The sequence below is a fragment of the Asterias amurensis genome, chromosome 6, assembly GCF_032118995.1.
Source record: "Asterias amurensis chromosome 6, ASM3211899v1".
Taxonomy (NCBI): domain Eukaryota; kingdom Metazoa; phylum Echinodermata; class Asteroidea; order Forcipulatida; family Asteriidae; genus Asterias; species Asterias amurensis.
In genome coordinates this window covers 8,073,508-8,319,625 of record NC_092653.1, presented here as the reverse complement: position 1 = coordinate 8,319,625, position 246,118 = coordinate 8,073,508, and the positions used below count along the sequence as shown (strand labels likewise).

Sequence of the window (246,118 nt, the reverse complement as noted above, 5' to 3'; positions counted from 1 at the left end):
TTCTCAAATCCCTAGTACTTCTACGGCTTCTCTAGCCCATTTTCTCTTGCTCATTTCCTCCCAAATTTTAATGTACCTGTTCTTTTTCCTTGCTGAGCCATTATTGACATCAGTAGACCCACCATTCCCGCACTCCCTTTCAAGCCTCTCTAAGCTCTACCCCTTCTCCACAGTACCCTATCTTCTCTTGACGAGTGTTTCAAGCCATCGTACTCTACTTCTTTCATGTCCTTGATCAGTCATCATCATCATCATGGTTTTAAGGCCATTCATTGATTTTGCCAGACCCCCTGTCCCCACTCCATACCCCTTTACAACCATTTCATGATGAGCTCTACCCCTCCCCTGTCCTATCTTCTCTTGACGAGTTTTTCAAGCCTTCGTACTCTACTTCTTTTTATGTCCTTGATCAGTCATCATCATCATCATGGTTTTGAAGCCGTTCATTAATTTTTCAGACCCACGTCCTCATTCCGTACCCCCTTACAACCATTTCATGATGAGCTCTACCCCTGTCCTATCTTCTCTTGATGAGTTTTTCCAGCCTTCGTATCCTACTTCCCTCATGTTCCTGATGAGCTGTTGGTGAATTTGTCTGACCCTCTCCTCGGGGGACCCTCGTCCTGAAAAGATCCAGCATTGCATTCTGATCGCTTCTCTTTAAACTCTGTAAAGTGAAAGAAGAGACAAATACAAAATGAAAATAAATATCACAAAATGTGCTCGTCCCTTTGCTCACCACACAGTTGTGCATTAAAAAGGATGTTTTCTTTTTTTTTTGCACAAAAATTTACCAGCATGGATTTTGAACCTAACCACAGTTGTGCACTAAAAAGAATATTACTTTTTTTGTGCAAAAAATTTGACCAGAATGGGATTTGAACCTACCACCTCTAGATGTCATTTTTGTTTAAGTGGCCCGAAGTCAGAAGACTACAGCCCACACTGCATTATAGGCAGGGATCATGTAGACAACCTAAGAAGTGGCAGTGGCAGTAAGGTGACCATCTTTTCAGGGGATTAATTTTTCTCTGACATAAAAAAACTAAATATATAATATATTAAAAACATTATTACAAAATATGTAGATACAGTTTATGAATGGTGATACTATTTGAAAAATGACCTTATCTCTTTGGTACACAGAGCAAGATATGAAACTGAGAAACAAGAATTCCACAATCATACTAAAACATGACAACATATGTTTTTATGTCATAAAAACCAGACTTTGAATAGTAAACCGCAACAAAAAAGGAGAGTTATTTGAAGTATTTACCTTCATATCCAGAACCTTCTGGAAGTTACCGGTGTCTCGGTCAGCGATGAGTTTGATGTAGTTATCAACAAACGACTGAGGTGGATCAGCTGGAGACATTACAACCTAAAGATAAGATCAGTGAAACTAGAGTCAAACTTCTAACGATAGGAAACACAATAAAGGGTGCAACTTTCCTACCATTACGGGAGAGTGCAATAAAAGAATTTCCAAGTTTGGCCACCAAACTATAGTGAGTGAGGGTTTTTTGTTTTTAGTGAGCGAGTGTTTACATTGTCATGCTTTTAATGGATGCACTGTTACTCTGCCTGGAGCAGTCAGCAGTCCAAACTCCAATAAAAAAGATGAAGTGCTTTGTTTGGAACCTGAAACCACCCCCGGAAAAAGTTCTAATGTGTGTATAGACATGCATGCTTCCAGTGGAAATAATTTTAGTTGGTTAGTATTATAAATGTTCTAATTACCCTCAAGTTTCAGGTTAAAAAAAGGAGAGACAAATTAGCAAACTATTTGCCGCCCATTTTATAACGACAATTGAGGACTAAATTAGCAAACCATTTGCCGCCCATTTTAAAATGACAATTGAGGGCGATTTAATAACAGGGTGACGGCTGCAAAGGGGTTCCCTTTTTGTAATATTGTCATAAAGCATAGATTTATTACCTTACTCGTATTGGATGAAAAAATAATTTTGTAATTATTTCCCAAAAAGAGAAAACTCAAATATTTTAGGCATCACTTACCTTGAGGATCATCTCAGCCTTGGTCATGCCTTTAACAACAATCTTCGTATAACTGGAGAAGAGAAAGAAAAAAAACACATTTAAGAAAATCTTCCACCATGAAATACAAGCTGCCTAGAATTGTTCCCAAACGGGCTGCCGCTTGAAATGGGGGAGAGAAAAACATCCAAAGGTCTTTTGGTAAAAATTTGTAAAAGCATCCCTTATGTGGAATCTTTTCCCAAGGATTTTCCCACTGGATTTGATGGCTGAAGCCTTCAGTAATTTTTGCACAAAATGAGTTAAATTATTTAGTCTTTTCACCACATGATATCATACATGTATTGCAAGCTGGCCTAATGCCTCTATCATTAAAAAACCACAGTGGATGATATTGAACGGTTAGGCAGTAAGAGGGTCGACTGTGTACCATATACATTACATGCATTCACAACACACCATATCGCATGAGTGCCTCCATCGTTTAAAAACTACAGGGGATGCTATTGAATGGTCAGACAGTAGGAGGGTTGACTTTGAACATGTACATGCATTCACAACACACCATATCGCATGAATGCCTCTATCATTTAAAAACTACAGTGGATGCTATCGCATGGTGTAGCAAAAGGAAATCAAGCAATAAGAAACCAACCAACAGAATACTAACCTAGCAGGAGCCTTCCTTGATACCTTGGAGCCAATAGATGGGAGGTCTAAGAGAACAGTCTTCAAGGAATGGGTGTCAAGTAGAAGCTGCTCTGCTCCTACTGTACTTATTGGTTTGCATTTATACAGATGACTCACAAACCGTGGAATGAATGTACTGCAAGAAAGACAAAAAGAGACGATTGTTATTAACTGGGCTAAACTTCAAAAATTAAAATATTGTTACGTGAATCACCCATTAAAAGCAGACCCGGGTTTGCCTTTGACAAACTCGGGAACCGTACACACCTGTTTTGGAATGAGCAATTTTCAAAACACAATCTTTCCTTAGTTTCGTTAGCTTTCCAAGACAGTTTCCAATGAGCTTCCATCATCACAATGTTTCCATGCTGAGGCTGGAGGGAAAAACAGTCTGAGTCCTTTTTATGCAGCTATCATTGTCCCTAGGTATGGCAAGAGTCTGAAACCAGTCTTTAGACCTTTAAATTAATGATAAACAAGCGCCAGTTGGAATGGCCGGCCGAATTTTAGCAAAACAATGATATTGTGACCAAAGTCAACACTTTCTGTAAAGATTCATGAGCTGAAATACCTCTTATGATTTTTTGATTTGTTTCCAACAAATTCAATATATTTTCAATATTTGTGTAACATTTCTACTAACTGTGGCCATTTGTTTTTGATTTGCATTCATAGTTTTTCACAGTTTGCCAACCTCGGTTGGCCAAAACCGTGACTCTGATGTTGCATTAGAAATGTCTATACCCAAGCGACTCATATAACAGAGGGTCTGGTGTCTGGACTCACTTGACAAACTTGATGCAGAATTGTGTAAAGTATTTCCTGGCTGAGGCTAGATTGTCTCTGATGACTGGGAGTGTCTGTTTGATGTGGCTGGTGATTGCAGTCACGTAACTACTCTGGTCACCTACCGTCTCAATGGCTGCCCAGTTCACCTGAAGAAGAAAAATAAAAAACGATAAAATAAAGAGTATTAAACCCTTGTCCTCACTTATTGTTCACTAGGCCACTTTCTGCCCATGGTCTGCCATTTTGAATTATGTGAATCAACATTCAAAAGCAGACCTGAACAAATTCTGGTGGGTACTCACAGGGTTTAAGAAACAGCAATTTTCAAAAAGATCTTTCTGATCTTACCAAAAGATAAGGCATGAACAGGTGATTTAGGGGACCACTGCCTGTGAGTTTCCAGACAAAAATATCCACAAAATTTCACAAGTTGTTTATTTGTAACGTGAAATATTAGTGAACAGAAGTGAAATGACAACACAAAACACGTGGACAGGTATCTTAGTGTAAGTCTTAGATACCTGTTCATGCAAGTTGTCATTTAGCCTTTGAGAAAGACTCTGCTAGAGTCGAAACGTGGGCATTAACTATTTTTTGCGCATTTACACCAAAGGTCCTAATGGTTGGTAAGCAGTTTGCAACAGCTCATTCTTTTTTTCATAAAACAAATACATAGGTTTAATTCAAGCCAAGTTGTACCTTGTTCATTGCTGACAGTGCAGGATCACAAGCAGACTCCAAGTCTTGTACTAAGAGCTGGATGCAGTTGGATATTACGCTGTAAGAATGAAATAGAGACATTGATAAGTAATCTTTGCCGTTTACTCCACTTACTGCATCTCTTAGGAACTTATGCATGTTTTTCTCCATCCTACATGTACATGTACAATCTAGACTGTGTTGAGAGGAATAGCAAACTGTCTTTCTCTATTCTACTACCCAAGGGAATGGATTTATGGGATGTTCAGGAGACTTCTCACTTCTGAAAATAACTGAAAAACTAGACTGTTTTAAGAGGAATATAAATTCATACCTTCAGCTCCCCAAGTTATTTTCATCTTAAATATTGTTTGTTTTGTAGCCCATTACCAAGAGTGGCTTATAGCCTTGTTTGGGGCAAAATTGCATAATTTGTTTTGCTTGTTAAACCCAAGCAACTTTGTTTGAATCACAATGAAAAATCAAGGTGTAACAAATAGGTGCGTTATGAAAATTTGCTTTCCAATGAAATCTGGCCATAGACTGCCACCTTATGAGTTAAAGTACTAGCAGTACAAGAGAGTAGAAAGAAGTTTCATCCGAACCTGTGTGTATTTATTCATATTCACTCACCCATGAAAGACATCCATCTCTGCATTCAGATTGATCTTGTCTACTAATGTCGTATCAACTTTTTCCTTCAATTTCTCTTCAAGCTGTAGATTTGACAACATTTGAAAAGAATTAGATCAGATTAGATTAGATTAGATTTGGTTTACTGCCATTTACATGCAAGTATACGATAGAAATGAACCCTTCCCATGAAATATGCTAATAACATTCTCGCATGCGTACAGACCCTATTGGTTGGCAACTGTCATAGAGATGTGCACTAAGCAGAAGCACAAACATGTCTGCGTCACGCCACTATCATCCCCATACAAAAAGGCGTGATGTTCCTTCATTTTGCCAACCTAAACCAACCTAAATGCCATACAGACCAATAAAACCACTCCCTCAAGCAACCAACAAACCAGCTAGCAACAACAGGCATGATATTTGGTCCTTTGAAAAAAGTAGGACAATTTTATTGAGTAGATGGGATGACCTACATGTACATGTACATGTACATGTACACATGGTGTCGGTTCCAATGCACTAGAAGGGTAAAAAATATCGATTGGAAATCAGACTAAAGTAGGAAGAATATCATGCCTATATATATTTGGTTTGCGGTAACACCATGTGTGTATCTTGCCAGGTAGAGTTTGTTCTTAGAGAACTGTCTTGCTATATATTCTACTACCGCGGTGTAGATTTATCTGATTGTTCGGCAGACTTCTCAGTTCGGAAAAGAACTGTCCTACTACCTGGGCGAAAGGTATAGAAATTTTGCTGGGACTACTACTTTAGCTTATAGGATCAATACTAACTGCACTACCGCGGAGTGAGTTCTTAACTTGGTCTAAACGCTTCCACTAGCTTGCTCTAGTCATCATCATGCCAGCAACAAACAAACCAACAAGGCAACCACTAAAATAAAACATATACACACCCCAAAACCCTCACCCCATATCTGCAGTGTTGTATCCAAACAATACTCCGCCGTGCTCAGCAGACTACACACCAAATACTGCCAATCACCTAACAAACTACTCACTCAAACAACCAACAAACCAGCTAACCAACAAACCAACAAAACACTCACTCAAACAACCAACAAACCACTCACTCAAACCACTCACCCAAACAACCAACAAACCAGCTAACCAAAAAACAAACCATCAAATCAAACACTGAAAAAAAACCTAGCCATCAAAAAAAAAAACAACAAACCACCTACTCAAACAAACCAACAACCAGCTAACCAACAACAAAAATACTGAAAAAAAATTCCCCCCCCCAAAAAAAAACCCCCACCCATACCTGTAGTGTTGTATCCAAGCAATACTCGGCCGTACATAGTAGACTACACACCAAATACTGCTCCTCTGGCGTGAACTTAGGTGCCTCCGACGTACTCTCCTTCAAACCTTCCTTCAACAGCGCCGAGATGTTAATCCCCATAGCCCCCACCGTGGTGCTAGCCCCCTGGCCTGCCTGGGTCCTGTACAGGTTGGAAAGGCTAAGATGTTTGGGTTTGCAAGGAGTGGGGCAAGTGCAAGAGGTCACAGATTCCCAGAACAGGGGGGGGGGTATTTTTTGTGTTTTGATTCAGTGAGAGGGTGAGAGATTTGGGATTGATTGTAAGATGTGATGAGGAGATGACAAGAATACTTTTTACTTGGGTTAATTTTATCATTCTAAACCAAGTAACAGAGAAATACTAAGCTGATCTTATAATAGATTGATTAAGCCTTATTGATTAACTACCAGGTGATTCCATTCAGTGAGAGGGTGAGAGATTTGGGATTGATTTTGAGATGTACATGTGATGAGGAGATGAGAATAATTCTTTTAACTCGGGTTAATTCAATCATTCTTACCTGGTCACAAGAAATTTTAAGCTGCTATCGTAATAGATTGATTAAACCTAGTTGGTTAACTACCTAGAAACAGCTTAACTTAGTAAAATCTCAGGAGACTAAAAATAACTGCTAGAAGCTAATTTGTGAAGGAAGTGGCTACAACATGTTCGAGAAGCAGGTATGCAAGGGCACCTTTGGCAGCCAGCCAGCAACATATATGACACTTGAGCACAGCCACAGATCAAAAGTGTTTGATCAAAACCCTTGTGGTTTAGGAGAAAAACAAAGCACATCTCTACTTACATATGACCCAAGCCTGGAATCGAACCAGGGCGACAGTGCTACTGCGAGCGCTTTACGCACAAGCAAACCATGCCAACCTTTGCCTTTGCCAACATCTTAACTCTACTTAAACAAATGTTCAACATCTGACGTTTTTTACAACATAAAAACAGTGCACCCCTAAGAAAAAAACATGATTCATTTGATGCTATGTGTCTTACTTTGGTAGGTTATTTGTCAGGAGTCTGCTGGCGTACTCCCGTAGGTACTTCTGGAATGTTGCGGTTAGTGATAGGAGTGGCGCCCCCGTGCTAAGGTTAGAACACTGCACCATGCAGTTCTTGTACGCTACAAAGAGGTCCGCACTGCTGGGTAGGATGGCCCCACTCTCATCTGATTCCATACGGGGAGGACCGTGGGAGTGGAAGTCCGATACGAACTGTTGGATCAGCTCACCCAAATACCTTCGTCAAAAGAAATCATTCGGTTGTTCTTTTACTGATAACATTGGTCAGATTGAAAATGTAAATGTTCACAGATTTGCACATAACATACATTGTATAAAGCTAGTCATGGTGAAAAGTTCCCCTTCAAAATTTGCTTGAAATGCTTAAGTTTTTGACAAATAAGTAAAACAATTAGTTTTAGTTTGGCAAGTCCAAAACCTGATGCAGGTCTGATACTTCACGGAGGCAACAAAGGAGATTGCCTCCATGCCCCCTGGCCATTGCCTTGGTGCCCTTGAAATGCTACAGTAGAAATTTACAATTTCCTCATAGGGTGCCCTTTACCAATGAGAAAACGCCTTGGTGCCCTTGCCCTTTCAAAAACGAAACTAACAGGCCTGCTGATGTTTCAAAACAGTGAAAACATCTTAGTTTTTTTTCTTTCACTATTTTCGTAAAAATCTGATGGATGATTGAGCTTTAAGACGATATGGCTTTTCCAATCTAAGATGCATATAGACAAAGGTGGATGACCTACCTGTCTTGTGATTGGATGTAGATATGAAGATGAGGTTCGAAACACTGGCTGACGATTCCTTGGAATGGTGATGGTTTGGGCTTCAAGACAGTCTGTCAAATAGAAAGAAAAAAATTAATTTAGTACACTGCACAGCTCTCACTTTTAAGCCAACAGGGATAAGTGCGTACCCTGGTCTTTTACGTGCATTGATAGTTTTATAACAACACACAGGACCAACGGCTTAATGTCCCATGCGAAGGATGAGGCAAGAATCCTCACTCGCATTTTAAATATAGAGCACAGCTCTTTCTGTTTTTTTCGTTTTCACTTTTGGCTGGTCCATTTTCAAGTAATTGCTCTCGTCCTTTTATATGTTGTAATTTCTTGGTTTTCTCTTCTTTTATGGCTATTTGTTTGTAATAATAATTATTATTATTTCTTGCTGTTCCTTGATTTTGGGGTAGGTCTTGGTGGCTTTTGTGCCTTTAATTTATATTTGTAACATATTTTTGTTTATATCGTAATTCAAGTTCAATTCTGCCTATGGCCATGCCTTTTAAAATGTTTTTAGTAAACCAATAAACTTAAAAAATAAATGGCAAGGAAGATGGGGTACGAGTGCAATCGACTAAAGACACCTATGGTAAGCAAAGGGTTAAACTTACCTTCACCTCCACCGCCTGATCTATGGCGTCATCTATCTCGAAGGGGTTTGTGGGCATCTCCGGGGTGTCAATCTTAGCAATGGGTATCGTAGGGTCCTCCCCGATGGGTCTCAGGGTTGCTCCACTGTACCTCTTGGCAACGAGGGCCTCGAAGGTGGTGGTGCGCTTGATGGCGAAGAGGAGCAGCTTCACGTCGATCTCAGAGGAGCGATTCTGCATGATCTTACTCAGTTCGGATCTGGAGAAAATTGTGAGGGAATTCTTCAAAGTCTATTGATATGCAGGCCTGGAATTTCATGGAGGCCACGGGCCATGGATTCCGTTGCCCTTGGCCCAATTTCATAGAGCTGCTTAACACACAAAAAATTGCTTAGCATGAAATGTCTTCCTTGACAAAAACAGGATTACCAACAAAATGTCCATTTGTTGCATATTGCTTGTTACAGGTATTCAGCTGTTGTTTGCTTATCCTGAAAATCACGCGGACATTTGGTTGGTAATCCTGTTTTTATCAAGGCAAAAAAATTCATGCTTTTAGAAGCAAATTTTTGTGCTTAGCAGCTCTATGAAATTGCACCCTGGTCTTGGCCTTGGTGCCCTTAAAAAAGTTTCCCATAGGTTTTCCAATGGAAGTGCCCTTTTCTAAATGAAAATGGCCTTGCCCTCTTAAAGATGAAATTCCAGGCCTGAATTTGTAACTGATTTGAAACATGAGGTAAAATCTCCATACATCTCTTGTTTTCAAGCTTTTTATTTTCTCGCTTGTCGTTGAAAGCAATAACTATAGACCGTGTAACTCTCGCACAAATTGGAGTATAGGGCCCTGTCATAGTCCGCAAGTTTTTTCCTTCAAACTTTATAGAAGCAAGGCGAGTGAGTACCACCCAAATTTTTTAGAATATGCATAAGAAGTGCTTGGTTTATAAACAGTGCACTAGCACATATTATAAAGGGTAACAATTTTTATAATTTTTAAATTTTTTTAACAATTGTACTTTTCCACCAGTGACTTATCATTAGAATAAAATCACTGATGGCGCTCAGTGAAAAAAGTATCATTTTCCTAAAACTCAAAACGAGTTTATTTGCTTATCAAGTAGATGAGAGAAAGAGCTTTCAAATAGAAATACAAAAACAAACAAAAATTATGTTGAGAAAACACCTTCCCTGTAATTCGACCAAGTGTTTTAGTTTATGTCTCCCACTAGTTTTGTAATATGATTGATTGCTATAGACCAACTGTCTTCACATTAATAGTGCCTTTATTTATTCGCTTATTGTACCGCTTCTTGTAAAGCGCTGTGGTACCCTGTGTAAGAGCGTTCTATAAATGCATGTTATTATTATTATTATTATTATTATTATTATTATTATTAATGGACAATTCTATCTGAAACTACGGGCGACAACAAACCTTGTGATGTTACAAAACTCCACACATATCCGCTCCTCGATGTCCCAATCCCTGGGGAACATCCGGCCGAACTTTTCCTCGCATTCGACAAGCGCCCTCTTGAGCCATGCGTAGCGTCGGTCGATCTTGTCCAGCCAGGCCACGTCCTGGTTCTCTCCAAAGAGAACCACGTATTCTTGGAGTTGTAACTTGACAAAGAACTTGAGAAGGTCCTTCCTGCAAAATAATGAAAAGTATGCAAAAGTTACTAATTTCCTGCAAAATGTTTAAGTATTAAAAATGTTACTAATATAAAATGATTTAGGGATGAACTAAGGAAACATTTAATGGAGCAGGACTTGAAACTTTGACCTCTGAACCAATGTGCCATCGCTCTACCAGTTGAGAAATCTAGCCCTACATTTGGTGCTCTCCCTTTTATGTAAATATCTTTGCCTGGGGTGCCAGTCAAAAGCCAGTCAACCTGTAACTGCTGTATGGTCAGTGACCACACCCAAGTTTACCATACAACCTGGCAGAGGTTTTTTTTATTCAAGTAATAAATCACAAGGGAAACTAACTGAGTAAATTTTTTAGGATTTTGGGTTGACCAAAGAAAATTTACTACAGCAGGACTTTAGCCTATGACCTACAGATTAACATGCTGGCACTCTACAAACTGCGCTATCTAGCCATAATGTTGGTGATCTCCCTATTTGTGGAATTAATTATTAATACATATTCAAACATCTAGTTCCTTAAGTACTTTTAAAACTCATTTGATATCTCGGGCCTTTTCTCACTAATTGTAATATGTTCATCAATTATTACTATTATTGTGTGGTCTCCCTATTATGTAAATATCTTTGTTCTGGGGTGCTAGTATACAAATATTGACTGCTTCGAGAGCTATGGTTAAAACTATGACTCCCGAGGTGATCCCCGGAGCGTTCTATTTTCCCGAGGCGAAAATAGAACGCTCCAGGGATCACCGAGGGAGTCATAGTTTAAACCATTGCACGAGTAAAAGCAGTCAATATTTGTTTTATAGCACCCCAAACATTTTTAAATACTGTACAGACTTTACAGACCTGAATGCTACAATCCACGGACGACGCGAATAATACAGATTGCGAAAACTTTTACTGTTCTCTGCATGCAGTGTCATGTAATCCGAAATGGTTACAGACTATTAATTTATCATCCTCAGACACGCAACGGACGTCTGGGTACTGCACGCCGTGTGCTAGTCTTTCGGACTAGCGCATGGCAAACCGACGCACTATCACACGGCCGTTGTCTAGCAAAACTAAGACATATCATGTGACGCGCTCTAAACCAATGAAAAGGCAGAATATTGGTAAGGGGTGTTATAACAAGCTATACAATTATTGCATAAGTATAATAAGTGTTCACAACTTACTTGACTTTTGGATCCAGCACATTCACCACTAGGCATGCTTCAGCTAGTTGAGCTTGATTACTGACCAGCTAAGAAAGGAGAAATTAGGATTAGTTTATAATAGATGTTAAATTTGCATCGAGGATAAAGAATATTAATTTTGTTTTTTTTACCCATACACCGATACTGTATACTCAGTACTTTTTCAGAGTTCTGTGGTCTTTTTCACAGGACTCGGGAAGGTACTGAGTATACAGTGCCGACACACATCTGTGTTTGGGTAAAAAAAAAAAATTAATATGATTAGTTTGTTTCCATCTAAAGTTAAATAAAAAGAGAGCCAGTTTTCTTTTGACTACTTGAATTACGTTTGTAAGATCTTCTAGAAAACTTGGAAAGGACAAGTACACAAAAAGAATACAAACTTGTACATTGTTTTTTATTTTTATAGTTTATCCGCCAATCAAATGACATAGATCTACTGATCAAATAAAGAATGGTGAGGATTATTTCACTTGTGGAGAGTTAGCAATTTTTTTTTTATTCCACTGGGCTTCACAACGTTGAACATAAAATTCCTTGTTTCAACTCATGCAATATATTCTCACTCATAAACATTCATTATTTATATACTATTCCCGATGCAAATAAATATGATATAAATATATAAGCGAATATGTTAACAAGAACAATGTGTTGACAAACACAAATGCCCCCCTGATATTCATATCATTCTTGGGTTAATGATTGGACAACATTTCTTTTGTTTTAGCCATAATGAACTTGACATTTGACAAAGTCTAAAAACAATAGGCATCTGGGGGATCCCAAGACTAATCCACACATCAAGTTTAGAGTTGATATGCCAAGACCTTCTTGAGTTATCGATCGACAACGCTTCTATTGTTTCAGCCATAATGACCTTGACACTTGATGCAGGGTGTCAAAAAAAAAAGGACACACAAACACATGCCCTTGTGGCAGTGCACCATAAAAATAGTACAACTGCTAAATAGTAATTTCTACACACCTTTCCTCCTTGTGAGTTGAAGGCATCTTCAAAATCAGCCAAAATCTGGATCCCCAACTCCGTCTGGATTTTCTTCACTCTTCATACACAGAAAAAAAATACAAATGCATTCAATCAAAGGAAACTGACTGGACCCAAATGACGACATCGAGGGGAAGTTTTGCCACTTACTTGTCAGCTAGTTGTCTTATCTGCGGAATGCTCATGTATTTCTGGAAATGCTCCATCACATTGATGACTCCCTGCAGAAGGTTTGCAACTTCTCCGTACTGCCGCCTCCTTGTTAAAGATCTACAAAAGAAAAACAAAGTTCCAAACATTCTTAAAGGGGTGGGTTTTTCTATTTGTGAGCCGTGGCCAAGTGTTCTAGCATGGTGAACTCATTTCTTATCTTGACACCTCTGTCCTTAAAGCAATACACTTTGGATGTTGGGCCGCAAGTCCTGTGTGCTGCATAATGCACATTAAAGAATCAAGTTTTTTTTTACCAAAAAGTGTTGATGTTTTTTGACCGAATCGGTAAAATTATCCAGAACCAGGCCATGTAGGGATTAAACCACTAGTTGAAAACCTCTTCACCACACATTGATTCCCTTATCATTACTCTGATTCTCAATACTATTCATACATTTTTCATGCACAACTTTTTGAGAGAATGAATAACCATGAACAAAATAATATGCACATTGAAAATTGTTATCATTTTTTCCCCCACAGAACTCAGAAAAGTATATACTTACTCCAAGGCATCTACACCGCCTACTAACATATGAAGATGGTTGAGGGTGGTAATAGAAGATGTTAGATGTCTCTTAGCATGGTCAAGCTGCTTTATGTCTCTTGTGATCTCTTTCACCTGAACAATAAGACGGAAACAAATATTCATGCATACAAAAAAAATGTATGTGTTCCCAATGTACATGAAAGAACCCAGCACACTTCTTGTTAGGAGAATGGGTTCGCTCTGGTGTTTCTCGTGTTTCTCGTTTTATTGGCTGCATATTGTGCCACAAAACCTTGTAAACCATATGGTGCTATGTAAAGAAATATGTCTCGTACTTCAAACGTAATCCCACATACCCTGAGACTCCCATCAGAAGTAGAATGTATATAAAAACTGCATATAATTATTTTTATCTTACCATCTGCTCAGATTTGTCAGCTTTCTCCTTGATGTCTTTGATTCTCTTGAACAACTCCTGGATGGCTTTCTGTGCTTCTGATAACGCCTGTTTCAAAAAATAAACAAAACGCTTGAAATAAACAGAGAATCTACACCTGTCCATATATTATTATTTCGTTGGTGGGTTTTGATAGTTTGAAAGGCTATAATGGTACAAAATCTAGGTCTGATGAGACCTCCAGCAACTTAGAAGTATCAGTAAATCCAAAAAACTTGTTTTAAAGGAAGGTGCAGACATTTCATCAAAACATACACACTACTATGGCCAATTTGATGAACACAAGTGCAGTGTAAATGCATTTATCAAAGGATATCATAATGCAGGCTGGTACAGTTTATCTATATTATCAAAACCACAGTGGGTGATATTGAATAGTCAGATAGTAGGAGGATTGACTGTGTACTTGGTAGGTATGCATTCATTCAATGATATCATATTGCAGGCTGGCATATGCATTCACTAAATGATATATTGCACGCTGGCATAGTTAATCTATCATTCAAAACCACGGTGAATGGTATTGAATAGTCAGACAGTAGGAGGATTGACTGTGTACTATGTATTAATTTTGGTTTTTACCCATACACCGATGTGTGTTAGCACTGTATACTCAGTACTTTTCCGAGTCCTGCGAAAAAATATCACAGGCATGTTACTCGGGTGGGATTCGAACCCACGACCCTTGCAATTCTAGAGCAGTGTCTTACCAACTAGACTACCGAGGTTGCCCGGCAGCTAGAGGCAGTTCGAATCCTATGTTTTGGCAGCGGGTACCGCAACGATATAATAGATGTTAAATTTGCATCGGGGATAAAGAATATTAATATAGAGTATCTCATGCCTGTGATATTTTTTCGCAGGACTCGGAAAAGTACTGAGTATACAGTGCTAACACACATCGGTGTGTACTATGTAGATGGGTTCACTAAATGATATATTGCAAGCTGGCATAGTTAATCTATCATTCAAAACCACAGTGGATGATATTGAATAGTAAGACAGTAGGAGGATTGACTGTGTACTTTGTAGATGGCTTCACTAAATGATGTATTGCAAAGTGGCACATTTTTATCTATCATTCAAACTACAGGGAATGATATTGAATTGGTCACATAGTAGGAGGGTTAATATCCAATTGTTGTCAACAGCTTCTTGAATTTTTGTAACAATACCTGTCTGCCATCTTGACCAGCATTTGTCTGACCCCTGACGACCCCACGGATGTTGTCGTCGAGACGTCTGATCTTCAGCCTCATCCTATTGATGACATCATCAATGTTGGCAAGAGACTGCAAGAGGTCAAGCATGAATATTCATCAAACTCATCAACACTGATGAAAAGATTGTGTTACAATGTAAGTTCACAGTTATAAATTTATAGGCAAATAAGATCGATCATTTAGTTAGAATGTTGTCTTGAGGCCAAGGTTTGACTCTTGTTATGAGAGATTTCTAGACATTTAGGTTTTGTAAAAGTTTTCTTCCTCCGCTTCAAGCAGAATCTTTTCCATCCCACAACGCCTTTTGGCCATTCAGCAAAATCAGCCTGGCAGATTACCGATAAAGGTCTATTTACACCTGGGTGAAAGAGAAGCATTTACAGTTAACGCCTTGCTCAAAGACACAAGTGTCATGACAGGGATTCGAACCAACACCCTGATGACTTAGCCACCAGAACTTGAACTCGATGCTCTCAAACTACTCGGCCATGACACCCCGCGAGTAGTAATACTCGAGTAGTAGTATTACTGTGAGTCTTGACATGATTAAATCTTTACACAGTTTTACCTGTTCTGTTGGGAACAGACTGTTGATGTATTCCACTGCATTGAAATCTGGCTTGTCCAGGGGATCATTTGATGGCAAGACCTGCACAATAAAATGTCAACAAAACATTAAAACTAATTTTTTTGTGGACATTTTTGTGGAGATAATATGTAATAAAGCACAAAAGGTGGAGGTTGGATATGGAAAATTGTCCTTCTCTGTGGTGGGCACTGGGTTGATATTTCAGTTTTACCATTGTATTGATGGTAAAATCATCCGAAATGCTACGTTTACCCTACTGGACTGCAATGTCAATCTTTTTAAAGTTAATATTCACTGAATGCAATGAATCAGAGAAAGACAAGGTACATGCAAATATTATTAAACCCATGTCATTATCAATTTAAGAGAGGAATATTTTTATTTTCAAGATTTCGAATGAAAACAAAGTAAGGCAATTCACTACTTTTATTAGCATGTTTAGTGTTAAGCCCGGTTCATACTTCCTGCGAATACGAATGCGAAGCGAATTTGACGTGAATTTGACGTCACACCCTCCTTTCGCAGCGATTATTCGCAAGGGAGTAGAGCAGAGAGCAACTGCTGCGAATTGTTCGTTGCGAATTTGTGACGTCAAGATTCGCTTCGCATTCCCATTCGCAGGAAGTATGAACCGGGCTTTAGTTAGAACATTTGTAGAAACTATGAGGTTCGTCCACTATCAAAACAATAGGGGAATAAACCTCAACTCAGTCATATTTTTATATAACTTATAATTATATAAACATATTAGCCCCACTTGGTGAGCTTTGAAAAATCTCACGCATAACTGGCCTCTTGACTTGGAATCTCTGGATATGGATTAGACCCAGTGACTGGGGCGCTGTACTCCTTTTAAATAATTTTTGACTTCATCTGTCGTACTAACTAGCTAGTACGACAGATGGATGAAGTCAAAAATTGGATATTTTTCCGTATGGCGCCACCACTTTTTCACTCGTTTTTACAAAAAGGGATATATCAATCAGGTAAATTAGATACTATATTATTTTATTTCGAATGAAAAAGTGGTGGCGCCATACGGAAACTTTTCCCAAAAATTTTTTAAAAGGAGTACAGCGCCCCAGTCACTGGGTCTAGATATGGATAATAATTTCAGTATATTAGTATTACAAATACAAATGGGCTCCAAAGGTAGCTCCATGATGGGTAGCCCAGGTTGGACTCCTCCGTTGCAGGCAACGCGTAGGATGCAGTACCAGTCTTGATCCCTTTTTTGTATGCAAACAAAAATGTCTATTCTTTTTATCCGGGCGGGCCCATCCCATTCTTTTGTGCACAAATTAAAAAAAACTTTACAGAAAACCAGAGTTCATGTATTCTACTGATTTTTACTACCGATAACAACAAAAGCAAAAACAGAAACAAACTAGAAAGTTCCTGAACACATCTCTTACTTGTTCGATTGCTTGTTGTACATCTGGTGGGAAAACGAGCATCGAATTTAAATGCTCGTCGTCAATAATGTCAACATCGTCTTCTTCCATGGGCGCCGCCATCTTGGAGAATCGACTAATCACACGCGGAGGAATACTTGAATACAAGTTTGTTTTGAAAATTGTTCAATTTCACAAATTTCTAATGTTTTTAATAAATATTTACACAAAATATGATTTTATATTTCAAATTGAGTGTATATTTTCACCAAAAAGGTTTAACTGTCAAAGTAAATTGAAACTACTTTATGGCAGGTCATGGGTCACAAAATAGCGTAGTAATTGAGGTGTTGCAGGGCAGAGGCACATGTGCAGTGAAAGATACGAATATACGGTGCAGAAAAACCGTGTTTTCTCTCATTTCTTTTGAAAGAAAAATGATTTAAACGTGCTGTTCTGTGTAGTTTTATCCTGAAGGCTCATAAATTAGGTTGTAATGGGGCGAATAAAGCGTAGTCATAACAAGAGAGGGCGGACAGTTGTTGACGATTCGGACGTCCGAAAAGCACACAACATTCCATGTGTCGAGTTGGACCTGCCGGTGTCGGCTGCTCCTTCCAATGGAGGAAACATCAACCAGAAAGGTGATGCGATGCATAGCAACCCACTGGTTCTGCCGTCAAAGAAGAAAACCTCAGAGAATAATAAACAGACTCAGCAGAACTTGCCGAAACAACTGAGTAAAAAACAGCGGAAGAGACTGCAGAAGGTTATAGAGAGAAAAGACAAAAGTTTGAAGGTATGAATATAATATAAATGTAAATAATCATGTTTGTAGAATTAGGTGACATAATCCATTGTGGGCCACGTCCACTTCACTCAAAGGGGCTCTAGCGATTAGAACAGGTTTCCCGGAGCTAGTTCTGAACGATGAAATGGTTGAGAATAAGTTTTAAGACAAAAATGGCTTTGAGTGAGGATTAAACGTTCATAAGCCTGCTGGTTCAGCCTGAATTGAATGTTTCCGGTCTCTCTTTTTTTGTCAATATACTTATCGGGAGTGCCAGTCAAAAGCCATTCAACCTGTAACTGCTGCAAAGTCGAGCATCACACCCAAATTTCCGACACACTGAAGCTGGAGAGGATCATTATTTAAGGGGATGCAACATTTTATTTCAAATTTATATTTATCAAACAAACGACAAGTGAAACTGAGTAACATTAATTCAGTCTGTTTCACTTGTGGTTCATATTTGATGCTTTGAGACCCTATTAGGAAATTAGCCTTTTAAGTTAAATTTACATTGGAAATGTCATTGGTAGAAACTTCTATATTGGATACTAGTAGATTAAAAAGGTGTGAATTTTTTTTCATTTTTGTATTCCATTTTCACTTTTTATTTCAGAGAGCCGATATCTTTGCCTCATTGGTCAAGCATCAGGTGTCGAAAGAGGAGCTCTCCATGTTTTCATCTGCAGCGCATCTTGGGCAGAAAGTCTCCAAAAGGTACATTCAAAAATTATATTTTACAAGGAGAAGAATTACCAGTTTAAACTTTTTGTTTTACATGTTTATAAAACATACTTATTGACCCCCCTTTGGTTACTTTTCAAAAACGACTTTTTTATATTTCTTACAAATTATTGACCAGGGTTTGCCCTTCACTTTTTTAGTTACTGGCCAGCAGGACCATTTAGCTTGTCATTTCACTTCTAGCCCGCCACCTTTTTCCTTGGGAGCCTATATTTACAAATCATATAGATAATCATATTAATAATAATAATACAAAGCGTTTATCAATATGGGGCTTCTATAAAAAGAACAGAGGGCCTGACAAGGGGGGGGGGCAACAAAAAAGCAATTAAAGTCACCTGGAAATATCATAAGAGTAATGCTTACGAACAATAAAACAATTTTTCTAGTAATTGTTTGTCATGATTTATATGTTTAAAAAATATATAAAGTTGTTTGGGGGGCTGACTCCGCCTACCCCTTTTGTGACGTCAATCGAGGCAGACTTTGCCTGCAATGCGTATAGTAAACACACGTGCAAAGTACATGTACGTCCAAGTCGTGAGTTGGTACCTTTTAAAAAAGTTTTTTTCTGCATTCAGCAGCAATACACTCGACATTGCCGGAAAAAAAACATTATTTTTCTTTTTTTGAAACGTACAAACTCACGACTTGGACCGTACATGTACTTTGCAATTGTGTTTACTCTACGCATTACAGGCAAAGTCTGCCTCGGTTTACGTCACGAACAGCGCCCTCTCGGGTCGGGGTCTACTCTTAAATTTGTAAATAACATAAGAACTGATTTTTTAAACCGTAGGTAACTGTTTATTCACATTCCACTCATCAAAACACATATATTAGTGACAAAAGCTTTGTTTTGAAAAAATACCACTTCCAGGTGACTTTAAGCAAAAAAAAGCGACCAAGAAGATAAACAAAAAAGAGGAGCAAATTAGGTTGATTCTGGGAACAGAAGTGTCTTGAGGCGGCTTTTTCAACACTGAACTAGTTAGCCGGACCACTTGGATGGAGTGAATTCTGACTGGTCGACAGACATTTTAACTGGCATTTAACGGAGCCTTTTTTCAACAAGACTCTGGGATCCGCTTCTTAAAGACCTCAGACAAAATGTACAGAATCACTTTCTTCCAGCGGAAACTTAAAACACACTTGTTCATCCTTGCCTTCATAACATTTTGACAATACTTTTTACTTCCACTTTAACTTCTTACAGACCGGCACCTTTGAATGGTTTACTGGGGAAGTGCACCTATGTTATTATCATCAATTTAATTATAAAATCTGCTCGTTTTTCTCTAAGGCAAACTTTAGAGAAGAAAGAAGAAGGGGTGACTATCAACAGCATCAGAGGCATCAACAAACGGCAGAGTTTAAAAACAGAGGAGCAAGAAGAAAGTGAGACAGACTCCAGCGATGAAGAGTCAAGTGACTACGACGAGGAGGATGAAGAAAATGAAGGCGAAGGCAAACCAGAAGATAAAAGCCAAGATGTATCGGAAGAGAAATCAAGAACTGAAACAATGGCAATAGATGATGTAAGGGATGAAGAGGTCATTGTGGGGTCAAAGTGTGCTGAAGAGAGTGGAAAGAAGGAAGGTGATACCACTGAGAAGAGTTCAGACAGCGGTAAGGTGCCGGTGATAAAAACGCCACAAGAGAGGAAACCAGCTGTGTTTGTACACGTTGATAGAAAAGAAGAGGTTCAGGTGAGTGATCATTGACCTTCCAAAGGTCACCATGAGATTCTACTCTAGTTTCTTGGCATGCTTGGTGCCGGGGCTAAAACTTTTGATGTCTTTTTTTTTGCTTGTGATTAGAAACCATTTTGATCTTGCTGTTGTTCTATCAAAAGTTTATTTTATAAGCTGGTTTTACTCTCAAACACCCTGGGCTCAATTTCATACAGCCTGTAAGTACACAAACTTGCTAAGCACACAAAAGTATTTCCTAAAGGCAGTGGACACTGTTGGTGTTTACTCAAAATAATTATTAGCATAAAAACTTAGAACAACAGTTCTTTTCAGAGCCACCCCAACTCATTGAGAGATAGTCATTACATGGTGTTACCGCAAACCTTTCCATATGATAAGCTTCTGCAAAAAGTGCAGGCCTGTATGCTTCGTTTTTTAAAGGGTAAGGTCACCAAGGCTTTTTCTACTTTGTAAAGGGCACCCTATGAGGAAATTGTAAATTTCTATTGTGGAGAATTTCAAGAGCGCCAGGGCATGGAGGCAATCGCCTCTGTTGCCTCCGTGAAATATCATGCCTGAATGTGTGTGTATAAAAGGTACTCTGAGTACTATTTTCTTTCTTTTTTCCAACACTCTGATTTCAGGAAGCTAGGCTAGCCTTACCTATCCTCGCAGAAGAGCAAGTGGTAATGGAAGCGATCAGCGACAACCAGGTTGTCATTCTGTGTGGTGAAACGGGAAGTGGAAAGACAACCCAAGTTCCACAGTTCTTATACGAGGCAGGCTACGCTGAGTAAGTCACCAAAGATTACACTTCTGTCATCTTTAGGAAAAAACTATTGATAGCCAGTAAACTTGTGGGTACTGTGTTGGCTCTGAAAAGAGCTGGTGTGGTCTCGATGTTTTGAACGGTATACTCTGCTCGCAGGAGTATGGGCATACTGTTCGAAAGTTTGAGACCACTCCAGGGCCCAATTTCATAGAGCTGCTAAGCACAAAGCATGAAATTTCTTCCCAGATAAAAACAGGATTACCAGCCAAATTTCCATTTGTTGCATAAGTGCTTGTTACTGGTATTCAGCTTTTGTTTGCTTATCCTGAAAATCACATGGAAATTTAGTTGTTAAACCTGTTTTTATCAAGGAAGAAATTTCATGCTAAGCAAATTTTTGTGCTTAGCAGCTCTATGAAATTGGGCCCAGCTCTTTTAAATGATTCACACAGGACTGGAGTTACACACAGGCTATGGTCTCTGTTACCACTGTTCTCAGCCTCGCTGCCTCTTAAAAAGTTTCCCAGAAACTTAAAGATTTTCACATTGAAGTGCCCTTAAAATTAAATGGCCTTGCTCTATCAAAGATGAAATTCTAGGCCTGTTCACATAGAAAACATTTTGAATTTTTGTTAAAGATTTACAAGTATTTGCTACTTCTAATTTTTTTGTTGTAGCTTTTCTGAAGAACAAAATCACCTCAAGCGAAGAAAATGTTTTTAGGTGGCGCCAGTGAGTTTCACATCACCATAAATTATACAATGATTGCTGACATCAAAGTCTTTCAGGATTATTGTCGTTAATTATTCATCGCTTTCTGTCGTCTGCCTTTGTTTTTATCTGCAGGGAGGGTCTAATAGGAATAACGGAGCCAAGGAGAGTGGCCGCAGTAACGATGTCTGAACGGGTTGCCATGGAAATGAACCTTTCAAAAAGGTTTGTGTGTTGAGTAGAATTGAGCTTTCTAGTAACCATGTTTGGTTGACCTACTTTACTATGAGTTATGTGATTCTATAGTGAATGGTACGAATAGATCTTCACTCTTTAAAGACACTGGACACTATTCGTAGTTTTCAAAGACCAGTCTTCTCACTTGGTGTATCTCAACATATGCATAAAATAATTACTCTGTGAAAATTTTAACTCAATTGGTCACCGAAAATGCAAGATAATAATGGAAGAACAAAAACGCCCTTGTTGCACAAGTTTTGTGCTTTCAGATGCTTGATTTCGAGACCTCACGCTTGAAGTCTCAAAATCAAATTTAGTGGAAAATTACTTCTTTCTTGAAAACTACGTCTCTTCAGAGGGAGCCATTTCTCACAAAGTTTTATACTATCAACAGCTCCCCATTGATCGTTCACAAGTAAGTTTTTATGCTATAAATTATTTTGAGTGACAGTTGAGTGATTACCAATAGTGTCCAGTGCCTTTAAAACCCAATCTTCCATGAGTGATTTATACAGGAAGCAGTCCTCATTCTACCAAAACTCAACTGTATTTTTATGGCATTCCAATATCCAAACTGTTGGACTCTGATTATGATGATGTGAATAAGTCTCCAGTCTATAAAAAATGCAGTTGGATTTTGAAGGGTTTGGATTGTTAGAGGTAATGGTGTTAATATTTTTATACAGATGTTGAAATCTTTGGTGTTTCACATGAAAAAAATGAAATAATAAAAGACCTTCGAACTGATGATACCCAAGCCTACATCCGTATGGACTGTAACAGGGGTAACCCTGTTTCAGCCCTAGGAGTAGGTGGCATATGCCTCTGGACAAAAATAATTGTAGCCCACACCTTGAAGTGACCTTCAGGCTTTGTGTGTCTGGTGACTTGCAAATAAAAATATTTAAAAAATGTAACAAAATGTAGTCATACCAATATAATAGTTATACCTTTAAAAAATGATATTCAAACTTTGTCAGTTAAATGAAAAGTTGAACAGTACTTTACAGCTCCACAGAATTTGTTGTTTTCAAAAAAAGAAAAAGTGTTTTAAAAGACGGAAATTTAATAGATGGAAGTTAAAAGGTCTTTTATTATTTCATTTGGGTTGTTTCACTTGTATAAATTGGGTATAAATTTACAGAGTTGTGTCCTACATGATCCGTTACCAAGGCAACGTAACTGAAGACACCAAGCTCAAGTTCATGACTGATGGTGTGCTGCTGAAAGAAATCCAGAGGGTAATGCACTATTTAATTTTTTAAATTTATTTATTCATAATTTGGGTTATAAAGCCGAGGAGTCTCAGAAAAGCGAATTTAACTACTGTACTAACCAAGAACCTGAACAAAGAGAAGATGTGGGAGGAAAATTCCTGAGATTATTCCAGGGAAAAATCTAGCCATCGGGTAGAAACTGAAAAAAATTATCCACATAGTGCCCCTGGTGGGATTTGAACCAGGGTCCTACAGGCGGAAGGGGAGGAAAGGTACCACTAAACAACCTTTTTTAATCATACTTTAGCCAAAAGCTAAAATAGAAAATGGTGATGTGACATGTTTATCTGAAAACAGACACATTTGAAGTAGTTCTTTAATTCAAGCCCAATACTTCTTCGTAAGGTTATTTTTCACGTGTAGGTTTTAAAAACCTCACAAGAATTATGTTTAAAAAAACTATGCTATTCTAGTTTTTATAATGGGAAGAAAAGAGTGGTAACCTGGTCTTTAAACGGTAATTTGAAACCTGTAGAGTCGTGGCTTTCAACTCGGGGGGTTTTATCGCTTATCCACAGTCATGCCAGTTTTGCAAATGTTTTCTAAAATTTGAATAAAATACTAACATGTAAAGAACCTACCCTTGATACACTAATACAGTTCCTTAAATATTTTCTCCACCTCTTCAGGATTTCCTGTTAACGAAGTACTCGGTGATTATCATTGACGAAGCCCACGAACGCAGTGTGTACACAGACATACTGATCGGACTGCTGTCAAGAATAGTACCACTGAGGAACAAGGTCAGGTCAAATGTCATTCGGGGTCATGAACTTTTGCAAAAAGCAAACGACAATGATACTAGTATTTAGTTCTTATATAGCACATTTAACAATAATGTATCAATGCGCTTTACCTGTTTACACTTGTGCCCTGGTCATTGGGCCAATAACATAGGATTCGAACTGCCTCTAGCTATCGGGCAATCTCAGTAATCTAGTTGGTAAGACACTGCTCTAGAATTGCAAGGGTCGTGGGTTCGAATCCCATCCCACCCGAGTAATATGCCTGTGATACTTTTTCACAGGACTCGGGAAGTACTGAGTATACAGTGCTAACACACATCGGTGTATGGGTAAAAACCAAAATTAATACTCTTAATCCCTTGATGCAAATTTAACATCTATAACATTCCTGTAATTGTGGTCGTTTCTTGATAATTCTTACAGAAAGGTCAGAAGATGAAACTGGTCATCATGTCGGCCACTCTGAGAGTAGAAGACTTCACTGAGAACCAGCGACTCTTTAAAATCAAGCCACCCGTCATCAAGGTCAGTCAAATTCACAACTTCTTTACCCGATTAAATCACTGCGGTATACGCTGCTAAAACATAGGATTTCGAACTGCCTCCAGCTAACTGGCACTCTCGTTGGTCTAGTTGGTATTAAAAAGACACTGCTCTAGAATTGCAACGGTCAGGGGTTACACTTAATAAATATATTGAATGCCTCATGATCAAATTCTATCACCCTACCTGAGTGATTGTCAAGTAGGATTTGAAACTTTGTTTGGGGAGTATAATCAAGTGCGGTTTGCAGTAACACTATCTCTTTTGAGTATTGGTTCTAAAGAACTGGTGGATTGAAAAGTATTATTATTTGTTTTCATGAACAATAATAATAATAATACTTAGTTCTTATATAGCACATTTTGCAATAACGTATCAGTGCGCTTAACATTAGTACCCTGGTCATTGGGCCAATAACATTCCTGTAATCGTGGTCGTTTCTATCACCCTACCTGAGTGATTGGAAAGTAGGATTTGAAAGTACTTATTTGAGTAGTGTTGGTTCTAAAGAACTGGTGGGTTGAATAGTATTATTATTTGTTTTCTTTGTTCAGGTGGAGTCGAGACAGTTTCCAGTGACCGTCCACTTCAACAAGAGGACACCCATAGATAACTACATGGAGGAAGCTGAGAAAAAGGTGACATTTTAAAACTATAAAATATATTTATTTATGTTATTACTATTATAAATCACAAACACTGATATTTGAAGCTAAGCAGAATAACTTGAACCTAGGTGATGGCGATGCTCTATTGGCATTATTTTGATATTTTTTAATTCTAAGAAACTTTATCAATCAATTTTGAGCTTCTGGTTAATTTGTTTTCTGTTTTTTTTCAAACAGAAAGGTTTGGTATAAAATAAAAACTGTGCATTTTGTTTCGGTTGCATCCGTGGGGTTTTCAATTTTGTTTTCTGATAAAGAGACAATTTCAATTGAAGATTTTTTTAATTAATTTTTTTTTATTGAATTTTCTGTTCACAAGGCATAGAACTTTTCAGCTTGGTTTTGGACACTGCTTTGCCATTGAACATAGTTGGACAAAGTACAAAGTTTGTTGGGTTTTATTCTGAGGGATGGGTGTTTTTTAAACAGAGGGGTGGGTGTTTTTTAGACTGAGGGTGGGTATTAGGTGACATTCTTTGTGGCAGGACGATTTTGTAGAGGGCATGCTGGTCACCTGTTCCTTCTTGCCACTCACTGGCTTGGTATTTTAATCTATTATGATTCTTTTATCTTAATTTATCTATGGGTATATTTTTATGCCAGTGTAAAGCGTAACAAAACTAAACTAAACTAAACAAAGTCATGTTGTGTCTCGCTCTACGACTTCTTCTCTTTTTATGACAAAATACAGTCTCAATGCCTGACTATCTCTGGCCATAATAAATCAAGTCATTCTGACCCACATTGCAGGTACTGAAGATTCATCGGACGTTACCTCCCGGTGGGATCTTAGTCTTTGTGACAGGTCAGAATGAGGTCAGCTCATTATGTAGTAAACTACGCTCCAGGTACAACAAGAACAAAGGTAATTGTCTACCGAATTAACATAATAATAAAATAATGATAAGCAGTTCTTGTATAGTTTAAAATACAAATGAGTCTCTATGCACTTCTGTGATTAAAACGATGGGTTAAAAGTTTAGATTTAAAGGCAGTGGACACTATTGGTAATTGTCAAAGACTAGCCTTCACATTTGGTGTATCTCAACATATACGTAAAATAACAAACCTGTGAAAATTTGAGCTCAATCGGTCATCGAAGTTGCGAGATAACAATGAAAGAAAAAACACCCTTTTCACACGAAGTTGTGTGCGTTTAGATAGTTGATTTCGAGACCTCAAGTTCTAAACTTGAGGTCTCGAAATCAAATTCGTGGAAAATTACTTCTTTCTCGTAAACTATGGCACTTCAGAGGGAGCCGTTTCTCACAGTGTTTTATACCATCAACCTCTCCCCAATACTCGTCACCAAGAAAGGTTTTATGCCAATAACTATTTTGAGTAATTACCAATAGTGTCCACTGCCTTTAAACTGTTCTAGCGTGGAACAGTCTTTGACATTGTTGGGAAGAGAGTTCCATAGTCTAGGTGAAGCATATTTGAAGGAACGCTGACCGTAGAACTTTGTGTGGACTAGAACTGCTGTTAGAAGAATTTTCGAACTGGAACGAAGTACATTGTATACTTGTTTACTATACATGTACTTCATGGTTTTCTACATTTGTTTTTCGCATTTTTGTATTTTTGCTGTTGTCCCTGTCTGTTTGTTTCTATTATGATGTGGGATCAAAGGGTTCCCATTTAGTGGGCCCTGCCTGCCTGTTCAGGGTTTCCCTTTTGCACATATATATGCATAAAGTAACAAACCTGTGAAAATTTGAGCTCAATCGCCGTCGAAATTGCGAGATATTAATGAAAGAAAAAAACACCCTTGTCGCACCACGATCACACGAAGTTGTTTGCTTTCAGATGCTTGATTTCAAGACCTCAAATTCTAAATTGTTTCTCCCAATGTTTTATACTATCAACCTCTCCCCATTACTCGTAATCAAGAAAGCTTTTATGATAATAATTATTTTGAGTAACTACCAATAGTGTCCACTGCTTTTAAGATACAATGTCACACCCCTGTATACAGGTAAAAAACCTACCTTGAAGAGGAAACCATCAGAAGGTGGATCCAACGAGGAGGAACAGATTAAGGAGGATGAAGACTCAATAAAGGCCTTCAAGAAAATGAAACTTCCAAAGATCAGTCTAGACAAGTAAGATTTCATATGTCTTTATTATATGTATTATTATTATTTCTTTCTTGTATTGAAAGCAAAGAATGCATGGTCATACTTTTAAGGATTTGGGTACTTTTTCAAAATGTCCATAGATTTACATTAAACTTACAGGGTTTGAAGATAATGATAGTGGAAAGCTTCCCTTCAAATCTTACTTACTGAGGTGCTGTAGTTTTTGAGAAATGAGTAAAACAATGTCATGAAAATACGTTTGTAAATGATTCAAATAATTTTCATCTCATGAGACGAAAATTATTTTCATGACGTTGTTTTACTCATTTCCCAAAAACTACAGCACCTCAGCACATAGTATTTTCAGGGAAGCTTTCTACTATCATTATCTTCAAACTGTGTAAGTTTAGTGTAAATATGTGGACATTGTGTTTTTTCTCCTGCAAAAGTTACATAATCCCTTTAAAGAAATTGTTTTTGCTATTTCTATCAGAAGGCTTATGAAGATGGTAATGGTAGTATGCATCCTGTGTAATCATTTTGTCTAAAATGCCCCAGTTGATTAGAAATCAATGCAACAAAATTTAGACAAAGAAAAAATTCATGCAAATCCTTTCTTAGATTTCTGAGGGATGGTGTCCGTTCACGAATGTTAGAGCCAGAGATGTGGTTGGTACCCACTGTCACCTCACTAAAACGTAGATGAATTCAACGTTCTTGTGAAAATACTGCGACAGTTATTTGCTGTTTTCTCAACCAGTAGGCATTGTATTTAGCTGAAAAATTCACATCGGACTTTTTTGGTTTTTGTGTTAACAATTCTGCAAATAAATTAGCATTACCTTTACAACAAACAATCTATGACCCTACCTTTTTAATTTTTACTGGACTGCAGAAAAAGTATAAAAAACAAAATTAATTATTATGTAATTGCCAGCGGTTGTATCATCATGTTTTTTATTTTAACAACAAACAACTATGAACTTTGACCTCAGTTATTCTGTAAAGCCGTACGAAGAAGAGGAAGTGGATGAAACCAAGGACGAAGAAGATGACCAATCAGATGATGGCTTTCAGGTTAATGAAGCTGATGAAGATGAGGACAATATGGTAAGTGTGATGTGATTGGCTGTTCTCATGCTCGACCTTTGGTGTGTGGGTTATTACTATCAAAACATTACCAAGTGTGAAGAATGTGAAGAAAAAAAAATTCTGAATGGATTTATAATTTATTCAAGTAAATCGAGCTGAATGTACTTAATACAGAGTCAAGCACACTGGACTCAAGCTCTAGTGTTTCCAGTCAGCAGAGTGTGGTCTCGACACTTGTGAACTTAAGCAAGACACTAAACCATTATTGGGCATCCTTCGGATTGGATGTAAAACGTGTGTTGTGTAATGCACGTAAAAGAACCTAGTATACTTATCGTTAATAGAAGAGGTTCGCCCTGGTGTTTGTTGCAGCGACCAGAGTGCACCACAGCACCTTGTAAACCCTTCTACACAAATCGGTCTCATAAATTTTAAGCACCTTGTTGGTGGATACGTGCGCTATACATGTACAAGACCATTGTCTCCCAAATTCTGGAAATCTATCGCGGTAGTAGAATACAGAGCAAGACCGTTCTAAGGAACAAAAATCTACCTGGCAAGTAGATACACACATGGTGTTGCCTCAAAGAAAATATATATATTATTATTTATTGTTGTAACATTTTTAAATTTTTTTAGCCACAAGAAGATAGTGAAGATGAGGTACCCCTTCATGTTCTACCCATGTACTCGCTCCTGGCGCCCCATCAGCAGGCTAAGGTCTTCCAACCTCCCCCAGAGAACACTCGGCTCTGCGTGGTGGCAACCAATGTAGCGGAGACGTCTCTCACGATACCTGGAATTAAATATCTGGTCGATACAGGCAGGGTGAGGGAGATTATTTTACTTTTTAAAATATTTGTATTCGTCACATTCACGGTTATTCTCGGCAAAAGTTTTCAAATGTATTAGATTGATTGCCAAATTTATTGATAAAAATCACTTATGTACAGTGCGTCATCTACAATTATATCTGGAGAGGCTATTTTATAATAGCATGCAATAATAACATGCATGTGTAGAGCGCTTAATACCAGGTTTCTAAGCGCTGCAACAAGAAGTGTACTATAACAAAGAATTGACAATTTAAAGTGGAATGAAAAAGCAGAAACTGAACAGCTTGTATGTATTTAATTAAATGTGTTTTGAGAGCAGTTTTTGAACGAGTCCAGGGGTGGATTTTACACAGAGTTAAGACTAGTCTTATCTCGAGTTAGGACGAGTTACCCGTCCTAACTTAGGACTAGCTGTACGTTTATGATATCTCTTAGGACTAGTCCTAAGTTAGGACTAGTCCTAACTCTTTGTGAAATCGACCCCTGTGTAATTGAGGCATGGATGTGGACGGAATGTGGACTTTTCCCAAAAGCAAAAAAATACCATTTTGTGCTGTATACATGTACACAGACAAAAACAACCTTACTTCTCTGCAAACCACAAACGAGCTTAAACAACCAGGGCCAAATTTCATAGAGCTGCTTAATGGTTAGCAAATTTTCGTGCTTACTGTAGCAGACAAATTTGCTAAGTTGTAAAGGTATTGCAGGTTAGCAAGAAAATTAGGCGGCAATTTCATGTTACCAAGAAAATTAGGCGGCGACCTTTTGTGTTCACCTTGGATTTGTATTGTTATGTCATTAATGTCATTAATTTTTGTGCAAAAAGCACCGGAAGGTAAGAATGCCTTTTCGTGTGCTACCGGTAACAGCCCTTCGAAATGGAAATCGCACAGTAAGCACAAAATCGGCCGTTAAGCAGCTCTATGAAACTGAGCCAAGTCATTTGGTGGGCAGTGCCAGTCAGCTACAAAGTTGTTGAAACATTTGCCCACTATACACTGTGAAAATGTTAATAAAAAATAATAGTAATATTATGATCTCTTTTCGCAGGTCAAGAAGCGATACTATGACAAGGTCACCGGTGTCTCATCATTCAAAATCACGTGGACATCTCAGGCTTCAGCCAATCAGAGGGCCGGACGAGCAGGACGTACAGAGCCTGGACACTGCTACAGGTTAGTCTGGCTTACACTGCTTTTGTTTGTTTAATTGTTTGTTTTTGGCGTTTTTAATGTTCTTTCTATACATGTACATGTATGTCAATATAATTCAAAACATAGGATTCAAACTGCCTCTAGCTACCGGGCAACCTCGGTAGTCTAGTTGGTAAGACACTGCTCTAGAATTGCAAGGGTCGTGGGTTCGAATCCCACTCGAGTAACATGCCTGTGATATTTTTTCACAGGACTCGGGAAAGTACTTAGTATACAGTACTGACACACATCCGTGTATGGGTAAAAAACAAAAATTAATATAATTCATGCTGTTAAATTTGATTTTGAAAGAAACTGAGTTTACCAGCCCTCAACAAACTATCTTGGGGGGGGGGCTATTGCATAGGTTTGTTTTAAGTTTAGCGACCTGCTGAGGATCAGGGTGGGGTTACAAGTGTCTGCTGGGGAGGGGAAGGGCAGGTCAGTGACCTGGTGGGGATCAATGTAGGGCGGGATGATACGTGCCTGCTGGGGATGGGGGTATGGTTGGGCCTGCTCAGGAGAAGGGGGGGGGGTAATGGCCCTTTGGGATCATGCTTCCACCTAAGGAGGGCTAAAAAAAAAAGTTATAATCTGTATGTAATACATATGGGCAGGAAACTGAAACAACATTGTGATTATCTAAGGACAAAGAAAAATAATATTGTTTGCACTTTACCTTTATTACTTATAACACACTCAGTCAAAAATATTACTCAAAATAGTTTTACAAATTAAATTTGGGTTGAACAAGGACAAATTGTTGTTGAGTGGGATTCGAAGCTGGGACCTCTGGAATAACGTGTCAGCTCTCTGCCAACTGGGCCGTCTTTTCCTAAAATTTGTGAGCTCCCTATTTTTTGAAAATATCTGCCAGTCATTAGCCATTCAACCTACATGTACAACTGCCTTATATGTTTGGCAAAAAACAAGGACTTCCTTTCAAAACTTAAAATTGTTTTTGTTTTTTGGGAAATCAAGTAGATTAGAAAAATAACTTTAAAATAACACCTAAAGAGTACCTGCAAGGGAAGTGTACCTCAAGATGAAGAATAATATCTTGGGTTTCTAGCCTTGTAATTACATTTAACTGTTTCAAAGATATGCCTGGTTTCGCCTTGGGGTATCAAAATTGTGTTGTCATGTAATGTCTTGCATTTCAAATTGAAATTAGATATTACAAACATCAATTGAAATTGCGAGACCTTTTGGGACAGGATAGTTTTATTGTAGTTTTTATGTGCCTACAATAGCAATTTCACTACAATTTACACGCAAACATACTTCCAAGCAAAATTGTTGATGCCGGGTAAGTCTTGGTTTCAAGTTATCTCATGAAAATAGACTGTGCAAGTCACACGCGCATTCAAATATTTGGACCCGTTCAGGTGCAAGAGTCTGTTTCCATTCAGCGGTAAAAGCAATGTACGAGGGACCAAAGTTGTACTAAAAATGTTTGAATACGAACGAGTTGTACAATCTATTACAAAAGGTTGTTTTTACTGATATACAACCATATCTAATATCTATATAAATTTACAGCTTAACATGTCATTAGTGATCCCTCTCATAAGAAAAAGAAAAAACAGCAACATTTACTACACACCAGAAAAACCTGTTTCAATTTAACAACTTACCGACTATTAAGTTTTATACCATTACAAATCCTCTTACATACATGTACTAAGTTGAGGCAATGACATTTTTATTTTCAAGCATTTTTTTTTTATATTATTATTTATTGCAAACAGTCCTTTTCTTGTTTTATTTAGTGATTAAATGAATACCGAAAAGTCACATTTGTTTACTTTGATTGTTGCTATGGAAATAAGCACACATGTGAACGTGCACAAATCCCCCCAAAAACATGAACCAGTTTTGGTATTGTTTTTAGGTAAGTTGCCGGGTGTTTTTCTCCAAACAAACGGATTGAAATGAATTTACTCTTTTAAAATTTCTTGTTGCGCGGCCCAATTTTACCAAAATAAATTTTTGTAAAAAACTGTTTCCTCTGAATGAATTTTGACAAATGATGCCGTTTAAAATGAAAACTTATAAAAAGCTTTTGCATATGCCATGTGCCATGCACAAAACACATGGAACAAGCAAAATTGTTTAAGATAAAATCGCAATCCTGATAATAAATTATTTATTTATTTATTTATTTAATTAAAAAAAAAATTACTACCACTTTTTCATGCAACACCATAAATAACAAACTTTCTCTAATCTATAAAAAATAGCTATGCAAAATTTATATCTAAAAAATTGCATGGCATCTTCATTACAGAAAAATTATGTCAAAATATGAAATATACCCATTGTGCTCAAAATGTTAGTTTAATATATACCGCTTTTACTTATGCGATGTAAAAATCGCGACTTCCTCGGTGATTCTGTTGGCTTCGCATCGGGAATATACAGACCAGAGAGAATCACCTCGGGCGTGGTAGTTTTAATCTAAACAGTAAATACTTGTATACTATGCCACACCCGCCTGTGATTGGATTACACGTGGTGAAATGCATTCCACTCTATTCGGAGTAAACATCCAAAGGTTTGGACTAGAATAGGATTGGTATCCCTATTCTAATTATAAGCAATTGGTATTTTAGCATGCAGTACCATATTATGGTAAACCTTCAGATAACTTTCTTAGGATCTTGTAGGATTTGATGCCATCAAGGTTAATGGCACAATGACACATTAGTAATTACTCAAAATATATAGCATACTAACTTACTTGGTACTGAACAGTGGAGAGCCTTTGATAGTATAAAACATTGTGAGAAACGGCTCCCTCTGAAGTAACGTAGTTTTTGAGAAAAAGGTTATTTCTCACTCAAATGTTACAATACTTCCAATTAGCCCTTTATTATGCATCTGAAAGCAACACAATTTGTGCAACAATTGTGTTATTTCTTCCCTTATTTTCTTGCAACTTTGATGACCAGTTGAGCCCAAATGTCTCACAGATTTGTTATTTTATGCTTATGTTGGGAGACACCAAGTGAGAATATTTGGCAATATTACCAAACTATCCAGTGCCTTTAAATAAATATTTAGTCCAGTTTTATTTTCATGCTGCATGACTTGAGGGAGTAGGGGTAGTTTCTCCAGTAGTACCACTGTACACCATGGGCTGAAAGAACATATTCAGTAGATTGATAGTATTGACCATTGAGGAAAGAAACATGACAGGAATTAAACCACCAACCTCCTTCGTACCTCCCTGCACAATTAGAGTGACTTTTATCATGGTCGCGATCTCCAGTTGAAAATCGCATCCCTTTGTGAACAAGGAGAGAGTCTACATTACCCGCTGTACTGATTCTGGTTTCGTAGGAATTGTATTGGAGCGTGTAATAGCTACCAGTTATCTGGAACCTTGAGTATATCGCCCAAGCTCTTTTGTTTTTCCAGTCCTGTAAGTCAACTCGAAGCCGCCAGGTAGTGACAGACTCGGTCAAGATGCGTATGTTCTCATTTCCAAGCCAGAATTCACCGGATAAGTCACCAAATCCATTTTTGTACTCGGCCCAGTTGCAGTTGAAGTCAACACTGCCATCTTGCCGCCTCTGGATTACGATCCATCCTCCACCGTCTGTCTCCATGTCACAGTAGACTTGCAGACCCCCACTGAACCCGTCTGGATATATTATGTAGACACCACTGTCCACTATACCTGCCTCAAGAAGCTCCTTACAACTGGTGAGGTGAAGGGGCTTGGTGGTCACTGACGGGGTAGTTGTGGTTGGAGGTGTAGAGAATGTTTTTTGCGAAGGGGTCCGAGTTGTTGTCTCTGTTGGTGTGGTCTGCTCAGTGGGTTCTGCGGGTTGCTCAGTGGTGACAGCCGTAGTTGTATTGCTGGTTACTTCGTTGATTGCTGAAGAGAGAGATGTGAAAGGTCGTGAGACGGTTGTTGGTTTTAGCAAGGCAGTGAGAAGGGCGGTAGGATCTGCAGAGGATGTTTTGATGAGCTCAGACGACAAGGGGGTTGTACTAAAAGATTTTGTTGAGGGTTTTTGAGAGAGTAGACTTGTGGTTGCACTGGCATCGAAGTACAAGCTGTCGTAGAGGGTTTTGAAGTCATCAGGATACTGAGCCCTGGTCACATTGTTCAGCTGACAGAGATGACTGCTGGTGTGATAATTCACCGATTGACAGTTAGGATCAGAGTGGCAATAACTCACACAGATGACAGGAGATTTATAAAGTATCTGTCTGTATGAAACTTGTTGCAAGGCTTTATTCTCAGCTGGGAAAAACTCTCTCTTGATCAGAATATGGCTTGGTAAAAGTTGCTGAGTGGCTGATGCAACAACCTCTTGAAGAAAGGCACAGACCAGAAGCCATGCCAGTTAGGGTGCCATAACAATCTCTAACAGAGTCTTCTTCGACTGCCTTGTGTATTACGTACTGTGGTTGTTGTGTGCTTGCGAGGGTGTGGATGTATACAGTGCAGGTTGGTGAACATTTAACGTAGAGTGCGGCTAAAAACAGCTCAGGCTGACCTAGTGGAGCTGGACAGACTGTACACCCTTCTTAAAACTAGCGAGAGTTGATAAGGTCTTCAGGGAGATTGTTCCAAGTTGAAGCTTTCATTCCACGCAGAGTGACTTGTTTTTATTGAAAATCAGTTTGCAACGACAGAAAACTTTGCAACAGCCTGTATTCAAGATGCAAACCTAATGCTGATACTGGAGCTGTGAAGAATTATATCTATCCATCTCACTCCCCAATCTCCAAACATGGTACGATCTGATTGGTTCACGTGATAGATACGTACACACACACACCCTTTACGTACAGGGGTTTGGTCTCTTCGTAAACACGTACCTTGTACCTTCTGCTATCCTTATTGATTTTACGCATAAGAGTTTTAAGTTATTGTGGATAAGATCACAAAAATAGATATATTCCCATGGTGATTTGACAAAAGGGGGCTTTTGGGTTTAAATCAATACCAGCTATACCAACAATACAAAATTTGCCAAACCTGATTTTTGTTTTTGCAAGACAGAGTTTTAAGTGTTTATGGATAACAATTTGAAAAAATTTTATAAAAGTCCGTCAATCCTTAACTGTGCTTTCTACTGTGTCTAAGACTGCAGTTTCAAGAATCCAACTAGTTTCCAAAAAGTTATACGTTCTCTTGTGTTTGACAAAGGTTGGCTTTTAGGCTTATTTGAATACCCGCTTTGCAAACCATTGACAATATAAACTTTGCCCAACCTACTGATTTTACGTAAGACTGAGTTTTAAGTACTGATGGATAAAAATGTGAAAAAGATTTGTAAAGTCGGTTAATCCTAAACAGTACTTTATATTTTGTCTCAGACTGCCGCTTCACAGATCAAACTAGTTTACAATAACGTATATGTTCCCATGGTGATCTGACAAAGGGTGGCTTTTAAGCTTAATTGAATACTACATGTAGCTATGCAAACCAACGACAATATAAAATTTGCCAAACCTACTGAGTTTATATCTTTTTATAAAGCTGCCAAAGCACAACTAGTAGCTAAGCATAATAAAAAAGTATGCCTACCACAATAAGGTTACCCGCCAAACATGTTGCCTCTGTCACTGTGACTGGTATCCTGTTTATATGTTGCTTAGCAGGAAATAGTTTGGGAGCATTTTCTGCTTCAGCATTATGAAATTTGGCACACACTATTCCTAAAAAGGAAACTTTATTGCTGTTTCCTCAAAAATTGCATTTTGGATTTTTCTTCTAGAAGCTCTGAAACCAGCACAAGAAGCGAACCAAAAACCTTGTTTTTCATATAATGACACAACTGAATAATAATTAAATACCACACACTTAAATATAGATCCTTGCAATTTGATTGGGGGAACATGCGTAACATTGACATTCTTTGTTTTGCCATGTATACCGCTGCCAAAATCAAAAATTTGATATTGGACTCCAATATGGATAAATATTGGACACTTCACAGCTTCACTTATAAAACCATCCTTCCCTACCATTTTTATGGAGTCATGTTTAGAACGTTTTTTTTCCCCCTAAGAATGTGTCAAAATTGTATCTATTTAGAATTGATTTTAACTGACATTGGAGAGACTCTATGAATGTTGAATGCATTTAGTTCACACTTTGTGGCAGAATATAATCACTCTGTTAAATCCAAGTTTCCCAGGTTTCACTTCACACTTTCATTCTGCGACAATGCACACAAATGTATCCAATGGACCCCATGCATACACCTCACACGCGGCAAGTGTACCACGCTCACCATTTTGGTGGGCAAAGGATTTACTTGTAAACGCCACGTCGCCTAAAATACGCACTTCAATGGATATTAAACGCACAGTGACATTGACCACCAGAATGGCGCATGCAAGACTATTCTGATGATGAATTGGGTCAATTCATGCAATATTTCCTTACCAATGATTTTATAACCTTGCAGTGCATTACTGGTGGCAAGTTGTTTGGCCAGGGACACTAAAAATAAGTCAATTACTATTGATTGGGGGTTTAGATCCAGGGTAGGCTTTAGGTCGACTGCCATCACTTTTGGTTATACAACAATGAACAAAATAATCAGGCACAAAAACGGATTTTCAACTCAACAATATTTTACTTATTATATATGTTAAATTTTGCATCGGGGATAAAGAATATTAATTTTGTTTTTTACCCATACACTGATGTGTGTTAGCACTGTATACTCAGTACTTTCCCGAGTCCTGTGAAAAAATATTTTACTTATGATATTGTGTACAAAACCATTAGGAGAACTAAGAGAAACTGTGATTTAACGGATTGATAAACAATGTGTTTGTTTTGTGATGGGTGGTGGGAGGAGGGGGGGGGGGCGTTTAGGGTGCTGTGATGAAAGAGGGAACAGGGTCCATGTCCCTTAAAAGAGTTATGGCAATCTCGATTCCAGGGGTGATCGATCTCGCCACGCTATTTTTTCCCAGCATGCATTGCTCGATCATAATCCCTAGAATTAGTTCATTAAATGTGCTAGAGTCTAGTACATTTTAATGAGCGCCTGTAATCAATCCTTTCTACGCGCGCACGTATGTCTTTCATCTTAAAGAGTGTTTTTTTTTTTCTTTCTTCATAAAAAACGCGGGCGTGATCAACATGCAAATGTCTTAAAACTACGCACGTTCGCCATTAATGCATCACCAATTTCATGAGCCAATCAGCGTTGTTTCTCATTACATCCCTCCCAGGGGTTAGTGACAAGAGGTATCGATGCAGCGCGCTCATGCCCATGGTAGCGAGGCTGGAGTTGTGGTAAATGTCTTTCCACCAAAGTCCTATCTGAATAGACAAAGGCATGCAACATCAGCTCACTGGCTTTACTTCCTCTAAACCATACAATTGGAAGAAACTATAAAAACGGTTTGGTCTCGAACGTTTCAAACAGTATACTCTGCTCGTCTTCAGGAGAATCATACAAAAGCACCATAGACATGATAGAGAACTGAAACAAGTTTTAAAAAGTTATATGTGATTGACCATTTTTTAAAGTTAATCTGTCTTCCGCAACACACTAATGACGCCACTTTGCTGTAACTACCCAACTCTCGGACAAACATTGCACCGCTTAACTTGATCACCACATCTTCATTGCGCCAAACTGCACTAGGGAAATTCTGTTCATGCAACATAAACATTGACATTTACCTGTACATATATAAATATGTTAGTGACAATTGACTTGTTTTTCTGCAATCTAAGTAGGTGGCTCAAACAAATATTATGGAGTGGTTTTTAAAAGTAATATGTATTTATACATATTACTGTACATGAATATATTTTTATGAATACATTTGTTTAAAGTCTTCATAGAAAAATAATATAAATTTGTTGACATTTCTTAATGTTGCCACATAATGACATGATGCTTAAAATTATATATTTGTTAACAAGTTATTGCCTACTCTTAAAACTCAGCCTGATGCATTTGGGAAAACCAATGAGTTGGAATTAATGACCAGCACAATTGGGTATAGCTTGCACAAGGGTACTGTAGCTGTGGGGGTGATAGTGAAGTAATGTGCCAATATACAGTGATTAGGGGAGCAGGTTTCCATGGTTATTGCCATGTAAATAAACTCTATAAATATAGAACTCCTAATTATGTAGACTGAAATGGGATCTTGATGGTCATAGTGTAATTTTGTTTTCTCATGGCACCATGCATGTAGACAGTAAGACTTGGTCGGGCCTATAACTTTGGTGATTATCAAAGACCACTTATCTGCACTTTATGTGACCCAACATATGAAATAAAAAACGTCCCTGTGAAAGCATTGGTCAGTCTTAAGAAAGTAGTGAAAATAAATCTTAGGCCTACATGTCGTTCAAAAGGCTTTGATAAACTTTCAAACTTTGGCGGAGTCTTGAGAAAAGAGTGAAAATAAATCTTAGGCCTACATGTTGTACAAAAGGCTTTGATAAACTTTCAAACTTTGGCAGAGTCTTGAGAAAAGAGTGAAAATAAATCTTAGGCCTACATGTTGTACAAAAGGCTTTGATAAACTTTCAAACTTTGGCAGAGTCTTGAGAAAAGAGTGAAAATAAATCTTAGGCCTACATGTTGTTCAAAAGGCTTTGATAAACTTTCAAACTTTGGCTTTGATACAAAACACTAAATTGGTTTATAGCATTGTTTTTTTTAATACTCCTTCATTGGTTACTCCTTGATGACTCCTTCATTGTTCATGAAGTATGGAAACAAAAATGTTAGTTTGAATGAATGAAACAATACAATGACCCTTTTAAGGCTGGTGGGGTTCGGGGCGTGGTCCCAATAAATTGAGGTCAATGTCACTCACCAAAGTCAGTGTGAAGGAACATTCTTACAAGTTCCACTGCTACAATTTGCAAATCAGCAAATCGTGTTTATTTCAATGGTTCATTTCAAAACATTTATGATGCTTGAACAAACGTGTTTTATTTTAAAGTACCAAAATAAGAATACAATCTTTCGGTTCAATGTGTGGACATAATAATCCAACAATCTTTTAAAAACAACATTCATTTGGGTGAACTTTTCTACATTTTTGGGGGGGGTGAACAAAGAATTGACTAGAGTGGGATTCGAACCAACAACCTCCGGATTAACGTGCCGGCGCTCTACCAACTGAGCTATCTAGCCCTATATTGGCGGTGTCCCTATTTTGTCAATATCTTTGTTCGGGGTGCCAGTCAGAAGCCATACAGCCGTACATTTTGTTAGAATGGCTGCCCCCTAGGTGGTACAAACGAATGACTTTTAAGTTGCAACAATCGAGCCCAAGTTTTTGCCAAACATTGGTTGAAAAACTGTGGGAAGTCATTTAAATAAAAAGCAAAAACAGACAGCCACAGTTTGTAACCATGTCACATGAATTGAACTGAATTGAATTGAATTGATGAATATTAAAGAATAGAACTTGTTAAAAACAAAGCAACCAAACATGGTATTCATTTTTTTAGTTGAATGTTCTCAGAAATGTTGTCATTAGAAAACTTTGTCATTACATTACGTGATTTAATGTATTGTTAACATTCGGCCGACCATGCCAACCAGCTAGATTTTTTAATCAATTATAGAAATATTAATTTTTTGGAAAGTACTGAGTATACATTGCTATACACACATCGGTGTATGGGTAAAAATCAAAATTAATATTCTTTATCCCCGATGCAAACTTAACATCTCTCATTATAATTATAGAAAGCTCTAAAATCTTTCATTCTCAAAAATATTTGAGAAGATAAAATTAGCAATTGCCATACAACTTACAACAACACACATGTACTTCCTGAGATCAAAGAGTTGCAAGAAACATAAATGCAAAGACACATAAATCAACCTTTTCAAGAGACCAAAAGTATACAATTAGCACTGTACTTTTATTACTCGAAACACACTTTAAAAGTTCACAATATGACATCATTATGATCAATTTACAAATTAGCATTAATTTACATTAAAGGAACACGTTGCCTTGGATCGGACGAGTTGGTCAAAACAAAAGCGTTTGTAACCGTTTTGTATATAATGCATATGGTTGGAAAGATGTTTTAAAAGTAGAATACAATGATCCACACAAGTTTGCCTCGAAATTGCGTGGTTTTCCTTCTACTGTGAGAACTAACACGGTCGGCCATTTATGGGGGTCAAAATTTTGACCCCCATAAATGACCGACGTGTTAGTCGACGAGGTAAAAGGAAAACCACGCAATTTCGAGGCATGTTTGTTTGGATCATTGTATTCTACTTTTACAACATCTTTCTACCCATATGCATTTTATAAAAAACGGTTACAAACGCTTTTCAAAGACCAACTCGACCGATTCAAGGCAATGTGTTCCTTTAATCAATCCATAGAATAAAACTTTGGCTAAAAACAATTGGCCATGCTAAAGAGGGTTCAAAGGTTAGATTTAAATGAAAAACTTATTCTTAACTATTTGTGACACACTAAGCCAGAACCATGGCACTTCCTTCAAAAACTTAAAAGATGGTTTTATTAGCTCATCAAGCAGATGAGAGTCACACCTGCCACATAACAAAGACTTCAAGCATCTGAAAGCACACAACTTGTGCAACAAGGGTGTTTGTTTTTTCTTCCAATATTCTCTCGCAGTTGAGTTAAAATTGCCACAGATGTTATTTCATGCATATGTTTGGATCCACCCAGTGAGAATACTGGTTTTTGACAATTACCAAGGGTGTCCAGTGCCTTTAAACCAAAGTGGTCCCAAAAAAATTAGTTTGAGTTCTCTGCTGTGTTTTTGCTGTGTTTTTTCTTCTAAAAAGTGACTTGTTATGGTGCGAGAATTTCAAACCTTTGCAATTTTTAATTTGAGTTCACATCTAACATTCAGCAAATTTTTTACCAACACATCATACAAATAATGGCCGCATACATTGTGCTTAAAGGAACACGTGGCCTTGGATCAGACGAGTTGGTCTATAAAAAGAATTTGTAACCCTTTTTTATAAAATGCATATGGTTGGAAAGATGTTTTAAAAGTAGAATACAATGATCCTCGAAATTGCGTGGTTTGCCTTTTACTGTGCGAACTAACACGGTCGGCCATTTATGGGAGTCAAAAATTTGACTCCCATAAATGGCCGACCGTGTTAGTCGACGAGGTAAAAGGAAAACCGTGCAATTTCGAGGCATGTTTGTGTGGATCATTGTATTCTACTTTTACAACATCTTTCTACCCATATCAGTTTATATAAAAAAAAACGGTTACAAACGCTTTTCAAAGACCAACTTGACCGATCCAAGGCAACGTGTTCCTTTAAAACATTAGCTTAAAATTACTTGCTGCTAAAGAAATGTTTTTTGTTGTTGATACATTTATAACAATCTTGATTACTGTACTTTTGATACTTTTTTTTCTTCTTGTATTTTTCTATAACACAACATATTCACATATTATATACATCAAATATTGATATTTTTAAAATTACATTTTGTGATAACAAAGTTCATTTAATTGTATAGCCAATAATAAACCATAAAGGAAACTTACTGGGTAGTAAATTTCAAATGATTTTGGGTTGAACAAGTTTACTTGAGCAACATTTGCAATTTTCTAAACGAGTCCAAAACTCCCACCAACAAAAATCTAAGGTATTAGGGAGCATGGATAAACTATGTCATGGGCACACCCGCGAACCGATGCGTTCCTTTCCTTCAAATAAAAGAAAACTACCAGTGTCAGGCATTGTCCCGCAATCGTCCGGTCTTGAGTGAGACAAAAGTTATTTTTGCATGCGAAAATGTATTAACCAGTTCTGGTAGTTGTACAATAGCTGGTTACATGCTAGAATGGAGACTGAAATTTTTGTGACATAGTGGTACTCATTTCCCAAAAACTACAGCACCTCACCAAGCAATATTTTAAGGGTGTCAAAATTTTGTTAATATTTTCATATTAAATGGTCTATGTACTTCTTGTAGGACAAAAACCACAATGTCCACAGATTAACATTAAAGTTACACCTAGTTTGAAGATAATGATAGTAGAAAGATTCTCTAAAAATACTATTGGCTGTGGTGCTGTAGTTTTTGAGAAATGAGTAAAACAATGTCATGATCATGAGACGAAAAATATTTTAGCATGTAAAAAGGTATTTTCATCACAATGGTTTACTCATTTCTCAAAAACTACAGCACCTCAGCAAGTAATATTTAAAGGTACACTTGATACTATCGTTATCTTCAAACGGTGTAAGTTTAATGTAAATCTGTGGACATTATGTTTTATGTTACAAAAAGTACCCAAATTCGAACAATACAATCTTAAAATTTTAATGTGTTTGTAACTGCTTGGCATCTCTGAAAAACAGTGTTTCACTGACAGGTTTCCTCAGGGTGATAAAGAGAAATAAAGTTAAATAAAATCATTATCTTCAGACTTGTAAATTGAATGTACCCAGCCCCTTTAAAGATTGACAGTTTTAAATTCTTCCATAAGCTGTTTTTGTTAGTAACCTAAAGAAAAAGACTTGCGAGAACAATTGGTTTTTTAAAATCTATTTGAGGGAGTGTTGGCTCTGAAAACAGTCCGTTTTGTCCCAACATTTCGAACAGAGTACTCTGCTTGTCTTCGGGAGAAACAAAAGTACATAAAAGTACCTGCAAGTTTACTATTTATAGTTAATTCTTATTATTCACACCATGCAAAGCTATAAACGGCACTTAGAATTTAAACATTAAAAAAATGAAATAAATATGGTAACTGCTATGTTTTTCCTACCCTAAATTACAAAGTTATGATTCAATAGTCAAAAGTTTCCAGCAGTGTTGAGTGATGCTCAAATCTATTTAGAGCGAGTCATAGACTGGATTCTTATTTTCATGCTGCAAGATTTCAAGGGGTGTGGGTTACCTTGTGTCACTTCCCAGGTGTTCCATTTCATGTCGTCATACGGACTGTTGAGAGTAGACTCTGGGCAGTTAAGAATCCACCACCCTCCCGTAGGCTGGCATTCATTCCAAAGATAAACATTGACAGCGTCTCTTGTTGAAAACGGAGTCCAATTCTTTTCCATAAGTGCGTCACCTGCAATGTCCTCATGAAGCAAGGCCACATAAAATTGATAATTACCCCCTTGCAACCGAAAGTCAGAATAAACAGACGCTGCTTTTTCTCCAGCCATGTTTTCCAAATCAACTCTCAATTGCCATGGTTCAGTAGAGCCAGTCACCATACTTATGTTCTCATTTCCGAGCCAGAATTCACCGGACAAGTCGCCAAATCCATCCCGGTACTCGGCCCAGTTGCGGTTGAAGTCAACGCTACCATCTTGACGCCTCTGGATGACGATCCATCCTCCGCCGTCTGTCTCCATGTCGCAGTAGACTTCCAGACCATCGCTGAACCCGTCTGGATATATTGTGTAGACACCACTGTCCACTATACCTGCCTCAAGAAGCTTCTGACAACTGGTGTTCTGAAGGGGCAGTGAGGGGGAAGTTTTGTCCAATTGAGGGAGGAGTTTTGTAGCCTCGTTGGTCACAGTTTCAAATGCTGTGTTAGTTTGAGTTGCTTGGTCAGTCAAAAGAGGTTTTGTTGGCTGCTTTGTCATATCCTGGCTGGGCACAGACTCAAAGACGGTGTCTTCATTGGCGTCGAAGTACAAGCTGCCGTAGAGGGTTTTGAAGTCATCAGGATACTGAGCCCTGGTCACATTGTTTAGCTGACAGAGATGACTGCTGGTGTGATAATTCACCGATTGACAGTTAGGATCAGAGTGGCAATAACTCACACAGATGACAGGAGATCGTGTTATCTTCTCCCAGTATGAAACAAGACGCAGTTCCTTGTTTAAGGCAGAGACAAACTCTTTCATCTGCAGATGGTTACATGAAGTGCCCTCAACATGTGTACAAACCACAACAGTGACGATAAATGCTAACATGACAACGTGGTCGAGTTGTGTTCTTGCACGGGTTAGAATGTCCGTTTTCGACATGACAAGAAAAAAAGTCAGTCAAATGGCATAGACTGCTGTGAGTTTGTATTGCGTCAAAACTTACAAGTTATGCAGAATATGCAAACTAATGTTTCAGCAGTTTAGCGACCGACTTCAATTTTCCTAATACAATGTACAAACGATTGCTACTTACACCAGTATGACATTTTATTCTTGCAACATGAAGATGTATACTCTGTCATTTAAGTGTCTCAGACACGACCTAGGACTCGTCTGTATTTACTTGAAGTTGTCATTGTTTCTCTTTACTGATTAAAACAATCAAACTGGCACCACCGCAAAACATTAACCGACTGAAGATATCCAGAGTATCTACGGGTAACACAATCCCAACAATGTCAGGATGTTAACCAGGATTATCCGCTAAAATGGTTGCGACTGTCTCAGATCAACGTGATACGGTGACTGCTATGCTTGATGTAGAGAGCCGCGCTGCAGGAAGAGCCAGCGGCACGGTAGACTGGTATACCGTGGACTTCTGTGATTGGTCAAAAATCGAGTCACATGTCCTACACGTAGGATGATGACGAAGGCCCCATTGTGTTAGAAGAGATGTTATTATCACAAATAAACCGTGGGAAGATCTGTCCTCGATCTGTCTGTGTTTGATACCGTCGCATCCTTATGTAAACAAAAAGCCTTCAGAGTCAAATGCCTTTCTCAATGGAGACTGTCCAAATGACGGGATGACCGTTTTATGTTGTTTTGCGAGAAAATATTAGAAAAGGAAACTCCTTTGTGTGATCATACAGCGACTCGTTTTCAACCCGGGCAGGCAAAGCGATGGAGGTTGTTTGTTTTTGTATTTTCAAGCTTTGTTGTTGTTTATGCAATGCGCAGTGTTGACTTCACGGTATCTCTGTGATTTCTCGCCCTATATATTAAACAAAACTAGGTCTGTGGTGAGGTCTGGTTACGATAACACGTCGTGTCGATAGGAGTTCTCTGATGTTATGAGCGCGGCTCTGTTTGATCATCGACTTTGTTTTTACCTTTATCGTTATTGATGCAAAGTGGAACATCAATGATGACAGGAGATCGTGTTATCTTCTTCCAGTATGAAACAAGGCCCAATTCCTTGTTTGAGGCCGAGACAAACTCTCGCATCATTACATAGTTGCTACATGAAGATGGAGCAGCCACAGTTAATTGATTGAAACCGAAGAGAGACTATTATCTTTTGAGAAACCATAATGCCTTTTTGTAATTATTTATAAGGTTTTTAAAGTTTGTAAAATGTCATCCAGCAGAGTTCAATGGGGTTCTTGAAAGTGTTGCTTGCATCACACACTCTTCTGGTTGAATGGCGCATTCACTGCTGAATATGTTGGTAGCGATAAAGGCTCAAGTAAATACTGTTCGATCGAGTGGAAATAATAAATTAACTCAAATTGCCTCCAGCAAACGTGACGTGGAGTATTGGCAATGACTTTTTCTATTAAGGGAAACTGACTTGTACGGTCAAAATCATCTAAAAAATTTAACTCTTATATATGACACCAGAAATAGTATCGATTGGAAAGCTGAAGCCAATTTTGCACAGGTAACAACCTCATTGAAGGTTCTATGGATTTAGTATTGAAACAAGATTCAAGGCAATTATTGAGCAGAAAGGATGAAATGTTTATTTTATGTCCACAGATTTACAAATAACCGGCCATGGTCTTACAATGGTCATGGTGCAAAACTCTCCTTGAAATACTCTTGCAAATAATTCTATAGCTTTTGAGAGATAAGTAAAACAATTTGTTTTGATCTCAAAAAAAGTGAAAATATATTTTCTTATTTTATTGTGAGTCTGATGATTGAGCTCAATCATCAGACTCACAATAAAATAAGAAAAATATTTTCACTTTTGGCCGCCCCATAGTGCCCCATAGTTGTGCGCTTTCAGATGCTTGATTTTGAGACCTCAAATTCTAAATCTGAGGTTTTGAAATCAAATTAATGGAAAATTACTTCTTTCTCAAAAATTATGTTACTTCACAATGTTTTATACTATCAACCTCACCCCATTACTCATTATCAAGTGAGGTTTTATGCTAATAATTGTTTTAAGTGATTACCATTAGTGTTCACTGCCTTTTAAGGGCAAGTACGGAATCTGTGATTTTTCAAGGGAAATAACTGTTTCTCTTCTAATTGAAGCCTTCTCCAAAAGGTTAACAGTTCTCTAGAGCAGTTTTGTCTGGAATTATGTGAAGATAAAACAATTGCTTATTTTAATTCTGACCCGAGATGAATAATTTTGGGAGGCTGATCATGCATCCTTACTCACAGCTAAGAAGCTGAATTGTGAAGGATGCGGCTACAAGGTGGTGGAGCCACAGGAATGTAAAGACACCTGTGGCAGCCACGTCGAATTATATTTGACTACGGAGCACAGCAAGAGATTGGAACTGTTTGACTTTTCCCGAGCGCCCTGGAGAAAAACACTTGCGGCACCGACTCCTCATGCACAGCTTTACTCTCATTATGGCCTTACCCAGGAATCAAACAGGGGCCACAGTGGTGAGAGGGAAGCGCTTTAAGCACTAGCCATCCCAGGTTTAAGGCCAGGATTTGGTAAAAGGGTGGCCAAATTTGCTGGAAACTTAAAAATCTGGGTTTCCAAATTATTCACTTACAATACATGTAATGTAAATGACAGATAAAACAGGTTGCCCAAAAGACACCCAGACACCCCTTTGGCCGACACTTTACACTCAATCTAACTTGTTTTGAGGATTGTGTTTATTTTGTTTTGGTTTTTACAGACTGTATTCTTCAGCCGTATTTGCCAGCGACTTTGAGAAGTTTGACCCTGCAGAGATTACTAGGAGACCAGTGGAGGATCTAACGTTACAAATGAAGGTGGGTTAATGTGTTCAAAGTATGGCAACCGTTTGGCTTTAAAATGCATTGTATTTTCATTTTAAAGCAGGCAGACAACATTGATAATTGTCAAATACCAGTATCCACACTAACCAGGCTTGCCTGGTAGCTAGAGGCGATAACTCTAATAGGTAGATTTTAACTTTACATTAGGGATAAAGATTATTTTTGACATGAATGATTTTTTTTTCTTTTTTTTTTTCTTTTTTTTTTCATTTTAAAATTGTTTCGTTCTTTTCAATGAAGGAGTCATGCTAATTATGTGGTTTACTCACTTTTTTTTTTTTCCAAGTAATAAACCACAGAGAAAGTGAGTGGGTAATTATTTATTTATGCTAGTTTTACTTTATTTCTATTTTTATTTTTTGTATTTTTTTTTTTTTTTTGGGGGGGGAGGTCGCTGTGGTACCAAAAAAATTATGACAGTAGGATTTAAACTGAGCTGTCTAATCTAGCCCTTTTGTTGTCAGTCTCCTTGATTAATTTTGTAATTCATGTGACATTGAAAGAGTGAACAAGCAAAAGTTTAGAAGAAGTTTAGATGAAAGGGTATTTGATTAGCGGGGAAAAAATATATATAAAATAAAACAAAATTGTGAATTGAAAACGGCATGTATGGATATGCAACAAATGCATTTTTGTTTAGATTGGTTTAGTGGGGAACCTCTTACCACTAGTTACAAGATTAACAGGTTTTTCATGTTCCATGTGCTCATTGTAATGTTCCTTCTTTAACAGGATATGGGAATCGACAAGGTTGTCAACTTTCCTTTTCCGACACCCCCAGAAGGGAAGGCGTTAAAGGTAATTTATTTGCCAAATGTCTTACTATTGTTTATATAGTTCCTCAAGAATTTGACCAAGAAAAGCTTTAAGGTAAAAAAAGACAGACAAAGAAATATGGAAGTGGGCCCTCTGGTGCTGAGATCATGAGAGTTTTGCACTCTCACATTACTTTGCCATAACTTGTTTTCTTAATAAAAACAAGAATTTTGTATTTACCATTTATTTTAGAATAAACATGTACAACTTTTTAAAATTTTGACACATTATATGCATTTGAAATTAGGTTATAAAGAAAATCATATTAGTGTACACATCCTGTTACTACTGTAAGTAGGGAAAGAAAGAATGCTTTTGAGATGGTTTTTCCTTTTACATGTTTTAGGCAGACAGAACATTTAATAATGTACTTAAAAAACTTGACTCATGCAGCATCGTCAATGTTAACAGAATTTCTTATCCCGATCCATATACAGGCAGCAGAGAGACTTCTCATATCCCTGGGTGCACTGGAAGTGCCACCCAAAGTGTCCGGCTTCAAAACATACAAGGAAGGTATGCAATAAATGAGCGCTTTCAAAATTGTCAAAAGAATTTATGACAGTGTTGACAGGCCTACACCAATGTAGGATTAGAATTATGGCAACTGAAATAACAGATTTGAATCTTTGCCCGGGCCCAATTTCATAAAGCTGTTTACCTGTAAGCATTTTTTTGTGCTTACTGTAGCAGAAAAATGTGCATAAGTTTAAGCGTATTTCACCATGGTTTCTCAAAGAGAAGTTCTCGACGCGCATGCACAATCGTCAAGGAATTGCATCGTTGCGTCACTCATGTGCTAAGCACGGGTAAGCGAGCATTTACCCCTTATGGTAAACAGCTTTATGAAATAGAAATTCTGCTAAGGCACGCTCCTTAAGCACAAAACGGCTGCTTACATGTTTTATGAAATCATATGGGAACACAATCAAGTAGTGACGTTTGCAGAGACGCCATGTATGTAAACTGTCTTGATGAATTGTGGTGGTTTTGAGAAGATCGAACCAGTAGTTTGACACTCAGAGGGTCTGATCAAAGTGTTGAGTTGTCAAACCACTGATTCTTCGCATCTCTGAGACGAGATTAGTACCTTCAAGCCAATGTGGAACAAACAAACACTTTTAAATTTTTATTGTTTGTGACTTGTCTTATCTGTTTGTAGAATCCTTTGGCACCAGAATCACCCCACTTGGTAAAACCATGGCCTGTTTCCCTGTGTCCCCATGCTATGCTAGAATGATAACCAATGGCCAACGGAGAGGCTGTCTACCGTATATCATAGCGTTGGTATCTGCGCTTACTGTCAGGGTAAGTTGAAACTAATGAACACAGCCCTGACTGGGCTTGATTGTCAAAAGCAACCTATAGTATAGTAAGTTTCTGCCTTGGATGACACAAGTGTGGAAATTGTCATACAGTCAGAGTGCGACAGGGTGTAAAAAGGAAGGACAGCGATTTTGACATTTTTTTTAATTTCTTGATATTCTGCCGATTATTTTTTTTCTTTTTCAAATCTGCAATAGCCATATATAGCCAAATTTATTACTTACTCTGATCTTTTGTGCCAAATTTTATTTTTGTATCATCAAAGGTACAAATTCTTCAAATATTTCCAGGTAATTTGTCTTTGTTAAAACCCAAAATAAAAGTGAAGCATTTACATTCATCGGAGATGTTTTCTTACTTTCTTTGTCTGTAGGAGATTTTTGAAGTTGGTAACCAGCGGAGTGACTCAGCTGAAGAGGTAAAGATTGGGGTTTTTTCCCTTACCATCAGCCACTTTTGGTTCATAAAATTCAGCCCATCAGAGTATGGTATTGAAAAGTAGAATTGGTTAACTCATGCGATTAGAACTCATTCAACCTATGAATACTTATGAATGAGGATGATGGAGGCGCTAATATTCACTCAATAATTTTTGAACATTCTGCAGCCAACACGCCATAAAAAAATGGGTCTTTTAACAAGAAGTGTACTGGGTTCTGTTAGGTTCTTTACTCATCAGAGGTACCAATGGCTCTATGGTCCATCTGTAGGTCAAAATACTAATGTTGTCATGCTCAAGAACACAAGTGTCAAGACCGTGACCCAAACCCACACTCTGCTGATCAGGGCCCAATTTAATAGAGCTCTTTAAACAAAAGTATTTGCTTAAGCAGAAACATCCTTGCTTAGTAAAATCAGATTACAGGCCAAGACTCAACCCAATTGTTATGCTAAGTAAACAACAGCTAAATACCAGTCACAAGCAATATGATATGGCATGACATTTGGCCGGTAAACATGTGAAAGTTTTTGCTTAAGCAGCTCTATGATATTGGGCCCCAGAGAACGTTCCAGAACTAGGGTCCAATGCACCAGACCGCTGGGCCACGAAGCGCACACAAAAGAAGCTTTCACTCTTGTGGTGTCTACTGTCTGCTTTTGCAAAGCTGCTACAATCCAATATTTTGTATTTAACTTTTGTTAGGAAAAAAAACAACTTTTTAAATTTATTATTCAACAGAAGGAAGAACAGAAGAAACGCAGGGCAAGAGTTGCTCACAACAAACGAATTTGGGCTGGAGAGGTAAGCAAAATGCTAAGCAAATGATCAGAATCAAAAGGTACAAGAAATTAAACAGCAAGACGCTTTGAAAAACAATTAATAAAAGCTGGACCAAACGGTTACAAGAAAAAAAGATATTTGCTTGATGATGCCCATGTCCACGCAGGAAGAATAATCCCTAATAGGAACACACAACCTGAGTTCAAATTTTTGTGGCGTAAAAACTCAAATCTGTTTACATAACCACATTTCTTAGAAGTGAAATGTTTATCAAAATGCTTTTATACTACCAAAAGCTCTTATACATGTAGGCTTCCAACCAAAGGTTTTCATAGCCATTAATTTTACCAAATAGATACCTTCCCTTTGAAGACAGTGGACACTATTGGTAATTGTCAAAGACCAGTATCCTCACTTGGTGTATCTAAACACATGCATAAAATAACAAACCTGTGAAAGTTTGAGCTCAATTGGTCGTTGAAGTTGCGAGATATGAATGAAATTTAAAAAACCACTTGTAACACGAAGTTATGTGCCTTCAGATGCTTGATTTCGAGACCTTAAGTTCTAAACTTGAGGTCTCGAAATCAAATTTGTGGAAAATTACTTCTTTCTCGAAAACTACGTCACTTCATGGGGAGCTGTTTCTCACAATGTTTTATACTATCAACCTCTCCCCATTGCTCATTACCAAGTGAGGTTTTATGCTGATAATTATTTTGAGTAATTACCAATAGTGTCGACTGCCTTTAAACTCCTATTTCATTACCCTTTTAAAAACATCTCTGTACTTTCCAATTTTCAAACGTCTCATCGCAGGGTAACTCCTTACTCCTTGGGGACTTGATGGTCTTACTGGGAGCTGTAGGTGCAACTGAATTCTCGGGGTGCACGCCATCCTTCTGTGCTGCTCACGGTCTCCGCTACAAGGCCATGACGGAGATCAGACGGTTACGGAGACAGCTGACAAACGCTGGTTAGTATACAAATAATGAATGTTTATGTGTGCAATGGTGCAAATATTTGCTTGAGAATGTTCTTTTCAACGAGGTGGAGCCGAGTTGAATGGAACATCCCATCTTTCAACGAATAGAAATATTCGCACTATTGCATGAATGAAAAACATAAATGTTTGTTTTATATAACATCCAAGTAGATCTTTTTCATTTTGATTGGAGGATAACAGCCTTCAAAACATATAAAGTATAGGCCTACAATTTTTAATTGTAGACGCCAAATGTAGTATGCATTACCAAAGACACACGCACACAGTGATGTTTTAGGCACCGTGTGATAGTACTTATCGGATGGGACAAAAAATACACGGTGAATGGAATGAAAAATGCAGTAGTCGGACGATCCTCCAATCAAATGGCAAGGATCTGCTTGGTGCTTGGATGTTATATAAAGGCATTTACAAATCTGAGATCATCAAACAAACTACTGTTGAACATTCCTAGATCTCATTCTTCATCATGGAATGATCTCGGCCCCTATTAATGACCTGGGAAGAGGTAGCCAGGGAATCACCTAACAAGGATTGGCATTTTTATTTCATATATAAAGTAACAATCCACACGCAGGCATGATATTCTTTCTACTTTCTGATTTCCAATGACCAAATGTCATGCCTGTAGAAAGAAAACTGTTTGGTTTTGTCAGTAGCTGGATTTCATTTAGGTTTCAAAGAAGCCTGACTTTGGTACCCTAAAGTTGCACAGTTTTGAAGAGTAGTTTAACGCATTACATCTGTTTTGATTTGCAGTGAACTCAGTGCAAACAGACCATGAGACAGTTCTGGATCCAAAGATGAGCCCACCAAATGCAACACAGGTATTTTTCAGGGACTGGCACTCGCCTTTAAAAGTTCAGCCTGTCCATCAATTACGGAACTAAGTGTAATAGTTCTTATTCTGGTTGTGAAGCAAAGTTCTCTCACAAAAGTAAACTTAATCACTGTACTAGCCAAGAACCCAAATGAGAGAAGATAAGGAAGTTTCAGCTTTAGATGTGGGAGGAAAATCCCAGAGAATTGTCGTTGCCGAGCGGTAAAGAGCACCGAATTCAAACTCTGGTGTTTCTGATCAGCAGAGTGTGGGTTCGAATCCCCTGCCGTGACACTTGTGTCCTTAAACAAGACACTTAACCATTGCTTCTTCCTTTGGATGGGACATTAAGCCGTTGGATCAATGTGTTCTGTAACGCATGCAAAAGAACCCAGTGCACTTCAAAAAGAGAAGGGCTTTGTTCCTGGTCCAATCGGCAGCAAATTGCACCACAGCACCTTGTAAAACATTACATGGTGCCATATCAGAGTTAGGTCTCATAATTCAAACGAAGTCCCACATATTGCAGGAAACACTGTTTGTAACAGGGGCGTCACTGATTGACTGTCATGCGAGCTATATAAGAAGCCACAATTATCACAATTAATTATTAATTATCCCAGGGAGGGACTGAGAACCCAATTCACATAGTGCACCCCAGTGTGATTCGAATCGGGGTCCTTTAGAGGTGGAAGGCTTGAAAAAGATATACCACTACACCAACCCGACCATTAATGATGCACCAAATCTATTTGTAACAAAAATGCTGCTGGGCACTTAACAATAAAAGCAAAACTCTACAACTGTACAACATTTAAACAAATTGAAATTATACCAAACAAAATATTTAAAATAATTAAATAACTAGAAATAGTCTGTTTTGAATCATTGCAAGGCCATTCTCGAAGGCTACTCATGTTTTTAAAAGAGTAAAGTAAGAATTGACTTCAAGAAAATGCTAATAAATCCAGTATCTGTACTTTTTATTAGTCAAGCAGTTTGCATTCTGGCGCTTTTTCTTAAAGTTCTAAATTTGATGCCTCTGTTTTTTATGTTTAATAAATTGTTTGAATTGTCATTGTTTCAGGTCCAAATCTTGAGGCAAGTTGTCCTGTCTGGACTTCCGCATCGTATTGCTAGGTGAGCAAACCTTGTTTATGTTGAATTTACCAAAACAATTTCTGGTCTCCAAATTTGTATAAAACATTCTTTATTCCCAGTTTTTCATCAAAGCAGATTTGAAAGAAAAAACTCTTATTCTTTTTGCTAATGTTTCAAGGAAGATGCCACAGACCGAGGAGCAGAAAGAGAAAGGCGCCTATCAAAGTATGGGCATAGAGGGCGCTGTTTTCATCCATCCTGACTCTGTACTTGCCAAGAAGCAACCGCAGTTTGTCGTGTACCAGGAAGTCATAGAGACCTCCAGACCCTTCATGAGAGGTCAGTTTGGGGGCAATGAGCTCAAGTGTCTTTTTATATTCATGAATATAGGAGCAAACAAAATGGAACAAACAAAAATATTCATTTTTCAAATGGAACAAATAATATGGAACAAACATGATTATTCATTTTTAGAAATAGAACCAACAAGAATAAAAGTGAGTATTTACTTTACAAAGTGAACAAACTACCTGGAACAAACATGAATATTCATTTGACAAATGGAAAAAATAATATGGAATAAACATGAATATTCTTTTTATAAATAGAACAAACAAGAACAAACGTGAGTATTTACTTTACAAAGTGAACAAACTACCTGGAACAAACATGAATATCCATTTTACAAATGGAACAAACAAGAATTCATTTTACAAATGAAATAACTAACATTGAGCAAACAATAATATTTTATTTTACAGATGGCACAAATAACATGTAACAAATAAGAATATTCATTTGACAAACAGAACAATCAACTTAAACAAATCTGAATATTTATTTCAAAAACAAAACAAACAAAATGGAACATTAATGACTAAGCAATTATGGTAAAGTATCTTGCTTAAAGACACCCCTACCACAACCGGAACTCTACCATCTACTGATCAGAAACACTAGAGCTCGAGTCCTGAGCCAAGTTTCATGGCTCTGCTTACCTAAAGCAAAGAGTTGGGGCTTGTGCGGAAGCAAGAAATGCTGCGCTTACATCAAGCATTCACGGGTTAGTAGGGAATTTTGGTTTGTATGCATGCTTACTCCATATTCCTAGGCATTCTACGCTTACACAGCTAGCAAAGAAGTTTGGCGCTTGGCATGCAAGTACAAAGCTGTAAGCGCAGAATTATAAAGTAAGCAGAGCCACAAAACTGAGCCCAGTGCTCTTATAGGCTCTTCCATGATGTGGCTTTTCCAAGTCCTTTTTAAAACGGACAATTCAGATCTATCAAGATTGTAATTTTAATGGTTATTTGTCTTTGTTGCAGGAGTGACAGCGATTGAACCAGAATGGCTACCGGTCATCCTTCCTCAACTCTGCACCTTCTCCAAACCTCTTGAGAAACCTGCTCCTACGTACGAGGAAGAGACGGGAACCGTTCACTGCCACATGACCAGCACATTTGGTACGCTTGCCAGAATCAATCTTTCTCCTTTTTCTCAAATTGTGTGAATGTTTTCTCCCAATAAGCCTTTTGCGTGTTAGATTTGAATATTGTTTGGTACAATGAAGTGCTTGATCAAAAGTTACCACTTAATTTTGAATTCCTCAGACTATCGTTGCTGTGTCACATGATTAGGGGCAAGCTTTTGCTTAGTTACTTAAGAGACGATGAACAACCATACACAATGCTGAATGGATGTCTATGGCACAATGGTACCAGGGTTTGCTCATCTGCAGGTTGCCGAACAAAAGCTTGCCCTGAACCATTTGAGGTAGCTGCTGTCTCTATAGTCTGAGGAATTCAGATGTAAGCGTTACATCGTGACTAAGCAAGTCATTGTACCGGATTTTATATCGTACTTAACATCATTCCTGTTGTACAACAACATTCCTGTTATAAAGAGGTACTTTGGCACAATTCCGCAGTCCAGCAGAACATTCTGATGATTGCGGGCATATGTCTTTGTGAATTTTTTTTTGCTAAAATTATGCTGAGCGTGCCTGACTTTTGAGACACTCCTTAAGAATAATGCTCCCTGGTTGTTACACAGGTCGGAATGCATGGATGCTGCCTGCTGTGGAGTTGGAGTATCCCAAGAGTCTGGAAAGATTCAAGTGGTTTGCCAGGTTCTTACTGGAGGGAAAGGTAAAGTCTTAGAAAACCCACTGAATTCTCTGCGCTAGATGTAGGCATGATATTCTTCCTACTTTAATCTGATTTCCGATTGTTTTTTGGCTCTTGATAAAAAAAACTTAAAAATTGAATGTCAAAAAAGCCTACACCGTATGACCATGTAGTTCAGCCGATGTACTCTATAAAATATTCCTACTTTTTTCCAAGGACCAAATATCATGCCTATAGTTGTCTCAAACTTAAACTGAGATCAAAAGAAGGGTGTATCAATGGCATGCTAGGTAGTCTCTGTGCATACATGCTCAAGGTTTTCCATGCTGAAGCTAGTGTCATATGAAATTGGCATATGCTTTATGAAACAAGCCTCAGCAACATGAAGTGGGCCTGTAAAAAATCTTTATTATACACAGAGAAAATCCTATTTCATTGGTCGTTCGTGTGCTTACTGCACAAGTTCCACTTCATAGCTCTGCTAATTGAAACACATGAAAAGGCGTGATAAACTTCCGGTGCTTACTGTGTGACGTAGCAATGCAAGTTCATTGTGAACCCGCAGGCTGGCCACCTAATTATCGGCCCAAGGTTGTAACCGCAAGGTTACATAATTATAGTTACTTCATTTGTACCCACAAGTTTACCCTTTTCAAATGTTTCTGTTCTATGTTTATGCAGGTTATACCTGCTTTGCAGAACTATACATCATTCTTGCTGTCACCACCTAGCACCATGATCAAGACATGGGCCAAGTAAGTGTGACCTTTCCTCAATCTAAAGGCTGACAAACTAAAACCTGTTTGCCGTTTCATTATCTGGATGTGGATGAATATTCTCAACGCTCTAATTAGAGCTAAACAAGAAGAGAAGATGATGGAGGAATTTCAGTTTTAGACGTGGGAGGAAAACCCCACAGAATCATTCTAGGGAAAACCCCTGCAGTCGAGTAGGGACTGAAAACCCAATTCACATAGTGCCCCCCCCCCCCATGGGATTCGAACCGAGGTCCCAGAGGATGAAGGCGAGCCGAAGCTCAACGTGTCTTTGTTTGTAATTCCAGTCCCAAAATTATCTAGGGGACAGCATGCAGCTGCATGGCTCTGCTTACCTTAGCAAAGAATCAATGCAAAGAATCAATTCAGTGCTTGTATCGATCGAGTTTCATGGGTTAGCAGGGAATTTTGTCTTGTGCACATGCAAAGTCCACGTTACCAGTCATTCGTTGCTTACACAGCTACGAATTTTTTTCACAGGACTCGGGGAAAGTACTGAGTATACAGTGCTAACACACATCGGTGTATGGGTAAAAACCAAAATTAATATTCTTTATCCCCGATGCAAATTTAACATCTATTACACAGCTAGCGCATAAAATCTGTGTTTGCAGAGTAAATGCAGACGTTCTACGCTTGTTTTGTACCTCTTGTTTTGTTCTTTGCACAAACAATGTTTCTTATTGACCTTTCCAAAAAATGATTGTCGTCTTTATTCATCAGAATGTTACATATTATAATGTTATATCCTCTAGACTACACCCCATTGCCATTTTTCTTAAGTTTGTTGATATGTGCATATTTTGTGTGTGTTTTATCTTTCCATGTATTTGTGCTTTTGTCTTGCCCCTAACAAATTTGTAACCACTGTTTAAAATTCATCTATTGATGTTTGCCTTTTGCTTATGTAATTTTGTTTTCTCTCTGTATATATATACATATATTTGTTTTACTGTATTTTTAAATGCCTTGTTGTGTAGTAGGGAGCTTGTAACGGTTAACTTAGTTTATGGTTACTTTAGCTAGGCCAATTTAAGAGGTGGGCTCTACAAAATGTTTCATGTTTAGATATGGGGCCATCATTACTAAAGCGCAACCTGGGGACAATCGGTGCTGGGCAGCACAGTGTGCTGGGCGAACTTTGTTCGATCTGGGCAGGTCCACCCAGCACACCCCACCGCGGTTACTTTTAAATGTCTTCTTTTTTTTGGTAGCGATGCTTTATTTAACCTTTTTGTTTTGTGTTGTATTGAGTGTAAAGGGGTCAACAGTGTTAAAAAAGAATATGTTTCTTTTTTACCTTTGTACAGCTCATTTGAACACAGTATGGAATTTGTACTGTCTGTGTTCGATTTTTATTATATACATGTATTGTAATTCAAATTCAGTTCAGCCTATGCCTGCAATTTACTACACCACCTATAATATTAAACCTCTTTTATATAAATTAATAAATAATTATTGTTATTATTAATTGTCATATTAATTTTATATATAACAAATATTGTATCTCAGCATTAGTGCTGCAATGAATTTTGTTTTTCGTTTTTTATATAAATATTTTTTATAAACAATTTATCTATATGCCTATATAAAGTATCTTTCTTTCTATCATAGTGCCTTTTATTTATTTCCAGGTTACAACCTCGCACTGAGATCTTACTTAAAGCATTAATGGCCGAGAATGTAGACTGCAGAGAGAGCCTACTCAAGGCATGGCAGCTGAATGACAAATGTTAGTATTGGAATGGCTCATTATCCAGGCATGCAACTTTTCAGCTGATCAGCTGATTTTTTCTTTTTCTTTTAAAAACAGTACCATAGAAAACTGAAAAACACTGCACAAAAGTTAAAGGCAGTGGACACCAATGGTAATTGCTCAAAATAATTATTAGCACAAAACCTTCATTGGTAACGAGTTATGGGGAGCTGTTGATAGTATAAAACATTGAAGTAACAAGTTTTTTGAGAAACAAGTAATTTTCCACGAATTTGATTTCGAGACCTCAGATTTAGAGTTTGAGGTTTTGAAATCAAGCATCTGAGAGCACACCACTTCGTGTGACAAGGGTTGCCAGAGGTGATAAAGAGTTATATGCCTGCAGATTTTCGCCACAAGGACTCTGGGGGGGGGGGGGTTGTAGTTGGAAGTACTGAGTGAACTGCACATTGGTGTGAGCGTGAAGGCAGATATTATACTTTATCCAGATACAAGTTTTACATGTAATTAAAATGATGTATTTTTTATTTATTTTTTATTTTGCAGATCTGTTGAATGCATACAGTGAATGGCTGCACCATGATAAACAGGGAGATGTAATGATGGCATGGCCTCCAACGGCACATCTTTAAGCAGAGAGAAAAAAAGTCAGAAGCAAGATACCAAATATAGCAAACCTTTACTATATCGTATTTCCACCATGCAAAGTTTTAAATTCCTACTTAAAGGCACTATTGGTAAGATCGAAAAACACCAGTGCTCACAGATTCACACATAACTTACATGATGTAAAGTAAGTAATGGTAGAAAGGGTTCCTTTAAATATTTCTACCTAAAATGCTAATTTCAAATCCTACTTAAAATGCTATCGTTTGAACCAATTGAGCTCAAACTTCCACAGGATTGTTTGTTCATTCATATATGGTTGATCACCAAAACATGGACAGGGTGTGTGATTATTTTGTTAGCTCTACCAATCATGTATAATACTTTTCAGATACAAAATTGTTCTTAAAACCCTGGCTATGTACTGGCGGCAGTTTGGTAAAGCATAAGTTGTCTAATAGGAGACTTTTGGGACGCTTGGTGGATGCAGACTTACCAGGTAAAATCCATTGTTCTCGGTAATGTGCGTGGCCCAGAACTACGAAAACAATAGACCTTTTCGCAAATACCATTGCGCAAGCTCAGACTGTTGAATGAGGTGCATTGTGGGATAGATATGGATCAAATTTGGATACCAGCTAGACCACAATGCACCTAATTCCAAGCTTTGCGCGCGCGCACCAGTATTTGCGAAAAGGTCTATGGACATTTACCTGGTATGTCTGCTGCCACCTAGCGTTCCAAAGTCTCCCATTGCTAAGAAACATTAGCAGAATTCAAATATTGATGCTATTGCTTACTGTAGTGAAAGCATGCCAGCTGTTGTTGTAAGCATGGTCCAATTTCATCCAATTTATAAGCACAACAAATTTCAATACAAACTTTCGCAATTTGTTACCGTGGTATAACAAACATGATTGTCAGCCCTCCAAAAACAAGGATTTTATGGACTTGATTACAGGGCTCGATCCCGGTCCCTAACTACCGAGCAAGCTAAGTGGTCTAATGGTAAAGGCATCTGCTCTTAAATGGCAAAGGTTGTAGGTGTGAATCTCACCTGAGCAGATTTTTTCAAGTACAGTGCTTTCCCATTGGTAAGATGAGGAAGCAGTTAAACAGGCTCACACATGCAAACACACACAGGTATGGTTATGGTGAAGACCGAGGACTTCTCTTTGTTCTCCCATTGTTTGGACATTGGTTTTGTACACAAAATCTACAGAGGACTGTCCCCGATGTGACTTTTTCCCGGATCCCTTTTGTTCAAGTCCTCGGTTTAATAGTAGACATGAAAACTATTTTGTTTGGTTTTGAAATACATTTTTGAACAATCCTAACTGGAAGTACCATGGTGTCTTGTTTTTGATGTAAATGAATTTTATAAAGAATCAATCATTACAAACTGATTTATTTTTTAAATCTGTAATCAATTATGAAATAAACCTGGTCTAAGATCCATGTACTTTGTTTCGATTAAACATTTTGTGTTTTTTTTTTGTGCATCCGTCTGTTGTTTTGTTTGCCAATCTCTTGTGATTCTGTGTGAAATCATTTTAGAAGTACTTTTCTAATGAATTTATGTGTCATAGGGTTTTGTGGCAACACCATGTGTAATCTAATTAGCTGTGTAGAATTTGGGTTCTTGTCTTGCTTTTCTACTGCAGCATTTTTGGAATTTGAAAGACTAGTTTATTGTTCTGAAAATACTATTCCTGCTCATTAACTTTGGGCGGAAGGTAGAATAACGAACTGGACTATACCATTTCGCGTTGGTAACTTCACTTTTATATATATATATTTGTTATGCAAGTTTTGCCCAAAACTGTAGTTTTCAGATTCAAACAAGGTCTTACCAAAATTGACAAATAAATGACTCAGTCTATCAGTGATTGTAGGTAAACTGAACAGTTGGCATATTTCCACATATGATGTTGGTGTGTTTGGCTGACCAGCCAGAATGATACGAACAGCCCTTTTTGTAACCTTTCAAGGGTTATGAGTTGTGTTTTAGTAAGTCCAGAGTACCAGATAGGACAGGAGTATTCGATAGTGGGTCGGACATACATAACATATACAGTTAACAGATCCTTGACAGAAATAAAACAATTTTAAGCTGGCGTAAAAAGAACAGTCTACGGTTAAAATTACCACACATGTTGTTTACTTGGGAATCCCACTTCAAATTACTTTGTATATAAATACCCAACAATTTCAAACAATCAGTTTTATTAATTTGAGAATCTAAACTGTCGAAGGTGGGTGGATCAGGTTGGTTACGTTGAAAACTGATATTCATGTACTGGCATTTATTTGGCGGGATTAAGTTTCATTTTATTCAGATCAGTCCATTGATTTAGGTCATTAAGCACATTTTGCATGCTGGAGCTCTCATTAGGATTAGAGAGGGTCTGACTTAAAGTCAGGTCATCGACATATTTGTAATGTTTGACCGCTGGAAGATCAGGAACAAAATCATTAATCATGACTAAAAAGGCAATGAGCCCAATTTTTGTTCCTTGGGGAACTCCAGCATGCAATCGCAATTTTCTTGACATTTCTTGTTGACAGGAAGCGAATATGAACTACCTATGCCTACATTGTACAGTGCAACCTTTGTGCAACACACGTTAAGTAAAATCAATGGAAAGGAGAAACAAAATGGTGGCACTCGGTTCTTAAAAATGCACTTGACACCTTTGGTAATATTGTAAAAATCTCACTCGGTGTATCCCAACCTATATGCATAAAATTAATGTCAAATCTGTTGAAAATCTGGACTCAATTGGTCTTTGAAGTTGCTAGAGAATAATGAAAGAAAACACCCTCCAAAGTTGCACAAATTTATGTACTTTCAGATGCCAAACAACATACCTACATAAAATGCTTCAGGCCTCCTGAAGTCTTTTAATATTTGAGTGAGCAATTACCTCTTTCTCAAAAACTACGTTACTTCAGAAGGAGCCGTTTCTCACAATGCTTTATACTATCAACAGCTCTCTATTGCTCGTTACCAAATAAGTTTTTTGCTAACAATTATTTTTTAGCATTTATCATGTGTCCACTGCCTTTAACCTGTTCCCCATATACCAGTGATGTATCCACCACCAACAACACTGGGAACAACCGGGCCAAACTGGCTCAGATTTCAAAGAGCTGCTTAAGCAGAAAATCCCTGATTAGCAATAATGAGCAAGATACCAGTCACAAATTGTACATGTGTCTTGGTATTCTGGTGAGCACAATTTTGTTGTGCTTAGTTACTTTTTGTGCTTAACACTGTGCATTGCATAAACAACAACCAAGGCTCGAAAACGAAAAACAAACAACCGTTCTATCGCTTTGCGTCAAAGGCGTTAATTAAAAACCTTGGCTGCCTGACAACAAAGTTTCCGTACGGTTCCTTTAATTATTTTATAACAGGAAGTTTAAGGTCATACTGTCTATTTGTTTGCGTCAAAGGCGTTAATTAAAAACCTTGGCTGCCTGACAACAAAGTTTCCGTACGGTTCCTTTATTTTATTATAACAGGAAGTTTAAGGTCATACTGTCTGTTTGTTTGCGTCAAATGCGTTACAAAGAAACGTCCGTTCTTTTATTTTTACTCATCACGAAGTGAAAGGTTACTTCCACTTCAGTTGACTGTTTTCTTTGAAGGTAGCTTTTCATTCGTCAGACTTTATTTTCAATATTCAAAGATGATGTGGTATATTACCAAGATAGATAGATTACAGACCTTACAGTGGCTTATTTGTGATAATAATATTTCCTCAAATACAAAAGGGCCTTTGTCATCAGCCTACGTGTAGGACATGTGACTCGATTTTTGACCAATCACAGTAGTCCACGATTCCAGTCTACCGTGCTGCTAGCTCTTCCTGCGGCACGGCTCTCTACATCAAGTCCAACACTCACCGTACCACGTTGATCCGAGACGGTCGTAACCATTTTAGCGGATAATTCTGGTTAACATCCTGCCAGTTTAAGACCTGTTCGTGCTCTAGAGATCTTAAGTCGATTGATGTTTTGCCTTGATGACACAGTAAGGAAAAGTTTTATGCAGTTGGCCTAAGGTGCAACAATGTCAACGTCAAGTAAATACAGACAAGTCTTTGGTCGTGTGTACGATACACTCAAATGACAGAGATTCGTATTGCACAAATACAATTCTAGTCGGTGTAAGTTGTCATCGTTTGTGCAAACTTTTTTTGGAACATTTAAGTCGGCTGCTTAAGCTGTTGAAACCGTTTTCATTTTTCTGCATGACTTGTAAGTCGTGTGACGCAACATAAATCCGAAACCGTGCGTGACATTGTCCTATACCGTCTTTTTTCACGTCATGTCGAAAACGGATACTCTAACCGGTGCAAGAACACAACTCGATCACGCTGTCATGTTGGCATTTATCGTCACTGTTGTAGTTTGTACACATGTTGAGGGCGCTACATGCAACCATCTGCAGATGAAAGAGTTTGTCCCTGCCTCAAACAAGGAATTGCGCCTTGTTTCATACTGGGAGAAGATAACACGATCTCCTGTCATCTGTGTGAGTTATTGCCACTCTGATCCTAACTGTCAATCGGTGAATTATCACACCAGCAGTCATCTCTGTCAGCTGAACAATGTGACCAGGGCTCAGTATCCTGATGACTTCAACACCCTCTACGGCAGCTTGTACTTCGACGGCGATGTAGACACCCCTCACAGTGAAAATTGTCAGGAGCTTCTTCAGGCAGGTATAGTGGACAGTGGTGTCTACACAATATACCCAGACGGGTTCAGTAGGGGTCTGGAAGTTTACTGTGACATGGAGACAGACGGTGGAGGATGGATCGTCATCCAGAGGCGTCAAGACGGCAGCGTTGACTTTAATCGCACCTGGGCTGAGTACCGCACTGGATTTGGCGATTTGACCACAGAGTTCTGGCTCGGAAACGATGATATTCGCATCCTGACCGAGTCTGCAGCTACATGGACCCTGAGAGTTGATCTGATGGACTGGGCTGGATTAACAGTATGGGCTAAATATTCTGGCTTTCAAACAACTGGAAGTAACTATAACTTGGAGTACAGCTCATTTGATCTGAAAAGCACTGCCGGAGATGCACTTATTTTCCACCGAGGGAGACCGTTTTCAACACCCGACAGAGACAATGATGATAACTACCTTAGGAACTGTGCACACCTCTATGGAGCTGGGTGGTGGTTTAAAAATTGCCATCTAGCCTTACTGAATGGTCAGTATTATTTCCCTGGTCAATTCATCACCGGATATGGCATACAATGGGATACTTGGAGGGATGATCCGTACTCATTGAAGGAATGTAGCATGAAAATCAGAAAAACCCTTGCCTGACAGTCAGACAGTCGTAGCCAATTAACAGTTAGACTTGATTCAAGTCCCATTCTCGTGTGAGAGGTCCCTAAGCATATCACGCCAACTTACTATCAAACAGTACAGTGCGCGCTCGATCGCCGTCAAAATGTGGCCCGCGTGCGAAACAGGTTGGGGAATGCAGAGCATCACAAAACAGTAGTTTTCTGGGGATGGCATGGGATTTGGACTTGAGCCAATTAACAGTTAGACTTGATTCAAGTCCCATTCTCGTGTGAGAGGTCCCTAAGCATATCACGCCAACTTACTATCAAACAGTACAATGCGCGCTCGATCGCCGTCAAAATGTGGCCCGCGTGCGAAACAGGTTGGGGAATGCAGAGCATCACGAAACAGTAGTTTTCTGGGGATGGCATGGGATTTGGACTTGAGTCAAGTCTAATTAACAGTCGGGCCCTTTTCGAAACGACGGCTTCGGCTTTGGATTCGGCTCAGGCTAGCTTGGCCCCGCCGGTTGATTTGAAAATTGCGCATGCTTTGGGTATACGCGCTCATGGCTTCAGATGAGAGAACGGAGCCTCAAGCCGAATCCAAAGCCGAAGCCGTGGTTTGGAAAAGGGCCTTGCAATCAGAGCCTGGGGTCGATGTGTCGCACTTTGTAATTGAGATAATTTCATAGAAAAGCTGGTAAAGTGACGTCATTGCTAAAGTCAGCAGGAGGAGATAAATATGACTTTGTAGTTGTGAGACAGATGTGATGTTGATTTTAGTGTATTTGAAAACAATTCGGTTCGATATTATAGGGCCATCTATTAAAATAAAAAACTTTTTAAATGTTGGTTTGCTTTTGATCGAGGTTTTGAACCCAAAGCTTTAGAATGGTTGAATAATTCAAAAGTGGGTGAGTTCTTGCGCTGCTCAAACATTTTGTGAAGATAAAAATGTAAATTAGGTGTTTACTCAAGGCATCAAGTTGCACATGGAAAGTCCCATCACTGGCTGACACCCTTTAATGTGTTTTATATACTTATACAAAGGTAAATGGGTTTTCCTAAATTCAATGTGTTTACCCGGTACTTATTTCTGTATATTATTATATTCAAATATTTTAAGAGTTGTAATTGTTTAAAAGAAATTAAAGTTTTCTTGGAGGAAAATTCAACTCTTAGTTTACTGTTTATAGACAATAACGAACAGTTATGACAATTTAAAGAAAACAATTCACAAGGACAAACACGTGGCGGAACTACTTCGCATGGCGTACGAGCATCTCGTAATGACATTACAACATATGGTGAAAAGGTTTTCAGCTGATGAATGCAAAGGGGGCATGCTCATCACTAGCCTGAACATCTGACGTCTAAAGACAGGGCCCAGTCTAGCTCATCACTTTCGTTTTTGTTTAGTAAAAATACAGAATAATACAGTTATGGTAAGATAGCTTTAAAATGTGATTGTAAGTTTGGGAAAAACAAAATATTGCTGCACAGATGTAGAAGAATAAAAGAGCACAAAACCAATTCTCGATTGTCAGTCAGTAATAGTTGTTTCTTTGCTATCAATGTATAAATTCGGTTTGCAGTATAACACCATGTGTGTTTCTGCTTTGCTATGTAGAAGCGCTACCATGATAGCATCATGATCCGTTAACATACGGTGCGCTTTTGCCCAACATCCTCCTTTATAAGTGGCGGTGGCTATGAGAATAGGGTGGTAGAATTGTGCTCTTTGATGGCCCATCTTGCTATTTATTCTTATGCGGCGATTTCTGAACTCGGGGGACTACTTTATAGTTCGGAAAATATTGTCCTGTTTAATAACTACTACCGGGGCGGAAGGTAGGAAATCGACCGGGATTACTACGTGTGAGTAGCTTTACTGCCACGTGAATTATTTTAGTATTGGTCTCAACGTTTTTATCCTGCTCTGTGTCATCGTCAGGAGACTGAGGAGTGTGAGAATATACATAATAATGTATAATGTTCCAACATTTATTATTAAATGGAGTTCCTGGAACCAAGAAAATAACAGAAATGGTTTTGACTTTCACAAAGCAAAGGTTGATTTGAAGGGAGTTTTTGCCTATTCCAATGACCATAAAAACTTTCTTACTTGGTAAAAGGCACTGGCCACGTTTGGTATTTGTCAAAGACCAGTATTCTCACTGGTGTATCCCAAAATAACAAACCTGTGAAAATGTTGGGCTCAATAGTCATCGAATTTACAAGAGAATAATGAAAAAAAGAAAAGCATTACTGTGCGTGCTTTCAGATGCAAAAAACAAAAGGCTTCAGCTGAAGTCTTTTATTATTTGAGTGAGAAATTACCTCTTTCTCAAAAACTACGTTGCTTCAGGGGGAGCCGTTTCTCACAAGGTTTGAGACCATCAACAGCTATCCGTTGCTTGTTACCAAGTAAGTTTTTGTGCTAACATTATTTCGAGTAATTACCAACAGTGTCCAGTGCCTTTAAAGCACTGCAGCTGATTTTAGAGAAAGGGATTCAAAAATGTTTCAATCTGAGAAACGTTTCTGTAAACGTTTGTTAAATTGTGAGTTCCAATTAGGGTCCTACGGATTATTCTTCCTGTGCGGACATAACCGCTCCAGGTTTACGGCAGTATCTCTACAAGAGTCTACGATGACTAGAGCAAGCTAGTCGAAACGTTGAGATCAATTTCAGAACTGACTCCGCGGCAGTACAGTTAATTACGATCCTATAAGCTAAAGTAGTAGTCCAGTCTAATTTCTATACCATCCGCCCTGGTAATAGTTAAAAAGCAGGACAGTTCTTTTCAGAACTGAGAAGTCTCCCGAACCTCCGATTATCTACTCCACGGCAATAGAATAAAGCAAGACAGTTCCCTAAGAACAACTCTATCTGGCAAGTAGATACACACATGGTGTTACCGCAAACCAAATATTTATTTATTTATTTTTTATTTTAAATCTTTAGACATACACAATAGTTGCAAGTTGTACAGGGGCTGTCAAGGCTAAAACAAAAGTATAAAACTGTCATCAAAAGATGTGTAAAACCAGACCCCTGCCAACGATAAAAATATAATTATACAATATAAAAAGGTGATTGCACTGAAACATTAAAGAATCACACAATAGAAATCATTAAAACACAAGCAAAATCAGACTATTGAAAACAAAAAACTACACCCACAACAAAACACCGCAGCGATAAGAGGAAGGGACAACAATTGAAAATAATAAAAAACATAGAATGGACTAAAAACCCCTAGAAAAAATAAAATTGGCACAGAGTGCACCCTCACAGATTCATGCAAACCCACTGGGCCCGAGGACAATGATAGCAGAGAGCCTCCCCAAACACCACCCAAAAAGCACAAAGACCCCTTAGACAATTAAAACCACTAGCACTTTTAACATACTAAAAATTCCCCCCTCAGTTTCATACGAAAGGTCTTGTACCCCTCCAAAATCAAAACATTCCTGGTATCCAAAGTGAGCTCTGAGAACATTTTAGGAAAGCGAACAATGGTAGAAAATTTATAAGCATCCGTCCTAGGTTTTAGGTGATGAAAAGTGAGCAATTCTGTGTGACGGGAGTTAACTTTAGACAGATTAGTTAAGTCATTCATAAAACTATACCGAGTGGACATCAACAGTTTTACAATAAAGCAAATGTTTAAAAAAATTCTTCTGTCAGACAGCAACATAAGACCCAGAGTCTTCAGTCTTTCTTGATAAGGCTGTTCCATATATGTTTGCCGAAGTATCATCCTGCTGGCTCTGCGCTGTACCGATTCGATTGAATTGATGTGTTTTTTACGGTGAACCCACCCAATATACATTGATACCTCACCATGCAATGCCTCAAATCCTATATACCTCTACAATGTTACCACGTTTTGAAATTAAATGTTCACAGGTTATTTTTCTTGTACAGCTCTACAACGGCTCCAAGAAGGGTTCTACAAACCAACGATATACTTTGCCTCTATAAGCATAAAAGAAATTCACATAGGCGGCGGAGTACCTCAAGATTTTGTCAAATATTCTTTCATGTTAAGTCTTGCGTGATTAATTCACACTCTTATTCTTCACGTCTGAAATATATATGCAATTATCTTGAAATTACTCGTTTCTTGTTGACAAGAAGCACATGTCAACCAGCTATTGACACAATTCACCTGACGTCGTCATCAGAATAATCTTGGATGCTCCATTCTGGTGGGCAATGTCACTGTGCGTTATTCAGTGAATTGCGCATTTTAGGCAACGCGGTTTACACGTAAACCTATACTGACCACCAAAATGGTGAGCGTGGCACAGTCGCTGCGGGTGACGTGCGTGCAATGGGTCAATATGCCTACTTGTCCAGTGCTAACCAGGGCCCAATTTCATAGAGTTGCTTAAGCACAAAAGTTTGCTTAAGCAAAAAAATCCTGGCTTAATAAAATCAGATTACTGGCCAAGACTCCACTCAATTGTTATGCTAAGTAAACAACAGCTAAATACCAGTCACAAGCAATGCATATGCCATGAAATTTTTGCCAGTAACATGTGTAAAATAAGCGAGCTATTTTCGTGCTTGAGCAAATTTTTTGCTTAAGCAGCTCTATGAAATTGGCCCCAGTCTGCAAGTATGAAAGAAAACGGGTAAACGAGACTCTGGTGGAACTCGGTTCTTATCATGCTCTTCCCATAGCAGTTGGCATATGTATCCACCACCTGCAGCAACCTATGATGCACCAACACGGGGGAAATACTCCCGAACAATCGGGCAAATCCAGGAACGCTGCAATTGACGGATATAGGCCTATGATAGTGGTTTCCACATTTTTTTTTCCGTGCGTTAAATTTGTACTGGACACCGACTTGGTATACAAAATGCATATTGAACAACGTTTGAATTCACAAGAGTAATTTGACCATGAATTGCGGCTGAAAATAACTAAGACTTTAACGACGTTCCTGGTATAGCGGTTGCAAAATAAAGAAGAGTTGTTTCACGTTGCCGATACAGCGATGGAGCGTTGTGATTAAGTATTATGAATATTTTGGTGGTCAGAAAAACCTAGAGGAAAGATAATTATTGTAGACCTAATTATATTTAGCATAAGTTAAAGTCACATGGAAGTGGTATTTTTTTCAAAATAAAGCTTTTGTCACTAAGATATGTGTTTTGATGAGTGGAATGTGAATAAACAGTTAACAAAGGTTCTAAAGAAATAGTTCTCATTTTATTTACAAATTTAAAAGTAGACCCCGACCCGAGAGGGCGCTGTTCGTGACCTTAATTGAGGCGCGATACTTGAAGAGAAAATGTGTAGTCTGGCCCCGTACACTACGGTCACGGAGCAGACTGCACGCACTACGGCTGATGTGCATGCGGACGGTCACTCGGATTACCCTGCACGGTGAATCGCAAGCTAAAAACATGCCCTCAAAGTTCAAACTTACCCGAATTTTTCATTTTGGCATACGCTCCTCTAGGTTCGTCACGTCTTTCAGGTACCTTCTTTGACTTCCCACTCATGGAAAAGTTGTTGGGATGGCGTCATGTTTTAGAATAACCTTTCTCTTCATGTCATGTGTGGTGTATTCTGGATTCGAAGCACGACGGCTCGAAGTGTTCGTTGCATGCACAGCGCTGAAAAAGACGTAGGACCGGACCGTCGTACCACTATTGCTCTTGTGAGTCTGACTTTCGCGGCCCACAACCGCCTATAGTTGGGATCTGTAGGAAACACATGCAACCTGACCCCATCATTAGTTGTATGCAGCAATACACCTGGTCTGCATTGCCGGGAAAATGAAAAAAAAAAAAAATCGAAATGTACAAAGTCACGACTTTGACCGTACATGTACTTTGCACGTGTGTTTAATCTACGCATTGTAGACAAAGTCTGCCTCGATTGACGTCACAAAACGGGTAGGCGGAGTCAGCCCCCAAACAACTGTTTCTATTTTTTAAACATATAAATCGTGACAAACAATTACTGAAAAAATTGTTTTATTGTTCATAAGCATATACTCTTATGTTTAAAAGAGTATAAATTCTACTTCCAGGTGACTTTAAGGGTAGGTCTATATCAGTGTTGCTGCTCTTTGCTAGTCATTCAGTTTTGATTTGAAGCGCCGAATGGCAACCAGTGTTCACAGGAGATTGTCTGACGTTAAAATGGTTGGTATCCTCAATTCGAGTGTTTTTTGTGAAAGAAGTTTTACCACTGCTGTCCAATATACTAGTGTATAAAAGCCACGGCTTGCACTTGGAAATCTCTTCAGTTCGAAACTCGTTTCGTTTGAAGTAACGGTTTACCATTATCCATTTTGTTTGGGTTGTACATTTAATACTGAACAGGCAAGAACGCTCAAGCCAGACTTATAATGTTGTCAGCTCGATACATTCCTCACCTGTACGTTTTAATTTACTTATGTTCGATACTTCGTCTACGTGGAGAATTAGAAGCGTACAAAGTTACAAGCATAAACACCTTTGGATGGCAGCAGTGGGGCGGGGCGTGGTACCGCCTGACAACCGTACCCAAAGACTGGCCCAATGCGAAGAAGTCTCTGGTGAAGTCTGATTATGCTTGGAGTACCCCGATGTTATGGGCGCGGATCGGCCGTTATTGATGCAAAAGTGGAACATCAAATTGAAAGTGTGGAAAACAACTGGATGATAAGCCATGAATACATAAACACATCCTATGACGACACGACAATAACTATCATCCAATTGGGGACAATAGCCAAGAAACAACTTTTACTGGCTGACAATCGAAATTTGGTTTTGTGCTCTTTTATTCTTCTACTTAGGTGCATGCAATCCTTTGTTTTTCACAAGCTTACAATCACATTTTAAAGCTAAATTGCCATAATTGTATTATTCTGTATTTTTAAACAATAAGGAAAATGATGATCACGAGCTGAAAACCTTATCACCATATTTGTTGTAATATCATTATGAGATGTTCTTACGCCATGAGAAGTAGTTCCGCCACGTGTTTGCTCTTGTGAATTTTTCTTTAAAATCGTCATAACTGTTCGTTTCTTTATCTATTAACAGTAAGTCACTTAGAATTGAAATGTTCTTCAAGAAAACTTGAATATTTCTATTAAACAATTACAACTCTTAAAATGTTTGAATATATACAGAAATAAGTCAACACATTGCATTTAAGAAAGACATTTACATTTTTATAAGATAACTAAACCACATAAATGGTTTCGGCCAGTGGAACTTTCCCTGTATGCAACTCGGTGCCTTGCATTTTAACCTTTGACCTTTTTATCTTTACAAAACGTTCGAGCAGCGCAAGAACTCACACCCACTTTTGAATTATTCAATCATTGTGAAACTTTGGAATCAAAACCTTGATCAAAAGCAAACCAACATTTTGAAAGTTTATTTTTCGAAATATCCAGAAACAGTTCGACTAGTTGGCACCTTTAATATTTAACCAAAATGTTTTCGATAAAACTATAAAATGATAAAAGTACCCCAGTTATAATAATTTCTATCCCAAAACTACAAAGTCATCTACCCTTTATAGCTGACTTTACAAATAGCAATGACGTCACTTTACCAACTTACAGTTATTACTTTGTAATAACTTTATCTACAAAATGTCATTGATGGATCCAGTCTTTACAGCAGAAATGTTTCCCTTCACTATGATTTTGTGATGGTTTTATTTTTCTTGTTTTTGGGATGTGTTTTTGTTTCATTTCCTTATAAAAAATACTTTATAATCGTACTGGTAGTCTGGAATAGGGTCAAATCGTTACATCTGATATCTTTTTTTAAATTCTGGATCAATCATTGATTAGTAAATACAACAAGTTTATAATGCGTATTTAAACAAGTTTTAAGAAAAAAGTCTGCCTCATATCCAGACTTACTTATTGTTTACAATAGTTTTCAATGCTACAATTTACAGCTCAGCAGACTTACAATGCATAATGAAACGTCAATTTGACGTCACTCCCTCCTTTCGCAGCGATTATTCGCAAGGGTGTAGAGCAGAGGGCAACTGCTGCGAATTGTTCGTTGCGAATTTGTGACGTCAAGATTCGCTTCGCATTCGCATTCGCAGGAAGTATGAACCGGGCTTTAGTAGGTGATGAGACATTACGCGAGCGTACACGCGAACGTGAACGTGAACGTCAGGAAATTGTGTTGTTTCTAGACGACAGACCACTTTGGGCTCATTGCATGCTCACGTATGGCGTCTGGGCCAAATTTCATAAAGCCTGTAAGCACCTGCTTAGCACAGGAAAATCTTGCTTAGCAAAAACAGGTTACCAGCCATCATTCCATAAAGTGTACACTGTTGCGACTGGTGTCCACTCATTTTGTGCTACGCAGAGAAATTTGTCAAGCAGTATTTTCTGCTAAACAGCTTACATGACTTTAAAAATGATAAGTTCACGTATGCTAAAAACGTGAGATTTTAAAAACACAATTGACTGACGTTCACGTTCACGTATTTGCTCGCGCAGCGTGTAGCACGCAAAGCACGGGTTAAATCCTGATTTCCATGCGGCAAGATCTAATTGCTAGCGATGTCCCCAACCTTATGAAGCAGCAAAAATGAAGCCCCTCCACTGAAATCGTCTCATATGGACCATTGAGGTTGCTCTTGCAGTCATCAGCGAACCACCACCCACCTGCTGGTGCCGATGGACAGTTTAGAGCAGAACCGTCATAATTGATTCTGTCTGCGGTTGAAAATGGTTTTCCTTTAATGCCCGTAATATTACTCTCATAATTTAAGACGCTGTAGTTACTATAGTCAACATTATAGTTGGCTCCTGTAATATTAAATCCTAAATAATCAGACACATAATAATTACCCAACGGGTCTTCGGAAACAACTCTCAATTGCCATGATCCAGTAGACTCAGTCAGGATGCGTAAGTTCTCATTTCCGAGCCAGAATTCACCGGACAAGTCGCCAAATCCATCACGGTACTCGGCCCAGTTGCGGTTGAAGTCAACGCTGCCGTCTTGACGCCTCTGAATGACGATCCATCCCCCACCGTCTGTCTCCATGTCACAGTAGACTTCCAGTCCATCGGTGAATTCAAGAGGAAATATTGTGTAGACGCCACTCTCATGAACACCTACTTCAAGAAGCTGCTTACAACTAGTAGGCTTCCAGGGCTCTGTCGCGGACAAGGGAGTTGCGGTTGGATGTGTAGAGATTGTTTTTTGAGAAGGGGTCCGAGTTTTATCTGTTAGTGTTGTCTGCTCAGTGGGTTCTGCTGGTTGCACAGTGGTGGTGACGGTCGTTGGAGTAAGTGTTGAGGGTTTTGGGCTGGACGCAGAGGAGAGGGTCGTGTCAGGCTGCGTAGAAGGTGCTGAGGTGAGAGATTGTGTTGAGGGTTCTGGGGTTGACGCAGAGGAGGGGATTGTATCAGGCTGCGTAGAAGGTGCAGAGGTGAGAGATTGTGTTGATGGTTTTGGGCTGGACGCAGAGGAGGGGATCCTGTCAGGCTCCGTAGAAGGTGCTGAGGAAGTCCACCCCACATAAGGGTTGGAAATGTCAACAGACGGCGTTGCATCTTGAGAGAGTAGACTTGTGTTTGCACTGGCATCGAAGTACAAGCTGCCGTAGAGGGTCTTAAAGTCATCAGGATACTGAGCCCTGGTCACATTGTTCAGCTGACAGAGATGACTGCTGGTGTGATAATTCACCGATTGACAGTTAGGATCAGAGTGGCAATAACTCACACAGATGACAGGAGATTGTGTTATCTTCTCCCAGTGTGAAACAAGGCGCAATTCCTTGTTTAAGGCAGAGACAAACTCTTTCGTCTGCAGATGGTTGCATGTAGCGCCCTCAACATGTGTACAAACTACAACAGTGACGATAAATGCTAACATGACCGCGTGATTGAGTTGTGTTCTTGCACGGGTTAGTATGTCCGTTTTCGACATGACGAGAAAACGAGTAGGATTATGTCACAGACAGTTTCGGATTTGCGTCACAACTTACAAGTTATGCAGACAATGTAAACTGGCGTTTCAACAGTTTAAGCAGCCGACTTAAATTTCATCATGGTTTGCACAAACGATGGCAACGATGGCAACTTGCACCAACTTGCACCAAATGGAGTTGTAATGCAACATGAAGATTTATATCTCTGTCATTTACCACCAAAGACTCGTCTGTATTTACTTGACGTTGACTGTTGCAGTTTACTGATTAAAATTATCCCGGCAAACATCAACCGACTGAAGATTTCCAAACATGATCAGGTATAAACGAAACCTTAAAAGTGGCAGGATGTTAACCAGAATACGGCTGGAATGGTTGCAACCGTCTCAGATCAACGTGGTACGGTGAGTGCTGGACTTGATGTATAGAGAGAGCCGCGCTGCAGGAAGAGCCAGCGGCGTGGTAGACTGATATCGTGGACTACTACTATTGGTCAAAAATCAAGTCACATGTTCCACCTGTAATGACGTAGTCTTAAGACACGTCACGTTAACCTTTCAAATCTTCAACTGCGTGGCACTCGGCTCATCGTAATACTAACCTTTAGTAATGGTTGGTACACGTCTGCTTTAACTTCTTGTCGATACCTGGGAAGGTGTTTTTACCTGAATGAACATCGGAATCAACTGCTTCAGTTGACTTCAATGTGAGACTGTCCATATTGACAAGGTAACCTTGCAATTCGTGGTGAAGTGAAAAACACAACTAGAACTCCATTTTCATATCGGTAGAACGACGCCACAAAAAATTTTTTTTAAATGAAATAAGTAAGGGGTCCTTGTAGAGTAATCAATAAATATTTCGGCGATAATATATGGGCAGCCATTTTAAACGTCGCGTTATTAATTTCGCGCGGATATGAAAGCTTCTCAAAACAGTCATCGAATTACACTTAGTGTATGTGTAGACAATGTTTCTTTTGCGTCGTGCTGTTTAAAAAGGATACAATTCAATTAAATAATTCAATCAAATGGCATTCAAATTTGCAGCATGTTTTCGAAGAAATCTCTACTTGCGCCTTGTTTGCTATATTGAATGCCGATTTCGCGTTGCCAAAAAGAGCGCTAAGTAACTTTAATTGAATATAGCGCCGTTATAAATTCGCACGCTTCAAGTGAAACTGAACGACGGTTTTAACACGATTGGCAACAACACAAAACGTTATAACTATTATTGTACCACTCAAATTATAAGTGTCATTTGGGTTAATTGGGAGGGTCTCATACAAAAAATCAGCTTAAAAAATTAATGCATGACAGTATTCTGGCTGGTTTTGGTAGTTTGTCCTGAAAATAGCCGTAAAATAACCGCAAAATACCCAATCAATGATGGGTTCAGTAAAACAAGCCTCAACCTTTCTACAAAGTAAAGAGATGTGTCTTGAATGTCATATTTTAAATATTGTTAAATCACTTGATTCGTTCTCTGATTCTTTTAAATAATATTCTTTACATTTACCCGTTCACTGTTTTTAATCTAGAGTGAATTATATAACAACAATTATCGTTTTAAAGTATCATCAATCATCGATGAATAAATATGTGGAAAATAAAATTACTGTAGTTGTGTAAAAGGAAGATTTATCTCTGTCGTTTTAGTGTCTCGCACACGACCAAAGACTCGTCTGTATTTACTTGTTGATATTGTTGCAGTTTACTGATTAAAACTATTTCTATGTCTGACACCACACCAATACAACATTTTAATGTTGTATTGGTGTGGTAAACTGACTGAATATATCCAGAATATGGTAAGTTCCTAAAAGTGGCAGGATGTAAACCAGATTTATCCGCTAAAATGGTTGCGATCATCTCAGATCAACGTGGTACGGTGAATGTTGGACTTGATGTAGAGAGCCGCGCCGCGGGAAGAGCCAGCGGCGTGGTAGACTGGTATTGTGGAGTACAGCGATTGTTCAAAAATCGAGTCACATGTCCTATACACGTAGGCTGATGACGAAGATGACGAAGGCCCCATTGTATTAGAAGAGATGTTATTACCAAAAATAAACCGCGGGAAGATCTGTCCTCGATCTGTCTGTGTTTGATACCGTCGCATCCTCATGTAAATAAAAAGCCTTTAGAGTCAAAAGCCTCTTCCAATGGAGACTGTCAAAATAACGGGATGACCTTAGCCTTGTTCTTGTTTATGCAATACACAGTGTTCATATCACGGTATATATACCGTGATATCTCGCCCATACTTAAAACTATAGTCTTTGGTGAGGTCTGGTTATAGACGCGTGTCGATTGGAGTATGAGCGCGGATCTGTTTGACTTTGTTTATAAATTTATCATTATTAAAAAGTGGAACATCAAATTGAAAGTGTGTGATACGATAATTACAACAATCCAAAATGCAACAACAACACAAGAAACAACCATAATGACAGACAATCGAAAACAAGCTTGATTTTGTGCTATTTTATTCTCTACTTTGGTGCATTTGTTTTAAAATTGTACAGTCACATTTATTTATAAACTGAACAGTGAGATCACAATATTATTAGTCTAGATATACACTCGACAGTTGTAAACCTAATCACAATGGGTTGTAATATACATTAGGTAGGATATGTTTGCATAAGATGCGAAGTGGTTCTGCCGCGTGTTTGAAAACTATCGATACAGTCAAGGGTTATCTGTCAACTATAATTTTGTTCTTTTTGTTCACATTTCAAAAAAAAACAAAAACTCAAAAAGCCCAATTAATACAAACCGAGCGGGACATTATTTATTTAGTGGCGGAGGGATATCTTTTGATGTAATGAGGTTTGGTATCTCGATTGCTTGGTGTGGGGTTTGGATTGGACTCGTTCATCTGTTTCTCAAATGAACCTGAGAGTTTTCCTTCTTGATCATCAAGACATCTGTTTTGGGGTTTCTAGTTTCTTACAGTTTATGGATGTTACTGTTTGATGAATCTTGTTGAAGCGAAGCTTCGAATGAATTGAAGGAGGGGAGGGGGAACAGAGAGGGAATCTGCTTCTTATGATTGTTTTTTTATTTAAATCGTCATAACTGTTGTTAGAATCTATTATCAGGTTATTCGGGTACTAAGAATCAAACTTTGAAAGCTTCAATATTTCTAATACACAATTACAGCTCTTAAAATATTGAATACATGCAGAAATAAGTAAACACTTTGCATTTAAGAAAACATAAAATACTTTCTCTAAGAATGATATAACTAAACCACATGTCAGCCAGTGAAAATTTCCCCGTGCAACTCTGTGCATTGAATTCACATCTTTGAACTTTATATCTTCACACAAATATTGATCAGCGTACGAAATTGCACCCACTTTCGAATTCCGTAATCATTCTAAAGCTTTGGGGCCAACCTTTGAGCCAAAAGCAGGCCAACAATCAGGTATTGATACTGAATTTTGAAAGCTTCAGTATTTCTATAACACAATTACAATTTTGCATACATACAGAAATATTAGTAAACACATTTGCATTTAAGAAAACATAGATTTCTTCTTTAATTTATAAGACTTAACCACATTAAAGGTGTCAGTGGAACTTTCCCTGTGAAACTCGGTGCCTCAAAAAACACCTTTGAACTTTTTATCTTCACAGAACGTTTTATAAGCAGCGCAAGCATTTGCATCAATTTTCAAATTCCGCAATCGTTCTAAAGCTTTGGGGCCAACCTTTGAGCCAAAAGCAGACCAACAATTTAACTGTTTTGACATAGAACTATTCAAGTAAATTCGACTAGATGTCTATTTCAATTTTACACCATAATGTTTTCGAAAAATAACCTACAGCTGCACCATAACCGTTATATTTCTGTCCAAAAAAATACGAAGTAAAATCATTTCAATATTTATCTAACCTTGCTGACTTTAAAGGATTTGGGTACTTTTTCAAAATGTCCATAGATTTACATTACACTTACAGGGTTTGAAGATAATGATAGTGGAAAGCTTCCCTTCAAATATTACTTACTGAGGTGCTGTAGTTTTTGAGAAATGAGTAAAACAATGTCATGAAAATATGTTTGTAAATGCTTAAAATAATTTTGGTCTCATGAGACCAAAATTATTTTCATGACATTGTTTTACTCATTTCCCAAAAACTACAGCACCTCAGCACGTAATGTTTTCAGGGAAGCTTTCTACTATCATTATCTTCAAACTGTGTAAGTAACGTGTAAATCTGTGGACATTGTGTTTTTTGTCCTACAAAAAGTACATACACCCTTTAAACAGCTCAAGCAATGACGTCACTTTATCAACTCACACTTATTACTTTGTTACAACTTTATCTACAAAATGTCTTACTAATCAACAATCATTGATGGATCCAGTCTTTGAAAAAATGATTTCCTTTAATATATTTTGTTGTTTTTATTTAAATTTTGTCTTTGTTTATTTATCATCTTATGTTCTTTCGCACATTCTTTAAACATCTGGTAGTCCATAAATTAAAATTAAAATCATAACTTTTAAGGTTATAATTTGTTTTCGTTCTGGATCAATCATTGATTAAAGGACACGTTGCCTTGGATCGGTCGAGTTGGTCTTTGAAAAGCGTTTGTAACCGTTTTTTATAAGATGCATATGGGTAGAAAGATGTTGTAAAAGTAGAATACAATGATCCACACAAACATGCCTCGAAATTGCGTGGTTTTCCTTTTACCTCGTCGACTAACACGTCGGCCATTTATGGGGGTCAAAATTTTGACTCCCATAAATGGCCGACCATGTTAGTTTGTACAGTAGAGGGAAAACCACGCAATTTCGAGGCAAACTTGTGTGGATCATTGTATTCTACTTTTAAAACATCTTTCCAACCATATGCATTTTATAAAAAACGGTTACAAACGCTTTTGTTTTGACCAACTCGTCCGATCCAAGGCAACGTGTTCCTTTAACGGCGAATGAATACAATAAGTTAATCGTGCATATTTCAATGTTTATCTCAAAATCTTAAGAAATAGGTCTGAAAATATCGCAAGCTGCATTTCTAAACGCTCTCTTCCAAATGTGCCGGTAACATGCATAATGCAAATAAGTCACACCGAAAATAATCTGACACTGCCACTCAGTAACAAGAGTTGTGTTGGCGCCCTCAATCTGAGTTGATTCTCAGTATAGAGTAATGAACTCAATTGTCGAAGTACAACACACAGTACCTCACAAGTCCAGACTTATTACAATCCGACAAGATTTTACATATTGTTTAAAGACACCAATTATTTTAAATGCTACAAAATTACATCTACAGTAGGAGTGCGTTTTGGCGACCCCATCAACCAAAAACTGTTTCGGTTGTTGGTCGTTGTGAGCTCAGTTACCGTTTTGGTTATGACGTCAGAAACAGTTTTTGGTTGGGGTCGCCAAAAACGCACTCAAGATTACATTGCGTCGATCAGAACAATGCTCTATACAAAACGCATTGCACCGTTTCTCGAAAACTGAGCAGCCAATACTAAGAAATAAACATAAACAATAGGTTTTCTTCAATAACGGCAAAATGTGTTAAATAAATGTAGCTATCCCTTATTTTCAAAATCAAAATTACCAGCACTTACAATGAGATGCAAAATAACAATAAACAAACTAAGTTAGGCCTATGCCACAACAAAGAGATCTGTTTAGGGAGGTTTAGATGCACGTTGCGCGAGCAAATACGTGAACGTGAACGTCAGGAAATTGTGTTTTTTATAATAATAGGTGACGTCGCCACTTTGGGCTTAAACGGCATGCTCACGTATGACGTCTGCACGTACGTACCTGACGTGAAAACTGGTTAGTTCACGTATGCTCAAAACGTGAGCTTTCAACAACACAATTTCGGACGTTCAAGTTCACGTTCACGTATTTGCTTGCGCAACGTGCATCTTCTAGCCTACCTCCCTAATATTGATATATATCACCTTCAATAATGATTTTCAACATTAATAGTGATCCATAAATGTATAATTTATTTGTAATGTCCAAATTTACATTCACCTTTTGTCTTGCGTAACAAAACAAATGATTGATCCCGCCTTGTTGATATCATGTGAGCTTGTCTACATTTGGAACCGAGAACTTTATCAAAAGGGATCCGGGTGTTTGACTGAGCAAGGACGTCCTCGCGTCGCTGTCGTGTACAAAACCAATGGGGACGTCTCTTAAAAAAGCTAATTCCAAAACAATGGTAGTAGGGTAGAACAAAGAGCAGTACTCGGTTAGCGAGGTTGACATGAGTGAGAGACTATGTGAGTTGCCTTTGTCAATGAGTGTAAAATAGTATCGCCAAAAGGTAAATTTTTAAAATCAAGGTATGAAAGATGCAACCACAATATTTTTAAATGAGGAATCGATCTACTGGTCCTGTATTTTTATTTTTATGCTGCACGTTTTCAGAGGGAACGGTTCAACACCATTATTTATTTTCAATGTACGCCATTCGACAGGATTATAACCATAGAGATCAAAGCAAAACTGATCCCACCACCCTTCTCCAGCCGTAGGCTGATCCGTGGTCTGACAAATACCCATCACAAACAACAATTCACTTGTCGGTAACACGTCCGTACACGAACACGTTGCCTTTTCCCCATTTTTGTTTTCCAATTCAACTCGCAGTTGCCAAAACATAGTATACTCAGTCAAGAGGCGTATTTTCTCATTTCCAAGCCAGAATTCACCGGGCAAGTCACCAAATCCATCTTGGTACTCAGTCGAGTTGCGATTGAAGTCAACGCTGCCATCTTTACGCCTCTGAATGACGATCCATCCTCCACCGTCTGTCTCCATGTCGCAATAGACTTCCAGACCATCGGTGAACCCGCCAGGATATATTGTGTACGTGCCACTTGCATTATGACCTGTACCAAGACAACTGGTGAGGTGAAGGGGCTTGGTGGTCACTGACGAGGAAGTTGTGGTAGGAGGTGTAGAGAAAGCCTTTTGCGAAGTGGTCCGAGTTGTCTCCGTCAGTGTGGTCTGCTCAGTGGGTTCTGCGGGTTGCACAGTGGTGACAGCCGTAGTTGTACTGCTGGTTACTTCGTTGGTTGCTGAAGATAGAGATGTGTAAGGTCGTGAGACGGTGGTTGGATTTAGCATGGTAGTGAGAAGGGAGGTAGGGTCTGCTGAGGATGTTTTGATGAGCTCAGATGACAAGGGGGTTGAACCAAGAGTTTGCGTTGAGGGTTTTTGAGAGAGTAGACTTGTGGTTGCACTGGCATCGAAGTACATGGTGCCGTAGAGGATTTTGAAGTCATCAGGATACTGAGCCCTGGTCACATTGTTCAGCTGACAGAGATGACTGCTGGTGTGATAATTCACCGATTGACAGTTAGGATCAGAGTGACAATAACTCACACAGATGATAGGAGATCGTGTTATCTTCTCCCAGAATGAAGCAAGGCGCAATTCCTTGTTAAAGGCAGAGACAAACTCTTTCATCTGCAGATGGTTGCATGTAGCGCCATCAACATGTGTACAAACTACAACAGTGACGATAAATGCTAACATGACAGCGTGATTGAGTTGTGTTCTTGCACGGGTTAGAATGTCCGTTTTCGACATGACGAGAAAACGAGTAGGGTTATGTCACAGACGGTTTCGGATTTGCGTCACAACTTACAAGTTATGCAGACAATGTAAACTGGCGTTTCAACAGTTTAAGCAGCCGACTTAAATTTCATCATGGTTTGCACAAACGATGGCAACGATGGCAACTTGCACCAACTTGCACCAAATGGAGTTGTAATGCAACATGAAGATTTATATCTCTGTCATTTACCACCAAAGACTCGTCTGTATTTACTTGACGTTGACTGTTGCAGTTTACTGATTAAAATTATCACGGCAAACATCAACCGACTGAAGATTTCCAAACATGATCAGGTATAAACGAAACCTTAAAAGTGGCAGGATGTTAACCAGAATACGGCTGGAATGGTTGCAACCGTCTCAGATCAACGTGGTACGGTAACTACTGGACTTGATGTATAGAGAGAGCCGCGCTGCAGGAAGAGCTAGCGGCACAGTAGACTGATATCGTGGACTACTGCGATTGGTCAAAAATCAAGTCACATGTTCCACCTGTTATGACGTAGTCTTAAGATACGTCACGTTAACCTTTCAAATCTTCAACTGCGTGGCACTCGGCTCATCGTAATATTCACCTTTAGTAATGGTTGGTACACGTCTGCTTTAACTTCTTGACGATACCTGGGAAGGTGTTTTTACCTGAATGAACATCGGAATCAACTGCTTCAGTTGACTTCAATGTGAGACTGTCCATATTGACAAGGTAACCTTGCAATTCGTGGTGAAGTGAAAAACACAACTAGAACTCCATTTTCATATCGGTAGAACGACGCCACACTTTAAAAAAAATTTTTTAAATGAAATAAGTAAGGGGTCCTTGTAGAGTAATCAATAAATATTTCGGCGATAATATATGGGCAGCCATTTTAAACGTCGCGTTATTAATTTCGCGCGGATATGAAAGCTTCTCAAAACAGTCATCGAATTACACTTAGTGTATGTGTAGACAATGTTTCTTTTGCGTCGTGCTATTTAAAAAGGATACAATTCAATTAAATCATTCAATCAAACAGCATTCAACTTTGCAGCATGTTTTCGAAGAAATCTCTACTTGCGCCTTGTTTGCTATATTGAATGCCAATTTCGCGTTGCCAAAAAGAGCGCTAAGTAACTTTAATCGAGTATAGCGCCGTTATAAATTCGCACGCTTCAAGTGAAACTGAACGATGGTTTCAACACAATTGGCAACAACACAAAACGTTATAACTATTATTGTACACTGCAAATTTGTTGGTCAAAAAATGTGTTGGGTAAATGCCTTACTAATTTGTTGGTCACAAATAATGGACGTTGGTTAAACAAAACCGTTGCCCAACACGCTTGGGCAAAGTTGACCAAATTATTGGTTAACTGGTTGGTTCAATGTATATATTATTGTAGTTGGGCAAGATTTGCCCGAGAAGTTGGTCAAAATTATCACAGTAACCAATGGTGTTGTGCACAAAGCTTTCTGGTTGTTGGGCAAAGTTACCGGTGCGCAATATTGTAACAAAACTGTAATGATTTAGTATTAGTGTACATGTACATGTACGACGTTCGTACTGTATGTAGTAGTGGTAGGCCTACACACACACACACAAGCAACATCATGGCGGCTGGCTGTCAAAAATACTCTTCGAGATTGGGGAATGGAGTGCTTCTCTGAAACGTTATAGGTTAGATGCAAAAACAACCAATATTTAAAGGTTTACCCATAGAATACACTGATTCATGTGTAGGGACACAGTTTAGTTTTCAGAAGTAAAGCAGGACGGAGCTCACCGTGAATAGTTTGATGTTTACTCCCGTGTTGGGGAAATGGCTGAACAGTCCGTTGTCGTTAACGATCGAAAGGCAAGGGTTAGATTAAATCCGTTGTGTTCCGGACTTTTTGATCGGGCTCAGTTAATATCTCGACAAAATTATATAGACCCAATATTATTCGGAAATTGTCATTTTAAAAAAGCAAAAAAAAAAAAAAAAGGGCAATGAACACTGTTGATTGCTGACTCTTTTATCAGGTTATTTCTGACATGATAAATTTATTTACCTTTAAATTGTGAGCTGTGTAATTTGGGCCTTTTGGATTTAAGGAATAATCCATTACAAGACATAATGCAGTATTAAGTCAAGAAATAAAATAATTTTTGCAACGCAGTTTATAGTCAGAATTAGATTCTTTCAAAATGCATTTATTATCACACCGAGGGCATTTTACCGCACAACAGTTACCGAATTGATTTCAAGACTACATACGACCCGTAAAAAGGTATTGTATTATTGTTATTATTATTGTTATTATTGTAACACGGGGAAAACAAGGACAAGTCATGCGGCTCGGGGCCAACAAGAGTAAACTTCCATGTAAAACTCAAACCTTTATGTTCAACACAAAGGGCAGGAAATTGGAACCAACAGTGGCTGTTTTCACGACCTGCATGACATTAAATTGCGCTATTGTTATTCAATAACTCATTATTTCAGGTTCAGAAACGATAATCCCCGTAGGAGCGATAAGTCGTCTCGTTAACGGCTATCAGGAATTGTGTGGATGACTTTTTTTATTTATTTTTTATAAAAGGATGAACACAATTATTTTTAAGGGTTTCGATAGATCCAATTTAATTTTCCTTTCAAAGATTGCTTGTCAAATATTTGTGGCGATGATATTATTTAACCTTAGTTTATTTCGCTTTCATCACGATGATTATGTTAACAATTCATGACAATAGTAATTAGTCAGTCCGAGCATTTGACGCTTTCGGTGACCTAGAATTTTGTCATCTACATTGTAACAGCCATTTCTTGAAAACATTGGGTCGACCACTGGCAGGCCGACCATGCGCACACACAAAATGGGCATATATAGCACATTATGATAATGCTGGCCGCCTGCACTGCAAAACAAGTTGGTCAAATCATTTTACCCAACAGTTGCCCAGCTTCCAGAAGATACAACAAAGCAGAAGTTGAAGCAGAAGTGAAGAGGAATGACTGGCTGAAAACATTATAGACTGCACATATCAGATGAATCCAGTGTTGAAAGAGTACCGCAAATTAGATGCCCTTTCCGAATTGAAGTTTTTGTTGCATCATATTTTACGTAAAAAAAAGGACCCTCATCTTCCTCTTTTTGGAAAAATCCGGACGATCAACGTATTTTTTTTTTTTGGCCTAACTAACAATTGAATAAAGGAGTAACCAACAAAAAATCAATCATTGCTACTTTTTTTGGGTAGCAACCTTTGCCCAACACGGTTGCCCAACGTTGGTTTAAATATCAACTGACTACATTATTGGGTAACATTTTAACCAACATAATGGTAAACAAAATTGCCCAACTATTGGGTAAAATGATTTTACCAACTTGTTTTGTTAAACTGTTTGCCCAACTATTGGATAAACGTTACCGCCAACCACTGTTGGTTAAGTTATGCCCAATTATGTAGTCAGTTGATATTTGAACCAACGTTGGGCAAAAAAATTGGTAAAATTTTGACCAACGGGATTTGCAGTGTACCACTCAAATTATGTCATTTGGGTTAATTGGGAGGGTCTCATACAAAAAATCAGCTTAAAAAATTAATGCATGACAGTATTCTGGCTGGTTTTGGTAGTTTGTCCTGAAAATAGCCGTAAAATAACCGCAAAATACCCAATCAATGATGGGTTCAGTAAAACAAGCCTCAACCTTTCTACAAAGTAAAGAGATGTGTCTTGAATGTCATATTTCAAATATTGTTATATTTCAAATATTGTTAAATCACTTGATTCGTTCTCTGATTTTTTTAAATATTATTCTTAACATTGACCCGTTCACTGTTTTTAATCTAGAGTGAATTATATAATAATAATTATCGTTTTAAAGTATCATCAATCATTGATGAATAAATATGTGGAAAATGAAATTACTGTAGTTGTGTAAAAGGAAGATTTATCTCTGTCGTTTGAGTGTCTCGCACACGACCAAAGACTCGTCTGTATTTACTTGTTGATATTGTTGCAGTTTACTGATTAAAACTATTTCTATGTCTGACAACACACCAATACAACATGTTAATGTTGTATTGGTGTGGTAAACTGACTGAATATATCCAGAACATGTAAAGTTTCTAAAAGTGGCAGGATGTAAACCAGATTTATCCGCTAAAATGGTTGCGCTCATCTCAGATCAACGTGGTACGGTGAATGTTGGACTTGATGTAGAGAGCCGCGCCGCGGGAAGAGCCAGCGGCACGGTAGACTGTTGTGGAGTACAGCGATTGTTCAAAAATCGAGTCACATGTCCTACACGTAGGCTGGTGACGAAGATGACGAAGGCCCCATTGCATTAGAAGAGATGTTATTACCAAAAATAAACCGCGGGAAGATCTGTCCTCGATCTGTCTGTGTTTGATACATACCGTCGCATCCTCATGTAAATAAAAAGCCTTTAGAGTCAAAAGCCTCATGTTCATATCACGGTATATATACCGTGATATCTCGCCCATACTTAAAACTATAGTCTTTGGTGAGGTCTGGTTATAGACGCGTGTCGATTGGAGTATGAGCGCGGATCTGTTTGACTTTGTTTATAAATTTATCATTATTAAAAAGTGGAACATCAAATTGAAAGTGTGTGATACGATAATTACAACAATCCAAAATGCAACAACAAAACAAGAAACAACCATAATGACTGACAATCGAAAACAAGCTTGATTTTGTGCTATTTTATTCTCTACTTTGGTGCATTTGTTTTAAAATTGTACAGTCACATTTATTTATAAACTGAACAACGAGATCACAATATTATAAGTCTAGATATACACTCGACAGTTGTAAACCTAATCACAATGGGTTGTAATATACATTAGGTAGGATATATTTGCATAAGATGCGAAGTGGTTCTGCCGCGTGTTTGAAAACTATCGATTTGGTCAATGGTTATCTGTCATTTATAGCTTTGTTCTTTTTGTTCACATTTCAAAAAAACTCAAAAACTCAAAAAGCCCAATTAATACAAACCGAGCGGGACATTATTTATTTAGTGGCGGAGGGGTATCTTTTGATGTAATGAGGTTTGGTATCTCGATTGCTTGGTGCGGAGTTTTGGTTGGACTCGTTCATCTGTTCTCAAATGAACCTGAGAGTATTCCTTCTTGATCATCAAGACATCTGTTTTGGGGTTTCTTACAGTTTATGGATGTAACTGTTTGATGAATCTTGTTGAAGCGAAGCTTCGAATGAATTGAAGGAGGGGAGGGGGAACAGAGAGGGAATCTGCTTCTTATGATTTTTTTTTTTTTTTAAATCGTCATAACTGTTGTTGGAATCTATTATCAGGTACTAAGAATCAAACTTTGAAAGCTTCAATATTTCTAATACACAATTACAACTCTTAAAATATTGAATACATGCAGAAATAAGTAAACACATTGCATTTAAGAAAACATATAATACTTTCTCTAAGAATGATATAACTAAACAACATGTCAGCCAGTGAAAATTTCCCCGTGCAACTCTGTGCATTGAATTCACATCTTTGAACTTTATATCTTCACACAAATATTGATCAGCGTACGAAATTGCACCCACTTTCGAATTCCGTAATCATTATAAAGCTTTGGGGCCAACTTTTGAGCCAAAAGCAGACCAACAATCAGGTATTGATATTGAATTTTGAAAGCTTCAGTATTTCTATTACACAATTACAATTTTGCATACATACAGAAATATTAGTAAACACATTTGCATTTAAGAAAACATAGATTTCTTCTTTAATTTATAAGACTTAACCACATTAAAGGTGTCAGTGGAACTTTCCCTGTGAAACTCGGTGCCTCAAAAAACACCTTTGAACTTTTTATCTTCACAGAACGTTTTATAAGCAGCGCAAGCATTTGCATCAATTTTCAAATTCCGCAATCGTTCTAAAGCTTTGGGGCCAACCTTTGAGCCAAAAGCAGACCAACAATTTAACTGTTTTGACATAGAACTATTCAAGTAAATTCGACTAGATGTCTATTTCAATTTTACACCATAATGTTTTCGAAAAATAACCTACAGCTGCACCATAACCGTTATATTTCTGTCCAAAAAAATACGAAGTAAAATCTTTTCAATATTTATCTAACCTTGCTGACTTTAAAGGATTTGGGTAGTTTTTCAAAATGTCCATAGATTTACATTAAACTTACAGGGTTTGAAGATAATGATAGTGGAAAGCTTCCCTTTCAAATACTACTTACTGAGGTGCTGTAGTTTTTGAGAAATGAGTAAAACAATGTCATGAAAATATGTTTGTAAATGCTTAAAATAATTTTGGTCTCATGAGACCAAAATTATTTTCATGACATTGTTTTACTCATTTCCAAAAAACTACAGCACCTCAGCAAGTAATATTTTCAGGGAAGCTTTCTACCATCATTATCTTCAAACTGTGTAAATTACGTGTAAATCTGTGGACATTGTGTTTTTTGTCCTACAAAAAGTACATACACCCTTTAAACAGCTCAAGCAATGACGTCACTTTATCAACTCACACTTATTACTTTGTTACAACTTTATCTACAAAATGTCTTACTATTCAACAATCATTGATGGATCCAGTCTTTGAAGAAATGATTTCCTTTAATATATTTTGTTATTTGTATTTAAATTTTGTCTTTGTTTGTTTATCATCTTATGTTCTTTCGCACATTCTTTAAACAACTGGTAGTCCATAAATTAAAATTAAAATCGTAACTTTTAAGGGTATAATTTGTTTTCGTTCTGGACCAATCATTGATTAACGGCGAATGAATACAATAAGTTAATCGTGCATATTTCAATGTATATCTCAAAATCTTAAGAAATATGTGTGAAAATATCGCAAGCTGCATTTCTAAGCGCCCTCTTCCAAATGCGCCGGTAACATGCATAATGCAAATAAGTCACACCGAAAATAATCTGACACTGCCACTCAGTAACAAGAGTTGTGTTAGCGCCCTCAATCTGAGTTGATTCTCAGTATAGAGTAATGAACTCAATTGTCGAAGTACAACACACAGTACCTCACAAGTCCAGACTTATTACAATCCGACAAGATTTTACATATTATTTAAAGACACCAATTATTTCAAATGCTACAAAATTACATCTACAGCAGACTTACATTGCGTCGATCAGAACAATGCTCTATACAAAACGCATCGCACCGTTTCACGAAAACTGAGCGACCAATACTAAGAAATAAACATAAACAATAGGTTTACTTCAATAACGGCGAGCAAATACGTGAACATGAACGTCAGAAAATTGTGTTTTTTATAATAATAGGTGACGTCACCACTTTGGGCTTAAATGGCATGCTCACGTATGACGTCTGCAGGTACGTACCTGACGTGAAAACTGGTTAGTTCAAAACGTGAGCTTTCAACAGCACCATTTTCGGACGTTCCATTCCCGTATTTGCTCGCGTAACGTGCATCTTATAGCCTACCTCCCTAATATTGATACTCATCACCTTCAGTATTGGTTTTCAACATTAATAGTGATCCATAATTGTATAATTAATTTGTCCAAATTTATGTTCATCTTTTGTTTGCGTAACAAAACAAATCCCGCCTAGTTGATATCATGTGAGCTTGTCTACATTTGGAACAAAGGACTTGAAAAAGGGGATCCGTGTGTTTGAGAGAGCAAGGACGTCCTAACTTCACTGTCGTGTACAAAACCAATGGGGACGTCACCCAAAAAAAACTAAGTCCAAAACAATGGTAGTATAGGGTAGAACAAAGATCAGTCCTCGGTTAGCGGGGTTGACATGAATGAGTGACTGTATGAGTTGCCTTTGTCTATGAGACAGTGTAATATGGTATCGCCAAAAGGTAATTTTTTTTAAATCAAGGTATGAAAGGTGCAACCACAATATTTTTAAATGTGGAATCGATCTACTGGTCCTATATTTTTATTTTTATGCTGCACGTTTTCAGAGGGAACGGTTCAACACCATTATTTATTTTCAATGTACGCCATTCGACAGATACAAAATATTCATTGAGATCAGAGCAATACTGATCCCACCACCCTACTCCAGCCGTAGGTTGGTCTGTGGTCTGAAAACGACGAAACACTGTAAAAAAAAAATCACCACTTACCGACACATCCAAACACGAACAAATTGCCTTTTCCCCATTTTTGTTTTCCAATTCAACTCGCAGTTGCCAAACTTATATTCACCTTTTGTCTTGCGTAACAAAACAAATGTCTGTTTGATTGATTGATCCCGCCTTGTTGATATCATGTGAGCTTGTCTACATTTGGAACCGAGAACTTTATCAAAAGGGATCCGGGTGTTTGACTGAGCAAGGACGTCCTCGCGTCGCTGTCGTGTACAAAACCAATGGGGACGTCTCTTAAAAAAGCCAATTCCAAAACAATGGTAGTAGGGTAGAACAAAGAGCAGTACTCGGTTAGCGAGGTTAACATGAGTGAGAGACTATGTGAGTTGCCTTTGTCAATGAGTGTAAAATAGTATCGCCAAAAGGTAAATTTTTAAAATCAAGGTATGAAAGATGCAACCACAATATTTTTAAATGAGGAATCGATCTACTGGTCCTGTATTTTTATTTTTATGCTGCACGTTTTCAGAGGGAACGGTTCAACACCATTATTTATTTTCAGAGTACTCCATTGTATATTACGGTAAGGCCTAAACTCATTGCAATACTGATCCCACCACCCAAATCCAGCCGTATGCTGACAAGGACCAAACACATTAAACATGTCACCACTTACAAACAAGTCCGGACACCAACACATTGCTTTTTCTCCATCCATATTTTCCAAGTCAACTCTCAATTGCCACAGTCCAATCGACTCAGTCAGAATGATTATGTTCTCGTTTCCAAGCCAGAATTCACCGGACAAGTCACCAAATCCATCCCGGTACTCAGCCAAACTGCGGTTGAAGTCAACGCTGTCGTCTTGACGCCTCTGGATGACGATCCATCCTCCACCGTCTGTCTCCATGTCGCAGTAGACTTCAAGGCCATTGATGCTGGAATAAGAAGGAAATATTGTGTAGGTGCCACTTGCATGCTGACCTGTACTAAGTATATTGCTACAACTGGCGAAGCGAGGCAAAATTATCATGCTGCAAGATTTCAAGGGGTATGGGTTACCATTTTCGTCTCTCCAGGTAATCCACTCCATGTCATTGTAAGGACTGTTGAGAGAAGACTCCGGACAACTAAAAAACCACCACCCTCCCGTAGGCTGGCATTCAGTTCCAATAAAATTCACATTGACAACGTCTCTTGTTGAAAACAGACTTAAAAAACTGCTGGGCATAAGTGCGTCACCTGCAGTGCTAGTTTCCTCATGAAACCTGCCAAGACTAAAAGTATAATCACTGTCCAACTGAAAGTCAGAATACTCAGACGCTGCTTTTTCTCCAGCCGTGTTTTCCAAGTCAACTCTCAATTGCCATGATTCAAAAGACTCAGTCAAGATGCGTAAGTTCTCATTTCCAAGCCAGAATTCACCGGACAAGTCGCCAAATCCATCCCGGTACTCAGCCCAGTTGCGGTTGAAGTCAACGCTGCCGTCTTGACGCCTCTGGATGACGATCCATCCTCCACCGTCTGTCTCCATGTCACAGTAGACTTCCAGACCATCACTGAACCCGTCTGGATATATTGTGTAGGTGCCACTTGCATGATGACCTGTACAACTGCCGATGTGAAGGGGCTCGATGGTCAATGACGAGAGAGTTGTGGTTGAGAATGTTTTTTGCGAAGGGGTCCGAGTTGTCCCTTTTAGTGTGGTCAGCTCAGTGGGTTCTGCGGGTTGCACAGTGATGACAGCCGTAGTTGTAATGCTTGGTACTTCGTTGATGGCTGAAGAGAGAGATGTGTAAGGTCGTGAGACGGTGGTTGGATTTAGCAAGGTAGTGAGAAGGGCAGTAGGATCTGCAGAGGATGTTTTGATAGGCTCAGATGGCAAGAGAGTTGCACTAAGAGATTGTGTAGAGGGTTTTGGGATGGACGCAGAGGAAAGGGTCGTGTCAGGCTGCTTAGAAGGTGCTGAGGTAGTCCACGCAACAGAAGGTGTGGAAGTGCCAACAGACGGTGTGGGGTCTTGAGAGAGTAGACTTGTGTTAGCATCGCCATCGAAGTTCAAGCTGCCGTAGAGGGTGTTGAAGTCATCAGGATACTGAGCCCTGGTCACATTGTTCAGCTGACAGAGATGACTGCTGGTGTGATAATTCACCGATTGACAGTTAGGATCAGAGTGGCAATAACTCACACAGATGACAGGAGATCGTGTTATCTTCTCCCAGTATGAAACAAGGCGCAATTCCTTGTTTGAGGCAGGGACAAACTCTTTCATCTGCAGATGGTTGCATGTAGCGCCCTCAACATGTGTACAAACTACAACAGTGACGATAAATGCTAACATGACAGCGTGATCGAGTTGTGTTCTTGCACGGGTTAGAATGGTCGTTTTCCACATAACGAGAAAACGAGTAGGATTATGTCACAGACAGTTTCGGATTTGCGTCACAACTTACAAGTTATGCAGACAATGTAAACTGGCGTTTCAACAGTTTAAGCAGCCGACTTAAATTTCATCATGGTTTGCACAAACGATGGCAACGATGGCAACTTGCACCAACTTGCACCAAATGGAGTTGTAATGCAACATGAAGATTTATATCTCTGTCATTTACCACCAAAGACTCGTCTGTATTTACTTGACGTTGACTGTTGCAGTTTACTGATTAAAATTATCACGGCAAACATCAACCGACTGAAGATTTCCAAACATGATCAGGTATAAACGAAACCTTAAAAGTGGCAGGATGTTAACCAGAATACGGCTGGAATGGTTGCAACCGTCTCAGATCAACGTGGTACGGTAACTGCTGGACTTGATGTATAGAGAGAGCCGCGCTGCAGGAAGAGCCAGCGGCGTGGTAGACTGATATCGTGGACTACTACTATTGGTCAAAAATCAAGTCACATGTTCCACCTGTAATGACGTAGTCTTAAGACACGTCACGTTAACCTTTCAAATCTTCAACTGCGTGGCACTCGGCTCATCGTAATACTAACCTTTAGTAATGGTTGGTACACGTCTGCTTTAACTTCTTGTCGATACCTGGGAAGGTGTTTTTACCTGAATGAACATCGGAATCAACTGCTTCAGTTGACTTCAATGTGAGACTGTCCATATTGACAAGGTAACCTTGCAATTCGTGGTGAAGTGAAAAACACAACTAGAACTCCATTTTCATATCGGTAGAACGACGCCACAAAAAAATTTTTTTAAATGAAATAAGTAAGGGGTCCTTGTAGAGTAATCAATAAATATTTCGGCGATAATATATGGGCAGCCATTTTAAACGTCGCGTTATTAATTTCGCGCGGATATGAAAGCTTCTCAAAACAGTCATCGAATTACACTTAGTGTATGTGTAGACAATGTTTCTTTTGCGTCGTGCTGTTTAAAAAGGATACAATTCAATTAAATAATTCAATCAAACAGCATTCAACTTTGCAGCATGTTTTCGAAGAAATCTCTACTTGCGCCTTGTTTGCTATATTGAACGCCGATTTCGCGTTGCCAAAAAGAGCGCTAAGTAACTTTAATTGAATATAGCGCCGTTATCAATTCGCACGCTTCAAGTGAAACTGAACGACGGTTTTAACACGATTGGCAACAACACAAAACGTTATAACTATTATTGTACCACTCAAATTATAAGTGTCATTTGGGTTAATTGGGAGGGTCTCATACAAAAATCAGATTAAAAAATTAATGCATGACAGTATTCTGGCTGGTTTGGGTAGTTTGTCCTGAAAATAGCCGTAAAATAACCGCAAAATACCCAATCAATGATGGGTTCAGTAAAACAAGCCTCAACCTTTCTACAAAGTAAAGAGATGTGTCTTGAATGTCATATTTTAAATATTGTTAAATCACTTGATTCGTTCTCTGATTCTTTTAAATAATATTCTTTACATTTACCCGTTCACTGTTTTTAATCTAGAGTGAATTATATAATAATAATTATCGTTTTAAAGTATCATCAATCATTGATGAATAAATATGTGGAAAATGAAATTACTGTAGTTGTGTAAAAGGAAGATTTATCTCTGTCGTTTGAGTGTCTCGCACACGACCAAAGACTCGTCTGTATTTACTTGTTGATATTGTTGCAGTTTACTGATTAAAACTATTTCTATGTCTGACAACACACCAATACAACATGTTAATGTTGTATTGGTGTGGTAAACTGACTGAATATATCCAGAACATGTAAAGTTCCTAAAAGTGGCAGGACGTAAACCAGATTTATCCGCTAAAATGGTTGCGCTCATCTCAGATCAACGTGGTACGGTGAATGTTGGACTTGATGTAGAGAGCCGCGCCGCGGGAAGAGCCAGCGGCACGGTAGACTGTTGTGGAGTACAGCCATTGTTCAAAAATCGAGTCATATGTCCTACACGTAGGCTGGTGACGAAGATGACGAAGGCCCCATTGTATTAGAAGAGATGTTATTACCAAAAATAAACCGCGGGAAGATCTGTCCTCGATCTGTCTGTGTTTGATACATACCGTCGCATCCTCATCTATACTATTAAAAGCGTAACCTGCGCCATCTTGGATTGAAAATTAGAAGGTCCAGTGGTATGGCATCCTTGTGGAATCCAACACGGTTGTTTGTGTGGAATTCAATACGTTTGTGTGGTTTCAGACGTCGGGTTGCAAGTCTGCAAAACCCGGATCCAAACTCGCACTTACAAGTCATGTGATTGGAGGAAGTTTGGGCGGCGACCGTGCGTCAACCACTGGTCGATGTTGTTACCAGACTTCCTAGAAATCTTTCTGACAGGTGACTCATTGGACAGTGTTTCGCAGATGGTGCTCCGGATTGGTTCATTCATTGCCCCTTGCCCGCCCACCCGCCATTCGATCCGCCCTTTTTGGTCAGGTTACTTTCGTGTTGTACTAAGCATGGTTCTCCGGATTGGTTCATTCACTGTCGCGCAGGGTCGAAAGGGTCGAAGAGGCTGGGTGCCAGGACAAACCCGAAACCAATCTCACGAATTTGACCGAATTTGCATTGAATGGATGAAGTACCGTAGATTGATGTTTCGCAGGCGACCATGTGTCAACCACTGGTCGACGTTGTTATCAGACTTCCTAGAAATCCTTCTGCGGGTGACTCATTTGTTGAAAAGATTAAATGGATAATATTTATAAAAAAGCATTCACTTCCAAACGGCGTGAGAATTATCATGATGAACAAGGTTGGGATCAAACGGAAGCTTAATAATTTGGAAACATTGGGTAGGGCCGGCTGTAGGTTGGAAGGTGTCTAAGGGAACTTTACAATTAATAACATTTTGGGGTTGGAGGGGGGGGGGCCTTACACAAAGAGCCATTCTGGTCAGTGTATTGTGAGTGGTGTGTTGTCTGGTTTGAGACAGGCCACCTGTTGCTTGGTGAAGAAGGTCGCCGTGGGACCACTTTAGGTTGACAGTGGGTGGCGACCTTGGACCTTTTGCCAGTAAACTCAAATGGGTACATGAATACCGTTTTAGAATACGGTCTGTTCATGGAGGTATAATGTTGCAGTTTCAGAGTTTAACCATGGAGGTAGAATTGTGAAACCATTCCTTACTCTATGGTGAAACTTATACACGTACGTCAAAGGCATGTTTTGAAGCTGTAAAAAAAGAACTTTGCTTTGCATTTGGTCAAAGTTGTTAAGCAAAACGACATTAAGTTTCCTTTTGAATAAGTCCATTCACAAAATTGGTTAGAGCAGTGTGTCGGTCAGGTCTCAGAATGTACATTTTGCCAAATCCATTTTGAAGCCTAATTTAGCCATCGGCCCGTCGGGTTGGTTACTCATGGAGATAATATTAACAAAAGAGACCGTGCGGCTGAATGGGGTACATTTTTAGGAGTTTGTCTATTGACCCAAACTGGACGTAACAAACCTTAAACATGACTTGACATGCTTTCTGAAAGTGAAATAAGTTAGAGAAAATGGAGTGGGGACGAGTTATCGTTTTTATTTAGTTTGTACGATATAGGGTTCCAGAGATATGGGATGTATGGAGGTTTGTTCCTAGAGCAGCGTGAACATGAACGCGGTCAGAAATTGTGTCGTTTGTCGTTCAAATTTCGCGAGATGCAATAAGCCCAAAGTGACAATAAAACAAAAAAAAAACAGACCTGCCAAGTCTCACGCATTAGGAGTGAGACTCACGCATTTGGGCTCTGTCTCACGCTCACACGCACATCAACCATTATTGGGGCGAGATCGGGGAAAAAAAATTAACGACATTTTGTGTACAAAATTTGTACAAACAGAGCGCAAATTTGCAGATTGCGCACGCTTTTGCTCATCCAGTAGGTTCAGCTCAAATTCGGCAGAGCGCAAAACGCTTATTGCGCACAAGTTTGTTCCGATTCTTTTAGCAAATTCGTTGAACAGCGCTCCACTAGCGAAGACACAACAGGCAGAAGAAGTGAGCGATTGATTTTGGACATCATTTTTAGTCTATTTTTTTCAAGTTTGGAAGGATATAATCTGACACAATCGAACCTCCACATTAACCATCAACATCTCCTGTGTACCTCAAGTGAGTTTTAATTATTCTGAGGAGGTTTTTGATGCATTTTGAAACACTTTTTGTCCACATTCACATTGTTTTATTTATTGATAAAAAAAAAAAGTTGGGCGGCGATTTAAAAAGGCCTTCTTAAACTGGCAATTTTTTTTTCCGGGGGGATGGGGGTTGAGCTTTGAAAAATCTCACACATAGCTGGCCTCTGGACTTGGCATCTCTGCCTGCAAAACACTTTTTTGACGTTCACGTTAAGTGCTCCCGTTATACATGCAGCCTATTGACCAGAAAGTTTACAAGACCAATTCAGATGAGAATAAACTAAAAAGAGGCCTACGCTCTTACCGCCCCCGCCCCCCCCCCCGAAAAAAAAAACGAAAAAAAAAAAAACAGTAGATAAATTAGATTTGTGGCACACAGCATGTTCCAAAAACTCGCTTTACTTATAGTGCTGTAGCAACGCTATGTATCGTGGGACGTAAAAATGTCATTTTTGACGAAGTTTTTTAAAAAGGAAATCAAGCATTATGAATGTATATTGAGTGTGTGGAGAAAGTTTTGGTGGTGTAGTACAAAAGAAACTTTAGTTATTGCTGGCTAACGGTCAGTTTCACCTATCACCGCTGATTTAAAAAACGTGTAACGTTAGGGAGGCCCAACTTATTAGACCCCTATAAGGCTCACGGGGGAGCCTTATAGTTTCTAGATGCATAAGGTACGTCGTCTAACCCAAAACGAGGTGGGCGCAGCCACTGCAAGTAGTGGTGGACGTGCGAAATAGCTTCATTTTGGGTTAGAATTATGACGCCATGCATAAATATTGAGAGAGGCGTATAACACCCTCACCCACATTTCGAAATATTTGTGTAAAGGATTTTTATATCCTAGCGGGGTGCCGCGCGAAGCGCGGCATCCCGCTAGTGTAAATAAAAAGCCTTTAGAGTCAAAAGCCTCTTCCAATGGAGACTGTCAAAATAACGGGATGACCTTAGCCTTGTTCTTGTTAATGCAATACACAGTGTTCATATCACGGTATATATACCGTGATATCTCGCCCATACTTAAAACTATAGTCTTTGGTGAGGTCTGGTTATAGACGCGTGTCGATTGGAGTATGAGCGCGGATCTGTTTGACTTTGTTTATAAATTTATCATTATTAAAAAGTGGAACATCAAATTGAAAGTGTGTGATACGATAATTACAACAATCCAAAATGCAACAACAACACAAGAAACAACCATAATGACTGACAATCGAAAACAAGCTTGATTTTGTGCTATTTTATTCTCTACTTTGGTGCATTTGTTTTAAAATTGTACAGTCACATTTATTTATAAACTGAACAGTGAGATCACAATATTATTAGTCTAGATATACACTCGACAGTTGTAAACCTAATCACAATGGGTTGTAATATACATTAGGTAGGATATATTTGCATAAGATGCGAAGTGGTTCTGCCGCGTGTTTGAAAACTATCGATACAGTCAAGGGTTATCTGTCAATTATAATTTTGTTCTTTTTGTTCACATTTCAAAAAAAACTCAAAAACTCAAAAAGCCCAATTAATACAAACCGAGCGGGACATTATTTATTTAGTGGCGGAGGGATATCTTTTGATGTAATGAGGTTTGGTATCTCGATTGCTTGGTGTGGGGTTTGGATTGGACTCGTTCATCTGTTTCTCAAATGAACCTGAGAGTTTTCCTTCTTGATCATCAAGACATCTGTTTTGGGGTTTCTAGTTTCTTACAGTTTATGGATGTAACTGTTTGATGAATCTTGTTGAAGCGAAGCTTCGAATGAATTGAAGGAGGGGAGGGGGAACAGAGAGGGAATCTGCTTCTTATGATTGTTTTTTTTTTTAAATCGTCATAACTGCTGTTAGAATCTATTATCAGGTTATTCGGGTACTAAGAATCAAACTTTGAAAGCTTCAATATTTCTAATACACAATTACAGCTCTTAAAATATAGAATACATGCAGAAATAAGTACACACTTTGCATTTACGAAAACATAAAATACTTTCTCTAAGAATGATATAACTAAACCAAATGTCAGCCAGTGAAAATTTCCCCGTGCAACTCTGTGCATTGAATTCACATCTTTGAACTTTATATCTTCACACAAATATTGATCAGCGTACGAAATTGCACCCACTTTCGAATTCCGTAATCAATATAAAGCTTTGGGGCCAACCTTTGAGCCAAAAGAAGACCAACAATCAGGTATTGATATTGAATTTTGAAAGCTTCAGTATTTCTATTACACAATTACAATTTTGCATACATACAGAAATATTAGTAAACACATTTGCATTTAAGAAAACATAGATTTCTTCTTTAATTTATAAGACTTAACCACATTAAAGGTGTCAGTGGAACTTTCCCTGTGAAACTCGGTGCCTCAAAAAACACCTTTGAACTTTTTGTATTCACAGAACGTTTTATAAGCAGCGCAAGCATTTGCATCAATTTTCAAATTCCGCAATCGTTCTAAAGCTTTGGGGCCAACCTTTGAGCCAAAAGCAGACCAACAATTTAACTGTTTTGACATAGAACTATTCAAGTAAATTCGACTAGATGTCTATTTCAATTTTACACCATAATGTTTTCGAAAAATAACCTACAACTGCACCATAACCGTTATATTTCTGTCCAAAAAACTACGAAGCAAAATCTTTTCAATATTTATCTAACCTTGCTGACTTTAAAGGATTTGGGTACTTTTTCAAAATGTCCATAGATTTACATTAAACTTACAGGGTTTGAAGATAATGATAGTGGAAAGCTTCCCTTTCAAATACTACTTACTGAGGTGCTGTAGTTTTTGAGAAATGAGTAAAACAATGTCATGAAAATATGTTTGTAAATGCTTAAAATAATTTTGGTCTCATGAGACCAAAATTATTTTCATGACATTGTTTTACTCATTTCCCAAAAACTACAGCACCTCAGCACGTAATATTTTCAGGGAAGCTTTCTACCATCATTATCTTCAAACTGTGTAAATTACGTGTAAATCTGTGGACATTGTGTTTTTTGTCCTACAAAAAGTACATACACCCTTTAAACAGCTCAAGCAATGACGTCACTTTATCAACTCACACTTATTACTTTGTTACAACTTTATCTACAAAATGTCTTACTATTCAACAATCATTGATGGATCCAGTCTTTGAAAAAATGATTTCCTTTAATAAATTTTGTTATTTTTTATTTAAATTTTGTCTTTGTTTGTTTATCATCTTATGTTCTTTCGCACACTCTTTAAACATCTGGTAGTCCATAAATTAAAATTAAAATCATAACTTTTAAGGTTATAATTTGTTTTCGTTCTGGATCAATCATTGATTAACGCCGAATGAATACAACAAGTTAATAGTGCATATTTCAATGTATATCTCAAAATCTTAAGAAATAGGTCTGAAAATATCGCAAGCTGCATTTCTAAACGCCCTCTTCCAAATGCGCCGGTAACATGCCGAATGCAAATTAATAAGTCACACCGAAAATAATCTGACACTGCCACTCAGTAACAAGAGTTGTGTTAGCGCCCTCAATCTGAGTTGATTCTCAGTATAGAGTAATGAACTCAATTGTCGAAGTACAACACACAGTACCTCACAAGTCCAGACTTACTTCTTACAATCCGACAAGATTTTACATATTATTTAAAGACACCAATTATTTTAAATGCTACAAAATTACATCTACAGCAGACTTACATTGCGTCGATCAGAACAATGCTCTATACAAAACGCATTGCACCCTTTCACGAAAACTGAGCGACCAATACTAAGAAATAAACATAAACAATAGGTTTACTTCAATAACGGCGAGCAAATACGTGAACATGAACGTCAGAAAATTGTGTGTTTTATAATAATAATAATAATAGGTGACGTCGCCACTTTGGGCTTAAATGGCATGCTCACGTATGACGTTTGCACGTACGTACCTGACGTGAAAACTGGTTAGTTCAAAATGTGAGCTTTCAACAGCACCATTTTCGGACGTTCCATTCCCGTATTTGCTCGCGTAACGTGCATCTTACAGCTTACCTCCCTAATATTGATATTCATCACCTTCAGTATTGGTTTTCAACATTAATAGTGATCCATAATTGTATAATTAATTTGTCCAAATTTCATGTTCATCTTTTGTTTGCGTAACAAAACAAATGTCTGCATGTTTGATTGATCCCGCCTAGTTGATATCATGTGAGCTTGTCTACATTTGGAACCAAGGACTTGAAAAAGGGGATCCGTGTGTTTGAGAGAGCAAGGACGTCCTAACTTCACTGTCGTGTACAAAACCAATGGGGACGTCAAAACAATGGTAGTATAGGGTAGAACAAAGATCAGTCCTCGGTTAGCGGGGTTGACATGAATGAGTGACTGTATGAGTTGCCTTTGTCTATGAGACAGTGTAAAATGGTATCGCCAAAAGGTAAATTTTTAAAATCAAGGTATGAAAGGTGCAACCACAATATTTTAAAATGTGGAATCGATCTACTGGTCCTATATTTTTGTTTTTATGCTGCACGTTTTCAGAGGGAACGGTTCAACACCATTATTTATTTTCAGAGTACTCCATTGTATATAACGGTAAGGCCTAAACTCATTGCAATACTGATCCCACCACCCTACTCCAGCCGTATGCTGACAAGTACCAAACATATAAAACGTGTCACCACTTACCAACAAGTACGGACACCAACACATTGCTTTTTCTCCATCCATATTTTCCAAGTCAACTCTCAATTGCCACGGTCCAATCGACTCAGTCAGAATGCTTATGTTCTCGTTTCCAAGCCAGAATTCACCGGACAAGTCACCAAATCCATCCCGGTACTCAGCCAAACTGCGGTTGAAGTCAACGCTGTCGTCTTGACGCCTCTGGATGACGATCCATCCTCCACCGTCTGTCTCCATGTCACAGTAGACTTCCAGACCATCGGTGAACCCGTCAGGATATATTGTGTACGTGCCACTTGCATTATGACCTGTACCAAGACAACTGGTGAGGTGAAGGGGCTTGGTGGTCACTGACGAGGAAGTTGTGGTAGGAGGTGTAGAGAAAGTATGGTGGCCCCGAAGGGACATCGCATAACGCAAACGTGTGCGCACACGTATGCAATGTCGTGAAACAAATCGCGAATATATGCGCACACGTATACAATATCGTGAAACAATTCGCGAATATGTGCGCACACGTATGCAATGTCGTGAAACAATTCGCGAATATGTGCGCACACGTATGCAATGTCGTGAAACAAATCGCGAATATGTGCGCACACGTATGCAATCTCGTGAACCAAATCGTGAATATGTGCGCACACGAGTGCGATGAGTTTTGCAATGTCGTGAATTTTATTGCATACCATGTTGCATACCATTAGGATGATGTCATAGTTGTGGATAATTTGTTACCGATCTAGGGAGTACTGTGGCGCTACAGCAGGCTCTCTCTGTAAAGCATGTGTATACCCAGGAACTTGGCACCAGGCCAAGGACGACCACACGCCTCGCTTGCCTCACAACAAAGACTACTGCTGCAATGACTACCGCTTATCTCACTGTTGGAAAGAAACCCCCCAGATCATTAGACATTTTATTCAAAGGTATGCAACATGGTATGCAATAAAATTCACGACATCGCAAATAATATTCGCAGACGTGTGCGCACATATTCGCGAATTGTTTCACGAATTGTTTCACGACATTGCATACGTGTGCGCACATATTTGCGAATTGTTTCACGACATTGCATACGTGTGCGCACATATTCGCGAATTGTTTCACGACATTGCATTCGTGTGCGCACATATTTGCGAATTGTTTCACGACATTGCATACGTATGCGCACACGTTTGCGATATGCGATGTCCCTTCAGGGCCACCGTAAGAAAGCCTTTTGCGAAGTGGTCCGAGTTGTCTCCGTCAGTGTGGTCTGCTCAGTAGGTTCTGCGGGTTGCACAGTGGTGACAGCCGTAGTTTGTACTGCTGGTTACTTCGTTGGTTGCTGAAGATAGAGATGTGTAAGGTCGTGAGACGGTGGTTGGATTTAGCATGGTAGTGAGAAGGGAGGTAGGGTCTGCTGAGGATGTTTTGATGAGCTCAGATGACAAGGGGGTTGAACCAAGAGTTTGCGTTGAGGGTTTTTGAGAGAGTAGACTTGTGGTTGCACTGGCATCGAAGTACAACGTGCCGTAGAGGATTTTGAAGTCATCAGGATACTGAGCCCTGGTCACATTGTTCAGCTGACAGAGATGACTGCTGGTGTGATAATTCACCGATTGACAGTTAGGATCAGAGTGGCAATAACTCACACAGATGACAGGAGATTGTGTTATCTTCTCCCAGTATGAAACAAGGCGCAATTCCTTGTTTAAGGCAGAAACAAACTCTTTCGTCTGCAGATGGTTGCATGTAGCGCCCTCAACATGTGTACAAACTACAACAGTGACGATAAATGCTAACATGACAGCGTGATCGAGTTGTGTTCTTGCACGGATTAGAATGTCCGTTTTCCACATGACGAGCAAACGAGTAGGATTAATTTCACAGACGGTTTCGAGTTAAATGTTGCATAAGTTATGCAGACAATGCAAACAAACGTTTCAACAGCTTATGCAGCCGACTTAAATGTTTCTCAATAGTTTGCACAAACTATGGCAACTTGCACCGAATGGAACTGAATGCAACTTGAAGATCTCTGTCATTTGAGTGTATCGTACACGACCAAAGACTCGTCTGTATTTACTTGACGTTGACTGTTGCAGTTTACTGATTAAAGTGTGACATCACGGCAAAACTAACCGACTGAAGATTTTCGAACATGTACATGTAACGAAACCTTATAAGTTTCAGGATGTTAACCAGAAGTATCCGCTAAAATGGACCGTCTCAGATCAACGTGGTACGGTGATTGTTGGACTTGATGTAGAGAGCCGCGCTGCAGGAAGAGCCAGCGGCATGCTAGACTGGTAACGTGGACTACTGCCATTGGTCAAAAATCGAGTCACATGTCCTACACGTAGGCTGATGACGAAGATGACGAAGGCCCTTTTGTATTCGAAGAGATATTATTATCACAAATAAACCACGGGAAGGTCTGTCCCCGAGTTGTTTGGTTTGATATCGCCGCTACTTCGTGTAAATAAACAGCCTTCAGAATTAAAAGCCTGTATATAATAACATCAAAGTCTTATACAGCGCACGTATCTACCAACAAGGTACTCAAGGCGCTTAGAATATACATTCAATGAAGACTGTCAAATATAGACGGGAAGCTTGCATTTCGTGTTGATTGAAAATACAGGAACGGAAACTGCAGTATGAGGCAGCGATGTTTTTAATTTAAGAATAGGAACCTGGTGGAGACAAAGCCATGGAGGTTGTTTGTTCTTGGTTTTCGAACCTTGGTTGTTGTTTATGCAATGCACAGTGTTAATAACACGGTATCTCTGTGACAACTCGCCCTTGATTAAACTAGGTCTGTGGTGAGGTCTGGTTACGATAACACGTCGTGTCGACTGTTTGGAGTACTCTGATGTTATGAGCGCAGATCTGTTTGATCATCGACTTTGTTTATTGTTTATAACTTTTTCGTTATTGATGCAAAGTTGAACATCAAATTTGAAAGTGTGGAAACAACAATTGGATGGTGATCTATGAATAATTAAACGCATCCTATGACAATACGATAACTACCATCATCAAATCAGGAACAGAAACAAAACAACAACCATTATGACTGACCATTGAAAACAAGCTTGATTTTGTGCTATTTTATTCTTCTACTTTAGTGCATGTGTTTTACAATTTTACATTCACATTTCAATTATAAACTAAACAGTGTTATTATAATATTATAATTTCCAGATGAAGAACTTCACATTAAAGGTATCGTTATCGATAAAGAAAGTAATCTACATTTACTCCCTTTACTTTCGCCAGTTGAAAACTTCATCACAATAGGTAATTTATGGTATGTTTTTACAACATGCGAAGTAGTTCTGCTACGTGTTTGACATCTCTATTGTTACGGTCAACAGTTACCAGTGTCAATTATAACTTTATACTCGCGTAATGCATACAAAACGAGCGGGACTATCTTTCTTTAGTGGCGGAGGGATATCTTTTGATGTAATGAGGTTTGGTATCTCGATTGCTTGGTGTGGGGTTTGGATTGGACTCGTTCATCTGCTTCTCAAGTGAACCTGAGAGTCTTCTTCTTGGTCATCACGAGACATCTGTTTGGGGTTTCTAGTTTCTTACAGTTTATGGATTTCACTGTTTGATAAATCTTGTTGAAGCGAAGCCTCAAAGGAATTGAAATAGTGGGCGGGGAATAAAGAGGGAATCTGCGTTTTGTGAATTGTTTTCTAAAAATCGTCATAACTGTTGTTAGAATCTATTATCATGGACTCAGAATTTAACGTTGAAAGTCTCAATATTTCTATTACACAATTACAACTCCTACAAATGTGAATACATACATAAATATATGTAAACACATTGCATTTAAGAAAAAAACATATACTTTCTTCTGATAATTATATAACTTAACCACATTAAAGGTGTCAGCCAGTGGAACTTTCCCTGCAACTCGGTGCCTTGAACTAACACCTTTGAACTTTTTATTTTCACAAAACCTTTGAGCAGCGCAAGCAATTGCACCAACTTTCAAATTCCGCAATTGTTCTAAAGCTTTGGGACCACTCTTATGAGCCACAATTATTACTTCGTTACAACTTTATCTACAAAATGTCTTACTATTATACAATCAATGATGGATCCAGTCTTTAAATAGAATAATTTCCTGTACTATTTTGATATTTTTATTCAATATTTGTCTTTGTTTGTTTATCTTCTCATCTTCTTTCACACATTCTTTTACTGTCTAGTAGTCCATAAATTAAAATAATCAACCATAACCTTTAAGATTATTTGTTTTGTTTTCTGGATCAACCATTGATTAACGCCGAATGAATACAATAAGTTAACAGTGCATATTTCAATGTATATCTCAAAATCTAAAGAAATAGGTCTGAAAATATCGCAAGCTGCATTTAAAACCAACTTCTTTTTCAAGTGTACCGGTAACATGCAGAATGCAAATAAGTCACAAAATTATACTGTGTATAATCAGACACCACACAATGACAAGTGTTCTGTTAGCGCCCTCAATATGAAGTTGATACTCAGTATATAGCGTAGGAACTCAGTTATCAAAGTGCGACACATCTACCTCAAGTCCAGACTTACTTCTTACAATCCGACAAGATTTTACATATTATTTAAAGACACCAATTATTTTAAATGCTACAAAATCACATCTACAGCAGACACTTACATTGCGTCGATCAGAACAATGCTCTATACAAAACGCATTGCACCGTTTCACGAAAACTGAGCGGCAAACACTAAGAAATAAACGACGAAATGTGTTGAATAAATGTAGCTATCCCTTATTTTCAATAATCAAAATTACCAGCACTAACAATGAGATGCAAAATTACAATAAACAAACTAAGTTAGGCCTATGCCACAACAAAGAGATCTGTTTAGGGAGGTTTAGATGCACGTTACGCGAGCAAATACGTGAACGTGAACGTCAGGAAATTGTGTTTTTTATAATAATAGGTGACGTCGCCACTTTGGGCTTAAATGGCAAGCTCACGTATGACGTCTGCACGTACGTACCTGACGTGAAAACTAGTTAGTTTACGTATGCTCAAAACGTGAGCTTTCAACAACACAATTTTCGGACGTTCACGTTCACGTTCACGTATTTGCTTGCGTAACGTGTATCTTCTAGCCTACCTCCCTAATATTGATATATATCACCTTCAAATATTGGTTTTCAACCATATTAGTGATCCATAAATGTATAATTTATTTGTAATGTCCAAATTTATATTCACCTTTTGTCTTGCGTAACAAAACAAAAGGCTGTTTGTTTGATTGATCCCGCCTAGTTGATATCATGTGAGCTTGTCTACATTTGGAACCGAGAACTTTATCAAAAGGGATCCGGGTGTTTGACTGAGCGAGGACGTCCTCGCGTCGCTGTCGTGTACAAAACCAATGGGGACGTCACACACACAAAAAAACTAAGTCCAAAACAATGGTAGTATATAGAGTAGAACAAAGATCAGTCCTCGGTTAGCGGGGTTGACATGAATGAGTGACTGTATGCGTTGCCTTTGTCTATGAGACAGTGTAAAATGGTATCGCCAAAAGGTAAATTTTTAAAATCAAGGTATGAAAGGTGCAACCACAATATTTTTAATTGAGGAATCGATCTACTGGTCCTGTATTTTTATTTTTATGCTGCACGTTTTCAGAGGGAACGGTTCAACACCATTATTTACTTTCAATGTACGCCATTCGACAAAATTTTCATTGAGATCAGAGAAATAATGATCCCACCACCCTACTACAGCCGTAGGTTGAGCCGTGGTATGACAAATACTAATCACAATAAAAAAATCACCACTTTCCAACACGTCCGAACACGAACACGTTGCCTTTTCCCCATTTTTGTTTTCTAATTCAACTCGCAGTTGCAAAAATCCAGTAGACTCCGTCAAGAGTTGTATGTTCTCATTTCCAAGCCAGAATTCACCAGACAAGTCACCAAATCCATCCCGGTACTCAGCCAAACTGCGGTTGAAGTCAACGCTGCCGTCTTGACGCCTCTGGATGACGATCCATCCTCCGCCGTCTGTCTCCATGTCGCAGTAGACTTCAAGGTCATTGATGCTGGAATAAGAAGGAAATATTGTGTAGGTGCCACTTGCATGCTGACCTGTACTAAATATATTGCTACAACTGGTGAAGCGAGGCAAAATTTTCATGCTGCAAGATTTCAAGGGGTACGGGTTACTATTTTCGTCTCTCCAGGTAATCCACTCCATGTCATTGTAGGGACTGTTGAGAGAAGATTCCGGACAATTAAGAAACCACCACCCTCCCGTAGGCTGGCACCAAGCTTCAAAGTATTTATTGACAACGTCTCTTGTTGAAAACTGACTATTATAACTGCTGCGCGTAAGGGCGTCACCTGCAGTGCTGGTTTCCTCATGAAACCTGCCAAGACTAAAAGTATCATCACTGTACAACTGAAAGTCAAAATATATGGACACTGTTTTTTCTCCAGCCATGTTTTCCAAATCAACTCTTAATTGCCATGATCCAGTAGACGCAGTCAAGATGCGTAAGTTCTCATTTCCAAGCCAGAATTCACCGGACAAGTTGCCAAATCCATTCTGGTACTCAGTCCAGTTGCGATTGAAGTCAACGCTGCCGTCTTGACGCCTCTGGATGACGATCCATCCTCCACCGTCTGTCTCCATGTCACAGTTGACTTCAAGACCCCCACTGAACCCGTCAGGATATATTGTGTACGTGCCACTTGCATGATGACCTGTACAACTGCCGATGTGAAGGGGCTCGATGGTCAATGACGAGAGAGTTGTGGTTGAGAATGTTTTTTGCGAAGGGGTCCGAGTTGTCCCTTTTAGTGTGGTCAGCTCAGTGGGTTCTGCGGGTTGCACAGTGATGACAGCCGTAGTTGTAATGCTTGGTACTTCGTTGATGGCTGAAGAGAGAGATGTGTAAGGTCGTGAGACGGTGGTTGGATTTAGCAAGGTAGTGAGAAGGGCGGTAGGATCTGCAGAGGATGTTTTGATAGGCTCAGATGGCAAGAGAGTTGCACTAAGAGATTGTGTAGAGGGTTTTGGGATGGACGCAGAGGAAAGGGTCGTGTCAGGCTGCGTAGAAGGTGCTGAGGTAGTCCACGCAACAGAAGGTGTGGAAGTGCCAACAGACGGTGTGGGGTCTTGAGGGAGTAGACTTGTGTTAGCATCGCCATCGAAGTACAAGCTGCCGTAGAGGGTGTTGAAGTCATCAGGATACTGAGCCCTGGTCACATTGTTAAGCTGACAGAGATGACTGCTGGTGTGATAATTCACCGATTGACAGTTAGGATCAGAGTGGCAATAACTCACACAGATGACAGGAGATTGTGTTATCTTCTCCCAGAATGGAACAAGGCGCAATTCCTTGTTTAAGGCAGGAAAAAACTCGTTCGTCTGCAGATGGTTACATGACGTCACTCCGTCGTGCGCAGCCGTGTAAGTCACAGCGATGACGAAGAAATACGCAAATATGAAAAGTAGTTTTTGCAAAGGAAAGGTTTGAATGCGTTTCATCAACATGATGAAATCGCCAAGCGACATTTCCAGATCGACAGTTATTAATCTCGTGACCGATGTGGCGTTTTCTGTTGTTTTAAACTCAATCACATCACATGTGGTAGAAATATTTATTTGTTTTTGCAATCGAATTTTGAAGAGAGAGATACCAGCAAAATCAGAGCACTTGTGATTGCGTCCGGCTCATCCAATGCTTATGGCTATAAATGAATCGTTGTTGTAGTAGCTCTAGCCCTGGGTAGTACTAATAAATTCCACTAATTGCAACACGAACCTCCTGCGTTGCCTGATTTTGGTTTCTTTTCGTGTCTATTGTTGGCTTTAGGCTTACTGAGCATGGTCACGTATTATTGAAACTACTAGAAACCCAAGGATGCCTGGAAGTAAATGAATTATTTAGTTATTAATTTTTTTATTTTTTTTTAATACTTAATTAGTTTGGAATTAAGAAGAGCGGGGGTAATATGCGAGAAAATTCCTTCCAATCTGATCACTGTGTAAGAAGGCTCTGGCATTATATTGGTCAACTAATTGGCAATCATGCTTGGCATCGCACAAAGCCTCGCGAGACTTGATTCGATTCTGATACACGAATCCTTGCGGGGTTTGATTGGTGGAGCTTTCCTATCACATTTTCCATAGGCCTAAATATGAAAGATGAAGTATCCGAAAAATATTAGTCTGGTTCCGACTTTTGACAAAGGCTCTTTACAAAATTGAAGGAAAAAAAATGACGAGACTGTTCATAAGTTCATAACAATAATTACTGTTTTTATATAATATAATGTTTAAAAGCCCCGCCCCTTCACCAAACACGTCCCAGTAATTGACTGCTTGCCAGTAATTTTGACTGAAATATGGATTTTGATCGTTTCTGTCTGAGTTACTCAACCAAATTCGGGGAAACAAACATTCGAGCTGACCCACAAAAATAATTTACATCAAATGTAACGACAAGGAATAGTAATCACAAGATTTGCTGTCCGCAGACTTGAAATTTGACGTCAAGTATTGCGTCGTGAAATTTGACGTCAAATAATACGTCCAGAGAAAGTTTTCAAATGCTCTTGAAAATTGGTGTCAAATTTATCTATCAAAATATTGAGCCAAAATATTTTTGCAGAAAGTGTTGATGTTGTGGCAAAGGCATTTAACAAGCTTTTAGAACACATTTATGTGTTTCGTTTTCGTCGTTGCTGTCGTCGTTGTTGCTGTTGTTTTTTCTTCTCCATTTGTTTTTCCCCCGCTAAAATCTTTCACGATTTGTTCATACACAACAATATAAATTTTTAGTAACTATAAATATAAATATGAATAGTAAACTTGCGGGTACAACCATGAGTAAAATCCCTTTTGAAGGAGTGGTGGCTCGAAAAGAGCCGATTTGGTCTCGACGTTTCGAACATTATACTCGTTTACACGCTATCTATAGATTATTCATAAATACCTCAGACAGTTTCGCTATTCCTATTGGTGGAGAGCGCGTCACGTGGGTGTGTATAAACCTTTGTTTATGACCAGTAAAAAGTGTTGAAACATGGGCGTGACACGCGAGCTTGCACCTGTTCTTATAAGACAGTTTCTTCATTCCTATTGGTCGAGAGCAACGGCTGAAACAGTTGTGCCACATCACGCGATACGCGCGACGCGCACAGCATTGTCTACCCGAGGGCATCGGAGGGCTTCACCATTTCATAGCTGGAGGGGTGTTGTGTTGAAAGAAATCATTGAACAATTATAATTTTTGCATTTATTTAACTTTTTGACCAAAAAGTGTTGATGTTTTTGACCGAAAAGGTATCTATGAATGGGAATCAAAGTGTGTTGAATCGGTTTTCGACTAGTGGTTTAAACCCGCCTCGACTTCGTATCGGTAAAATTATCAAGAACCAGGCCTCGTTGGGGTTAAACCACTAGTTGAAAACCTCTTCACCACACATTGATTCCCTTTAAGTGCCAAATCTGAAATAATTGGTGGTGTCTATAATCATTATCAACCCTTAGTAAGTTTGAAGCTTAGAGTGACTAAATAGATTGAGAACCTCGGCCCCCGTCTTCTCTCTCTACAGTCTGTGCTGAAGCTCGGATGATATAGGCCATGCCACCTAATTGGTATCCATGCCCACAGTCATCGCAGCCTCCCGATATTTGATTCGGAATCACGAGCCTTTACGAGGATTGGGCGGAGCTTTATGTGAAAATATGAAAGAAAACAGTATTTTAGTGTTTTTTTCTCTGACAACAATATTTACCATGAAAAAATTCTGAAGAAAGACCTAGAAAATCTACATCCAAAGCTCGTAAAGATTCGTGTTTCAGAATATAGGAAGGCTAAGCATTCTTGCCAGTTAGAAGCATGCCAGCCAATTAGCTCTAAATAAAAAAATACAAAAAGTTTTTCTTCAGAATTTGTTTTCCTTTTTGGATGTAGATTTTCTATCATATTTTAACTTGGGAGAAAATTCAGCATGAAATAGAGTATCAGAGAAATGTTTTTTTTTTTTTTTTTTTTTTTAATCTAACGAGAATTTTTTTTTTTTAAACCCCATTCAAACACAGCAATACCAAAACCTGGAACAAAAAGGCCTTTCAGATGTCCAATTATTATGTTGTCAACCTTGTTTTTCAATACATCAAAGCATCTCAACAAACCTCATCCCTAGTACAATATACCAACCTTTAGAACAACATATTTTACGTCATATCTAATTGACTTTCAATGTAGTCACCTACAGGGTAGGTAATCATTAGTTTCGCTCTGAGGTTGACTGATTCTAAAGCTTGCCACCTCTCAAGCGAAATATTCCCCCCTGAAACTGAGAGCAAAAAATATTACCTTTTTGCTAATTTCGATTAGCCTATAATCACGGGCGCGTATTGCCAGGGCCCAAATTCATAGAGCTGCTTACGCACAAAAAGTGGCCGAGCATAACAAAATTACGCACACCAGCCAAACTACCATGTCACGTACAATTTGTCACTGATTTCCTGCTCATTTCTGCTGAGCGGGAAATTGTTAAGCTATTTATTATTTTCTGCTTAAGCAGCCCTATGAAACTGGGCCCTATCGTAAAATTATGGTGTTATTCGGTTTTAATACCCTTACAACTCTTAAACCGATGTATGTAAGCACTATATTTCACGAGTTCTGCGGGGGGAAATCACATGCATATATCGGCTGTGATTCGAACCCACGACCTATGCGATTCTAGAGCAGATGTCTTACTAACTAGACCACCAAGATTGCTCGGTAGCTTAAAGACAGTTCAAATCCTATATGTTAGCAGCGGGTGCCGCAACGATTAAAATAGACATTGTTCACATTTACTGGAGCTGTCACTTTTTAGGTGGTTGAAAACAAGATGGGAACGAATTTTAAAGGAACATGTTGTCTTTGATCAATCGAGTTGGTCTACTGTTATAAAATGCATATGGGTACTCCCATAAATGGCCGACCATGTTAGTTCGCAAAGTAAAAGGAAAACCACCCAATTTCGAGGCAAATTTGTGTGGATCATTGTATTCTACTTTTAAAACATCTTTCTAACCATATATAACAAACGGTTACAAACTCTTTTTATAGACCAACTCGTCCGATCCAAGGCAATGTTCCTTTAATCTTTCAAAAACAAGCAGTTTTGGCAGTCAATTCGACTATAATACCTGAAACACGAGCCCCCGTTGAAAAATCGATTCGAAGGCAATAACTAGCATGGTGGCGAATTTGTTTATGAGACCAACTAATCTTAAAGTTGCTAAGCAGAAATGTTGCTTGTCTGCTAAGCGAAGAATCACAAGGTACCAGTTACAAACAATATGCACTGCAATGTGTTTTTCAGGTCACCTGTTTTGTTTTTGCTGCTCAGCAAAATTGTGTCTTTTGGGCAGCTCAAATGAAATTTGCCGCGGCAGTCCTTTGATGAAGATAGCGTGTGTTGCTGATTAAAGCTGATTAAAAGCCCAAGGACCACCATGACAGGTTAAAAATCGATAAGTAGTGAGCAATCTTTTGAGTTATTTAGGAAAAATATAGCTTACAATGACTAATAGTCACATGTGTCTGCAAGTTACATGTATATTTGAATTTCTAAGACCAGTTACAGTCCTGCTACGTCACATTGTTTTGGGGCAAACCTTTGTCCCACTACAGCACTGACTAAGCTAGACTGTATAAACCTTGGTTGAAATTGTTTATTTTCATCATTGCATCTGATGAAGTAGTTGTTTCTACGAAAGTTCATGCAGCTATTTACTTGTTGGTCATTATAGTGCTACATTGTAATTGCTTTTTGAAATTACAAGACTAAACACACAGCTATTCCCACCACTGATTTGCCTTACCAAGCCTTAGTATACATAAATTTGCTCTGAACAATGGGCTTATATAGCAGCGCCGTTTTCAGTCTGGGGACCTCAATTTTGAGTGTTACTTTGTGACCGATCAAGCCTTGGTATCAGACATTCTTTAAAATCTTACTCACAATAATTGCTTATTGAAGGCATCTTTTCTTCTTAACATTATTATTAGTAACTTGCCCTGAATTGAGGAAGGCACTAAATACTAAACTCCACAGCGGTTCGGCCCATCGGAGAATACCCGAGCGAGAATGACCTTATGATGTCATTTTGCATATGCTTGCATCTTTTAGACATGAAAATATTAACAACCAGGTCCTAGTGGTTAGTCAACTCTTATGTAACAACTCCCCAAACCTGCTGCTACAAATGTACTTGAATAAAGAGGTCTGAAGCAGTACTTGCATCTTTTAGACATGAAATCATTAACAACCAGGTCCCAGTGGTTAGTCCACTCTTATGTAACAACTCCCCAAACCTGCTGCTACAAATGTACTTGAATAAAGAGGTCTGAAGCAGTACTTGCATCTTTTAGACATGAAATCATTAACAACCAGGTCCCAGTGGTTAGTCCACTCTTATGTAACAACTCCCCAAACCTCTGCGTGGGGGATCGTCGCGAACCATGCCGGAATGTTCCGAGAGCACACGAAAAGTTCCGAACCGCTGTAGAGGTTAGTTTTTAGTGCCTTCCCTGAATTGAAGGTATCCTACAAGAATGGCGTAAATAATAATAGTTATAATAATTTACAAATTACACACATCCAAAAACTGAGAGGGAAACTTTCAAGTCTTTGTACATTTCTTTAATACAACATGTGTTGAAAATAAACTTTATATACAGACACGTGATATACAATATTTATTTCAACTATATAGAAATCTCACCATTTCTTAATTGATGTTTCAGGTAAAACAATCGAGTTTTGAAGTAATATTTCTAGACTGCATGATTGTGTTTAGTTCAAAGTCTTTAATGGTAATAGTTTTAGCTTCCTATTTAGCATTTACAGCAGTGTTCATTCAGTAACAATGTAATCTTTTGGTTGGATTTCATAATACGTCAAGAGAAAGTTTTCAAATGCTCTTGAAAATTGGTGTCAAATTTATCTATCAATATATTGAGCCAAAATATTTTTGCAGAAAGTGTTGATGTTGTGGCAAAGGCATTTAACAAGCTTTTAGAACACATTTATCTGTTTCATTTTCGTCGTTGTTGTCGTCGTGTCGTCGTCGTTGTTGTTGTTGTATTTTTTTCTTCTCCATTGGTTTTTTCCCCGCAAAAATCTTTCACGATTTGTTCATACATAACAATATTAATTTTGAGTAACTATACATTTTCCTGGCGGATACAACCATGAGTAAAATCTCTTTTGAATGAGTGGTGGCTCGAAAAGAGCCGGTTTGGTCTCGACGTTTCGAACATTATACTCGTTTCACGATATTTATATATTATTTAAATTTTGTTGCCAAATCTGAAATAATTGGTGGTGTCTATAATCATTATCAACCCTTAGTAAGTTTGAAGCTTAGAGTGACTAAAATAGATTGAGAACCTCGGCCCCCGTCTTCTCTCTCTCTACAGTCTGTGCTGAGGCTCGGATGATATAGGCCACCTAATTGGTATCCATGCCCACAGTCATCGCAGCCTCCCGATATTTGATTCGGAATCACGAGCCTTTACGAGGATTGGGCGGAGCTTTGTGTGAAAATATGAAAGAAAACAGTATTTTAGTGTTTTTTTCTCTGACAACAATATTTACCAGGAAAAAATTCTGAAGAAAGACCTAGAAAATCTACATCCAAAGCTCGTAAAGATTCGTGTTTCAGAATATAGGAAGGCTAAGCATGCCTGCCAGTTAGAAGCATGCCAGCCAATTAGCTCTAGAGAAAAAAATACAAAAAGTTTTTCTTCAGAATTTGTTTTCCTTTTTGGATGTAGATTTTCTATCATATTTTAACTTGGGAGAAAATTCAGCATGAAATAGAGTATCAGAGAAATGTAGTGGTGTTTTTTTTTTGGTTTTTTTTATATCTTACGAGAAATTCTTTTTTTAAAAAAACATTCAAAACACAGCAATACCAAAACCTGGAACAAAAAGGCCTTTCAGATGTCCAATTATTATGTTGTCAACCTTGTTTTCAATACATCAAAGCATCTCAACAAACCTCATCCCTAGTACAATTTACCAACCTTTAGAACAACATATTTTATGTCATATCTAGTTGACTTTCAATGTAGTCACCTACAGGGTAGGTAATCATTAGTTTCGCTCTGGGGTTGACTGATTCTAAAGCTTGCCACCTCTCAAGCGAAATATTCCCGCCTGAAACTGAGAGAAAAAAAGTATCACCTTTTTGCTAATTTCGATTAGCCTATAATCACGGGCGCGTATTGCCAGGGCCCAAATTCATAGAGCTGCTTACGCACAAAAAGTGGCCGAGCATAACAAAATTACGCATACCATTCAAACTACCATGTCACGTACAACTTGTCACTGGTTTCCTGCTCATTTCTGCTGAGCGGGAAATTGTTAAGCTATTTATTATTTTCTGCTTAAGCAGCCCTATGAAACTGGGCCCTGGACAATCGTAAAATTATGGAGTTATTCGGTTTTAATACCCTTACAACTCTTAAAACGATGTATGTAAGCACTATATTTCACGAGTTCTGCGGGGGAAAATCACATGCATATATCGGCTGTGATTCGAACCCACGACCTATGTGATTCTAGAGCAGATTGCTTACTAACTAGACCACCAAGATTGCTCGGTAGCTTAGAGACAGTTCAAATCCTATATGTTAGCAGCGGGTGCCGCAACGATTAAAATAGACATTGTTCACATTTACTGGAGCTGTCACTTTTTAGGTGGTTGAAAACAAGATGGGAACGAATTTTAAAGGAACATGTTGTCTTGGATCAATCGAGTTGGTCTGTTGTTATAAAATGCATATGGGTACTCCCATAAATGGCCGACAATGTTAGTTCGCAAAGTAAAAGGAAAAACACGCAATTTCGAGGCAAATTTGTGTGGATCATTGTATTCTACTTTTAAAACATCTTTCTAACCATATATAACAAACGGTTACAAACTCTTTTTATAGACCAACTCGTCCGATCCAAGGCAATGTTCCTTTAATCTTTCAAAAACAAGCAGTTTTGGCAGTCAATTCGACTATAATACCTGAAACACGAGCCCCCGTTGAAAAATCGATTCGAAGGCAATAACTAGCATGGTGGCGAATTTGTTTATGAGACCAACTAATCTTAAAGTTGCTAAGCAGAAATGTTGCTTGTCTGCTAAGCGAAGAATCACAAGGTACCAGTTACAAACAATATGCACTGCAATGTGTTTTTCAGGTCACCTGTTTTGTTTTTGCTGCTCAGCAAAATTGTGTCTTTTGGGCAGCTCAAATGAAATTTGCCGCGGCAGTCCTTTGATGAAGATAGCGTGTGTTGCTGATTAAAGCTGATATAAAGCCCAAGGACCACCATGACAGGTTAAAAATCGATAAGTAGTGAGCAATCATTGGAGTTATTTAGGAAAACTATAGCTTACAATGACTAATAGTCACATGTGTCTGCAAGTTACATATATATTTGAATTTCTAAGACCAGTTACAGTCCTGCTATGTCACATGGTTTTGGGGCAAACCTTTGTCACACTACAGCACTGACTAAGCTAGACTGTATAAACCTTGGTTGAAATTGTTTATTTTCATCATTGCATCTGATGAAGTAGTTGTTTCTACGAAAGTTCATGCAGCTATTTACTTAATACTTGTTGGTCATAATAGTGCTACATTGTAATTGCTTTTTGAAATTACAAGACTAAACACACAGCTATTTCCACCACTGATTTGCCTTACCAAGCCTTAGGATACACAAATTTGCTCTGAACAATGGGCTTATATAGCAGCGCCGCTTTCAGTCTGGGGACCTCAATTTTGAGTGTTACTTTGTGACCGATCAAGCCTTGGTATCAGACATTCTTTAAAATCTTATTCACAATAATTGCTTATTGAAGGCATGTTTTCTTCTTAACACTTGCCCTGAATTGAAGGTATCCTAAAAGAATGGCGTAAATAATAATAGTTATAATAATTTACCAATTACACACATCCAAAAACTGAGAGGGAAACTTTCAAGTCTTTGTACATTTCTTTAATACAACATGTGTAGAAAATACACTTTATATACAGACATGTGATATACAATATTTATTTAAACTAAATAGAAGTCTCGCCATTTCTTAAAGGAACATTACAGAATTGGTTTTTACATAATCCACCATATACATAAACTGACAAACCTGTAGAAGTTTGAAGTTGATCGGCCATGTGAAAAACCGACTACAAACTTTGCATTGCATCGATGCCAAAACAAAAAGGAATAAAATGCTCACTGAGCGATAAACTCCAAACGCGAAGTTAGATTATTTATTTCTCATCAAATATGACATTTCAGACAGAAATGTTTCAAGGGATGTTTTCTACTATCATCATCATTAGACTGTGTAAGTTTTATGTAAGTCTGTGATCTTCACGATTTTTGTTCCTTACCAATTCTGTAACGTTCCTTTAATTTATGTTTCAGGTAAAACAATCAAGTTTTGAAGTAATATTTGTAGACTACATGATTGTGTGTAGTTCAAAGTCTTTAATGGTAATAGTTTTAGCTTCCTATTTAGCATTTACAGCAGTGTTCATTCAGTTACGATGTAATCTTTTGGTTGGATTTCACTACTTTCAATAAGTTCTTATCAGTAGTGCCACTGCATTGGTGAGAGTATGTGATGATGGTGCATTTTGTAAACTGGGGGGAATTATTTGTTATTATATACAACAACTTGTCATTTGTCATTTGATGGTGGAGCACATGTCAGGTGTCATACATTTGTTTGTCCATGTATACTGTTCCCACACCAAACAAAAATTTACTGTAGGAGTCCAATATTGATAAATATAGGATGTTTGGGATGCTAATATAGCCAATGCAACTGATAGATTTACACTGTGTACCATATGTATTGACTGCATTACGCGCTGTTAGTAAACGTGCGGGTTCAACCATGCGTGTTGTGGCAAACCTGATTAAGAGATTTGGTGTTTCTGATCAGCAGAGTGTGGGTTTGAGTCCCCGCCGTGGCACTTGTGTACTTGAGCAAGATACGTTTATACAATAGTTGACTTGTCCTTTGGATGGGATATTTAAGCCAAAGGTTCCTCGTACCAGCATTTGTAGTGCATATATTTAAAATAAAATTAAAAACTTATAGAGTTGGAGTTATCCCTGGTGTTCCTGGTTCACAAAGCAAGCACCATTGTTTACAGGTTTCCTCAGGCTTGCCAACTACAGTAATTGAATTCACTTTAAGGCAGAAAATATAACACTTATGGGTAAATCTCATATGGGAGGAGCGATGGCTATTGGCTGCTGTTTGGTTTCGATGTTTCAAACATACTCTGCTCCACTTGTTTTTTTTAATATATATTTTTTTTATGCAAGTCCCCAGACACACAAGGCCTGAAGGCCACTTCAAGGTGTGGGCTACAATTATTTTTGTCCAGAGGCTGTTGCCACCTACCCCTAGGGCTGAAACAGGGTTACCCCTTTCACAGTCCATACGTATATAGGCTTGGGTATCAGTCAGTCCGAAGCCTGGCCGGTAGATTAGAAAGCACTACCTCCCCAATTTTATGTAGCAAGTGTCACGACCGGCAGTCGAACCCACACTCTGCTGATCAAACAGCAGAGCTTGAATCCGGTGCTCTTAACCGCTCGGCCATGACTTGTGGAGAAGGCTGGACTGCTGATGATGCCAAGGCTTGAGTAGGGCTGGATGGACACACATTTGGGCGGAGAGAATCCAAGCTGTTCCCAACCAGTGATGAGTGGGAGATGTCTGCTGGCAAAACTTGTTTGTGCATTGGCTGAAATTGCACTTCCAGTCCACACATGAAGCCTATTAAGGGAAATGTCATCTAACAGAGGGTTTTGCCAGAGGGTTTAGCATTTTCGCAATCGTTGATGAAACGTGCATGCGAGAAAGGATATCATTGGCTGAGAGTCTTGCGCGGTATGTACACGTTTCCATTGTTTTACATCAAAGATGGTCGCCAATGACATCATGTGCAATTCATCCATAGGAATGTCTCCGTCCATTATAAAGGGTTTGGGTCTAGAAGACTTTCTTGTTGACGACAGCAAGTTTAACGATATCTCTAAAGGTGTTTTCCACGGCCATGTGCAACACTCGGTCACTGTTACGCAGATTCAGATGCTCTGGTAAACACTGCCTGTCTTTGGCCATGAAGAGGCCTGCACTACTGCTGTCTAGTCCTGAAAAGTAACACAAACAAACCCCAAACCACAAATTAAGTTTGATACTCCAGATAAAAAGTTCAAGTCTTAACTCATTGTAGAGGGGCTTCTCTCTCTCTCTGTCGACTTTGAACAAAAAGTATTGACACCGTTGATATCATTGTGATACCCACTGCTAACACATAGGATTCGACCTGCCTCTAGCAACCAGGCTAGCTCGATGGTCTAGTGGTCTCTATCAATGTGGGTTCGATTCCAAAATGAGTGGTTTGCCTGTAGATTTTTTTTACAGAACTCGGGAAAGTACTGAGTATACAGTGTTTAATACACATCGGTGTAAGGGTAAAAACAAATTAAATAAGTATTGACAACACTTGATGTGTGCGTATTGCAACATATATTGGATCAACCAATGGGTATGATGAACAATGCGGAAGCCAAAATGGCTGCTTGTTCAAACGCAGTGGACAGCCCCTCTCATAGGGTCATCATAGGGAAATAAAACTCCTTCACAGGGCTGAACCACAAGGTCAAGCAATGGCTGAGGACCGCCAAATTTCCAAGGTAAACTTTAGTAAAGATAGTGCAAAAGAAGAATACTGCATCTCAAAGTAAACCATCGGGATCATCTAAGAGCGAACTCATCTCAGAGCAAACTCAGCAGATGCACTCCGCAGTCTTAGATTTTGTTTGTCCATGCTGTACTTACCAGTTGCCATTGGGCTGTTCACTGTGGCCATACGGGATATGCACATACGACCTATCTGCGTCAGGAGAGACGTAACATCTTCGTACATCGGAGGGAAAGCCTGGCATATTCGCACCAACGAGGGCAGTGTGGGCAGGAAGAACTGACACAATTTCTCACTCGGTAAAACTGTAAATGTTAAGAAAAACCACAAATGCCATGATGAGAAGAGTATTGGAGACCTCCTTTGGTCATGATGCCATAAGCTTAAACGGAACCTTCACTGAGATCAAAAGAAGCCCTATCAATTGCTGAAGATTGTGCAGTCTGTTTTGGCATGCACATTTTCATAATTTTGACCTCAGTTATGGCAGCCAATGCAAGGTATCTATATGTTGCTAAATTACAGTGTGATAAAAGCACATACATATATATTGTCAAAACTTTTCAAAATGTGTGGATATTATTGTTGTTCAGGTTCAAACCATTCTACCAGCAGCATAAGTACTTCCCGCACTGCAAATGCATAAACGGGTTTGTAGGCAGTACTGACCCCTTGCAAGCACTATGCCATGCTCACCATTCTGGGAGTCAACAAATATGTATCATGTAACATGCCACATGGGCTAAATTCGCACTTTGCTGCGTGGCACACATGGACAATGATTCCCAAGGTTATTTTTGTTGTGATGATGACGTCAGGTAAATTGGGTCAACACTGGTAGAAACAACAAGTTTTGTCTGAAGAAAAAAAACCCTGATGATGTAAAGTTTTTAAGCGTACCGGTCAGTAGAGTTGACATGACATTGACGGCTAGCCTGGCGACACTCAGGGACTTAGGCAGAGCAAACTGAAGGCAGAGATGGGATACCAGCTCTATTGCGAAAATCTGCGAATGAATAAACAAGACCTTGATGAAGAAAGATACCCTATTCGAAATTTAAAAGAAAAAAGTTTTACATTGGAAATGGAAAGCAAAGCTGAACACCAGCTGCCAAATGCTAACCTAAAATGTATTTGTGTCACATTGAAAATTGTAACGAAAAAACAACATGAGGGATGACTATATTTTAATATAAAATAAATGTTCTGAAAATTCTTTTTGTAAAAAATTCTTGAAAATAAAAATACAGCTTGATAAAATTTCTCTTAAGTCTTTTTGAAGTAACACATTAGTATACCCTAATGAATGGCATCTGAAATCCACTTTAAAAGAAAACAAATACAAATAATAACTAGAAATTGCCCTACCTGTTTGTCTGTCTGTGGTTGGCTCAGGAGCTCCGGGATGAAGTCCAGACAGATGTGCATGGACGGGATACCAGCTACAGTGATTGGGAGCAGCTCACTCGGATAACCCTAGCAAAAAATCATTTAACGGCGTTAATATTTCATTTCATTTCATTTATTCTGGTTGTGAAGCCAACGACTCTCAGAAAAGAAAACTTGTATTAAATTGTCCGGTGGTAGATGTAACTGAGATTTGATTGATTGTAGCTTTGTGAAGGTGAGCAGATAATTCAACATTGCTCAGATAACTATGCTAAACCAATTTGTTTTCAAGTCTGAAGTATCTCACTGCGAATTTTGCAACACGCTGGCAAGTTCACAGCAAAGCATCTGTGAAAGCATGATGATGTGAAACTTGTTTGGCAGCAGCACACACATGTGACACGCCATGGTCGGGCTAGCATGGTCAAGCTGTAGTGTTTCTGTGGGTTGGTTTCCCAGTCTTGAGCAAGATACTTAACCATCATTGCTTTGTGCTTTGGATGGGATAAGAAGGCATAGGTCCTGTATGGTGTATAATGCATGTAAAAGAGTTTTTATTTTTTATTTTTTTTTATTAATCAGAAGTTTGCAATTTGTTCATTGAATCCTTAACTCGAGTTACAAGAAAAAATAATTCTGTCACCGAAAAAAGTTTAACAATTGGTCTGAAATTTGCACTCTGCTCATAAAACCTTAGCTCGAGTTAAACAAGAAAAATAACTCTGTCACCAAAGAAAAATAAATGTGAAAAAATCAGAATAAAAAGAAGATAGCAACCTACCTGGAAGTGAATAAGCTTGGCAAGGTTAGGGTCGATAATAAACATCTGATGCAGCTGGGAACAGACTTGACACTGGACCTCACGTAGGGCACTGAGTTTACTCTCTACTTTCTGAAAAAAATGACCGGCCAGAAAAAAAAATCAAAGAGTGAGTGTCATATTGTACACGTATGGACTGGCAATGAGTTCATTTCATCAGACAAGCCCAGTTCTCCAACAAGTTCAAAATCTGCTCTAGAAAGTGACATTTTTTAGGTTCGGTTTCAACTTGAGAAGCCTTGGGATTACATAATACAAGGAAGATAATGGTAGAACTTAATGACTAAAAGTACAAGAAAGTTACAGTGAATATATATCACATGTGTATATATCACATGTACTTAATAATAATAGCATTTAGTAAAATGCCTTTTCCTGCCGTTGGGGAGCGTTACTTGGCTTGTCCCCTTCATTGCATTTAGCTCATGCATGTTTTTTTTATTAGCTTCCTTGTTTTTCCATCAGACTAACACAGCTTTTGTTATCATAATACACATCAGTTAAGGGAGAAAGTTTTGCAGAATCACATATTACCAAGTTAACATAATAATGAGTAAATTCCTATCGTCGTACCGGAGGCATATCTCCATAAGCAATTGCACAGCGGTGCTCTCCTGGGCCGAGATTAGAACATTCTTTATCAAATTATCACCAATACTAGATTAACATAATCAAAAGTAAATTCCCATCGTTGTACCTTTTCGTTCTCAAATGGGAGGCATATCTCCAGAAGCAGTTGCACAGCGGTGCTCTCCTGGGCCGAGATTAGAACATTCTTTATCAAATTATCACCAATACTAGATTAACATAATCAAAAGTAAATTCCCATCGTTGTACCTTTTCGTTCTCAAATGGGAGGCATATCTCCAGAAGCAGTTGCACAGCGGTGCTCTCCTGGGCCGAGATTAGAACATTCTTTATCAAATTATCACCAATACTAGATTAACATAATCAAAAGTAAATTCCCATCGTTGTACCTTTTCGTTCTCAAATGGGAGGCATATCTCCAGAAGCAGTTGCACAGCGGTGCTCTCCTGGGCCGAGATTAGAGCATTCTTTAGCTCTTCCCGTTCAGGCTTTGTCGGCAGTGGGGTCAGCCCCTGCTCGGGCCTCCTGATGATGCTCGGACTGGACTGTAGATGGGAGGTCAAGAAGGCCCTAGAGGCGGCCAGGTAGGCGGTCAGCATCTGCATGACGATGTCCAGTATTGGTGGACACCTGTTTGAAAAGAGGCATAAGTCTTATATAGGATTTGAGGCATTGCATGGTGAGGTATCAATGTATAATTGGTTTGCGGTAACACCATGTGTGTATCTACTTGCCAGGGAGAGTTTGTTCTTAGAGAACTGTCTTGCTATATTCTACTGTCGCGGAGTAGATAACCGGGGGTTCGAGAGACTTCTCAGTTCTGAAAAGAACTGTCCTGCTTTTTAACTATTACCAGGGCAGATGGTACAGAAAATAGACTTGGACTACTACTTTAGCTTATAGGATCGTAATTAACTGTACAGTTGCGGAGTCAGTTCTGAACTGGTCTCAACGTTTCGACTAGCTTGCTCTAGTCATCGTCAGGAGACATAAGTCTATTGTGGAACATTCAGAAGTCACACAAAAATGCCAAGCTAACAATTTCTGGAAACAGTTTCTGGAAAATTGTCCTGGTCTCTATGGTTCATCAGGCAGGTGTTTATATCCAGTTTCCTTGGCATTAAACAATTGAGAACAGGATGCCAGTCCATCGCAGGTTACTCCCCAGCTCATGACGGTACCTATTTGTACTCCTGGGTAGAGATAAGCAATTAAGCAAGTGCCTTGCTCAAGGACACAAGTCTCTCGATACACCAGGACAGGATTCAGTGACAAGAGGCCAGCTTGAGTCTTGTCAGCAAACAATTATGCAGATATTATGTAAATACTATGTAAATTATTCAAAACTTATCAAAGATATGTACGATGTTCTTGTGCACGAATGTAATGAATAATTCATCACTGAATAACTCACCTGAAGACTCTGAGGTCACATCTGAGTACAATGAGAGGGTCCAGCGTTATGTCCTCCTCAGTGAATGCAACGACGGGGGTTGTGCACACGAGGGCGTTTACGGTCATCACACGCAACCTGAGAAGAAATGATCAGAAACAAAGTCAAATGAATAACCTCACAAATGACTTTAAAGATAACAACTCTGAACATTTCTAAGATGCGGAGCTGCTCTGGCAGATCATATTGCTCAACACATTTCTGCTGTTAATTTTGCTATTGTCTTGCAACCTTTTTATCTCAAGCAAGATGTTTCCTACGCTTAGTAAAAAGTTGGTAGGGTGATGATTTCTGCTCTTCCAGCCAAGCTCCTTTTGGATACAGACTGTGAAGAGGATAAGCCTATTTCAGCCACAGGAGTAAGTGGCACCGTGATGTTTTCTACGCTTAATAAAAAGTTGGGACGGTGGTGCATTCTGCTCTTCCAGCCAAGCCCCTATTGAATACAGACTGTAGAGAGGATAAGCCTATTTCAGCCACAGGAGTAAGTGGCACCGTGCCCCTGGCGACAGTTTAGTTTACCTAATAAAAAACAAAGCAGACTAGACTCAATTTTCCATACCTTCTGAGCATGACTGTGTTAAGCATCCGCCAGAGTTTAACAGCCAGGGAGGTCACCTGAAGAGGTACTCCCTCCTCCAGCTGGCCAGGGAGGCTAGCCACTAGTACCTCGGCAAAGTCCATCAGGTGATGAGGCTCTAGGCGGCAGAGGTGTCGCAGTAGGATGAGGGACTCTGATGGGTCATCCACAGCATGTTTCAAGGCTGGGCGAAGGAAAGATGACATTGATATTATTGATGATTGTTATAAAATGACTGAGACTTTAGACTCTATAATGGATCAAGTAGCTCAACCCCTTTGCAAATAGTTGGATGCAGAAATATAAATTCCACATTTTCTTTTTCTGTTCTGTTCTGGGTGCAGAAATATAAATTCAAAATTTTCTTTTTCTGTTCTGGGTGCAGAAATATAAATTCCACATTTTCTTTTTCTGTTCTGGGTGCAGAAATATAAATTCCACATTTTCTCTTTCTGTTCTGGGTGCAGAAATATAAATTCTACATTTTCTTTTTCTGTTCTGGGTGCAGAAATATAAATTCCACATTTTCTTTTTCTGTTATCTCTTCCTTTTCATTATTCACACATTGTGAACTACGTTTTTAACATTTTCAAGGTTGTTGCTGCGTTGTTTTTTTCATTTTAATTTTCGTCTTGTACCATGCATTTTTTAATCTCTTCAATGCAACCCAAAACTGCAATGATGCAACTATAACATTAACCCTCCTACTGTCCGACTGTTCAATATCATCCACTGTGGTTTTTTAATGAAAGATGTTCTATGCCAGCCTGCAATATGATAGCATGTGGTGAATGCACCCACAAAGTACACAGTCAACCCTCCTACTGTTTTACCATTTGATATCATCCCTTGTGGTTTTGCATGATAAATAAACTATACCCGCCTGCAAAATACAAACAAAATACAGGAATATCACATAAAGTAAGAACAAGTGGAGACGCTTTACCGTTTTGAAGACGCTGTGGTGTGCACTTGGCAGTGCCCGTCTCCCCATCAGCCCCGCCCATCTTCCTCTTCTTCCTCACGCCCATCTCTTCTTCAGTCAGCTCCTCTCCCAGCCAGTCCTCCACGAGGCACAGATGAGGGTAGTGGGTGGCCAGGAGGCGCAGGAGGGATGGGTAGAGACCGGCGTAGGCTGGCTGCTGGCGTTGAGCCTCGTGCAGGAGGTACTTGATGGGCATCTGAGATGTCAGCTTGTTGGAGTAGGATTGGGGGCGCTGATTATTCATCACTAAAGAGATGACAGAGGGTGCTTATCAGTTACATTGTATAATGACACTTAAAAGCAGGGTAGGCTTGAACCTCAAAACCAGGGTAGCTTTACCTTTAAAACCGAGGTAGGTTTAACCTTTTAAGCTAGGGTAGAAGTGACTTTGAATATCAGGGTAGGGCGTCACCCTCAACATTGAAAACCAGGGTAAGCTTGACCTTTAAAACTAGGGTAGCAGGTCATTCTGCGTGGCTGCTCCATGAGTTTGGAACACTCTTCCAATGGATCTTTGCACATCGACATCCCTTCAGTGCTTCAAGTTCAGTTTACAGACATACATTTTGTTCAAGTGTCTTTCTAAATCAGGGTCAAGTTTTCTATTAATTGCTTACATTAATTTTCTACGTGTGCCTTGGGTGTCTTTATAAGATATGTGCATGGAATAAATATCTTATTATTATTATTATTATTATTATTATTATTATTATTATTATTAATATTATTATTATTATTATTATTAACTGTACCTTTAAAACCAGGGCATGCTTGAGCTTTAAAGCTAAGATAGAAGTGGCATTGAAAACAAGGGTAGGCTTGACCGTTAAGGCCAGGGTAAGCAGTGCATACTTACCAAGGATCTTCATATTACTCAGGACACAATCCTCATACAACAATAAGTAATACAACATCAACAGCTGGGCCGTCAATCCCGACTTCCCTTCCGTCCTCAGACCCCCCTCCTGGCACACCGACGCCCTCAGTAACGACACGTTGGATGTTTGGTACACGGATAGGATCTCCCTCTCGGTGAGTGGTTCGATCCGAAACTGCTGGGTGGACACTACCACTGAGGAGACGTAGGCCTCTAAGAGTGGTGGGAAGAGAGAGTGGAGGGGAGGGGCGCTGTGGCAGATCTGTTTGAAGATCCAGTCCTGGAAATGAAAGTGGCAATGACACGTATTCATGAAATGTAGCTTTCAGTGGCGATATAAATACTGTTTATTTTTACATGTCAACTATTTTTGTATAAATTTTTAAGTGTTTTTTAGTATAATTGTAATTTTTACTGTAAATGGCTATTGTAAAAACAATAAACTAAACTGTCTATCTCAAAATTCTTGGGGCTTTGGCGAGGGCAAACAGAGTGGTGAAATCTGCATTTGCAAAACGGTTCTGTGCATTTTATAATTGTATGATAAATGTTTCAAATGTATTTTAAAGCACTTTCTATCGTGGCTCAACCTCTTTACAGATATTGCAATATCAGTTAAGTTTTATGTATAGTTTGATTCAGGGTATACATATCGAAATGCCGAGTTGTTACACTATCTTTGCTCCTTTCAGTGAACCCAACTGAAAGAGAGATTTCAGTTGTATTACCCCAAACCTTTACTAAATTGGTTCATATTGGTAACAACAAAAATTAAGGCACAAGAAAGTGACTCATAAAGAAAAAAAGAAAACAAAACTTGACCTTTCAGTTTCATTCACGTCAAAGCAAATGATAACCATCTACGCACAAATAAAAATTTCCAGAAGGAAATAGTTTAGCTTTCCTCGGCACATCAATCTATAGAGCACTTCTAATAAGAAGCTCTCTCAGATTGAGCCCCCGCCCCCCATTCCCATCCAACCCAAATTCCCCAGACCTTAATCTTTGACAATGTTACCTTGATTGGTACTTTGTGTTTTGCAAAGGCCTTGCTCTGTAGAAGATTGTACACACAGTGAATGGGTAGATAGCCTGAGATGGATCCGCTAAGGTCAGGGGTCACGGCCACAGTGACGGCATGGGCAGTTACAACCTGTAAGGAGAGTCAAGTTAGTCAGCTGAAAATACTCCTTGGGAAAGTTACATCCAGTTTACGATACACTTACATGTAAAGGCACTGGACACCTTTGGTAGTTGTCAAAGATCAGTATTCTCACTTGGTGTATCCCAATATATGCAATTAATTACAAATCTGGGAAAATTTTGACTCAGTTGGTCATCAAAGTTGCTATAGAATAATGAAATAAGAAACACCCTTGTTGCACAAATTTGTGTGCTTCCAGATGCTTAAAGGCTTTAGGCAAGTTAGAAATCAGATTTAAAGAAGGAACAATGCCTGCAGTTCCTATTGGAGTGAGTAGAAACAATCAAAAAGAAGTCACAATTTACCAATAATGGAAATGAACGTAAATGCGCAACTGTAAGATTAAAACATACCTGTTCTGTGAAGACTTCTTGCATGAACAGCAGCCTCACCCTGGCCAATGAGTTTGGTCTGATCGGAATCTGGCAACATAAATAAAAACATAACCTTTTTAATAACTGTACAGTCCAGACTTATTGAAAAATATTTTCAGGAAGTTGTCTTAATAAAAGTAGAAACAATTATAACACACACACATCCACCCTTTAGAGGCTCACAATTAATGTACTCTTCCAAATACTCATAATGCAATTTATCTTCCAGTACGCCATAAACCTCCAATCAGGAGTGCGTTTTGGCGACCCCAACCAAAAACTGTTTCGGTTGTTGGTCGTTGGTTCTGCTGTTCAGACTTAACGATAACCGAGTTGTGAGCTCGGTTACCGTTTTGGTTATGACATCAGAAACAGTTTTTGGTTGGGGTCGCCAAAACGCACTCCTGATGCTTAAACCAAAGTGTGATAATAAGCCATAACCTACTCCCAGATTGTGAGTGTCAATGCGTCACGCTCCGCATTTGGTTAGGGCAAAAACTATATGCTAAAGTTTGCGCATGCATGCTGTTTGTCATAAAATAACGCTCTGGAATTTTTGAGGTTGACTAAATAAGGCTGGATATGGGACGCAGAAGCGCTATATTTTTTAGTCTTTCACTCGCCCTTGTATGATAACTTTGAAAAATCCCTATAAAGAGAATATATGTCCGTTACCTTCATTCCTAGTGTAGAGCAGACTAAATCAATGATAGCATGAACCTGATTAGAGTGGAAGTGACTAGCCATCAGTAACAGCATCTCACTAAATGAAGCACTTATCCCACTCTCCCTGTAACATAACAAAATGAAAATACTCTAGTCAATTCTTTGTTCAACCCCCAAAATCAATATGAACGTAGTTTTGCATAGGTGATAAAGATGTCTTACCACTAGACCACCGAGCTAGTCTGGTGGCTAGAGGCAATTCGAATCGTATGTGTTGATAGCTAATCGTTTCGCATCGGGATGAAAAAAATAATTGATTTATACCCATACACTGATGTGAACAATATCACTGTATACTCAGTATTTTCCTGAGTTCTGTGGGGAAACAAAATCCACATGCAAATCACTCGGCTAGGGTTTTGAAACCACACTGTTTGAATCCTGTCTTGGATGGCTATTCCATTCATCTCTATTCCTTATTGTTCTTGTCCTTGCTGTTCCTGTATAATATCTCATGTCATCTCTCCATTTTCTTTTCACCCATCGGTTCTTTTCTGAATCCACAACTACTCAAAAGATATCTACACATGGTGCTACCACAAACCTCGCCTGGAAGTACCCCTTTTTTTTAACGCTAAGGTATAAAATTAGTTTGGGGCATTACCTCTCGAAGCGAGACCCTTCCTTGACCAGCCAGTTTAGCCATTGAATAACCACTGCTTCATCGTCTTGGCTATGGAACAAATATATAACCAGGAAAATCAGAAATCAAATTAGATATTTCTGTAAATTTAAAGTATTTCATGTCGGGGAGGAGAACAACTTTTTCTTTAAACATCCATTGCAAAGTATTTGAATTTATGTTAATTTTGCACTATACTAATCAATGAAGCAACTGTAATTTGTTGGTGCTTTTTAATGTGGTGCTGTTTATAAAAAAAAGTATGTTTTCAGTTTTAACCTTGATGTACTTTTTGTAGTTTACTAATGTGTGTCAGTAGCTGATGCAAATTAAGAATCAGTAAAAGAAAATGGCTGAACAATTTGTTGTTAAGCAAAATGAGCACGATACTGGTACTTGTGACATAGTATTTTGGCAGTTGACCATAGTTTGGCAAACATCATTCAGTTGTGCTTAGCTACTTTTCACGGACAATATAAACCAAACCAAACCACACCATACCCAAATTTAATCACCACACCCAAATGTAAAAAAAAATGTGTTTGCTCACTTGAAATGCCTGATGAGAGATGGGCAAGCAATCAGCATGCACAGTCCCAGACAGATGAACCTGATGCCGGACGGGGTCGACGGAGGGTGGCTACTCAGTAGACGTAACAGCTGATGTGCCTCCTCATCGCTAAACCTAGTGCAAAAGATCATCAGAAGTGTTTATTACTTGTAAACCAGGAGTGAGAGTCATTACAAACGAAAAGTCTGAAACTTGTATGTTGAAATGATGCCATTTCTACTGTTTGGTAACCCCTGGGGTTATAGATTTCAAGAAGCTTTTGCAAACAGTATCAAAAGCTCTTGAGAAGTAGACCAATGAGCAGGATTTCTTTGTTTGTGAAAAAAAAAGTTGTCTGATTTACTTCACCAGGCCAACATAAAAAGTCTGAATTCAGCCAAAAGTCTGAAAAATCTCATCCCATGTAAACTTGCAGGTACAACAATGTGTAAATCTCTAATGGCAGGAGTGCTGGCTAGTGAGAAGAGCTATTGATAATGTCTGGAAGTTTTGAACAGTACAGACTTTATGCATTGACGTCATCCAAACTCCATCTTAGAGGTAAACCAATGATGGAACAATGGAAACGCACAGATTTGCTTATCACAACGACATGATTGGCCAATGAAAAACCTCCTTTTGACCTCTAGGCAAGGAGAACACTAAGAAGCAGATACACCAATAAATACATCCCTAAAGATTCCAAAAAAACACTGGCTGGCCTGGAGTTACAAAGAGGCCTTGGCCCAATTGACCTGGTCTGGCTTTGGTGCCCCCTTTAAAAGGTTCCTAAAGACTTAAAGATTTTCAGTAGAAATGCCCTTTGCTAAATGAAAATGGCCTTGCCCTCTAAAAGATGAAGTTCCTGGCCTGCCTGAGCATATTTGTTAACAAGATTTTGAAAATCTGCAACAATCCAAGATTTTAAAGGACAGTCTGCACCTTTAACCAAAGTTCCAGCAGATAACCAACTTACTTGAGACCAGCAATTCCCTTCAGCGAACAGTAGAGCCTCATCACAGCACTGGCCTGTACCACTTGTCTCTCAGGGAGGTTACCGTGAAACTCTTCGGAGGGGCAGAGGGATGTGAGCTGTTCGAGAAGGTGTGTTCGAAGCGCATGGAGAATGGAAGAGGTCGACTCTCCCTTGTTCTGGAGTCAAAAGTTATTATAAAAAAAACTACCCTTGAGAAAATGACATGATCCTAAACAAAACAAATTGGTATGGATTTGTGTAATAAATAAATGAATAACGGTTTTTCTCAATAAAACTTGTTATAACACATAAATTTGAGTTCTTTACAAATCTTCAAAGGGAACATCAAAAGTTTGATTTCATTGGAATCTTTAAAACCCTTTTAACTCTCCCACTCTTACCGAACTGATCATTGGACTGCCCTGACTGTCCATTAAGGCACAACTGTGCACAAAACTGCCTGCACACAGCAAGAGGGTTGACTGTGTACACAGTGTAGATGCATTCACCACATGATATCATATTGCAGACTGGCAAAGTGATTCTATCATTCAAAATCACGGTCGGTGATGTTGAATGGCAAGACAGTAAGAGGGTTGACTGTGTACTGTGTGGATGAATTCACCACATGACAGCATAACGCAGGCTGGCATAGTGCATCTATCATAAAAAATTGAGAGAATCTTAAAAAAAACAAGAAAGTTTGCACAATAACGGACCTTCTGCCCATTGCGGACAAAGTGCGCAAACCAATTGCGGACGGCGGAGTTGCTGCCAAGAAGCAGGCCACTGACAAAGCCGATGACCTCACTCAGTCTGCTGTCTGATTGGTTGGTTGTGTTGTGGTCCAAGGAGAGCGCCACTGCGAGGCCCGGCAACTTACACTGTTCCACCTATGAATGAGCAAAACACATAATTTGTTACATTCGAAATTTACAATTTTCCATTACACTCTGTCTTTGTTAAAAACTTAATCATCAGCTTAGGTGTAACTTGTAAGCTATTGGCCTTGTCTCACACTTGTCTTGTCTGCTTCATTTGTCCTGCATTCATGTTACCGCACCTCGGTTGTAACATGGTTGTCTGTCCATAGGTTAGGGAACAAAAGCATCTCGCTTTAAGATGATATGTCAGATTTTTGGCTGATTTGACACACAAATTTTGTTTTAAAATTCAAATAGGTATTTTGTTGAGGTTGAGAAAGTTACTTGCTTTCATTCAGCCATTGCTAAAAAAAGATCCACCAATTGTTAGTAGCAGTGAAATAAAAGGCCCAAAATTAGTTTTTGTCGGGATCCTGACAATATTATCACATGACCGATTCTTATGTGTTTTATACAAACAAAACAATTATTTTTTCATGGTTTCCGACCATTAAAAGAAAAAGTGAAACTTTTTTTCTCGTTAGAGCGGGTGATACTCTTTGAAATATCGTTCACTCCAAAAATTATATATTTTATGTTCGGGGCCAAAAATCTAACAAAGCATCTTTAACCTTATACCTAAATGTCATTAAATTACTGCTTACTTTTGAACCATTGTGTACCTAATATATCATACATCATACTACATTGCTTTTGTAGTTTTTACATGAATGTACATAATTGTATTGAATGACAGCATTGAAATAAATATTACTGAATGAATACAGAGTGACAATTCACATTGTCAAGGTTCTGTAGAAAGATTTCTAACAGTCTCAAATGATTCAGTGGTATTGAATGAATTCTAGAGTTGTCTAAGGTTAAAATACTAGCGCAGATGACATCACAAGCTTCAACAGCGCCCTCATTAAGTCCAAAGGAAGACCATTCATTGGCCGAGAGTTGTGCGTGGCATTTTGCGCATATTTCTATTATTGCTCAACCCAATAGCTGGCGGCCTATTCAAGGGGATTCTGTCTGTTGAAAGCCACCTCTCTTGCTAGCTTTGATCCAGTGGAAAGAGTGCTAGCGTGGCGTGCCGAGGCTGAGTGGTTGAGAGCATCGGACTCAACCTCTGGTATTTCTGATCAGCAGAGTGTGGGTTGGAGTCGTGGCACTTGTGCCTTTAAGCAAAATACTTGACTATAAATGGTTTGTCTTTTGGAAGTCCCATGTATTAGGATTTGCAGTGCATGTATCAATGTGCTCCACCATTTAGGGCGTCCTTTCACAGAATCATTATAATTCTTATAATTTGTTTCTGCGATGCGGATATATTATATCCAGATCCAGATCCAGTATCCCAGACTTAAGAGACTACAAAGCCTTCAAGACAGCGATCAAAGCACACTTTAGACATTTCCACTAAGTTATTGGTCAGGTCATAAAACTCTGATGCGATGCGGGTATTCGTTTTTATCGGAGTATAGTTTCCAGATCCAGATCCATATGTAAAAGAACCTAGAACACTTATCATGGGAAGATTGGGGATTAACCCCGGTGTTTCCAGTTCACATAGAAAGCACCCCTTGCTTACTGATTACCTCAGGCACAAAGAAAAAAGTAATCTTTCTTTTTGCCTGCTGTGATAGAACGTAATAATATTAATACATACTGTGAGAGCACGGATGGTCAGTGATTGGCTGGGATTCATAGTGGCAAGCATCCTCAGTGTCTGAGTCCTGCGCCGGCCGCCGTAACTCTCCTCATCTTGACGTTCACCATTCACGATCAAGCGCCTGCAGACTATGGAAGATAATTGCTGGATTTTTACATTTTGATCGATGAAGTTTCTTATCCAGGCAAGGTCCAAGGAGCCAATTTCAAAGAGCTAAGATTGATTTTAAATGTGAATCAATCTTAATGGATAAGTAAAGTGTGATGTCACAATATAAATTACTCTGGTCATATTGACAACTTATCTTAAGATGTATCTTTAATAGATTGTGAAATTGTGCCCATGAGTAATTACTAGACAATTACTGTTTGAGACTGTCATTCATGTCTGGCCTACCTTTGGCCACATAACATGTGTTGAGGATATTGCAAATTTCTATTGAAACATTTCAAAGGGCACCAAGGCAATGACCAGGGGCAACAGAGGTAATAGGCCATTTGCGAGTTAGATTTGAATATTGTCTGGTACAATGATGAGCTTGATCACAAGTAACCACTTTTAAATTTGAATTCCTCAGACTATCGAAACAGTTGCTATGTTGCATGATTAGGGGTTAGTTTTTGCGTAGTTACACCCATACGTACTTATGAATGGATGTGTATGGTTCAATGGTACCAGGGTTTGCTCATCTGGAGGTTGCTATACAAAAGCTTGCCCCGAACCATTTGACATAGCACCTGTCTCTATAGTCTGAGAAACTAAAATGTAAGAGTAACTTGTAACTTAGCAAGTCGTGGTACAAGACTTTATTCAAAATCTAACTCCCAAATGGCTTGTTGCCTCCCTTGTCTCCATGAAGTATCATGTCTGTGTTTACCTTGGAAGAAGCTGTCCGGAACGTTGGCGACGAGTCTGCAGAGTAAGGTTGGGCCATATTGAACCCTCAGGACTGCTTCGGCCATCTTCTCTATCGACAACAATGAGGGCAGCTCTGGAAGTAAAATGCAATTGGTATCAGAAGTTAAGAATGTTTTTGTAACTGCCTTCTTTCCAGTCGAGTATATTATAAAGAACACGGACAACATTGGCTAGTGTCGAAGAACAGTAGCAGTCATGATAGTTGCTCCTTGTAAAGATTTAGGACAATTGTATGAGTTTAAGGGCTGACCTACTTTATTTATATGGTACCGAATAAGCTGATAGTTTAGGTTGGTGAAGCGTGTAGGCTCGAGTGGGACTACAGAGAGTGAGCAGCAAGTGTGTGCTGACTGAACTGAACCAGTTGGTGATAAGCACAGGGAAGGAGAGGGAACCTAGAGGAGACTGAACATATAGATGACCCCAAGCAAAATTGAGGAAGAGTGTCGTTATTTTAGTATGCCTTCACCACGCACACGATACCATGCTGAAGGCTGGCATAGTTAGTTATTCCATCACAGTGAATGATATTAAATGGTCAAAGAGTGGGAGGGTTAATACCTGCTTGAGCGATGCACAGAACATCAGAAACTTCTTCAAGGTAAACTTCACTCTCGAATAACTCACATGGTCGTCTCACAAAATCTGTTGTGTCTTTAATCTGCAAGAAGGATAAGACAGTTTTGTATTGAATGACATTTACAATCTGGAAAGTGTTTATGTTAAAAGCCTTATTCGATTGCATTGAAAGAAACTGATATTATAAGCACTGGAGACCATTGGTAATTACTAAAAATGCTTGTTAGCATACAAAATCACTTGGTAACGTGCAATGGAGAGCTATTGATAGTACCGTACACAAAAGTGTGACAACAGCTCCCTTTTTGAGTTTACATAGTTTTGGAGAAAGATTTCAGACCTGAAGACTTTTTAGGAATCTGCAAGCACACAAATTTGTGCAACAAGGGTGTTTTTTCTTTCATTACTCTTCTTGCAACTTGATGACCAATTGAGTCCAAATGTTTACAGGTTTGATGAACACGTTGTGATACACCAAGTAAGAATACTGGCTGAGGTCTCTCACCTGACTTGAGATGAAAAGAAGCTCACTGATGAGTAGACGCAGTCTGCGGGCTGGGTCACTCCGTTCAAACTCCAGAGCGAGGCCATGCTGTATGTTGGCCGTCAACAGATTCTCAGTCTCACCGAGCTTATGTCTAAAATGTTAGAAATAGAAACAGAGAAAATGAGTAAAGTGTGGTGTTGGTATTAGTTGCGATGATCGTAACCCTCCATCCTCTTATAAATCGCAACTACAAAAAAGATTTCGGGCTCTATTTACGGGCTAAGGCTAGTCTGAATTACTGAAGACAACAACACTTCTTTTTTGTCCAGAAACTCGAACGAAGCGGGGGCCAAGTTGTTTCATACTTAGTTTGTTTATAACATATTGTTTGATTATCTTTCTGTCAAGGAAGAAGGGAACTAAACGTTAACTTATGATAATGATTTAATGAACTGCGCAAATCAAGAATGTGTATACTTCACCTCATCTGAAGTTCTTTCCTCGCGTCCTGCTCCAGCGCGTTGAAATCCACAGAGAGCAACGCCACGATGGAGTTGACCACCTCGAGGCCAGAGAGCACCCGTAAAATCTGTTTTCTTCCCTCCACCCACGACTGGCTTACGTCCAGTGGAGCACACAGGGACATGCGGACTAAACACGGCAGCAGAGCTCGGATACTCGCCTCGTCCATGTTGGCGATCCGCTCGATGTCCACATTCTGAATGGCTTCGAAGGCTTCAGAGCTCAGCTCAAACCTTTGGCTCATCGTTTTTGATGGGTTGTTGTTTCTCTTGATCAACAAAATGTCAGGAAATGAGCACTTTCTGACCGCGAAAGTTGTTGTTCCGTCAGGAACGCTCAGCGGCCAAAAGTAGTCGATCCACTAATTATAAATAGCGCCCTCTCTAGTCGGTCTGAACAATCAGTTCTAAAAGAAGTTGAAATAGACCTTTTCGCAAATACCGGGGCGCGCGCGTAAAGCTTGGAATTAGGTGCATTGTGGTCTAGCTGGTAGCAAAATTTGATGCATATCTATCCCACAATGCACCTCATTCAACAGTCTGCGCTTGCGCATTGGTATTTGCGATAAGGTCTATGGCGATGGCGATGGCGACCTCTGCGACAGCAGCAGGTAAAATCTGACTATTTTCATGGCTTTAGAAGTGTTTGCCAATTCCTGTTGAATATATATTGTTGAGTTTGGGGAAAATTTGTTTGAAGGGTTGACTGTATGCTATAAAATATATCCTCAATTTCTTCGTTATTTACAATAATAAAATCTAAAAATTGTATCATAATGATTTAAGAATGATTGCGCGCGCGTGTAAGTACCGGTGGAAGGTGCACGTATCTATCAGCAAGGTTGCTTTGCACAATCTCAAGACTGCGTTGGAAAGTCTAAATATTGCGTGCTCAATCTTGAAATTGTCTTTAAAAATTAAAGCAACAAACAATAATTTACAAATCTGGTCTCACTGGTCTGACCAAAATGGTATAAATTGGATGTGTCCTAAAATAATAATTGCTCCTGCCTTTAGTTTATTATTTATGTGTGATTTATTTTTGCAAACCCTAGTCTAACTCTAAATAGTGCGTGGGCACCACAGTCCACATCAGGCCGTGGAAGCGTTACTTATTTCTATATAATTCTAATTCTAGTGAACTCTACTGAACTGTATTTTGGCATTTTCGTACGTTTTGACTTTCAGTTTCTAATTTGAATCTGCCCGATAAAGGCACAACGGGGCAGATTAAATTTCATATGGTGCAATTCTTTACTTCTCACAGTCACACTGTGCCCTGTGCGTCAAATTTGAAATAACAATGGCTCGCACACCACGCACTGCGCATGACTGAATGCATTGTTACGCTGAGAGACAGGTCTGTTTTCGTTCATAAGGATAGTGAGTTACAACTAGAAGAATGTGCCTTTTAACGCAAAAGTGTTCCTTCTGCATACAGTGCAGGTTGCCTCCAAGTAGTTGGGATAAAGTAACCCTCCTGCCGTCGGGAGGAGGGTTACGTTATCGCAACTAGCCTCCAAGTTGCCTGAAAAAGTTGTCCTGTGTGAAATAATCTTAAGAATGACTGGGGGTCATTGGTTCAAATCCCAGAAAAGCTTAACTGTATCCTGCCACCCATTTCTCATTCGTTTTGAAATAATATAGTATTTAATTCCTTTTTGTAAAAACTAGTCAAAAAGTGGTTGCAGGATGATTAAATAGTTTCCCAGACCCTGTCAGGGTTAAACCTTAAAGGAACATTACAGAATTGGTTTTTGCTGACAAAACAGTTGCTGGCAGTGTAAGCACTTTACATGTATGTTATCCACCATATACATAAACTGACAAACCTGTAGAAGTTTGAGATCGATCGGCCATCTGGGTCACGAGAGAATAGTGAAAAAAACGATTACAAATTTTGCATTGCATCGACGCCAAAACAAAAATGAATAAAATGCTCACTGAGCGATAAACTCAAAATGCGAATTTAGATTATTTATTTCCCATCAAATATGAAATTTCAGACAGAAATATTTCAAGGGATGTTTTCTTAATCTATCATCATCATTAGACCGTGTAAGTTTTATGTAAATCTCTGATCTTCACGATTTTTGTTTCTTACCAAATCTGTAACGTTCCATTAAATAAATGTTATTTTCTTTACAAATAGATGGTCAGGATCCTGAGAAGATTCGTTTCCAGGTAGAGCTGGAGTTCGTACAATGTCTTGCCAATCCACACTACTTGAACTGTAAGTAACTTTTTGGAGGCCCAGTAGACTTGATCTTCAACTCCAGCCATATTGAGTGACTGACCCAACTTGAGTGTACTCTAAAGCTAGTAGGTTTATACTGCGACTGAAGCACTGGGGCTAGGCAGCAGGGCTCACATTTGACACTGGACCACAGGCCTCAGGGGTTTAGTGTCCAGTCAGTAAAAAATATATCTTGTACCAGTCTGGTGCAGCCTCGCTACCATGGGCAGCGCGCCGTATCGATACCTCTCGTCACTAACCCCTGGTAGTGATGTACTGGGAAACAACGCTGATTGGCTCAGGAAATTGGTTATGCATTAGATGTCAAGTGCGTGAGCGTAGTTTTAAGTTTGCGTGCACGCCTGCGTTTTTTATGACACAAACACATTTTAAAAACAAAACCAAAAATATTCTTTAAGGCGAAAGACATGTGTGCGCGCGTAGGAAATATTGAATAATAAATATGTACGCTCATCAATGGCTAATTTAAATGTGCTAGCATACAGCACATTTAAATTGGCCAATTCCAGGGGTTATGATCGAGCAAGGCATGTTGGGGGTAAAAATGGCGCGGAGAGATCGATCACCCCTGGAAACGAGGTTGCAGTCTGTTGGTCTTGTGTGTTTCCAAGTGAAGAACAGTACGTGTACCTCAGTCACTGTGTAATATATTGAACAAACAAAAAATACTGTTTAAATGTTGACGTTGAGTCTATTATTGAAAAATACCTTTCAACTAAATGAATGATGTGATATCTTCTCTTTATAATAATAGTAATAATAAAATGCTTTTATATAGCGCCCTTAACCCCAAAAAGGTCCCGAGGCGCTTCTCAGAGGTTACAAATATTAAGTAAGTTGATAAAATTCTGAGCAATTTAAGAAAAACAGATTAAGAATGCTTAAGAAAATTACAAACGACCAGAGACAATTTTGAATAATTTAAGCAAGTGAGAACATTACTGGACAATTTAAAATTTATAAACAGATTGAGAATGCTTTAAAAGAAAATTACAAACGACCACAACAACATCCCCCCCCCCCAACCAGCAAAAACAAATAAATAAATAAAATTTAGTACAAGTTTAAAATCTCATATTTTTGACTCGCATTCCAAATGATCTTCCAGATTTATGACCAAACTGTTTCCCTCTGTTTACAGTCATCGCTCAGAGGGGATATTTCAAAGACAGCAAGTTCATCAACTACCTGAAATATCTTCAGTACTGGACGGAACCTCAGTATGCAAAATACCTCAAGTAAGTTCAGGAACATGCAGTATTGCAGGATTTGATTGAAAGCTTGTGATCTTTATAGTTTGACTTGATCAGTAGTTACTTTTCGGACTCTCGATATTGTTTAAAATCTTATTGTTTAGATTTTAAGTAGTGCTAATTTTTGCTTGAGAGTGGTGGAGAGTGATCAACAGATAACCAACCATAGAATATTCCAGATTACTCAGTCCTTTTAAAACCAAGATAAACACCAGGTAGAAAACATTCTGTAGACCTTGTTTCAATTCAGCGTGCTTTGGCTAAACCTAAATAGAGATTGGGTCCAGAATCCCCCAGACTGGGGAGAACCCTGCCTCCTAAGTCACTAATTGTCTCTCACTCCTATGTATACAAATCTTATGGACTACTTGATATTATTACCAAGTCCAAACCCTGTCTAAGTATTCCTGTGTTTTTTATCAACAGATACCCTCAATGTCTTCACTTCCTGGAGCTTCTCCAGTACGAACATTTCCGCAAGGAACTGGCGAACGCACAGTGCGCCCAGTTCATAGACGACCAACAACTGCTGCACTGGCAGCACTACACAAGGAAACGAATGAGACTGCAGCAGGCTGCCGCTGAACAGTTCCAACAACAGCAGCAGCAGCAGAAGCAACAACAGATGCAGCAGCCACGACAGCAACAGCAACAACACCAGCAGCAACAGCAGCAGCAGGATCAAAAACCTTTACAGCCCGTGCAGCAGAATCAACAGAATCAAAAATGAGGGTTCGAGTTGAACGCTTTGGAAACCACAGAGCGCTTAGCAGCCACAAGGGGCTTAAGCCAGTATACCTAAAATGGCCATATCCTTTAAAGTGCCATGCCATAGGTCATCATTGGTATTTGGAATCGGTTATGTTACTAAAATATGAAAGGTAGCATATTATCTTCCATAATATAAAAAGACGTTACCTACTACAGTCACAGATTCCTGTGGCTTGTTGGCCATCGATCCAAGCCAAGCAGATGCATCAGAGAATGATGATCCTGTTCTCATCCGACGCGTCCAGTTCCTAAGTCTTATGAATCACAGGCTAGTTCATCTAGCTACTGTTAGTCTTAGAACCAAAACAATACATTGTTTGGAATTACCCAATAGGTCTTGCCCATTCCTAAAAATGCTGTGAACTACATCACCCACCAGAAAGAAGAAGTGCGTTTCCACCCTAATTGACAGGTGAGGATCTAATCTTGGTGCTCTGAAGTTTTGCAAAGGGACAAGGGCACAGATGACTCAATGTACTCAGCCGTGAAGCCAATCAGCAGTAGTAACCCCTGTTGCTCAGTGTTGAACCAGGGATGAACATTTTCTGATGACAAACCTATTTCTGAATTTAGTCTTTTCAAAGTCTGCATGGTAAATAAAATAAAAAAATTCTCCAGGCTCGTTGACCTACTTCTTTAGTGCTGTGGATACTGTTCCCAAAAGCTCCTTGGACTCTATAACTCCAGGGATTACCAAAAGGTGGAAATTATATCATTTCAAAGTACCTCCTACAATCGATTGCCTCCATGCTCCCTGGTCATTGCCTTGGTGCCCTTGAAATGCTCCAGTAGAAATTTACAGTTTCCTCATTCATAGGGTGCCTTTTACCAAGGAGAAAATGCCTTTCAAAAATGAAGCGCATACATGCCTCAATATTGACTAGACAGAATTGGCTCTTTATTCAGAAGTCTTTGTTGTGTACCACTAAAAACCTATGTAAAAGCTTGACATTTTTTTTTCTGGCTGTATGGAAGCCATTTATTAAAAAATTTCACTGTAATTTCCTGAAATATTTTGGGATGATTTGAATCCCCCTCGTGACACTTGTTTACTTAAAGTACAATCAACTGTCATTGCTTCTCTTCACCCAATAGACCGTATTGAATATGATGTCATCGTTCAAATATCTGACCTACAACATGGCGTCTGAGCGCGTGTGCGTGCGTGTGTGCGCGCATGTGCCGTAGAAATCAAACCAGGGATGCTGCATGCTTCACGTTTGGACGCGCATACGGTTTGCCCTACAAGATGTCGACTTTCATAGCAAAAAAGGGGTTATTCAATACGGTCTATAGTTATTGGGTACCTGTGAGGGCAGAGGGGTTATATTGTTCATACGCCATGTCAAAACAGTTTCAGGCATTGTATAAATATCAATTTTATTATTTATTATTATCGTACCTTTTTCTAGCAATCACCAATCATTTGTAAATTAAATTACGTCTACACATCATGTTTGGTGTTTTTTTGTCTTCTGTTTTTCCTTACTCTTCCGAAATCCTGATCGCCCATTTGGTTTTTACAGGGGAAGTCCCTATTTATGCAGTCACACTGATCTAGCTGTTTTTGAATGAAGTACAACGTTCAAACATTGCCAAAAATAGAAGCGATGCTGATACATTGTTAAGATAATAATTTTCCTGGAATTGATCAGACGCCATACACGTAGAAATCAGGGTCCAATCTCTCGACTTTGCTTACCAGGGAATTCTTTGCTTACAGCCCAAAGATGTGCTTGACAGGGTACTGTAAATGCAGAATTCCGTGGTAAGTAAAGCCATGTAATTTGACCCTGGTGGTTGATAGAAATCTGTTGTACTTTATTTTCTTCAATATTTTGTACCTTGTTGATTCAGTGTGCCATTAGAGACTAAACATTTACTGATAAACATATTACACATTGCCAATTTCTGACTGATCTGAAACTTCACAGAAGTCACTTTTGAGAAGAAAGGGGTAAATTGTGTAATTATTATTAATAAAAATAACACACTGTCTATCGGCTGGGTTGACTTTTTACACAAAGTGCTAGGATTTATCTTCAGATATGTATCAATCTTAAAGACAGTGGACACTATTGGTATTTGTCAAAGACCAGTCTTCTCACTTGGTGTAACTAAACATATGCATGAAACAACAAACCTGTGAAAATTTGAGCTCAATTGGTCCTCAAAGTTTTGAGATATGAATGAAATAAAAAAACACCCTTGTCACACGAAGTTGTGTGGGTTCAGATGCTTGATTTCAAGACCTCAAATTCTAAACTTGAGGTCTAGAAATCAAATTCGTGGAAAACTACTTCTTTCTCGAAAACTAGGTCACTTCAGAGGGAGCCGTTTCTCACAATGTTTTATACTATCAACCTCTCCCCATTACTCGTCACCAAGAAAGGTTTTATGGCAATAATTATTTTGAGTAATTACCAATAGTGTCCACTGCCTTTAATTGCTAAGCTAAGTGTTAGAATGCAGACATGATATTCTTCCTACTTTCGTCTGTTTGTCTGTATCTTCCAAAAGAATTTTTTTGTAAAACTGTTATTAATAATGCCTGAGAGTCTATAAGAGCGGCCTACGTGTCTGCGTACATGTAGGACAGCCCTTGTTTTTCCTACTTCTTTCTAAGGGCCAAATATCATGCCTGGTGTGATGTCGTAATACAAATCTTAAGATGTATCTTGGCACTTTGTGAAATCAAGCCCTGGTAGTTCGTAGTCATTTTAAAAATTGCTAGATTTGATTAATTTGTAAAAACTAATTTTGCATAAATCTTTCAATGCCTCATCGGGGTGCTTATTAACCCTCCTACTGTCAGACCATTTAATATCTTCCACATGGAACAACAGATGCAGTATGCTCGTCTACAATACTGTTATGATCATATTCATTACTCAGTACACGGTCAACCCTTCTACTAATATGACCATTCCATATCATCTTCTGAGTTTTTGAATGATGTCATGTGTTCAATGCATGCCACACTGTACACATTATTCTCTACAGTACAAAACTAATCATTTTGTTCTCTCTGACAGACTATTCAATATCACATTATTGAACACCGAAGGGGCAGGGGGTTTCGTCTACTGTTCCAACAAATTGGAGACCAAAGTCTGCTGTCTGTATTTGTTTGTTACTTTTAATTGCAAAATAGAAGAGGTATTTTACATTATAAACGTCAAAATCTACTTTATGTCATGTATGTTCTAATCTTTTGTATATTTTAAGAGAACAATAAAATTCAAACTTTTTGAAGAGATCAGCCTAACTTTGGTTAAGCCTCCCAACTATTGATAAAGTCCCAACCCTAACCCACCTAATCTGAAACCTTTGATGCCATCAGATCCTTTAAAGGTATAATCTGATCATTTCCATAATTGGAAGTCAATATAAAAAGTAGGTCTTACATCGTACCGATTAGTATTTACAAAAAAGTACTACACAAAGATCAAACTATCATAAGGCCACATAAAAAAGAAAATTGTTGATCATCCTTTTTTTTGGATGGGGGAGGGAGGGAGTTTTTTAAAAGTTTTGTTGACATGCCAAATATGAAATCAAGAATAAAGAAATCATCACAATCACTAGAAAACAGAGGGTTTGTGTGTTTTTGATGTTTTCAATAGTTTTGTCAAACAAATTTAATTCGTAGATGACTTTTTCTGTAAACTTTTTCAAACAATTATTACAGTCATTTGACCAGTTCGGGATCATTGACCGGTTCGGGATCACTTCAACTTTGCAATAACCAAATAGTTATATAACTTCTCATTATTACCACTTTCTGTTGATAAATGTGAAGATTAACACCCATTAAACCAACAAACCCAAAATAAGGTGCCAAACATCACCAGCAAATAAGTTTTGGCTGTTTTCCTGAAGGTTGTCTGCGAAATTTATCTTTTTTTTTGTTTAAAAGTTTTGGTTGAAAAACACTGTTAAAACTTCTTACCTTTAGAATTCGAGTGCCGGGGCAAAAAATATTTATGTAAAATGATAAGAATGTGTTAAAACAAATTCCTGTAAATACTGTGCAGTCATCTTGTTGTTTTGAGGAGACGAAGTTACCAAAATCTTCTTTGGGGGGGCAACTTACCCTTGACCAGTTCGGGATCACTCAACATCTCATTGCGTCAAATGGTGACGCACTAACTTACTAAGTAAGGTAAAATCATACTACTGCAGTAGAAAGTTTATTTAGTTGATTTTGAGAAACATTACTTCAACAAATTCTTGTAGATTTTTTGTTTTGTGAGAAAATTAAACCTGGAGGGGTCAATAATGCTTTTTAGGTTCGCTTCACTTTTTCATTTGCCTTTGCCATGTTTGCTGTTGTTTTGTGGTTTTGTCGTTGGGTGTTTGCGCTGCTATTGAAGACACTTGCATGACATTCACTAAAGAAAGGAAGTCCAAGTCCATGCCAACACACCTCTGAAGTTTCGTGTCCTTGAGAGACAGTTTTATGGATGGGAGTATGGGTTTGCAATAAAGGGCACTCTACTGATTCAGAATAGATTCAACTGATCCTGAACTGGTCAAACAGGTGACGATACTTTTCTTAAAGCCTCTTCAAAAGAACTAATCTTTTTTTGTCAGTGAATACTTGGTGAGTTTTATGTCATGTTTAGGTAAACTGATAAACTTTTTTGTTTAAGATATCAAAGAGATTGCAACAAAAAACAATGTGAATTAAAAAGTGATCCAGAACTGGTCAAACGACTGTAGCACAGTGTAGCCCAAGTAAATATTTGAAGAATTGTTCTTGCTTTGCCAACATGAACAAAAACCTTCTTTAAACATCGTTTCAAACCTGTACATTTTGAAAAAAATATCAGCTGAAAAATCTGGGTAGTAAAAGTATAAAGAGACATCCAGACATGGGGGAAAAAATGGGGTCGGGGGGGTTTTGAACAGTCGGGCGGGGACGATCAACAATTTTTGTTATGTGGCCTAAATAGCAAAAACTATAAAAAGTTGAAAAGTGAGGAACTTTATACTTTAAAAATCAGAGCATAGAAAGAGTCTATAATTGGTCATTGCAATTAGTACATGGCATAAATATTTGGGCGAATAATAAGGGACATAATCTTCTAATGAGGCATTTACACCCCACCCCAAATTGAAATCATGGATCCGCCCCCAGTTTCTTGTGACCGTCTGGCTTCCAAATTACTACATACAATACAACATCTTCTGAACAACTTTAGTGGGTACCAGACTTAATCTCACTGCACTTTGTTATCGCTGGTTCCTAAACACTGACACAGGCACATTACCGGGGACCAGGGCAGAGCTTTAAGTGAAACAAGGTACACACACACAACCAAAGCAAACAACAAACGATAGACAAATAAAATAATGGATATCTCAAAAAGAAAGTAACGTAATGGCCAGAATTTACTGAATACTGAGGGAAATGGTGCAGTAAATGATAGAGTCCATTTCGAAGATTAATTTCATCATCATGTTTCAGACCTGTCATCGTTGTCATTGACCCGTGTAGCTGCTTACTTCATTCATACACGGACGTCAGACAGAGAGGTAAGAACTGTTTGTTGTGTGGTGGACTGTCACTTGTGTGTGATGAATAAGTTGTGGTGTGGTTCAGTTCAGCATGGGTTCAGCAAGTAAAGAAAATACATTTCATTATATTATATTAAGGGAATCAATATGTGGTGAAGGGGTTTTCAACTAGTGGTTTAAATCCAACGAGGCCTGGTTCTTGATAATTTTACCGAGACGAAGTCGAGGTAAATTATCAAGAACCAGACCCAGTACTATAGTATACTAACTATACTCCTTTTTTTGAATGTCAAAATTCGAAAAAAGGAGTACAGCGCCCCAGTCACTGGGTCTATCAAGAACCATGCCTCGGTGGGTTTAAACCACTAGGTAGTTTAAAACCGATTCAACACACTTTGATTCCCATTCATAAATACCTTTTTGGTAAAAAAACAAAATAAATGCAAAAATTAATATTCATTAATTGTTCAATGATTTCTTTCAACACAACACCCCTACAGCTGTGAAATGGTAAGGCCCTCGGGTAAACAACTCCTTTTATAAGGGAATGCTGTGCGCGTCGCCCGTATTGTGTGATGTGGCACAGCTGTCCCAGCTGTTGCTCTTGACCAATAGGAATGAAGAAACTGTCTTCTAAGCACAGGTGCAAGCTCGCGTGTCACGCCCATGTTTCAACACTTTTTACTGGTCATTTACAAAGGTTTATACTAGTGCTGGGCGAATAGTGAAATTTTGTTATTCGGATACCGCTGGCCAACTATCCGAAATTAACCGGATATTCGAATAGTTTTTTCGCCGCTAGAGGGCGCTGTTCGTTTGTGAACGAGATCTTTTGGGCGGATTGATATTAGTTTTAGACAGTGTCACTCGGTTCATTCATAAAAATGACCGGATCTAATTTAAAGATGGCGATTTGCTTTTTCTTTTGATCGTGATTGACTCTACGTGAAGGAAAACTTTTGTAATCTTTGAACAAATTACGTCAGAAATGTCATTGTTTTAACACTTCACGGAGGTGAGCATAGTTAAATACTTAATATATGCTGTTTTATGCTGTCTTAATAGAAGTTTCATAAGGATTCAGACAAAACATTCATATCAGTTGTCGCCCGACGTCCGCGGATATTCGGATATTAAAGAATATCCGGTTACTTGGTTGTAATTACAGAATTATCCGGTTTGTAAATAGGTATTCGCGCCCTATGCGGATATCCGGTTAAGAAAAAAAAGGCATTCGCGGTTACGGATAGGAAAACCTATTCGCCATTAACCGGATATTCGAATAATTCGCCCAGGCCTAGTTTGTACACACCCACGTGACGCTCTCTCCACCAATAGGAATAGCGAAACTGTCTGAGGTATTTATGAATGCAGGTTTATTTTTACAGAGAGGAGAAAGGATCAGGAGGACACAATTAATGATTAGGTTTTTGACAAATCACTATCCCGGTCTCACAAAATATCATCGTAAAACCATCACCAAAAGTATCACAGGCAGTATGATGAAGAGTATGTGGTTGGTTATTTGCAATATTATAAATTAGACCCAGTTACTGGGGCGCTAGATTCCTTTTTTCGAAATTTTGATCAAATCATCACTCGAAATGCAGATGCCAGAAAACTCGTCCAGCAGACAACTTCACAGTCTGACAACTTGGCAGGTCAGATAACTCGACAGCTTGACCAGCCATCACTGATGCATTAGTGAGACAACTCAATCGAGTGCCTAGATGAGTCGGTGGAAGTCAACGAGTTAATGGCTGATCTACATACACATTGAAATCACTCAGCGTACTCAGCATGGCCACTTGTCATATGGTTGGAGAGCGCACCAGCCAATCAATGAGTTGTCTGACCGGTCAAGCTGCCTGACAGATGAGTTGTCCACCTCATAGAAGCAGTGGAAAAAGTTTAGCGCAGAGCAGCACGCTTTGTCGCAAACGATTACAGGCGTGAAAGCAGTGTCACCCAGCTTCTACAACAACTTGAGTGGGAACGACTAGACGCTAGACGTTTAAAATCTCGTCTAACTGTTATCTTTAAAGAACTAAACCATCTTGCTCCATCCAACATAGACCACCTCAAGATGACGCGGGAGGAAATGCCACTCAACAGACCATCTAGAAACTATGACAAAAACAACCTAAAAAGAGTCACAGTTAACAAAGACTGCTACAAGTTTTCACTATACCCATACACAATCCCAGAATGGAACCTGATACCAACTGACATGAAAGAGATGACGAATTTAAAATACTTCAAAACCAGACTTGACGCCACAAACCTCGGAAATCTAATACAAAAAGCCCATTTCAAAATCTAGGTAGCCTGCACGAGCATGCATGACAAACTGTGTGTTTAAAAAGCCTTCCAAGGCGTTTTCATGCAGTATAGTTTCTGAAGATTCTGAAGATTCTCCAATGCTCCCTTGTTATCATGCGCATCGATAAAAAACATGGCGCCTACGATGTTTGTCGAGCGATTTTAAGCTATGAAAGTTTTCATAAAATTACACCAAAACGAGCAGGCACCTTGTGTTCTTAAATAATGAGCTCCCAAAGTGACAATACTTGGAGAAAATATCGGCATATAAACATGGTTTTCTATTTGAAAAATTATTTCTTCTCCTGGAGAGACTTGGGCGTGGGGCCAAGAATTGGGGGGAGTCCAGTATATTTATTGGCACTATTTATTGGGTTAAATAAGTTCAGAAGTTAGACTTCAGAGCATGCGAACTTACGACATGTACTTAGTGTAGCCCTGGGCAGTGTGATCATAGCCCACCTTGTTGGGCTGTTATATTGCTCTTTGTTAACCTTGATGAGCCCAAGTCTTTAAAGAGAGCCATTACAGCCCAACAATGTAGGCTAGTGTACTGGTACAGTCATTTGACCAGTTCCGGATCATTGACCAGTTCCCGATCCTTTCAACTTTTCATTAACCCCATAATTAAATTACTTCTCACTTGACCAATTTTTGTTTATGTGGAGAATAACATCGTATAAACCAACAAACCTAAAATAAGGTGCCAAATATTATTGACAAAAATATTAAATGACAGCTTGACTAAAGTTTGTCTGCAACATTGATCATTATTTAAAGAGAAAAATGTTTTTTGTTGAAACACTCTTTAAAAACTTCTTCTTCTACTGATCTGGAATAGAATTTTTTAAAATTGCGCCTAGAATGAGCCAAATTTTTTGAGATGCTTCGTTATTTATTGTTCATTGTCGGTGTTTATGGCAACCAACAACTAATCACCCTGTTTTAATGGATGTATATGGTTGAATAGCAATGCCAATCCAAACGTGTTACAAATAAGGGAAAAAAATCAGTCCACTAATTGCCCTTTATTATAATCAATCATTATATCAATGGTTTTTATGCCGATCCAGGTGTTTCATAATATTTGGTCTACTATTACCACATTTTACTTGGATCCCATAGGGCATCCGTACTCCAGCGTGTCCAGTCATCCAATACGAGTAGATTGCTCCGTTCAAACATGGAGGTAGAACCCTCCAAGGTTCAAATAACAGTGCCCCCTTTGCCTTGGGATTTTACTTGGACATGATACCCCAGTGGTATGCTGGGCATCAACGCATTCAGTTGCCACACTTGCCCGATTCTCCTTTTAACCTGGACAACCGTTCCTTTGTGCATGAAATCATCCTTTAATGGAACATTACAGAATTGGTTTTTGCTAGCAAAAAAGTTGCTGGCAGTATAAGCAGTAAGCACATTATAAATGTAATCCACCATAAACATAAACTGACAAACCTGTAGAAGTTTGAGATCGATCGGCCATCTGGGTCACGAGAGAATAGTGAAAAACCAATTACAAATTTTGCATTGCATCGATGCCAAAACAAAAATAAAACGCTCACTGAGCGATAAACTCCAAACGCGAAGTTAGATTATTTATTTCTCATCAAATATGACATTTCAGACAGAAATATTTCAAGTGATGTTTTCTACTATCATCATCATTAGACCATGTAAGTTTTGTGTAAATATGTGATCTTCACGATTTTTGCCAATTCTGTAATGTTCCTTTAACTGCTGATAAAGGCAGCAGGAAACAGGTTCAAAGGTCAACAGAAACATAGAATCAGGTCGCAGATAACCTATTGGCTGTGTGTTTCTAAAAAAAGAGGCAGATGGTAGTGTTTTATTTCTTATAATCTGTGCTGTAGTGTTAAGGTTTGTAAAAGATAAAAAATCTGCCAGTGATGTATTATGTTCAGAGAGTTCTGAGTGTCGGGTGGGTTTTCCAGAGTCGACCACCGCTGCTAGAACCCTGAGTTTATTATTTGTACAGCTGTGATGAAATCACACCATGCTTTTTTGTATTCCCCTATTCCCCCAACAAGAACATCAACACAGATTGCTGGTGATTAAATTTGTTTGTGTCTGTGGAGATGGGAACATAATCGCTTACTACATGTATATGTGCATGCTGGCAGCTGTGTTTTGAGAGAGTTGTGAACTTGTGACATAGTGAGGTACAAGTTTTTTGGGGGTCACCTGTTTGATGGATGCCATTTTCGGTCCAAATACAACCCAGTAGGCAGACTAGTCTTGCGCCAATTCATTTTTTTTTTTTGCACACAAAGAAAAAGTCTTGTAATCACAAGTTACCGCAACTCTCTTATTATATCATTGGCTCTGGTGCTTGCAACCAGGGCTCAATTTCATATAGCTTCTTTTTTTTTAGTAGGTACATGTAGATACATGTACATACATCTAGGTATGGAAGCACAACAAAATGATGCTTACCAGAACAAGGTTACCAGCCAAAATACAAATTCACTTTTACAATCTTGAACTGGTATTATCCTGCTCTTTTTTGCTCAGCTAAAAATTGTGAAGCAATACTTTCTGCTTGTAGCACTGTATGAAACATATGGGACCAGTGCTAATTACTACGGGGCAGGTTCTCTCCAACACACTCATAATCAAGAAAACCAGACTGCAATAAAGTTTTGTTTGCCCTCATAATATGGCAGTAGGCAACCTGGCTTTCAGAACATAAACTACATGTATGCACCATGCAGCCTTTTTTACAAAAAGAGGGACCTCGTATTGTGTACATAAAATACTATTTCCTGGCAAACAAGACTGATCATATTGTGGGTAATTTTTACATTTTGTAAAAAAATAAAGTTGGAGAAACATACAGTGGAATCTCCTTAGATTTAATGTTTTCTTCTTCCATTGAGCTGTGTACATTAACTACAAACCAAGCCTGCGGGCTCTGTGGCTCTTTTGCAAACATGATGTCTGAGTCACAGGAGGTTATTATACAAATAATGAGTGTTTATGAGTGCAATGGTGCGAACATGTTCATGAGTTGAAAGATGGAATATTCTATTCAACGAGGCGAAGCCGAGTGGAATGGAACATTCCAGCTTTCAACGAATGAACATATTGCACTATTGCACTTATGAAAAACATTCATTATTTGTGTTATATAACATCCAAGTAGATCTTTGTAATTTTGATTGGAAGATACAACTTTCAAAACAAACAAAGCGTAGGCCTACAATTTTTAATTGTGAAATTACACCCGTTTCTCTTTGGGTCGGCCTGTTTGATTCAACAGTCACAATGTGCGTTCTGGACAGCTATTTTGAGACATGCAGAAGCCGAATGCTAGTAATTTTACTAATATGCCTTGCAGTAACACTGCTTCGTTACCAAAGACACGCGCACGCAGTGATGTTTTTACTCAGCTTTTTTCGTTCCATCCGAAAATTACTATTGCACGCTGCCAGCGTGCAATAGTACTTTTCGGATGGAACGAAAAAACATGGTGAGTGACTCAGCGTGCAATGGTACTTTTATTTGCTATCACGTGACGGACAATTCTCCAATCAAATGGCAAGTATCTGCTTGGGTGTTATGGTCTATTTAACTTAATGTAGTTATTTGTATGACTTGGTATCATGGCGTACGATGGATAACATGTATTAAGAAATAGTATGAACTAGTTAATTAACTGTTCTCAACTTGCCCTGTGGGCTACTAAAAAATATGCAGCCTACATGCACAATTGTTAATAAAAAGTTCACTAGACCACTTGGCTGTGACGATACATCCCTAACAAAAATAAAGTTATTGATTGGCTTATGTATATCATCTGAGGAAAAGGTTTTTCCCGGATTAATTGTATGTTTGTATAAAACTACTGGTTTGATTTATTTGTTTAGTATGATAGCTTGAAAGCCCAATGCCCAGTTTCCATGGCAACAACCTGTGTGTTGCTTTCATAGGGAAATAAATTACCCAGACTATTGCAACACTTTGGGGGACTTCCCATCATTCAGTTTAATATCCATGCAATACCACACCTAGATGCATTAGACTCCACCAAGTCCTGCTGGCATTCTTTCATTATAGTCCATCCTGGGTCATCCCCAAATACTTGTCAAATGTATGTTTACTGTGTGTTCTTTTTCTTCCTGAACCATTCATATGTATGTGAGAAGTTTTTGCTTGAAAGTTTATTATATATCGGTTATTTTTACTGTGGTGAATTTCAAATTCTTAACTTGTGAAAACTGCGAGGGGCAATGTTGATAGACTGTGGAAAGTTGTTGGTTCTCTTATCATAAGAGATAAGTCATAATCATAAGAGTTGTGTCGAACCTGTCGTTCTTTGCATTGTTGTCTCTATGGTTGGTGTACACAATACGCGACATTAGAGATTCTAAACTTTGATTGTTGAAAATTCCTGTAAAAAATCGCTGGTGACCATGTCTTCAGAGAGGAATGAGGGTAGGTTTGCTGTGACTCCGTGTAAACAAGTCTATTTTTACTTTAGTAGTGTGACTATGAGAAAAGGTAGTTGGTACTCGGTGTTTCAACCAGTATGCTCTCTAAGGCCCTTTTAGAAACGGCGGCTTTGGATTAGCTCAGGCTAGCTTGGCTCCGCTGGTTGTTTTGACAATTTGCGCGTACTTTGCATATATACACGCTCGGGCAAGAGAACGGAGCCTCAAGCCGAAGCCGTGGTTTCAAAAAGGGCCATAGTCTTTGGGAGAAAGAGTCTACCGGTCAAAGTGTCAAGTACCAACCAACTCTTCTCAGAACCACCACTGCTCAAATGAGATTTTGCTTACAATGGTGTCTCCGCAAAGCTATCCTCGCTTTACCTTTTTTGCCATGCAGTCTTTACGTTTCAGAGAGTAAGTTTGACTTTGACATTTTCAAGTAGACAGGCCACTCCTACACTAATCATGGTTCTTAAAACATGCAGTTCGGAAAAGTTGGTTCAACCTGCGTAGGAGTTTCTGAGGATTTACCTTTGTAGGTAGTACAAGTATTACATAGTACATTTATACTAATTGTGTTTTAGAGCTGGCTTACGGAACCCTCAGCACTGTCATGTCTATAGGGAGTGTAGATGAATATTGTGAGGGATTTTGCTGTCTTCATTTGTTAATCCAGGAAGTTGGTAATGTCGACTTAACATATTAATGGATTGGAAATTCTGTATTGTTCGGGAGATCTGTTGTTTTACACAATACATTTATGATAAAGACTTGATGGTAATTCATGGCGAAAAGTACATCTACTATCATGCATAGGAATGGACTGTACGAATGCATTATTTACCTTTGTGTAAAGAGTGCCATCAAGGTCACGTTCAGTTTGTGACACACTCACTTTCCAAAAGGTAGAATCCTGACAAAACTGGGGGAAAAAACCTGTCTCTAAAGTGTCATTTTATTTTATATCATTCAGGATCAGAGTGAAATTTGAAACATGACGTCAATGAATGTCAAAATTAAACATGGGTCTGTATATTCCACATAGGAATTTTGTTTTTTTTTCCAAAAGGTCAAATTTAATGCTTTTTTCAATTGCATATATGTGAAATTCTGGTAAGATCATTGGAAATTCCTTGTACCAAACTGTCAGACTCACAATATTTCAAATGTGACATCATAGGATTTTTGGGGTCATGTTTAAAAAACTTGCACTGGAAGTGTATCAATATTAAATACATTGTCATATCACGCCAATTAAACATGAGGTTAGAGACCTTTTCTCCACTATTAAAAATTGATCTTTTGAGTCCTGTTTACTCCTCATTTGTGAACTGTTATTGTTTGTCAACCCTAGTACTTGGATGAAATTAACATATAAATCAGTTTTATAGTCTCTGTTTTGTTCAAGTCTCTTTATTAACAAAGACCTCACTGCAATATTATGTGAAGTTATGAATAAACTATGCATAATGCAAATGTACGATTACCCCCTGCATACATGTACCTTGTACATTAAATATTCAAGAAAAACATTTTATTGCGCAGTTAAATGTAGTCACTGGCATTTTGCCTAAGAATATGAAAATGGCATTTACAGTAGGGCTTACTCTGGTACTGAGCTATTGGTACATTGTAAGAAATCCTACATTGGTAGGAAATCACTGCATGGGAGAAACTGGTAATTATTGAAGTTTTGTAATCACTGTGGTTTCCAAACCTTGACTTGGTTTGCAAGGCAACCAACTTGAGCTCTGGCTTGGGCTACTGTTCTTCCTTGGGCTCTAGCTTGGACTCAGGTTTGGGCTCAGGCTTGGGCTCTAGCTTGGGCTCCGGCTTGGGCTCTGGCTTGGGCCCTGGCTTGGGCTTAGGCTCAGGCTTGGGCTTTGACTTACATGTAGGCTTTGACTTGGGCATGGGCTTTGGCTTGGGATCTTGCTTATAAATGTTCTGGCTTGGGCTTTGGTTTGGGCTCCGGTTTGGGCTTGGGCTCTAGCTTGGACTCTGGGTTGGGCTCTAGTTTGAGCTCTAGTTTGGGCACTGGCATTGGCTTGTGCTCAGGCTTGGGCTCTGACTTACATGTAGGCTCCGACTTGGGCAAGGGCTTTGGCTTGGAATCTTGCTTATGTTCTGGTTTGGGCTCCGGCTTGGGCTAAGGATTGGGATCTAGCTTGGACTCTGGGTTGGGTACTTGCATTGGCTCGGGCTCAGGCTTGGGCTCTGACTTACATGTAGGCTCGGACTTGGGCATGGGCTTTGGCTTGGGATCTTGCTTATAAATGTTCTGGCTTGGGCTCCGGTTTGGGCTCCGGTTTGGGCTCTGGCTTTGGATTTGGCTTTTGCTCCGACATCACTTTTGGAATAGTGTACATTTGCATGGTTTTTCAACATAGCACAGAGCCTAGTTCAAGGTTACATAAAAGCCTGGTATCTACTCTCGCCGAATAAATATTTTAGTTCTGAGAGCCTGTCCTGCTTCATTCTATAAAAAAAACTGACACTGTTTTTGTTTTGTTTTATTTTTTTCAGGATTGCGTTCCATGGGTTCAGGTGCTACAAAATTGGCACAGGGGTCGTCAAATTTCAGCGGAACATTTGTCCAGACCCAGTCCCCCCGCCCACGGAGCGCCGGCCGTCCCCGCAGCGGCACCAGTACGCGCTCGTCGGTCTCGCTTCAGGAGGAGTTTGATAGTAGCGTCATGGTGTGTGAATTGTGCTCAGCTAATTTTACACTTTTTAAGAGGAAGGTGAGTAGACTGTAATTATTTCCAATGTAATTCTTGTATTGCAAATAAAAATACCTCATAGTTTCGAAAGTGTCGCTCCACAATGCCTTAATGGAAAAATACTGATTGTTAAAGTGCCTTGAGCGTCACTGAGGGATGGGTATGAGTTCTATATAAGAAGCCACTATTATTATTATTATTATTATTATTATTATTATAATTGTATATTTTGTACAATTTATTCCCTGTGTGCAGTATAAGTGCAGGGACTACTTAATGCTCTTAACATGCAGTTAAAATAATTTCTATAAACAAGGACTGCAAAGAAAAGTGCAAAGTTGACTTCTCAAACTTTACGTTGGTCACGACTTTTTCAAAGCAAAGATCATTTAAGTTTAAACCTTAAACAAATGATTTTCTGAAAACCTGAACTAAAACTGTTCATCCTCACTGTTAATGTTTTTATACGGACCTGGCCACCTGATGTAATTGCCTATTGAGGATGATTAAAGCTTTTTAATTGAATTGAATTAAAATGCTTACCCAATTTTGTTTTGTTTATTAAATACTTGGCTTTCTAAATTTGGCAGTCTTAACACTCCTGTCGATATTTTGTGTTTTTGAAACCATTTAATGACTATTTTGTTTATGACTTATTCCCTCTGCTCAGTATAAGTGCCTGGACTGCTCAAAGCTCTTTTGTTCAAATTGCATCCGTAAAGAGCCTCGACGAAGCTGTAAGACATGCTGCATGTTCACTGGGTCTCAGGACCGGAGTCAACTTATGCAAATCAAGGTAAAGATGATCTCTCTTGAATGGGTATACATTACTTTAGTCCTAAGTCTGGTCCAAAATGGCGACTTTGGCTACAGCTTTGGCTAGATCAGCGCGTCTGCCAGTGTTGAAGAATGGGCAGGCGCATGCGGTCTAGCCGTAGCTGTAGCCAAAGTGAGCGTTTCGGACACGCCCTAAAATGTCATGACAGAGTAGTCAAGTGCACCTGACTAGAGCTCTGGTGTTCCTGATCAGCAGAGTTTGGGGATCAACCTGGTCTGGGACGTAAGGCCAGCGATGGTGTTTATTGTGTAACGTAAATGTAAAAGAATCCAGTCACTTTTTTTTTGCTAAGGCTTTACAGTTCTTGGCATCTGATTGCTATTCATTACCTTGTAAAACCCTTACAACGTGGTGTTTAAATGGGTCTAAAAAAAAATTGGCATGCCTGACTATATATAACCAGGAAGATACAAACGTGCAGCTGTTTTATTTTTTAGAAAAAGAAAAAAAAATTCCAGGCTTAAAGGATTTGGGTACCTTTTCAAAATGTCCATAGATTTACATTAAACTTACAGGGTTTGAAGATAATGATAGTGGAAAGCTTCCCTTCAAATATTACTTACTGAGGTGCTGTAGTTGTTGAGAAATGAGTAAAACAATGTCATGAAAAACGTTTGTAAATGCTGAAAATAATTTTCATGACATTGCTTTACTCATTTCCCTAAAACTACAGCACCTCAGTACGTAATATTTTCAGGGAAGCTTGCTTCTATCATTATCTTCAAACTGTGTAAGTGTAGTGTAAATCTGTAGACATTGTGTTTTTTGTCCTACAAAAGTTACATACACCCTTTAAAAAAAAAAAAAAAAATTAATTTTGTAAAAAACAAACAATTTGCACCAAACAAGCCATCCAACATGAAGAGTTAAGGAGTGAAGAGGAGAGAGATTGAACCCAAATAAAAATTCTTGATTTTTTTTTATCGTTGAAGGTAAAGGATCTACGCCAGTACCTGGCAGCCAGGGACATCTCCACACTGGCCTGCCGTGAGAAAGAGGAGCTGGTCGATCTAGTTGTACAGTACTTGTCCTCCCATAGTAACAGTCCCTTCATGGTCACGGTGAATAATCTAGACGAGGCCATGGCGGATACTCCGGTGTCCCACAGACATGACTCTGTGGATCGGTCCGTCCCTCATGGGTCTAGTTATAATCAGCCAGGGACGAGACAGAGTGACCCTGTCCAGCAAGGGGTAAGTGAAATGTATTGCTTCACATCATAAACAGGCTATCAGCCAAAATTACATTGAGTTTACACTGATGTGACTGGTGCCCTACTAAATTTCAAGCAGTTTTTTTTCTGCTAAGCAGCTTTTTGAAATTTGGCCCAGGTCATTGTCTTAGTGGTCTTGAAATGCTCAAGTAGAAATTTACAATTTCCTCATAGGATGCCCTGTACCAAGGAGAAAATACCTTGGTGCCCTTGCCCTTTCAAAAACGAAGCATATACGTGTACATGCCTGTTTTCAGACAAGTGGATTGTCCTGAATGTTAAAGATTATAGAGAGTTGTACTTGGCGTACAGCCAGGGAAGATTGGAATGCTGTTGAAAGGAAACGGCATTGAGAAATGTTGAGAAACTTTTAGGCTGAATAAAACAAACTTATCATTGCGTCAGTGGAAAGCGTTGGATCTTCTGAAATAGCACTTGGGGGCGTTTGGAATTTTCAAGACATTGTTTCTTGCTTAAAAGGGAGATACAACGTTTCTTGTTGCGCGGAGCATTTTCATGTGAGATGTTAAAGTAACTTTGGGGTTGAATAAAGAAACATTTATCAAAGCAGGACTTGAACCTTGGTGTGATTCCTAGCTAAATGACAATTATAGGTTGAATGGCTTCTGACTGCGTCCGTGAACAAAGATATTGACAAAATAAGGGGACAGCCAACCAAGGGCTAGAAAGCTCATTAATTCAGAGGTTACAGGTTCAAGTCCAGCTCTATAGTAAATTTTTCTATTATTTTGAGACGAGTTTGAAATTGTCAAAAGATTAAATCTTGCTTAAAATAGAGATACAACGTTTTTGCTCATAGGGCTAAATAGCTCAGGTAATTCATGTAAAGTAAATTTTCTTTGTTAGACTCCAAGATTACTTGATCGCTTGTAGTGGTGTCTTTCTTAAAAACTATACTTTGTTATATATATTTGAACAGGGTGAGTCGGAAATGGGAGTAACAAGGAATGCCTGGCCCGAAGGATCGAGTACAAGTGACTCGGAAGCAGAGCACTCGCCTGTGGAAAACATATCCAACCCTGAGCCTGTGAACAACACGGAGCCAGAGAGCAGTCCGCCGCCGCCTCCTCCGCAATCTGTAAGAATAAAGAATTCACTCATTCAATCATTCATTCATGGTTTATTGTACAAATTGGGGCATCAGCCGAACTGCAAGTAAACAATGCAAAACAAACCAGTGTTTTATAAAATTACGAAACCACAATCACCATGGAAAAACAACAATGAGTGCTGTAGCATACCACATTTCGCTATTAAAGGCAGAGGACACTATTGGTAATTACTCAAAATAATTATTATCATAAAAGCTGACTTGGTTATGAGTAATGGGGAGAGGTTGATAGTATAAAACATTGTGAGAAGCTGCTCCCTATGAAGTAATGTAGTTTTCGCGAAAGAAGTAATTTTCCACGAACTTGATTTCGAGACCTTAATTTTAGAATTTGAGGTCTCAAAATCAAGCATCTGAAAGCACACAACTTCGTGCGACAATGGTTTTTTTTTTTTTTCATTATTATCTGGCAACTTCGACAACCGATTGAGCTCAAATTTTCGCAGGTTTGTTATTTTATGCATATGTTTAGATACACCAACTATGAAGACTAATATTTGACAATTACCAATAGTGTCCACTCTCTTTAAAAAAAGTCTGTTTTAAAATGTACTTGTTTGGGTTTTTTTTTCACATGTTATCATTTTAGGTACCGTTAAGAAAACGAGCCTCGATCAGCGATCTAAGTAAAATAGAAGATATAGACGACCTGAGCGTACGTCAGCTTAAAGAGATCCTGACTCTTAATTTCATCGACTACAAAGGTTGCGTGGAACGGTGGGAACTAGAGGAACGAGTCAAGAGATTATACCAGGAACGAGAAGACTTCAAGAACAAAGGTATGTTTGATTTCAAGTTGTCTTGATCTGGGGGTATGGCAGCAAGAATATTTTAAGTGTGTGTGATGAGCAGGGATAATGATGCAAGGCCCACTGCCTTGATCCAGCTATAATGATACAGTTGCTATTTAAGAACTAAATATTTTATTGTTGTTTCACGTACATGTAGACTTGTCCTGCCTCCAATCTTGTAAATATTTTTATTGAAATGAAGCAGGCAAATCTGCGTGTTTGTGCAGTGTGTTTAATTCCGTTTACTTGCTCTTTTACATTTTTATGTGCCAACTTATGATTATTGTTTAAATTGTTGTTTGAATTGATATTTTTCTCTTGGAAGTTGTCATGCAATTTGACCTTTTGGTCACTATTTGATAATGTTAATAAAATATACCAATATATTAATATTATTATTATTATTATTATTATTGTTGTTGTTGCTGCTGCTGCTGCTGCTGCTGCTGCTGCTGCTGCTGCTGCTGCTGCTGCTGCTGCTTGCTGCTTGCTGCTGCTGCTGCTGCTGCTGCTGCTGCTGCTGCTGCTGCTGCTGCTGCTGCTGCTGCTGCTGCTGCTGCTGCTGCTGCTGCTGCTGCTGCTGCTGCTGCTGCTGCTGCTGCTGCTGCTTGCTGCTTGCTGCTGCTGCTGTTGTTGTTGTTGTGAGGGTGTAAGCTTTGAATCAAAGTAAAAGCTTTTTTGCCCATACTTTTCTTATATAATTAATGTACATGTTTAGTTCATTTTGTCAGTAAAGTAATTTTTCATTTGGCAATAATAATAATTTGAATATCTTGTCTGTCTGCTTGTTCTTTTTCCCTGTTTTTCCCTCTTTTTGCCCCAACACGGGTACCCTGTAATTTACCCCAGGACGCATCATTTTAGCAGGGTGCGGGCACCACTTGCCAAATAACAATGGCGGCGCCCATGCGATTTAAGCGCTTTTATAATATAGATTCTCAAGATCAGTTGAGTTTGTTTAACTTTTTATTATGCTACAAGTTTGTTCTCTTTTAGACCTGGCTTAAGTTTAATGCTTTCACTCATACTTCTAAAGAAATTTGGGGTGAAAAGGGGAAGGTGAAAAGGTGAAAACAAACTGGTGGAGCAAGATTCAAACGGGATTCAAACGGGTGCATGTATATGTGCCATTGTTATACCAACTGAGCTTACCATAGCCATATGTTGGTAGTCTCCTCCCAATATGTTTGCGGTTTCCCCCAGGTTGTATCAATCATAGACTTGGCGCATTGCCTGGCTGTTCACCAGTATACGGTTTTATGACCTCTGACTGGTACCCTACACTCAAAGATATTAGCAAAGACTAACAACATAAGGGCTGGATAGGGCTGAGTTTGTTGGATACGGGCACATAAATCCCAAGGTTGCAAGGTCAAATCACACTTCAGTAAAATTTGTCTTTGTTCATCCCCAATTGATTTTTAGTTACCCAGTCAGTTGTACTCGTGGTGAACTGCTTAGTTTTTTCATTTACAATATTGTATACCATGCCTTTCAACGTAACTGGATTAAAAATAAAAATTGTGATTTTTTTTCTGGTAACTGGATTAAAAATAAAAATTGTGATTTTTTTTCTGGTAACTGGATTAAAAATAAAAATTGTGATTTTTTTTCTGGTAACTGGATTAAAAATAAAAATTGTGATTTTTTTTCTTTTTGGCAGGGGTCGTCCAGGGTAATGCAAAGATTTAAAAAACTGTCATCAAAGCAATGTGCTCTCCTACACCCAACCAACAAATGGCATACATGTACATTGTATATAAAAATAGACAATTTAAAGAATGAATATACAAAATAGTGATGATAAAATATTATATGAAGTTGAATTCCCCCCATTTTTGTTTCAGAGCAAGCTACTGCAGCAGCAGTGGCGAAGGTAGCAGCTGCAATACGTGAAGGAAAATCAAATTCATCCGGTAAGAGTTTATAGTTTGAGTGTATTATTACAGACCTGTGCAAAAATTTCAACGGAATTCATTTTCATTCACTATCCTTTGTGTTTATAAAACATGTACAATGTCTAGAAATGTTGATCAACAAATTTGTGCAACAAGGGTGCTTTTTCTTTCGTTATTCTCTTGCAAACTCGATGACCAATTGAGCCCAAACTTTCACAGATTTGTTGTTTAATGCAAATGTTAAGATACTCCAAGTGAGAATACTGGTCTTTGACAGTTACCAAAGGTGTCCAGTGCCCTTAACCCCCTCCTAAACATTTATCCCAAAATTGTTAAAATCCACTTTTTCACATGCACAGAGTCCTCCGCTGATAAAGCCCATGACAACACCTGCAAGATCTGTATGGACTCCCCCATCGACTGTGTGCTCCTAGAGTGCGGCCACATGGTCACGTGCACAAAGTGCGGCAAGCAACTCGCAGAATGTCCCATGTGTAGGCAGTACATCATCCGGGCTGTGCACGTCTTTCGCTCTTAAAGAGGATCTAGTGCAATCGTTACAGAGTGTTCTTCGATATGTGTTAAGTGTTGGTGGGTGAGTGTCGTGGGTCGGGATTCCTGTTTTTCTAGGAGAAACTGTTTGTCTTTTTTCCCAGTCCGTGTATTTTGAAATGTTGCATCTTTTTGTACCATGTCAGTTGTGCCGCACACCGGCCCTTCTCTTGGCAGTCTGCAGAGGGGGGATAATGCGTGGTTGGGAGAGTGATTTTGTTGGTTGGGTTATGCACATCCTAAACGCTCTGAATCTTCTTGTTATTGTTTGTTTTGGGTTTTTTGCGCGCTCTCGTGTGCCTCATCGCATGCTCTTGCAATTGAATTAGTCAGCATCGTAAGGTTTTTTGTTTATGTTGTCAGAGTTTGTTATGTTAAAAAATAATTTTTAGGCTTTGAGAAAGACTTTGCTAAGGTCAAAACATCAAGCCATTAACTATTTTTTTGAACTTTATATACACTGTGGTGTGAGGTTGAGGAGTGATGAACAATGCCATCCCCGTAGTATACAAAGGATTTCTTTGGGGGTGGCGAACGGAAGAGGGTTTGTTTTGATCAGATAACTGAAGGCGTCCCTGTTGGACACATAAAAGCACAGTTAGCCTTTTGGAGATATGGTGGACACCATAGAAGTGCACTGCTTGGTTTTGGGCATTTACAAATTTACCTGAACCTCGCTACAGTATTGTGTCCACCAAATCTCAAAATGGCTTAGGATTTTTTTGCTATTTGCTAAAACTGGTTCAACGATTAAGTGTTCACAGAAGTAAAAGTATATTACAAAAATACAAGTAACAAGTTTTTTGCATTCTTTTATTAACTCGATTGGTTTGGGATGAAACAAGGTTATGTAAAAATGCACCTGTCAATCACATCGGAAATCTGTCACTGTAGTATATCACTTACATGTAGATGTCTTTAATGCCAATGAACAAACACATACGTACATGTAGTCTTGCATCATGCGTAGTGGCGATTGCCCACATAGATAGTGTGGGCTTATCCCAAGCAGTTACGCACCTGGCAGATGCACTTGTATCATACCACATTCAGACAGGGGCCATGTCTTAAACATGTGTCTCAAACCCAATTGAAGAAACTGGGTACCATGCCCATATTGACACTACATTTCTCTGAATTTCAGCACAGCGACTGGAGGCAAGACCAGCCATAATCAAATAATGAACATTTAGTTGAAAGGTTAACAATTACACTGCTCATCTTGGCCCAGTTTCCTAAAGCCTGTAAGCGGACATTTTATGCTTACGGTGTGACCAAAGTCTCTGTTTCATAATTACTGCTAAGCAAAGCAAAAGGCACGCTAGCTTGCCAGCGGTTCTTACAAGCAGGCAAGTGACGCAGCAATGTAAATCCACTGTGAATACGCACATGCGCTGTCAAATCTTCTTGATTGTTTATGAAGTACACTTTTGCTAATGCATGTTTTTCTGCTACATGTATTAAGTATAGTAACCACAACAATTTGCTTCAAACTGTTAAACAGTTATATAAATTTGAGCCCCTGTTGGCCGGTTATAACTGTTAAAAAAAGTCAATAACTGTTCATATTGAACTATAATAAAGATCAGCCGGATATTTATATTCTCCGTTGTGGAGAACTTTAACCTGCAATTTCTTGTCTTTGCATGTCATCCCTACTGAAAATTCAGCAAGGTTTCTCAGAGATTAACAGTGCAGGGGTGGATTTCACAAAGAGTTCAGACTAGTCTTATCTCGAGCAAGGATGAGACTAGCTACTTGTCCTAACTTAGGATAACATTAAAGGACATTACAGAATTGGTTTTGCTGGCAAAACAGTTGCTGGCAGTGTAAACACTTTATGTAATCCACCATATATACATAAACTGACAAACCTGTAGAAGTTTGAGATCAATCGGCCTTCTGGGTTACGAGAGAATAGTGAAAAACCGATTACAAATTTTGCATTGCATTGATGCCTAAACAAAACTGAATAAAACGCTCACTGAGCGATAAACTCCCAAACGCGAAATTAGATTATTTATTTCTCATCAAATATGAAATTTCAGACAGAAATATTTCAAGAGATGTTTTCTACTAAAAACATCATTAGACCTAGTAAGTTTGATGTAAATCTGTGATCTTCCTGATTTTTGTTTCTTACCAATTCTGTAACTTTCCTTTAAGTTTTTAATATCTCCTAGTCTGACTCTTTGTGAAATTGACCCCTGAACAGTTGATGTTTTGTCAGAGAGTTTGTACACATTCATATTGGGCTTTCCATTTCCATAACGGCAATTAAAATAAGCATTTGGTAAAATTGGGAGTCTTCCATTGCTAGTTTTTTCTCAATATTTAGAGAATTTCATTACGGTCCTTATCCGGGATCAAACTTCTTAATCAGTGAGCTTTGAGATTGAAATAAATATATTATTTTAGGGGTATGTAGCATTTTTTTTTTATGACTTTGAAATCTTACTTTTAGAGTTTGTTTGATGTCTTAAAAATTTACACACTCAAACTTGTTGAACCTCTTATTTGTTTGGTGGCTATTGTGAAACTATTTGAGACACAAAAGAAGGTATTTTATATGTTAACATTTTAAACATCACAAGATTTTAAAGTGTGCACAACCAAATGTTTCAAGTGTTTCTCTTTCTAAAGTAATGAAACAGTACTTGTAGACAACAACAATTAAGACAAAAAAATACACCAAAAAATTAAAGGACACCCTCTTTACTGCATAAAGTTTTTTGATTCCATGATACCCATATTTTTTTTTTTTTTTTATTTTTTTTTTTAACCCATTTGTTATAGTACTAAGCTTTATGCCTCTTTATTGATCATTGTTGAAGCCTAATCACAGAGAAAAAAATTTGACTGTCACTGTTTAATATTAATTCTGAGTATTTTATATTGAAGTAATAATCACATTTTTAAGGGGTTGCAAAAGACACATTGCTCGAAATTAGACACTTTCCTAATCAACCCCTGCAACATTTAAAATTTAAATATTGTTTTGTTTTGTCTATAAATGTTTGTTTGTCCACAGATGATTGAATTATACTCGGCGTTCAAAGAAGAAAATGGAACAAAAATATATATATTTTTTTTTTTCTGTATTTGAGGAAAGCCCCTTTGGCGGAAGAAATAAGGTTCTATGAGCTCTAGAATATAAAGGGACCAACTATCAGTTGTACTCAATCATGATACATCTTGGTGTCACATTTTTGTACTCAGATTGCCAATGTGTTACTGTACAGTACGCACTGTAGGTCAGCCAAAATAAATTCTGGGTGTGCTATTTTTGTACTAAAACTGCCAATATTTTACTGTGCGGTATACGCACTGTACATGTGACACACACCATATCTTTAGATGCAATTTAATTCCCACACTTTTATTCCCGAACCATTGTTACTGCTCATCAAAAATACGCTGGAAAGCGATGGTAAAAATAACACAGTATTTTGGGATGAAAACTTGTTTCTGTTTAAAAGCAAAATTTGTTCGTACTATGCTACGTTTTGTGTTGAAAAAGCTCTATGAAATTGGGCCCTGGGCCTAGTGTCTTGGTGGTACTTACTGCAGAATTCTGCATTTACAGTCTGTAGAAACCATCAGCTTACAAGGTGCCATAAGTAGAAACCATCAGCTTACAAGGTGCCGTAATCACGCCGTAAAATTTTGCCCAAATTTGAAGTAAGCATTTACTGTGGAAGTGTGCTGGGAATGAGTTTAACAAAATGGTCCAAATACACCATATAATGTGCCTGACTGAACTCAGGGTAAAAGTGATTTTAGACACAAAATGGTAGACTTTTTAAAATGAAATTTCCTACTCTTGATTTTATAATTTCTTTTTTTATACGTGCTGGTTGTTTGCATGTCACCTTGTTATTGTGCCTTGTAAAGTTATCCACACGTTCAACAGTTTGACAAAACGTCCTGTCTATACAAATGTATATGTAAATATAAATAAATGTTATGTGAAATAAAATCATTTATTAAATTATTTTAAAATCCCCATGTTTTATTTAAATTTATTAAAAATGTTATTTTCTGACTAATTGCAGGCCTAATATTTCACAGAGGCAACATAGACAATTGCCCTTTGATATGTTCTAATAACAATTTCAATTGTTCAATCACTGAGGTTCCCTTCACTAAGATGAAAACTGCCCTGCCCTGACAAGAACAAACTACATATCAGGCCTTCAATGACCTCAGCAGTCCTTTGATGGCAAGTGTCCTGACGTTTCAACCCTAGCAGAGTCTCAAACCCTAATCCTTTTTTAGCCTTCGAGAAAGACTCGGCTAGACATGAAACATCAGGCCATCCACTAACTATTTTTGGGGTGTTAAGCACTTTGCAACAGCTTATACTATTTTTCATTTGCATTTTAATCATTCTTCACAAAGGTTATGAATATTGTCAGTCTGTTATGCACACTCACTGAACACGTTAAAAAAATGTTTTAAAAATGAAGAAGAAAAAACAATTTTTTTTTTAAATTATATAAAAATCAACTTCACATCTTGTTAATCCACTCCACGTCTTGTAAATCTCTAAACCAAAAACAATTCCGAGGCTACAAATTTATGTTTTGCTCTACCCAGGAACAGTTCTCTGGTGGTATGATAATGTCCCCAGGGATGCATACTGAATGATGTAACATCTCTTACATAAGCCCTTTGCAAATTAGATTTGAATAATGTCTGGTACAATGACTTGCCGAGTCACGAGCTACTGGTTAAGTTTGAATTCCTCAGACTAAAGTGTGAATAACAGCTACATGAATTGTTTATATTTTTAACCCTTTAATTCACGCCTTGTTTGCAACTTTTATTGTAGGCCTAATTGAGTGAGTATTAACATCAAATAGTTGGGCTTGTCCCCTATAACAATAGTTAGGCACCCCCCCCCCCCCCCCCCCCCGACACTCTGGCTGAAATGTAGTTGGGGTCTGTCTTCATGAAAGTTGAAAGTGACAATTTCATCAAGTCCCGGTTTAAGTGAAAGCAGGGAAAAGCAGTTGATTTTTAGTCACACTATCTTGTGCACTTATTTTGGTTGTGGCAATCAAAGTAAGCACCAGTGAGTTGAAGGGGGAGGGGGGGGGGGGGAGAGTTGAAGGAGGGGGGTTGGAAGGCTACTTTTCAAATTGGACAATCTTTTTTAAAAAGCGGAAATATTTCTCGGGAGGATTGGAAGTTGGTAATGGTAAAAATTTTCACTGAGCTTTCCAGCCAGTAAACAAACTTCACTTCATTCACCATAATTGTCTTTAATGCCCACTTGCATAAACAAGCAAACATTCATAACAACAGTGCAATTTGAATAGCTGCTCGAGCAGAAAACATTGCCAATTAATTTATTCAATCAAAACTGCATTGAGTTTGACCATTTGACTGGTGCAAAAAGTCCTCTTTGAAATGTAGCAGACCCATTTGGTTTTTATGTCCGGTGACGTAAACATTTTACACCATTTTATTGTTAGGGTAGAGACTTATTATAACAAACCACTTCGGAATGTCAGCGGCGCACGTCTGTTACTGCTGACAACGGGGTTTGTCTATCTCCCGTAACCTTTTGACAATACCCGCTGGTATTGTCAAAAGGTTATTGGAGATAGACAACATGCGTTGTCAGCAGTAACAGACGTGCGCAGCTGGAACTCAAAAGTGGCTTATTGTGTCCCCACTATCATGAGGTCTCTCTATTGGAAAATGAGTGCATCACAAAACTCAAATTGATCTTGAGCCACTCTTTAATAATAATATTAAAAAAACTGCCTTGCTCCTACAGGGAAAGAAGTATCAGGCCTGTATCGTAGGCCCATCTTTAGAGTGCTGCTTGAGTAGATACAAATCTTAAAGGAACAGTACAGAATTGGTTTTTGCTATACAAAACAGTTGCTGGCAGTTTAAGTACTTCATGTTATCCACAATATACATAAACTGACAAACCTGTAGAAGTTTGAGATCAATCGGCCATCTGGGTCACGAGAGAATAGTGAAAAACTGATTACAAATTTTGCATTGCATCGATACTAAAATAAAAATGAATAAAATGCTAACTGAGGGATAAACTCCAAACGCGAAGTTAGATTATTTATTTCTCATCAAATATGACATTTCAGACAGAAATATTTCAAGGGATGTTTTCTACTATCATCATCATTAGACCAAGTTTAATGTAAATCTGTGATCCTCCTGATTTTTGTTTCTTACCAATTGTGTAACGCTTCTATAACAACTTTCTGATAAGAAGAAAAAAAGCAGGATACCAGTCACAGATGGTACATGTTGTATCGCAATTTTGGCTGGTAACCATATTCTGGTAAGCAAAATTTGTTTGTGCTTAAGCAGCTCTATGAAATTGGGCCCTTTTCGCTATGGTGTTAATTTTAGCTAATAATCAATTTATGTAACCAACAGCTTTGTGGCCAAAATCAGACCCTTGTAAAAAATAAAACACACAGAACAATCTCTACATTTGGAGTTGATATATTTTAATTAATTCAAATTTAATTTAACTTTTTTTGTTCATTCTCACTGAGTATGTCTTCTTTGTGGTGTTTCGTTAAAGACGTTTAAACTGTACTAAGAAGTAATTTTTGTAGTTATGGGAAATAAATATATTTGTACAAAAAAAAAAATCGCACTGTCCACTGTGCTTCATTCATATTCTCTTTAAATAATTGTTTTTAACAAGAAGATTATGAAACTATGGATTGGTCAGTAGAGCCATCTCAGTAATGTCACATTTCTGTCGCAATCTGCCATGCTGGAATTTTATGCACTTGTAGGATACCTACGTGTAATGCCATCCAGCGTTGCGCTTTGAAGCGCAATATTCATGGAGCTCAAGTATCATGTGTGTGTGTGCAACATTCAAATGTAAGAATTCCAGCATGGCAAGCGAAATAGTACCAGTAGTGCCATCATTAGTCTTGGTACAAGACGTTCTTGTTGAGTTAGTTAAACCATAGGGCCTACATACACTCAACACCACATGCGTTGTACGACTATTCCACCAAAAGCGGGCGTTTCTGGAAGCAGTGGATGTGTTGAAGTGAGAAGTTTTCCCAACAACGCACGCCATTGTATGTGAGGCACGGAGCGGGGAATCGCAATAGTTGAGTGATAATGAACAACAACATCTTGTACTAAGACTACAACATCTTGTACTAAGACTACAACATCAACTGAGATGGGTCTTTTGCAAAGAGTTACATATAAGTACTAGGGGGTGCACTGGCCTAGTTACGCAGCCGGGTCTGCTGCCATTCGGTAAAGTGATAAAGAACAGCATAGCGTGTGTTTATCATATGCATACACCGTGTAGTTTCATATTCAGCGTACATCTGTACAACATTCATCTTACAAAATGGCCCGCGTGTCTTCTTGCAGTCCCGTCGTGTTTGTGCACGCAGTATCACCAGTGCGCCATCTACTTCTTTATATAACTCAATCGTCTTTAGGTACATGAAAACATCAAAGAACAAACAACTGTCATTTTTCTCAAGTCTGTCCTACCCGTAACTGGTTTAAAGACAAACTGTCATAGAGACAGTATTATGGGCTTTGCTTTACGGCCACTCCAGTCACTAAACATTCAAAATAAAATCGTTGAAGAAAAACAAAACTCTGCACAAACTCTGCGACCTGTAATATTAAGTTCAGGACACCCAACGGATTCTTTGTTATACAAAATTCTGAATAATTAGTGTCGTTATATACTTCTGGTAATGAAACCAAGGATGCTGTATAAGTGAACTTTAGTCAATGTAGTATGCAGGCCCGGGTGCTTGCTATATTTGAACCAAAAACACCGGGGTTAATCCCAACTCATTAAAGGCAGTGGACACTATTGGTAATTACTCAAAATAATTTTTAGAATAAAACCTTACTTGGTAACGAGTAATGGAGAGCTGTTGGTAGTATAAAACATTGTGAGAAATGGCTCCCTCTGAAGTAAACATAGTTTTAGAGAAAGAAGTAATTTTCACGAATTTGATTTCGAGACCTCAGAATTAGATTTTAAGGTCTCGAAATCAAGCATCTGAAAGCACACAACTCCGTTTTTTCTTTCATTATTATCTTGCAACTTTGATGACAAGTTGAGCTCAAATTTTCACAGCTTTGTTATTTTATGCATATGTTGAGATACACCAAGTGAGAAGACTGGTCTTTGACAATTACCAATAGTGTCCAGTGCCTTTAATCCAAAAAATGTCGTAAAATATCTAGCTCAACGACACAAGTTCTACAACCAGGACTCGAACCCACACTCTGCAGATCAGAGACACCACAGCTTCAGTCCGGTGCTCTTAACCACTTCGGCTTCGCTAAAAACTTTTGTAAGGAATATTTGAATGAATTCAGTGACTGGAATGGCCTTTGAATACAAGAAAGTGAAAACAAGTTTCACTGACACAACTCCCTCCGCCCACACCTCACCCCTCAGCTGGTTAGATCCTTAATGCTAGCATTCCAATTCGATTTTCAATTTCAATAAATAAATTATGTGTGGTTTTTAAAGATGCTAGGTTCGATTTTGGGCCGATTTCAGATTAAAGTTGGAATAGCTACTTTTATAGATTTGAAAAAGTTATAAGCAATAAACAAAAGGATTGCACAAAGAAAAAAAATACACCAATGATCAGTGGCAGTTAAAAAAAAAAAATTGAAACATAACTAGCGGTGGGGTGTTCATCATCATGTAAAACAATTTTGCATGTTACACATACTTTGTGCATTGTCTGTGGAAGATTTGTGCATGTTTTTTCTTTTTCGTTTGAAACAGCATCATCTGTCAAAATTTGTTTACATTATTCCGGCAAAAATCGGGCCTTGAAACTTTAATTTCACATCTTTCTGAAAACACTTACAACAACAAAATCATCCTATTGAATTGGTTTTGTGATTTTCATTAGTCATACCAGCTGGAGGGAGGGGTGTTATGGCAGAGGGAGGGGCTTAACCTCAGCAGCCTGTTACGGTGGGGTCAAGTCCAGATCTCTTGGTGATGTTAATTTTGACTAGATCTTCTGCGCTGGTTGGATGGATGCCAACTGTGGAGGCCAGTTGAATGTAGGTCACACCACATCTGGAATTAAAGGTAAGGTACATGTATACGTTTGGAAAACACCCTTAAAATAATGGCAATAACGTTTTTTTGCTGCCTACTGCAGACTTCGGTTGTATAAAGCATTATATGTTTGTTTTTTCTGGAGTGAACAGAACAAAGTAATGTCCACAGAGTGTATGCAACACAGAGCTTGGTGAAAAAGAAAGAATTTTGATGGCACACATTTTTTACTCGACCACTTTTCATAAAAGCCAACAGCAAGAGCTGGTCAACCATTACAGTTTATCAAAGTTTATTTAAAGTGTAAAAAGGTAGTAGAAAAACTTTAAAATGGTCAAAGCGTAGTCTTGAATGCCTATAAAGGAAATAGAATGACTGAAGCGAATCTGAATGAGAAAAAGGAAATCGTGTGTGTACCATAACAAAGTTGAATGAATTAATAGCTAAAAGAAACCCTAGTTTGAATGAGTGGATGGGGGAATGTGTGTTATTGAAATTGAATGGTATTTTGCTGAAATTGACCAGGAAAGCCTGTACTTACTTGACTGCAACTGCGAACCCCTGGGTGATCTCCCCAGCATGTGGTCCTACAACATGAAGCCCAAGAATCTTTTGATCTCCTTCTCGTAAGCACACAACCTGTAAAGAACAAACAACACAAATGAAGTCACTTTGCTCAAAATACCAGGCTGTCAGCCAAACATCCCACCACATACGTGATATCGACATGCCAAACTGCACTTATAGTACAGTTCATTCGAGTAAACATAAAACTTGCGTATGCTGGAAACATAGTGCTATTTTTAACGGTTAGTGTGGAGTGCTATTACCCGGGCCCAAAGTTTCTTAGAGCTGCTCAAGCACAAAAAAATAGCTAAGCACAACACACTTATACTTACCAGAACAAGGTTACCAGCTAAACTACCATAGCACATGTACAATTTGTGACTGGTATCCTGCTCATTTCTGCTAAGCAGAAAATTATAAAGCAGTATTTTCTGGTTAAGTAGCTCTATGAAAAGGTGTGTTAAGGCACACTGTTGTTTTGTCCTGTTTTGTTATTTCAAGTTATAAACCACAAGGGAAACTGAGTGGTAAATTCTAAATAGTTTGGAATTGCAAAAGGCAAAACAAAACACTAGAAACACGACTTGAACTGTTTTTTTGTAACAACAAATCGCAAATAGAAATGTAAAACCTACAGTGTACAACGCTATCTTTGTTTTCCTGTAAAGCTGAGCATGTATGGAGCTTAGTAGGTTCATGTGAGTTACAATGTTTACCTTCATGTAGCACTGATCTGACGATCTGTCTGGGACAGTGTACTCAAGCGGCTTGTAGAATGAATGGTAAACCTGTCAACAAAATTGAAAGAATTGAAAGTGGGTCCAACGCATGTTGATTTAATAGCAGCCAGTTTTAACAATCTTAAAAGCCAGGGCCTATTTTCAGAGAGCTGCTTAAGCCCAACAAGTAGATGTTTGACACAAATAAATGTTTGGTTACCGGAAATAGCTTACCAGCCAATTTACCATATCCCATGTGCTGTATGTGACTTGTATCCTGCTTAAGAGAACTTGGCAGAAATTTGATGATAAGCAATATTTTCTGCATAAGCGAGCTCTATGAAATTGGCCTTCGAACAACCACTTGATAGACATACAAATGTAAAGATGAATAAAAAGTGGAAAACTTTTCCTCTAAAGTTAGTTAAACTTAGGAGATTCAGGACCATACACTATCATGACCAATGGACACAATCGGCGACCGAAAACCTGTGAGTCACATTGGGTCATACAATGTGAACAAACCAAGCAGCCAGGTCCAGTGTGCGTGGTCAAACATGGCTTCTTTCGCACCTACAACTCGGAAGCAGCCGTTGCTTTTCCACACACACTGATGCCCTGCTTGCTTGATTTCTTTACAATGTTTACGAGGGTGGCATGGTTGACGTGTGCGTAAAGCGTCGCCTCTCACCAAGATGACCCCGGGGCCATATGTGAGTTGAGTTGTGCGTTGGTTCTCTGCTGTGCCACAAGGGTTTTCCAGAACATCCGGTTTTCCTCCCTCGGGAAAAATCAAACACTTTCGATCTTGGCTGTGCTCCGTTGTCATACTGCCTCATTACTACAACCAAAAGACAGTTTTATTAATAAATCTTCACCAACCTCGATGTTGTCCTCTCCGTGTATCCGAATAGCGCCCTCTTCTGACAGTCCCACAGTGCCGTACTCAAGGGGAGTGAAGACTGTTGTTGCTACCTGCAGGATGAGGAACAGCCATCCTAATTAACAATTCTGATTCTACTTTAAAAAGAAACCTTAACACCAAAGGCGGGAAAATTTGAAGTGACCATACAGATTCTCAACAAATAATTTGGAAGAGTTGAGCTGTGTTCAACTCCTGTGAAACATTCACAGCGAAAACAGCCCTGTGATGTTAACATTCGTATAGCATTTGAATTCGCAGGAAGTATTAACCAGATTTTATACGGCATAAGTTTCTGCAACTTGTAAACCTTTTGAATTTTTGTTATGTTTACCCTCTCTTTTGACATAAATAACCACTAGTGCCCACATTGCTAGAACCTTCAAGCATGTTGAAGCACACCATCTCACTTAACAGGCAGCTAGTGTTCAAAGGTCAATTTTACAAACTCTATTATAACCTTAGGTTTCTCAGAGCACAGTAAGTACATGTACATGTATACATACCTGTTCATAGTTCATAACCTCAGACCTCTCTCCAAATAGTCGATGCGCCAGAAGTTTCCCCGCTTTGATAGCAACTGGCGTTAATTCCATACCGCCCTGAGAATGTAAATTAAACCAAGGAAAAACGGAAAGGACTTTATTTTGGAAATTGTCACTTTTCTTATTAAGAGCTTCAATCTTTAGAGCTCTAATTGTTGACAGTTTTTTTTCTCTTCTGTGGATAAATCATTTATTTTAGACTGTTGACCTACAATTTGAATGAATTGAAACTTTGCAAAATCTTCAGGACAAAATATCAAATTAGGTTTGAAGCAAGAGAGTGACTTTACCTCTAGGATATCCCCAATGCCATAAATATGTGGAACGGAACTCTGCTCATTCTTGCCTTGCATCTTTCCATTAGAGTGGAGTATTACGCCTGTGTTTTCAAGACCAAGTTCAGAGGTTTGTGGATCTCTCCCTGCGTAGAAAAACAGAATCTGGCTTATCCAAAGTTTAAAATACAAACAAGCTAGATGTTAAATTTGCTTCCAGATAAAGAATGTTAATTGGTTTACCCTCCTTCATTGTACATAGATGTGTTTAGACCGCTGTATGCTCAGTAATTTCCCCATTTCCCGTGAACAAATCCACAGGCAAATTTACTCAGACGGATCTCGAACCCACGACCTTTGCCATTCTAGAGCAGATGTCTTACCACTTGACAACCGAGATTGCCTGGTAGCTTGAGGCAGTTTAAATCCTACATATTAGGAGTCTTTCTTTAACAGGACACACGATAGTACCAACTATACAAGCTTTAAACACAATTAGTTCGCGCAATAACTTACGTAAGAGCTTATCACTTTCTTAAAACTATAAAAAATAGCTATTTAAATTTTATTTTGAATTGTTGGCCAGTAGCAAAATTTATTAGATGGAAATGACATTGGGATAAAGAATATTAAGCTTGATTTATAAACCTACGTGTGTTTAGTATTCCCTCAAGCATATTATTCGGGTGGGATTTATTCCAGTAACCACAAAATTCCTTTCAGTTCATCTTCTTACCGATTGCGAAGAGCACAGTGTCGAATGTCTCACTCATCTCCTCTCTGTTGGAACTCTTCCAAATAACTTTTATTGTTCCGTCGTCGTTCTTACTTAGTCTGGTTGGTACACACTCTCGAAGAAAGCCCACTCCTGCAGCTTGCATGTGGTCTGTTACCAGACCAGCAATTTGCTGTCATGAATGATAATAATAATGGACAGTTTTAATATTAATAAGTGTAATAGCTATATGAGATTCGAGGCATTGCATGTTTAGGTATCAATGTATATTTGGTTTGCGGTAATACCATGTGTAGCTGGGTAGATTATGTTCTTTTGAGAACTTGTCTTGCTATAATGTGTTACTGCCGCAGAGTACTTTTTTTAAGGAACTCGGGAGAATTCTCTACTGTAATAGCTCTTACGATTAGCATTAGTAATAACAACAATAATAGCCAATTTTTATCTAGCGCTTTTCACACCCGGAGGGCGTCCCAAAGCACTTCACACTATTACCCCTGGTCATTGGGCCTTAATTCACTCCTTAAACCATCTCAGCTCCCAGCGACCACAATACAGCAGTGTGTTGTAGCTGAGAAGTCTAGAGCATCAAACTCATGTTCTGACGGCCGAGTTATCGGAGTGTGCGTTCAAATCCTGATCGTGACACTTGTGTCCTTGAGCAAGACACTTTATAACTGCATCTCATCAGCTAGTAGTAAATGGGTAACTGCGAGGGTAGAGTTGAGATGTGATTGATTAGCAAAACTGTGCATCAATCTGGCTGGCAGTGCTGCATACTCCAAAGGAGTTGAGATGGTTTTAGGAATGCATGTTATTATAAAGGCAGGGTATACTTTTGGTAATTGTCAAAGACCAGTCTTCTCACTTGGTGTATTCCAACATATGCATAAAATAACCAAACCTGTGAAAATTTGGACTCAATTGGTCAAAGAAGTTGCAAGAAAATAAAGAACGAAAAAGACTCCCTTGTTGCATAGAAATGTGTGCTTTCAGATGTCTGAAAAGGCTTCATGCCTGACAGAAGCTTTTCTTGGGTGAAAATTAACCTCTCTCTCTAAGACTGCATTACCAGTACTTCAAATGATGCTGTTTCTAACAATGTTTTATATACATGTATTATCAACAGCTCCCCAAGTGCTCCTCACCAAAAAAGTTTTATGGTCAATTTTTTGAATGATTACCAAAGGTGACCCTCAAGGTGACCCTCAAGGTGACCCTCAAGGTGACCCTCAAGGTGACCCTCAAGGTGACCCTCAAGGTGACCCTCAAGGTGACCCTCAAGGTGACCCTCAAGGTGACCCTCAAGGTGACCCTCAAGGTGACCCTCAAGGTGACCCTCAAGGTGACCCCCAAGGTGACCCTCAAGGTGACCCTCAAGGTGACCCTCAAGGTGACCCCCAAGGTGACCCTCAAGGTGACCCTCAAGGTGACCTTCACTTTAGTACAACAATTGCCACTGAGTCTTGGTAATGATTTCATCAACTACATGTACAAATACTACTGTGCCACCTTCATGACCCCAATCTTCTGACGAATGTTATCAAAACTTGCAATACACATGTATTGCTGTGTCATTTTTTTTAACCAAATTGCATTTGAACACATCGTCTGCCTAGATTTGAAGCATTAAATAGAGAATTGGAAATATCATAGAAGACGCCATACTGTGTGAAGAGTGGTCTAAAAGAAACAGTTCAACGGTCAAATCCTGAAATATTGATTGATGAGAAATCAGTGTGTTACCTGGTCAAACCCTCTCAGGCATATGGACCGTACCATTACAGTGGTTGGTAAGCCAATGCCATTCAAGAAACCTGCACACTCTAAAGCAACATCTGATGTCTTGATATTGAGGAGCAAATAAAAAGTTGTTGGCAGAAACTTTAGCAGAAGCTCCTTGATGTTATAAACACAACAGTTTAAGAACCAAAGGTTAGAATTTTAAAACTCAAACGGTTTTCCCAAAAAACTTCCCTTGGCTCTCATGTTTCTTGCGAATAAAAGAATAAGAATTGATGAACCCTTCTCAAGATCCATGATCTACCATTATATTAATTTAAATTTTAAAATAAAGAAAATGGATATATATTTGGTTTGCGGTAACACCATGTGTGCATCTACTTGCCAGGTAGAGTTGGTTCTTAGAGAACTGTCTTGCTTTATTCTACTACCACGGAGTAGATTGTTCGGGTGTTCGGGAGACTTCTCAGTTCTGAAAAAGAACTGTCCTGGAGCGATTTGTTGAAAATAAACATTATCAGACTCTGTCTTTAGCTTTTCAAAGGATACAGCTGCCTCCAACTACGAGCCTGAAAATGAAGAAAAGTGAAATTAACTTTCAAAGTTTAAATTATCAGATTGTGCAGATTGTTCATGGTTAGGCAAATACATTGAGAAATTCCAACAGATCTGTGCTGTATTTTGCAAAGAAAAAAATATTCATCTTAAGAAGCATATCAATCGTAATTGTGATATCAGGGCTGCTTAGCGGCCGATTTTGTGCTTACTGTGTGATTTCCATTTCATAGTGCTGCTAACCGTATGCACACAAAAAGGCATGCTAACCTTCCGGTGCTTACCGCACAAAAATAAATGAGGTCACAATGCAAATCCACGGTAAACACACAATATGGCCGCCCAATTTTTCTGCTTACTTGTGAAATACGCTTGCACCTTAGCAAATTTGTCTGCTACAGTAAGCTTAAAAATTTGCTTACTGTTAAGCAGCGCTATGAAATTGGGCCCAGGATACAAATCACTACAGCAATCATAGTGCTTTGTGAAATTGAGCCCAAAATGTTAGCAACCCCAAAAAAGATTTCAAATGAAGGCAATGCATAAAAGTGCATTTCTTAGTGAGTCAACCTCTTTGGGCAAAATGAATTTGTATTCAAACTTGATTAAAAATTACATTTAAAACAGAGATAAGTCATTAAGTTTTAAACTCGATGTTCTGATACCGACCCTTACTAACATTTCACAAAGTTTGTCATGTATAACAACTCTATTCCTGCCTCAAAACAAACCCAATCACCCACACAAAAGAAACATTCAGCATGCAGGCATACTTTTTTTGTGGGGTTGAAATTTCATTATAAATCCCTATGATACTAAGAATGTAGTCAGAACAAAACTGCAAAGCCACTTTTTTTTCTCCTCCGATCAAGAACTTACGTTTTTCCTGGGGATTTTGTCAATGAGAAAATATCATCACTAGTGATGCTGTGTTCAAAAGCCCCTGGGACCTGAAGAAGAAACAGCAAAGTTAGAAATATTCAATGACTAGATGAAAATCTGCTCCAAACCCCCCCCCCCCCAAAAAAAAGGGGGGAAAAAGAAAAGAAAGAAAAACAAATAATGAAAAATGTCTAGTTACGGCACTGCCCTCAGGCCTGGTCCCTTTAATACTACCTTATCCTAATCCCCTTTTTGTCTTAAAACTATTGAACTTGGATTAGTTTACGGACAGCTAACTTATAACTTTGGATCAGATGTAGTTAACAGTTAAAGTATACAAAATACTTACATCTGTTGGGTATCTAGGCCGCATTCCTGTTGCTATGACAACATTACCGGCAGTTAATTTTCTCTAAAACACAGAGAGAAAACTCGATTAATTCAATGGATTTTAAACTGATGTAGCTCACATTCAAGGGTATACTATTTCCCCCCAAAATTGCTGATGGTCTGATGTTTCGACCCTAGAGTCTTTCTCGAAGGCTAATTAAAGACACAGCCGTCGATTTCACAAAACTCTTCCTAACTTAAGACTAATCTTAGGACTTAGGACGAGTCCCAACCCTGCACTGTAGCATGCAGACCTCAAGATTAATCCTAAGTTAGGACGAGTTACTCGTCCTAACTCGAGATAAGACGAGTCCTAACTCTTTGTGAAATCGACCCCTGGACACTATTGGTAATTGTCAAAGACCGGTCTTCTCACTTGCTGTATCTCAACATATGCATAAAATACCAAACCTGTGAAAATTTGAGCTCAATCGAAGTTGCGAGATAATAATGAAAGAAAAAACACCCTTGTCACACGAAGTTGTGTGCTTTCAGATGGTCGATTTCAAGACCTCAAAATCTAAATCTGAGGTCTCAAAATCAAATTTCGTCGAAAAATACTTCTTTCTCAAAAACTACTTTACTTCAGAGGGAGCCGTTTCTCACAATGTTTTATACTATCAACAGCTCCCCATTACTTATACCAAGTAAGGTTTTATGCTAATAATTATTTTGAGTAACTACCAATAGTGTCCACTGCCTTTAATATTTTCCAATAACAAGGTGTACGCCATGAACCACACAGACGCCTTTGTTCGGATTGGGAAATGGCTTCAGGCTCATTGTCCAAAATTAAAGGCCCACTACCTTTGGCATATTGAAAACTTCTCACCTCTTTTCCATTTTTCATGACAGCTTTGATTGTGTGTTCATCCACAAAAGTACCTTTAGCATTAAGGTATTCGACTCTCCTGTAAATTAGAATAATTATAACACAGCAAGTTTAGTGTCACAGGATGTTCTGCTCTCCCTGCTGGAGATTCTGAGACCAGCACAAGAACAAAATAGAATAGACGGTGTGGCCATCTTGATTTTACTCCATTCCAACTCATTGTACGCAAACTAAGGCTGGACAAAATAATTGTGTGGTGCCATTTTTGCGCAATGAATGTTAGCATTCATTACCGCTATTGGAAATAGGGAACATGACCAAGATGGTGATAGCGTGATAAAGGTCTATAAGAAAAGCTTGTGTTACAAGAAAAGTTGCTGTCCAGCGGACGTATGAATGATGATGGTGAAGACAACCTAAGAAAACTTCAGGAAACGGTTGCCACAATTGTTGCATAGGTTGTTCTTCAACTTAAAAAAATTAAATAAATAAGGAAACAAGTTGATAGGTTTCAAATTCTTTTAAACTGGATTTATAGGACTTAGAAAAACTTTCGAATAAACTTTTGCAATCATAACATTAGCATCACTCATCCTGAAACGAATAAAAAGTCAACTATTCAATAAGTTTTTAAAATATAAATCTCTAAATTTAAATGACATTTACTGAATTTCTGTAATGGACTTACTTGTCTTTCAACTGAACTCTGTGACCCCAATTCAATGACCTGACATGGTTCTGTACTGCCTCAACCATTGTCTCCCTAACAGGAGAACAACAAAAACAAGAAACTCAAAACTGAGTATATCTTCCCCTGATAGGAGAGAAAAAAACAATTAAGTAACTCAATACTGAGTATATATGTTAAACTTTATATTGTAGTGGCAAAACAGCTTATCTTTGTACTTTCTTTTCTCAAAATGTCATTTGTTTAGTTAGGCTGTTTTGCCATTGAAGGGTGTCATGATTTTTTTTATAGATTAGAACAATGTAAAAGTAGTAGTTTAGACAAAATGCAGCTCTGCTTTGTCTTCACTTGGCAAAATGTTAACATTTTTCTCTTTTTGAGGCAGTGGACACTATTATATTTATTAGCATAAAACCTTTCTTGGTAACGAGTAAAGGGGAGAGGTTGATAGTATAAAACATTGTGAGAAACGGCTCCCTCTGAAGTAATGTAGTTTTCGAGAAAGAAGTAATTTCCATAATATTGATTTTAAGACCTCAGATTTAGAATTTGAGGTCTCGAAATCAAGCATCTGAAAGCACACAACTTTGTGTGACCAGGGTGTTTCTTTCTTTCATTATTATCTTGCAACTTCGAAGACCGATTGACCGAAAATAGACAAATCTGAGGCCTGCTGATTATTGTACATGATTTCTTTGATTGCCTACCATTGAGTGTATTGATTTACCATGAGTGGTCGATACCAGGAGGGACCCGCCAGCCATAATGCCTAGAATCCTCAATAGCCTCTCCTAGTAGAGAAGCCTGGTGCATTAACTTCTTGGGAATGCAGCCAACATTGACGCAGGTTCCTCCGAGACCCCATTGCGTCCCTGGATAGTTATGGTAGATAACAATAACTTATAATGCTTTCTTATATATTTCACATATAAACCACTGAAGGCGCTTGTACAAACACACAAATTTTTAGACAGTTTTTAAAAAAAATTATTGGGGAGTGATCGGGAGGGTGTTTTCAGGTTATCTCCTTTTTTTTAAGGAAGTTTCAAGTAAGACAAATCTTACACTCATAAAATGTGTCCAACAAAATCATTGACCAAGAGCAAATATTTGTGAAAAAATATACTTATTTTTTTTCCATTTCATCTAGTGGACTCAAGGGGGACAAAGTGCATTTAAAATCAGTGCAAGAAGGAGTACCCAAAACCAACAACTGTACAGAAATAGAGCCCTTACTAATGAAATCACAAGTTTAAACAGTGCCCTCACTGAGGCCAAAGGAAGACTTATCATTGGCTGAGAGTTGTGCGCAGCGTGCTTCCATTGTTTGACCTCAGTGATGGCAGCCAATGCAAGGGGTTATCTTGGGATTCTTTCCCCTAAAATATTGTAATGATGAAATTACCGATTGGTGATGGTTCAACATAGTCCAAGACAACAACCTTTTTGTTGTAAGCAGCCGCTGGACAAAAGAAAACAGGAAAAACGTCACATTTATAACAATAAAATATGAATTTTAAACGACTTATATAAGTTGTAAATGTAATTGTTGCTGTTATATCTTTCTGGTAATGAAAACAAAGAGCTGTCAAATCCTGGCACTGTGTAGAGGCAATTTCAAAAAAGACTTTCATTATTCATTTTATTAACTAATTAGGTCACATTAGTCAAACAATGTGAAATTCTTATCTGGCACAGTGGATCTTTTTCTCATATAAATTATTTCCCATTAAAAAGTAATAATTGTTTTATTGAATTTGACCAAATGCTACTTCTTTGTCACCTCATTCAGTTTTAGTTAAATTCATTAGACTTCTAATCATTACAACAGATCTGTGTATTGGTTTCACCCAAATTTATAATTCGACCTAAAAACAACTTTCAAGTAACTTTTGACATAATTTTACCTAATGTGAGCCTCCTTAGCCCTAGCCCACCATGTTGGGCTGTTTTTGGCTCTTTCTGTAACATAAGTCTTACACACATGTAGTTGTCATAGTGTAATGGCGAAGTGGCCAATTATGATTAAAAGGGAGCCATAACAGCCCAACAAGTTGGGCTACCCCAGCCCCCAAATGGGATTGGGCTTTTCCCCCTTTTGGGTGAAGACAATTAGATTGACTTTACTATGTGGCCAAACAATAAACCATATTGCTAAAGTGCTGTAACAACAGTGGGCACCTTCCACATATACAAACAGGGGCATCTTTTGTGGCTAAAGGCATCCACCATAAAGGCATAAAAAAACAAAAATTTTATGATGGCGTAACCCAACCTACCCTAAAAATATGGCCGACCCTGGCTATTTTTATCTTTTCAAGGGAAGAAATTTAATGACTAAAGTCTATTAAAGACATAAAAATAAAATAAATGTCATCAAAAGTTTAAATAATAAATACTATTTGTTGTGTGTAGCCTTGTTTTTTGTTGTAACCGTGTATACTATCGGCTTAAACAATTAGAAAACATTTTCGTTGCTGGGAGGAGGAAAAAAGAAGGAAAAAAAATCCCTATGCCTACCCTATTTTGGGGGGCCAACGTAACTTTTTGGGGGGTTATGCCTAAGATTGAGGAAGGTGAGGGATCCTTCAAATAAATCATTATATTCTGCAAACTGATTCACTTATTAATTACCTTTCCTTTGGTTTAACTGTCAACAAACCCATCCTTACCTTCTTTAGCACAAGCCAGACCTCCAGATCCACCTCCAATGACAGCTAGATCATAGTCATTGTTTCCTTGGGCTGTAAAGTCAATGAGGAAAGACCATGTAACTGGGGGCACTGTACTTATTTTTTTAAACTTTGACATTTGCATTTGATTGTACTAAAAAAAGCAAATGGACAACTTTTTTTTAATGAGTACAGAGTAGAGCCCCAGTTAGTGGTTACTGGGTTTAGACAGTTATATGAAGGAGGAATAAGAACATTATTGGTTGTTGAAATGTATACAAAAGTTTGTTGATGAATGACAACAAAAAAAAATCAAAATTATAACAATCATTCAAACTGAAAGTGAAAGTCAAACAACAACCCTCTTTTTTGTTTAGTGACAGCAGTCATAACTGACTAAACAAACGATAACTTATTGGAATACAACCGCCCCCTTCGTTGCCCCCCCCCCCCTCCGTTGCCCCCCCCCCCCCCCCGTTGCCCCCCCCCCCCCCGTTGCCCCCCCCCTCCCCACGGTTGTACCACCTTCATTTAATTTATGCATCTGTAGTGTACACAGTAAATAACACACCGTCCGTGGTAAACCGTTTACTAAACGGCATAATTTCCTTTAATTTGTTTATCAATTTCAGCTATATTTATAAACACAAAAGTCACAATAATTTAACAATAATTACCTAATGTACTCCTTGATCTTTTTTGTGTGTTTTTGAATCTTGATTGAAAACCAATTGCGAGGAAACGGTTCAGTTTTGCGCAGTGTATTAAGCAAGAAAACTGCTTCATGGGCGCAGCCATCTTGAATTAAGTAATCTAGCGCCCTCTGTTGGCCTATTTTTGTTAGTCGATTCACCGGTTATCGATTAGCCTACCTCCTCCCTGTTGCAAAACCATGAAGAACTAACTATAATGTTTTGAGTTAAATTCAATTGTGTGGTCCCTAGGGTATTTTTTCACACTTAATTCATGATAATATTTCTTCTCCTTTCCCAAGAAAATTGTTTCATAATTGAAACTTGTTGACCTCCTCTGAGAACCGCCTCTCTGCTGACGAAGCCGTTTATACTAGAACAGATGCAATTTTATATTTCAAACAGAAGCCCGCATTCAACACTTGAGAGGACCGAGGTTTTAAAAACCAATTATTTGAAAATTTAGTCTTCTTCATGAGCAGCAAAAAGGAGGAGGGGGCGGCAGGGATCGGCTCCCCTACTATACTAATAAAGATAAAGCGCCCACATTGTCGCGGCCCTCAGTGCAGTGAAATGAGTTTAAAGTGCCACTCGCGCACCCTGCACCATGATTGCAGTTGCGCCCTGTTTTATAAAGCGCACCCGACCGTTATTATATTTATCTCAAAAAGTTCATTTTTTTGTATCGGCACTATAGATTTGTTTGGCCTTTTAATTGAAGACTAATTTTAATAAGGGAATGATGTTCTCGGCTTGCGAGACATTTTGATTTTATGCTTAGAAAAACACGGAACAATCAGTACTGTTGCACGTCACACTTTTAATTACTGGTCGGGGAGCTATTGAATGAAAAGAGCCTTTTCAGAAGTTACCCGCGATTTTATGCACACTGACATGATTTAGCATGTCAGTGGTCCCCCCCCCCCCTCCCCCCCCCCCCCCTCCGTGACCAAGAGACTTCAAGTTTAACTACAGACATCACTTTCCTTGCGGTATTTCAGCAAAAGTTAGTTTAAAAAAAAAAACATCCCATCCCCCAAAATAATCACATCTGAGTTTCCTTTTTTTGTTATAACTTTTTGGGGTACTTTTTGTAACACAAAACACAATGTCTATAGATTTACATTAAACTTACACCGTTTGAAGATAATGATAGTAGAAATCGTACATTAAAATACTTAGTTGCTGAGGTGCTGTAGTTTTTTAAGAAATGAGTACAACAATTTCGTGAAAATACGTTTTTACATGTTAAAATAATTTTCGTTTCATGATCACTGAGACGAAAATTGTTTTCATGCAATTGTTTTACTCATTTGTCAAAAACTACAGCACCTCAGCAAATAATATTTTCAAGGAAGCTTTCTACATCGTTATCTTCAATCTGTGTATGTTTAATGTAAATCTGTGGACATTGTGTTTTTTGTCTTACAAAAAGTACAGACCCATGTGGGTCGAGGGTCCCGCCCCCGCCACTACATTGCGAATAAAATGAATAATCCATTAATGTGCTAAATAATTTTGTTAAAAGTCAGGAGAAAAAAAATGCATAGCTATGAAAATGCCGGTGCTCTTCTAGGTCACTAAAAAAATCCCTTTAAAAAATAAAGTGCAAGCTATTGATCTTATCCCCGCCTGTACATCTATAAGAAGCGATAACTGCTGTTCGTAAGCCAGACTGACATTGCGACTGGTTCAAAGGTAAATCCTGTAGAAACTTGTTTACATCCGGGCATTTAACGTTTGTGCGTGAATAAGTTTGATTTGACTGGCGAACTGTTATCATTCTTGCCCCTTTAAATTCCACCAAAATGTCGTGTTCTATAGAAGTATAGCCACCCGTGTGTCTTCTCTGTATTCCCGTATTATTTCTGTTTCTTGGTTTGACCATATCTCGACTGGTTTCGATCCCGGAGAACTAATTTTAGGAAGAAAACCGGACGGAAAGTTGACGAGATACGTGGCAGAGTGAGGAGAAAGGCTTCTGCGTGTGTTGTGTATCTACGCATTTCATGTGTGTAGGCAAGATCGTCGAAGTCTATGTACGTATGTACGGTGGTAATTTGTGTGTCTTCTAATCCTTTGTTAGTGTCCGGTTTTACTCTTGAATTCTTGTCATTGTAATGCAAAAAACTAACGGCTGGTATTAGTAGAGTGTTCATGTTCATTCAAGTGCTTCTCTTGAGGTGTAAAGATCCCTAGCACGCCAATTAAATTTTAGCAGTTCTCCGTTTGGTTTTGTCACACAATGGCATTAATTCATGAATGTGCAAGCCAATTGCCATGCATGAAGCGGGGGGGGGGGGGGGGGGGTAGGCTTTACTGCCTGGGCCCTGGGTTTGTGCACTTGTGGCTGGTGGTACTGTAGTATTGGTTTATACTTGAAAGGAATTCCATGGTTGGGGTACAGACTGACCAAATGTGGAAATGAAAATGGCAGCCTCTACAGCATGCAAGCAAGTGAAAATGTTTTTTCGGTAATGTAAATTAGGCATTCATAAATGTAATTGGTTGGCCATTCCTATGGTTCCCTACCCTACAATACAATTGTGTCTATTTAGTATTATAAACTGTGAGGCAAGAATTTGCCCACATGCTCAGGACATGTGTTTTCACAGACTCCAAAAGCACATGTCCTGATGCTGGACATGCAAGCAAGTTTAGGAAACAGTGGTCAGTGTTTTGGAATGTACTAGACCCTAAAGTGACATGACTTTTTCCAAAACACTCTAGTCTATTCATTCATTTGAATAGTGCATGAAGGAATAATTTTTCTCCATGGAACAAAATTCCTGCAAAGCTTCAAATGAGTAGGTCTATACGCTTTGAGTAAAACTGATTTTTAAATACTTTTTATTATGTATTCCAAACATTTGAAAACTGATTGTTTAATTCAATTGTCTTGATATTTTTAGATTTTTTTATTTTGCACTTGTATGCATAAGTTACAGCATTTTTTAGAAATTGGGAATGAAAACAAACCCAAACAATCAAAACTATAGGCCTACATTACAGTTTATTATATGACTTACCATGGCTTCATTCTCCTCGTTGAATAAGCCATTTGCGAGTTAGATTTGAATAATGTCTAGTACAACGACTCGCTTAGTTACCATGCACCGCTTACATTTGAATTCCTCAGACTATCGAGACAGTTGCTACGCCACATGATTAGGGGCAAGCTTTTGTGTAGTTAGGATAACTTTCCGTATGGCGCCACCACTTTTTCACTCATTTTTACAAAAAGGGATATATCAATCAGGTAAATTAGATACTATATTATTTTATTTCGAATGAAAAAGTGGTGGCGCCATACGGAAACTTTTCCGTGTAGTTACATAAGAGAGAGTCAACACCCATACAAAATTCTGAATGGATGTGTATGGCACAATCGTACCAGGGTTTGCTCATTCTGGAGGTTGATCAATATACCTTAAGCTTGCCCCTAATCACGTGGTGTAGCAACTGTCTCGATAGTCTGAGGAATTCAAATGTAAAGGATGCATTGTAACTAAGCAAGTCATTGTACCAGACATTATTCAAATTTAACTCGCAAATGGCTTATAGTTAGAAATGTTCCAATGTGCCTGTAATAATAAGAAGCTATAGCTTTTAAAGGAACACGTTGCCTTGGATCGGACAACTTGGTCTATAAAAAGCGTTTGTAACCGTTTGTTATAAAATGTTTATGGTTAGAAAGATGTTTTAAAAGTAGAATATAATGATCCACACAAGTATCTCTCAAAATTGCACGGTTTTCTTTTTACGTTGCGAACTATCACGGTCGGCCATTTATGGGAGTCAAATTTGTGACTCCCATAAATGGCCGACCATGTTATTGGGCGAGTTAAAAAGAAAACCACGCAATTTCGAGGCATATATTGTGTAGATCATTGTATTCTACTTTTACATCATCTTTCTAACCATATGCATTTTATAACAAACTGTCACAAAACCCTTTTCAAAGACCAACTCGACCGATCCAAGGCAACGTGTTCCTTTAAAACACAGGCCTGGTACTTTGTTCTTGTACAAAAAGAGAACGGCCGTTTTTACTCATTGAAGGGCACCGCTATGACATGTGTGCATGTATGTAAGACTAAGAGGACAATTTCAATTTCGGCTTGGGCATTTCATTTTATTTGCCAGCAAACATGAAAAAACATGTACATGTATAAAAAAATTGCACATCAAAGATGTACAAGTAACAGCAATACAATGGTTATAAAAAGAATAGAAATGTGTAAAAACACTAGCAAATTACTGAGAAACCTGGCATGGCATGGCCTGGCCGTGGGCAGATACAAGGATTGTGTAGGAAACACCTCCAGTGGGGTTGGAACACAAAACACTAGAGACAAAACAAAAGACAAGAACCCTGGCAGGGAAAGTCACTTTCAAAGGGCGTGGAGGCAACATAACTGCCTCCAAATTACCTATTAGGCCTGTGTAGTCAAACTGAAACACTGCTTGTAAATAAATCTCTCAAATAGTATGCTCCTCATTAAGATTGGTTCCAATCCGACCCTCTTATTCCAAGCTATGTCTGACATCTTTTGTTTTGTACATTTACATGCGAGTCCAAAAGCTAGCTCCCTTATTGAATGTATTTTGATTGCTAGCGTGCATACTGGTAGATTCCACATGTGTTCATTGCATAAATGCATCATGAGCAAAGTTCTGTCCCTTTTTGCTTCACTACATTGTGAGAAAATGCCAAGGTTGGGTAGCCTGGTTTATTTGAAGGATTTGAACATCATTTAGGACGTTTTAATTACTATCGAGTGTATTTTCTAGTCCAAAATGTATCTTGCATTCATGGTAACTAATTCAGTGTACTACATTTTATATCTTATTTTTATTGTAGTAATTTGTTTAAGTCATGCCGTGTGTTTGTCCTGTAGTTAAGGAAAGGCTGACATTCCAGCATCTTCTGCTACATGTACAAACATACTGTTGTTCTTACGCAACCACGCTGTTTACTAACCATTCATGCAAGAGTTTTGTGAAATGTGCGCTTGCTGCTTGCTGTTCTCGCGCAAAACACATGGCTGTGTGTTCCAAATTGCCCGTGAAGATGGCCGAGTTACGTCACGCGGGAACTATCTATTGTGTATGGAGCCACAACTACATGTAGTCAACTGTGCACAGAACTAACTGGGACTGTGTAGATCCATTCAAAACATGGTACCATACGGCAATCTCGGTAGTCTAGTTGGTATGACACTGCTCTAGAATTTCAAGGGTTGTGGGTTCGAATCCCACTCGAGTAGTATGCCTAGTTGATATTTGTTCACAGGACTCGGGAAAGTATTTAGTATACAGTGCTAACACACATCGATGTATGGGTAAAAACCAAAATTAATATAGTTATTCATGTCTATCAAATTATAAACAACGTTTTCTTGAACTGGATGTTGTTATTCATGGGTACAATGTACATATACATACATGATGTATGTGTGATACAGGCCTGATAATTTGTTGAGACTAAATGGCGACAGTTGCATCTATTTCCTTTATTATTTCATTGGTGCCCCTTTGGAAAGGTTGTCCTTGCCATTGTATAGAGATGCCCTTTATTAAAGAAAAACTGTCTTGCCCTTATCAAGAACATGCCCTTTACTTGCAACTGGCCCTGGTCATTGCCTTTGTGCCCCTTGTAATGCTCCAATAGAAATTACAAAAAATCCTTATTGCGATGCCCTTTACCAAGGAGAAAATGTCTGGGTGTCCAGTTGCCATTTCAAAAATGAAGCATTAGGCCTGCAAGAACAATTTATTAGACCCAGACCCAATTTCATAAGACTGTTTGAAAAGCAGAAACTTCTGCTAAGCAAATTTCTTTGCGAGAAAGAAACGGGTACCAGTCGCAGTAAGGGTAAATGTGTGGTATTCTGGCTGGTAACCTTTTTTCCTAATAAGCAACATTTTTTTGAGGTTTGAAAGCTAGTTTTTGTGCTTATTAAGTTATAGGCTTTAAAAAATTGGGCCCTAGTGATAAATATTTGAGAGCTTGTACGTGCAAGATTTTAAAAGGATGCATTTTGTGTAGGTGGATAGAGTAAATGTATGAATATGTGAGCTGTATACAGTCATGACAGTGTTGTGGACTTTGATAAGTCCCAGTTTTGACAAGTTGCATATTATTCCGATACTGATATGTACACTTAATAATAGAAGTGATTAATGGCAGGGAGCTATATTTGGACAAATTTCCATACACACTGTGAATTGTGAATGCATATTATACATCAAATCGTGCATCTTTAAAGGCAGTGGACACTATTGGTAATTGTCAAAGACTAGTCTTCACAGTTGGTGTATCTCAACATATACATAAAATAACAAACCTGTGAAAATTTGAGCCCAATCGGTCATCGAACTTGCGAGATATGAATGAAAGAAAAAAACACCCTTGTCACACGAAGGTGTGTGCGTTTAGATGGTTGATTTCGAGACCTCAAGTTCTAAATCTGAGGTCTCGAAATCAAATTCGTGGAAAATTACTTCTTTCTCGGAAACTATGGCACTTCAGAGGGTGCCGTTTCTCACAATGTTTTATACCATCAACCTCTCCCCATTACTTGCTACCAAGAAAGGTTTTGAGCTAATAATTATGTTGAGTAATTACCAATAGTGTCCACTGCCTTTAAGAATTATCTTGCACAGTGTTCTCTGACAGTTCTAGGTTTAGGGCTGTTTTTATTATTCTGTTTACTTGTAAAACTGTGCTGTGTTGCATAAAAATTAGCATGCATATATTGCAAATGTACAGTATCCGCTAATTACAGTAGTCTCTGGTGAATAGACAGTGCACCTTGTGTACAAAGTTGCATTGCTAATTAGAGCAATTTTGTACAGTGTAAGTTATAAATGCACTGTGTACTATTTTAAAAACCTAGTGTGCTGCTTGTATTGTACGTCACCATTGTAGATCACCGCAGGTAAATGAAATAGGGGGAACTTGGGCTGAACTGTAAAGTACTATGCACTGGACGCTACTCTAGTAAGCAAATCTTGCAACAACAGATCAGTGCAGTTGTTAGTTGGTCTCAACCATTCGACTAGCTTGCTCTAGTCATCGTCACTTCAATGTAAAGAGAGCAACTGTTAGTTCATTTATAACCCATTGACTTTTTTTATCATTCTCAGGAGGATGATTAAGAAGTCTGAGCCTGATGAGGAAGGAGGAGAGAAGGAAGAAGAGGAGGGTGGTGGTGGTGGTGGTGAGAAGCCCAAGAAGCAGCCGGAGACCCCAGTCAAAGCCAAGAACATCAAGTGGCAATATGACGCTGTGAGTACTCAGCTATGTACTAAAATTTATAGAATTCTAGGGGGAACAAAGACAAATTTATGAGAGCAGGGTTTGAACCTCCGGATTAATGTGCAGGTGCTCTACCAATAGAGCTGTCTAGCCGTTTTTTTAGCATTTTCAATAGTTCCGGGTGTCGGGTAGAAGCAAAGAACATGAAGCTGTCAGTACTCGACCAAAATACAAGTAGATTATTAGTTTTGGTTTTACCCTTACGCAAATGTAAAACCAAAATTAACTATTCTTTAACCCTGACACAAATTAAACATCTTAATTGAGTACTCAACCATGTACACGTACGACAATTCTTTTAAGATGAATAGAATTTGGGGTTGAGCAAATTAGATTGATAATATTGGCAGTCTCACTAGTTCCAGGTGTCGATCAGAAACAAAGAAATGAATTTCATGTGTAGCAGTATGATGCTGCGAGTAGTGCTGGGCGAATAGTGAAATTTTGTTATTCGGATACCGCTGGCCAACTATCCGAAATTAACCGGATATTCGAATAGTTTTTTCACCGCTAGAGGGCGCTTTAAAAAAAAAAAAAAAAAAAAAAAAAGTTTTTTTTTTTTTTTTTGCCGCTAGAGGGCGCTGTTCGTTTGTGAATGAGATCTTATGGGCGGATTGATATTAGTTTTAGACGGTGTCACTCGGTTCATTCATAAAAATGACCGGATCTAATTTAAAGATGGCGATTTGCTTTTTCTTTTGATCGTGATTCACTCTACGTGAAGGAAAACTTTTGTAATCTTTGAACAAATTACGTCAGAAATGTCATTGTTTTAACTCTTCACGGAGGTGAGCATAGTTTAATACTTAATTTATGCTGTTTTATGCTGTCTTAATAGAAGTTTCATAAGGATTCAGACAAATCATTCATATCAGTTGTCGCCCGACGTCCGCGGATATTCGGATATTAAAGAATATCCGGTTACTCGGTTGTAATTTCAGAACTATCCGGTTTATAAATAGCTATTCGCGCCCTATGCGGATATCCGGTTAAGAAAAAAAAGGCATTCGCGGTTACGGATAGGAAAACCTATTCGCCATTAACCGGATATTCGAATAATTCGCCCAGGCCTAGCTGCGAGTACTCCACAATGTTAAAGGTGGAGTACTCACTATTATCAATCATATATTATCAATATTATCAATATTGCCAATATTATCAATCTATTTTGCTCAACCCAAATATTAATTTTTTTAGAATGATCTACGTGTACATGGTTGAGTAGGCCTACTCAATAGATGTTAAATAGATGTACAGGTAGATTATTCTACTTTAAAACTAATAGTGTTTGGGGTTGAGCAAAGACAAAGACGGGTTTACAGGGTTTGAACCTGCGTCCTCTGGATAAGCATGCCGGCGCTCTACCAACTGAGCTTTCTAGCCCTAATGTTGGTGGTTTCCCTATTTGATTTGGGTGCCATGCTAGGGAGACCGAGGGAGACCGCCAACATTTGGGCTAGATAGCTCAGTTATAGTAAGAAAGATACATGTAATAGCCTTCAAGAAAGACTCTGCTAGGGTCGACATTTTAATGGCCTGACATTCAACTATTTTTTGCAGTCTTAAATAAAACAAAAAATTGCAAACCTTATACATTTTTAAAATAAAACTTTTGAGATCGATTTATGTTGTAACGGTTTACAAGGTGCTACATTACAGTGCATTGTTGTTAGTCCGGAAGATACAGGTTCAAGTCCTTCACTTTTTTTTTTTTTTCAACCCAAAATTAATAAATTAAATTCTCAATATAAACCACAAGGTAGAATGCCGGCACATTAATCCAGAGGTCGTTGGTTTGAATCCCACTCTAGTCAATTCTCTATTCAACCCCAAAAAATCAAAGAAAAATTCTTGTCAGTTTCCCTCGTGGTTTATTGCTTGAAATTAATAGAAAGGCAAGCGATTGTACATTGCACTTTGAAGTTCTAATACCCCCACGGGTCGTTATTGGGATATACTGGAGACTTTTATACGATAGTATTGTTTAAAGGGAAGGTACACGTTTAGTAATTACTCAAAACAAATATCAACTTAAAAACTGACTTGGTAACTAGCATTGGAGAGCCGTTGGTAGTATCAAACATTGTGGGAAACGACTCCCTTTGAAATAACGTAGTTTTTTAGGAAGAGGTAATTTCTCACTAAAATAATAAAAGACTTCTAGCTAAGTCTTTTATTCCTATCTGAAAGCAGACAGGTTCGCCCAACAAGGGTGTTTTTTCTTTCATCATTTTCTCCCAACTGCGATGACCAAATGAGCTCAAATTTTTACAGGCTTGTTATTTTATGCGTATGTTGAGATACACCAAGTGAGAAGACTGGTCTTTGACAACAACCAATAGTGTACCTTCCCTTTAAAAGGTGTCAATGTGAACAAATAATGCTCCCATAATCAAGGTCATTACCAACAGAAGTCTTGGTTTTGCCGCTGATGATGTTTAAAATCTGCCCACACAAGTTTTCCCCACAGACGTCAATATTTGTTGATGGTCGGACCATTTTCATTAGGCCTAACTAAAAAAAAGTTTGTTTGCTGTAACATGACTGACTGTTCAAAAACCTGTACACTAACATACTTCAGGAAATAATTTTCTATTTTAATTGTTATTTGATCTTTACTTTTTAATATATAAAAATTCATTGTTTCAAGTTTTTGATGAAATCTGATTGCATAAAAATGGAAGAAATCTTTCATATAAAATCCTGCAAAACAAATTAATAACATGTAGTTTAATTTTGTTTTCCTGTTACTGGAAACAAAGATATTTTTCGCCAGGCCGTACAAAAGTTGCCTTTGCTCCATCAAAATTATCAAGAACAATGTTCCACGCTGTCTCCACAAACTGTCTCCACATTCTTTATTATTTAAAAAGATCATGGTGTTTATCGATTATTTTGTCTACCGTTGGGCAAGATGCGTGGTTTAGGTGTATGGTTGTGGTTTAGGTGACACTGTGATTCACTGCTCAACATTAATGCTCCTACACACCCATTGTTAACCTACCCATTGCAGATCCACCTGAAAAGACTTTACACAATGTGTTGTTTTTTTTCTTCTTGGAAAACCAACTAGAAACCATAACATGTTTTTTCAGACATTGGTGCGGGGGCAGACGATTCTCTGCCTTATGGTTGGCATCAGGCCTACATGTATACAATCAAAGCCAAAACGCCACAATATACAAACATTCCGTTTGTGATCCTGTGTACAATGTCTAATGATATTTGTTGCGGCTCTAGCATCTGTTACTACAGTACAATACGCACTAGGCTTGACGTAGGTCAGAGCTTTTTTATCATAGCGGACCACTGGTCCATTTTGATGACACTGTCACTTTGTAAATAATACACCTGACATTAGACTCTCCCTCGTAGAGGTTCCTGACATCGGAACGCACCAGCGCCAAATTAAATTGGGTGCAATGTGTGCCAAGTTATATTGAGGGCGAGCTTTGAATGAAAGTTGATAAATACTGTACCTAAGCAGTATCAAGTTTGATTGAGATTGGTGCATCAGGGTTAGTGACTACTAATTACTTTGTATCGTTAAGTATTTTATGTGATGAGATAGTACATGTAGGGTTGGAACACTGTGTTTGTGACTTTGAAGGGAAAGAACTTCTTTTTTTTAAGACAGTTTTAACCAGTATTGTAAAAAAAAAATTATTTGGTTTTTGGTTTGGTGGTTATGTTAAAGTGAAAAAGCAAAGAACGGATGATGTTTGTGTCAGGGATTTTGTTCATATCTGGCTTAATTTGATTGCAGCAACCAAAATAAGAAAATGGTGGTTTTGGGTCTCTCTGCTGAGGCTGAATTTGACAGCATTTCAGATGGAAATTAATTCCTAAATTTGAGATAAGAATTAACAGGCCTGATGTTTCACTCTTGTAAGGGCTTGGCAGTTTTTTTTCTTAGTAAAGACCACCTGGTGATCGATGCAAAGTTTCTGCTGAAATTTTTTTCAAGGGCCTTCCAAGTTCATGGATGCAATTACCTCTGTTACCTCTGTGAAGTTGTGGGCATTAGTTAACCATGTCTGTTCCTTTGTTTGTTTGTGTTTGTTTGCTGTTGTTGCTGCTGCTGTTGTTGTTGTTGCTGCTGCTGCTGCTGCTGTTGTTGTTGTTGTTGTTGTTGTTGTTGTTGTTGTTGTTGTTGTTGTTGTTGTTGTTGTTGTTGTTGTTGTTGTTGTTGTTGTTGTTGTTGTTGTTGTTGTTGTTGTTGTTGTTGTTGTTGTTGTTGTTGTTGTTGTTGTTGTTGTTGTTGTTGTTGTTGCTGTTGCTGTTGCTGTTGCTGTTGCTGTTGCTGTTGCTGTTGCTGTTGCTGTTGCTGTTGCTGTTGCTGTTGCTGTTGCTGTTGCTGTTGCTGTTGCTGTTGCTGTTGCTGTTGCTGTTGCTGTTGCTGTTGCTGTTGCTGTTGCTGTTGCTGTTGCTGTTGCTGTTGCTGTTGCTGTTGCTGTTGCTGTTGCTGTTGCTGTTGCTGTTGCAGTTGCTGTTGCTGTTGCTGTTGCTGTTGCTGTTGCTGTTGCTGTTGCTGTTGCTGTTGCTGTTGCTGTTGCTGTTGCTGTTGCTGTTGCTGTTGCTGTTGCTGTTGCTGTTGCTGTTGCTGTTGCTGTTGCTGTTGCTGTTGCTGTTGCTGTTGCTGTTGCTGTTGCTGTTGCTGTTGCTGTTGCTGTTGCTGTTGCTGTTGCTGTTGCTGTTGCTGTTGCTGTTGCTGTTGCTGTTGCTGTTGCTGTTGCTGTTGCTGTTGCTGTTGCTGTTGCTGTTGCTGTTGCTGTTGCTGTTGCTGTTGCTGTTGCTGTTGCTGTTGCTGTTGCTGTTGCTGTTGCTGTTGCTGTTGCTGTTGCTGTTGCTGTTGCTGTTGCTGTTGCTGTTGCTGTTGCTGTTGCTGTTGCTGTTGCTGTTGCTGTTGCTGTTGCTGTTGCTGTTGCTGTTGCTGTTGCTGTTGCTGTTGCTGTTGCTGTTATTGTTGCTGCTGTTATTGTTGCTGCTGTTATTGTTGCTGCTGTTATTGTTGCTGCTGTTATTGTTGCTGCTGTTGTTGCTGCTGTTATTATTGCTGTTGTTGTTGCTGCTGTTGTTGTTTTGCTGTTATTGTTGTTTTGCTGTTGTATTGACATTTTACCAAATTATGCTATACTTTGTTTTCAAAGAAAATTATAAACTCTGCAAAATGTACTCATTGTTCTGGTAAACTTTTTGAAACGCTCAGATTAAAACAATTTAAATTCAAATTACATCCTGTGTGACCACTTCCACATTGCATCTCGGAGTCCCCAATTAGGCACCATTAAACTATTTGGTTTGGAAAAATATGTCTGTGTACACCCAAACTGCAATCAGAATGTAGATGATGACATTCGTCATCGTTTATTTACACACACTTGCAATAAAGTGAACAAACCTTGATTTATAACATATACTTTGGTAAAGAGGGGTAGTTTTACACCGGATTTTTAGTAGTGTGTTCGTAATTATAATTATAACTAAAAACTATAAAATAAATATCATACCAGCAATAGAACGATGTATTGTTTATAAAGTAACTTTGAACATGGTCATTTCAATTAGGAATAGGAAACATGATTATTGTAGGTGTCATAAAGTCATCCGCATAAAATGTCTATTCCTTCTTTTTCTTTTCTTGGGGGTAGACTGTGGTGGCCCAAACTACTGATTTCTGTGAGTGCTTATTCCAGCTCCGTTATGTCTTTTGTCATTGCACACGAGGGAACGTATTGTTCATGGTTTTTGTACATGTATGGTGTCATACAGTCATTGTAGACAACAAACTGTTACCCATTGTTTAATAATTTGGATAGACTGTTTCCGCCCAAACTATTGTTTTTTTTTTAAGTCCTAGTTCAAGTTCAGTGATGTCTTTTTGACATGGACAGCGTTAACAGATGTCAACATGAAATCCTCAAGAGAGTGGTTTTAAAAACACAGCTGCAATTTAAAGATCACGCATCGCAAGAGATCAGTGACTGATACAGTAAACTGTGTGTCACTACTCAGGCAGGATTTTTGTAAACAATGTAATACACAGATACTCATAACATCGTTTGGTTGTCTTATTTCCCCAACAGGAAGAGTTATTTAACCTAAGAGACAGCCCAGCTACCAAGAGGAAGCCAATTTGTCTGTCTGAGGAATACTGCGAGTGAGTACTTATTTATAGAATTTCATCTTTACATCGAAGGAAAGTTACATCTTGGTCTGTGACAAAGATCGTATAGCGCTGCACATAACATGGGGAACTCATGCCGAAATGTAAAGTACGCACTGGGTGCCATTTTAGTAAGCAACACGTACATAAATCATTGCATTAAATGACCAGTGCTATCAATGGTATAACACATTCGCTTACCAAAATTGTGCTCATGCGTACTTCACATTCCAATAAAAGAGCTCCATTCCCCTTTGTGCACCTTGCAGTGCTATAAGATATTCGGTCTGCAACAACAAATCTCTTACTTGTGCACAAATCAGGACGGCTCAGTGCAACATGATTAGCAAATCAATAGCAAATGGGCAAATCCCAGACCCAAAAGATTGTATACGCAAGACGCCATTTGAGTAAGCACTCTAACTTGGCTACAGGCTGTTCATTGTACCATTCATTACGCTGCGGGTGTACGTTTCCATTGTTTCATCATGGCTATACCTCTACGATGGCGGCATGATGTCTTTAATGCATAGAGTATATTATCAAAATGCAGTCTTTTGTCAAAGCTGCAGAATAAAAAAGCAGGGCAATGAAGCTTGTAGCCCCAATGCGATATGATCCAGCCCCAATTTCATATAGCTGTTCAGCAGAAAATACTGCTTAGCAAATTTCTTTGCTAAGCAAAGAATGAGTGGGGCATCAGTCACAACAATGTAAACCTTATGGAATATTTGCTGGTAACCTGTTTTTGCTAAGCTAGATTTTCCTTGGCTTAGAAGGTGTTCGTGCTTATAGGCTTTATGAAATACGTGTAGGGCCCTGTTTAACATGGCAATTGCTAAACCCTTGTTACACATAATATGTGTGAATTCCAGAGTTGAATTTGAAATCTGATACAGGCTAGTCTTGGCATATAGATAACTTAAAGACGGTGGACACTGTTGGTCATTGTCAAAGACCAGTCTTCTCACTTGGTGTATCTCAACATGCATAAAATAACAAACCTGTGAAATTTGAGCTCAATCGGTCGTCGAAGTTGCGAGATAACTATGAAAGAAAAAACACTCTTGTCACACGAACTTGTGTGCTTTCAGATGTTTGATTTTGAGGCCTCAAATTCAAATTCTGAGGTCTCGAAATCAAACTCGTGGAAATTTACTTCTTTATCAAAAACTACATCACTTCAGAGGGAGCCGTTTCTCACAATGTTTTATACCATCAACCTCTCCCCATTACTCGTTACCAAGTAAGGTTTTATGCTAATAATTATTTTGAGTAATGACCAATAGTGTCCACTGCCTTTAATGCTAATTGATGTATTGCTCTCGGGTCTCTCTCTCTCTCTTGTTTCATTACAGTGACAATGGTGTTTGGGATCCTGAGAAGTGGCATGGCTCTCTGTCCGGCAAGAGGTCTCGTGGGCCGTCACCTTTGACCCTGCAGGAAGGAGGTCGCGACAGAAAGAAATTTACTGGTTTGTATTCAATATAATACTCCTGAAAACTTGATTTATAAAAAAATAATTCTATGAAGTTTGGTATAATGTTCAGAGCACACTGATCAAACGTTCTGCAGAAACCAGCTCTTCACTTAGCCACCATTACTCACATAAAGAGACTTGGTTACATGGTTTCACCGAAACCTAACTTATTTTTTGATGTGTCAAGTAAAACAATAATTATGTCTAAGAGAGGCTTGTGGTAACACTTTGTTCTTTGTGAATATCTCTTGTTGAGTAGTGTTGGTTCTAAAAGGAGAGGGTGGTTAACAACTCAACGTTTCAGTCGTATATTCTGATTGTCGTCTTCAAATCAAACTTTATGTAACCAGTACACTTATTTGCTGATTTCTTTTTCAATATGTAGGTGATGTCAAAGATCGTTTAAAGGATGACAAAGATGGCATCATTCTGAGCCCCCAGCGTCGCAGCTTCGGGCACGGCTGCAGCGTCACAACCCCTCTAAACACCACCCTCCCCACCCATCTGGGCTCAAACTTCAGCAGCGACCGGGATAAGGATAACATTCCCCGCACTCTGCCGACGCGCCGCATCGGGAGCGGCCGAATCATCACGCGAAACCGCTCCCTGGACGAGGAGAGGGAGGTAGACGTGAGGGATCGGCCCCGAGATCGAGATAGAGAAGGGGGCACTGGCAGAGACGGTGGTAGATATGGTGATAGAGACAACAACCCCAGGGTCATTAACAGACGAGGAAGCCATGGTACTGCTGACCGATCATGTAAGGGTTTCTTTCAGTCTGTAAACTTTACAGAAAAGGTTGAAGATTATTGTAATACAAAATGTTTGTTTAAAAGAATTGGACACTTTTGGACCAGTCTTCTCACTTGGTGTATCTCAACATGTGCACATATAGCAAACCTGTGAAACTCACTTGGTCTTCAAAGTTGCGAGATAATAATGAAAGAGAAAACACCCTTGTCACACAAAGTTGTGTGCTTTCAGATGCCTGATTTTGGGACCTCAAAATCTAATTCTGAGGTCTTGAAATCAAGTACAAATATTTTAATGGAAAACATTGTTACTTCAGAGGGAGCCGTTTCTCACAATGTTTTATACTACATGTATCAACATCTCTGCATTGATTGCTAACAAATAAGTCTTTATGCTAACAATTATTTTGAGCAATTACCAATGCCTTTAGCATGTTAAAAGTTAACAGTAATAATCATAAAATTCGTTGTAATCATAGCAAACTGGAATCTCACTGATTGCACGCACTAACGTTTTGGTTGGCAAAATGAGGGAACATCGCACTGTTTTGTACACGGCTAATGGGTGCGTCACGCAGATGCGATTGCGCGTCTGCTTAGTGCACAACTCTATGGTGTTTGCCAACCAACAGGGTCTGTACGCATGCGTGAATGTAATTAGCATATTACATGGGAAGGGTTCATTTCATTGAGCTGCTTAACCGACGGTTTTGTGCGTACTGTGTGATTTCCATTTCATAGGGCTGCTAATCGTAAGCACACAAAAAGGCATGAATTGAAGTCTGATTCATACTTGTTTTCGCCGGAGTTGAGCACAAGTCAACTGATGCGCATTATTCAGTGCAAATTTTTGACTTCAAAAAGGAAGTATGATCTAGGCTTTACTCATTAACCAATGATGAACTATTCTTTTAGACACAACCCAAAGAAATCTCAAAGTATATCTGACTCCATTTGATTTTTTGCTTCAGGGAGAGCACCAAGACACGAGGAGCCAGAGTGGTTTACCGAGGGACCGGAGAGCCAGTCAGACACCATCGTACTGCGTGGTTTCAGCAACAAGCACTTGGACGACAGTGGAAGCGACACAGAGGCCAAGGATACAGGTATGGAATGGTCTTCTTTGAACTATCGGAAAATCCCAACTTGTGGGTTGGATGAATCATCTGAAGTATTTGGCAGTTTTATGATCCCCTAGCCCACCTAGAAAATTGTTGTTTTTATCAAATATTCCTGAATGTTTTGTTCTGAACCAATAAGCCCCCTCACTTGTTCTGACTTTACTATTTGCTTAGTAAATAAATCTTCTCAAGCAGTGTTGAAGCCACTGTGGGCCGGTGCCGGGCAGGCATGCCCAGAACTAACGAATTTCACCCAGCACTCTGAGCAAAAAACACTGTGTTGCACAGCACAGATTTCCCACAAGGTTACACTTCAGCAATGATGGCCCCATATATCCAAACATAAATAACCGCTCGCCCTTGGTGGACTAAATTGGATTTAGAACCACTAAAATTGTTCTAGCAAAAACAAAATTGTGCTAGCTACAACACTGTTCTCAAGTTTCAGTTTTTACAGGCAGTGGACACTATTGGTAATTACTCAAAATAATTATTGGCATAAACCTTCCTTGGTGACGAGTAATGGGGAGAGGTTGATGGTATAAAACATGGTGAGAAACGGCTCCCTCTGAAGTGCCATAGTTTTCGAGAAAGAAGTAATTTTCCACGAATTTGATTTCGAGACCTCAGATTTAGAACTTGAGGTCTCGAAATCAACCATCTAAACACACACAACTTAGTGTGACAAGGGTGTTTTTTCTTTCATTATTATCTAGCAACTTCGACAATTGAGCTCAAATTTTCACAGGTTTGTTATTTTATGCATATGTTGAGATACACCAACTGTGAAGGCTAGTTTTTGACAATTATCAATAGTGTCCACTGCCTTTAAGAAAGGGAAAACAACTAATTGATGAAATAACGAGTATGGTGTAAAAAGACGATCTCATTATTTTGTTAAACCTAAGAGTATTTTTTTTCTTCAGGAAACACGGGTCCATCAGTCGCAGATCGTAACGGTAGTATGGAGACGGCAAGCTCCAGCTCCCCAGAGGGTGGACGGGAGCGATTTGAGAACAGCCACAACACCAGCGGCACCACGCCCAGCAAGGACTTCGACATCAATGACTTCTTCAAGTTTGCTGACAATATTCCCATGCCGGTGAGTCTCATTTTTTGTGAACTTTTGTTCATCCTTGCTCGAAAAATAGTCTTGAGTAAGCTTGGGCGATATCAATTTATTTTATTCACGATATATCGCCGACAATATGTCGCGATATTCGATATAATCGCGATTAATTAAATTTGATATCGTCAGTCTTCAAACTCCAAGTGAAAGTTGTAGAAGAGACAGTCATAGCATAAGAGAGGTGTTCTAATGACCTATTCTTCTGGTTTTTTTCAAAACCTATTGAGTGCAAGATGTCTCAGCTAGCAAATACATCACGATATTTAATCGATACCGAGATGTATCGCGATTATCGCGATATATCACGATATATCGGTGTGTATCGATATTTCGATTAAAACCAAATCCATCCGATATCGAAATCGTTTCCAAATTCATATCGCGATATTCGATAATATCGTGATATCGCCCAAGCTTAGTCTTGAGCCTACATTAAAATATTTATGGGACCACTTTGGTCCGATGTACATTGCTTTCACCTGTGAAGGATACAAACTCCTGCGCGTTCCCACGGGTCCCATTGTTCTAATACATGGACATTTTATTGGGTTCAGTACAATTGTAATCAGACATTGTACCTGCTGCAACTGGGAGATAACTTGTGCATGACTGAGGTAGACAAGACAGGCTAAACTGCCCCCAGTGGCGTAAGGCTGGCATAAGCCAGTTCACTTCACCATGCAACAGAATCGTCTGATAACATTTTGCTGCATTTGGGTGTCTAGAAAGCACCATTGTTTGCGAAATATCCCTTCATTGTCATATTTTCCCGGCATAAGGAAATAGAATGTAGCTCGGAATGGGAATTGCCATATTTTTGTGAATTTGGAAAGGCAAACATGTAGATGGAATTCCAAAACTAGAACTCAAATTTAAGGAAAATCTTTGTAAGATCACATGTCTTGTGGCTGAGTTAATTGGGACTCAAAATGTTTGTTACTGCACAAGACCAAATAACATGTTTCTTTTCATTATATATATGATGAACTTTCATGAGGAAGGTGTATCACAAAAAGGCTGAACAAGACATGAATTACTGAATCTTTTGAAATATATTAGGGACTTTTGGCCTGATACCATACTCTTATTGATACCTCCCTAGATGGTTGCTAGTCCTGATGAAGCTGAGCGGACCGGTAAGAGTAGATTCAGTCATCTCTTCACGTCCACGGTGAGTCGTAGCAGGAGCAGCAGCACAAGTCGTAGCAACAGCAGGAAGTCTTCTCTTCATGACGACGAACTGGACTTCTTGAATGGTAACTACAACAAATAGTTGCTTCCTAAAGCATTGCCAGGCCTCGAAACATCCCACGGCACCCACAGCAAATGCTGTAGTGCCCTGTGCTTTTGCTGTGGTGCCCTTAGCAAAGTTCCAATACAAATTAAAATTGTCCTCATAGAAGTGTATCTCAAAATATGCATAAAATAACAAACCTGTGAAAATTTGAGCTCAATTGGTCATCGAAGTTGCGAGATAATGAAAGAAAAAACACCATTGTCACACGATTTTGTTCTTTATAGAACTTGTTTTGCTTAAAGCCATTGGACACTTTCTGAACAAAACAAAAATTAAAAGTTCACAGATTTACAAATAACTTACAGGGTTTACGGAAGGTAATGGTGAAAGACTTCCCTTGAAATATTATTCCATGAAATGCTTTACCTTTTGAGAAACATTAAAACAATTATCAATTCTCGATATCGAGAATAACGGATTTATTTTAAACACATGTCATGACACGGCGAAACGTGCGAAAACAAGGGTGGGTTTTCCCGTTATTTTCTCCTTACTCCGATGACCGATTGAGCCAAAATTTTCACAGGTTTGTTATTTTATATAAAAGTTGTGATACACGAAGTGTGGGCCTTTGGACAATGCTGTTTACCGATGTTGTGCGATTGCTTTAATATTCTACTACCGCGGAGTAGATTTTTTGTAGATTTTAACTAAATGTTTTAGGCAACAAAATATTGAGACAAATTTGTTGTTTGGCTCCAGAATTGACACATCGAAACAGTCCAGCGCTGATGTCGCCTGCGTCTGTGTTCACGCCGATCAAACCCATGGGTGACCATGGGTCCCATCGCCAGTCCCATCCTTCGTCCCAGCAACCTCAGACCCAGCAGTCTCTACTGCATATCCTGCAGAGCGGCGGTCAGGGACGCTCGGCCCAGAACTACCCTGGTAAGTAGGATTTTAAAACTCTGAATGGTTGGGAGTATAATTAGGTGAGGTTTGCAGTAGCACCATGTGAAAATCTCTTTCGATTAGTTAGTAAGAAGTGATGTGTGAAGCTTTGCATGGTGCTGATATTAAGAATTAACTATAAATAATATTAAACTAACAGGTACAACCAATTATTAATTCTTTTTTGAGGGAATGTTGGCTCTGAAAACAGAGCCGGATTGGTCTTGATATTTCAAACAGTATACTCTGCTCCTCTTAAGAAGAAGTACATGGTTGTACCCGCAAGTTTACTATTATTTATAGTTAATTTGGTCATAGTTAATACTGCTCAAAACGTCAAGACCAAACCGGCTCTTTTCAGAGCGAATTCTCCCTCAAAAGAGATTTATTTCTTGCTTGTACCCGCAAATGAACTATTATTTATAGTTTATTTTTATCCTTCACATCATGCAAAGCTTCAAACATCCCTCAGCCTCAATCTCTTCCCCCCTCTCTTGCAGCGCCACAAGGCCAGGTGAAGAGTCTCGCCGAGATAGAAGCCGGCCTGAAGCAGACCACCATCACCACTAGACCGGCGATGGGCAGGACCACTCCGCCGGCCCCTGTACCTCTGAGCAACACCATGGCTCAGTCCAGCAGGGAGAGGATGAACCAGCTTGGTGGACTGTTCAGCATGATGGCCGGACAGTCCAAGGAAGACCAGACTGCGTTCAATCGCTTTGTGTCCAGCATGAGGGCTGCTGGAAGTCTGCCAAATGCTGGCATGGTAAGTATTTTATCTCTATCAGTGCAGGCTTTTACATTTTTACATCTTTTACACCACAGGCACTTGTGATCATTATGCAAATTGAGTTTTGTATGTTTACCAAGTTGTACATGTATGTGTTATAAGCTCTTCTTAAACTGTACATGTATGCCATATCCCCGTGGAATATAGCCCTGGAGAGGCCCCAAGCATTTTTTACCCCACACTTGTTTATACTTTCACACTGCATCCCTATTCCTCTGGTTTCCGGTTGCAAGTATACCCCAGGGTTTTACCACTTAACCCTATTCTGGAGCAGGGGTTGCGATTCCCCAACATACATGTATGCTGATTCGCAAGGGTAGACCGGGGAAATACCGGGGGTAAAGCGATTATAGTGTAAAAAGGCTGGTCACAGTGTGAAAAGGGCTATAGTCAATAGGAACATAAACCTAGTAAATAGTAATCTTGTTTGGAACCATGTAAATATGAACAGCTGTTTTATTGGAGCGAATTGTTATCATCCACAGCAGCATCCAGTGGAGGGGCGCTCCCTCTCTCCTATCGAGGTACAACTCCTGCGCCAGCACATGACGCCCTCCCCTCAACCCCCAGCCCAGCAGATGTTCAGCCACACCCATCCTCCTCACAGCGTCAATAGCCCCGCCCTCAGCATGGCGGCCATGATGGGCGGCGACGGGCAGCATCAGCAACAAGGCGTTGTCCTGGGGAGCCAGGGGAGGCGACCCCATGGGCAGGCTGTGCCCCCTACACTGCAGGTTCCTGATATAGTGAACAGGTTAGTGGGGGCGGTCTTCATTCAACTCTAGTTTTATCAACTCTTATCATTCCCAACCCATCGAAATCCAACTGCATGTTATCATTCCCAACCCATCAAAATCCAACTGCATGTTTTGTTTGTCTCTGTTGGACTAAGGACTGCACTGCTAAACTGTTTATTCTTTACATGTAATCAGGTTTACCACTATGCCAGTCCCAACAGTTTGGGTGTTGAGTTCTTGTATATGTATGTAACTGGTTATAGCAAACCCGCTGTCACCTATGGTGTATAACGTTTAAAAGTAACCTTTTGTTCAATTTGTTTTCATCCACATGTACCCTCACAGTAATAATCCCAATGAGGATCAAAGTATGCAAGAAAATTGCTTCACCGTTGCATTCTTTTGTAACGGAAATTTAAAGAAAACTCTGAGAGGTATTCTGACTGTTACAAAAAGTCTCATTTAAATTTTTTAGTTTTCTTGACGTTCACCAAAACCAAATTTGAGAAATTATGGATAACTTCTTCTCTCGCAGAGTTCCCTCCCCGATCAACCAGGAGGTCATGGCGACCATGATGCCCCAGGTGCCCCAACCCCAGACCAGACAGCAGCCCCATCTCCTCAAGCCAACCCCAACCAACCAGCAAGAGGTGATCAACGCCCTCCTGCAGCAGGCTTCGACCAACCCGACCCTGGCCGCTGCCCTGAGGAACCAGGCCGGCATGACGCCCCAGGGTGGGATGAGCCCCGTGGGTAGAGTGCCATCGCCGGCGATTCAACAGGATTTGCTTCACCAGGCGCTGCTGCCGCCTCACACACCCAGGACGCCATCACCGATAGGTTAGAAATAGAAACTGAAAATACTGCCTTGATTGATACACTAATTAGATTGTTCCTAATATCCCATGCCGTAACAGAAACTGGATAACAGCCAAAATTCCATTAAGTTTACATTGTTGCAGTTGGTACCCAACTCATTTTTTGCTTGGCAAAGAAATTTGCTTAGCAGGTTTTTTCTGCTTAACAGCTTTTTAAAAATTAGGCCCTGTATTTGGGGTTTGGCTTTGAGATGCATTCAGCATTTTGATTCGGAGAGGAATTTGACAGACCACCTGTGTTCTGCTTGTGGTGTCTATGAGAAACACACAGTAATTGTACCCTCAAACATTTCCTATGTTTATGCCTTTAAAGATGAACAGAGTTATACTGTGTGACATAAAGTGGGAACTGTCATACATTTTGGAACCATGAAGGGAAAAAACTGTTTATTTTTTCACTGATTGAATTGAATTTAAGCATAAGACTGAAGCTGTTTCTTCATTCGTGGATTTGTTTATGTCCTCATACTTATGTTTAATATTGATTCTGTGATTACATTTTCTTCACTAACTTATAGATTATAAATTACATGTTCACATTTTCCTTGTCTGACATTTTCCTTTTTAATTACCAGCCCCAAATTGAATTTTGTCCCTGTTTTATGTAGATTTTTAACTCTTTATCCATCTATTGTTTTGTCAAAATAATGGAATAATACCAGCATCACCCCATGACCTCTGTTCTGTCCTTTGGTTCATGTATTAATATTTGTAAAATATGTCAGAACTTCCATTCACTTTTTTTCCATACTTCTGGTTGTGAATAAGCTACCAACTGCTTCATGTATTTTGTAAAAAATGTAATAAGTTATTTGTTATATTTTATGTTTTAGGCATAATTTTTCATCAAATGAAGTACATGAGTCCTCATGCTTAGTTTATAAACGTTTTCCATAACTGATCTGCATAAGTTGTTTTTTTATTTTATGTTTTAGGCATCATTTTGTGATCAAATGCATTACATGAGTCTTCATGGTTAGTTTAAAACTGTCGATCATAACTGAAAAACCCTCCTTTGCCTAGATAATAATATCAATATACCTTTTTCTCCCCACATTAGCTTTTGGCCAGCAGTCGCCCCTCCCTGGGGGTCGAAGCCCAATACCCTTTGGCTTACCGGGTGCAACCTCGCCCCTCCTGCCCAATGCACGGTCCCCTATCATGCCGGCTAGTCCAACTGCGACACCCATTCGCCCCCGTGTGCCGTCACCCCAAGAGTTGGCCAAACACACCCAGAACATCCTGCAGCAGGCGTTGATCAAGCGGCAGCTGGAAGTTCAGAAGGAGAAGTTTATGGCCAGAGAGTCTGCAAGGTGAGTGCATAGTGGACAATATCTCCTGATTGATAACGGTGACTAGGGCAAGCCAGTTGAAATGTTTAGACCAATTAAGAACTGAGACAGTGAGGTTAATACAAGAAGTCCCCGCGATCCATTAAGCGAAAGTAGAAGTTCCGGCCGATTTGCTACCTCCCTCCTAGGTAGTAGTTAATAAGCAGGACAGCAGGACAGTTCTTTTCAGAACTGAGAAGTCTCCTGAATTCTGAAAATCTACTCCGCTAGTGAGTTACAATTTTTTTAATTCTTATAATGTTTAATCATTGACAACAATTTTCACCTATTGCTGTAATGCCATGAGAAATGTATTTGCGCTTTATAAATCCATATATCATTATTATTGCAGCAGAAATTTACATTTCCCTCATGGAGGTGCATAAGGAATTACTGGAACTTGACTCCATGCCTCCTCTCTGTATTGATTTGTCTCAGCAGGTCCAAGTCACCGGGTCCACAAGGGCCGGGCGGTGGCATGATGCAACAAATGCCCCCTGTTCAGATGGGCTCTGGGCAGATGGTCCCTGGTCAGATGGGCCCTGGGCAAATGGCCCCTGGCCAGATGGGGCCTGGGCAAATGCATCCTGGACAGATGCCCCCTGGCCAGATGGGCCCTGGGCAAATGCATCCTGGCCAGATGGGACCAGGAGGGGTCCCGATGGGTCCAGGAGGGATCCCAGAGAGATGGGGACCTCAGCAGATTACGACGACTTTCACCAACCCTCCTCCGACTACCCCTACCAAGGTACTGTTGCATTCTCTTGTAACTTTTCATGTTTGTTTTGCTAAGGGCTAAAAATGGTTCTTGGCTGACATTTCAACCGTAGCAGAGGTTAAAAACGTCGGGCCATTAAGTATATATTTTGCGTACATACGATTCCAATGGACTTTAGACAATAGAGATTTTTGAAAAAAAAGAAAATGGCCTTGCCCATTCAAAGATAAAATTCTAGGTCTGTCAACTATGAAGCTGCTGAATAAACTAAAGTAAAATACTTTAATTTTCAACAATTTTGACTACTGTTAAAATTGATAATTTCCAGTGGAGAGATTTTACATTGAAGCAAATACAATGCGAGTTATTGTTTTCCCCCCTTGTCCTTTCAGACAATGCCAAAGTTAGCTACTGCATTTACGCCAACATCGGTGATCCGTAAGATGCACGAGACACGAGCAGAGGCGAAGATGGCTGGCAGTGCTGACCCCAAGACGCCGGGTGAACCAAAGGAAGGTGACAGGACCTCAGGTAAGATGTAACAAGCAGGGAACAATTTCATAAATGAGCACAAAAACTTGCTAAGCATAGAAATAAATTACTTAGTAGAAATAGGTTACCGGCCAAAATCTTTATTAACTTTGCCTTGTTGTGACTGGTGCCTCGCTAAATTTTTGCTTAGCAAAGAAATTTGTCGAGCAGTATTTTTTGCTAATTAGCTTTATGAAATTTGACCCAGACCTCTTAAAGAAACGTTAGTTTAGCTACATTGCTCGATATCCTGTGCATAAGTGTGACTTTGTTTCACTGTAAGCTATGCTCTTGACACAAACTACAGTGATCACCACAGGCTCATAAGAACTCCATCAAATAGGGTTTTCCTTTTAGCAAAAATGATTTTGCTGTTTTTAACTTGAAATGTTTGTAATTTTGCTTAGCTGTTTTTTTTTTTTTTTGCTTTTAAAGGCAGCTGTGTAACATTGGGCCCTTATTTATGGTCATTTTTGTTGTACCCATTGTGCGTATAACCATTATGGATCTTTAATAAGAATAGAATGAGGAAATCTTGGATAAAATTGTTGTTGAAACACAATTTTTATTTTTTATTTTACCGTACCTGTTATAAGTTCGTTTTCCAATTCATTGGAAAATATTTCAAAAACTTAACTTTTATTTTACTTTTTGTATATGCAGACACTATACCTGGTTCCCCACAGCATACTCCCGCTCCGGGAGACAAATCCTCATCGAGTATCAAGACTCCTACAGTGACCTTGACCACAGCTACACCTCCTCGTTCATCGGATGGTGGATCAGTGCTAGGCTCACCAAGCAGGGTTAGAGTTGCCCTGAGCCCTCAAGGGGGTCTATCCCCGATGCATAAGCCAAATATGGTGCCAGACCAACAACAGTCCTCGCCGCACAGACAGCCAATGAAGCAGCAGAAACAGGCTGGGGAGAATCTGATGGGGCAACAGCAGCAGAAGATGCAGCCGCCGCTGTCGCCTGCACACCAGCCACATTCCTCACCGTCCCGACACCCCGGGCGACACCCCGAACAGCAGCAGCACCACCAGCCCCATAATCACAACCAGCCGGGACCAGAGCACAACTTCTCAGGCGACAGGAACAGACGCCAGCAGCCGCAGTCCAGACCGAACAGTCACTCGCCGATTCCGCCCAATATGGCAGGGCACCGGGGCGTGTCTCCCCGCCCTATGGGACCCCCGTTCGGGGCAGGTGGGATGCCGAGGATGAATCCGGGTATGATGACGTCGCCGGCAGCTGCACAGGCTCAAGTACAAGCCCAGGCTGCTGCCCTGGCTCAGGCGACCCTGATTCGTGGAGCTCTTTTTCAGCAAGCTGCAATGCCTTCACCTATGAGGGGAGGGAATCCTTTTCCACAGATGCAACAACAGCAGCAGCAGCAACAACAACAGCAGCAACAACAACAACAACAGGTAAACACACAGCAAATAATAGGAATCTCCTTGATTATTAAGAACTCATGCAGAGTTCATGTTAACACTGGTTACTCCGTACTTTCCCGAGCTCTGTTAAAGAATCGGGTATGTATGGGTAAAACCTAAATTAACAATCCTTATCCCCGATGCAAATTTCCATCTATTTCACCTTACTGTTGATATTCATCTCATTCAGCAGACCCAACAGACTCGCCCCGGTGTGTCACCGCAATTAGCCTCCATGCAACTGATCTTGAACCAGATGAACGCCTTTCAAGGTGCATTAGCGGCAGGTATGCAGCAGAAACAGCAGCACCAACAACAACATCAGCAGCAGCAGCAACAACATCGGCCTCCTCAAGCTGGCCAGCAGCAGTTCAACCAACAAGGTTCGTGTTCTAGGTTTTGTTTTATGGCGATCGAGTGTTAAAGACACTGGACACCTTTGGTAATTGTCAAAGACCAGTATTCTTACCTGTTGTTCCCAACATATGCATAAAATAACAAATCTGTGAAAATTTTGACTCAATTGGTCATTGAAGTTGCAAGAGAATAATTGAAGAAAAACACCCTTGTTGCACAAATTTGTGTGCTGTCAGATAAGATGCCTAATAAATGGCTTCAGGCCTGAAGTCTTTATATTTGAGTTAGAAATAACCTCTTTCTCAAAAATAACTTTACTTCAGAGGGAGTCGTTTCTAACAATGATTTATACTATCAACAACTCTCCATTGCTTGTTACCAAGTAAGTTTCTATGCTAACAATTATTTTGAGGAATGACCATTGCCTTTAAGTTGAATTTCAGTTGAATTTCAGGATAGCATGTTTGTTCACTCTGACCAATCCAAGTTCGCTTTATCAAATTGCAATCTCAGAAGTACTTATTCAACCACTGTCTCAATGCATCTTTGATCTGTTGAATTCTTCCAATAAAACTTCTGATGTCCATTTTCTTACACTCAGATATGTTCAAGCATTTGTCAGAAATGTCGGCGCCCCAGCACCAGTCCCAGCATCTGCACCAACAGCAGCAGCACCACCAGCAACAGCAACATCAACAGCATATGCAGCAGTTCATGTCCCCTCAACCAACCAACTACCACATCAATGACAGTGGCATAGGAATGAACGGAAGCAGTCAGGAGTCCAGACACTCTCCGGTCAACCAGCTTGCCAAGTGGTTCGGAGCAGACGTCCTAAAGCAGCCAATGTCCCAGATGACCCCAGTGCTGCCCCAGGGGCAGAAGGTCATGTCGGTGGAAGAGTTGGAACGACAGCAGCAGGTCGTCGGCTGAGTGTCAAAGGTCAGAGGTTATACAAAATGGGGGAACTACCGAGAGGAGGGAACGTGTTTCAGTTAACAATTAAAAGTGTTTTCCGTTTTGTTAAGTTGACTTGAGTCTACAGCAAGAGGTGTATTGCTGGTGTCAAAGGTCGAAATCGGAAGGATGTCTCTTAAAAGCACACCCATGGTGTGCTCTATGTATATTTATTACGATCTCTCAGAAACATTTCATTGGTTAGTCTCTGTGTTTCAAAGATGAACCGCTCAGAAACAGTAGTCTGGTTGGGCGGTTTTATCTCGATGTGAGATAATCAGAAGTAGTCCTTTGGACGATGTATTTGTCGGAGATTTAATTTGTTAAGAAGATTTGTTTCTCTCTCTCTCTCTCTCGCTCTACTTGAGAAATCCGAATAAACTTTTTCGGCAAATGTACACAGATGTAAATTATGTAAATTAATGTATTTGTGCAGAATTTCAATTCTTCAATGTGTTGGTTTTTGTCGTCGGCATTTTTTGGTTCTTCTCTTCAATCCTAGTTTTGTTGAAAGTGCCAAGTAAATATTTTGTGTATACTTCATGATGTAAAGTTTAAAGGGATAGGGGCCAACCAAGAAAGCAAAAAAAGGGGTTTGGCTTCAAGTGAGGTTTGATTATTTGTTAATTCTTCTTTTTGATACAAAAAAAAAGTGATTGTTATGTGAAAAACAAGAATGTCCTCGATCACAAGGAAACTAAAGTTAATATTTGCACTGAATGTGTGTTTCTTTGTGACATAGTCCAGATTAATGTAATATTCACTACGTGTAGAACTGTTTTTCTTTTATGGTCGCATTGTTTTCATTGCATGTATAACAAAAAGAGGATGACTTTGGTCATCAAACAATCCTTTTTTTATTTTTTTGTAGAGAAAAATTTAGATAGTTTGTACTCGAGAAGAAAAAAAAAGTTAATTTTTGTTTATACTGAGAAAGAAGTGAATGCTTATTGTACAAAACATAAACGCCAAAAAAATACCATTTCAATGTTTGTAAATATGATATTGTGTGTTTTCCGATACTAAGTTGTTGTTTTTTTTGGAGGGGAGCGGGAGTTGTTGGGGGTGGGAAGGGGTAATTTACCTTGTGGAAAATAAGTGAAACAGTCGTTCACTGATGTCCTGAAAGAGAGATATTATTTAAGTGTAAGATTTGTTTTTTTCTTAAGTAATTTACTTGTGTGATTCTTTCGTGTTTCGAACTATAAAGTGAAGCCCTTGTCTGTTACTTCTGAGTGATTTTCTTCAAGTCTCTAACATGTCATATCCCCATCTTTTTAGTTTTTCTTAAATCTTTGCTCACTGATTTATTGCGACTTTGTCTTTAACTATTTTATGGTTGTAAATTGGAGGATGAAAAGAGTTTCACCATTCAAAAAAGAAAATCAGAAAAAAATGTTTTTGTTTGTTAACCCTGTCTGTGTTGCAAAAATTGTATATATTTTGTATAATTTTGTTGTCTTCTTCTTTTCTTTCTTCTTCTAAGAGTAACAAGTTTTGTTGTTGATGAACAGGGTTACCGGCTAAATTTCCAGCTAATGTATATGGGTTGTGACTGGTTCCCTGTCAATTTTTGCTCAGCAGACACACTTTGTAATGGAGTACCATTTTCTGCTTAGCAGTTTCTATGAAATTGGAACCTGAACATGCTGAATGAATTTAGGATGTGTCTTGCAAATCGACACAAGGTATTTAGACATGGCTCATGTCAAAATAGATGGGTTGGAATACGCGTCATCGACCGCCATCTTTGATGTATTAACAAGGGAAAAGTGCATGCGTGTATGCGCTGCACGTGACTCTCAGCTAATGGAAGCTTTTCATGCATGGACAATTCATCAAACATGGCGGCGATGGTGCCTTTTAAAATCCATCTGTTTAGACTGATGGTTTTCTCTAAACAAGTTGTGTCCATTTACTATTCAAGCAGTCAAACAGGGGAACTAAACTCGCATGATCTTAAGTGCGATGGGATTATGAAAAAAGTTGAGGAGAGATACCAAGGGAGGGAGTACATCGTTGTATTTGTTGCTGGAGAGAGGGAAATATGATGAGATGTGGATGCTAACCGTGAAGTGTGCTTGCTTATTTATGTGGGTCGGGCTGTTTATACTTGCAATGTCTCAGTGATTTAGGTAAATGGTGTAAGTCCGTATACAGTGCCATACCAGTCAAGTGGGAAGGCTGCCATACCAGGCGCCGATTTTACAAAGACCTAAGATTGATCTTAACTGCAAATCAATCGTAGTTGCTAGGTAGGTAAAGTGTGATGTCACAATACAAATCGCTATGGTAATACTAACAATTTGTCTTGCGATGGATTTTATTGCTTTGTGAAAATCGGCCCCTGGCAAGCAGGAAAGCTTAAAAACTAGTTAACAGTGCCACACCAGTCATGCAGCTTCAAAACTAGAACCTTCAATAATATGTTAAGGGAGAACTGTCATTCATAACACACACACATTAACTTTATTTTTTTAAATTCCTTTAGGGCAATTTTAAGGAGGCAATTTGAGTTAAATGACTTAATGACTTGAAAGCAAAAGGATTAAAAAGTTATGTTTCTATGTCTCCCTTTCACCGATTTACCCTCGGACCAATGTTCTATTAGCTGGTATTTTCACCGTATATTGCAGGCATGCTTATCAGCTGATTTCCTCTTTTTCTTTTCAAAACAGTGCCATAGAAAACTGAAAAATACTGTACAAAAGTTAAGTGTGATCAGCCATTTCGTATTTTTTTTGCAATTAGAAAGTTGCGTGTCTGGTATATTGTGAACGCGTCTTATTTCAGCCCTTATTCTACTTTAGGTTAAACCATTGCTATTAATATCTGTCGACTTCTTTCTGTCCCTCTACGTGCCAATGAGTATATTTGATTACAAAGTTAATGGTTGTAGTTGGCGTAAGTTGTAATAATTATTGAAAATTTATGTTGATTGTTTTGTTTGGTTCGACTAAGTTTAAAAAACAGTCCTTCATTTGATGTCTTTAACCATTTCTAGTAATTTTGTAATTAAGTCACAGAAGTGTAAAGCTGCAAGACAAAAAACTACTTTTCGTCAGTCTATGTGTTTCAGAGAAATTCTGGGTAACAGTTAATCAGTATTTGTTTCTTTCCCTTCTTGAAAACTGTTTTGTAAATATTAATATTTTGTAGTGCATAACTATACCTCTCTTTCTCTGGTGTTAATTTTGTTGTTTGTCTTTAGCCTCGATTCCTAGTGTTCTTTCACGGTCCAGCTTTTTATTCCCCAAGTTCTACAGTGCGGGAAAGATATGTAGTGCAAAGGCATTGTCTACATATGTGTGTTTGTGTGTGTTAAGCGAAAATTGCACTTAAGAGAGAAGCAGATTTGGGTTCAGACAGAGGCCACAGCCTCTGGACCCAATTTCATAAAGCTGCTGAAGTATAAAATACTATTTAAAATTGTCACGCTAAGTAGAACTTGGCTGGAAACCAGTCAAATATGGTGCATATGACATAGTACTTTGGCTGGTTGCATTATTTTGGTAAGCTTAATTTTGTGCTTTAAGCAGCTCTACGAAATTGACCCCTGGATTCGGCCTTGGTGCCCCTTCAAAAAGTTTCCAATAGACTTCAAGAATTTCTAATGGAAGTGCCCTTTGCATCATGAAAAAGATTACCGGACGAGCAAGCTACATTATTTTTTCACGTTAAAAACATACTGCTAGTTATGTAGTGTCTGTGAATCGGCCATAATGTTTTTTGGCCATGTTGAACTCTATCAAACCCACATCAGTTTCTGAATTAAGTGTATCTACTACTGCCAAGTTTCAAAATAACTGTGTGCACTAATGATACCTAGTTCACATCTACATGTAGAGCCTTTGGCCCACTCCTGTCACTACCACCTTCGTAGAAACTTCAAAACTTCTTTTCTGTCTCTCTCTGAATTCTGCCAAGATGTGTAGTTTATAGCGTGGTTTTGTACTTTTTCTTATCATCTGTTGTGATTGAAATACTCAAAACTGAAATTAAATCTATGTACAAAGAAAAATATCTCTGTATTAGGTCACTCCGATGTAATTGACCAGACGGTTTATTGCCCACTTCGTTTTGTTTTGTACCAAGAAGTTGTAGTCTATTTAACTTAAAGGAACACTACAGAATTGGTTTTTGCTAACAAAACAGTTGCTGGCAGTGTAAGGACTTTACGTAATCCAGCGTAAACATAAACTGACAAACCTGTGTAAGTTTGAGATTGATTGGGCATCTGCGTCACGAGAAAATAGTTAAAAACCGATTACACCATTTGCATGACATTGATTTTAAAAAAGGGAATAAAATGCTCCGTGAGCAATTAACTCCAAACGGAAAAATAAGTTTTATTTATTTCTCATCAAATATGACATTTCAGACAGAAATATTTCAAGTAACGGGATGTTTTCTACGATCATCATCATTAGACTGTGTAAGTTTGATGTAAATCTGTGATCTTAGACAATTTTGTTTTCTTACCAATTCTGTAATGTTCCTTAAAAAAAAAAAATACAGAGATAGTCAAGTTGAGAATTGAGCCTTTAATTGCAGTATTAACTCACTACAATGCCTGCAGCTTTCACATTATTACACTCATACTGGCTGTAAAAATTCAAATGTTGAATAATACATGTATAATATGACGTTTGTGTGAACATGTTGAAGCCACGTTTTTCTCCATGCCAACTTTTCTTCTAAAACAAAAAAAATTATCTCAACAAAAAAAATTAAATTGTGTAACGCTTTGTGAGTATCATTAAATGGTATGGGGCTACTTCCATAGAGCTGCTAAAGACAGTAAAAAAAATTACATGCTTAGCAGAATGTGTTACCAGCCAAAAAAATTCATTGTGATGTACATTAAAATGTGACCGGTTCCATGCAAAATTTGCTAAGCAAATGAATCTGTTCAGCCATATTAGCAGCTCTGTGAAAAACTTAGCCCAGGCTTTGTAATGTGTGTCAAAGGGAGTTATGAATTTTATATAATGCTTGAATGAAAACAAAAAATAACTTCAGTGGGGTCTTTGACATTTCTACCCTGGTCTTTGGACTTGTTTACTATACTTTCTTGACATTAAAATGATTAAAAAGAGAAACAAAATTTGATCAGCAACTTTAATCAGTGTTCATGATGTTGTTTGTTACGTTTAACTCATCTAATACATGTAGATCAATTGGCTGTGCGTACCCAATCCTCAATGCACTTTCACAAAAACAGTAGTCATCAAAATGTCTCCAGACACTTTATTGTTTTATTTACAGTGTCTCTGCGCTTTAAACATCTCTTAGATTGATTTGGCAAATTACAAATGCCTATTATTATTAATTTTGTGGAACCAAAATATCAACTCCACAAAATTATCGACATTATTAGTTCATGAAGTAAAAGGAAAACCAAACAATTTGGGAGAAATATTTGAGTGGATCATTAAATTCTACTTTTAAAACATCTTTCCAACCATACTCATGTCATAACAAAAATATTTTAGCCCAAAACACCTAATCCGAAGGCCCTCTAGGCAGCTTCCTATTCTCCCAACATAGGCCCAATTTCATGTCTGTAAGCACAAAAAAACTTGATAAGCACAGAAGAAAATGCTTGGCAAAATTTCATTTGTATATTAAGTGGCTCTTGAACTTCAAGGACGAGGAATTTACAAAGTTCATCTCAAGCCGATAGGTCCGAGGTAGCTCAATACGCCCATTACGCCTTATTACATTCATATCTACAAAGGGAACATCATGATGAGCAAATGGTAGTTCTCTCTTGATGTGTCATCAGATCCTAGGAATAAATAACAAGAAACCACAGAGTGTTATTAATTGCAAAGGATTATCAACTTGTGTTTTGGTGTGTTGTGGCTGAGCAGTAAAGTGCACTGAACCCGAGCTGCAATGTTACTGATCAGCAGAGTGTGGGTTCAAGTCCCGGTCATAGTGCTTGTGTCTATAGACCATGTAGACAAGGCTTTCGAATTGGAGGTAAAGCTGGAGGTCATGTCTGTTGTTTGATGAACGTAAAAGAACCAGCCGTCTATTTCACAAAACGTTAGGACTCGTCTTATCTCGAGTTAGGACGAGTAACTCGTCTTAACTTAGGATTAGTCTTAAGGTCTGCATGCTACAGTGTAGGGTTGGGACTCGTCCTAAGTCTTAAGTTAGGAAGAGTGTTGTGAAATCGACAGCTGTACACTTTGCCCCTAGTGTTTCTGGCAGCGGCTGCTGAATGTGCCGCAGCACCTTGTTAAATCAGTAATAATTATTTTTTTTTTTTTTAACTTGTCTTAAAATGTTTCTGATTGTTCAAGCGCCTTGAGTACCTTATGGTAGAAACATGTCTGCGCTATTTATTACAATTCAAGTAATTCTTATGTTAGTTTTGTACTCACTTCTTAACGATTTGTATAACATCTTCGTCACAAAGCAAGTGCTCTTTGCCAACCTTCTGCGGGTTGTGCTTCACCGAGGAGCCCCATACTAAGGCACTGAAAAAGAAACAAAAACAATAGGGAAAGAGTCTTTAAAAAAAAAGAGACAAAAAGCGTGTTCTAATATTATTAAAACTCTCCACTTCCTGTAAAACTTTAGGCCTCAAAATAAGTTGCGTAACCTACAGCAAGTGCCGTTGCTAAGTTCCATTACAAATTTACATTTTCCTAACATTAATAACGCCGTTGTGCACATGTTCCCTCTTGGAGGATTAATTCAAAAAGCGTTGCAACGTAGTCTCCTACTCAAGCCAGGAATTGACAGTGTACAAAACCCCCTCACTGCGGTGTACAAAAAAATACATGCGTACTGGACTTAACCTTCCTATGAAGAGGTCGGATGGGCAACAAATCCAAGCCAACTTACTATTTGAAGTTGCCCATGATGCTCTTGTGCAGGTTGTTGCAGAAGTCTTCGATGATGCAGTGGTCCGTCTTTAGGATGACCGGTGCCTCATAATCTGGTAGCTGACCCTTGGGTTTTGTGTATCTGTAGAGGTCACAAGGAACGGGTATACATTTCAAGAAAGATAAAAGAACAATACATACAAAATTTTGAAGAAGTTCAGCATATCATTTTTGTTTACACAACAGTGTGATATTTCAGTAAATATTGGCATCATGGTGAAGAGGTTGGACTGCAGGGTTTGGATTTTACAAAGCTCTTAAGTGTATCCCCAAATTTTTTTGCGTCACAATTGGAAAGGGAGCGTGTACCAATTGTTGCGTCACAAAAACTCGCTTCGCATTCGCAGGAAGTATGAACCGGGCTTAAGCCAGTGGATCGGTTTTACTTGCAAATCTTTCGGTGATGAAGCCACAAGTGTAGTGGTGAAACGTCACTGAAAAATGTGCGAGTTCGTTCTCCATTTTTCATCCATAAATTGGAATTCGTAAAAACATCTTTACTAAAGTTTTGAAGGATGTTCCTGATGAATCTATTCAATGAAGTGGTAGCGCTTGTCTGGCCAGCTGTGATCCAATTGCGACTCGTCAACATTTGATCTGGTGTTGCGTACAAGAGTAGAAGATTGGCATCCAGGTTGTAGTAAGCAGTTATAGCTTTTAGTATCATGACCAAGATTTGAACCCACTCTCCGATGACTACATGTGTGCTTCTAAAGACGATGTGACCTCTGACGTCAATCGAAAAAAATAACATGAATCGCGCGCATGTACCGCCGGGCAAAACCTTCGTGTTTTAGCAGCCAGCTAGAAAGTGTAGGCAATCTTACCATGACTACGTGTATTTTTGCCCGGCGAAACATGACGTATACAGTGTTTTGTTAACAGAGGGCGGTTTGAATGTAAACATAGGTCACATCGTCTATATCTTGACACAAATCTTCCTAAACTTGTAATCACATCATAGCAGATTAGACACTCAAAGAGCTGATCCTGGGAAGACTCTCTAAGGATAATCTTAATCATATACGTACATTCTGACCAGCTTAAGATAATCCCACATCTTCTCAAGTAGGTCGTCGAAGTTCCACTTGTGATGAGCCGAGATGGGGACGCAGTGAGGGATCTTGTAGATGATGTCAAGTTCCTGAGTAGGGAAATGAGGCAACTTCAACTACAAGTTCTCAAACATTGTGAATGTTTACACTCCGAGATCCCAGATAACTTGTTTATGTACTTTCGGTCAATCTCTTAAGATACTTTTATCATAATATAAACAAATAATTTTTAATGGACTTTTTACTTTGCAGTTATTCTGGTGAACCTATGTGTCTCTAGAACTTTGATTAAGTTTTCCTTGACATTATGCAGGCATGAGATTTTGCTTTTGGAAAGAGTAGGAACACTTTATCGAGTACAAGGGCAGACCTACATGTAGACATGGTGTACGCTTTAATAGACTTTTCAGGCAATTTAATCACATTTTTCTAATTTTCCAAGAGCAAAAAAAAAAAATTGGAAATCACACTAAAGTAGGAAGAATATCATGTCTGTTTATGATGATTTACAAATCATCCTTCAACCTCACCTCTATAGAGATCTGATCAATCTTATTCAGCACGTAGATACAAGGGATGTAGACGCGGTTTCCTTCCACGACGTCGATAAGATCATCCGTGGACGAGTCGGCTCTTAACACCACATCGGCGTTGTGGATCTTGTACTCAGCGAGGATCGTCTTGACCAGGTCTGTGTCGAGGGTAGACTGCGCGCAGGTTGTGGTCAGGTTAATGCCTCCTTTCTCCTTCTTGCGGTAGCCAATGTTGGGCGGTGTCTTGTTCAACCTGTTCGTGAGGAAATGATGGTCATGAAGTTGGCACGGAATATTTTCAAGGAAACTGTTCAAGACTCTTAAGCGTAAAAAGGGTTCACCTATCTCATTGCGACAACTACAGCACCTCAGCAAGTAATTTGTTAAGGGAAGCTTTCTACCGTCATTATCTTCAAACTGTGCAAGTTTAATGTAAATCTGTCGACATTGTGTTTTTGTTTAAAGAAAAGTACCTAAATCCTTTAAGACGACTTCATTTGACCTTACCTGATGCCAAATCCTTCCAGTTCATGCTCCAGTAGTTTCTTATGCTTTAGGGGTTTGAGGACATCAAGTACCATGAAGATGATGCTACAGGTCCTTGCAACTGTAACAATTCAAACAGGACAAAGTTTAATACACATTGTCTAGTGGCCTAAGGGTTAATTTTACAAAGAGTTAGGACTAGTCCAAGGAGATATTCAAAACTTAAGACTAGTCCCAAGTTGGCAGGTATTAACTCGTCCTAAATCGAGATAAAACTAGTCTTAACTCTTTGTGAAATCCAATCTTAGTGGTCTCGGGGTCGAATCCCTGGTTGCTGTACATGTTCCCATGAGCAAGACAATTCCCCATGACAAAATTTTGTTCTATTCTTTATGTAACCGAGTTGGTGGAGGAACACTTTTCTTAAAATATCTTGATGGTTGTTGTTCTTTCCAAAAAGGACACCAATCGACTCCTACTGTTAGTGAAATTTAACACAATGTTGAGAGAAAAATAAAAAGTGGACTCTTACCGGCGATGACCTGACGACCTCTACCCTTTCCATCTTTAGCGCCCTCAATGATACCAGGAAGATCGAGAAGCTGTTTGGAAAGAATGTAAATTTCACAATGAGAGTTTGTTTTAGGAGGGTTTGGTTTTTGTGTCTATCTAGCTTGGTTCTTCAGATTGATCTTATTTTATGGATTTTCAAAACGATTAGAATAAGTTTTGTTTTATACCTTTCTGAACTCGTAATCGTTGGTGTTTGACAAATATTTCTATTGAGTGAGATTGGCTGTCGGCCCGGCAGCTTGTGTTTATATCCCCTTGCTGGAACTTAGCTTTGTTTCTTGTTTGGAAAATATTGTAAACAAAAATAACAACAAAAACTCAATGAGTTGCAACTTGGACTTCATTGCAAGTAACTCTTTATCACAAAAACTTGACCAACATGTATGTGAAAAAGCAACAACACTGTGTTTAGGTCCAAGGAATTAAAGACAAAAGCCTCTCTCAAACTAGGTTTAATTTCACATGGGTAATTGGCAGAACAATTTTTGTTGATTTTTTTTACCCTTGAACTTCAAACTTTGCCTAACTCCCAGAAAATAGCCATTTCCAGGGAAACAGCCACCAATGCTTCGCTAAGGTATTAACTGATATATCACTAAGTTGAATGCATAATGCATATACTTGTGTTAATTTTTCCCTGAAAAAAAAAAGTATGAATTGAAAATTTAGTGGTGGTGGGGTTCAAACTTGCCAGTGTTTAACACACTGGAGCATCTTATACCTGTATTTTGGCGCCCTTGTATCTGATGACTCCAGGCACGGTGGTGAGGGTTGTGAATTCATAGGCGGCTACTTCAGAGTAAACACCAGCAAGATTGCTCAGAAGTGTTGATTTACCAACAGACGGAAAACCTGTTAGGATGATCAATCACATTTTCAATTTTAATTTGATGTTCAGAGTTCCAGAGTTTGGTTATCAATTGTCTGCTTAGCAGAAATGAGCAGGATACCAATCATAAATTGTACATGTAACATGGAAGTTTGGCAGGTAATAATAATAATAATAGTAAAAATTTATATAGCGCCATATCCATCGAAAACAATGCTCCATGGCGCTAATACAGAGAAACATTTAAAATATAGATAATCAGCAACAACAACAAGATAATCTTATCTTGGTAAGCATAATTTTGTTGTGCTTAGCTTCTTGTGCTAACCATTTCTATGAAATTGGACCCTGGACTTACACCTGGGCCACGGCCTCTAATGCCCCTAGTATTGGCCATGAGCCTCAGTTGCTCATGGTCTTGGCGCTCTTCAAAAGTTTCCCATAGATTTTAAGATTTTCCAATGGAAATGCCCTTTGCAAAATTAAAAAGACCTTGCCCTCTCAAAGACTCCTAGCCTGCAGGTTTGTACAATCACCACTGTATGCCCTCACATGGCTACTATTGTTTGTATCAATGTAAAAATAACCTTGTAAATAATAAACAATGTGAAACATTCTGTTTTATTCTTCTACATTAGAATGCATTTGCAGTTGCTGCACGCATTTTGGTACAAGCTGTTTGTAGCAGCTGCTACAGTGACTAGAAATCGACTTCTACTACAAATTGAACCCACACTCCAATAATTCAGCCATCAGCACTTGAGTCTGATGCTCAGTCATGAAACAATTGCGCCGCAATTTCAAAAAAACGATTATTGTGTCAACAAAATTCCTTTCACATTCGAAGGTAGTATGAACCGATCTTAGGTAGCATTGTTTTTCCTTACCGACAAACCCTATTCTAGCATCTCCTGTCTTGGCTACATCAAAACCTTCTCCTGCCGGACCGCCGCCTCCCTTTGGTGTGATAAGCTCTCTTCTTAATTTGGCCAAGCGGGCCTTAAGAAGACCAAGATGAGCACTTGTGGCCTTATTCTTTTGTGTTCGGGCCATCTGTGATGAGGAGAATCAAGACAAAAGTGCATAGTTTTGATTAGATTGGATCCTTGCTTTGTTTATCGCAGCTTGCATTTGGTTTAACAACTACTTTACTGGTATGTAATTTTAAACTTCCTACACCCAGGAAAATGCTGCATCCAGTTGAATCCAACCAACACTTTTTTCTAACTGAATTTGGTTTTAAAATGATACTTTTGGGGGATTGATTGAATGGAAACGGACCATTCAAACATAGTTTTATGATTTAAATTTTAAGAAAAATTATAATCATAATATATCTCTTGTCTTTTCTGACTCTCCCGTAGCCTACCATTTAACAAACAATTAAAATAAAAGATTTGATAATTGTTATTTATGTTCAATTCGAAGCAATTTTGATTCTTGCCATCAAATCAAATTGCAATAATCCATGAATTTACAACAGTTAACATTCAATAACTGTTGTCATCCATTTTTAACAATTTGACAAAAACTAAAATTGCAAAAGTATCTCATGTGACTCTCTTGATCTTGATCTTGATAATGATTGATCGGCTCCTTACTAGCTAGGAACAACACTCAATGAGACTGTGACTGGCGACACATATGTTTTTGATTTTTTTGTCAGCAAATGTTAATAAGGCCTAGGCCTACTTTAATAATTCAATTATTTACAAAGATTTATTTTTGGTTAGGCCCCCTATGACGTGATATGATGATGATTGTTTCATATAATCATAATCATGATATATAGTTTGACATTTTTTATTTTTTTGTTCAGCAACATGTAACTGGGTGAAAAAGTGAAAAGAAACTGGGTGAAAAAGCACTCTAGCTAAGTCTAACCTAAGCTGCCGGATTTGGTATCTGGACTTTTCCTATGGCTATGTTTTATGCTGTCATAACTTTTCCGTCATGTGGACTCATGTTTGTTATGCTCATGTTTTTTTTTATGGGGAGTTATGGTTTTATTCAATTAATTATAAAATTAGAACAAACATGCCAAACATAACAAAATTACACAAAATTAGACCGTCCCACTCCCAGCATCCACCATCCGACCATGAAGGTACAAAGTACTTCCATGCTCCCACATTCAATAATTCAGTATTTTTTTTTTAGGGATTGCAGTACCGCACCATAATGCCGGCAATCATTTGCCGGCAACAAAAAACATGTGGCACTGTCTGACGAAAGTGACAGCAGCAAGAGTTGATCGCACGATTTCTACCCGATTTACCCAAAATAACCAAAGTAAATAAAGAATGAAAGTTACACAGAATATAACATTACTTATAAATAATACAAACCTCGGACTCGATCTCCGATATTTTCTCTAGAATCCCCATTTTGGAGAAGTAAAAATCCTCACGATCGTAAAAAGAGAGCACATGAACCAATATTTTAACATAAGCCGTCTATTGGATACGGACTCAAATCTTTAATCATACTTGTTCCCAAAGAATACGAACTGCGTCGACCCCCTTGATTATCCTTCCGTTGTAAATGCAACGAAATTACTCACTATCGTGGGAACAAGGTTTTATCAGCTACGTGCTCCATTTTACGGCTGTTGGCCGCATATTCAGTCGAAAATGTTGTCAGCAGAGGGCGCTGCCACACACACCACTGCCGGCCCGCTATACAGAGCTAACCGCTGAAAGAGTTCTTTTTGTGTAACAGCGTGTCCACCGAGCTAAAATGGTGAAATCCATTTAAAACTAACTATTATATTTCGGAGAGACCCACCCTGTAGATTGTTCATTGTGTTGCAATCTGATCCAAATTAAATTGCATGTACCCTTTATGCAATTTGGGAGGAATTGAGTGTGTTTACACTTTTGGTGTTTGGGGATATGATATAATAGGGTAGATGATATGGTGGGTTCGAATCCCGGTCGTGACACTTGTGTCCCTGAGCAAGACACTTAAGTTGGGTGAATGAGTACCTGTGAGGTCATAGATATGGTTCTGGTGAATGATTTTAGCCGAGTAGTGCATAGTTGTACAGGCTGCTTACTCCCCCCCCCCCCCCCCCCCCCCCCTCCCCAGGAAGCGAAATTGAGGCCCAGTCAGGGGTTGTAGAACTTAGAAGGCATTACGTGGAGGTGTTTAAACCTTTGATAATGACCAGTGTTTATGACCGGTTGTGAGCGGGACAGTTTCGGCTTCATTCCTTTTGGTCGGGACGGCTGGAACAGTTGTGCCACATCACGCGATACGCGCGACGCGCACAGCAATCTTGTTATAAGGAGTTGTTTACCTGAGGACCTTAAAGGAACACGTTGCCTTGGATCGGACGAGTTGGTCTATTAAAGGCGTTTGAAACCGTTTGTTATGAAATGCATATGGTTAGAAAGATGTTTTAAAAGTAGAATATAATGATCCACACAAGTAACACTCTAAATTGCACGGTTTTCCCTTAACGTCGCGAACTATCACGGATGGCCATTTTTCAAAGCATTTTTTACACAACCATACACGAGTCAATAGGAAACTACACAACCATACACAAGTCAACGGGAAACTACACAACCATACACAAGTCAATGGGAAACTACACAACCATACACAAGTCAATTGGAAACTACACAACCATACACAAGTCAATGGGAAACTACACAACCATACACAAGTCAATGGAAAACTACACAACCCTACACAAGTCAATGGGAAACTACACAACCATACACAAGTCAATGGGAACTCACACAACCATACACAAGTCAATTGGAAACTACACAACCATACACAAGTCAATGGGAAACTTCACAACCATACACAAGTCAATGGGAAACTACAAAACCATACACAAGTCAATGGGAAACTACACAACCATACACAAGTCAATGGGGAACTACACAACCATACACAAGTCAATGGGAAACTACACAACCATACACAAGTCAATGGGAAACTACACAACCATACACAAGTCAATGGGAACTCACACAACCATACACAAGTCAATGGGAAACTATACAACCATACACAAGTCAATTGGAAACTACACAACCATACACAAGTCAATTGGAAACTACACAACCATACACAAGTCAATGGGAAAATACACAACCATGAACAAGTCAGTGGGAAACTACACAACCATACACAAGTCAATGGGAAACTACACAACCATACACACGTCAATTGGAAACTACACAACCATACACAAGTCAATGGGAAAATACACAACCATGAACAAGTCAATGGGAAAATACACAACCATACACAAGTCAATGGGAAACTACACAACCATACACAAGTCAATAGAAAACTACACAACCCTACACAAGTCAATGGGAAACTACACAACCATACACAAGTCAATGGGAAACTACACAACCATACACAAGTCAATGGGAAACTACACCACCATACACAAGTCAATGGGAAACTACACAACCATACACAAGTCAATGGGAACTACACAACCATACACAAGTCAATGGGAAACTACACAACCATACACAAGTCTATGGGAACTCACACAACCATACACAAGTCAATGGGAAACTACACAACCATACACAAGTCAATGGGAAACTACACAACCATACACAAGTCAATGGGAAACTACACAACCATACACAAGTCAATGGGGAACTACACAACCATACACAAGTCAATGGGAAACTACACAACCATACACAAGTCAATGGGAACTCACACAATCATACACAAGTCAATGGGAAACTACACAACCATACACAAGTCAATTGGAAACTACACAACCATACACAAGTCAATGGGAACTCACACAACCATACACAAGTCAATTGGAAACTACACAACCATACACAAGTCAATGGGAAACTACACAACCATACACAAGTCAATGGGAAACTACACAACCATACACAAGTCAATGGGAAACTACACAACCATACACAAGTCAATTGGAAACTACATACACAAGTCAATGGGAAACTACACAACCATACACAAGTCAATGGGGAACTACACAACCATACACAAGTCAATGGGAAACTACACAACCATACACAAGTCAATTGGAAACTACACAACCATACACAAGTCAATGGGACGCTACAGAACCATACACAAGTCATTGGGAAACTACACAACCATACACAAGTCAATGGGAACTCACACAACCATACACAAGTCAATTGGAAACTACATACACAAGTCATTGGGAAACTACACAACCATACACAAGTCAATGGGGAACTACACAACCATACACAAGTCAATGGGAAACTACACAACCATACACAACTCAATGGGAAACTACACAACCATACACAAGTCAATTGGAAACTACACAACCATACACAAGTCAATTGGAAACTACACAACCATACACGAGTCAATGGGAAACTACACAACCATACACAAGTCAACGGGAAACTACACAACCATACACAAGTCAATGGATAACTACACAACCATACACAAGTCAATTGGAAACTACACAACCATACACAAGTCAATGGGAAACTACACAACCATACACAAGTCAATGGAAAACTACACAACCCTACACAAGTCAATGGAAAACTACACAACCATACACAATCAATGGGAACTCACACAACCATACACAAGTCAATTGGAAACTACACAACCATACACAAGTCAATGGGAAACTTCACAACCATACACAAGTCAATGGGAAACTACAAAACCATACACAAGTCAATGGGAAACTACACAACCATACACAAGTCAATGGGGAACTACACAACCATACACAAGTCAATGGGAAACTACACAACCATACACAAGTCAATGGGAAACTACACAACCATACACAAGTCAATGGGAACTCACACAACCATACACAAGTCAATGGGAAACTATACAACCATACACAAGTCAATTGGAAACTACACAACCATACACAAGTCAATGGGAAACTACACAACCATACACAAGTCAATGGGAAAATACACAACCATGAACAAGTCAATGGGAAACTATACAACCATACACAAGTCAATGGGAAACTACACAACCATACACAAGTCAATTGGAAACTACACAACCATACACAAGTCAATGGGAAACTACACAACCATGAACAAGTCAATGGGAAACTACACAACCATACACAAGTCAATGGGAAACTACACAACCATACATAAGTCAATAGAAAACTACACAACCCTACACAAGTCAATGGGAAACTACACAACCATACACAAGTCAATGGGAACTCACACAACCATACACAAGTCAATTGGAAACTACATACACAAGTCAATGGGAAACTACACAACCATACACAAGTCAATGGGGAACTACACAACCATACACAAGTCAATGGGAAACTACACAACCATACACAAGTCTATGGGAACTCACACAACCATACACAAGTCAATGGGAAACTACACAACCATACACAAGTCAATGGGAAACTACACAACCATACACAAGTCAATGGGAAACTACACAACCATACACAAGTCAATGGGGAACTACACAACCATACACAAGTCAATGGGAAACTACACAACCATACACAAGTCAATGGGAACTCACACAATCATACACAAGTCAATGGGAAACTACACAACCATACACAAGTCAATTGGAAACTACACAACCATACACAAGTCAATGGGAACTCACACAACCATACACAAGTCAATTGGAAACTACACAACCATACACAAGTCAATGGGAAACTACACAACCATACACAAGTCAATGGGAAACTACACAACCATACACAAGTCAATGGGAAACTACACAACCATACACAAGTCAATGGGAAACTACACAACCATACACAAGTCAATGGGAACTCACACAACCATACACAAGTCAATTGGAAACTACATACACAAGTCAATGGGAAACTACACAACCATACACAAGTCAATGGGGAACTACACAACCATACACAAGTCAATGGGAAACTACACAACCATACACAAGTCAATGGGAAACTACACAACCATACACAAGTCAATGGGACGCTACAGAACCATACACAAGTCATTGGGAAACTACACAACCATACACAAGTCAATGATTACTCACACAACCATACACAAGTCAATTGGAAACTACATACACAAGTCATTGGGAAACTACACAACCATACACAAGTCAATGGGGAACTACACAACCATACACAAGTCAATGGGAAACTACACAACCATACACAACTCAATGGGAAACTACACAACCATACACAAGTCAATTGGAAACTACACAACCATACACAAGTCAATTGGAAACTACACAACCATACACAAGTCAATGGGAAACTACACAACCATGAACAAGTCAATGGGAAACTACACAACCATACACAAGTCAATGGGACGCTACAGAACCATACACAAGTCATTGGGAAACTACACAACCATACACAAGTCAATGGGACACTTCACAACCATACACAAGTCAATGGGAATCGACACAACCATACACAGGTCAATGGAAGACTATGCAACCATACACAAGTCAATGGGAAACTACACAACCATTAACAAGTCAATGGGAAACTATACAACCATTCACAAGTCAATGGGAATAACACAACCATACACAATTCCAGAGATGCCAAGTCCAGAGGCCAGCTATGCGTGACAAATTTCAAAGCTCAACCCCCCCCCCCCCCGAAAAAAATGCCAGTTTTAGAAGGCCTTTCGAAATCGCCGCCCAACTTTTTTTTTAATTTTCTTTAATTTTTTTTTAACAAAAAAAAATTAGAAATTTAATTGTGGACAAAAAAGTGTTCCAAAATGCATCAAAAACCTCTTCAGAATAATTACAACTAACATGAGGTACACAGAGTATGTTGATGGTTAATATGGAGGTACGACTGTGTCAGATTATTTCCTTCCAAACTAAAAAGAAAACTGACTAAAAATGATGTCCAAAAACCTCCGTTCACTTCCTCTGCCTATTGTGTCTTCGCTAGTGGAGCACATTTAACGAGTTTGCTAAAACGAATCGGAGAAAACTTGTGCGCAATAAACGTTTTGCGCTCTGCCGAATTTTTAGTTGAACCTGTTGGAAGAGCAAAAGCGTGCGCAATCTGCAAATTTGTGTTCTGTTTGTACAAAGTTTGTACCAAAAAATGATGATTCTGATAAACTGCGTGCAATCTGAAGATTGTGCAAACATTGTAGATTGCGTTTTTTTGTACACACGAGCGCGATTTGGCAATGCATGACAATAATTTTTATTTTTTTCCGGTCTAGCCCCAATGCGTGAGAAAATGGTTGCTGTGCGTGTGAGCGTGAGACAGAGCCCAAATGCGTATCACGCCTAATGCGTGAGACTTGGTAGGTCTGTGTTAGTCGACAGGGTAAAAAGAAAACCACGCAATTTCGAGGCATATTTGTGTAGATCACTGTATTCTACTTTTACAATATCTGTCTAACCATATACATTTTACAACAAACGGTTACAGAACGATTTTCAAAGACCAACTCGACAGATCCAAGGCAACGTGTTCCCCGTTTCATAGCTGGAGGGGTGTTGTGTTGAAAGAAATCATTGAACAATTATAAGTTTTGCATTTTTTTTAACTTTTTTACCAAAAAGTGTTGATGTTTTTTGACCGTAAAGGTATTTATGAATGGGAATCAAAGTGTGTTGAAGAGTATTTCAACTAGTGGTTTAAACCCGCCGAGGCTTGGTTCTTTATAATTTACCTCGACTTCGTCTCGGTAAAATTGTCAAGAACCAGGCCTCGTTGGGTTTAAACCAGTAGTTGAAAACCTCTTCACCATACATTGATTCCCGGCCCCTTATGGGTTTGTGGATTCCATGCCCGATTTTTGGCAGAAGAAGCCCCGGCCGGGGAATAGTGTGTTGCGGAGTTAGTCTGTGTGCAGGGGTGTATCCGGGGTGTTGCTCTCTCTTAGCCCCACCCCTGCCCCAATATGGGATCGAAAAACCACTAATGACTTGTAGCCTATTGTTTGTACCTACATTGAAACTAATGTAACCAATTTGAGGCTGGAAGGGCTTTATAATATTTTTGGGACCAGGCAATCTCGGTATTTTAGTTGGTATGACACTGCTCTAGAATTGCAAAGGTCGTGGGTTTGAATCCCACCCTAGGAGTATTATATGCCTGTTTTTTTTTTCCACAGAGCTCGGGAAATTACTGTGTGCTTACACACATCGGTTCTTTATTGCAATTTCAGCCTGAAAACTACAAAAAAAATTGCAGTCATGATTATAAGTCTGTCTGTAGTTCGGGGCTGCAAGCAGTCTTACATTTTCAAGATAAACAGTTTGAAAGGTCAGTTGATTTTAAGATGTACTGACAATGAAGAAATTATAATCGAAAAAAAAAGATTTTACGTTTTCATTCATTATGGTATACATTTTTAATTACAAGACAAAGTTTCTAGAACTGGATAACTGGTTCATTCAAGTTCACCATTATGGAAATACTTCTCCATGCTATGAGTCTAGTTGTTAATTTTTGTTTGAAAAAGACAAGTTATATGTCTATAAGAACAGCAGAAAATGTTAGCTAAACCCTAAACTGGCTTTCTTTTATACTGAACGAGTAAAACGTGGCCTAAACAAGGTCATTGACTGAACCGAAGATTGTTTACAGCAGTTTGTGACCCGCCTCTTTTTGCTATTTACCTTATAACAAAAAAAGTATTTCCGAACAAAAAAAAGACACTCGCTGGATTTGGCAGAACTGGTTGAGACTGGCTTTTTGTGAGTGGGGGGGGGGGGGGGGGGTGAATGAGGCCTCGTAGGATATTGTGAGCAACCAATTGCTGATAAAAACAGGTGGAATTGACCAATGAGCACACTCTATTTAAAATGTGTGTGGGTGGGGCTTGGATACAATGCCTAAAGCCATGTGCTTACGTGCAAAAGACAGTCCATTGTATGTAAGGTAGAACGTTAGGTTTTTATTTCAAACACATCAATTGGAAGCAAGACAAAAAATATGTATACATATAACAGGTTTCCAAAAGCAGTCTCAAGTGAACTCATTATAAACGATCTGAAGTGACAGTCAAAAATATCACCTTCTCTCCCATTAAACATAATTTCTGTAATTAATTTGCTTAAAAATTAGCCTGTGTACTGACCCAATTAGCCCATTTATAGAAAGGAAAGAGGAGAATAAAAACAGGGGGTGCCTATCCGAAGCACGTTTATGACAGGAAAAAAATTCCCAAAGTGGATATATTTTCTCCATAAAACAAAAATTATAGGCATGCGCGTCTCCCTCCCCCTCAAAATGTTTGTCGCTACACCCCCGGAGAAAATAATTTCAACCATCCAAGATTGCGACATTCTAGTCAACAAAGTCAAATCTGTGCATTCATTGGACTGGGGTCATTTAGGAATGTCACTTCATAGTCTTGGTTCCAAGACCATTGGTGTTGCGCGGTCACACACAACCAACGTTCCGATTATGCACGGCAAAAACTGTCCACGCTTGTAATGAATGAACGCTAGCGGGCGCTGTTTCTCTGATTTACGGATCTCACCATGTCCTGTGCTCACCATGGTCTTGGATATTTGCAAATTGAAGGCGTGGCCAGACTATGTAAATTACTTTTAATGTATGCAATATTCATATCACGTGACGAATTGAAGATGACTATTCAAACTAGATCGAGTCAAAGGTCAATATGATCGGCGGTCTATTTTTAATAATCTTTGTTTAAAGAGTGATTCCGTGGTCATTATAGGCCTATTAAAAGGAAAACAGTGAAATTTTAAGTATAGGTACCTATTCAGATTATGGATACGTGACGATTTGAAATCGTAAATAATGGTCAAAAATCGAACGTAAAATTAGCATTCAGAGAGTCCGTGTATCGGACCATAGAGTAAGATCTCTTACTCTATGATCGGACGCTGTATGGCCCCACGGCGTGGAGCAATCGGAACGTGAAATAAGCCTTGTGGAATATCACGTACCGCCCATGCCGTGTCTCGTGGGGGTTGGAGGTGTTACATCCCAGGTGCTATGAACTCCCAGCTTGCGGGTATCGAATCCGTTGTTTCTTATGATCGCAACGTTCCAATATGCTCCATTTTAATTCATGGCCCCTAATTTCTTTTTGTTATGAGTTTTCAGGTAATTTTGATGATGTCAAAACGTAGGAATATCGCATATTGTTATATTGACAGTGTTATTGTGTGAGTAGCTTAAAAAAATTATGAGAATTTTTTATAAAAGGTTTAAATAAAAATAATGCTAAAACAAAATTCCCTCAAAGCATAATTTTGTCAAACAAAGTATTATTTTTTTAATTCTGTGAATGAAGAGTTATTTTTGAGGTAATGATTAAACTGGGCAACTAGTGGAATTTAATGACCTGACTATTCGCCTCAAATAACTGGGAGTTGAATAGCAGTAGTCGCCGCTGGACAAGCAATCAAAACTCGAAATTTCTCATGAGTTATTCCAAAAGATATTGTTACGACTACATTAAAAAAAAATGTTATATGGTTACGTTCCAAGCTACGCAGCTACTCGGCTACGTTTACGTTCCAAGATACGCTTAGGTCTACGTTCCTTCAAGTTACACTATAATATCAAAAGGTATGTTTTCAAGCCCGAGTCAAGCTATGCTTACATTCCAAGATACGCAGCTACGTTTACGTTCCAAGATACGCATATAGGTCTACGTTCCTTCAAGTTACACTATAATATCAAAAAGTACACTTCCAAGCCCGAGTCAAGCTATGCCTACGTTCAAAGATACGCAGCTGCGTTTATGTTCCAAGATGCTACACTTCAGTCCAAGATATGCTTACGTTCCAAAAGATGTCAACGTTCCAAGCTACACAGCTACTCAGCTGCGCTTACAGATCTGCTTACGTTCCTTCAAGTTACGCCATAATATCAAAAGGTACGCTTTCAATCCCATGTCAAGTTACGCTTACGTTCCAAGATACGCAGCTACGAATTATGTTCCAAGATATGCTTACGCTCCACCAAAAGATACTGTTACGTTCCAAGCTACGCAGCTACTCAGCTACGCTTATACACTCCAAGATACTAATAGGTTACGCTACAATATCAAAAAGTACGCTTTCAATCCCGAGTCAAGCTACGCTTACGTTCCAAGATATGCAGCTATGGTTACGTTTCAAAATACGTTCTCACAAAGACGCTTTTGAATCCCTCAAGATTTCCTTCCCCCAAGATTAAAAAACTTTCACTGTGAATAACACTACAGGGCCCACCAGTTAATATCTGTTTGGCAGAAAATACTGTACAAAATTTCTTTACTATCCAAAAATTTACTTGGGCACTACAAAATTTCAAATTTAATAAAAAATTGGCTGGCAACCAGTTTCTGCTAAGCAATACTATTTTGTGCTAACTATAAGCAAATGGTTTAGCCAATACAGGCTTCATCAGTGTGGGCCCTGGCACGTCGGGAGCATAACGCCACGATCGCATTTCAAGCTGCATATCATGGCAATGCAGGTGTCTGGATCTGGACATTATACACAGAAATGTTTGTGCTGGTACCACAAACCTTTCTTTATCGTATTTCCACCCTGTGTCAAAGTTTCAAATCCTACTGATCTGGACATTATTATACTCCGATAAAAACATATATACCCACACACAGAGTAAAGCAAAAGTCATGCAACGGAATTACTGCATGCATTGTACACTACATGCACAACACTGATGAATTATTCATGAGCCAACCGCAACGCAGCCTCTGATTGGCTCCACCGGAAAGTCGGGGGAGATTTGCCGAAAAACAATAAAAAAGTTAAGACCCGTCGTTGCAAATATTCAAGACCATGGTGAGATCTAAATCAGAGAAACAGAGCGCCCGCTAGCGTTCGTTCATTACAAGCGTGGACAGTTTTTGCCGTGCCATCGGAACGTTGGTTGTGTGTGACCGCGCAACACCAATGGTCTTGGGACCAAGACTAGTCACTTCATTGAATATCTCTTTATTGTTATGCAGATTCTAAGGAGTTATGCGCTTTTTTTTGAGACACTATAATATTGCAGCCAGTAAATTAAACCGCATGGCCATTCTCGCCGTGTCGCGCAGTGGAGCAGCAGGCCGTACCTCTCGGCTCCTGGACGTCGCGTTTTCTGATGAACTTTTCCTGTAAATTTGTCGATAGTCTTACCCAGGCCAGTCATGTGCATTTAGAAATAATTCGACAATAACTGTTGCACGTTTAGTACCAATGTGGCCAACTTTTGAAGTAGGTCTACAAGATAGAAAGTCATGAACCTAGTGCATTTTTTGTTGGTCACTGGCATGGCCAGAAAGTTTTTACTAAAAATTGCAGTCTTCAATACACCATTCACTGTTGGAGTTAATTTTTAGACTTCAACGAAGTTAGCAATATTAATGCTCCGACTACAGACGTTGAAAGCAAACTGACTTTATAAACTTCAAAATGTCTGTGAGTGGCTGGGGGCTTCGCTGAATTGCCGTAGACTGCACTAGTGAAAAATGTCACAACTAAAGCTGAACATATCGAATCAACGACATCTTGTTGAGGTAAGCTTGGGAATTAAATGGAGCGGGGCGGGGCTCTGCCGAAACAGCCTTTTTCGTCTGTGAAAAAAATGTTTTGTTCATAGAACAAGTTGTATGATGACCACGTGTGTATGGCCATTGGGAATCTTTGGTAAAAGTGAGGTAGAGAGTTTCATTCATCAAAAATTTTACACAGATATGGGGGAAAAGTTTCATGGGCCCTGGAGAACAGTTCGTTGAAAATGGAGTGTCCCTGGTTACATAGGACAAAGTAATTTTGCTTTCCACTCTGTTTAATATTTTTCTTCTGATTTCTTCAAATTTCCCCCACTGTTTGGCCTGAATTTGGCACGCAGTTACCCCGTGGTTTGTTCAAATTCGTATCCCATGAACTATATGACAAATAGTTCAGGGAATTAATATTTGCTCCATTTTGAGGATATAACCAAAGTTATTTCTCTTCTTTTATTCACAATATTAGAAATTTAAGCTGGTTTGTGTAGTGTTTAGGTCATTTGTTTTATTAATACAATTAGCTATTTACCAAACAAATAGTTGTCAATTATTTGGAGGGAACAAAATAATTAATTATTTTTTTCTTCTTCATGCTATGCCTGAAATCTTTGTTTTCTCTGAAGTTTGGAAGGCCCCCAATCCAACCCCCTTGAGTCGTGCTCATAAATGAACATGACATTGTCATACAGGGTTTGAATTATATCAGTTATTTATAGTGTAGGGGTCGAAATTGCCACTAGCCCGCTAGCCCGGGACTACCAGATTTACAGCCGGGCTACTGATTTTTCCAGTTTGATAGCCCGACGGGCTAGTGGAAAAACAATGCAAAAAATCATCATTACAAACAACAAAGAACTGTGCTATGGTGTATTGTAAAGTTTAAGCCGTGACTCGAGACATAATGTGTCTTTCGGGCTACCAAAATCTCATCAGGGCTACTAAAAATTATTGGTTACTAGCCCTGCTGACTACCATGAAAATACACTTAATTTCGACCCCTGTAGTGTATATCACTATCAGTTGAAACATTTTTTGTTGTCCATGACTCGATTATTTTTTACAGTATCTTCTGGTTTAAACCTAGAAGTTCATAAAGCATTTTGATATGAAGTAATTTGTAAAATTTAAATCCACAGTAACATTAAATTTCTAAATATATTTGGTTTGCGGTAACACCATGTGTGTATCTACTTGTGTGTATCTACTTACCTGGCAAGTAGATACAAACATGGCGTTACTGCAAACCAAATACATTATTGATACCTCACCATGCAATGCCTCAAATCCTTTATTAAATTTGTAGTTATAGACCTAATAAACTATAATTTAGACTTAAAATCTACCCCTTTAAACTTAATTGACGTATTTAGTGGTTGTTCTCTCAGTTCAGAGACGGCAAATGGCAGGTTGCTGTAAGCAATGGGTGGAGACATTTCAATGGACTGTAACCTGAAGACGGCTGTTGAAGATCTGAACCTTGCAGACATGGATGTACATCGAAGGTCGCCAATAGGGCTGAGGTAAGGAAAACTTGGAAATCCGAAAACTTGGTAATGAGCAATGGAGAACTGTTGATAGTATAAAAAGTTATGAGAAATGGCTTCTTCTGGAGTAGTGTTTTCAAGAAAGAGGTAAATTCTCGCGCATATATTATTATCTGATACCAGTAAAAGGACTTTTAAGTCTGAAGACCTTTTCAGGTATCTGACATCATTTGTGCAAGAGCGTTTTTTTTTTTTTTAATTACTGTCTTGCAACTTCGACGACCAAAATAAATGCGTAAAAATGTTCGCAGTTTTGTTATTTTATGCACAATGTGGGGAACACCAAGTAAAAGCACTGGTCTTTGACAACATGCCAGTCCAGTGATTTAAGGTTAACTTTTGCCATTCACCCTTTGTTAAATGTTGGAATTTGTTTTATCTTATTTCTTATTTTAGACAACGTAGCCAGATCGCTGTTGAAGATCTATGGATGTGGTATGGGAGTTGAAGATCTATGGATATGTGGTTTGTGGACGTACATTGGAGATCACCAAAGGACCAAGGTAAAAACAGCTGTGCAATCCGACCTCCACTGGTTTTAAGTCCATTTTTTGTGATTCACCTCCGGAAAACATTTTGGACTTTTTTCCCCTTAATTTTTTTTTTTTTAACTGGCAGCAAATGCAATCTTGTAAATTTAAACTCCACTGCTTTAAAATTTGCTTACGAATCACCCCTTGGATACATCAACAATATTTGTTTATCTCTTGACTGGCAGTAAATGCAATCTAGTAGTTTGTAAGGAGACACCATGTACTTTATAAAATAAACTCTATTTACTTTAATTCCTGTACAACTGTCAACAAATTTGTATCTGTTTGCTCAAGATAAATATATAAATTGAATATAAATTGCACACACAACTCTTACGATTAAAAACTATAGAGCAAATCACTGACCTTTCTAAATAAAAAAGAAACAAGTCACATTGATAAAGCACAATAGTGGAGGTCGGATAATGCAAGTTGACCCAAATCAAGACCAAGACAAGATGAAGACTGCAAAGAGTAAGAGAAGATCTAACCCGTTCTCTTGCAGAGTCCCACCCCTCGTACCACCCCTTCCCCTCTATGCGTTGCTCTGCGATCTTGTTGATGTTGTCCTTGCTTGTAGATCTTTCAAGGTGACCTTAGAGTTTCTTGGCATTTCTTGATGTGCATATTGGTCGAAGCCAATGATGCTTTTTAGTTAGTAGACTAGTCTTACTGGAAATTTATGGTGGGGTTGATACTTCAAGTCGTCAGTTGTCATGTTTATTTATAATTGTCATGATTTTACATTTTAAATTATAGTGTAACATTTAGAAAGAAAAATACTAAGCTAAAGTAAAACTTTGTACTTACAAATTTTAAGTTAATCTTCTAAAACCATGAGAATTTTTTTTTTCAATGTAAAGCAGAAAATAAAAATTGAAAAAAAAGAGATTCTGCACTTTTCCCTCAGCTGCAGTGCTTTATTGTGTTTTGTGAGCACAAAACCGAACACCATAAGTATTATAAAGAAATCATGTGGTTAAATAATTAAGTCCAGCCTCCATTCATTTGATGTTAATGTTTGATTTAGGAGTTTTTTAAATAGATAATTTAGACCTGCTAAATTAATATTTACATATTCCTAATATCACCATTACATCAATTTTGAATGTGAATTTTCAACCAGTTGAGTCATTTTCTAGAAAATTTAGATATTATGACCAAAATATTAAGCAAACAACATAGCTGTAGCTTTTGCCCAATAGCTAGATCAAAGTTCAAATGTAATGAACAAGAGGGGGGGGGGGGCTTGAAGCAATAAGCACATAAAAAAAAATGTAGTCTCAAAATAAAAAAAACCTTTATGTTAAAGATTATTGCAAATAACTCCCCAAAACCACTTACTTCGGAGCGAGCGCAGCAAAAAAATTAATAAAAAAAATCTGAAGAAGACAAGAGAGAAAAAAGGAGGGGTTTAAAGAGCAGTTCAACCATTGGAGAAAGATGCCAGTGATGTCTAGGTTTGTATGGTGGTTTGTATGAATGGTTAGATAGTATAGGTATAGAGTAGGATAGGCCTAGAGATAAGACTAACGCTCTCTAACAACAGACTTACTGGCTTTTGGTAAAGTATAAGGTGTGACTGGTGTAGTTCTTAGTCTTGATTCTAAGAAACTAAATCTTGAAGCAAAACTAACAGCTACCCAGTCGCCAGTAAAGCCACAACCCGAGTAGATGTCCCTGATGAGTGACTGGAAGCAAGTGAGGTCTGGTGTTTGCAGCAATGGTTAAGTATAAGAGGTGAAGTATTGCGGTAGCTGGGGAAGCTAACCGTTCTTTTCCACAGCGATTAATAAAGCCCGGTTCATACTTCCTGCAGCGCAAAAACCAGAGTTGTGACGTCAAATTTGTATCGCATTCGCATTTGCATTTGCATTTGCAGGAAGTATAAACCGGGCTTAACGATTCTCTCAACATGCTAACCTTGTTTTTTATTGGGTTTTTTTCCACAGTCTGTTACCTGTTATTGCTAAATTGATGAAGTGGCAAGCAATTGTGTACAGATGGCAGCTCTGGGACACCATAGATGACATTGGTTTGGTAAAGTATTGGGGTTATGTCAGGTAAAGTATGTGGTGAATCCAACTTTTGTGACCAAAATGCTAAAACATCAAGTTATTTTTCTTCCAAAATGCAGATCGTGTTTTCTTCTTGTGGCTGAAGTCTCAGAACTGAGCTGAGGTGGTGCCTACTAGCAGAGACTGTCAAGCAATTTGGTAACGTATCGAGTTACGAGTGCTGAAGAAACTAGAAGTTTATTTTAACAACGACTCATTCAAGAAATGTGGAGGATCAGAGAAAGATCTACATCATTTAATTGATAACTTTAGGATCTCTCCATAGTTGTATAACCAGCTGTCAAAAGCTTGTATCATTTGAGGTTTTATAAAAGCAAGCATGAACGACCAGCCACCAATCAAGCAGTAAAACAAACCGAAGACGTGGTTAACTTTTGTGTGTCTTTGTATACACTCAAAACTAATTGAAGTTCATCCTGAAACAAGATGTCAGCTCCTTTTGTAAATACATGAATCTAAAAATATCTGTGACTCAAGTAGGATTTGAAACTTTGTATGATGGAAATACGATACGGAAAGGTTTGCGGCAACACCATGTTATGATTAATAATAATAATAATAATAATAATAAGACTTGTAATGCGCACATATCCACCCTGCTGGGTGTTCAAGGCGCAGATTATCTCTAAATGCTTTCTCAAGAAGACAATCGGAGCATACTGATCGAAATGTCGAGTTGAAACCAACTGTTCTTTTCAGAACCAATTCATTTAGAGATAGTCATTACATGGTGCTACCGCAAACCTTTCCATGTATGTGACTTTACTAAAATTTTCCCTCTGTTTCAGTCAGCTAAGAAGTTGTGGCTACAACCAGACCTGTTTGCGGCATTGCTGGAGGATACTGGGTGTATAGGAGTCAACAACAGACCTCTCGGTAAGGTAGACAAAATTATTATTTTTGTTTGCCCATCATCACTCAGTACTTTCCCGAGTCCTGTGAACAAATATCACAGGCATGTTACTCGGGTGTGATTCGAACCCACGACCCTTGTAATTCTAGAGCAGTGTCTTACCACTAGACTACCGAGGTTGCCCGGTTCTAGAGGCAGTCTCGGTTGTCTAGTTGGTATCGAGTATACATTGCTGACACACATCAGTGGATGGGTTAAAAAAAAAAAAAAAAAATCTTTTTTCCTGATGCCTGTTTAACATCTTCTTAGACAAAATTCAATCAAAATTTGTCTTTAAAGAGAAGTCTTTTCCATTTTTTTTTTGCAAAGGATCAGTTGTTATAATGTGTCAGAATAAGCACCCCATGAAGGTTTCAAATAATTGATTTGAAAGAATCCATTTATTCCCATTCTTAGTTTGCAATAAACACCACACAACTTTCATTAAAAAGAGGTCAAGATTTTCAGAAGAAAAACAAATACACAAGCAGAAAAATATAACCTGGAGTGTTGTATTCATGTTCACTGACTTGAAGAAGTAACCAGGAGCCAGGGAGAATTTTCTTGCACATGCTCTTATACATTCAGACTTGAAGACACTGGACACTATTGGTAATTGTCAGAGACCAGTCTGTTCAATTGGTGTATCTCAACATATGCACAAAGTAACAAACCTGTGAAAATTTGAACTCATTTTTGGTCATCGAAGTTGCGAGATGATAATTGAAGAAATAACACCCTTGACACCAAGTTGTGTGCTTTCAGATGGTTGATTCCGAGACCTCAAAATCTAATTCTGAGGTCTCGACATTAAAATATTGAAGTGGAAAATTATTTCTTTCTTGTACACTCCTCTACTGCAGAGGGAGCCATTTCTCACAAAGTTTTATACTATCAACAGCTCTCCATTGATCGTTAACAAGTAGTTTGTAATGCAAACAACTATTTTGAGTAATTACTAAAAGTGTCCAGTGTCTTTAACTATTCCTCAGAACAACTGATACTTGTTATTACAAGAGTTTGTCAAACTTCATCTTTAAATATGGTTTATTTTGTACAGCAGATTTGTATGATGACCTTGAAGATGACGTATCCAATCTTGAGGCTTATCAGCGCTTTTTGGATCGGGTGCCACCAGCTGTAGAAGAATTCTCCGCTCCAAGTTCACGCAACCTAGAGATGTTGAGGCCAACCACTGCTGTTTGGACAGGTGCATAAAGTTTCAAAAACATCTTGTTGGTAAAATAAATTGTCGATTCTGAAACTTATGTCTGACATATGGTTCATCCTAAAAATTTGGTGAAGGACTTTTAAAAGGGCTTTTAAAAGTTTCAGAATGAGCAATTCATAAGGTTTCATTAATTTGATTTTGAAAAAAAAAAAATCAATTTATCTATTGTTTGCAATAAACTCATCAACCAACAAACTAACTGGTGGAAAACTTCATTAAAAGGAGGTCAGGTTTTCAGAACAAAAATTCACAGACGCAACAGAAAAACAAAACTTCAAAACTGTTGTGCCATGTTGTGTCATGGTGTGGGTGCATGATTGTGATTTGAAGAACTGATTGGAGCAGAAGAGAATTTTCTTGGATTTGTAACTAAAACATTCATCAGAACAACTGGTACTTGTATTGAAAGAGTTTATTCAATTTAATCTTTGAAAGTTAAACCTTTTCTACCACAGATTGTGATCAAGACATTGGAGAAGACAAACATCCAATCTTGGGGCTTTGTGGACTGTGTACCACCAACTGAAGAACTGTCTAGATGATTCTCAACTACAAGTCTAACCATTCCAGTGACATCGATATATCAAGGCCAACCAACGCCTGCAAAGAGTCAAGAACAAACTACTTGGTATGTTTGAAAAGAGGATTCTAAAACTTGTCTTCAAAGATAAGGTTCATCCTACAAATATGGCAAAGGAGTTCGTTTCAGAATTGGAACCATTAAAGGTTTCATTAGTTTTAGTTTTGAAAGAGTACATTCATTCCCATCCTTCTGTTGGAAAATTTCATTAAAAGATCAAGTTTTTCAGAAAAGATTTTTAAAAACCCAGAAAAACATAACCTAGAATGTTGTTTCATTTATGTGTGCATGCTCAATGCGTTAAACTGACAGCAACTTTCAGACCTATTCCTTGGAACAAATGAAAATATTACATTAAACTTAATGGGTTTATTAATTTTTGATTTTGTTTCTGCCACAGACTGAGATGCTAAGAGACTGAGAAGGACCGTGTCAATTCAGACTTGATGACTCTCCACTGCAAGTCCAACTTTTCATGTGGCAGAGGGATGTTGAGGCTAACCATCGCTTTTGAGACGTTTGCAAAGAGTCAACAAAAGAACACTTGGTAGGTTTTAAAAAAAAGAAGATTTTAAATCTAATCTTTGAAGAAAAAGTTCATCTTGCAAATTTGGCAAGAAGATTTTTTTCAGAAGCACCTTTGGAGGTTTCAAATCGTCAACTTGAATGTTTACATTCATTCCTATTCTATAGTGTGCAATTAACACACCATGCAACTGGTGGAAAACTTCAATACAATGAGGTCAAGTTTTTCAGAAAAAAAAAGAAGAAAAAAAAAAAGAAGAAAAAACTTCCCTGTTGTGTGTGCTTGATAACTGATTAGAGCTGGAGGATGGTTTTCTTGCACATTGCTAGCATTCAAACTCCTTAGAACAACTGATACATTCGGGTGGGACAATTGGCTTGTGCGTAAAGCGCTCGCCTCTCAAGAAGGTGACCCCGGTTCGATTCCTGGCTAGGGCCATATGTTGAGTTGTGCGTTGGTTCTCTGCTGTGCCACGAGGGTTTTCCAGACCATCCGGATTTCCTCCCTCGAGAAAAATCAAACACTTGGCTGTGCTCCGTGGTCATATTGGGTTGATGTGGCTGGCAGCCAGAGGCACCCTTGCATGCCTGCTTCTCAAACACGTTGTAGCGTATCCTTCACAATTCAGCTCTTAGCTGCGAGAAAGGATGATAAGCCCCCCAAATTTTTATTATATTATTATTATACTTAATCAGTTCATCAGCATTCATCTTGAATTTTGTTTATTTTCTTCTGCAGTTTGAGATGTAGAGACGACATATCCAATCTTGAACCCTAACCAACACTTTTTGGACTGTGTACCACCAGCTGAAGAAGGACTGTGTCAATTCAAGACAGACATGACTCCCCACTACAAGTTCTAGAGACACTAGAGGGATCTTGAGGATAACCAACGCTTTTTGGGCCATATGAATCAATCGGAAGAAGAACTGTGTAAAGTTTAGCCAGATGGCTCTCTCCTCGGGTTCAACAGTTCAAGTGACTTTGGGATGTTTTAAGGCTAACTACCACTTATTGGACTGTGTGCTAGCCTCAATAACGACTCTCCGTACAGGTTTAACTGTTCATGTTACATAGGGATGGTGAGGCTACAACCAACGCTCTAAGGATTGTGCGCCACCAGAAAGACGATGTCTGGTCTAACTTAGCTGACACTCCACTGCAATTATGTAATTGTTCAAATGACGCGAAGATGTTTCAACTTGTACTTTTCGAATTGTCACCGAATGAAGAAAGACTGTTGGGAGCTAGATAACTCCCCATAAACTGAAACAAAATGGACCATGATGACACCTTACTGTATGAAGACACTCTGAGGAGAAGACCCTCTTTGGCCATATCTGAATGAGTGGCTGTGGCTGGCTGTGGCTGTTGCTATGGAACTCATATTATGCTTAAACATAAGGCGACCAAGCCACATCTGCAGCCACTAATTCAGATACAGTCTTAGTTTTTGTTAACTCTAAAGGCTTTTCTTGAATCCATCAAAATCCAACATCATATTGTACAAGAAGCTTTAATTGATACTCACATTAATTGATTCAGTAAAATTGGCATGCCCGCCCAAGCATTTTTGACTTATGATTGAGAGACAAAAATGCAAGTACAATACCCTTTGGATTTTGATGGTGTCAAAGAAGTAGGAATGCAACTCCAAAGATTGTATATACTTTTGTGTTGAGTAACAAACAAAAGATCACATCAGGGCCCAATTTCATAAAGCTGCTTAAGGAAAAAATATTGCTTAAAAATTTTCTGAGGATTGTAACATGATAGTGTGGCTGCTGATAATCTTATTCTGCTAAGCGTGATTTTGTTATGCTTAGCTAATTTGGGTGCTTAAGTAGCTCTATGAAAATTGGGCCCTGATGGTAGTTGTGTAAATTAGATGTGTTTATTCAAAAAACTTGTTAACTAGAAATTAATGAAAATGTAAACAATTAAAAAAGATTGCAAGAAAATTAAACCAAACTTAAGTCAACAAAATTGATCGCAGACATGTTTGAAATCGTTGCATGAAAATCTTGGGTTTACTTATAATATTTGAGTATTGAACAATTTTAAAATAACTTGTTTTAAGAGGTAGAAAACCTTTATCTATACCAGTGAGGTAAAATGTACATATTGCTCAATAAAAATAATTCAAAGATGTGTGGGAGTTTTAAAAGTATTTGAGCACAAAATAGACAGAATGCTTGTTTTAGCAAAATTCGCGAGCAGGACTCAACAAACCATGGCAAAAATCACAATACCATGGCTTGGTTTCACAAAGAGCTAAGATTGATCATATCAATCCCAACTGCTAACCAAAGTTTGATTCAACAATACAAATCACTATGGTTATAATATATTGACAACTCGTCTTAAGATGAATCTTGGGTGTTTTGTGAAACCAAGCCCAGTTCTCTTCACCCTAACTAATACTTTAAAACTTCAAACTTAACACTTTAACTTAACCCTTGCACTTAAACCGTAACAAATTAATACTCGCCATATTTCATTATTAACACCTAACCCTCAGCACCCATCGCTATTTAGTCTGCGTATTCGCCATATTTCATTATTAACACCTAACCCTCAGCACCCATCGCTATTTAGTCTGCGTATTCAATAACGTAAAAAAAATTGTTATAGAACATGCATTCTGTCTACAAGTGCTAAAAAAACAGCTTTTATAGTGCAGTTAATTTAAATTGCATTGATTCAATGAACATAACAAGATGGCCACTCAATTATGAAAAAGGGTCTATTGCAATATCAGTAACTAATGTCAAGTCTGAGATTTGTTATAACAATAAAACATATTTGTTTATTTTGTTTAATGCTTGTAATGTTTATTCAAATTATTATGCAGGGAACAATTTCACTGTTATCAGGCAAAATGTGCAGTAACCACAGAGACTGAACATGTGTTGTCACACTGAATGTTACATATTAATGTAATTACTAAAATTAGCAAAATTTCGATTTTGTTTAGTAGCAACTGCTGCATTCCGGTAACATTTTGAAGCTGTAGAAGTGAAATTGTTTCAGTGGTGCGCAGTGCATGTGTACATACTTGCCGAGTGAGTGGTCTGTAACATCCAACTCAATTCTGTGGGTCCAATTTCATAGAGCTGCTTAAGCGGAAAACATTGCTTATAGGCAGGGAACCAGCGGCACACACTGTGCATATGACATGATACTTCCACTGGTAACCCTTTTCCAGTTAGCAAAATTGATGGATGGTTAGTTAAATTTTGTGCTTTAAGCAGCTCTATTTGTTGCTGCATTCTCGGGAAAAAAAAATTGAGGTGGTTTCAGGAATGCTTTTAGGCCCAAGGACAGAGTTAGAAATTGACTAGATTTTAAGGCGCATAATAAATGCCAATATTATGAAACTGATGTGTTACGCTATTTTTAATTTTTTAAATGTAGTTATTTTTCTATTCAATTATTGTTTTAAAGTGTTGAGACATGTTTTCAGGAGGCCGTAAAGGATGATTAAATGTCATAGCGCATAATAAACGCCAATATGGTGCAAATGATGTGTTACTTTTATGTTTTATTTTAAAATGAAGATATTTTTTTTATTCAAGTTTATTGTACAATGAATTCATTGCCATATGGTGGACACTATAGGAGTGCACTGTGTGGTTTGGGTGTCTCTATCAGACCGATTTACCCAAACCTTACAGTAATATAGTATTGTGCTGACCATATCTCAAAAGTTCCTTAAGGTCTTACCCTTTGTTCAGTATTTTTTCAATATTTGACTGAAATTTGATAAGTATGCTGGACTTAGGCCGACCCCTCGTTGAGTATTTGTTCAATATTTGACTCAAATTTTGTAAAAATGATCAACTAACCCCTTGTTGAGTATTTTTTATAATATTTGACTCAAATATGATTTAAAATGCTGGACCTACCCCTTGTTGAGTATTTTTTTCAATATTTGACTCAAATATGATAAAAATGCTGGACTTACCCCTTGTTGAGTATTTTTTCAATATTTGATTCAAATTTGATTAAAATGCTGAACTTATTACTAAAATTTGATAAAAATGCTGGACCTACCCCTTGTTGAGTATTTTTTCAATATTTGACTCAAATTTGATGAAAAATGCTGGTCTAAACCCTTATTGAGAATTTGTTCCATTTGCCTCAATATTGATAAAAATGCTGAACTTACCCCTTGTTGACTATTCTTTTCAATATTTGATGATAAAAATGCTGGACTAACCCCTTGTTGAG

At 38.7% G+C, this 246,118-nt stretch overlaps 8 protein-coding genes and 2 long non-coding RNA genes across 17 annotated transcripts; 6 read left to right on the top strand and 4 right to left on the bottom strand.

The window, feature by feature from the left end:
- Positions 1–267: 267 nt before the first annotated feature.
- On the bottom strand, positions 268–16,895 carry LOC139938450 (vacuolar protein sorting-associated protein 53 homolog). 2 transcript variants are annotated; one of them, XM_071933986.1, is made up of 20 exons: positions 16,794–16,895; positions 15,358–15,438; positions 14,742–14,858; positions 13,528–13,614; positions 13,126–13,241; positions 12,557–12,676; positions 12,386–12,464; positions 11,377–11,444; positions 9,975–10,190; positions 8,561–8,798; positions 7,914–8,005; positions 7,151–7,393; positions 6,106–6,304; positions 4,813–4,895; positions 4,180–4,258; positions 3,478–3,626; positions 2,672–2,827; positions 2,023–2,074; positions 1,280–1,384; positions 268–667 (listed from the first exon to the last, which is right to left on the bottom strand). In XM_071933986.1, the coding sequence occupies exons 1-20, from the start codon at positions 16,893–16,895 to the stop codon at positions 518–520; spliced, it is 2,532 nt and encodes an 843-aa protein (XP_071790087.1). In that variant the 3' UTR covers positions 268–517. The 2 variants fall into 2 exon arrangements, with proteins under 2 accessions (XP_071790087.1, XP_071790088.1); XM_071933987.1 differs by having other exon boundaries at positions 6,106–6,286; positions 16,794–16,894.
- A 203-nt stretch (positions 16,896–17,098) lies between these two features.
- LOC139938448 (probable ATP-dependent RNA helicase DHX37) lies at positions 17,099–60,012 on the top strand. Its single transcript, XM_071933983.1, has 29 exons — positions 17,099–17,571; positions 18,179–18,279; positions 19,610–20,015; positions 20,645–20,793; positions 21,619–21,708; positions 22,868–22,964; positions 23,630–23,743; positions 24,170–24,271; positions 24,844–24,927; positions 25,708–25,822; positions 26,936–27,062; positions 28,034–28,148; positions 28,770–28,958; positions 30,020–30,144; positions 46,916–47,012; positions 47,772–47,837; positions 48,293–48,371; positions 49,018–49,163; positions 49,555–49,599; positions 50,362–50,424; positions 51,223–51,379; positions 52,169–52,236; positions 53,317–53,369; positions 53,509–53,669; positions 54,656–54,793; positions 55,383–55,477; positions 56,138–56,211; positions 57,870–57,967; positions 58,499–60,012. Exons 1-29 carry the CDS (start codon positions 17,269–17,271, stop codon positions 58,582–58,584), a joined length of 3,543 nt encoding a protein of 1,180 aa, XP_071790084.1. The 5' UTR covers positions 17,099–17,268; the 3' UTR covers positions 58,585–60,012.
- A 56,798-nt stretch (positions 60,013–116,810) lies between these two features.
- Positions 116,811–136,074, bottom strand: LOC139938449 (integrator complex subunit 2-like). Its single transcript, XM_071933984.1, has 22 exons — positions 135,664–136,074; positions 135,200–135,332; positions 134,677–134,776; positions 134,075–134,188; positions 133,195–133,325; positions 131,376–131,549; positions 130,657–130,832; positions 129,681–129,815; positions 129,113–129,181; positions 128,458–128,572; positions 127,762–127,830; positions 127,223–127,357; positions 126,184–126,484; positions 125,289–125,573; positions 124,325–124,526; positions 123,724–123,840; positions 122,699–122,939; positions 121,683–121,793; positions 120,881–120,988; positions 120,413–120,518; positions 119,650–119,817; positions 116,811–118,958 (listed from the first exon to the last, which is right to left on the bottom strand). Exons 1-22 carry the CDS (start codon positions 135,945–135,947, stop codon positions 118,798–118,800), a joined length of 3,435 nt encoding a protein of 1,144 aa, XP_071790085.1. The 5' UTR covers positions 135,948–136,074; the 3' UTR covers positions 116,811–118,797.
- Positions 136,075–136,270: 196 nt separating this feature from the next.
- On the top strand, positions 136,271–143,075 carry LOC139938460 (mediator of RNA polymerase II transcription subunit 31-like). The gene is made up of 4 exons (XM_071934002.1): positions 136,271–136,313; positions 137,855–137,935; positions 139,101–139,197; positions 139,639–143,075. Exons 1-4 carry the CDS (start codon positions 136,277–136,279, stop codon positions 139,940–139,942), a joined length of 519 nt encoding a protein of 172 aa, XP_071790103.1. The 5' UTR covers positions 136,271–136,276; the 3' UTR covers positions 139,943–143,075.
- Positions 143,076–145,302: 2,227 nt separating this feature from the next.
- On the top strand, positions 145,303–161,580 carry LOC139937971 (E3 ubiquitin-protein ligase RNF34-like). Of its 3 annotated transcripts, none has more exons than XM_071933286.1 (8): positions 145,303–145,524; positions 154,809–155,026; positions 155,676–155,801; positions 156,776–157,036; positions 157,997–158,155; positions 158,778–158,967; positions 160,827–160,895; positions 161,237–161,580. In XM_071933286.1, the coding sequence occupies exons 2-8, from the start codon at positions 154,820–154,822 to the stop codon at positions 161,413–161,415; spliced, it is 1,191 nt and encodes a 396-aa protein (XP_071789387.1). In that variant the 5' UTR covers positions 145,303–145,524; positions 154,809–154,819; the 3' UTR covers positions 161,416–161,580. The 3 variants fall into 3 exon arrangements, with proteins under 3 accessions (XP_071789387.1, XP_071789386.1, XP_071789385.1); XM_071933285.1 differs by lacking the exon at positions 145,303–145,524 and adding an exon at positions 152,160–152,286; XM_071933284.1 differs by lacking the exon at positions 145,303–145,524 and adding an exon at positions 152,612–152,696.
- A 3,346-nt stretch (positions 161,581–164,926) lies between these two features.
- LOC139937970 (thioredoxin reductase 2, mitochondrial-like) lies at positions 164,927–182,818 on the bottom strand. Its single transcript, XM_071933283.1, has 17 exons — positions 182,709–182,818; positions 182,032–182,103; positions 180,765–180,821; positions 180,087–180,231; positions 179,360–179,434; positions 178,672–178,750; positions 177,799–177,861; positions 177,447–177,517; positions 176,562–176,581; positions 176,016–176,107; positions 174,270–174,441; positions 173,549–173,679; positions 173,220–173,315; positions 172,674–172,766; positions 171,789–171,860; positions 171,047–171,144; positions 164,927–170,523 (listed from the first exon to the last, which is right to left on the bottom strand). The coding sequence occupies exons 1-17, from the start codon at positions 182,815–182,817 to the stop codon at positions 170,400–170,402; spliced, it is 1,569 nt and encodes a 522-aa protein (XP_071789384.1). The 5' UTR covers position 182,818; the 3' UTR covers positions 164,927–170,399.
- Positions 182,819–184,479: 1,661 nt separating this feature from the next.
- On the top strand, positions 184,480–215,746 carry LOC139938010 (uncharacterized). Of its 4 annotated transcripts, none has more exons than XM_071933357.1 (18): positions 184,480–184,762; positions 189,876–190,017; positions 196,134–196,207; positions 197,572–197,687; positions 198,079–198,453; positions 199,417–199,551; positions 200,493–200,668; positions 201,798–201,951; positions 202,695–202,880; positions 203,384–203,649; positions 204,159–204,427; positions 204,946–205,250; positions 206,349–206,601; positions 207,058–207,367; positions 207,730–207,868; positions 208,532–209,298; positions 209,498–209,690; positions 210,266–215,746. In XM_071933357.1, coding segments are annotated over exons 1-18 (4,194 nt in total). In that variant the 5' UTR covers positions 184,480–184,760; the 3' UTR covers positions 210,598–215,746. The 4 variants fall into 4 exon arrangements, with proteins under 4 accessions (XP_071789458.1, XP_071789456.1, XP_071789457.1 ...); XM_071933355.1 differs by lacking the exon at positions 184,480–184,762 and adding an exon at positions 185,058–185,197 and having other exon boundaries at positions 207,061–207,367; XM_071933356.1 differs by lacking the exon at positions 184,480–184,762 and adding an exon at positions 185,058–185,197 and having other exon boundaries at positions 209,501–209,690.
- LOC139938011 (developmentally-regulated GTP-binding protein 1) lies at positions 210,966–223,471 on the bottom strand. Of its 2 annotated transcripts, XM_071933359.1 has the most exons (10): positions 223,348–223,471; positions 221,887–222,052; positions 220,892–221,022; positions 220,130–220,199; positions 219,619–219,718; positions 219,109–219,364; positions 218,555–218,667; positions 217,483–217,605; positions 217,017–217,112; positions 210,966–216,412 (listed from the first exon to the last, which is right to left on the bottom strand). In XM_071933359.1, exons 1-10 carry the CDS (start codon positions 223,384–223,386, stop codon positions 216,406–216,408), a joined length of 1,101 nt encoding a protein of 366 aa, XP_071789460.1. In that variant the 5' UTR covers positions 223,387–223,471; the 3' UTR covers positions 210,966–216,405. The 2 variants fall into 2 exon arrangements, with proteins under 2 accessions (XP_071789460.1, XP_071789461.1); XM_071933360.1 differs by lacking the exon at positions 210,966–216,412 and having other exon boundaries at positions 217,013–217,112.
- A 10,574-nt stretch (positions 223,472–234,045) lies between these two features.
- LOC139939188 (uncharacterized) lies at positions 234,046–236,606 on the top strand. The gene is made up of 3 exons (XR_011786273.1): positions 234,046–234,507; positions 235,887–236,021; positions 236,442–236,606. It is a non-coding gene; the product is annotated as an uncharacterized lncRNA (long non-coding RNA).
- Positions 236,607–241,260: 4,654 nt separating this feature from the next.
- On the top strand, positions 241,261–245,358 carry LOC139938749 (uncharacterized). The gene is made up of 3 exons (XR_011786193.1): positions 241,261–241,407; positions 241,760–241,906; positions 242,624–245,358. It is a non-coding gene; the product is annotated as an uncharacterized lncRNA (long non-coding RNA).
- Positions 245,359–246,118: the final 760 nt, after the last annotated feature.

What these genes read in the sequence shown, in the direction of transcription:
- LOC139938460 (XM_071934002.1), top strand. Translation starts at nt 136,277, where the DNA reads ATGGCGATGGCGATGGCGACCTCTGCGACAGCAGCAG. An exon ending in GACCTCTGCGACAGCAGCAG is followed by an intron (nt 136,314 to 137,854) that starts GTAAAATCTGAC and finishes CTTTACAAATAG; the next exon opens with ATGGTCAGGATCCTGAGAAG. An exon ending in CAGTATGCAAAATACCTCAA is followed by an intron (nt 139,198 to 139,638) that starts GTAAGTTCAGGA and finishes TTTTATCAACAG; the next exon opens with ATACCCTCAATGTCTTCACT.
- LOC139938010 (XM_071933354.1), top strand. Translation starts at nt 185,148, where the DNA reads ATGAAAATGGCAGCCTCTACAGCATGCAAGCAAGTGAAAATGTTTTTT. An exon ending in CACAGAGGCCAAGGATACAG is followed by an intron (nt 199,552 to 200,492) that starts GTATGGAATGGT and finishes TTTTTTCTTCAG; the next exon opens with GAAACACGGGTCCATCAGTC. An exon ending in GGAAGGTGACAGGACCTCAG is followed by an intron (nt 207,869 to 208,531) that starts GTAAGATGTAAC and finishes TTGTATATGCAG; the next exon opens with ACACTATACCTGGTTCCCCA.
- LOC139938448 (XM_071933983.1), top strand. Translation starts at nt 17,269, where the DNA reads ATGGGGCGAATAAAGCGTAGTCATAACAAGAGAGGGCGGACAGTTGTT. An exon ending in GGAGTGACTCAGCTGAAGAG is followed by an intron (nt 49,600 to 50,361) that starts GTAAAGATTGGG and finishes ATTATTCAACAG; the next exon opens with AAGGAAGAACAGAAGAAACG. An exon ending in ATGGCAGCTGAATGACAAAT is followed by an intron (nt 57,968 to 58,498) that starts GTTAGTATTGGA and finishes TTTATTTTGCAG; the next exon opens with ATCTGTTGAATGCATACAGT.
- LOC139938011 (XM_071933359.1), bottom strand. Translation starts at nt 223,386, where the DNA reads ATGGGGATTCTAGAGAAAATATCGGAGATCGAGTCCGAG. An exon ending in AGGTCGTCAGGTCATCGCCG is followed by an intron (nt 219,719 to 220,129) that starts GTAAGAGTCCAC and finishes GAATTGTTACAG; the next exon opens with TTGCAAGGACCTGTAGCATC. An exon ending in CTGGAAGGATTTGGCATCAG is followed by an intron (nt 219,365 to 219,618) that starts GTAAGGTCAAAT and finishes CCTCACGAACAG; the next exon opens with GTTGAACAAGACACCGCCCA.
- LOC139938450 (XM_071933986.1), bottom strand. Translation starts at nt 16,895, where the DNA reads ATGGCGGCGCCCATGGAAGAAGACGATGTTGACATTATTGACGACGAG. An exon ending in GGCGGTGTAGATGCCTTGGA is followed by an intron (nt 12,677 to 13,125) that starts GTAAGTATATAC and finishes TTTCTTTTGTAG; the next exon opens with ATCTTTAACAAGGAGGCGGC. An exon ending in TCAAGGAAGGCTCCTGCTAG is followed by an intron (nt 2,075 to 2,671) that starts GTTAGTATTCTG and finishes TCTCTTCTCCAG; the next exon opens with TTATACGAAGATTGTTGTTA.
- LOC139937970 (XM_071933283.1), bottom strand. Translation starts at nt 182,817, where the DNA reads ATGAAGCAGTTTTCTTGCTTAATACACTGCGCAAAACTGAACCGTTTC. An exon ending in CCTGGTATCGACCACTCATG is followed by an intron (nt 179,435 to 180,086) that starts GTAAATCAATAC and finishes TTCTCCTGTTAG; the next exon opens with GGAGACAATGGTTGAGGCAG. An exon ending in ACAAAATCCCCAGGAAAAAC is followed by an intron (nt 176,582 to 177,446) that starts GTAAGTTCTTGA and finishes CTTCATTTTCAG; the next exon opens with GCTCGTAGTTGGAGGCAGCT.
- LOC139937971 (XM_071933284.1), top strand. Translation starts at nt 152,615, where the DNA reads ATGAGATTTTGCTTACAATGGTGTCTCCGCAAAGCTATCCTCGCTTTA. An exon ending in CGCCGCCTCCTCCGCAATCT is followed by an intron (nt 158,156 to 158,777) that starts GTAAGAATAAAG and finishes TTATCATTTTAG; the next exon opens with GTACCGTTAAGAAAACGAGC. An exon ending in AGAAGACTTCAAGAACAAAG is followed by an intron (nt 158,968 to 160,826) that starts GTATGTTTGATT and finishes TTTTTGTTTCAG; the next exon opens with AGCAAGCTACTGCAGCAGCA.
- LOC139938449 (XM_071933984.1), bottom strand. Translation starts at nt 135,947, where the DNA reads ATGAGCCAAAGGTTTGAGCTGAGCTCTGAAGCCTTCGAAGCCATTCAG. An exon ending in TCCGGACAGCTTCTTCCAAG is followed by an intron (nt 133,326 to 134,074) that starts GTAAACACAGAC and finishes TATCTTCCATAG; the next exon opens with TCTGCAGGCGCTTGATCGTG. An exon ending in TCCCATTTGAGAACGAAAAG is followed by an intron (nt 121,794 to 122,698) that starts GTACAACGATGG and finishes CATTTTTTTCAG; the next exon opens with AAAGTAGAGAGTAAACTCAG.